This window comes from Acinonyx jubatus, chromosome A1 (genome assembly GCF_027475565.1).
Source record: "Acinonyx jubatus isolate Ajub_Pintada_27869175 chromosome A1, VMU_Ajub_asm_v1.0, whole genome shotgun sequence".
Taxonomy (NCBI): Eukaryota; Metazoa; Chordata; class Mammalia; order Carnivora; family Felidae; genus Acinonyx; species Acinonyx jubatus.
In genome coordinates, this window is record NC_069380.1 from 189,766,592 (window position 1) to 190,054,949 (window position 288,358).

General features: G+C 44.4%; 5 protein-coding genes, 1 long non-coding RNA gene and 4 pseudogenes across 14 annotated transcripts; 4 read left to right on the plus strand and 6 right to left on the minus strand.

Annotated features, from left to right (window-relative positions):
• Positions 1-8,299: 8,299 nt before the first annotated feature.
• Positions 8,300-9,268, minus strand: LOC128311098 (ATP synthase subunit f, mitochondrial-like; annotated as a pseudogene).
• A 10,986-nt stretch (positions 9,269-20,254) lies between these two features.
• LOC106967684 (methylosome subunit pICln-like) lies at positions 20,255-21,696 on the plus strand (annotated as a pseudogene).
• Positions 21,697-34,138: 12,442 nt separating this feature from the next.
• Positions 34,139-68,892, minus strand: MRPL22 (mitochondrial ribosomal protein L22). 4 transcript variants are annotated; one of them, XM_053199828.1, is made up of 8 exons: positions 68,534-68,685; positions 68,412-68,454; positions 54,003-54,119; positions 53,670-53,787; positions 48,483-48,548; positions 47,194-47,271; positions 40,416-40,485; positions 34,139-34,431 (listed from the first exon to the last, which is right to left on the minus strand). In XM_053199828.1, exons 5-8 carry the CDS (start codon positions 48,501-48,503, stop codon positions 34,220-34,222), a joined length of 381 nt encoding a protein of 126 aa, XP_053055803.1. In that variant the 5' UTR covers positions 48,504-48,548; positions 53,670-53,787; positions 54,003-54,119; positions 68,412-68,454; positions 68,534-68,685; the 3' UTR covers positions 34,139-34,219. The 4 variants fall into 4 exon arrangements, with proteins under 4 accessions (XP_053055803.1, XP_053055799.1, XP_014919389.2 ...); XM_053199824.1 differs by having other exon boundaries at positions 53,670-53,805; XM_015063903.3 differs by lacking the exon at positions 54,003-54,119 and having other exon boundaries at positions 68,534-68,892.
• A 1,026-nt stretch (positions 68,893-69,918) lies between these two features.
• Positions 69,919-112,003, plus strand: GEMIN5 (gem nuclear organelle associated protein 5). The gene is made up of 28 exons (XM_015063906.3): positions 69,919-70,180; positions 70,992-71,152; positions 71,846-72,027; positions 74,864-75,015; positions 75,210-75,329; positions 76,444-76,576; positions 77,480-77,645; positions 78,595-78,807; positions 79,721-79,806; positions 82,395-82,477; positions 83,919-84,055; positions 85,621-85,694; positions 86,375-86,556; positions 89,627-89,766; positions 90,650-90,821; positions 93,071-93,298; positions 94,316-94,429; positions 94,888-95,010; positions 96,316-96,411; positions 96,824-96,961; positions 97,936-98,083; positions 101,420-101,539; positions 101,967-102,177; positions 103,682-103,930; positions 105,460-105,622; positions 106,397-106,901; positions 108,411-108,507; positions 109,088-112,003. The coding sequence occupies exons 1-28, from the start codon at positions 70,015-70,017 to the stop codon at positions 109,253-109,255; spliced, it is 4,527 nt and encodes a 1,508-aa protein (XP_014919392.3). The 5' UTR covers positions 69,919-70,014; the 3' UTR covers positions 109,256-112,003.
• On the minus strand, positions 87,745-88,657 carry LOC128311680 (60S ribosomal protein L21-like; annotated as a pseudogene).
• A 152-nt stretch (positions 112,004-112,155) lies between the features above and the next one.
• CNOT8 (CCR4-NOT transcription complex subunit 8) lies at positions 112,156-129,151 on the minus strand. 5 transcript variants are annotated; one of them, XM_015063910.3, is made up of 7 exons: positions 128,847-129,151; positions 121,715-121,898; positions 120,151-120,344; positions 117,135-117,296; positions 116,393-116,537; positions 115,326-115,436; positions 112,156-113,668 (listed from the first exon to the last, which is right to left on the minus strand). In XM_015063910.3, the coding sequence occupies exons 2-7, from the start codon at positions 121,829-121,831 to the stop codon at positions 113,519-113,521; spliced, it is 879 nt and encodes a 292-aa protein (XP_014919396.1). In that variant the 5' UTR covers positions 121,832-121,898; positions 128,847-129,151; the 3' UTR covers positions 112,156-113,518. The 5 variants fall into 5 exon arrangements, with proteins under 5 accessions (XP_014919396.1, XP_014919395.1, XP_053055783.1 ...); XM_015063909.3 differs by lacking the exon at positions 128,847-129,151 and adding an exon at positions 127,966-128,777; XM_053199808.1 differs by lacking the exons at positions 117,135-117,296; positions 128,847-129,151 and adding an exon at positions 127,966-128,787.
• Positions 129,152-130,561: 1,410 nt separating this feature from the next.
• Positions 130,562-130,658, minus strand: LOC113594992 (uncharacterized; annotated as a pseudogene).
• Positions 130,659-134,438: 3,780 nt separating this feature from the next.
• On the plus strand, positions 134,439-163,701 carry FAXDC2 (fatty acid hydroxylase domain containing 2). The gene is made up of 9 exons (XM_015063912.3): positions 134,439-134,590; positions 146,512-146,556; positions 149,411-149,502; positions 149,618-149,721; positions 152,545-152,666; positions 157,152-157,357; positions 157,841-157,946; positions 158,337-158,503; positions 159,419-163,701. Exons 2-9 carry the CDS (start codon positions 146,512-146,514, stop codon positions 159,573-159,575), a joined length of 999 nt encoding a protein of 332 aa, XP_014919398.1. The 5' UTR covers positions 134,439-134,590; the 3' UTR covers positions 159,576-163,701.
• A 2,203-nt stretch (positions 163,702-165,904) lies between these two features.
• On the minus strand, positions 165,905-219,499 carry LARP1 (La ribonucleoprotein 1, translational regulator). 2 transcript variants are annotated; one of them, XM_027077616.2, is made up of 19 exons: positions 218,758-219,497; positions 186,425-186,486; positions 186,109-186,174; positions 184,980-185,154; positions 183,928-184,056; positions 183,645-183,851; positions 183,383-183,545; positions 182,336-182,480; positions 179,452-179,626; positions 179,178-179,347; positions 176,918-177,310; positions 175,980-176,103; positions 175,651-175,856; positions 175,092-175,198; positions 174,052-174,203; positions 170,492-170,636; positions 168,825-168,934; positions 168,502-168,629; positions 165,905-166,941 (listed from the first exon to the last, which is right to left on the minus strand). In XM_027077616.2, the coding sequence occupies exons 1-19, from the start codon at positions 219,197-219,199 to the stop codon at positions 166,732-166,734; spliced, it is 3,309 nt and encodes a 1,102-aa protein (XP_026933417.1). In that variant the 5' UTR covers positions 219,200-219,497; the 3' UTR covers positions 165,905-166,731. The 2 variants fall into 2 exon arrangements, with proteins under 2 accessions (XP_026933417.1, XP_053055764.1); XM_053199789.1 differs by lacking the exon at positions 183,645-183,851 and having other exon boundaries at positions 218,758-219,499.
• On the plus strand, positions 216,614-234,274 carry LOC113604802 (uncharacterized). Its single transcript, XR_008289056.1, has 3 exons — positions 216,614-216,922; positions 223,259-223,454; positions 232,945-234,274. It is a non-coding gene; the product is annotated as an uncharacterized LOC113604802 (long non-coding RNA).
• The last annotated feature ends 54,084 nt before the right edge of the window (positions 234,275-288,358 follow it).

Below are 288,358 nucleotides of genomic sequence, written 5' to 3' on the forward strand. Positions count from 1 at the left end.
TTTGCTTTTGTTTGCTTGCTTGGTTATTTTGCTATTTTATTTCCTTTTGTAACAAATGGCTCCTTGCGGAATGGAAAGGAAGGAGGCAGCACCCCTGGCCATCACCATGTCAGATCACATAAGGAAGGCGGTAGGAGTACCATCTAGACATGGGGGAAGCCTCTGCCTTTCCATGGAGATAACTCACGGCGACTGTATCTGCCCACTGTTAAGCCGCCTCTATCCTTCTGATGACTTCTATCAGGAAGGAGAAATGCTAGAAGGCCTCTTTCCACCTGGAGGGTGAGTGCCCGCCATGATTGCTGGGCTTGGGAAGGAGCCCTCCATGAGAGCCAGCGCCCCTCTCTGTCCCTTCAAGTGGCAGGTTTAGCAGGGGAGGCCCCTGTCTGGGCAGCCCGGCCATTATCTGCCTGTCCATGACAGCGTGTGAAGTCTCATTCTGGGATTCAGACGTATGAAGCCCCTTTATTCTCCGAAATCAGTTTAGTTGGTATGAAGGTGATATTTTGGTCTTCTTGGGTTGTCTTATTATTTCACTGGTGTAGGACTCAGGCAGGGAAGGATGCTATTTATCAGACGCCTTCCAAACCATGACTAAGACAATAATATCCTCCACTGTTGCTGCATCACTTCTCCCCACCCCACAAGTCAGCTGTTGGGGGTTGGGATTCTGTTTAGAGCATATGGCTCAAGGCACAACTTCTTGCAACCACTGGATCTTAGCCATCAATACTATGCTCGGGCAGACACAAAGGTAATAGAATTATTACTTATAATAGCCGCTACCATTTATCAAGCAGTGATAATGTACCGTGCGCTGTGTTAAACGCCTTACACCGTTCATGCTAACAAACCCTACGAAGTAGACATCATCACCTCCCTTTTGTAAGAGAGGAAACTGAGGCCCAGAGAGGGGCTGTAACATCTGGATTCACACTGTCGGTAGTGGCCAGATTCACAGTTAGACTAAGGGTCCTGAAAGCCTGTGCTCCTAACCTCTCAGCTCTGGTGAAGCTCCTCTGAGGAGAGGTAGGAAGGGCAGACAGAGGGAGTGAGGACCCCCACACTCCCACACCACTCAGCTCAGGTGATGCCACCAGACTCGGAGTCCAGCCAGAGTCTTTATCTTTCAGGAGGCCACCCCAACAGCATCAACGGGGTCACAAGGGACCTGGGGTGGAGAGGGGGTGTTTTGGGCTTCTGTGTTTTTAGACAAAATTCACATGACATTAAATGCACCATCTTAAAGTGTACAATTCAGTGGCAGTTAGTACGTTCACAATAGTTCCGGAACATTTTTATCACCCTAAAAAGAAACCCTATTAAGCACTCACTTCCCATTCCCCCCTCACCTCAGCCTCTGGTGATCACTGATCTGCCTTCCGTCCCCGTAGATTTACCTATTCTGAATATTTCACACAAATGAAATCACCTGTAGGAGATTTCTCATGGGTGACAGCAGCTCTCACAAGTTATTCATTTTTGTAGATAAGGGAGAAGTCCTCAGAGCACACGGTGGAAAGAATTCTTTCACCGGCCATCTTGTCTTCCTACTTTGCCATGGTGCTGCCTCTTGGCTATTCTCTCCTCAATTGTCCACCCACCCTCTCCCCCATCCTCCCCTTCACATTCCCTCTAAAAATCCTTCCCAATCAATGAGCCAGGGATTGTGCTTCATTTCTAAGCAGATAACCTGAGAAATCCAATGATTTGATCCTTTTTCCCTTGGCTCAAGAGGGTCAAGACCAAATAGCACTGATTTTTTATTGGGGTTCAGAAGTTCAAATACAACTTTTAGCCTGGGCTCCTACAGGCGTCCTCAGTCCATGAGCCCACAGTTGAACTGTCACCTCACTCCACCTCCACCCCCACTTGCCTTCCCTCCTGGCACAGGAGCCCTGAAAGCTGTGTACATCCTTATAATGTGTCACCTCTTCTTTCGAGATGAATGCTAGCTACAGCAGAGAGCAGTAAGACTCATTTATCAAGCCCACCTGGCAATGTTTTCCCTTCTGGTTGGAGAAAGGAGGAGAACTTCAAAGCTGCCCAAAATGATAGGCCAGAGTGCAGAATGGGAGGGGCAGAGAAGGAATGACTGGTGGAGAGGAAGGACCAATGAGGTCAACAGGGGGTAGAGGGATTCTGTTATGAGAAGGGGCTCCTACACATCTCAAGACCATCCTGCAGAAACGTGAATTAAGACAGAGACCACCTGCTGTCTCTGGGAAATATGGGCACAAGACACACCCCCTGACAATATTCCCCTCGTCCTCACCTGACTCGAAGAAAGAGGCATGCACCAAGGGCTTACAAATCCCAACAGTTTCCCGAGTGAGTTTCCATTTTCTCTGTGTCTCAGCCCAACAAGAAAATACCTACATTCACATGACAGGGAAGGGGAAGGGGGGAGACTTAACAGGACAAGTAGGGCACATGAGACAAAACAGCCCTTGCCATCTATCCTACCGGGACCCCTCCTAACTTTTCTGAACGTGCTCCTAGCATTCTGTGATCCTGAATATCCACTCATGATCGTGAAGATTCCTAGCTCTCATTAATCTCAGTACTTGGGCTTACCACCCAACCTACGCACACACACGCACACACCCCTCCAGCATCACTAAGTCAGTAGGTAAATGTTCTATCCGTAAATAAGGAAATGAATGTTCTATAGCTACCAATCCTAATCGTGGATGCTCAAATGGGAGCCCAGCACCCTCCCCCACCCCCACTGATACCCTCTGTGTTAGATTCCTAAGCCTGCCATAATAAATTACCACAACCTCGGTGGCTTAAAACAACATAAACTGGTTGCCTCATAGTTCTGGAGGCTAGAGATCCAAAATCAAAGTGTTGCCAGGGCCATCCTCCCTTCAAAGTCTCTAGGGAAGAATACTTTGCCTCTTCTAGCTTCTGATGGTTACCAGTAATGCCTGACATCCCTTGGTTCATGGTAGCATCACTACAATTTCTGCCTCTGTCTTCACAGACATTCACACAGCATTATCCCCCCGTGTCTGTGGACAAATTTTCCTCTTCTTAAAAGGACAAAAGCCATTGGATTAGGGCTCACATTACTCCAGTGTGACTGCATCTTAACTTGATTATATCTGCAAAAACCCTGTTTCCCAATAAGGTCATATTCACAGGTGGCGGGAGTTTCTTGAACAGATCTTTTGGGGTAACACTGTTCAGCCCATCACATTCTCTAATAAGGATCAAACCAGAGTCCTGTGGCATGTTAGCAATAGAAATATTGTCCTATTATCGGCTCCTGGGGCACCAAAAAGGTATTATCATCAACGCGACAAAATACCAATATTTACCGAGTACTAAGTACCAAGTATTGTGCTATTTTACGTGGATTTTTTTTTTAATCCTCGTATTCACCCTATGAAGGCGGAACAACTACCAGCCCCATCTTCCAAGGGAGGAAATTGAAGCTTTAGAAAATTAAGTAACTTACCCAAGGAACATGATGACAGATCCAGGATTTGAACCCAACTCTCTCTGACCGCAAAGCCTACCAAATTTCTTCCGTGCTTTACTTTTGGATAAAGCTGTGTGACTTTGAACAAGTAAACGCCCTTCTCTGGGCTTTAGTATCCTTACCTGGGGGAAAAAAAAAAAAACAGTTCCTGAAGATGTCTAGGGGCTCTTCCTGCTGTGAGTCCACAGCTCTGTGAGTCTTTTCATCCAGGGTAACTACCCACTCTGGCCAGCTGATCTACATTTGAAATCCACTGAGTCAATATCCGTTTCCGGCCCCCTCATTGCTGAAGAGCAACCTGACACACTGCAAAGTGCATTTACACATGGTTCAAATAAACGGGACTTCAAATACCTTTCCCAAATCCCAACAGTGGGCTCTCAGGGCCTCATCAGACGCAGTCATCATTTCCATCCAAATTTATGCTTCAGGAAGAGCCTAACTGACCCGCAGGGAAAGACCAGCCCCCCTGGAAACACACATCTTGGCAGCCCTTGGGGAAAAACTCGAATTTCTAATTTGTTTCTTATCAGCAGTGTGCTTCTGGAACTCAGCAAGAACATCAAGTTCGCGATGTCTTTCACTTGACTTAAATGAATATTTCATATTCTAGTTCTAGAGAACAGGGTAATGGAAGGTATTCCCTATTTCCTGACTCCCTCCTCCTGGCATTTGCCCATTACTTTTCATTCCATTTTCCAACTAGGCCACATTATGTGGGGCTCTAGACACACCCTGACAGAAGCAAGCAGGGGAAGGGGGTGGGCAATAACGAAAACATTAGGGTCAGTGAGGGACTGGTGGAAAGATAAAGAACAGTGCTCAGAGCAAGCTAAAGCCAAAGCGATCACAAAATCATAAAATGAATCACATTTATCGTATGCTCCTAGTCTCAGGCACATTTTCTCTTCTGATGCTCTCGGCAGTTATGCGGAGCAGCTGCGTTATGATCCCACTTTGCAGATGCAAAACACCAAGGCTCAGCTGGTAAATGAGAGTCAGGACCAGGTGTGGCTGGTTCCAAAGCCTCTTTCCTCTACACCCCGGGGCCCCGAGGATCACAAAGAATAAAACAGTCACCTCCCTCTTCGTAGAGTTTACATTGTTGTTGCTGTTGCAGCTGCCAACTTCCAACAGCAAGTACTCTTTTTATTTTTTTTTCATGGAGGAGGAGACAAGATTTTATTCTAATGATGTCAAAAACAAGAAGACTGCCTCAGATCCGGAGTCTTGGACAGAATCAATGCTTGGGAAGAATGCAGGAGGAAGAGGTGAAAGTGGCCCTCATCCTTGGTCCTGCTCACTCTCGCTCCTGCTAAAATGTCAGAACCAAGGGCTCAATGGTTCCTGCAGTCTCCCAAAGCTGCAAGACCATCCTCCTCAGAGCTGCCCCCCATCCCTCCTCCCAGCAAGCACTCAAGTCACACAGACCTAGATTCCAACCCCAGCTCTCAGAGCCTCCCTCATCTGTAAGATGAGGGTGATATTAGTACCTAGACATCTTGAGTCCCACTATTTCTCCCTCCCTTCACCCTACAGCCCTATCAAGCTCGGTCCCCTGCAACAGGCACCTAACTCATCTCCCTTCTCCCACTCTTGTTCCCTAGAGCCACCTTGTCCACCCAGCAGGCACAGTGATCTTTTTAAAATATAAATTAAATCACACAAGTGTCTTGCTCAAAACCCTCCAGTGCCTTCTGATAATTCCTAGAATTAAAAAAATATATATTTGGCACGGCCTTCAAGGCCCTCCCTTGCCAACCCTCCCTACCTCTCCCCCTGCATCCCTCCATGGCACCACATGGGCCTTCTGGTTCCTGAAACGTGCCAAGGTCATTAGCATCTTTGCACTAGCTTGTCCCTCTGGCCAGCACGCTCTTCCCCAAGGCTTCATGTGCTTCCTCCCTCACTTCATTCAGGACTTTCTCAAAAGTCCTTTCTCCAGAGAAGCTTCTCTTACCTCTACCATTTAAAAAGCAGCTTTCCTGGGGCGCCTGGGTGGCGCAGTCGGTTAAGCGTCCGACTTCAGCCAGGTCACGATCTCGCGGTCCGTGAGTTCGAGCCCCGCGTCAGGCTCTGGGCTGATGGCTCAGAGCCTGGAGCCTGTTTCCGATTCTGTGTCTCCCTCTCTCTCTGCCCCTCCCCCGTTCATGCTCTGTCTCTCTCTGTCCCAAAAATAAATAAATGTTGAAAAAAAATAAAATAAAATAAAAAGCAGCTTTCCAGGGAAGCCTTGGTGGCTCAGTTGGGTGAGCACCTGACTCTTGATTTCGGCTCGGGCCGTGATCTCTCAGTTCGTAGCATCAAGCCCTGCAGTGGAATCTGCACAGATAGTGTGGAGCCTGCTTGGGATAGTCTCTCTGCCCCTCCCCCACTCCTGCTCACTCGCTCTCTCTCAAAATAAATAAGTAAACATTAAAAGAAAATAAAAATTAGCTTTCCTATCACACTTTAGAATCTTACTTGCCTTATTTTTCCCCATAACATTTATTACTACTTGAAATTCTACACGTGTTTAAAGTGTTATCTGTCTTTTCCACTAAAATATATACTCCCTGACAGCAGGAGCCTTCCCTATTTTATTTATCCAATACTTGTCATACAGTAGGTGCTTAATAAATATTAGTAGAATGAATGAATAAATGAGACCGTATAAGTTTGGGCAAAGACTACGAGTTGTCCCCAATATTCATTCTCGCCTTCTTCCTTTTAGTAATTAAAACTCCAGGTTGTAGTCGGACACAATACTGCCCCCCTAAAGGCTCAGTATCCCAGACTCTCTTGAAACTAGATGTGTCTATATGACTAGGTTCTTGCCAATTAAAATTGCCAGATAAGATGCCCAGTCAAATATGAGTATCAGACAAACAACCAACAATTTGGGGGGATAAGTGTCTCCCAAATTAAAAGTTCAGTAATCGTGCAACATTATTCGCAATAGCCAAAATATGCAAGCAGCCCAATTGTCCATCAATAGATGAATGGATAAAGATATCAAACACACACACACACACACACACACACACACACACACACAGAGGAATATTATTCAGCCATAAAAAATGAAATCTTGCCATTTGCAACAACATGGATGGATCTAGAGAGTATAATGCTAAGTGAAAGAAGTCAGAAAAAGACAATACCATATGATTTCACTCATACGTGGAATTTAAGAAACAAAACAAATGAACAAAGAGAGAGAGAGAGAGAGAGAGACAAACCAGAAAACACACTCAGCTATAGAGAACAAACTGGTGGTTACCAGAAGGGAGGTGGGTGGGGTTTGGGGTGAAATAGGTGAAGGGGATTAAGAGTACACTCCCCATGACGAGCACTAAGTAGTGTACAGAACTATTGAATCATTATATTGTACACCTGAAACCCATACAACACTGTATGTTGACTATACTGGAATTCAAATAAAAATTAAATTAAAAAAATTTTTAGGTCCAATAATTGCTTTAGTATAAATATGTCCCATTCAATAAAAAAAATTATCAGTTGTGTCAAAACCAAACACAAGCAAAGACAGGACTTAAAAACTCCCTGAGCAAAACCAGTCATACAAGCAAAGCTTAATTGAGCTTACTTTGCAAGACAAGCGAGGCTACATTGACCTGGGTCACTTCTGGCTCCATACCTCTGAAAATCATAAGCAAAAGTTAAATTGTTCCCCCAAGATGGGTGTGAGGTATCCACTAACCAATTTCCCGTCATTTAAGAACTTTTTAATTTTGGAACCCATCACTCTGAACACAGAACCATCACTGCCTCCACTCTATATAAGTTGCTTCCTAACAACATACGTCTGAGTTTCAGTCCACGTTTTGGTTTGAGGGCTCCTGGAAACTATCTTTTTGGTGGGTACACAGTAAACTTTTACAAAACACTACTTCAGCGGTTCATTCGTTTTACTTCTGTTAAACCTTAAAGAAAGTAATGTCTACAACTCCAAGGTCACAGCCTTAAAACTAAGGACATGTCCTCACTTACCACTGCCCTTCCTGCCGGCTTCAACACCATCATAAGGGGCAGTGTGAGTCACCTGTGACTCAGTGGACCAGCACAGCATTCAAAGATGTGGCGAAGCAGAGAATGGAAGGAGCCCCCGGGCCGGGGCACATGTGATGGAACAGGGCCATTCTACTTTCCAGGTCGGCCTCCTGGCTCGGACTTGTACATGAAAGGAAAACTACCTTCCACCTCATTAAAGCCTCTGTTAGCTTCTTCGCCACTAAAGCAGCTGAACCAGTATCTGAACAAGTGCCAAATTATAAATTGTGCAAAATTATCTCAGAAAGCCTTAATAAATGTGCGTTTCTCATGTCCTCACTAACAGAGTTGCCCCTCATTACCAAATTTCACAGCTCTGGTTTGAAGGACATTGGCATCTTTGTCCTTCTTTGGCACTCCTGAAGCCGTCGTTGTTTCCAAGCGCCGGGGTGGGGCCGTGGGAACTCGGCTGCCAGCAGAGGCCGGGTGCCCTGTTGGCCTCCGAGGAGAGGGGCTCAAATCAATGTTGGGGGAACAGAAGACCTTCTTGGTCCCTGTGGTTAATTTGGCCAAATTAACCAAAGGGACCAAGAAGGTCTTCTGTTCCCCCAACATTGATTCCCAGCTGCCTGGAGATGCTCTTGAAATAGTGTCATCTATGGGGTGCCTAGGTGGCTCAGTTGGTTAAGCGTCTGACTTAGGCTCAAGTTGTGATCTCATGGTTTGTGAGTTTGAGCCCTGCATCGGGCTCTGTGCTGACAGCTCAGACCCTGGAGCCTGCTTCCGATTCTGTGTCTCCCTCTCTCTCTCTGCCCCTCCCCTGCTTGCACTCTGTCTCTCTCTCTCTCTCTCTCTCAAAAATAAATAAATACTTTTTAAAAAAATTTTTAATAAAAAAGAAATACTGTCATCTATGGAAACCCAGGGAGAAGAGAAGGAACCCAAAGTCCTTCTGCACTGGGGCTACCCTGGCTCAGCCTCGGTCACTGGCCCAAGGCAGGGAGGAGTCTCTGTGGCCTCTAGGAAGTTCTTCCCTCCACCCCACCTGGAGCACACTTCCTCACACCTTCCCATGGCTGGTCCTCTCCATTCATTCAGGCCTGCTCCTTCATTCAGGACTCCCTTCATTCAGTGTCCCCTCTGAGGAGCCCTTCCCTGACCAGTCCTTCTAAAGAGAAGCCCCTGTCACCCTCCACCTCCGGGCCTGGCACTGTTTTTCTCTCCGCACCTATCACTTCTTCTTTCTTGTTTTCCAAGTACCAGTTATCCTTTATTGGAGGGTAATTCTGAATTAGGATATGAAAGGATTCAAGGGTGCCAGGCAAAGGTCACGGTTAGGAATGCCGAATGTGCCTCCACCCCGGGCCCCCTTCAGTGGTACTTGCGTCACCCCTCACGTTTGTGTTCCTTGTAACCATGACAGTAGTTGAAAAGCACATAAACTGCCTGCACCATAGGAATCCCAGCGACGCCCCCTTTCGTCACACTGACGAACTTTGAAAAGCTCAGCAATGCCTTTAGGGGTGAAATCCCGCCTCAGCGTCCAGCGTGGCCGCTCTCCTAGCTTCACCTCCACAGAAGGAGAAGGAGCTTCTTCTCCTTCGCTGGTATGGATGACGCCATCTGGGAGTCCTGGGTGTCCGCCATCCAGCATCTATCACTTCTAATGTTATGCCCAGAATTCGTGATCCCCAAAGACCACTAGGGAGCCGAGTCCGATGCAAAAGCAAAAGAGCCTTTATTCGAGCTAGCTCGAGCTCAATCCCCGACCCGCACCGAGGCAGCGGTGAGATACCGGAGAGAGAGCGAGTTTCAAAAGCACAAAGGTTTTATAGGGGTCTAGGGGCAGCCGATTGGCTGGGGAAGGGTCATGGCCTCGGCCAATTGGCTGGGGAAGGGTCAGAGTCCTGTTATGCAGGTCGCTGGGCGTATTTTGATCAGGAAGTTTGAACGGGTGAGCGGGAGGTTACTCAAGGGGAGGAGGCGCGATCTGAGGTTTCTGCGATTTTCCCGGAAAAGGGGTCATGTCGGGGACATAGTCACTCAAGGTGGAGAACACAGAACAAGATGGAGTGGGCCAGCGTAGGCCCGCCCTTTCACTAACTTGTTATACTGGTTTACTGTCTGCCTTGCCCACTGAAAGGCAAGCTCAGTGAAGCCAGGCGAGCTGCCTCTCCTTCACGGCTGCATCCCCAGCGCCTCAAAGGGTGCCTGGCAATGAGGCGTTGCTAGATAAACATCTTTTAATGAACTAATAAAAGATAGCTGTGGGTATAGATAGAGCTACAGATATGGATGCAGACACAGGCATATATATATCAGTGTCACTGACGAGTCAGATTTTACCAACGGCTTCCTTGCAAAGGGTGACCAGAAAAGTGATGAAACCTCCATGGGTATAATGTTGCTGACGCCTCACCAGAGAAACGCAGCCTTTTAGCAGAAGGCTTGCCTCCCGGTTGACTTGGGACCCTCTGCTGGGCAGATCGGCAGAACGTCAGCACTAAAGGAATCTGAGCTCCAAGCCACTGGTGGGGAAACAGAGCCCAGAGAGGGGATGGGGCCACGTGGACAGGACAAACTGAGGCCTGCAAAGCCTTGCCTCCTTGAGAAAGCACCACCTTCACCTCCTTTTGTTAATTTGCTCCACACGACAGTTCTACTGGGCATGTGGTGGCAATATTGGTAGCATTATCATTGGAGCTAAACATGGTTTAGTCGCCTCCTGAACTGCGCATTTAAAAGTGGGCAAGATGGTAAATTTTATGTTCTGGGTATTTTACTACAATTAAAAACAAAAAGGATATACATACAGTTTTTAGCCACAACTTTATTTTGCGCATGAAGCAAATAAAGCTCAGAGAGGCTGTGACTTCGAACAATCACACAGCTAGGGATTGAAGATGTCGGGACTTCAGAGTCCAGCGCCGGCCCTCCTCCACAAGGGAGAGGGAACCATCACTCCCCAAACATGCCAAGAACCGACCTCAAGCTAGAAGATCAGGGCCCTGAGCTTTCCAAGGAGCATCCTAATGTGCTTAGATCTATCACAGCCGTTTACACAGCTCCGCTGCAGAGACCCGCCTCTTCCATGATACCCGCGCCGAGGGATGGCTGATCCAACAGACAACAGCTCAATACAGATCGTGTGTCATTTACTCTCATTTTGTGATGATTAATTTGCTCGGGGACCAAGAGAGTTCAGTGGTTACATTAACATGCAAAGAAAAATTAAACATTTATGCATCCGTTATCTCTTCGTTCCTAGACGGATAAGTCCCGTCAGTGTCTGCAAGAGATATTTTCACTGACATTGTTTATCTGGTCCACTTGACTCCAAATTACACGTGAGAAACAAGAACTAACACACCGCGGCGTTTCTGTACAGAAGTGGTGACTACAGGGGGCCAGATATTAAAGAAAAAATATCCAGCCTGAGATTCTACTGTAGCATAAACTCAGTGCAACACGACACAAAGAATCAGGTCCCATAGCACTGTGCTAATCACAGAGCACACTTTCAGTAAGTATTTATTGGCCATTATCTCGGGATCATGAGGATACATGATCTGTAGTTGGTTTTTACTATATTTCATTAAATACCAGTTGGAGCTTATTGAACACGTATTATGTGCCGGACCCTGTTGCGAGTGTCTGGTGGGGTCTTAACCCATCGAATCTTCACAGGGTGGCCGGGGAAGCAGACAGTCTGGCTCCGCTCCCTGCCCTCTCAACCATGACCCTCACTGCCTCTGTCAAGGAGCAGCTGTTATTCCTTTTGTCATCAGAAAAACAAAATATTATTTTTAAAATGATTTAAGATGTTGGGGCGCCCGGGTGGCTCAGCTGGTGAAGCGTCCGACTCTTGATTTCAGCTCAGGTCGTGATCTCTCGGTTCGTGAGACTGAGCCTCGTGTGGGGCTCTGCGCTGACAGCCCCAAGCCTGCTGGGGATTCCCTCTCTCCCTCTCTCTCTGCCTGCCCCGGCAGGCACGTGCTCACTCTCTCTCTCTCTCTCTCTCTCTCTCCCTCTCTCAAAAATAAACTTTAAAAAAATCAAAATTATTTAAGATGTTAAATACATATTTGTTGAACGACTATCAACTCCCACCCAAGTCTATAAGAACCTCAAGACTGAGAGATTGAGGTGACTGGGTGAATCAGTCAGTTAAGTGGTTTCAGTGGTTTCAGCTCAGGTCATGATCTCCTAGTTCATGAATTTGAGCCCCGCATAAGTGAGTCAGTCCAGAGTCAGTGCAGAGCCTGCTTGGGATTCTCTCTCTCTCCTTCCCTCTCTGCCCTTCCCCCACTCTTGCATTCTCTCTCTCTCTCTCTCTCTCTCTCTCTCTCTCAAAATAAATAAACTTAAAAAAAAAGATTGAGAGATTGACACTTCTTTTATTTCAGATGAACGTTTTTCCTGACAGCAGGGTGTTCAGCACTGAGGAAGCTACGGGAAATAGAACAGAAGAGGTGATATCTTTCCTTCAGAGCCTTGAAGACATGGAAGGTGAATTCTTTTTGCAAATAGCTGACATTCATTTAGCATACACCCGTGTGCCCAGTAACAGTGCTAAAAGCGATGCCCACATTAATCCCCACAACACTTAATCCCCACAACAAATCGATGAAATAGGTGTAACTCATATCCCCATTGTGCAAAGGAGGAAACCAAAGCCTCAGAGGTCCAAGAAGGAAAAGCTGAATAGGCTAACTGCCACATGGCTACCATAGGCAACGATTTCTGTCCATTTTTCTCCTCCTAGCTGTCTTAAAAAGCAGGCCACTTGATGGGTGCCTGAAACATCCTTGGCAAAGTGAATACCAACTTTTTAATACACTCGTGTCACTAAACATCAGTGCATTTACCAGACATTAAACTTTACATGCACACACTTACAGAGCTAGCCAGTTCTAAAGAATCCCACTCTCTGGGTTTATGGACCTCTTCTTACATCCTCCCCACCAGCCCCTCTTGTCCCACCTTCAGCATTTGAAGACGGGCCTGAAATGGAGAAGACATGCTGTTTCCCTGTTCTTGCCTGCTAATTCTCCATTTCAAGATGTTCTATTACACCTCATTAATGGCCTGACAGGGCTCATTCTAGCCCACAACCTTGAGCTTGTAAAATGCACAGGGGAAAATTCACTAACGACCACGTTCATCTTAATGCGTGGTAGGGAATTTTTTTAAGTGAAAAAGGCTCAAGAAGCAGGGACATTTCAAACAGCCAATTATGAATAACAATTGTTTGATGGCCGAGCACAGTAGATCTTCCAGCTCATTCGGTTTTCATCTAATTAAATCTTTCATTTCCACAGGCAGCGTATGGTACATGGCTTGTGTTTGCCTCTGTCGGCAGGATATAATCAATAGGAGAAATGTGGATGCATTTCAGCACTTATTAGCAGCTCAATTGGAAGTTGTTTTATTTTAATAACATCCTTGCCTTCATTCTGTTCAGGGTAAATCAACAGCTTTGATGAATAATAGACGACAGAAAACTGGTTTATGTTATCCCATTAAGAGGAAGAAATCAGAGAATGAAAGGAGCTGAGAGAGAAATTGAAAAACACTTTAAAGCTGAATTTTCTTTGTTACAAAAAAAAAAAAGAAAAGCAAACAAAAATGCCTTCCGCTCACTCTAAAAGATCATCAGACCTGTGTGATTTCAGCTAGATGTACCTCCCAAGACCATGGCGATAAATTCCCTTTCTGAAGCTTTCCACCACTTTTATCCACAGCTCACAGTTAGTTATTCCTGGTTAATTTCCACAGGAGCTGCAATGTGGAGTAGAAAGGGGAGAACCAGGTACAAAATGTCATTTGTTCACCAGAAGTGAATCCAAATGCCCAAAGGCTCCCATCCTCAAAGAGTAGGCACACTGGCAGAGATAGGATGCCGTAAGGACAACCACGGAAGTTCCACGACAACGAGGCATTCACAAGAGCCCGCTGCACAGCAGGGTCAGCAGAATTTGAAGCGATCTGAGGGCCAGAAGACCCCTCGATGGAAATCCCACCTGGTACAGCCCACCATTTACTCGACAGCGCCCCTTGAATATCTCTCATCCATAAATCTGAGCATCTTACCACAATGAGATGCCACTTCATACCCATTAGGATAGTGATTATCAAAAAAATAGAATAATAAACAATAATAATAATAATAAATAGGGGAGCCTGGGTGGCTCAGTTGGTTAAGTGTCCCACTCTTGATCTCGGCTCAGGTCATGATCTCCCGGTTTGCAGGATCAAGCCCCGTGATGGGATCTGTGCCAATAGCCAGGATTCTGCTTGGTATTCTCTCTCCCTCTCCCTCTCTCTCTCTCTCTCTCTCTGCCCCTCCCCAACTCATGCCCACTCTCTCTCTCTCTCTCAAAATAAGCTTTTTTTTAAAAAGTTGAAAAATAAATAAGTAAATAAATAACAAGTGTTGGCGAGGCTGTGGAGAAACTGGCACCCTTGTGCACTGCAGGTAGGAATGTAAAATGGGACAGCCTATAGAGAACAGTTCGGTGGTTTCTTGATATGTTAAATATAAAATTCCCATATGATCCACCAATTCCACTTCTGGGTAGATACGCCAAAGAAATTAAAGCAGGGACTCCAACGGGTATTTGTACCCTCACGTCCTTGGGAGCCATCTTCACAACAGCCAAGAGGGGGAAGCAACTCAAATATCCATCAATGGATGAATGAATAAATAAAATACGGTGTATACGTGAAACAGAATGATTCAGCCCGAGGTGGAAAATTCTGACACAGGCCACAGCACAGGTGAACCTTGAAGACAGCGCGCAGAGTGAAATAAGCCAGTCACCAAAGGCCAAACCTTGTGCGATTCTACGAGGTTCCCGGAGCAGTCGCGTTCATAGAGACAGACTAGACTGCTGACGGCCAGGAGGTGCCGGAGGGGGACATGAAGTCCGTGAGCAACGGGTACAGTTCCAGGTGAGGAAGAAGGAAGAGTTCTGGAGACGGACGGTAGCGATCGCGGTGGCACACTGGGAACGAGAGCCACAGAAGTGCACACGTAACAATGGCTAGGATGGCAAAGGTCGTTAAGTGTATTTTGCCACCATAAAAAAAAATCTGAATATTTTAACCCTCAGATAAAGTTGTCCTCAGATAGCAACCTGCTGACACACAACACATCCGTTCATCCAGTTTGCTCAAGCCCGAGACCTGAGAACCAGCCCTGGCACCTCCTCAAGTCCTGGCCACCCCAGGTCAAGTCTACTGCCTAAATGAATGCCCCGTCGGTCTACTTCCTACCGCGCCCTGCCATCCCCCTAGAGGACTGTCCTCTCTTATCTGAATGACCTGCTACCTGGGCTCTGGGCCAGCCCGGGCCCCGTCCCCACCAGGCCACTCTCCACCAGCAACGAGACTGAGCTTTTACGGACATAAACCACGTCCTGCCGCTGCTCAGCTCTGAAGCTGCCCACCCACCAGCCCCCCCCACCCCCGCCCCCGGCACTTAGAACCAAATCTGGGCCCCTCCCCAAGCCTACAGAAGCCCTGGAGCCAGGGGACCCCTCTCTTGTGTCACAGTCTCCCTCACTCAGCACCTCTGTGCCTCTCCCTACACAATGCACTTCCGCTAGCTCTCCAAACCCATGAGGCTCCATCGTCGTGCAGGGCCCTTGCCCGCGGCACCCCTTTGGCTGGGAACATTCTTCCCTCGTGGTTCACCTGGCCAAGCATTCCTTTGACTTCGGGCCTCGACATAAACGGCATACTCAAGAGTCCTTCACAGATGCCACGTCTCCAAGAGCCCCCTGCTCACCTCTCGTGTGCTCTCTTCTTTGCCCCTGTGGCACTTTCACACGTCTGGATTTGTACACTCCTCCCTGACCGGGGGCCGTCAGATCCCCGAGGGCAGCGCCCAGGTGTGTCTTAATCAGTATTCCCAGCGCTCAGTAGGCTATCCGGCACCTAGTAGGTACTCATTGGTCAGATGAATGAAGAAGCAAAGGAAGGCATGTTCTGTGAAGTCACACACAGTGAGCCCCAGACACCCTGCATCTCGCCCAGACAGCCTCCACCTTTCACTTTCGTAGATGGCCCGACAGGCCCTTGCGCCGTGACCTAAAACCTGCTGTACCTAATGCTGACCCACATACTCACACCTGCTTGGCTCGGACACACACACCCAAAGGCCCACGCTCGAAAGGGCCCTGCTTCTCCCGAGAAGGGGAGAAGAGCGACGCCTGCCGAAGACAGGGTGACCGCTTGAGTTGTTTCCTGCGATGGTATAATTTCGTTGACAAGTGCCACGCAGCTGTTCCTGCTTTTTGGTTTTCAACGGCATGCTGCCTGCCGTATTAGCGAATTCCTGGAAACAACGTGAGACGGGCGATCTAGATGGAATGGAAAATTGGGTCTGTAGTTATCGAGCCCCCCCCAGAGCAGTCCTGATCCCTTACCTCAGCAGTCACGAGAAAGCCACGGCTCCCTCACGGGTCTTCCCCGCTTTGGCAAGCCATCTTCCCCCAGGTGACGCTCCAACAAATAGTAACTTGGCTAATGACCAATGCTACAGTGATTATTATTGTTATTATGGACTCTATTTTATTCTCATTTAATTAGTAATTATTTTAAATTACATGGCTGAAGAGCTGCTACAATGGGTGTTTCCTGGCAGCCAAGGGCTAATTCTCCATCAATGCAAAAATATGGGCTATTTTGAGTTCAGCCCCTGGAAGCTGTAGTGATGAACGCCTCTCAGTGCCATATGGCATAGTCTAAACCTAGTGCCTCTTTACAACAATAGTTTCTATTACCGTTAAGGAGAAATATGTAAAAACTGTTTTCTCTCCAAACAGAGCTCCCATGCTGGCAAGCCCTTGAGTATCTGAGAGAAGGAAACCAAACAATCCTGTCACACGTATCAGTGCTAGCTCCTTTTGGGGGTTGCCTCAGGGGGCCAGGTTTACAGCTAACATTCAGTGGGCTATAAAATGCACACATCTTCTGTTGCAGGTGACAGCCTCACAGATCCAGTGACAAACCAGCGGTGAAATCCAAAACCCGCAAGGCTAAACAGTAGGGGGTGCACATGAAACAGCCTGGGTAGCATTGTTTGCATTCCAAACATTTATTCTATAAATAAATACGCTCTCTTCAAATCACCGAATACAGGGGGGAACATAAGATAAACCTGGACCATCTCTTTGTGTCAGAAAGCGAGGGCATGCCCAAACAATGAAGAAGAAATGTCAAGGGGACACAAGAACCAATTTGAAGTGGCTTCCACTGACTAAATCTGAGAAATATTGAGCATTAAAATAAATAATGGGGGTGCCTGGGTGGTTCAGTCGGTTGAGCGTCTGACTCCAGCTCAGGTCATGATCTCACAGGTCGTGAGTTCAAGCCCTGCATCAGACTCTGAGCTAACAAGCTCAGAGCCTGGAGCCTGCTTTGGATTCTGTGTCTCCCTCTGCCTCTGTCCCTCCCCCACTCACGCTCTGTCTCTGTCTCTCTCAAAAATAAAATAAAACATTAAAAAAAAATTTTTTTTTTTAATTCTTTCACTCTCTCCCTAGGCCCCCTCCCCTGGTTCCATGCTCTCACTCTCTCTTTCTAAATAAATAAATAAACAAATGAATAAATAAAATTTAAAAATAAATAAATAAGTCATGATTGCAACAGCTTATAACCCATTGGGTAGAGTTGTACCCATGAATCTATACTGATAGAAATTGATGAATAAATAAATGAGAAGAGAAAGCTCTTTATAGCAGAGAGATAATGAATAAATGCAGAAGAAATGATGATGGCATTAGAAAAATCACTGTTTGGTACCATCACAGGAATAACTTATTCATCAAGAAACATCCCCATGGATGCTAAAATCCAGTGGGTGAGAGGCTGGTGGGAAAAGGGAGATGTACATCATTTCAAAGTATCTCCTCACAAGGTACTTATTAATCACAAAAAGACTTTACAATAGAGACACCCAGCAGGCCCCAGCATTATAAGTGATCCAAGCTAAAAATACAAGTAGCCAAACAGACATCAAGTGCCACGCCCTGGGGTGTGATGAGACAAAACTCAGCATCTGTGACATTCCAGCCAAAACCATAACCTGAGTCTAACCAGCTTGAGGGGGATTCTACAATTTTACTGGCCTACAATCTTCAACCCTGTGCATGTCACAAAACACAGAATTACCAGGTGATCCAGCAATTCAACCTCTGTATAAATAAGAGAAGTGAAAGCAGGGTCTCAAACAGATATTTGTACGCTCGTGTTCCCAGCGGCAATACTCACAATCACCGAAGGAAACAACTCAAGCGTCCATTGATGGGTGAAGGGATAAACAAAATGTGATATATACACGTAATGGGATATTACTCAGCCTTCAAAAGGAAGGAAATTCTACACATACTATAGCATAGATGAACTTTGAAGACATGATGCTAAATTACATGAGCCAATCACAAAAAGACAAACATTGTTTGATTCCACCTACATGAAGTTAGAGTGATCCAATTCATAAGAAGCAGAATGGTGGTTTCCAGTGACTGGGAGGAAGGAGAACTGGGGAGTTTATGTTTAATGGGTACAGAGTTTCAGGTGGGGGAGATGAAAAGTTCTGGAAGTGGGTGGTGATGATAGCTGTACAATGTAAATGGACCTAACGCCACAGAAGCATACACTAAAAAAAGATTAAAACGGGAAGTTTTCTGTTGTATCTACTTTACCACAATTAAAAAAAAAAAAAAAGAATTCAAACTCTGAGTCAAAGCTGGGTTCCAGGGGCAGGAGGAAATTTTTGAAGGTGATGGATAAGTTTATGGCACTGATTGTAATAATAGTTTCCCGGGTGTATACATATCTCCAAACTCATCAAGTTGTATCCATTAAATATCCATAGCTTTTTGTATGTCAATCATACTTCAATAAATCAGTTTAAAAAAAAAACTGTGTTCAAATTCTGACTCTGCCACTTACTCACTGTGTGATTCTAGGCAAATTATTTAGTGTCTCTGAACCTCAGGGTTCTCGTTTATAAAATGGAGATAAGATAGGATTGGTATGACGCACAGGCTAATACATTCAGCACAGTGCCTGGCACACAGCAGGCATTTGATAATATTAGTAAGACTATAACCGCCCAGAGACATGAAAGAACCTGCCACAAGTGTTCAAGAGAACGAAAGTCAGTTTGGTATGGTTAAAGGATGTAGTGACAAGGGAAGATGCTAGAACGAAAAGCAGGTCTTTCTGTGCCCAAGTGAAGAGTTTAACCTTTGTTCTGAAGCTTGTGAGGGGTCACTGAGGGGTTGTAAACAGCGCAGGAAAACATTAGAGAAGAAAGCAGAGAGGGGCGGGGTAAGTATTAAGCTCAGTTTTAGGGACACAAACATCTGATTATTTCAGTCAGTCATGGGCTTTCTCTTCCCCATTAACACTGGTAATTACTACCATTGACTTAAGGGAAAACAAACCATTAAGGACATGCCACATTTAACACCCTCATTTGTACTCCACACCCTCTCAGAACAGGGAACTCAGATATAAAGAGGTAACTAGGGGCTCCCGGGTGGCTCAGTCCGTTAAGCGTCCAACTTCAGCTCAGGTCATAATCTCATAGTTCGTGAGTTCGAGCCCCACATCGGGCTCTGTACTGAGAACCCAGAGCCTGCTTGGGATGCTCTCTCTCCCTCTATCTCTGCCCCTCCCCTGCTTGTGCATGTCCTTTCTCTCTCTCTCTCTCAAAATAAATAAACTTTAAAATAAAATAAAAGAGGTAACTAGCCATGTTACAAAGTCACTTCAGGCTTAAGTATGAGCTCCAAAAAGACTGCTCTCCTTATCTCCCCCCTTAATCACTGCGTGGAGGACACGGGGGCTTCCCACAGTGTTCTCCATCTGTTCTTTGCTCCGTGCCAAGCTTTCTTTAGACCCCTAACATCTGTGCTGAGCAGGGCTGGGTCAGAAGACAGTTTTACTCCGGTTACAACCTGCACGTCAAAGGCCTGTGTCACACCGGCTGGGCTTATTTCCACGTTGCTGTGTGGTCATTCCACCACTATCACTAAATGTCCTTCTTAACAGTTCCTCTCCACTGATTTTTCTATCAATAAGGCTTAAGATTTTATGTGAAAATTCAAAGTAATGAAAGTACCCAAAATCACACATCTCTCCTGGGTTAGCTGTATTGTTCATTCTGCTCGGTCCTTTAAATGAGATAGATTTTGGAATTTAATGTTTGTTTGTTTGTTTTCTAATCACCTAGACAATATATATCCCACCTAGGAAATATCAAAAGTATAGCAAAATGCAAAAAATAAGAATAAAAGTTGCCTACAGGAGCGCCTGGGTGGCTCAGTCGATTAAGCATCTGACCTCAGCCCAGGTCATGGTCTCACAGTTCGTGGGTTTGAGCCCCATGTCGGGCTCTGTGCTGACAGCCAGGGCCTGGAGTCTGCTTCAGATTCTGCATCTCTGTCTCCCTCTGCCCCTTCCCCACTCATGCTCTCTCTCTCAAAAATAAATAAACATTAAAAAAAACTTTTAAAAAGCTGCCTATACTCTAATCAGCCAGATGTAATATTCTTAAAATACTGGTATATTATCTTTTTAATTTTTCTTCTAGTTTTCTTTCTATACATATATCACTTTGTTAAGTTGGGCTTGTGTACACAACTTAAAATTTTACCTTTAAAATGATAGCTTTTCCTGGGGCAGGATGAGGTGAGCAGCTGGATGGCTGTGTTTCAGTTCCCTTCCCTGCCTGTTTCCACATTCCCTGTAGCAATGAGCTTCCTCAAAAATTTCCTACAGCTCTGCTTCACTGAGGGGCCCCAGCAGCAGCAGTCGGATACCAAGGCTGTGCTGAGCAGCAAGGGCCTTGGCACCGGCACCCTTTGCATCGCTGAGAGCCACCTGACTTGGTCAAATGGCTCCGGATTAGGATTCTTGATGAAATACCCCGTCATTAGCTTCATGTGGCGTCCAGGGACCTAAATGCCTATCCACAAGAGCATTTGTATATCAGGGTGCATGAGGGGGAGGAGGAAGAGGAAGAGGCGAAGGAGAAGAAGAAGGAGGAAGGGCAGGAGGAGGAGAAGGAGAAGAGGAGGAGGAGGAGAAAGAAGAAGAACAAGAAGAGGAGGAGGAGGAGGAGGAAGAAAAGGAAGAAAAGAGGAAGAAGAAGAAGAGGAAGAAAAAGAAGGAGGAGGAGGAAGAAGAAGGGGAGGAAGAAGAAAGGGAGGAAGACAAAGAAGGAAAACAAGAATAAGAACGGAAGGGAGGAGAAGCAGGAGGGAGAGAAGGAGAAGAGGAAGAGGAAGAAGGAGGAAGAGGAAGAACAAGAAGAGGAGGAGGAGGAAGAAAAGCAAGAAGAAGAAGGAGGAGGAGGAGGAGAAGGAAGGGGAGGAAGAAGAAAGGGAGGAAGACAAAGAAGGATAACAAGAACAAGAACAGGAGGGAGGAGAAGCAGGAGGGGGAGAAGGAGAAGAGGAAGAGGAAGAAGAAGGAGGAGGAGGAGGAGGAGGAGGAGGAAGGGGAAGCAGAACAAGAAGAGGAGGAGGAGGAAGAAGAGGAAGAACAAGAAGAAGAAGAAGGAGAGGGAGGGGGAGGAGGAGGGGGAGAAGAAGAAGAAGGAGGAGGAGGAGGAGAAGGGGAGGAAGAAGAAAGGGAGGAAGACGAAGAAGGAGAACAAAAAGAACAAGAACAGGAGGGAGGAGAAGCAGGAGAAGGAGGAGGAGGAGGAGAAGGAGGAGGGGGAGGAGGAGAAGAAGAAAAAGAAGGTGGGGGAGGAGGAGAAAGAGGAGGAGGAGGAGAAGGCAGTGATGATGATGTTGAACCTATTGCTCAATTTAGGTCTGTGCTTAGTGATAAACCTACATCGGAGGCAATATTCGCTGCAATGTGTGAATGCCAGGCTTTGCATCCAGATCCTGAGGGTGAAGATTCAGACGACCACCGTGGAGAAGAATACGATGTGGAAGCCCGTGAACAAGGGCGGGGAGACATCCCTACACTTCACACCTGTGAAGCAGGACTACCCCATCGAACAGGGTAAGGCCAAGTCACACTGGAGAGATAAGAAGGTATGCTTTCTCAGTCTGTGAGCAGCCAGTATAACACGGCTGGAGAGCAGACAGAAGATTCAGTGAGATTGTGAAGAGGGGATAGAGAGAGGTACTACCCCAACCATTGGTGCTCAGTTTGAGTATGCAGATGTTGACCACTGAGGATGATTTACTCTGCTGTGGGATTCTGCTCGTAACTGTAGGAAAGATCTTGGTGCCTCTTCTACTATGGAGTGGGTGTTGATGAGAGTCTTTGTCTTTCCCCAACCAGCTCTTTTTAGAGACAAAGTATACTGAGACAAAAAGTTCTCATGAGCATTGGATACTATGGCCTTTATTAACAAAGGCGAATTAACTTGACCAAGAGGGTATTTGTAGTTTATCATCTACCCCCAAACTTTCTGTGCATAGGTACCCTCTGAGTAGGCCTACAATTCCTGCCTCCACTCTATGCATCGCCTGTCACCCAGCAGGCCTACGTGATGGGAATGTGCAGGCCCTTGAAGGTGCAGGTACACTGGATGGGAAGGAGGGAGGCTGAGTCTAAGATACACCCCTTTAGAACCTAAGGATCCCCATACCCCTTAAAAAGACAGAGATCTGAGAAATCCTGGCCTCTGCTCATTCTCCACAGGGTTGTGGGTCTTTTTACTAATTTGGGACCCAGATAAATTCATGCAGGCTTCTTCATGGAGCCCTTTGGGAAACATCCCAGCTTCATTTACTACCACTAACAAGTGCCTCCGACCATGTCTCTCACCAGTTTGTTTTGTTATAACCTCTTAGGTCCATCTCCATAACAACAAGTGAAATTGGGATGAAGTCCTCAAAGTACTTCAGATAATTATTTTGTCTTTGTAAGAGTTTAACAAGTAAATCTAGGTTTTCTATAAAAATACATACATACGAAAATACATAAATAAATAAAAGAATGGCTTTTGTTACGTTCCAGAAACTACTCTTGGGGCTTCATATGTTTTATGTGATTAATAGCATATTGTGAACATATCCTTATGTCATTCAAAATTATTCAAACATGTGCTTTAATGGCTACATACTATAGCACCACACTGTGCATTATCAGAGCCTTGGTGTCCAATGTACAAGCCACTGCCTGCATAAGCTGTGGGACTGGCATGTGGTGAGGTCTCCCTCGAGCAAGAGGAGCCTTTTCTCCTAGGTCACACAAAGGTGCCATTTGGGCTAGAAAATGCCCAGGTGCACAAAAATAGCATAACCTAGCCAGCTCCCCATCACTGGGATGTCTCGGGTCATTTCCATGTATCACTATTATAAATATCTTTGGGGTTTTTTTAAATAAATAAATTTGGGTTTTTTTTATTTTTTTATGTTTACTTATTTTTGAGAGAGAGAGAGAGAGAGAGAGAGAGAGAGAGAGCAGGGGAGGGGCAGAGAGAGAGGGAGACACAGAATCCAAAACAGGCTCCAGGCTCCGAGCTGTCAGCACAGAGCCCAATGTGGGGCTCAACCTCGCGAACCACAAGATCGTGACCTGAGCCGAAGTCAGATGCTTAATCGACTGAGCCACCCAGGCACTCCTGTGCATAATTTGTTAAATCAAAGAATACATAATTTTTGAGGCTCTTGTTAATGTTGCTGAACTGCTCTCCTACCACATACTTCAGAGTGCCCTTTTCTCTACAGCTTCTCCATTCTAGATGTTTCCATCTTCTCTAATCCTGGACAATTGAATGTATGACAAGTGCACATTTTTAATGTCCAATGAATGATTTGATTACTAGAGAGAATGAATATTTTTATTTTTAGTTTTTTTTCAGTTTTTATTTTTTATTTGAGAGAGAGAGAGAGCATGAGCAGGGGAGGGGCAGAGGGAGAGGGATGAGAAACTCATCCTCATCATAGACCCCAATGTGGGGCTTGATCCCACAACTCTGGGATCATGACCTGAACCAAAATCAAGAGTCAGATGCTGAACCAACTGAGCCACCCAGGCACTCCAGAATGAATATTTTTAGATGCTTGTTAAAAATATGTATTTCTTCCCTTAAAAATGGCCAACCATATTCCTTGCCATTTTTCTATTGGGATATTAGTCTTATTGATTTAAGGGCTCTTTGTAGGTCAAAAATGTTAACCTGTTACCTGCCATGTGTTTTTTTATGTATTTATTTTTTCCATGTATTTTAAAAATACTTTCCCCAATTGTATATTGTCTTTTGATTTTGCTTTGATACTTTAAAATTTGTATGTCATTTTTAACATGAGAGTAGTCAAATCTATTGATCTTTTCCTTTATGGCTTCTGCCTTTACTTTGATGTTTAAAAGGCTTTTTCCATTCCAACTCAGGATTTACCATTTGTTCATTTTTAATTAAACATCACATATCTGTAACCTAGGTCCTTTCAAACTGGCCTTGGTTTATAAGGTTCAGAGTCTGCTAACTTGTTCCAAAAAATGTGGCTGCTTTGGCTAGCAGAGCATTGGACTGGGAGTGGGGAATTGGGAGAGGAAATGGGAGAAATTAATCTTCAATAGATTCTGCTTCTCTGTGCCTAAATTCTCTGTGTTGTAAAATGTAGAAAATTACATTTGGACCTCAATTTTACCCTTTTTTCCTATTATAAAATATGGCACAAAAACAGAAGGCTGCACCGTGATAAATAATCATGACAACTGTCCATATAACTGTCATCTGTGTTATTGAGATGGAGATAGAGAGATGGGGGAGGGGACGGAGGGGAAGGGGGAAGAGGACAGGGCTGGGGGAGGGAGAGGGAAGAGAGATTCCTGCTGAAGGTCCTTTCTCAAGGACACACTCCTCTTACCTCTTGGTAATCACTATCCTGACTATTAAGGTCTTCACCTCCTTGTGCTTTAGGCTTTGATCCCCTATGTATTCGTCCCCTAAATTTCCTGCATGTTTCTAAGTTTTTAATGGTTTGATTTTTTTCATTCATATCTCTAATCCATTAAAATTTATCTTATTTTACGATGTGAGAAATTAAAAGTTATTTTTTCCTCAGATGGTTTAGCAATTATTTTGGCACTGCTTACAGCACAATACTTTCTTCCTGAACCATGCTTTTAACAGTCAGGTTTTGGGCGCCTGGGTGGCTCAGTCGGTTAAGCATCCGACTTCGGCTCAGGTCACGATCTCACGGTTCGTGGGTTCGAGCCCTGCTGACAGCTCAGAGCCCGGATCCTGTTTCAGATTCTGTGTCTCCCTCTCTCTCTGCCCCTCCCTCACTCGTGCTCTGTCTCCCTCTCTGTCTCAAAAATAAACAAACATTTAAAAATAAATAAATAAATAAAAGTCAGGTTTCCTGAGATGTAATTTATCCTCTTTAAGGGTAAAGTTCTATGAATTTTCACAAACATACACAGGTGTGTAGTCACCACCATCATCCCACAGAGTTCATTTGTGCCCTTTTGTAGTGAGTCCCACACCCCGGTGCCTGGCAACCACCGATCTGTTTGCTGTTCCCATAATTGTGCCTTTTCCTGATTGTCAACGTAACATGGACATACAGTTTCTAGCCTTTTGAGTCCGCCGTCTTGCACATAGCACGATGCTTTTGAGATCTGTCCATATTGTTGCTTGTATCAGTAATTCATCCTTTTTATTGACGAGTAGTATCCCATCGTCAGGGTACACAGGTTCAGTCTTTCACCATTAAGGATGATGGTAGCTGTAGGGTTTTTGTAGATGTCCTTTATCCGATGAGGCAGTTCTACTTGGCTGAGAGTTTTTATCACAAATGGATATTCAATTTTATCAAATGCCTTTCATGAAGCTACTGAGCGATGCATCTCTGTCTGTCTGCCCTGGGAGTAATAGACTTCGCCACCCTGGAGACTTGAAGCTTTAGTCTACATTCAAGGGGAAATTGTCCAGTGGAACGGGCAAGGCCTTGTGCCCCACAGCACTTGAAGCCCTGTGAGCAAGTGCTGCCGTCCGTGACCCTGGTAGCTTAAGGCTTTTGATGCCTAAGAGAGAAGAACCCAGGAAGCACATGACATTTTGTGTCCCCCAACCACCATTAATCAATTGCCTCTGCCCTGCCTGTACCTCCGAGGTGGGCTGGAGAGAGCCAGGCTCCTGCCCCCCGTATTTCTCGTGAGCACGTGGTGGAAGTCTGTGGGAAAGGTTACCGCTGAGCGTGACACTTCTCGGCGACCTCCACTATCCCCGATTTACACTCTTGGCACAGATGGATGATAGTGGTACATTCGACAGCTGGTTTCTTCTCACCCACGTGGAGAGTGGAGGTGCCTCAGGCTCCTGTGGTCCGCCAGAGCCCAGAGGTGGCGAAGCCCGTCTCAGCGGAGAAGAACTGCTTTCTCTTCTGAATCAGGCTACTCGGTGGCCTCACAACCTCACCTACCTCCTGGGATCAACAAAAGTAATGATTTTGTAGTTTCTCTGTCATTTCCTCATTATTAGGTTAGCTTAACAGCTTTCTATATCTTAAGCAGAAGCCTAAGAACACTTAAATCCCACCTTTACCTTATACCAAATGTATATACTTGACTCTGTTTAGGGGGCTATTTTTATTCTTACACAAGAATCATGCTACTTTGATAATAAATCTTTCTTTCTAACAGTGTAAGTCAGCCTTCAATCTTCCAAAAATTCTTCAGCCCTTTATTAATCTTCCCAGGTGACCTTAGAATTATATTGTCTAGTTAAAAAAAAATACTTTTGACATTTTTATTAGAATTGAAATGGCAGAATTATTGAGATGCCATCCAAGAATGTGGTATGCCTTACCATTTATTTAAGACTTCACGTCTCCCAGTGAAGTTTTAGTTTTATTTATATGGGTCCTGCATACTTTTCTTACGTCAAGTTTATTTCTAGATATCTTATATTTAGCCTCTATCTTAATGCCTTTTTAAAATTGTATTTTCTAACTGATAATTGTTGATTTAAAAGATAAGCGTTGATTTTGTGTACTGATTTTGTAACCAACAGACTTGCTCAACACTTCTTACTCTTAATAATTTTTCAGTTGCTTTTCTTCAACGCCCAGGTAGGCAATTACACACAAGTAGTAATTTATCTCCTCCTTTCTGAAGCTTTTTCTCTTATTTCCTTTTGTCTTACTATTTTCACTAAACTTTTGGGAAATATTAAATGACCATGGACAGTGGGCAAACTTGACTCTGGTGGGGAACACCAGTTTCACCAGTAAGTATGATGATACCTGGGGTAAATACAATAAATCTGCTTATCCAATAGCCACTCCAATTCCATTCTATGTTGTACTTGATGAAGAAAAGAGCAGCCCTTGACATTCGGAAGCTGGCCAGGCATTCAACACTAACCTGTGTTGTTCTCCCATTGGACATAAACCATCTCACAGAATATCAGCTCAGACAAGGTCACTCTGAGACCATGACTAAATGAGATAAAGCAAGTCCACACTATAATTTTTCCTAAGCACAGACAAAAATAAGGTCCTGTGCCACCCACAAAATACCAAACATCTCCCTCTCCTGGCTAAAATAAGTGACTGTTAATTCTTTACCAATTATACCTTTTTTCCCCTCTAGTTTACCTATTTATAAAATCTATTGAGATTTTAAATCATAAAATTCCCCTCACCCCGACTTTCAGATGGCATCCTACCTAGAGTGAATCCTTGCTTCCTCAGGCCCTCCACAAATCACCCAACCAAAGGTCAAATTCTATAAAGGTTCTATCTAACACCCTCTTATGGAGGGTTCTCATCGTTCCTTATGATGTGTGCTCTCCCTTGCTGCAACAAGTAATGAACCCACCTCACTCAGTTATGTGTTCACAGCAGTCTCTGGCTAGAGAACATGGGCATGCTTTACAAGTTCAGAAAACTAAAAAGTACAGTTCTAGACACCCTTATAGCTAAGGTTCAAGTCCTATGACATTTCTGCCAATAATTTATACCCATGAGAGATTCAGATAAGAAAGAAAACAATGTGAGGAGGTGGCCAAAGACTGACAGAGTACATATTCTAGAAAGCATAATACAGACATCTGGCCTTTATAGAGCAGCTACAATGGATCCTGGTATCGAGTCCACAGCATCATAGGTGGTCTTTCCACTAAACAGTCCTGTAGTGGTGGAGGGAGTATTTTTGTGGCTGTATCATCCAGGTTGCATGTAGCTTTAAAACTTAGTTCTTGGGCCACTTGGAAATCCTTTGAGCTAGCTAATAGTCTCTAATAATCCCCTTTTGCTCAAATCATTCTTAGAAGATGTCAGCATTAGACACCTGCTGCCTTATTTTGATGTCTTATACCACTGTTATAGCTATTAGGATGCCAAAATGATTGTGAGGGCATCATTTCCAACTCTCAAGTATTACTCAAGTTGATCTTTTGGCCAACTCTAAACCAGAACCGTAAAGAAAGGGGGATTCTGGGAAATGTAGTTCCAGGTCAGGCAAGTGGGCAATGAAATGATCCAGCACATTTCTACATAGAATTCCTAATTTTCTTTGCATGCTTTATGCCTTTTTCTCATACCTATTTTTTTCATTGGTAATTCTTGACTGGGCTCACAGGATCTGTCTATTTCAGGATTTTTTTTCCTCCAAGAACCGAGAGTTAGGAGTGTTCTATTATCAAGTAGATTATGTTTAAACTTTCTTTTTAAAAAGAACAAATTTCTAGTTTTAGGGCAGTAGGATTTTTTAAAATGATATACATATATATGTATATTTGTTTTTAAGAGAGAGAGAGCATGCATGAGCAGAGGAGAGGGAGAGGGAGAGGGAGAGGAAGAGGGAAAGGGAGAGAGGGAGAGAGGGAGAGAGGGAGAGGGGGAGAGAGAGAGAGAGAGAGAGAGAGAGAGAGAGAGAGAATCAATCTTAAGCAGGCTCCCCTCCCAGTCTAGAGTTGGACATGGGGCTCAATCCCATGAACCTGGGATCATAACCTGAGCTGAAATCAAAAGTCATATGCTTAACCAACTAAACCCCCCAGGCAGCCCAAACGTGATCTATATAATTCCTATTTGGGGGAATCTACCGAGGTCTTCTTTGTGATAAGCCTGGAATCAATTTTACAAATTCTTACAGACATTTGGAACAGACAGGTGTTTATCACAGCTGTTATTATATAACAAACCGCCTCAAATCTCAGCGGCTTACACAATAAGAACTTACTACTTTTCATGAGTCTATAGGTCAGTTGTGGTGGTTTTTTATAGTCTCAACAGAGTTCATTCATGCTTCCATAATCAGTTTTTGGTTGGGTAGACAGCAGTGCCGATGTAAGATGGGCTGTCTAATGGTTGGCTGGCTGTAAGCTGGGGGCCCACAGTTCTTCCACGTGGCCTCTCACCCTCCAGCACGTTAGCCTGGACTTGTTTACGTGGCAGAAGCAGAGGTGTAAGAAAGAAAGGGGAAGCACACAAGGCCTAGGCTGAACACTGCAAACTGTCACTTCTGGCACATTCTACTGGCTAAAGAAGTCACAAAGCCAGCCCAAATTCAAGAGGTCAGAATAGATTCCACTTTTTCTTTCTTTTTTAAGTTTTTATTTATTTATTTTGAGAGAGAGAGAGAGAGAGAGAGGGAGGGAGAGAGCGCACACACAGGTGCACATGAGCAGGGGAGGGGCAGAGAAAGGGGGGGAAAGAGAGAGAATCCCAAGCAGGCTCCACACTGACAGAACCCCAAGAACCCCAACTCCACTTCTTTATAAGAGGACCTGCAAAGTCACATTGCAACGGGCATGGATATAGGGAAAGAACAAAGAACTGTGGCCAGATAGATACATGAACTTAAATCACTGAAATCAGAATTTCTTACCCTGGGGTCCACTACAGATACTTGGAATTTATAGATGACCTTCAGGAGGTCTAGAAATTTTCTCAAATTGACTGCAGAACATGTTCCTCCATATGTGTATTCAACAACCCTTTTAGTTTTATTTAATGCCTTTTCCTTAAATTCCACTTTGTTTGATATTAATATTGCCATCCCTTATTTTACAGAGTGGAATTTTTCTGAATCTCTTTGGGCCATAAGTGAATATAATGATTCATTCAAGTCCCTACTGAACAAACACAAAAAAAATTTTACTTGAGTGAAAAAGTGTGACTTACCTACCAATATTTTTTTTCTTCCAACCAATGTATTTGCGATTCCATAACAGATATATCTGACGTTTTGGCTGGTTTGACTTAAAAATAAAGAAAACTCTCATATAGAAATCTGACCCTAGACAGTTACATCAGAGACACAGGCTTAAGGAAAAGGGCCCAAACTGGTGTTAATGTCACCTATGCAACTTTCTCCTGCTTTAGAATCTGTCTGGAAGCTTACTTACTCCCAAAACATTTCCTGTTTTAAACCTACATATGTGAGTGGGCCCATCTTAATCAACTGAAATCATTATTACAACCTCTGCATTAAAATGAAAAGAAGGGGTGGTGCCTGGGTAGCTGAGTCAGTTGAGTGTCCAGCTCTTGGTTTCAGCTCAGGTCATGATCTCACAGTTTGGGAGTTCGAGCCCCCATTGGGCTCCATGCTGACAGGGTGCAGCCTGCTTGGGATTCTCTCTCTTCCTCCCTCTCTGCCCTCCCCCACTCATGCTCACGCTCTCTCTCAAAAGAAACAATAAGGAAAGGAAAGGAAAGGAGAGGAGAGGAGAGGAGAGGAGAGGAGAGGAGAGGAGAGGAGAGGGAGAGGGGAGGGGAGGGGAGGGGAGGGGAGGGGAAGGGGAGGGGAGGGGAGGGGAAGGAGGGGAGGGGAGGGGAGGGGAGGGGAGGGGAAGGGGAGGGGAAGGAGGGGAGGGGAGGGGAGGGGAGGGAGGGGAGGGGAGGGAGGGGAGGGGAGGGGAGGGAGGGGAGGGGAGGGGAGGGAAGGGAAGGGAAGGGAGGGAAGGGAAGGGAAGGGAAGGGAAGGGAAGGGAAGGGAAGGGAAGGGAAGGGAAGGGAAGGGAAGGGAAGGGAAGGGAAGGGAAAGACTCTACTATTTTTCATCACTTACAGAAAACGCACTCATTTTATTTTGCAATGTTTGCAGTACACTTCACCTGTCTTTCCCCTGGGGCCTAGCTGGAGCCTTATAAGGTTTGGTAAATTTGAGTCCGCTCCAATGACAGTATATTTTTCCTTTGCATCCCACAACCATCTTAACTTGCAGAAGCATGAAGTGGTCCTCATGTTCATAGTGTTAAAAACAGAACTCAAGTTGGCATTCTAACACAACTCTTTACTTTTCCAAAAAGCAGTAACTGTATTTCAGGACACCTGATGTCTGCCTGCATAGCCTCATCCCTCCACTTCCCTAATATGCAGCACAGTAAACTCTTGCAATCACTGATTTACAGTCTGTCTTTCCTATCACAGCGTGAGCTCCACGGGGCAGGGCTGTTTCCTCTTCCACTGTTTGAACCCTCGCACCAGGCCTGTAAGGATTGCCCAATAAATTGAGTTGAAAAAAACCAAAAGCTAATCACTTTTTAAAAATCTGAGTCTGGGCAGGGCACCTGGGTGGCTCAGTTGGTTAAGTGTCCGACTTCAGCTCAGGTCATGATCTCACAGTCCATGAGTTCGAGCCCCGTGTCGGGTTCTGTGCTGACAGCTCAGAGCCTGGAACCTGCTTCAGATTCTGTGTCTCTCTCTCTCTCTGCCCCCTCCCCTGCTCACACTCTGTCTCTCTCTCTCTCTCTCAAAAATAAATAAAAATTAAAAAAAAAAAAAAAAAAGTCTGAGCCTGGGTGGCTCAGTCAGTTGAGCAGCCAACTCTTGATCTTGTCTCAGGTCATGATCTCACAGTTCTTGGGTTGGAGCCCTGTGTCAGGCTCTCTGCAGACAGCGTGGAGCCTGCTTGGGATTCTCTCTCCCTCTCTCTGCCCCTCCGCCACTCGTTCTTGCATGTGTGTGCTCTCTCTCTCAAAATAAATAAGTAAACTTTAAAAAAATCTATCCTATGTTAAAAGTCAGGATAATGGTTACCTTGGGGGAAGAGAAGGGGGTTAGTAACTGGGCTTGGGCGTGAAGGGGACTTCGGAGTTGCTGTCAGGTTCTATCCACCTGGTTACTTGAGCATGTTCACTAGTTCACTTACTGAGCTATGCATTTATGCTTAGTGTGCTTTCTGAATATGCTATACTCCAGCAAAAAAAGTTTAAGTCTATCATGATTACCTGACAAAGAAGGAAATTACAAGAGTTTCAGAGATCACCATTAAACAAAAATTAACAGGGGCACCTGGCTGGCTTAGTTGGTAAAGCATGTGACTCTTGACCTCTGGGTCGGGAGTTCAAACCCCACGTTGGGCATGGAGCCTACTTAAAAATAATAACAACAACAAAAGTAATACTTAACAGACATTATTTCCGAACACGTAAACTTAAACTGTAAGTAGGAACCAAAATGTTCATTTATGTTAGAAAATGTACTCTCAACCATAGAAACTAACCAGATGTACTCTGCTTTTGTTGCAATGGGAAAGTTTCCTTGAGATGATGTATATAAAGTGCTTAAAACAGTGCTACATGTTTGCTACAATTATACTTTTTAACTACTTTTTTTGCTACAATTATACTTTTTAACACATCAGAAGAATTTCCAAATGAAGGCTTCACCTTAGCTCACAGCCTATTTTCTTCATTAGAATCCAAGGTCTGTTTTGCCCTTACCTCTTTTAAAATAGTTATGGAGTCCATTCACCACCTGGCTTGTTTTGGTCACACCTGAGGAATTCAGAATTCCCAGGCTAAGAATCATGGAACAGCTGCACTGAAAGAGAACAGAGAGACCCTCTAGTCCAGTGATTCTCCAGTATGCACATCACTGCGGCATTTGTGAAAAGTTCAAGTGCCCATGCCACATTCTGATTCACTTAGTGTGAGAGTAGCACCAGGCATCTTTTAAACCAGTAATTCAAGTGAATCTGAAGGTGGTCTACAAGAAACACCGAACCTCTTGTTCTGTAGATAAACAAAATAGAAGCCAAGGAGAGAAGGGACCTGCCCAGGGCCTTCTTTTGGTTAATGAGTGTGCCAGGACTGGAATGGAGGTAGCCTTTTACCACTCCAGTGTTATTTCCATGAAGCCATGCCGCAGTAATTTAGGACCCAGAGTGAATCTGTCCTTAGCCTTCATGGCTTATTGCCCTGAGCCCTTGGCCTTTTCACCCATGCGTTAGGTTAACTGGAGAGGCGCGAAACCCATCTGTCTATTCATTAGGTACACAGAACCAGGTACTTTAGGAACCTTGTTTAAATCGTAGCTCCACTATTTTTACATACCATGTGACCGAGAGTATTATTTGAGTTCTGTGTACTTCGGTTTCTTCCTTTATAAAATGACAAAACAGTATCTACAGTTTGCAGGATATTGTGAAGAGTTACATAAAATACTATCACAGACCTTGGCAAATAATGAGATTCCAGTAAATAGTAGCTATTATTAATGCCATCTTAAAACGTGGCACTAAAACCACATTCTTCATACTAGAGGAGTATCCTCAAGTGTGGTTCCCTACAACAGAATCATCTAGAAGTCCCTGTTTTTTTTTTTTAATAAAGATTTCTGGGGGCACCTGGATGGCTCAGTCGGTTGAGCATGCAATTCTTGATTTCAGCTCAGGTCATGATCCCAGGGTTGTGGGATCAAGCCCCGCATCAGACTCCACGCCGAGCGTGAAGCCTGCTTAAGATTCTCTCCTTCCCTCTGTCCCTATCCCCCTCTCAAAAATAATTTAAATAAATAAATAGATAGATAGATTTCTGAAACTTGTTCCTCCCAAGACCTGGTGAATCAGAGTCATGGGGGCAAGACCCAGAAGTGTGCATTAACAAGCAAGCACCCCAGGTTCTCCCTCTACATACCAAAGTTTGAGTAACACTGGTCTAGGGCTGTGGGAGTGCTTTTCTTGTCAGTGAAAACACACATCAGTGAGAGCCAAGTAGAGCTGAACACTTGCTCTACTTTAATACTAACACCTTTCTGTGAATAAGAGGTCAATGAGTGCCACCTACTGCCTTGTTTTGGAATGCAGTGCTCAGATCGGTTCAATTCCTCTCTCCGTAATAGAATTCACTCTGAAAAATGAATCAATCCAGAACAAGATAGCCAAGTAACAGAAAGCATTGTTGGAAAGAGACATGAAAACAGTCTTTATTTAACTAGGAGAAAACTTTCCCGGTTAGAGGGTTTTGGAGTTCTAGATTAATGTATTTAATAAACTTCTGTAATCTCTAGTTACTGCTAAAGCAGTCAAGGAAAATAAAATTCCTCACCTGCTGGCCCACACCAACAGTGAAAGAAAAAACAGAACTACACAATGTCCTAAAATGCATACAGCTATGCTCACCTCCACCACTTCCTTCCCTAGTCCCAAGAGAAAAGCAAGGGAAACAACCACAAGCTTTCTTCTTCTGTAACCTTCTACTCAAGTCCCTTATTGAAACTGCCCTCCTGCAGATGAAAAGTTAACATTCCCTCCCAAAGGTGCTCAAAAAAGCCTTCTGAATTATAGTCTGTTACTATGTTGAAAGCTGATTTCCCCTCGCAGGTTGCAAATATACCCAGAGGACAAAAGAGGTGGGCAAAATCCTTATGAATATTCATATAAAATGAGCAATTATACTTCATATTGCAATAATTCAATGACAAGTCATAAAAAGAATTTGTCTTTAATTTGTCTCATTTTAGGAAATAAATGGCAAAATATATACACTGTGGAATCTGAACCCCCCCATCACAGAGTGTGAATAATGGTCCGGTTACGAAGCTCCTGAATATACTCCTTGGCATGGGTGACTGCCGTCTTCGGTGCCTCACGTGGAGGTGGAGGGCCTTCCACCAACTTCACAAAATAATGGCAATAAACCTTCTCCATGATCCCAAAGCGACCTCTGCCATGGTATCGGATGCGTTTCAGGTACTGGCCTCGCCCTGAGGTTGACTCAGCTAGACAGGGAAGACAAAGAGAGTTACAGGAAATGACTGCATCCCCAAGACTATAGCTCCATCAGGCGAGCAATCTGTCCTTTCTTCGACTGGATTCTTAGACTACCTGAGTTCCCTGGCTGGTGAGAACAAATCTGTCTCAACACAAGCATCTCTTGAGTACTTATTAAGGAACAAGCTCTATTCTAGGTGTTGGAGAAAGAAGAGTGAACAAGACTAGCAAAGCAAAGGTCCTATCTCCGTGAAGTGTACAATCCAGAGGAGAAAGACAGAAAATAAACATGATCATTGCAGTCAGTGACAAGTACGAAGAATAAAACAGTGATGTGACAGAGAATGATCGGGTGCCGGGAGCGACCTCAGACTGGAGGGTGTGTCACGAGACATCTTTGAGGAAGGGACATTTGATCCAAGACCAGAATGAGTCATCCATGCAAATATCTAGGGACATGGTATTCCAGGCTGAGGGAAAAGCAAGTGTAAAGACCAATGGTGCCCAGCTTGTTTTAGAAACAGAAAAAAGACCAGCCTGCTGAAGCATCCTAAACAAGGGAAAGAGTCGTACAAACAAGGGAAAGAGATCAGACATGAAGGCAAAATTACATAGAGCCCTGAAGGCCGAGCTAAGGAGTTTTTATTTTATTCTAATTGTGATGGGAAGTCACTGGAACCAAATGTTCCCAAATGCTGGTCCTCTGACTACATCAGACTAGCCTACGGAACATATTTTAAATGCAGATGCTGAGACCCCCATCTCTGGAGATTCTAATTTAGTATAATTGGGGTGGGCCTTGGAAATTACATTCTGAACAAATAAGACCAATCCCTTTCCCCCAGTAATTCTGATTTGGGGCCAGTTTTAGGAACTCCCATATCACGGCTTCTTCCCCATCTCCCGTCCCCAACTCTGCACATTAAAGTCTGACCTTGTAAAATTTAAGAAAATTTTTCCAACACTAGTTAAGAAGAAATCTGTTACCTGTTTTCACACACAGTAAATCAGAGTGGTAGCCGCCTTCTACTATTTTCTGAATTTATTTAGTCCATTACTTCATGAGTCAATTTAATAAGGCTTTTACAAAGCCAAAACCTATAGAATATGTATCAAATTAATCCACTTCAATACACACCATTCTTATATTCTTGCTGAGACACAACTTTATAAATACAAGGACTATGTTCAAGTATGCACCTGACAACCCACTCACTAGAGTCCTCTCATGAAATGGGTTTCAGCAGAAACATCCTAGCTTTGCCAGAGAGAAAGCTAAGGATGAAAGTGATTAAGAAAACCTCTTCAGGTCTCGGTGAGATAAGGAAAGAGGTGCTATCGTTCTATCAACTTCATCCCTGGGCACTAAAGAAATGTGTTTAAGGATTTCCAAAGAGAAAGACAAATTGCACAAATCACTTTACAATGAAGTAAGACTAGTTCCTCTGGATCCACCTGTCAGGAGGAAACCTACAAATAAGCATGATGACACTAGAAAAAGTTTAGAAATCTTCTAAAAGGCATTTTGCAAACATGACGGCTGCTTCTATCCACACTTGTGACACGGCTCAACTTGAGCACCAATTTCCAAACGCTCTGAGGAAAAGGAACACTACTCCACTGAATACAGTATTTTAAACAGCTAACTGTGCGGTACTACGTAACCTATCCAAACACAATGATCAGCCTTATCAGGGTCTATGTTAACTACCACTTTCCATCTCCGCCAAACACATTAAGAGCAAACATCAGTATCTGCTAAATGTCAGTCACTATTTCATCCTAAAGCCATGAAATACCATCTACCTATCTTGTGGCACATAATGCCATCATTTTTTAGTTCAGAACAAAAACATTAATTCTTCTGAAACACCAGGATTCTTTAGTACACTACAATGGGAATATGCAATACAGTCACTCTGAGGTCTGAATGAAATCAGAACTTAGAAGTATAGATTCCAAATTGGTTTCTGGTCTCCACTCCTCCAGTCTCACATAATAATTCTGTATGTTAGGGGTTTCAACTGTGTTTGTATGGAACCATTTCAATTAAAATGAAACAATATATAGAAGCTCACTATCCTGTGGCTCTGTTCCAATTGAAACACAGGTGGAGAGAGATCCAAAACGGTGCCATTCATTCACTCACCAACTATTTCTGAGTTGCTACTAGGTGCCAGGCTCTATCCTGGACTGCAGGGTTTCAGCAGTGACCCAGACATCGAGGAGTCCTTCTGTCTGCCTTATGCCCCACCCGTGGAGGCCCCAAGGCACAATTTCAAAACCACTGCTTATAGTTAATAGTCTTAAAACACTGCCTTAATAACATAAATCTCCTACCCCCAAACTTCCTGTGGTTCCTTTTCAATACAGTGTTAACCAAATCCCAGAGCCTGCCATGGTCAGCCCTCTGGATCTAGGCCCAGTCTGCCCTTTCAGTTTTATCTACTCAAGATCAACCTGCTGCTTCCTTCAACTATTCTCACTGGACCACACAATTGCTGCTCATTCCACCCTAGGTGCCTTAGCTCATGTGGTTACTCCACCCTGAAAATCTTCTTTCTTCCTGGATGCTCTTTCAAATACCCAAATAGCTAGCTTCAAAAGCTAAATTTTTCCAGAAGATTACCATGATTCTTCTAATCAATACTGACCTCTTCTTTTCTACTCCTACTATTTACCTACATTACTCTTTTTGGTCCCAAACCATATGCTATCTTGTATAAGTGTTCATGTTTAATCTGTAAAAGTCACTGCCTCATACACGTCTTTTGAATTGCCCCAAAAGTTCACGTTCAACAAGGAATGGAAATGATTTTGAAATACAACTTCTGCTAATTACTATCACTTTTTCAATACAGGTATCTGGCAAATTTGCTCAAATTCTAAAATAAGTTTCAAAATTTTCCAAGTACATACAGTACTAACAGTGTGAACGGTTTATTCTTGCTCAGAAGAACAATTTATGTGTCCTTCCAAAAGACTACAAACAACAAAATTACATGTGCTAAGTGTTTTAAATTGCTTTAATATGATATACTGCCACCTCTAACTGTGTGGGTAGTATGCACGTGGAAGGTACTCAAATACTTTCTGAATCAAAGAAAAAAAACATTAAAACATCTCAAAAATGGGAACAGCCTAAGGATAATGCCCAACAGGTATCAAGAATTTAAAATACTGTCAGTATTTCCTATTACTAGTATTTAGGTAAATGTGAATCCTGACATTCTAAAATTGGAAACCACTCTTCTCCCCCCTTCATCGCTCTTTGCCCAGAAGACTGATTTACAAAGTCAGTCAATCACTTTCCCTAAAGAATCACGTTAGATGCCATGAATCACTAAGCACTGACATTTTATTAGTCCATGTCCACTTGTTAAGGCCTGTTCACAGTGCCATTAGTCATCATTATAAGTTTGAAAGGAAATGAATTTTCAAAATCTGTGGTCATGCAACACCAGGTATTAGCTTTAGAATGATGACAGGCATTTGAAGGAATTACCACATAATGAGAACATACGCTACCAAAAAGCACTTCCCTTATAATGCTAGACTTGCTCATGTCAAGGGACTGAGGGGCCACCGCTAAGCCAAAATCATAGCCAACAAGCGACTAGTCTTTCATAACTCGAAAAGACATCTATCCATGGAATGAAATGTTTAGGCCTTTTTCAAGAATACAACGAGAAAAATCAGTATCCCATATTTTATAGGTAAGAATCACTAAGATGTTTATTAAACAAATAGCTCCCCAGGCCTCCTCCCCCTCTGAGGTTTCAGATCCAGTGGGTCTGTGGTGGGGCCTGGCAATCTATATTTTTTTAATAAGAACCTCAGATGATTCTTATCAGGGAAGTTTGGCAAATACAGGGATAAAACGTCTGACATGTCACGGTAAGATTCTTCATCTTCTCGAAGGCACTCATTCCTTTTTCCTTCAGAAAGGAGGTAGGCAGCAAAATACTTAGCAAATGGGTTTTTATAATCATAAGACAAATCTAAACTTATCAGTCCCATTCAAGAAGAGATTTTTACACAAAAATGGGTGAAAAAAGGGTACAGGTTGGATAGTTTTTTCAGCGGAAATGTGCAGAAGGAGACCAACGAATTAAAGGCCCATTCACGTAGGATTGGTTAAGTTTATTTTTGCTTAATGGCAACATTGAACTTTGCTCCTTCATTTGGGAAGACAGGATTAAGCTCCTCACCCTTTCTCACTTTACAAAAATTACTGAAAAGGATTTAAAGACAAATTCTATTTCATTTGTATCTGAATTCCATTATGTTTTGTCTGCCAGCTAAGAAGGCTATATTCCTATGAAACTGAGTAAAATTAATTAAATTAGATTTGATATTCAGTCACAGAGCAGGAAAGGTCACCAAGAGGCTTTAAGCAAATGGTCTCGCTCTTCATCCATTTCATCTCTTCCAATGATTCTGGACCCTCCCAGCATTATTTATTCATGCTGCTCCCAGAAGAAAACGCTTATGATTAACTACTACGGCCCTGCATTTTCTGAGCTGCCCTTTGATTTCCCTCTGCATCTGTGCATGTATCAGAATATAATCAGTTATACAAGATTCGGCTTTAAAATAAGATATTTCAATTTGAAATCATAACTCATTTGCATTTCAGGAGTAGGTGTGGTCGCCAGCATCAATTCCAGGTGAGCTGAGGTAGGATTTTAACGTAACCAGCATAAATATCTCCAGTAGGGCAGTGGTCATGTGGCTAAGTAGAATTTACATGATCTATTTTTATTCTAATTGTTGAAAAATCCTAATGGACAACTAATTTCTCCCATAATGATTCAGCCTTTTTCTATTTAGAGAGTAGCAGTTCCCCATATCTTGAATTTAAAATACCTTTCGTCCTTCCTATATGTAGGTTTGGCAGATTGAGAAAATTTTGCTTTGACATCAACATCTCTGTTTGATTACAAAACTGCTGAGGTTAGGAGTAAGTACTGCCGAAGAGAGAGGAAAGCATTAGCCCCAACACCATTCCCCTGTGTAGTGTTGGGAGGGGGCGAGGGAGCTTTGTAATAACATTGGTCTCTTTCTCCAAAGAGAACTGTGTGAAGGTATGAAACAAACAAAAAAATCCCTTACATTGGACAGTGCATCATGCTTCCCAAAGCATTTTCACTTAATTTAATTTGATGTGCAACAAGCATACAAAACCTGAGACAATGCTTCAGAATGTAAAAACAAAGGGAAACAAAGACAGCTGGATCATCTGAGCCTTCCAAAGCCCCTTGGCTTTTACAATTCAACAGATTTTCCATCCTGGTAACTAGAAGGTTAAATTACAGGACACCTTTATGGATTAGGCACCTGGTTTGGCAAATTATAAATAAATATATTTGTAAGGCCACCTGTGATTCTTTATTTACCTCCTCCAGCTTGACAAAGAATTCATTTTTAAAATTCAGTTCTGGGGCACCTGGGTGGTTCAGTCGGTTAAGCATCTGACTTCAGCTCAGGTCATGATCTCACAGTTCTTGAGTTCCAGCCCTGCATCAGGCTCTGTACTGACAGCTCAGAGCCTGGAGCCTGTTTCAGATTCTACGGCTCCCTCTCTCTGCCCCTCCCCACTCATGCTCTGTCTCTCAGTCTCGTAAAAATAAATAAATGTTAAAAAAAAATTAAAATCTCAGTCTTGTTCTTTCTTAGTTTTATTATGACTCAAGGACCACTCCATGTACCATCCTGATACCCACTATTTAAAAAATTATTGGCAATGGTTTCATGATCTCAGTCATACTGCACAACAGGTAACAATAAAGCAGTAAGGTTATTGCCATTTATAACCATTTATAACAGACTAACTTTAGCATGCTGAAGGCAGAAGAATAAGCTATTACCAGCAATTTTCACTGGCAAACCCGGTCCTAAGTAGTTAGATATCAAAGACTGTTATTAGATAATGAACTTGGCATCACTATTGGAAAACATTTTCCAATGCTAAGAATATTAAAGATCTTACCTATATATAAATTGGATCTGAATTCCACATTGTGGTCTCTCACTGCCATATCTTGTGCTTCTAAGAGAATCTTAAACAAAGAAAAGACAGGCATTCATATGGCTGACCCTGAACTAAAACGGAATTAAGTTTCTCATTTCTTGTTGTTATCTCTATAATATGACTGCTAATCACATGCCTCTGTTTTATAGTCTATTTTAAAAAGAGAACATTAAATGATAACAGTACTAAAGAAAAGGGATACATTGAGCTTTCCTTCCTCAGACAAGAATTGCAAATTCAAGCAACACAGTCCATCCTGCTAAGTTAAAGTAGAATGTATGAGATGCAAAGGAGGAAATGGCAGCATTGGTAACAGTATCCTTGGTAATGAACATTATTATGTCTTTGAGTCAAGAGACTTGTCAAAAAGTTCAAGAAGCTTAAGAGCTAAATCTTATTGAAAATTCTCAAACTTTGGATCCAAAATAACCATTAAACAACATCAGACAAGTAGAGAAAATCATACTTGAAAATTTTAAGAATTATTAAATTTATATTCTGTAGATATTTTGAATTAAGTTAACCTCCTCCAGAACCCATTTTTAAAAAGAGGACAATTGTCAAAAATAGCAGAAACCAATCTTTTACTCACTTAGAGAATATAATAAAAAGCTGAGTACACAAAAGATACTTAGTAATTGCATTCTGAACTGAATTAAATATAGGCATTACAATGGAACCTTTTAAAAGTCTGAATCCATCAATCTCAACTACTGAACTACTAAACTAAAAAGATCTGGCTCTAAGTGAGATTTAACTGAAATATAGAAAATAATGCTGATATCCCCAGATGTCCTCATCGCAGCTTTTTGAAATAAGAACACCATGTATCCACATCGAAGAAGGTAGAAAGTACAGTGTTGTGGTTTGAGGGAGAAACGGATAGTGGGTGCTGCAGAAGGAGGGAGCTGTGGTTGCAGAGAAGGGCAAGAGAGAGAGGAGCACACGGGGGAACGCACCAGAATGCTTCCCCGTAGCCAATAGTTTGGAAAACGAGAGGTGCTAAATTTTGTGAGTTCTTGAAACCAGTGGGACTTAAAGCCTGGAGTTTTAAAGGCCAGCCGCCTTGGCTAGAATAGAACCCCAGAGGGCACCACATTGCTCCTGGAAAGAAAGCAGGCAAACAACCGGGGGACACACATCATGGAAACAGCTATCTAAAGAGCGCCTGGGGCACACAGTGGGGAGACTATTGCTCTTCTCAGAGCATGTCCCTGAGAGGCAGCATTCACAGAGATGCCTCTCTGGGAACAAGGCAGCTAGCTGGCACCATTTCCCTACCGGTCCCCCAGCATAAACACAGAGCCACCTGATGGAAGCAGCTCAGTGCCAACAATGGCTGCCTAACTTACTGCCAAACCCCAATCCCCTGTGCTTTTGTGGGACTGTCCTTCTCAGCCACACTTGCCTTGGTCCCAGCGTGAAAGGCTCCTCCCCCATGAGACCAGCACAAACCCCTGCCCACATCACGTCTCCCAACGAGAGAGTTCTGCAAGTCCTCCATTCTGGTGGAGTTGGTATCAGGTCTCAGGTCTCATTTCACAAGCAGACTAGAGTACATCTAGTTAAAACTCACCACATTCAGGCCAGGGACAAAACACTGCCCATTACAAGCAAGGGGGGCCTCTGCAAACGACTGGCCTGAAGGATAGAGCAGCCAAAACACAACAGTGGAGCACATGGAGCACACACCAGAGACACTCACTGAAGCACCAGGCCCTAGACACTACTTGACCTCTTCTTCACAAGGCCATTACTTTCAGGAGTAGGAGACAGACTGGCTACTTTGTGTTTTTGTTGCTGTTGTTTTAGAGAGAGAGCACAAGATGGATGTGTGGGGGAGAGGGACAAAGGGAGAAAATCTTTTTTTTTTTTTTTAAATGTTTATTTATTTTTGAGAGAGGGAGAGGGTGAGCAGGGTAAGGGCAGAGAGAAAGAGGAGAGAGAGAATCCCAAGCAGGCTCCACACTGTCAGCACACAGCCCGATGCAGGGCTCAAACTCACAAACAGTGATATCATGACTTGAGCCCAAATCAAGAGTTGGATACTTAATCGGCTAAGCCACCCAGGTGCCCCAGGAAGAGAATCTTAAGCAGGCTCGGTACAGAGCCTGATGCAGGGTTCAATCCCACAACCCTGGGATTTGACCTGAGCCGAAATCAAGAGTCAGACGTTCAACCAACTGAGCCACCCAGATACCCCATAACTAACTGGCTTTTCTAATAGAGCGAAGAAGGCAGGGACTTAGACAAAATGCCAAGACAGAGGAATTTATCCCAAATGAAACAAGAGAAGGCCACAGCCAGAGATCTAAATGAAACAGATATACCATGCCTGATGGAGAATTTAAAGCAATAATCATAAGAAAATTCACTGGGTTTCAGAAAAGAATAGAAAACATCAGTGAGACCCTTACTACAGTGATAAGAGTTAAAAAAAAAAAAAAAAGAATCAGAGTTGAAGAATCAATAAACAAGACTAGAAACATGCTTGAAGCAATGAACAGAGGCTGGAAGAAGCAGAGGAACGAATTAATGACCTAGAAGACAAAATAATGGAAAATAATGAAGCTGACCTAGAACACAAAATAATGGAAAATAATGAAGCTGAACGAAACACGAGAACAGACTTATGGAACTCAGTGACTCCATCAAACATAATAACATTCATATTATAGGAGTCTGACAAGAAGAGAGAGAAAAGGGGAGAAAAATTATTTCAAGACACAATAGTGGAAAATTTCCCTAATCTGGAAGGAGACAAACATCCAGATCCAGAAGGCACAGAGAATTCCCATCAAAATCAACAAAAGCAAGCCAACATCAAGATACGATATAATTAAACCTGCAAAATATAGTGATAAAGAAAAACATCTTAAAAGCAACAAGACAAAAGAAGTCCTTAATTTACAAGAGAAATGCAAACTGGTACAGCCACTCTGGAAAACAGTATGAAGGTTCCTCAAAAAATTAAAAAGAGAGATACGTTATGAGCCAGAAATTGTACTACTAAGTATACATCCAAAGGATACAAAAATGCTGATTCGAAGGAACACATGCACCCCAGTGTTTATAGCAGCGCTATCAACAATAGCCAAATTATGGAAACAGCCCAAATGTCCATCAACTGATGAATGGATAAAGATGTGGTGTGTGGGTGTGTGGGTGTGTGTGTGTGTGTGTACACACACACACACACGTGTGCACGTGTGTGCGCACAATGGAATACTATTCAGCAGTCAAAAAGAATGAAGTCTTGCCATTTACAACAATGTGGATAGAGCAAGAGTGTATTATGCTAGGTGAAATAAGTCAGGCGGAAAAGACAAATACCATATGATTTCATTGATGTGGAGTTTAAGAAACACAACAGATGAACAATGGGAAGGGAAGGAAAAATAAGATAAAATCAGAGAAGGAGGCAAACCATAAGAGACTCTTAAATACAGAGAAAAAACTAGGGGTTGCTAGAGGGGAGGTGGGGGGGGAATGGGCTAAATGGGTGATGGGCATTAAGGAAGGTACTTGCTGGGATGAGCACTGGGTGTTATATGTAAGTGATGAATCAATCACTGGGTTCTATTCCTGAAACCAATACTACACTGTATGTTAACTAACATGAACTAAAAAAAAAAAAAAAAAATTCTTTCTCCCTTTGCCCCCTCCCCCACTTGTGTGTGTGCTCTCTCTAAAAAATATAAACAAATAAATATGGGGCACCTGGGTGGCTCATTCAGTTAAGCATCCAACTTTGGCTCAGGTCATGATCCTATGGTTTGTGGGAGCAGCAGCCCAGAGCCTGCTTCGGATTCTATGTATCCCTCTCTCTGCCCCTCCCATGCCCACGCTCTTTCTCCCTCTCAAAAATAAACCCTAAAAAAATTTTATAAAAAAACATAAATAAATAAACAAGGAATTCCCATCCTTGTTTTTTTTTTGGGGGGTAGAGAGGAGGTTTTGTTTTTGAAGGAGAGAGAGAGCGTTAGCATGAGCAGGAGAGAGGGGCAGAGCAATAAAAAATCTTAAGCAGGCTCCACACTCAGCACAGAGCCTGATGCAGGGCTCGATCCCAGGACCCTGGGATCATGATCTGAGCCAAAAGCAAGAGTCAGACACTCAACCAACTGAGCCACCCAGGCACCCCTGTCCTTAACTTGTTTAATAGAAAACCCCAAGAAACAAAAACCAAAAATACAATCTTGTATGTATGCTGCCTATAAGAGATTCATTTTAGACCTAAAGACACCTGCAGATTGAAAGTAAGGGGGTGGATAGGGAGCCAGGGTGGCTCAGTCGTTTAAGTGTCTGACTTTGGCTCAGGTCATGATCTCACAGTTCATGGTTTCGAGCCCTGCGTCAGGCTCTGTGCTGACAGCTCAGAGCCTGGAGCCTGCTTCAGATTCTGTGTTTCCCTCTCTCTCTGCCTCTCCCCGTCTCGCACTCTGGCTCTCTCTCTCTCTCTCTCTCTCTCTCTCAAAAATAGACATTAAAAAAAAATTAAAAAATAAAAAAGAAAGTGAGGGGTGGAGAAACATTCATCACACAAATGGATGCCAAAAGAAAGGTGGGTACCATACTTATGTTGGACAAACTAGCCTTTAAAACAAAGATTGTAAAAAGAGACAAAGAAGGGCATTATATAATCATAAGGGGGATAATCCAACAAGAAGATATAACAATTGTAAATATTTATGCACCCAACATGCAAGCACCCAAATATATAACAACAATTAACAACAAACATAAAAGGGCATGCCTGGGTGGTTCAGTCAGTTAAGCATCTGACTCTTGATTTCAGCTCAGGTCATGATCTTGCAGTTCACGAGATTGAGCCCCACATCGGGCTCTGTGCTGACAGCACAGAGTCAGCTTGGGGATTCTCCCTCTCCCTCTCCCTCTGCCCCTCCCCTGCTTGTATGTTCTTCCTCTCTCTCTGTCAAAATAAATAAATAAATAGGAAAAAAAAAACATAAAGGAACTAATTCATAATAACACAACAATACTACGGTCATGGGGTTCCTGGGTGGCTCAGTCGGTTAAGCATCTGACTCTTGGTTTCAGCTCAGGTCAAGATCTCATGGTCGTGGGATCAAGCCCTACATAAAGCTCCAAACTGAGCAGGGAGCCTGCTTGGGATTCTCTCTCTCCCTTTCTCTCTGGCCCTCCCATATGTGTGCTAATAATAAATAAATTTTTAAAAAACATTTTTTAAAATATACTAGGGGACTTTAACACCTCAGACTTTAACATCTGTCAATGGACAGATCGTCTGAACAGAAAATCAACAAGGAAACAGTGGCTTTGAATGACACACTGGACCAGATGTACTTAACATATATTTAGGCCATTCCATTCTAAAACAGCAGAATACACATTATTTTCAAGTGTACATGGGACATTCTCCAAAACTGATCACATATTAGGTCACAAAACAGACCTCAACAAAAACAAAAAGACTGAAATCATACCATGCCCCTTTTCTAAAGACCATAACACTATGAAACTAGAAGTCAAACCACAAGAAAAAAATCTTGAAGACCACAAATACATGAAGGATAAACAACATGTTGCTAAACAATGAATGGATCAACCAGGAAATCAAAGAAGAAATTAAAAAATACATGGAAACAAATGAAAATGAAAACACAACAGTCCAAAACCTTTGGGATGCAGGAAAAGCAGTCCTACAAGGGAAGTATATAGCAATACAGGTCTACCTCAAGAAGCAAAATAAATCTCAAATAAACAACCTAATCTTACACCTAAAGGAGCTAGAAAGAAAACAAACGAAGCCTAAAGCCAGCAGATGGAAGGAAATAATAAAGATTAAAGCAGAAATAAATGATAAATGATACAGAAACTAAAAAAACAATAGAACAGATCAATGAAACCAGGAGCTGGTTCAAATACCATTAGCCCATTTGTACATACTGATTCAGCTACATTCAGAACTGGAAAGGTCTTTAGAAATCATTAAGCAATTCCACACAGTTTACAAATAAGAAAAATGGAACCAGACAGGTTAAATGTTGTGCCCATCATCATGATAGAATCTGTCACAGAAAAGATTAGACTCCAACTCTCCTGGGTCCCAGGCCAGTGCTCTTTCCACCCAATTAATTATAAAATCATAAGCTCTCAATTGTGGAAATGACCAAAAAAAAAAAAAAAAAAAAAAAAAAAGTCGTCTAAAAAAATCTATCAAGCCCCAAATCATTAAAAGAAAGATTTATCACTTCAGGGGCGCCTGGGTGACTCAGTCGATTGAGTGTCCGACTTCAGCTCAGGTCATGATCTCACTATTTGTGGGTTTGAGCCCTGCATCAGGCTCTGTGCTAACAGCTCAGAGCCTGAAGCCCACTTCAGATTCTGTGTCTCTGTCTCTCTCTGCCCCTCCCCTGCTCTCACTAGCTCACTCTCTCTCTCTCTCTCTCTCTCTCAAAAATAAATATAAATGTTAAAAAAAATTTTTTAATAAATAAAAGAAAGATTTATCACTTCATAGACAGTAAAAAAATGAATAAAAGGTGCAAATAAAAGCATCTCCAGGCAAAAACAAAAAACAAAAAACTTAGGGCATACAACATTCCTAAGGTATAAGGACATCAATAAAACTGAGTGCCCTGAATCTGTATTATATGAACGATGCATTTACACCAGAGAATTCAGGACTGAGGTTGAGCTTACTAATACCAGCAGACAGCTATGCATTCCCTCCCCACAAATCTTAGTTTACCTCTTTAATTATCTGGGCCCCTTTTTTGTCACTGAATTCCAATTGAGCCAAAGCCTGGTCAATGGACATTCCTCGTATCTAGAATTAAAGGGTAACAGGCAAGAGAAGATAAACAAATTTGTTTAAAAAGTCAATGTTCTCTTTTCAATGAAAAGTAAACCCTTTTACATAACACAAATAACTCTAACTAGTAGCTAACTAGTTATATGTCAATTATATCTCAGTAAAACTAGGGGGCATTTAAAAAAAATAAAAATAAAAACAGCTAACTAAATGCAGGCAAAGAAGAAAAGATATTTGAGAAGGGATGCCATCCTCTTTAAGTCAAAATCAAAGTTAGGGGCACCTGGATGGCTCAGTTGGTTGAGCATCTGGCTCTTGGTTTCAGCTCAGGTCATGATCTCCTGGCTCCTGAGTTTGAGCCCCACATCAGGCTCTGGGCTGATAGTGCGGAGGCTGCTTGGAATTCTCTCTCCCTCTCTCTCTGCCCCTCTCTCTGAAAATAAAACGTATTTTAAATTTTTTTTTTTAACATTTTTATTTATTTTTGAGAGATAGAGACAGAACACGAGTGGGGAAGGGGCGGAGAGACAGGGAGACACAGAATCTGAAGCAGGCTCCAGGCTCTGAGCTGTCAGCACAGAGCCTGATGTGGGGCTCGAACCCACAAGGCGTGAGATCATGACCTCATCCGAAGTTGGACGCTTAAACGACTGAGTCACCCAGGCACCCCATAAAAACTTAAAAAAAAAATTATTAGAAGAATCAAACTTAAACATTTTAACCATAAAACTTAGGTTATAAATGTTTCAGTAATATTAAGAGAGCAGATGTGAGAGAGAGATCACAGAATGGTAAGGACCACACTACACATTAAAGGCATCTCCCTCTCCTACAGGATAAATATATTATATGTATATCTGGGGCTTTGCCTTCTTTTATACATAAATTTCATTCTCCAGAGAAAAATCTTAAACAGCAATAGTTTTGAAATAGGTTGAATCAACTTTTAAGATAAATAAGCTTGCCTCCTGGATCCTCTTAGGGTATAGCCAGATTCCTGATGCCTTTTTCTAAATATCTATGTATCCAACATGATTTAGTTTCTCAGAAGAAAGGTAAAAATTAATCAAAATCACACATCTCTGGGCAATCATTTGTGGATTACTTACGACTGTCTGAACATGTAATTATATTTCTCACTTTTTGGAGAAATCAGGGCAAATTTTTTTCAATTCTTCAAATCCTGGTAGAAAATTTTTAGTTTCTTTATAGTCATTTTAGCTTACCAATTTTGCCAAATACCACATCTTGTCTTTGCTGTATTTTATTTGCCTTCGACAATGGTAGATTTCCTTGCAAACAGGGAAAAGAAAAAAAAAAGTTAGCAAACTGATCAAAATAACAATAACATACACTGCTAATAAAGCTTTCACTTTTTATGCCTAATGAAAATATTGCCACAGGAAATAAAAACATTATTAAGAATTTGGAGATTATTTTCCCCTATACTAAAGTTATATTTTTCCAAATTATCACTATGTTAAAAGGATTATTAAGGCAGAAATAGAACTACAACCTGGTTACGTTGTGCCATATTTGCAACATTTCTATCCAGAGAAATAGTAAAAGATTTCGTTTTGATATAAAATAATAGCTTTCAAAATTTATCTTGAAAACACTTAGCTGGCTGGCTAAAAAGAACAAAAGAAAAGGTACAACAAGACCAAAGTTTCCTTTTTTCCTCAGTGAGGAGAATAATGGTGAAATGGACAAAAAAAACCCTGTTTTCATAGGATATTCTTGTTATTTGGTAAGAGCACAGGATCTAGAATCAGACTACCGGGATTTGAATTCTACTTCTAGCATCTACTAGCTATAGAATCCAAGCTATTTAATCTCTCTGTACCTCTAAGTTTCCTCTTTAAAACGAAGATCACAGCACCAACCCCATAAAAATATAGTAAGAATTAAATAAAATAATCTATGTAAAGGAAGCATTCTACAGTGCCTCAGCACATGGTCAGGTGGTAGCTATATCCCATTTAATTTTTTTACTCAATCATCCATTACACAATTTACAGTTCACAAAGTACTTTCCAAGGCCATTATTTCATTTGCTCTCACTCTAATTTTATTTTTATAAAGTAAAAATCAGAACAATCAAGTGACTAATCCAAGACCACAAAGCTTGTGAGAGACAAAGCTGGAAGTCAAAGTGCCATCCAGGGAAGTATATGAAATGCCTAAATACAATGTCTAGTAGGTGTATCTTTAAAGTTCCCCTATGACTGTAAAACCTACATTCCTTCCACCATATTACACCATATTGTCCCTTTAAAAAAATTAGAAACCATTTGTCAAGGTAAAGAATAACAAGGAAACCTCAGAACTTCCTAACATTCTGACTCCTGCTGGAAATTTTCAAATGCCTTAGAAACAGCAGTTTTCTCAAGTGGCCATCTTTTAATATGGAGCAGATTTCATTTCAGTTGCAATAGAAGCTGACAGGCTGAAAACTGTAGCAATAGCCTAATTACGTTTTCAGCAATAAAGTGTCCTGGGGAGCACTGGAGGGGAAAGAAGAACTGTCATGACTGATAATATTCATCTGCAAAAATACACTCAGTAAAATCTTTGATATAGAAACCCTTCAATTCTTGGTTTCCCATGGTGGGCTATCTCCTAACCTGAATTGTATGTGATTGTCTTCCAATTTTGTAAAAAAGATACTGTACTCCTGGAAGGGGCATGGGGAAAAAAAAGGAATGACGTATTTACAAAAGAAAAAAAAAAAGAAGAAGAAGAAAGTTATTCAATCACACTCTCTGAAAACTAAAAAGCTCAGCATTTACTTTAGGCAGATGCAATGTCTCAGTGCATTTTCTAAACATAAACCAGACAAACCTATCATAGCAAATACATAAAGTGGCAAAGTTGAAGGTCACAAGATCAAGTTAGAGGTCATTATTAACCAACCTCTATAGTAAATTAGATAAAGTTAACTTAGGATATAATGTGCAAAAAAGTTACTGAAATGAGGTAAAAGTCTAAATTATGAAATGTCTACCTTGATAACTTTTAAAGAAGTTAACTTGTTTTAAAATGCACATAATAACTCAAATGATAAAAACGTAGCACCTAATACAAGTCCAAACTAGAGCTTTATGGGATCCATATAATGACTTGTAAGTATGACTTATTCTCAGTATGTCAATTAATCCATAAATTTAAAATGTCTCCGGGGCGCCTGGGTGACTCAGTCGATTGAGTGTCCGACTTCAGCTCAGGTCATGATCTCACAGTTTGTGAGTTCGAGCCCCGCGTCAGGCTCTGTGCTGACAGCTCAGAGCCTGGACCCTGCTTCAGATTCTGTGTCTCCCTCTCTCTCTGCCCCTCCCCCGCTCATGCTCTGTCTCTCTCTCTCTCTCAAAAATAAACATTAAAAAATAAATAAATAAAATAAAATAAATGTCTCCTATGGAAATGGTTGTCGAAACAGTTTTGATACAGTCTCACTGCATTTTTAACTTATTTAACATAGTTTTCTTCAAAGGTATTGCAAAAGTAATCTCAAGACCAAATTAACAAGATATGACTATTATGAAGAAAGCCATTTAATTTCTCTCTGGCTCATTTTCTGTACCATGTGAAGCCATATGTTGGATAAAGTCTACACAGGAATCTCTATTATTTGGAAATTGGTGTTAGCTAAACTAGGAAAATAGCCTTAAAAATAAGAGGAATGGCCTAAAAAAAGCCTAAATTGATGACATTCGTTTTAACTTACTGCTATAGGATTTACTCACTATGGATCCACTATTATTTAGCTGCATATTTCAATGCTGAAGATCAGAATGAGTTAAAATTGTAAATATTATCTGACCCCCTTTTAAACTAGGGATAAAACTAATTTTTTTTTATTTTTTTTAACGTTTATTTATTTTTGAGACAGAGAGAGACAGAGCATGAACGGGGGAGGGGCAGAGAGAGAGGGAGACACAGTATCGGAAGCAGGCACCAGGCTCTGAGCCATCAGCCTAGAGAGGGACGCGGGGCTCGAACTCACGGACCGCGAGATCGTGACCTGCGCTGAAGTCGGACGTTTAACCGACTGAGCCACCCAGGCGCCCCTAAACTAGGGATAAAACTAATTTTTAAGATGTTTGCAGTTAGCAGATTGACAAGTAAAAGGTCACACGGCACAAAATCACAATACAAGAGCTATGTGGCTAGATGTGCAAATTATTCCATTATTAAGCTAGGTATTTAATGAAGGGCATCAATATTTCAGTCATAACAGGTATAAATGATGCACCAATGTCGATTTACCAAATACTATTTAAACTCAGAAAATGTTAAGGTATTTTCTAAGAGTCCTAGTTTGTTCCCAAAAGGATTACTCACTCAAAATCTGTGATCTCAACTGTTTACTACTTGAATTTTGCCACTTCGGATATATCCTGAAGTGCATTTGTTTTAGTATCCTAAAAGATTACTACTACAAAATACACAATTTTACTTTTAGATTTTGAACCTGACAAATGCTATGATTTCTTTCTCAATTAATATCTAAGTTCAAAGAGCTCAGGTAAGAAAAAAGCTCATTAACAATAGGAAATTATTTATGATATTTGTACACATATGTAACTTTTTCTAAATTTTGGTTAATTATAAAGTGGAATCAATACTTAACAGCATAGATTCTGTCACAAATCTAACTTTTAAGTTCTGATGCCAAGATAAAACATGAAAGATAGAAAGTTATTTGTTTAGAGGTGCCTGCGTGGCTCAGTTGGTTAAGCATCCAATTTTGGCTCAAGTCATGATCTCATAATTCGTGGGTTCAAGCCCCTCATAGGGCTCACTGCTGTCAGCACAGAGCCACTTCGGATCCTCTGTCCCCGTCTCTTTGCCCCTCCCCCACTTACACGTGCAATCTCTCTCTCAAAAAGAAACATTAAAAAAAATTAAGGGTGCCTGGGTGGCTCAGTCGCTTATGCATCTGACTTAGGCTCAGGTCATAACCTCACGGTGAGTTCAAGCCCTGCATGGGGTTCTGTGCTGTCATGACAGCTCAGAGCCTGGAGCCTGCTTCAGATTCTGTGTCTCCCTCTCTCTCTGCCCTTCTCCCATTTGCACTCTGTCTCTCTGTCTCTCTCTCAAAATAAATAAACATTAAAAAAATTTTTTTAATTAAAAAAAATTTTTTTAAGTTATTTGTTTAAACTATTAGCATCTCTTTTTTCTATTTCCCAATGTGGGAGCTCTTTAAATTAATAAATTAACTCCCCTAAATAAGAAAAAAAAAAAAGAAAGAAAACCTAATACTGTACTAATTCAGACCAATACTTAGCAACTAAATCCTAATGAAATGCATGCTGTCAAATTCATATAAAAATTAAGCAAATGAAGGGAGCCTGGGTGGCTCGGTCGGTGAAGCGTCCGACTTCAGCTCTGGTCATGATCTCTCAGCTTGTGGGTTTGAGCCTCGCATCGGGCTCGTGCTGACAGCTTAGAGCCTGGAGCCTGCTTCAGATTCTGTGTCCCAATATCTAGGCCCCTCCCCAACTCGTGCCCTCTCTCTCTCAAGAATAAATAAAACATTAAAAAAATAATAATTTTTTTTTAAGTTAAGCAAATAATATTACTTAGATGATACTGGGATCCAGTGGCCCTGAATCCCAAAGGTCTTTAAAAGATGTTTGCTAAACTGAATGATATATAACTGACACTAACACTACTGATGTTCCATTAATAGCGTTATTAATTAATAATTAATTCTCTTTCTAAGCACTTACCACGGTTTATTTTCTTAAGGATTCAAATGTCCCACCTTGTTGATGTAATCATTAGCTGCTTAAACTTTTTAACAGATATAAATTCACATTAAGCTGGAAATTAGTCTTATATCTCAGACTAGATAACTCACCAGCAGTTTGGAGAGGGTAAAAGAATTCTGAGCAGCTAAAGATAAAACTCAGTATCTCTGAAAGGAATCCAGTGATTAAATTTAAACCTTAATTCAAAAGTTTGTGAATTACAAACACACAGAAAATCACAACTTAATGCGTCTATGTCCAAAATTTAAAACACTAGAAAACCATATATATATGATTTAAATATGGTCAATGGTTTAAGTCATCCTTTCCAACTCCTCATGCTCCATTACTAAGAATACATTAGCAAGCCTCCTAAGAGTCAAAAATCTATCAGGATGCCTCAAGCTATTAGCTTAGTTTTAGAATTAAGGCCCCCATAAAGAAGGTAAAAGTCAAGGCAAACAAGTAAACAAAACAACCTTTTAACAATACCAAGGAGGTAAATCTAGAACATTTTCTGCATCAATCAAACGATCATGCAAATTGCCATATGCTTTTTCCCTTTCCTCACATGGAACAGTAACTCATTGCTAGCCACCTAAGAGTAAGAGCTCGTCATCAAAATTAAGAGATTATTTATAGCCACAAACTTACTGCTGGTCGCCGAGGTTCACCAGGCAATTGTGGAGGATACACAATTTTATTCTTCTTTTCCCATTTTCGAGATACGTCCAGAGATACAGTTGTGTGGATATGTGACTGGGGTAAAACGCTGTGAGATGAAAGAAGTCTGTAAAACAAGACACACTTAGAATCTTTTCCAGAGCTTAGGTATCTTCTGAACCACATTAGCTCCATTTTGATCAAAACTATTTAGTATCACAAGTGGAAACAGTCTAGATGTCTTCATTAACAGAGAACAACTTTACATAAAATATCACAAAGAGTCAGTTTACTGAAAGCTAAAAGTAAACAGTTGTGTGGCACCTGTAACTTAGTCAGTTGAGCATCCGACTCTTGATTTCAGCTCAGGTTGTGTTCCCAGAGTCGTGGGATCAAACGCCAAGTCTGGCTCCACGCTGAGAGCCCTGTCCCTCTCCCCGCCTAAATTTAAAATTAAATTTTGGTTTCTCTGTCTTTAAAATTAAAAAAAAAAAAAAAGTAAAAAGTTAAAGATTAGCATAAGTCAAACAGTAAACAGATATTAACCCATGATCTCTTGCCCTGACTGGCCAAAAAATATTGACTCTCTAATATAAGCCAATTCAGTTCTAAAACAGACTTAAAGAAGACACGGGGCACCTGGGTGGCACGGTTGGTTAAGCGTCTGACTTTGGCTCAGGTCATCATCTTGTGGTTCGTGAGTTCAAGCCCCACATCAGGCTCTCTGTGGTCAGCACATAGCCAGCTTCAGATCCTGTCTCCCTCTCTCTGCCCCTCTCACTTCATGCTCATTCATTCGCACTCCTCTCTCTCTCTCTCTCTCAAAAATAAATGAACGTTTAAAAAAAAAAAAAAAAGAAGATACATTGGATCCCTGACTTGCTCTGTAGAATTACTCAACTTTGCTGAGGAGGCAAGACAAACTGCATCATTTCGTAATCCCTAAGAATTTAATAAAGGTGGCATTATGTACCTCTTGATGAAAGAACACACTACCCACCACCCATGAAGTAGTCTTTCTGCAAAAACAAACCTGAATTAATTGGGCTTCTAGATTCAATACAGGAAATACAAAGAGAGGAAACATGTTAAACAATACAAGGGATGTGCTCAGCAAAATCCAAGCTGCACAAACTACAAGACAGCCTATTTTCCTCAACAAATAAATTACAAGGGGAAAAAGAAAGAGCTGAAAAAAGGACCTACTAATTAAGAGACTTAAGAGCAATATCAATTAATTTCAATGTGTAGATTATGACAATTTTAAAAGTATAACAGTGATTTAACCATTGGAAATCTGAATATTAACTGGATATTTGATGCTTTTTAGTGAGATATATAGTGAAATATTCATGGATTAAATAATATAGTGTCCGGGATTTGTCTCAAAATATGATGGGGAAGAGTAGGGAACATAGTAGGGAACAAAACAAGATTGGCCATGAGTAACTTATTGAAGTTGGGTGATGAGTTTAAGAGGGTTCATCATATTATCTATTTTTGTATCTCTGGGGATATCCAAGTAACACACAGACTTGGTGTTTCCATGCTACGCAGAATACAGAGTCTAAAATCCTAGCAAGACACACAAGGCCTTTTATAATCTAACCCCAACCTTGCCATCTTGGCTCATTCACCTTTTGGCCTGGCCACACAGATGTTCATTGTTCCCTGAACAAACCACATACTTTCGTGTGTTTATGCTTTTGATCATATTGTTTTTTCCTCAATCATTATCTCCTGAATGAAATGTTTGTCCGGTTTTAAACTCCAGCTCAAATGTCACCTCACTGCGAGCTATCACGTGATCCCTTCTCCCAACCATTCTCCCCACTGTCTTTTGTTTCTATTTATTTTTGAAAGACAGAGAGAGACAGACAGACACACAAACAGACAGACAGACAGAGAGACAGAGAGAGGCTCCATGCTCTAAGCAGGCTCCATGCTGTCAGCACAGCACTCAACACGGGACTTGAACCCATGAACCGTGAGACCATGACCCGAGCCAAAATCAAGAGTCAGACACTTGGCCACCCAGGCGTCCCCTCCCCACTATGTTAGTACTCTGTTCTTGAAGAGACTGGGAGGAAAAGAGACTGAGTCACTACCAGGGATACATGGGGACAACCTGACGGGCCATAGGTGCGTGACTGCAAACTGGGAGAGATAAAATGAATGGAAGGGAGGGATCCCCTTCTGTGGACAGACAAAGGGAAGAGAAAGAGCGGCTGGGGAAGCATACGACTGTATCTGGACAAGAGAAAAACCTCAGAGCAGCATGGAGAAAGATCCAATCTCTAACTGCGGGGCTTTCTCTGGACTGGGGCTGGCTGCCTTGTTGGTGCACCTGGGAGGAGGGGAGCCAGCCCCAGGCTCGGTGCCTAGGTCGGGGGCGCAGTCCGCAGTAGGAGAAAGTGATTTCCTCCCTGGAGTGCTGCGGGACAGGAGAAAGCCAGCAGGGACCACAGATCCGGCGGCATGGAGAGGCGCTTCCCCAGTAGCAGGGCGCACAGAGCGGGAGTTTGAATCCCAGCCAAGCGCGGGGCACAGGAGTCGGCAGAGCAGGGCAAACCGCCTCGTCTGCACCTGTAGCACAGTGAGGACGGCTCGAACAGAGTGATTTGGGACACCGGGTCCATGGAGGAGAGACTGGGGGGTTGCCATTTTTCACCCCACCACCACCAAGGCAGAGCCTCAGGGATCTAACCTCGGGCCCACAGTGGAGGCGAGAACCGTGTACACCAAACCACTCCCCTCCGTGCCGGGTAACTGCGCATCTACCGGAGCGGGATGGACACTGAGGAACCAGAAGGACCCCTCCTCCTGACCAGCGCTGCTGCATCGCCTGGATTAACTCTCAGACAATTCTTGTTATATAGATATATTCTTCCTTCCTTTTCTCCTTCTTATCTCTTCCCTCCTCTAGTCTGGTTACTCTGGTTGTTGGTTTGTATAAACAGACATATTTAACCCATTCTCTTGACACATGGATCACCTCCTTCTTTCCTTTCTCTCTCTCTGGAATAATCAAGCTGTATAGTTTCACTGTCTGGGTAATTTTATCTGCTTTTTCCCCTGCCTTCTTTATTTTCCTTTCTCTCTCTCTGGATTAAGCCGTTTAGTCTCTTTGCCTAATCAATGTTTATTCCCCTCCCCACCCCCCCACCCCCGACCCTGTCCCTGTCATTTCTCTCTTTGTATGTGATCTTCCATCGGCACCACATCCACCCTGTTCTTTACTTGCAGCTGGTGTTTCTGGTTTTTTGCTTTTGGGTTTTTTTTTTCTTTTTTCTTTCTTTCTTTTTTTTTTTTATTTGTGTGTTTGTGCGGTTTTTGTTTTCTGTTTGTTTATCTGTTTGTTTTCCTTTCCAGGGATACTTCAAGGCACAAATCAAAGCACACCTGGTGGAGGGCCCAAAACATCACTACAAGTAGAGGGAAAAAATAACCAAAGTCACAACAACAGAGAGCAAATAACAGTCTCCAAAACACATCCTGAAGGGCCAGGCCCTGGACAGTATATGACCCCCTTTAATATAGCAGTGCTCACAGGTGCAGAGCACATAACAAGCTTTTAGAACACACAAAGGACAGAAAACTAACCAAAATGACCAAACAGAAGAATTCTCCTCAAAAGAAATTCCAGGAAGAAATGACAGCTAAAGAATTGATCAAAACAGATATAAGCAATATAACTGAACAAGAATTTTAGAATAACAGTCATAAGATTAATCACTGGGCTTGAAAAAAAAGCATAGAAGACAGCAGAGAATCTACTGCTGCAGAGATCAAGGAACTAAAACACAGTCATGATGAATTAAAAAATGCTATAAATGAGGTGCAAAATAAAATGGAGGCAACCAAAGTGCAGATTGAAGAGGCAGAGGGGAGAATAGGTGAATCAGAAAATAAAATTATGGAAAAAGAGGAAGCTGAGAAAAAGAGAGATAAAAAAAATCCTGGATCATGAAGGGAGAATTAGAGAACTAAGTGATTCCAGCAAAGAGAACAATATCTGTATCATAGGAATTCCAGATGAAGAAAAGAGAGAGAAAGGGGCTGAAGGTGTACTTGAACAAATCGTAGCTGAGAACTTCCCCAATCTGGGAAAGGAAACAGACATTGAAATCCAAGAGGCACAGAGAACTCCCTTCAGATTTAACTTGAATCAATCTTCTGCACGACATATCACAGTGAAACTAGCAAAATACAAGAATAAAGAGAGAATTCTGAAAGCAGCTAGGGGTAAACGAGCCTTAACATACAAAGGTAGACACATAAGGGTAGTAGCAGAGCTATCCACTGAAACTTGGCAGGCCAGAAAGGAATGGCAGGAAATCTTCAATGTGATGAACAGGAAATATATGCAGCCAAGAATCCTTTATCCAGCAAGCCTGTCATTCAGAATAGAAGAAAGATAAAGGTTTTCCCAAACAAACAAAAACTGAAGGAATTCATCACCACTAAACCAGCCCTACAAGAGATCCTAAGGGGGATCCTGTGAGACAAAGTACCAGAGACATCACCGCAAACGTGAAACCTACAGACATCACAATGACTCTAAACCCATATCTTTCAATAATAACACTGAATGTAAATGGACTAAATGCTCCAACCAAAAGACATAGGGTATCAGAATGGATAAAAAAAACAAGACCCATCTATTTGCTGTCTACAAGAGACTCATTTTAGACCTTAGGACACCTTCAGACTGAAAGTGAGGGGATGGGGAACTATCTACCATGCTACTGAAAGTCAAAAGGAAGCTGGAGTAACCATACTCATATCAGACAAACTAGACTTAAAATTAAAGGCTGTAACAAGAGATGAAGAAGGGCATTATATAATTATGGGGTCTATCCATCAGAAGAGCTAACAATTATAAATGTCTATGCACCGAATTCAGAAGCACCCAAATATATAAAACAATTAATCACAAACATAAGCAATCTTATTGGTAAGAATGTGGTAATTGCAGGGGACTTTAATACTCTACTTACAACAATGGACAGATCATCTAGACAGAAAATCAGTAAAGAAACAATGGCCCTGAATGATACACTGGACCAGATGGACTTGACAGATATATTTAGAACTCTACGTCCTACAGCAGCAGAATATACTTTCTTCTCAAGTGCACATGGAACATTCCCCAAGATAGATCACATACTGGGTCACAAAACAGCCCTCAAAATATATAAAAGAATTGAGATCATACCATGCACACTTTCAGATCACAATGCTACAAAACTTGAAATCAACCACAGGAGAAAGTGTGGAAAACCTCCAAATGCATGGAGGTTAAAGAATATCCTACTAAAGAACAAATGGGTCAACCAGGCAATTAAGGAAGAAATTTAAAAATATATGGAAACAAATGAAAATGAAAACACAACAATCCAAACCCTTTGGGATGCAGCAAAGGCAGTCCTAAGAGGAAAATACACTGCAATCCAGGCCTATCTCAAGAAACAAGAAAAATCCCAAATACAAAATCTAACAGCATACCTAAAGGAACTCGAAGCAGAACAGCAAAGAAACCCCAAACCCAACAGAAGAAGAGAAATAATAAAGATCAAAGCATAAATAAAAAATATAGAATCATAAAACAGTAGAATAGATCAATGAAACTAAGAGTTGGTTTTTTGAAAAAATAAACAAAATTGATAAACCTCTAGCCAGGCTTCTCAAAAAGAAAAGAGAGACGATCCAAATAGATAAAAATCACAAATGAAAATGGATTTATTAAAACCAATCCCTCAGAATTACCAGGGAATACTATGAAAAATTATATGCCAACAAACTGGACAACCTGGAAAAAATGGACAAATTCCTAAACACCCACACACTTCCCAAATTCAAATGGGAAGAAATAGAAAATTTGAACAGACAGACCCGCAACTAGTGAAGAAATTGAATCAGTTATCAAAAATCTCCCAGCAAATAAGAGTCCTGGACCAGATGGCTTCCCTGGGGAATTCTACCAGCCATTTAAAGGAGAGTTAATACCTATCCTTCTCAAGCTGTTCCAAAAAATAGAGAAGGAAAACTTCCAGACTCATTCTATGAAGCCAGCATTACTTTGATTCCCAAACCAGACAGAAACCCAACAAAAAAGGAGAACTACAGGCCAATATCCCTGATGAATATGGATGCAAAAATTCACAAAAAGATACTAGCAAATCAAATTCAACAGCATATAAAAGTACTCTCCTCTTGCCAACCATGCAACAGTGAGTTAGTACTATGGTACTGTAAGTTGGCTACAGAAGAATGAGTTCCTATAGTAAGTGTACAGATTTGAGCATTCTGAGGGCAAGTATAACATCTTCCGTATTCTAGCACTAAGGACAATATCTGGCACATGGATACTAAGTAAATCTTTAACCCAGACTTAAATATTCAAAGTTATTGTAAAGTGGCAGATTTTCACACAATTTATGCAATTGGATGATATATTTAGCCAAGTCTTTTAGTTTTTAAATCATTTGGACTAAAGAATTTAAAAAACCTATTCTCCCACTGGCTCATTTTTCCTATTCTACTTCAAATTCACCATTTTACATCCCAATATTAAGATCAGTACAATCTGGGGCACCTGAGTGGCTCAGTCAGTTAAGTGTCCGACTTCGGCTCAGGTCATGATCTCACAGTTCATGAGTTCGAGCCCTACATCGGGCTCTGGGCTGGCGGAGCCTACTTCAGATTCTGTGTCTCCTTCTCTCTGCCCCTCCCCCATTCACGCTCTGTTTCTTTCTCTCTCAAAAATAAATAAACATTAAAAAAGAAAAAAGATCAGTACTATCTAAATACTTGACTAAACCTTTGCCATCCACATATAGACTCCACTATTTTAAGTGAAAAGTACAAAATTAGGAGACATGATGCTAGAGGGCAGAATTTCCAAAAAAAGAAAAAAAAAGGCAAAACCATAAGCTAAGTAATGAGGGCAGAGACTACGGAGTCAAGTAAACCTGAGTCTAAATCCCAACTTTAATACAAGGTAAATGGACTTAGGAAAGTCACATAACTTTCTCGAGCTCAGTTTCCTCATCAGTAGATGGAGTAATAACAGTAATTACTTCATAGGCTTCTTAAGGAGGTCAAATAAGGTATTTTAAGTAAAATACTTAACCTGACGCTTAAAAGGGCTCAATAAAATTGATGTTATTACTTTCAGAATGAGAATAATACCCACTTCATTCTGTTGATGGTGGATAATTAATATACTGTACCCTACAGCATCTAGCACATAATAAACACTGATGGCTAGTATTAATTTTATTTTTTCTAATTTTTTTTATTAAAAAAAATTTTTTTAATATTTATTTATTTTTGAGAGAGACAGAGAGAGAATGCAAGTGGGTTAGGGGGAGAGAGAGGGGGAGACACAGAATCCCAAGCAGGCTCCAGGCTCTGAGCTGTCAGCACAGAGCCCAACATGGGCCTCAAACTCACAGGCCGTGAGATCATGACCTGAGCCAAAGTCGGACGTTCAACCGACTGAGCCACCCAGGAGCCCTTAATTTTATTTCATTTATTTTGAGATAGACAATGTGTGTGCCAGTGGAGGAGGGGCAACGAGAGAGGGAGAGAAAGAGAATCCCAAGCAGGCTCTGCACTGTCAGCACAGAGTCCAACACAGGGCTCAAACTCACAAACCATGAGATCATGACCTGAGCCAAAATCAGACACTTAACCGACTGAGCCAGCCAGGCATGCCTAGTATTAATTTTAAATAAGGCCCTCTGAACAGTTCATCTCTCCTAGTCTCCAGAAAAAATTAACACTGTGAACTGTAAACTTTATTATCACACAATTCCAAACCTTCTCACATTTGGAATCATGACCGTTTGCTTGAAGCTGTAATTCATGGGTACACTAAGTTTATCCACTCTTTGGTCCTCAGCTTCTTTATGAAAAGAGGAATTGGAGTGTATCATCTCTAGGGTCTCTCTGAACCTTAATTCTATCTCAAATCTCATTGTTGACAGCAGGATTACAGAAACACAAGCCTCTTGGCTTCTATTTAATTCTTCTTCTGTGAAACCACTATTACACTAACCAGTCTTAAAGAATGCTTGAGGGTGAGGCCCATGCCTTCTGTATATATCATATCTAACACAGTGTCTTGTACTCAAATCAATACACATTTAGTGAATTACATATGGTGCTTAATAAATTAAACACATTATGAATCAACAATGACAAAGCTTTCTGAATACCTACAATACTTTCAGGGTTCAGATGGTTCATAAAACGAACTACCAGGCAAATACTAAACAATTGTAATCAAATTAAATTAAATTATTATTCCAAGCAGAGTACTTAATTCAGAAGTGTATTAAAACAAAAGGTCTTACACGCCCTCTCCTGGTCAACTATTGGAATTAAAGCAGAAAATGAAGCAATCATGGGTAAATTGAAAATATGTAATTCAAAACTTAACCATGTAATTCAAAACTTACAACTTTTGAGACCTTTTTGTGTAAGAAATACTGCAAAGAGTCACTAGAGAAAGCGGATTCAAGAAAAGGAAATTTGTGGAATTAACAGATGATAACATGAGCTATTGCTAGAATCCATTTCCTTCTATAAAACTGTTTTCCAACAAACATTAAATTTTAGGTCCGCCTAGCAATCTAGTTTATTGTTAGCATTCTAAAAAATCAAAGCAAGTTAAAACCTTAAAAAAAAAAAAAAATACTGAAAGGCATCCAAGATCAACTTTTATCATTTTGAAGTTCAAGGACCATTACTGATATTTACAACATCCTCACATTTACTGGGAAGCCCAAATCCCTTTAGCTTCACTGCACCTCTGTAAATTGGATGAAGGAAGGTAGGCATGAACCAAGTCTCCAGAATGCCTGTACACACAAGCACACACACAGGTGCCCACAGTCTGGTGAGACTGCCAGAGCTCAAACGGAAAGTGGGTGGTATACTGGAACCAGCATATGAATTTCCTTACTCCTGTTACTCTGGTGTCTTCTATCTACCAATACTTAAGGATACTTAAGGACTATCACTTTTCAAATTCTTCCCACAGTCATCAGACATTGAAGAGTGGCAGATACAAAGCAAATTTTAGGATTAAGAATTCAGATAAAACAAGATCTCAAAGTTTCTAAAGTCACAATTTCAGAAATTATACTTCCTATGTATTACTCAAAATTCATCTTGAAATCTAGTGCAAGGTATACCCAAATCCCAAGTGAAGATATGACTGGCCTCTGGCTCAATCTTGAGGTTACTATATGCAGGTTATTAAATGCATCAAGGTGAAAAATTCTTTGTTCCAAAATTACTCCTGTTAACACTGTTAATCCCACACTTGAAACTGAATAAAAGAACATCCTCCATCTTGTCTCAATTAGCATCTAAAATAAATGGCTGAAGTGATATGTATATTGTCATAATTCAACATAATTTCATTTGGTTAAAGTCAAGGACAATCACACAAGGAAACAAGAGTTTAGCAAGCAAACAAAATTCCAGCAACTTTGGACCATGGTAAACTCAGAAGTTTCTCAACCACTGCAATATTGATATTTGGGGCCAGATCATTCTTTGTTGTGGGGGCTATCCTGTGCCTTGTAGGATGCTTAGTAGGATCCCTCAACTCTAGCCACTCTAGTAGCACCCCTGGCCTGAGTTGGGACAACCAAAAATGTCTCCAGATATTGCCAAATGTCCTAGGGGGCTGGAGGTGGGGGTAGGGGCAAAAATTGACCCCTGCTGCAAGTTTTTGCAGACTAGGGAGCATGACTTCTCTGTTCCAAAAGGTTTCTGTTATTATGCTATACACATGTGGATGATTAATAAGCCAGATTTTCTCACTATGTAAACCAAGAAGGACCAAATGCCTAAATTCCACATTCCTTTTTGTTAAGTTTATTTACTTACTTATTTTTATTTTTAAAAAATTTTAACTTTTTTTTAAAGGTTTATTTATTTTTGAGAGATAGAGGGCAAGCGGGAAAGGGGAACAGAGAGAGGGAGACACAGAATCAATCCAAAGTAGTCTCCAGGCTCGGAGCTGTCAGCACAGAGCTCAACGTGGGGCTAGAACCTATGAAGCATGAGATCATGACCTGAGCCGAAGTTGGCTGCCCAACCAACTGAGCCACCAAGCGCCCCAGTTTATTTATTTTTGAGAGAGATCTGTAAATGCTGGCTGCCTCAGGAATCAATCCTTGTACTCTTATAATTTCTACTTCGCTCTATGGTGAAGTCAACCAGTCTCATGGCTTTAAACACTCTTCATGCACTGATGACTCCTGATTTGACATCCTTTCCCTGAATTCCAAACTCATATATATTCAATTGCCTACTTTCATCTACACTTGAAAGCTTACTGGATGTTACAAATTTAATAAGCCTCAAACTGAACTTGTGATATTCTCCCCAAAATCTGCTCCTCTGATAGCTTGCTCCCTCATTTCCTTCACATCTTTACTCAAATGTTATCTTCTTGGTGAGGACTTACCTATCCAAACTTGTAACCCCTCTCCAATATATACACACTACCTGTTCCCATTTTCTGCTTACATTTTCTCCTAAGCAGTTGTCATTGTCTAATACACTCTACATTTTACTTATCAAGTGCTTTCCTCAATAGACTGTGAGGGATTACTCTGGTTTTGTTCACTGCAAAATTTCTAGTGTTAGAATAGTCCTGGGGAGGGGCGCCTGGGTGGCTCAGTCGGTTGAGCGTCCAACTTTGGCTCAGGTCATGATCTCGTGGTCTGTGAGTTCAAGCCCTGCATCGGGCTCTGTGCTGACAGCTCAGAGCCTAGAGCCTGGAGACTGCTTTGGATTCTGTGTCTCCCTCTCTCTCTGCCCCTCCCCTGCTCATGCTCTGTCTCTCTCTCTGTCAAAAATAAATAACCATTAAATTTTTTTTTTTTTTAATTAAAAAAAAAAAAAAAGAACAGTACCTGGTGGGGCACCTGGGTGGCTCAGTCGTCTGACTTCGGCTCAGGTCATGATCTCACAGTTCGTGAATTCAAGCCCCGTGTCAGGCTCTGTGCTGGCAGCTGGGAGCCTGGAGCTTGCTTTGGATTCTGTGTCTCCCTCTCTGCCCCACCCCAACTCGCACTCTGTCTCTCTCAACAATAAATAAACATTTAAAAAATTAAAAAATTTACGAGTTTTTTTTTTTGGCCTCATATTTTTCATTTAATCTTTTTCTGCCTTTCAGGGGGACATGTCTGATGCTCAGCCATTATCTAGGGCACAGTCTACTGAATCTATTCACTTTTTTTTATTTCTCAAATTGTTATAATATGCATTATCTAATTTTTAGTTTCCTATATATTTAGTGGTCTACACCTAGGACTGTTAGTTTATCCACTTTCAGGAAATCTAGCTGGATTCAGAATTTAAATTATGTGTCAAAGCCCCCTTAACAAGCAATAGGCACAACCATCATTATTAAACTCATGCTTTCTAGCTCTTTCACTGGGCCTTGCATCCCTCCCCAGTACACTGTGACAAAGTTACTCTGTATATTCCCCTAATCCCAGTTGTTAAAAAGTATCTACATATATATACATACATATACATATATATACATACACACACACACACACACACACATATACACAGATACCTCTAAAACTTTAAGAGAGTATGTTTTATATATGAGGCCACTATGCCTCTACACTTTTTATTAAAAACTATCATGGATTTACTATTTTTCTTCCTAACTAGAAGCATACCAAGGAATACACACACACACACACACACACACACACACACAATTATTATGTAGCCCAGTACTGCCAGATCACTATTATTTCAAAAGTTTGAAAATCTGGGTTTCTTTGTGAAATTGTTAAATGTTGTTAACAAATTCTAACAACCACAGAACACATTCTGGGGGCAAAAAAAAAAAACAAAAACATATTGGAGTACATACGCAATAAATAATTCCTTTGGACTAGGTTGGACAGTTTATAACATCTGATGTAGTTAATACCTTTTGATGTTTTAGAATCAAAATAAATAGTATGATTTTACCTCTATATAATTCACTGACTGTATAATATTTTAGTTACATATAAATAATTAAATTATATATGTATATTTTTTGAAGAATGGATATGATAATTAAAATTATGCGAAAAAATTAAAAAAAAAAACAGAATAGTACCTAGTACACATAAGGCACTAAATATATGTTTGTAGAATGAATTAAAGAATACAGGGAATAGCCAGGTAACATAAATAAGAGGGCTTGGAATTAGTGAAGGATTTTACACATGGTTAAAAAATGAGGAAAACTGAGGGCACTGGGGTGGCTCAGTCAGTTGGGCATCCAACTTCATCTCAGGTCACGATCTCATGGCTTGCAGGTTCGAGCCCTGCATCAGGCTCTGCGCTGATTCAGATTCTGTGTCTTCCTCTCTCTCTGCCCCTTGCCCAGTCACACACTCTCTCTCTAAATAAATAAATAAATAAAAATAATAAAAAAATATTTTTAAACGAGGAAAACTGAAGAGTATAGGCCCTATCTAAAGAGTGGTACACTTTTTAGCTCTAGAAAATTGTTGCCATATTTTGTGATACATAAGATAATCTGGAAACCTGGATTTTTATAAGAAGCTGCCAGTTTTTTTAATTCAAATTTCAAACATTTTTAAATCCTGTGTAGTCCAAACAAAACACATCTGCAGGCCTGATTCATCACCCAGACAATGTTTTGTTTAGGTCCTAGATTTGACTTGTATTAACTGTGTAGCCTTCAGTAAGTCATTAAAATTCTCAAATGCATCCATCAGTAAAATGGGGAGACTTGGAATTCAAAAGCTGGAAACTGTCATTCCACTACCAAATACAGCCTACAGAAAAGTTTTATTTGGTTAGCACTTTTTCTTAACCCATTTCAATGCCTTTAGATGAGGAATGCACTCTACTAATTGCCACAGGCCCTACCACTTTCTCTCATTTTACACAGACTGCTTCTTCCAGTTCATTTCCATTAACTGAGTGCCATCTATATGCAATGAAGTTTCATCACTGAATTAGAAAATCTCTAAGATTTTACAGAGTTATCATGAGCATTAATTATACCTTCTCTATTTAGTTTTTACATAACCATTTGTCTATTAGAAAGTCCAGACTAGGGATTCACAAAATTATTTATACTCTTTCACAACCAGAAAGAGCCTTAATGATTATCTAGCAAAATTGAACCCTTCTGTATTACATAGATGAAAAGACTGAGGCCAAACTGCTTAAGTTGCTTGCTCAGAGCTTCCCAGTATAGTCAGTGCAGGACAATTTAAGCTGACAAACATTAACAAAATATTCACTTTGTGCAAGACCATAACCTGGAGCTACAAAGAGAAACAAGAACTGTTGCTACTTCTCCAGGGTATACAGCTAGTAAAGGGCACAGACACATTAACATGAAGTCCCTATTTAAGAGGCACATGCTACAAGGAGAGATTAATTTGTTTCCTTTTTAGTGGGATCTGAGAAACCTCCTAAGAAGGAAACATTTGAACAGGGTTTAAATAATTAGAACTCATATTATAGACAAGAAGTGAAAGCACAGCATGAAAAAGCCAAGAAGCAAATAAATGGACAGCATATTCAACAAAAGTAAGTAAATCAGCATAGCTGGGGTGGAATGATAAAAAATAATCTGAAAAAGCAAAGCATAAACAAATCCTAAGGGGCAGTGCCTCCTATTTTCTTCTTTAGCCTACTGACCCAAACACCAAGAACAGAGCTAAATATAATGGGAACACATTAATAATTTATAATGAATAAAACAGTAATGGCAGACAGAATCTAAGGTGGGATTGTTATATGTCATGCACTATACTAAACACTTCATATGCACTACCTCCTTTAATTCTCATTCAAAAATCAATGACATAGGTACTAATATTACTCTCATAGCATATATAAGTACTAAAACTCAAAAAGGATAGTTTTTCCAAAATCACACCGCTTAAAAAGTGCATTCACACCCAACTTACCTGTCTCTCCAAAGCCTATGACGTAAACCAAGATAAACTCCAACAAATGCACCGATCAGACAATTTACAATCAGATTATCAATCTCCAAATATCAATAGCTGTACTGCAGAAGAGGGACAAGGAGAAGGTGACAGAGAAAGGCTCCTTGCCAGGGCCGATTTAACTGCATTCCCTAACCTTAAAAACGCTTCCGTCCTGAGGTCTAAGAATGCTCTGGGGAAGACAGTATAAAGCTTTAAAACTTCCTATGACCAGGGGAACCTTATCTTACTTTGGGGAACTTCAATTTCCTTGTCTGAAAAATGGTAGAGCAATACCTACACTATGCTGGATGTTATGAGAATGAGATAATGCATATAAAGCGTTTAACACAATTCCAGGCACGTCGTAAAGCTCAGTTGTCTATAACACAGTCCCTGCTCATGTAATCAAGTAACTAGAGGGGGAACTAGAAAAGTTGGAGGCTCTCAACACGGTTTGGGAGAATATAACCATATTAGGAGACTGTTTGGAAAAGAGATCCAAAATGTCCCTTGAGTGATTGATAGGTTACCCTGATTCCCTCAGGGCCATGCAATACGGCGGCGGAACGTCGGAGTAACCAAGCAGAGACTGGCCGTTCTGTTCCCCTCCACAGCCCTAAAGCCTAAGGCAGAGGGCGGCACAGGGGCTCAGTAACCGACAAACTTGCAAAGAGGCCTCCAGCCCTCTGTAACTCCAAGGCGAAAGACTTACCCTAAGGCCAGCTTCCCCCTCAGATTCTGCATCCATAATGCACCTGAAACATCAACACAAGCCGTCAGCTGAGCCCACCTCCACTCCCTTCTGCCTCCCCTAAACCACTAAGAAATCCCTACCTAAACGTTCCAGTGCTGCCGCCGCCATCTTTCTCCCTCCCTCTACGGAAGCCTCCGAGTTCCTGCGCTGCCTGGACGAGGCGAGTGCGCAAGTCTCAGGTTGCCCTCCCCTGCAGGAGACGCAGCAGTATTTACACCGCGATGTTGTCATGGAGACCGCGAACGCGCTGCCTGCACTTCAGATGTGATCCGAACAGCTTTGCCTGGGAATGAATGACTTTAATAAAGGCCAAAAACTAGTGAGTTTCCGGAAACTCATCAGGATCCCGAGAAATTGAGAAACTTCACCTCACAAACGTTCTGAAAGGATTAGAAAAAACAGAGACCGTGAACAAGCCACCTAACGTGGGTGGGCCTCAGTTTTCGTGTCAGAGAAACAGAAATAACGATCCCTACTGCAGAGGCTTGCTGTAAAAATCACGAGATCATGTGGAAAGCTCTTTTAAAGAAAAAACAGCTCAAATACAAAGTACGATATCCTAATCCCTGTTAATCTCCAGGTTGGCCTCCAAGAGATAAATTAATATACAACAGGAATTTGCTATCATATATGCCCGGCAGGCATTTCACTAAATCCCAAATATTCCTCACAGCAATCCAACAAGGCATGGATTATCATCTTCCTTCTCCAATGAGGAAACAGATTCGTTTAGGGTAAATTCAGATAACTGGCAAAATCACTAATTCAGTGTAGGACCGGATGCCTCGGAAGTTAGTGCCCCTACCCACAACCAAATATGTTTGACCTCTCTGTATTAGAATCGATATTTCAGGTTTCGTTCGCTACAGATGCAGGAGTGCCAAGTACGCTATGCAAACAAGCAACACAGGGGCAGGAGAGTGTAAACGCAGAATCTGAAATTTCCATTCCTTTTCCTCCACAGCAGTCCCTTTCACAGAGTCGGCAATCAACGAGGCCATTCTATTCTACTCCTCTTTGGGTACCAAGACTCTAGAGCCAGAATTTCCAGCCAGTTGCAGAATCTCCTCCTTTCCTTTCAGATTTCTGATTCGAACTTTTATCTTTTTGCTACCTGGCTTGCTGTAGGTATCTTTAAAGAATCTCCAGAGTTAGCAAAGTGCCCAGAGCGTTCAAAAATACTTGACGGGATAGAGGTTGAACAGGTCCAAAAAGTAAAGCTGCTGTGCGAGGAGGTGACTCCGCTAGACTAACCCTTTAATTATGTGCCTTGCTGTAGGAGGTGAAAATGCCTAACCCCCAGGCTGGACTGTGGCAGCACCAGACCTTCCGGCCCCGGGCGGGGCTGCGGGGCAGAGCGCCAGGCTCGCGTCAGCGTTCTCCCAGCCCGGGGGCTGCGGGACCGGAGCGCGCGGTGCCTCCTGGGCCTCGGCGCGCGCCGTAGCGGCGGGCCCGGCGAGGCGGGGCTCCGAGCCAACCCCGCCCCCTTCCCGGCTACGGCGTGGGGCTGCTATCTGTCTGCGCCTGTGGCTCGTTCGTCTTTTCCCAGTGACCTGTGATCATGGGGCAGGAGCCGCGCACGCTGCCGCCCTCTCCTAACTGGTACTGCGCCCGATGCAGTGATGCCGTGCCTGGGGGCCTCTTCGGCTTCGCGGCGCGGACCTCCGTTTTCCTTGTCCGCGTGGGCCCGGGCGCCGGCGCGATCCCTGGGACGCCCCCATTTCGAGGTAACTCCCCACCTCTGGGCCCCCTCCTTCCTGCCCTTCTTGGGTTCGCCAGAGGCGCTAAGTGGGTTTTTCTAGCTACCCTTCTCTACAGATGGGGAAACTTGAGGCCCAGGTAGGCAGAAAGATCTCTCAGAGTCACTAAGCTTAGTTGCGTCCCTATCTCCAAGATTGAGCTACACCACGTTGTGGCTGAGCAGTCCCGCCTCCTGGTGCTCTCACGTCGGACCGCTCACTCCCTGAAGTTATCCCTATCTAGACCCAGGCATTTATAACATGTGTGGCCTCCCTCCCCCTACGCAGCGCGCGCCGTCCCCCTAGAAGCCTTTCTGGGTTTAAGGGGCTGCCTACAGCGCCAGGCCCTACGCAAGATCCTGCAAATACAGAATACTCGTTGCTGTAAGATTAATGTGTTGAGCCAGATGCTTTCGGGCTCCAAACTAGATTTTGATCATGCCTTGGGATGTGGCAAGCCAGGTATTTCTTGTTTCCCAAATGACCTCTGGCCAGATCTAAATAAGAATCACTTTTACATTCTTCATTTGAGCCACTCCTCAGCCTGTGAACGGTCAGCACCAAGGGATAGCAACAGCATTTTACCGTTGAAAAGAGTGAGGCTCAAGGAGATAAAATGACTGGGCTGAAGTCCTGTGGCAGAGCCAGAACCAGCACTTGGTATTTCTGATTGTGCGTGCCTGGATATTTTTGTTATACCACGGGATAAGTGAGGTCCCACCCCACCCATCTAAGAACAGAATGATTCTGCCAGGAATCTCAGGTAGCACTCTAACCTGGAATCTGGTTTTGCTTGAAGTCATAGGGGAATTGGTGGGACACACCGAAAGGGTCTCTGGCTTCACGTTTTCACATCACCCGGGTCAATACAACCTCTGTGCCACGAGCTCTGATGATGGGACTGTGAAAATCTGGGATGTGGAGACAAAAGCAGTTGTGACAGAGCATGCACTCCATCAGGTAGGTACCATGGCTTACTGGTTTCTCAGACCATTATTAGATATGTGTGCTGAGGGTTCTTTTGTTTCAAGTATGCTAGCTCATCTGTTAACTTTTATGATAATGTTCATTAGTTGGATGAGAATAAGATGCCTCAAAACTTTTTTGGAAGGAGATAACATATAAACCAGAGGTCAGCAAACTACAGTGTGCTGCCTGTTTTTGCAGATTGTTTTATTGGAATACTACCACAGTCAATTCATTTAAGTATTGGCTGCTCGCATACTACAAGGCAGACTTGGGTAGTTGCACTAGGGACAGTATGGCCCACAAATCAAAAAATATCTACTATCTGGTTCTGTCCATGAAAAAGACTCCTAATATAAACTGTAAATGAGTGAATAAAACTTGTTTCTAAACCAGATGATTACTTGATAAACCTGCCTTTTCAGAGAGTGTAGAAAAGGAGAAGACTCATTTAATCTTAGTAAGAACTTTGCATTAAGCTATTAAAGGAAGAAATGGTTTTAATGGTTCCTTGATCCTTAGGAGCTTAAATTCTTCTACCACTTGGTTAATGTACTCTTGGCATACAAGTGGTACTAACACTAATTAAGTACCCCTCAACGTGCCTAGTATAGTACAGGTTTAAAATGAGGTAAAAATTCAGCATTGACAAATGAGAAGCAAATGTGTGTTTGTTTTGTTTTAAAGCATACAATATCAGCATTGCACTGGTCTCCTCAAGTAAAGGATTTAATAGTATCTGGAGATGAAAAAGGAGTAGTTTTCTGTTACTGGCTTAACAGAAATGACAGCCAGCACCTCTTTATAGAACCCAGGACAATTTTCTGTCTTACTTGCTCACCTCATCATGAAGATTTAGTAGCCATCGGGTAAGTACTATCCCCTCTGTATTGGTAATTTATTTTTGTTAATGAGCATATTTTGCATTTGCTTTATCTTTTCCTGTCCCTTTATTCTTCAAAGGAAATGATTTATAGGTATTAACCACTTCTTGGGCCCTTGGTAGCCTTTATTCCTATGACCTCCAGGTCCTTGCTATCTCTCTCACTGTCTTTTTATTTCCTTAGTTTCTTCGATAATGTACTTTGCTCATTTCTTCATATCTGATTTCTTCAGTCAGCCTCCAAATGTAGGAAATACCCTCTTTCCCCCTTTTTCTCCCTCAGTACTCAGGCTTACAGATAACAGTTACTCCCGGAGTGTCAGAGGACTCAGTTCTTTCCTGGTTCTCAGCCCTCCCTCTGGATTGGGAGAGTGTTTTGGCATTGGGCTCTGCCTCCACCTTGATCAATCACCAAGGTTGTTTCACATGAACTGCCTTGAGCAGGCACCCCCCTTTCCCTCACTACTCCATTTACCTCTATCCCAAAGATGTCCTTTCACACTAGTTTGAACACATGACATAAGCACTAGAGTGTTGGAGGAGAAAGTATGGTGGGAGTGGACTCAAGAGACTGAAGGTACAGTAGCGAAGGTACACGTGGAGACAGCAAACTTTTGTTTGTTGAACAAATGTGCGTAGACATGAAGCCAGAGGAGGTATGTGGCAGTTAAGGGAATATTAAATGGAAAATAATAAGGCATGTTTTTATGCTGATGGAAATGAGGCAGAAGAGGGAGAGCTGAATACACGGAAAATGTAGTAAATACAGGAGTGATGTTGAGAAGTCAAGAGGGGATTGGATCCAGATCACAAGTAGAAAGGATAAGTGAGAACATGGAAATAGGGCAGGTGAGTTTGGGGATCTGGTTGGAAGAGGAGGGTGTTTCATCCTCCTGGCTTCTGCTTTTCTCCGTGAGGCATAAATCAGAAGGTGGAGTCAGGTTCAGAGTGGGGCTGAAAGCATGCAGAAAGATGTGAAAATAGTCCTCTCAGAAAATAGGAAAATGAGCTTACTGAGAGAGAATGTAGGACAAATGGTCCCTATTGAGTGCCAGGCTATGGATCAAAGTTATGAATTCAAAGTAAACTATTCAAGCTGATTGAGAAACACTTTGGTTGGATTCAAGAAGGTTTGGGGTTTTGTGGAATAAATACCTCTAAGAGAGAGGGCACAAAGGAGCTAATGGTGTTTCTAAAGTTGTGATCATAATGATGGATCATGAAATCTGTGGCCTGAGGGAAAGGATAGGAAGACAGGTGTGGGAGCTTAATAGTGAAATGGAAGGGATCTGTGCATGCATGCATTGGTGACCTGCTAGGTGAAGTGGCAGCAGTGGTGCACTGGGGCACTAGAGAGGGAGCAGAAAAGGTGGCAGGTAGGGATCAGAGAAGGTGAATCAGACCAACCTTGAAAGATGAGCAAGAATTCACAAGAAGAAATCTTTCAGGTATAAGGAACTGCATAGACACAGGATTGAATCAGAATGATTTGTTTCTGGAGGATCTTCAAAATGGTGATCCTTCTCTAAAAGGCTGATTAAAATTGCAGGACAGCTCGGTTACTGGACTGCAAGGTTGCATAACTTGAAGGTTTTCAAAGTCTGTGTCTGCAAAGACCGGTAACAGTCTATGATTTTTTTTTTTAAATAAAGCTGTAATGGGGGAAATGTTTCTAATAGAAGAAAAATAAGTAGAGCTGGAATGTGTTTTTCCCTGTAGGATTGTCTAGTATGTAGGAAATGTAAATAGGTACACCCGCTTTGGAGAGCAGTTTTGCACATTCTAGTAAAGCAAAGGTGTACACATCTTACATCCTGGCAGTTCCATTACTAGGCATCAAATCTGAAATTGTCTTAAGTGTGCATAAGATTATTAATGTCATTTTTTTGTTTGTAATAGCAAAAAACGGAAGCCCTTCAAAAGGGAAAATGAATAAACTTGTGCTGTCTTCATCAAGGGAATGCTATCCAATAGTACAAATGACTGACCAGGAACTAGAGTTACATGCTTCAACATGGATGACTCACTAACAGTGAGTGGAAAAAAAACAATCTACAGAAAAACAGACCTCATGATACCATTTCTATGAAGTTTTAAAACCTACAAAATCATCTTCTGTCATCTTTAGGAATCTATACAAAGAAAGGCTAGGAATGTTGGAACACAGAATTCACCAATATCAGTTTACCTCTGGGAAAGAGAGGGAAAGAGGTTTGATTGGGGTGGGATGTACAAAGGATTTCAACTATATTGGTAATTGGGTGTATTCTTTTCTTAAGCTGGTTCTTGGGTATTTATGTGTGTGAAAAAACTATTAGAATTTCTCAGTTTCCTCTGAATTCAAAAATGATAGTCTTGAAATATCCAGATCTAGAAGCTACAGTACTGCAGCTTTTGTTAAGTTCATAGTTAGAGAAATAGGATCACGTATTTAAAAAGGGGCGGGGAATAGGTTTAAGTGCGTTAGGTCAAATTCATCTGGGATTAGAGGGATTGCTGGGCCCACAAATAACCATTCTTCTGTAAGTTCCCTTCAAACACAAGCATGCTTTATACCTTGAGCTTGCTGCCAGGCAGTCAATGCAATATTACTTAGCGCCAAGAGCTTGATTGGAGAGGTGGGGCACAAATGTGTCAGGACCACCAGGAAACAGAAAGTGAACACTTTGGAAAAAAGGACAAAACAAGATTCTTTCTTTCTTCCCTTCCCTCTTCCCCCAAATACACTTACCTTTTAGAAGTGTACAGTGATAACTCTTAAGTCAGAATGTTTACTGTTCTGTCTTCGTTTTCCAGTAACATTTCTAACTCTTGTTTTTTAGTTACAAGGATGGCATAGTGGTTATAATTGACATCAGTAAGAAAGGAGAAGTTATTCACAGGCTTCGAGGCCACGATGATGAGATTCACTCCATAGCCTGGTGTCCCCTGCCTGGCGAAGATTGTTTATCCATAAGTCAAGAGGAAAATTCAGGTAGAGATGATTTAAGACCTAAAGAACAATGTGGATAAAACTGTATCATTTGAATTACATTTAAAACTTTAGCTCTTACAGTTCAGATCTATAAATGTAATATCTAAGTTTTAGGATCCCTTGAAAACTAGTTTTTCTTTTGACAAGTTCATGTTTCATGTAAATTAAAAACAAAATTACCATCTCTACCCTAGAAGAACCTGCAATTCCCAATGGTAAAGTCACAGCACAAACTGCAGTAACAAAAGGCTGCTACTTAGCCACTGGAAGCAAAGATCAGACCATTCGAATCTGGAGCTGCTCTAGAGGCCGAGGTAAGATTCATGTGTGGTGTTTCTTTTGTGATATAACCTATAGTGACTGGTAGAAGTAGAAACTTTTTTATTGTGTCTTGTTATCCTAAGAGTGTGTCATCAGCTAGAAGGCAGTTCTTTACTTTTCTATCCAGAAAGTTGCTTCACCAGTTTAGCCTGGGCTAGAACTCCCTGTGCTCTGAACAACTGACTTTGGTTTTGGACCAAAAGTCCAAATCAGAGGGTTTCTGATGCGTTCATAGAAGGGTCATCATTTGTCATGGAAGGCAAGATGTTGGTTATAAGGATAGGAATGTTGGAACTTGGCAAGGCCTGAATCAGAGGATTGGGAAAGATCTCTAGAGCTAAAGATTTTAATACACAAATGCAGAATAATACGTACCCAATGTAAAAGCGCATGTTTAAATGTTAAAGTTCATTTTATCCAAATTACAGGGACCCTCAGTCATTCGGCTTTCCCAGGCTTCTCTCTTTGAACAGAACTTTTGCCTTCAATTTATAAATTGAGAGGAACTCCAAGCAGAGTGGATGTTACACTTATAGTAAAACTCTAGCCTTTGTCTTTATAGCAGTCTTCTTTCTCTATATGCTTTAGTGCATATAAAGCAAATAGCATAGTGCTTGGCCATAATTCTAACATAGTCAGTGGTAACTAATACAATAATTTTGGAAAATGGAATCTTTTTAAAGAATTTTGGACTGCTTTTGGAGATACTAGGGCTGATACTCCCAGGTGGGACAACATAAGGCCCAGGATCCCTCCAGAAGGGTAACTTCTAAACCTTTGTTAGATTTCTTGCCACTCTCCCCTGCCAACTTTGGAGAATCTGGAGTTGTGTTACTACCTAGGTTCACAATTCCGGTTGAAACCCCATTTTCCCAAACAGACAATATTAATGTGTGCTCAGGTTGCCAGGATAGCCTATAAAAAGTTTGTTTTACCTGAATCAGACAAGTATTAAAACTATGTGTAATAACGTTTCCATGAGAAAATGAGGTCTGCATTCTAAGTAACCAAACTAACAAACTTTTAAACTGTACTGTGAATTGCTGGGGACTTCGCACATGTGTTTTCACTGACTTGAGCACCCACCGACTTTCTTTCCATCTGCAGGGGTGATGGTTTTGAAATTGCCCTTTCTGAAGAGAAGAGGAGGGGGTATAGACCCAACTATTAAAGAACGCCTTTGGTTGACACTCCATTGGCCCAGGGATCAACCAACACAGCTGGTATCCAGCTGTTTTGGGTAAGTTTTTCTGGTCATGCCCTCTCTGACATATTTTGTTTTCCTCTCTAGCTTCTTGAGGAATTCCTAGGCTCCTCTTTCTAGACATAGAAGATGGAAAAGGCAAGGGCTAAGGCTTATACTGTGACAGGCCATTTGTAATGGAAAAATCATGGGACAGATACCTGTGTTGTCCACTTACAGTGCTGAAAAAAGACCAAATAAGTATAGCCTGGTAATTAAGAGCTTGGACTCCAAAGTCAGACCAAATTGCATTTCCAAATCCGTCTCTTACCTTCTATGTGTTCATGAGTGTGACCCTTCGAACTTCAATTACATCATGTGTAAAAGAGGGAGCTTAGAGAATTCCCATCTCTTTGGATGATTATAGCCATTCATTGAACAGAATTTAGTGAGTACTAGCTTCTAGTTGTTTGAGGTAATAAGTGAATTTAGCAGATAAAGGCCCTGATTTCAAATGAAATGGTACAGGGAAAGCAGATAAAAATCCCCCCTAAAATGCTGGTCATGGCCCTACTCTCCCACACCATCCCAAAAAAGAGAGGGTATAGTATGTGTTTAAGCTTTGGGGCTGTGCAAATTATGGTGGCATTTTACTCTTAAAACTGTTAGGAAAATCTGTTCCAGAGGAAGTGCAGCACATTGACGGGGTTCAAAATTAGGTAAGAACCAGAGTTGCTCTGTCTCAAGCAACTAGGTTCCCTTCCCCATAGACAGTGACACCTTGTTTTTGTGTGAGTTCTTTCTGAGCTGTTCTGTGCACATTTCAGAATATGCAATTTTTTTTCTCCTTAAAAGAACAACTGATAGAAATTATTTGGCAACTGAGGGCCCACACTCTCCCCACATCTCTTGTTTCCAGATTGCTTGTGAAAGAGAACTAGTGTTTGTTTTTCCTCACAGAGGTGAGCTGTTGCTGTGGGATCTCACTCAGTCCTGGAGACGGAAATATACCCTCTTTAGTGCTTCATCAGAAGGGCAGAATCATTCAAGAATTGTGTTTAACTTATGCCCTTTACAAACGGAGGACGACAAACAGCTGCTGCTTTCCACATCAATGGATAGAGATGTAAGCACTGCTTAGTTTGCATTCACCATTGTAGGGCCCGTGATTTAGGAATTGGATAGGATCAGAGGGCTTTTCAAACCATCCATCAGTTCTCACGCCCCGCCTTACACCCCCATGCCCAGCCCAATCTCAGAGTTACTGTTACTGTTACTGACCAGAGCTAACTGTGGGAACAGCAGAGAGGGGAAAGGTGAGAAACCACCAAGATGCCTTTTTGTTAGAGCAGCTACGGTGAAAGATCGTAGATGTGTCCAGGGAAGGATGTATGAGACCATCATGCTTTGGCTTTAAAATATTCTTGTCTATAGTTAAGGTAGCAGAACCATCTGCTCTTGATGAAATCTCCAAGAGAGAATTGGCTATATTTAAGAATCTGTGACTTCATTGTTTTGCAGTTAGGCTAGGCTTATTTGATAGACTTTGTTTTCTCCCAAACCTCTCTGTTAAATGAGTGAAGATTAAAAATGTAGCATTCCTCCTTCCCCTGGGGATAAGATATTTTGCTTTTTGAGATAGCCCCTCTCATTTTCCCACTGTCCTGAGACCATCTTCATTCTTAGTTAGGATTTGCTAAATGAGATTACCAATGCTGTAGTACAGTACAGTGGAAAGGCTGCTGGACTCTGGGAAATGAGCGGCCTGGATCTGGTTTTATTCATTTACCCTGAATTCACTTAACATCTCTGGGAATAAATATATTCTAAGATCCCTTTGGGCCTACAATTTATTACTTTTTCTTTTCCTAAGAGATACTTTTCCTACTACCTATTAGAATAAATTATATTTGTATATTATAATATATATTCTTTATATGTTATTATTATATATTCTTTATATTACCCATTCTTTGATTCAATCCTGTTTGAGATGTTGATTCTTTTTCCTGTTTTTCTGATTTTTTTTTTTTTTTTTTTTTTTACATTTAAACCCTAACCCTGGATATTTTTAGGTAAAATGTTGGGACATGGCCACCCTAGAGTGCTGCTGGTCCCTGCCTTCCCTTGGTGGATTTGCCTACAGCCTGGCTTTCTCTCCTGTGGACATGGGCTGTTTGGCCATAGGCGTTGGAGATGGTATGATCCGCGTATGGAATACACTCTCCATAAAGAACAACTATGATGTGAAAAATTTTTGGCAGGGGGTCAAGTCCAAGGTTACAGCGGTAAGGATGATTTCTTTGAGCTCTCTTGAACTTTTTTTCAAATAAGTAGTTGTTTTAGTAAGAAATCTGGAATAACCTGCATGTGCACTCACAGAAAATACATAAAGTTATAAACACATAATAAACAGTATCACACTATTAAAAATGATAATGTGGCTCTTTATTTGATGTGGAAAGATGTTGATGTTTCATGAAAAATGAAAATTACAAAACATGGAATGCAGGTTACACAACAATATGTATAATTTTTTTGTTTTTCTCCAAAGTGATACCTCTGTTGTGGCTCTTTAGTCTAAAAGCAGTAAATGTTTGTGGTTAAAAAGAAGACCATACAGAATTGTCATATTACTATATTGTTCACCTGAAACTAATACAACATTGTATGTCAATTATACTTTAGTAAAAAAAAAAAAATTGTACCAATTAAAAGGGAAAAAAAGAAAACCAAACAGTATAGGAGTGTAGGAAGCAAAATATTTTCCTACTCTCCACTCCATGCTCCCACTTTCATTATCCAGAGAAGCACTGTTGACAACCTGTGATATATCTTTCCAAATTTTATTATTAACAGGATCTTATTTTCTAAACTATTCTGGAATCTTTTATCCCCACTCAACAGTGTTTCATACACATCATTTAAATATTTGAGCCTATTTTTTTTTCAACTGTATATATTTAACTTTATTCATAAAAAATATCTGGCAAGATATAAAATGGGCAGTGCGGTGTTTTGAACAAGTGAGATTACCAGTGACTTTCACATTGTTTTTAATACTTTGTTTCTTTTAAATAAGGAGAATTTGTTACTTTTTAAATTAGGAGACACCAAGAGCGTGAAAGTGTTCCATTTGGATGCTCAAAAGATAACCTAAGGGCTCCCTTAACAGTATGCCCCTTCCCTCATGTTTTCTAGCTGTGCTGGCACCCAACCAAAGAAGGCTGTTTAGCTTTTGGAACTGATGATGGAAAAGTGGGATTGTATGACACCTACTCCAACAAGTAAGAAATAAAAGATTGTTTAGCCCATTGACCATAATGTAGATGATGGAGTTAATTTTGATTCACAAACCTGGGTATATGTCGGAATTGGCCTGGGAAACATCTTTCAGATTCTGGCTCTGAGTCTGAGGCTTACAGCTTGGAATTTGATTTTTAAAAAATGTTTTCAGGTGGTGGTTCAGCCTGTCTGACCTATGGTTACCACTAAAATAAACCATTGGTTTTTTTTTTTTCCCTCAGCTTTTCTTAACAAAAGTTTTCAGGCATCCATGAACATTGAAAGCGTAGTACAAAGAACATCTCTGCCTTCCATCTAGATTCACCAACTGTTAACAGTTTGCCATACTTGCCTTTTTTTTGCACACTTAAAATTAACAGTAATTCCGTAATATCTAATATCCAGTCGATGTACAGATTTCCTCAATTGAGCCAAAAATGCTTTTCCTAGCTATTTTTTTTTTTTTTCAAATTCATTTTTAGTTTGGGTTCACACACTGCATTTTGTTAGGTCTCTTTAGTCTCTCTTATTCTAGAATACCACCCCCACTTCTTTCATAACATTTGCCTTTTCAGTTTGAAGATTCTGGGTAAGTTTTTTGGTAGAATATTTTACATTTTGGTCTTTGTGTTGACTTCTAACTCATGTCAGTATTCCCTATATGTCCTGTAAACTAGAAGTTATGTATTGAGCTTCATCGTCCATTCTGGTTGTCCTCAGCCAAGGGGACTACTGGGATATGCTGTCAGTGTAAAATGCATGCCAGAGTTCAGAGATAGTCCCTCCCCCGCCTCCAAATTAAAATGTCTCAGTAATTATTTTGATTATATTTTAAAAGATAATACTTCTGTATATTGAGCTAAATAAAATACATTATTAAAATTGAATTTCACTTATTTCTTTTGCTTCTGTTAATGTGGCTACAAGAAAGTTTTAAGATGCCTATGTGGTTCATACATAAAACTCACATTATGCAACTGTTGAACACAGTTATCCTAGATGCTTGGGTAGATTCCATACCTGCACCGTTCAGTTTGATAGCCACATGTGGCTATTTACAGTTAAAAGAACTAAAATTTAATAAAATGAGAAGTTCAGTTCCTTGGTCTCATGAGCCACATTTCAAGTGCACAAGGCCCAGAGCTTACTGAGCTGCACTGTTCTAGACCAGGGATTGGGGAGCTATGGCTCATGAATTAAGAATGGTTCTACCTTTTTAAATTATTGGGAAAATATTAAAGAATATTTCATCACATGAAAATTAAATAAAATTCAGATTTCAGTGTCCATAAACAAAGCTCTTATTGGAACCCGGCCACACTCATTTGTTTACACCTTATCGGAGCCTGCTTTCACACTACCAGAGCAGGGTGAGGGAGTTATGACAGAGACCTCAAGGCTCAAAAAGCCTTAGATATTTACTGTCTGTCCTTTTACAGGGTAAGTTTGCCTACCTGTTCCAGATCATTCATTTCTAAGTAAGAATTATTTACTATACTCAGAGTTAACCTTTTTAGATGCAATTTTGAGGTACACATGTGAACCTACATGCACTTAGTTACCTGCATTCTTTCGTTCTGCAGCTGGTTAACTCCACTTTCAATTCTCAAAAAATAATACACTATTGCAAAGAGGCATGTAAGAAAATAAAACTATATGTCATCACAAAACCGACTAATTCTATGAAATTACTATCTTCTGGTTATTATGAGGTGTGTAGTAGAAGGAAGGGTGCTGCCCTAGATACACTGTTAGGCATTCAGCCACAGATACTTATTCTGTTTCTTTCAGCCCAGAGAAATTGGGGTTTATTGTCCAGAATGGCAACAACAAATGTGCCAGAAACATAGAAATAAATAAGTCAGCAGCTAGTTTTGTCATAGGTTCTGGATTCCTGGAATTCTCAAATCCTACAAAGAATACAGTTTACAGGAAAGGTAACAGCCACACTGCCCATTACTGACACCTCACATGTCATTAATCACCACAGTCTTCAAAATTACCCTCAAGAGCAAGTTTTCTTACAAAAACTTTAAAACTGAACTATTCTAAAATCTTGTCTTAGTTTAAGAATATGATATTAATGACAGGGTAAGCCTAAAATGACTTCTAGTCTTTTATCTGAAGGGGAGATGGGTTATATTTATATGATGACTGTACATGCTTAGCAGTAACCGTAGTTCTGGGCTGACTAGTTTGCATTTTCTGCCTTGTTCAGTATTTCTCCAGTTGTGATAGCCTTTACAGTGCTTATAACTACAGTAATATTAGAATACGTGACATTTAAGTAAAGTGGGCAACTCGGAGAGATGGGGGGAAAAGTTATTACAAACTGGCCAGATTTGGGGGGGATAATATTTTTTTCTGGGTAAAGTGTGTTTGGGACTTTATCATTTTGGTAGTAGATATCATTACATGGTATATTATTGAAGTGTTGGCTTCTCTACAATCAGCTATTTGGAGAAGGATGCTGTTAAATTGCTTTTCTCTAACATCAGCAACCAATAAGGGAGCTTTTAGAAAAAGATGGGTCTGTTTTCCCACTGTGTCTTCTGTTTAAATCTTTCTTTGTAATCCCCCTTCCCTCCAGACCGCCACAGATTTCTAGCACGTATCATAAGAAGACTGTGTACACTTTAGCCTGGGGGCCACCACTGCCCCCCATTTCACTCGGTGAGTATCTGAGCCATTCTCTAGCAAACATGAGAGTATTATCTTTCTTTTAATTTAATTGTAAGACACTCAAGCTGGAAAGTTATAAATATTCTAGTGCAGTGACTGCTTATGCAGACTACTGTGTCCCCAGGGGTCCATGAGGGCAGTCATAGCAGGTGATGTTAGAAATCATTCGCCCATATTAAGCATCCCCAAACTCTTAAGCATTATTTGGTCTCTTCTAGCTGAATTTTTCCATTGTGCATGTAGTTGTCTCATGTTGGCTCCTGGTATCCAACCTAAAATTTGTTCACCAAAATTTGCTATCACTTTTTAATTTGATCAGAATTAGAATATTATTTAACTATAGTAATGCAGTAATGATTATCTGTTTTCACCTATAGTTACAGCAAACTTAGAATTCCTGAAATGATCTCTTGTCTTTACTGTATTCTGACCCTTTCCCTCTTCTGGCTGCTCAGCCCTCTCTTTCTTATCCCTAAAGAGATAGGTCTTTCAGAGTATCTTTTAAAATAAGTGTATTCATGGGGTGCTTGGATGGCTCAGCTGGTCTAGCATCTGACTCTTCATTTCAGTTCAGGTCATGATCTCACAGTTCATGGGAGCCCATGTCGGGCTTCACGCTGACAGTACAGAGCCTGCATGGGATTCTCCCTCTGCCCCTCTCCCACTCATGCATGCACTCCCTCCCTCCCTCTCTCTTTCAAAATAAACTTAAAAAAAAAAAATCAGTGTATTCAGATGTTTTTGGTTAACTTTTCTTAACCAGCTATAATGAAACATCTGTCCATTTCCATAGTAATTGCACTACACAGAGAGGATAATGGAAGTCATGAGAACTCAAGCAGCCCCGTAGTGGTAGTTCATTCCTTCATTCATTTAACAACTGTTTATTGGATTCTTGATTTGCACCAGGCATAGTTCTAGCAGTAGAGAAAATAAAACTTGTCCTTACAAAAACCAACAAGAACCACTGTTTGCTTGTTAAAGGTCAACAAGAAGATTGCCATAATACTAAAGAAATCATTGCTCTGAGGACAGCTTGTGACTTCCTCTAACTTAGAGTTAGTCATAGGAAAGCCTGCAGCTCCATATATTTAAATGCCCAAAGAGTAGGGTGCTCATTTCTGAAACAAAAGGCAAATTCTCATAAACACTGAGAACATGTTTTTTGACCCCAACTTTGGCACCCGTACTATTTGAATGGTAGAAGAGTGTTTAAAGCAGATCTGTTACATTAGAAATATTAGTTTAGATTTAGTGTCTTTTTACTTCTCCCAACAACTGTGTTCATATACAAAGAACAGTGACTTTATTCTGGTGTGTTAATATAATTCTTTTAAAACAACTCAGACTATGCTATACTTGTACTGTAGTAACCAGTAGTTAAGCTGCTGAATTGCAAAAATGATAAGCTTTCTTTTCTTACCTCATTTAGGAGGAGAAGGAGACAGACCTTCCCTTACTTTATACAGCTGTGGAGGGGAAGGGATTGTCTTACAGCATAACCCTTGGAAGCTTGGTGGAGAGGCCTATGACATCAACAAACTAATCAGGGACACCAATTCAATCAAAGTGAGTTCTTATGATGTAAAGTCTTCTCCAAGTCTCTACATCTTCTTGGTTTCCCATTTTGCATAATAAATGCCATTATTAAAGATATCCATTATGCTCACTCAGATTTCTTAGATGTTCTTAAGAGCTTCAGTGAATTTGTGATTTATAAAACATAATGTAGAAGTCTTTATACCTGAGTAAAGCAAGGAACTTAACCACAAAAAAAAAAAAGTTTGTCTCAATTGCCATGGTGATTTATGATAAACTTTCCGATCTTGGATATGAAGCATCCTTTTTAGGCCAGCTACTTCCTCCAGAGTGAGACCTTGGTAAAGATAACTATAATATGGTGGCCAAGTGTGGCTAGAAGGTATTTTGCTCAAGACAGAATTGCCATTTTAATTTTCCATTTTTTAGTGAAATAATTAACACATTTATACAAAAATAATACAAATAATTCCCTTTTATCCTTGACCCAGATATCCACATTTAATCACTTTTGCCTTACCATTTTATCAACATCAGAACTGTCTTTTGAAGTGAAATATGTTGAGAGTTCTTTTACTCTTTCAAATGAGTATTTTTATTGGTGCTCATTATTTTTGAATGGCTAGCATAAAAATTACATTTAGTCATAAACTGAATTATTTTTATTGACTATATCCCTTCATTAAATGTCTCAACATTAACATTCAGCAATGAATAAAAGAGACAAAATTCCTGTTCCTAATGAGCTTTTAGTTTTGTGGCAGTTGAATATATATACAAGGAAGGGTGCCTGGCTGGCTCAGTCAGTGGAGTATGCGACTCTTGATTTTGGGGATGTGGTTTCAAGCCCCATATTGGGTGTAGAGATTACTTAAAAGTAAAATCTTTAAAAAAAAAAAGAAAGAAACTTGGAATTCCTTCACGTGAATGGTAGCTGATGAAGCTGCTGGGCATACATGAGGTGGTCTAAAGAGACAAGTAAGAAAACAAGAGGGCCCAGTCAGCCTTGGGGAAAGACCAACAGAGTTATTAAAAAAAGGAACAGGAAAAGGGAAAGGAAAGAGAAAGAGAGGGAGGGGAGAGGAGGGAAGGGAAAGGAGAGGGAAAGGGAAAGGGAAAGGAAGGAAGAAAAGAAATAGAAATAGGAAGAAAAAGACATGTGTATGTGTGTATGTATGTATATGTACGTATATGTATAGACGTGTGTGTGTGTGTGTATATATATATATATATACATATATATATATATATATGTTACTTATTTTGTTAAGGAGACATGACCCCCACGTTCTTAAAATGGACATATTACACTCTCTGTTGTGGGATAAAAATTAAAAAGTTTATTTTACAAGGTTAGACACTGTAGACATTGGGTATTTACTAGCCTCTCTTGTTTGTCCCAATTAAGGAAATTACAATTTGAATATTTGCTCTTAGTAACTCTTTGGCTAATTATGTAGATTATGTACAAGTTGTAAAATTAGAACATTTTAAACTAGGGATTTTTTTTCTCATGCTGTCATCATTGATTTGTAAGATATGCAGAGAGAAGAACAGTGTGCTTTTAGTCAAGATTGGTTTGTTTTGCTTTCTAGTACAAATTGCCTGTACACACAGAGGTCAGCTGGAAAGCAGATGGCAAAATCATGGCCCTTGGCAACGAAGATGGGTATGTGTTTGTTTCTTAAAAAAACACAAATTCAGAAAACTTTGTTTTTGTATGTATTACACATTTGATCAAAAGCTGACTAATGCCATCTATAGTTTTAGTTGGGGTAGCCTGGTTGAATATGATATTCTGATCTGTCCTTAATATCCTTGAATGATCTGGAAGCTCTTTGTATTTTTGAGAATGCAAAATAAGTTGGGTATTTTCAGTCTAAAGAAATGTTTGCCCATTCAGTGTTTCAGCTGTGTTATGCTTCACAAAATGTTGGTCTGCACTGAAATGCATAAATCGTCCTTCATTTTTTTAAACTAAGCCTGGGAAGAAATGGTTTTTAGACCTCACCATGCTCTTTCCAATGTTGATCCTAATTACATAGTCCTAATTTAGCCATTGGCTCATTAATTCTTTTAGCTTTTCCATAGCACCGTTTATTACAAGAGCCTGATAAACACAACTGCTGCCCAGAGATTGATGGGATTTTTTCAAAGCTGAATACATTTGTTTAAAAAAACAACTTTTTGTTTTTGGCTCTCTATAAGAGAGTGACCTCTGCAGTGATAGATAGGATTATCCTATTCCATTTCACCTTTAGTTGAGTGATGGAATGAGGGAGATACTTGTTTGCATTAGATTGTAATTTGACCATCCATCTTTCTTGTCTCATGGGTTTGTGACTCCAGATCAATAGAAATATTTCAAGTTCCCAACCTGAAACTGATATGTACCATCCAGCAGCATCACAAGCTTGTGAATACCATTAGCTGGCATCATGAGCACGGCAGTCAGCCGGAGCTGAGCTATCTGATGGCCTCTGGGTCCAACAATGCGGTCATTTATGTGCACAACCTGAAGACTGTCATAGGTAACTTTGCTTTCTTACATCCTGGGGCCATATGTGTTCAGCTATTCTGCATTCCAAGTTTTGTACCTTTTTACTTATTTTTTGGTATTAAAATGTTGTTGCTTCTGCTTTCAAAAGTAATATATTCATCTTACTTATAAGACAAAAATTTCAAACATGACAAAAAGGTTAACTTAAAAAATGAAGTTCCTCCCATAATAACATCCCTCAGTCATAACCAGCATGATTAGTTTGCTGAATGTTTTCTCCAGTTTTTTTTTCAGTATTGTTACTGCTGGGCACCTGGGTGGCTCAGTCTGTTAAACCTCCAACTTTGGCTCAGGTCATGATTTCGCAGTTCGTGGGTTCATGCCCCGTGTTGGGCTCTGTGCTGACAGCTCAGAGCCGGGAGCCTTCTTCGGGTTCTGTGTCTCCCTCTCTCCATGCCCCTCCCCTGCTCGCGTGTGGTGTCTCTCTCTCTCTCTCTCTCAAAAATAAACATTTTAAAAAGTTTTTTAGTAAAATAAAAATAAAAAAAATAATAGAGTGTTGTTATTGCTAAGTGGCTCCAAAAAGATTGTGCCAGTTTATACCCTCTTCCTTCAGTGTTTGAGTATTTTACACACACATCCCATTCCCATGTTTGACTGTATCTAATTCTCATGGTCCTGTGAGGTAGACTGTGTTAGCCGCGTTTTCCTGATGTTTAAATTGAGGCCCAGAGAAGTTAGCTTAACTTCCTAAAGTCCCATAGCTAGTGTGGAGGGGAGCCTAGATTCAAGCCTGATTGCAGAACCTGTGTGTTCTGGTAAGTACTATTCCTGCCTAGCAGGTTGATCTTTTTCACATTTCCATGACTTATTCCTTAAGGAGTCTTTGACCCTGCTCAGCACCCACAAAAACCATAATAGGTGGTTAGAAGAGCCCTTTTTTTTAATACAAAAGAAGTGCGATTACTTCTTTCCTAATATGAAGAAATTATAATCTGACACTGTGCTGTTTGAAGAGTAGTGCCAAGTATGTGCTGTGAAAATAGTGAAAACAGTTGACATTTTCATTTTCTCTAGAATTTCCAGTAGTTTTCTGAGAATCCTTATCTGTAACAACAAAAAATGATTCTAGCAGTGGTTCTCTCAAGTTAAAAGCAATATGGAAAACTATTAAAGTATAGACAGATTTTCCTAACAATAAGTAGCAGACAGTGTGTAACTAATGAGCATGATATGTTAGAAAGCTTATCCTGGTCTTTATCAATATTATCGGGATGCCAAGTTAAGCATCCACTTCGGCTGAGGGCATTGACTTAATTCCTCAGAGCAATGCAGATCTTTGTCTACTTTAACACTAATATCTTAGCTTGTTTTTTATTTTTTATCTACTGAATAATAGAACAAGAAAAAAAGTTGGCCAGAATCAATATCCCTTTCAGACTGGGAACTCTCATACTCTTGTTCAAACGTTCAACGGCTATTAACATTTTGTCATATTTGCTTGGTTTTTGTTTTTGTTTTGTTTCATTTTGTTTTGTTTTGTTTTGTTTTTTGCTTTAAATATTTCTTTCAGGGAGAGGACCCCACACTCCTACTCAGTTAAGGGAAGCATTTTTACAGCCTTAAGGTCTTTTATTTTTTTTATATTTACCATGCCATGAATTCATCTGGAATGGGTTCCAGCAACTCAGACTCCTTTCCGCTGGTCCTCACAGAGTGTGCTTCTCTGGGTGGGGCAGGCTGGTGCTTCAGTTGAACCCAAGTACCTTTCTCCTTGGCTTCTTTTTCTGATCATTTTCCTTCACTGCTTCAGGAAGCTATCTTGGCTCTTCGGGTGCTTTATATGCTCAATACATACATTAGTTCTCTTGGCAAGAATCTTGTCCTTGTTTGTTTACAATAATGCCAAAAGCATGCTGGGTAACACCATAGGCTCTTCCAGTTTTGCCATGGTAAAATTTGTGTGGCATTCCTTTTTGAACAGTGCCTATTCCCTTGATGTCCACAGTATCACTTTTCTTGTAGACTAACATGTATGTGGCCAAAGGAACAACTCCAAGTTTTCTAAAAGGCATAGGGAACATACAGCGAGTACCTCTCCTCTTTCCCTTTGTGTTGGTCCTTGTGGCAAATTATTAGAAAATGGCAGTTCTGGCTGAAAGGGATAATTGCTGCTTGGTTCTCTATGTGTCTGTGTATGTACTTTTCCCAAACCTTTTGTGTTGAATGCGTCATTCTCTCCATGTCCCTTAATATTTGTGTATTTTGTAAGAATAAGGATATTCCCTTACAATCCACAATTCCACTATCAACTTGAGTTAATTTAACAATATACAATGGTTTAATCTATCATCCATATTCTAGTTTTGTTGATTGATCCAATAATATCCTTTATATCTAGAATAGTTTCTCAGCCCTTTTTCATTTTTAAACTGTATTTATTTTTGAGATAGCACACGTGTGAGCAAGGGAGGGGCAGAGAGAGAGAGGACAAGGAGAATCCCAAGCAGGCTCCACACTCAGCATGGAGCCCAATGAGGGGCTCAATCTCATGACCATGAGACCACGACCTGAGTCAAAATTAAGAATTGGATGCTCAATCGAGCCACCCAGGCGCAAAGTCCAACATGAGGCTTGGTCTCAGGAGCTGAGAGATCATGACCTGAGCCAAAATCAAGAGTCAGATGCTTAAATGACTGGACTACCCAGGAGCCCTACAGCCATTTTGTTTTTAATCTTTGAAGAATATTGCCCTGTTATTTGGTAGATGCCCCCTTAATCTGGTGTTTTTCTTATAGATTCAGATTATATATCTTTAGCTACCATAAAAGTGATGATACATCCTCCTTGGTACCATATGCAAAAGGTATTATTTTCACTTTGGTGGCTTTTGAAAAGACAAAATGACAGCTAACAATGCAGTAAACCCATATGCCAAGCACTGTGGACATGCCCACAGTCTTAACCAATAAATAACATTGCCTGCTGCAAGTCATCTAGAAAGCATATGGCAAAATCTTGACTCTCCACAATAATACCTTCCTCTGAGTCTTTTTGTTGTTGGCTGTTGGTAGAAATGTCATCTTTCCCTTGTCTCTTAGAGAGCAATCCTGAATCTCCAGTGACCATTACAGAGCCCTACCGGACCCTGTCAGGGCACACAGCCAAGATTACCAGTGTGGCATGGAGCCCACATCATGATGGAAGGCTGGTATCTGCTTCCTACGATGGTACAGCTCAGGTACTATTGTGTCCTTGATTCCGTGGGTTCCTCACCACATACTCTAATTTGAACTCTTTCCTCTTTTCCCCCAGTTGTGTACATTCTTTTCCTCACCATTATCTTGTACAGAAAGGGATATTCTGAGCTCTAGAAAACATCCCACATATCCGGGCCTTTGGCAGGCTAAGATTGTTTTTTGGGGGGTTTTGGGTTTTTTTTTTTACTTAGATGAAAGGGAAAGTATTGATAGGGAACTAGCTAAATTCTAGTATCTTTTAAGATTTCATTCTTACTGTCATAAGATGGGCTAAATTGATGTGAGAAGTACCTGTTCCTGTCTTAAACACAAATGGCTATAAATCATGAACAATTTTTTTAATAATAAATTGTAAGTCAGAAATCTTCAGGTTGGAGGAAATAAAAGTGAGATGCCAAGCCTGAGCTATGAGATAGGACTTTCAGATATCAGAACCAGAATAGACATTAGTAACTAGAGAGCTAATAATCTCTGTGATTGATGTCAGTCTCTGTTGAGTTGTAATTGAGTTATCTGCACAAACCAAGAAGCCATGAAGGGCTGCCCTCTGTGAAATGGAGACTGGAGTAATTTAAGAAATAGTAAGGAAATTGATCATTTGCCAAGAAATGAGGCAGAAGAATCACCTGCAAAAAATTAGAACTGTAAGCATGGACTACACATGCAGCTGTGAGTTCTGAATTAGAATTCTCATGACACAGGAAATACCATTTCTGAAATTTGAACACCTAAGAGGAAATAATAAGTCATAAGAGTAAACAAGAGTACACAGATTTGTTTAAATCTTTTTAAATTTATACCTGCTCCCCAAAGCAATAGAATAACCAAAAATTATCTATGCTGTCATGTGGCTTTTGGTTTTAGGTGTGGGATACTCTCAGAGAAGAGCCTCTATGCAACTTCCGAGGACATCGAGGTCGACTGCTTTGTGTGGCATGGTCCCCACTGGATCCAGACTGCATCTACTCAGGGGCAGATGACTTCTGTGTGTACAAATGGCTCACTCCCATGCAAGAACATTCTCGGCCTCCTCAAGGTCAGTCAGAACTGGGAGCCCATAAATGCTTGCCTACTTCCCTTTCTCCCTACCTCAGTAACTAAGTTGATCAGGCTCAAGCAAAGAGGACATCCATGTAGGGCTCTGTAATGGTCACTGGAGATTCAGGATTGCTCTCTAAGGTGGCAGCAACAGCATGGCACGGGTTGCTTTCCTAATCAAGGAAGGCAGCCATGAGGGGCCTAAGGACAGCATCCAAATAGTGTCAAGTAGACCTATGCCCACATCTTGGTTTCTAGATAGCATTCTCTGTTAAGAGAGACTAACCAGGGCTTCTTGGAGAAATGGCTAATTCCAGGTTGAGGCAGGAAAAATACAAGATGGGCCTGGCACATCATCCAATGCCACAAAGGAAGGAAATGTCCAAAGAACTGAGATCTGTCAAGAGGACAAAGAAGCCAGCTTGCAGGGGCTCCCACTAACCAAATCTGAGACAGTCTGAACTTGAAAATAATGAACAGAAGAACTCCCTGGCTAGCAAAGATTAACTGATACCAGTTATATATTAAACAACTAAAAATGTGCCTAAATAAATGAAATGATCTATCCACATGATGATTTGTAAAAAAAAAAAAAAAAAATGCTCATGGTAGCTTTATCTGTAATGAACACAAACTGGAAACAACCCACATGTCAATTGGCACAGTAAATACACTGGTATATCCCTACAGTGGAATTCTACTCAGCAATGAAAAGAAAGTAACTACTGATAAACATAGCAAAATGTGTGAATCCCAAAAAAATGTTACACTGAACAAAAGATGCCAGGCACAAAAGAATGCATGCTATGTAATTCTAATGTACAGTCAGAAACACAAGTATCTACAATATGAAATTCTAAAAAGGCAAAACTATAGTGACAGCAGATGAGTGACTGCCTGGGACTCAGGAAGGGGGTGCATCTTACTGCAAAGAGGCATGAGGAAATGAGATAATGGAAATATTTTATTCGCAGTGGTGAGTTACATGACTATACATCTGTCAAAACTCATCGAAGTATTAAAAAGTGGGTATATTGTGTTAAACTATACCTCAATAAAGACGACTTAAAAAGCAAGGGATAAATGCTTTAAAACTTAAAAAATAAATAAATAGTAATGGATTAAAACTAACTAGGGGGCACCTGCCTGTCTCAGTCGGTTAAGCATCTGACTCTTGATTTAGGCTCAGGTCACGATCTCACAGTTGAGTTTGAGCGCCGCGTCGGGCTCTGCACTGATCACGCAGAGCCTGCTTAGGAATCTCTCCCTCTCTCTCTCCTCCTCCCCTGCTCATTGTTGCTGTCTAAAAATAAACAAATGAACTTAAAAATTAAAAAAAAATAGGAATCCATGAGTCCATATTGGGGGGGTGGGGAATGAAGGTCTAAATAAATGGGGAAACAAAAGCTCTTTACAGAATGCCAACTAATGAATGTAGAATGAATGATGGAATTAGAAAATTACCATTCAGCCATCATAGTAACAGTTTTTTGTCAAGAAACATCGGTGGATAGTAAAACTAGTGGACACAAACTTATTAATTACAAAAGGAAAATAAGTTTTCAGGGAGAAACCTGTCCCCTTAATCTAGTGATGGAAGTAAACAAATAATGAGACAAGTAGAAACTATGTGCTACCCACTGTGTTACATTGACAGCATCACTCCTATGTATTCCAACCCCAAATGTAAAACCTAAATTTAATCATAGCAGACATCAGGCGGTGGGGGAAATCAACAAAATAACAGCCCTATAATCTTAAAAGTTTCAAGTCATGCAAATTAACAGGAAAACGAGCCTCCTCCAGACTGAAGGAAACTAGAGAGATGTAACAAGCAAGTTCATCATGTAATCCTGGATTGATTCCTTTTGCCATAAAAGACATTCTTGGTACAACTGGCAGAACTTGAATACAGTCTGTGGAGTAGACAGTAGTAATGCATCGATGTTAATTTCCTGATTTTCTTGGTTGTGTTGTGGTAATGTAGGAGAATGTCCCTGTGTGTAGGAAACACACTATAAGTATTCAAGGATAATTGGGCATCATATTCATGGTTTAATGAAATCCTAAAAGGGTTTGGTATGGTTAACTTTTTGATACTCTAACTCTAAAAATTCATGGGGAAGGAAGAGAAGTGATGAGAATACTATCAAAAAAAAGAGTGAGGACGTTTTAGAGATTGTCTCCTAGAGTGCTTTTAACCAAGAATCTGTACTTTACCTTTTGTCTTAATCGCGATACCTCTAGGTAAGAAAAGTATTGAATTAGAGAAAAAAAGGCTCTCTCAACCTAAGCCAAAGCCCAAAAAGAAGAAAAAGCCCACCTCGAGAGCTCCTGTAAAGCAGGATGTGTATGACGGGAATGAAGACGAGAGCATCAGGGAGAGCTCGGGACCTGTTGAGAACGGTCTGTCGGACCAGGAGGGTGAGGAGGAAGCCCTGGAGCCAGAGCTACCCAGTAGCATCATCTCAGTGGGTATGTGGCCAAGTCCTGTGTTTCGTGGACTCTCTAGGACTTGATAGTCATGACCAGGAAACTAAGCCAGGTCCTTACTCAGTTTGAAATTTCTCTGTCTCTGACCTATGTATTGTCCCATCTCTGTAACTTAAACTGTATCTTTGGTGCCGTTAGAAACTCCATTCATTTCTTAAAAGGTTATCTTAAGCCTCTAAACCCCTTTGAAGTGGTAAAGTGGATCTGGTGGAAGACTGGGATCGAAATAGTGAAGGTCTTTAGAAAAAACTTCTTAGCACCTTGGGCAGGATAAGACTGTGGGGCAAAGTGAAACCAGGGCAGTTGACTCATAGAAACTGACATGGGAAAAGTTTTCACAGTATCACATCTAGCCACAATTATTGAAAGAAACCACTGCCCCTTACCAGCATCTGACCTAGAAGCTACCGCCACCCTGGGAAAAGGTTAGGAAAATAAAGAGCTAAAGGCTTAATGGATTTATTTTTTTAGGCTCATCAAAACGCCTTTATATCACAAAATGGTTGTACAAAATGTTCTTTACCCCTATAGACCAGCCGCTGGGTTGTTTTTTTTTTTTTTTCCCAGCTGGGCTTTTTTTTAAAGTTCATGGTTGTGTGTGCTCAGGGCTGTGACTCCATATCACATACCCTTAATAATTTCTATTAGTAAAGTTGTTCCTTGTTTGTGTAATTAAATATATACACTTAATACTTTGTTACCTAAATATGTAACAAGTCTTTTGTCATCTGAGCAAGGTTTCAGAACTCCTGGGCCTATGGTATAAAGTTGTGGCAGCTATAAACTTACAATTTCTCCTGAGATCAATCAAAGTTCTAAGACTTAGACATTTTGTGAGGTGGGAAAAGGGAGACTACCCATGTTTCCTTTTGAAAGTATTTTATCTCATGTTATGGAATACATAAATAATATTAAGCCTGGTTTAGTTCTTAATCATTAAAAAGAACTAGACTCTATATTGTTCTCCTCCAAACTTTTTCTTTATCTCCTATGATACAGCTTCTAGAGAACCGGTTACCTGCACTCCAGTTTCCATAGGTTTTGAAAAGTCAAAAACCACTGTTAATAACAAAGTCACAATACTGAAAAAGGAGCCACCTAAAGAGAAGTCAGGTTGGTGTCTAATGGTTAAAATATTTTGTTAAAGCATCCTCAAATATTACATGCAACTGAAAACAGTCAAAAATATTTGGTTTTTATTGTTGTTGGTTTGTTATTAGGATTTTTGTTTGTTTCTTGGGTTTTAAATGTTTGTGTTTTGATTATTTCAATTTTGGGTCATGCTTTTAAACATTTTTAACACTTAAACAATTTTAAACATTTTTTTAACGTTTTCATGAGGAAGTGTCATTTTGCAACTGTTGATAATGCTTCACAGGGGTTCACGGGGACGTGTTGTGTGTGTTGTACACACTGCCCCCAGCTAACTTAACCTGAAAGCTTCTTCATAAGTAGCAAATTTTCTGATGACCGGCATTATCCCTCCAGTAGGTTACAATCGCACAATGGCCATCCCGTTTGTGATTCTGATCAGCTCTTCTTAGACCATCTATATTTTTATTACATTTCAGAATCCATAACCAAGAAGCGAAAAGCTCGTTCCATGCTTCCACTGACTACCAGCCTGGACCACAGGTCTAAAGAGGAGCTTCATCAGGACTGTCTGGTATTAGCAACGGCAAAACACTCCAAAGGTACAAAAATACACTCCCTTGGCCCATCCATAGTCTTCTGGGAACTAGTACATAAGAGGCGCTTGCTTGTATATTTGTTGAATGAATGAGCACACAAATGTCTAGAGTTGTTTATATTTCTAAATTCTTTTCCAACCTTCCATCCCCCCCACGGCCCCACCGCCAGGCTCCCCCGTGCCTTTGCGATGTAGTGCTCTGGCTTATTGTTCTAAATCCAGTTGTCACCAGCCATCTATGTGCTGGAATTGGTATGATGGCTTAAATACCTCAGCATGAATCAACTCCTTCAACTATTTTTCCCCCAGGAAAACAGTATCTTCAATTAGAAAAAAAAGTATTTCCTTGTTGGAAATATACCCATAATATGGTAGTTCCTTTTTTTGGATTTGGTGGAAGTTTTTGTTATAGAAGGTTTTTTTTATTTTACTTTTGCAAAGCTCTCATTTAAGGCCCATTATTTTGATATTTGAACAGCTATATATTTTTGAATTTTACATGTTGAAAATAGATACACATGATAAAATGAAATTCAGAGATTCAAAAAGAATGTAAATCCCCATCCCACCCCGATACCCAATCCTCACATTTCCCCTCAAGACCGCACTGTTAACAGTTTTTGTCTCTCTCCAGAAATATTTTATGCTCTTCTTACATACATAAGCCTCTTTTGGGGACTTTATCTTGACTTCCTGTAACTTACACACTTTATCATATAGCTTTACATTATTAACTTTACTGGAAAGTTACTCAGTTGACTTTTTAAAAACCAGAATGATTATTGAATCCCTTTGTGGTGGGTCCTAGTAAATGTTAAGGACATTTCTTGTTGGGATTTGGGGTTGGCCTTTTTTTTTTTTTTTTTTTTTTTTTTTTTTGAGGCAGAGGAGGGGCAGAGAAATAGGGAGAGAGAGAATCCCAAGTAGGTTCCACACTCAGCATGGAGCCCAGCGAGGGGCTCAGTCTCACAACCGTGAGACCACTACCTGAGCAGAAATTAAGAGTCAGACACTCAAATCGAGCCACCCAGGTGCCCCTGGGGCTGGCTTTTTACATCCTCTTTCACCCCTTCCCCATCTTTATTTGAGCAAACTGCAGACTAAATTGTCTCACTGGATTTTGCCAAGGCTGAGCTTTAACACAGTGTTTTCATGTTTTGCTACCCTTGTAACCAGGAGGGGTCTCTGTTAGGGTAAACAAGGGCACAGGACTTCTCTTCACTGTCTGAAATGGGTCGTCTGGACACACGTTTGGAAGTAATTGGACAGAAAACAGTAACCTCATTTTCTTGTCTTTTTGAATTCGCAGAGCTAAATGAGGACGTGTCTGCTGATCTTGAGGAAAGATTTCACCTGGGACTTTTCACAGACAGGACTGCCCTGTACAGAATGATTGAGGTTGAAGGTGAGGCAAGTCCAGTCAACATAACCCAGTCTGTCTCCATGCTTCCCTAATACTTTGTACACACCTGTTTTATGGCTGCCATCCTGTGGCATCATACTGGTTGGTTTTACATTTCAACTAACTAGGTTTTGAGCTCCCCAATCTGCATATTCCCTTATACCCCTTGCATCTCTCATAGGACCCTAAACATACAGTGTTCACTCTGAGTGTAAGTGAAAATGAGTGGGTGGACAAGGGACTGAGTGGGCTTTAAACCACATTATGAACACTCTGAGAGATGACTCACCCATCAGCCAGCAACAACATATTATAGGAATTTGTTCCCCTCTTTTCATCCTGACTTTCCTTCTCTTAAAGTCTGTGCAGACAGGTTTCTGAAACATCTTCCCAACATTATGTCTCCTCCAAACAGGAAAGGGTCACTTGGAAAATGGCCACCCTGAGTTATTTCACCAACTCATGCTTTGGAAAGGAGATCTAAAAGGTGTTCTTCAAACGGCAGCGGAAAGGGGGGAGCTGACAGACAGTCTTGTGGCTATGGCACCAGTTGGTATGTTCTTCTCGACAAAAGGGCTATCACCTTGAAGATAAGTCCACTAAATGGACACTCTCTTGCAGGACAATTTGGCCATGTCTAAAAACTTTAACTCCGCAATTCTAGGTGTTGGAAATTAACTGTACTCACACGTGCAAAATGACAAGTATACAGGCACTGTCATTACAGCAGTGTTTGTCATAGCAAAAGACCACAGGAACCTCTCTGTCCATCAGCAAGAGACTGGCTAAATCTCATACCTCTACGGTAGAATCTCTTGGGAAAAATTAGGCAGCTCTTTGCATTCTAGTATGGAATGAAGTTCCAAAAGCGTAGTAGGGAGAAGACTCAAGATGTTGATACATGACAATATTTACTACTCTGTCATTTATATTTGTCTTCACATAGTATTTCAAAAAGGTTTCAAAAGAAACTAGAAATAATGGTTGTCTCTAGGCAAAGGAATTTGGATGAGTTTGGGTGGGAGGACACCAGAATAACAAGGTAAATTATGCCATGCCCAGTTTTTTAACTTTATTCAAGTATACTTTAAAAAAAAAAAAAAGAAGTACACAGGTTATGATGGCACAAACTGAATACACCCTTGTAACCAGCACCATATCAAGAAGTATAACACTGCCAGAAAGCACCTAGGAAGCTTCACTCATGCTCCTGTTCATTCAGTCTCCACACACCCCAACAAGGCTAATCACTGCCCTGACTTCCATATTCTCTTGTACCTTTTGAATTTTGCATTATTTTTTATGTGTTAGCTAATCAAAGAGAAAAAATTTATGTTTCAAAACATGGGTATAGGGCGAGTAAATGAAGCAGATAATCTGTAATGATAACTGAATTCAGAGTATCTAAATGCTCTACTTAGTGCAGTGACTAGAACCAAGGTGTTTTCATTCCAAATGTAGATTCTTTTTTTCCTTACCCCTGCTGCTGCTTATTCAACAGTCATTTTTTTTTTTTTTTTTTTTTAGCTGGCTACCATGTGTGGCTGTGGGCCGTGGAAGCTTTTGCCAAACAGCTGTGTTTTCAAGATCAGTACGTTAAGGCTGCCTCTCACCTCCTTTCTATCCACAAAGTATATGAAGCTGTAGAGCTGCTCAGGTCAAACCACTTCTACAGGTTTGTAGGACCCTACAGTTGAACCACCAGTTGGGCACAGTGTGGAATTAATCTGCTGACCGGTGCCACTTAACGATAACCAGCAGAAATCTTGGTTGTAATTAAACATTGCAGACGTACAGAAATACATGCACACTAGCCTAACAAACACCAGTGTACCCACTACCCATACTTAACAAGTGTTAACTTCGATCAGTATTTGCCACTGATCTTTTTCAGAATTTCTTTATCCCTAAAGTTGCAAACATAGAGAAACCGTGTAATACAAAAAAGATGGGATCTTGTCAGCCACCCCAAAAGCTCCCCATGTCCCCGACTGTTGTTGTTTTTAAGTATAACACTCCAGATTTGACTGAATTGCCTTTCTCCAGTTCTGTCCTCATCCTTTCTCTAAGAAGCAACCATTCTGCTGAGATTGGTTTGAATCCTTCCTCTCCAAGTTACTACACTTTCACTATAATACATTTGTAAGTAATGACAAACAAAAGGAGTAAACTTTCTTATAAACAGCATACAGGTTTTTTTTATCCATTCTGATGGTTTCTGTCTTTTAATTGGAATGGTTAGGCCATTTACATTAAATATAAATATTGGTGCAATTAAAATTTACCATCTTGCTATTTTGCTTTCTTTTGGATTACTTGAATATTTTCTTATCTCCAATCCTGGCTTATTAGCTATACTCTATTTTATGGTTGCTTTAGGGTTGATGATGATTAGCATGTTTTTTTAATTTTTAAGTTTATTTATTTATATTGAGAGAGAGGGAGAGAGAATCCCAAGCAGGCTCCATACCATCAGCACAGAGCCCAACGTGGGGCTCAGACCCACAAACCATGAGATCATGACCTGATCTGAAACCAAGAATCAGGCATTTAACCGACTGAGGCACCCAGGCGCCCCATGATTAGCGTTTTTAATTTTCACAGTTTACTTTCAACTAATGTTGTCCTACATCTTATATAAAACTTATTTCTTTCCTTCCCTCCTGTCCTTTCTGCTACTTACTTGTCATATATTTGACATGTTATAGCCCCACATTACAGTGTTAGAATTTTTGCTTTAATCTGTCATCTTTTTAAATAACTTTTTAACTTTAAAACTTTTTTTATATCTGCCCACATACTTATTTCTAGCATTTTTCATTCTCTTACGTAGGTCCAACGTTCAACTGCTATCAATTCCTTCTTCACCTGAACAAGAATTTCATTTTTTTTGTAGTGTGATTCTTCTGGTGACCAATTCCATCAGCTTTTGTTTGTCTATAAAAGTCTTTAATTTTGCCTTCATTTTATTTTTTTTTTAACGTTTATTTATTTTTGAGACAGAGAGAGACAGAACATGAATGGGGGAGGGACAGAGAGAGAGGGGGACACAGAATCGGAAGCAGGCTCCAGGCTCTGAGCCATCAGCCCAGAGCCCAACGCGGGGCTCGAACTCACAGACCGCGAGATCGTGACCTGAGCTGAAGTCGGACGCTTAACCGACTGAGCCACCCAGGCGCCCCCCGAATTTTGCCTTCATTTTAAAGGATCTTTCTCTGGGGGTAGAATTCTAGATTGGCAGTTTTTGTCTTTCAGGGCTTCAGAGATGACTGTTTACTCTTACATTGTTCTTGACTTGACTGCATCTATTCCCATCTTTGTTATATAGGAACTGTCATTTTTCTCTGTCACTGATTTTCAGCCATTTGATGTGATGGCTTTGGTGAGACTTTGTCTTTTTCCTGTTTTGGTTTGTCTTCCTCTGAAGGGTGTTGAACTCTGTTTTAGTGAGCACTAAAGTTGCTAGTAGAACAGCTTGATCTTTTCATGGCTTGTTTTTAAGGTTTCTTAGAACAGGTTTAGAGAAATCTTTTTTTTTTTTTTTAAGTTTATTTATTTTGAGAGAGAGAGTGCGCAGGAGAGGCAAAGAGAGAGAGAATCCCAAGCAGGCTCCTCACTGTCAGCGTAGAACCCCAACGTGGGGCTTGAACTCACGAACCGTGAAATCATGACCTGAGCCAAAATCAAGAGTCGGACACCTAACCGACCGAGCCACCCAGAGAAATCTATATTCTAGAATTAGTTTGTCCTTCTACCTTCTGGTGTCTTTATTGAATGCCTGTGTGTTCAACAAATCAGAACTCAAATGTCTGGCTGGTCAAAACACCGAAGTCTCCTATGCCCTAAGTGAACTCTGGGAATTATTCAGCTTATAATTCCCTGATTGTTCTTTATCCAGCCTTAAGGAATGTCCTACACATGCATGGCTTTGTGTTTGGCCAAAGACTCATGAGATCCCCAAACAGAGTTCTGTAGGGCTTCCCCTGGATAGCTTCTTCCTTCCTGTTATCCTGCCTCTCATATTCCAATTATTTTGTCTCTCCTCCACTCAGTAAGACTGCTGGGGCTCTGCTGGGTTCTCTATAGGAAAATGGCTATTAGGAGGTTCCCTTCTCTCAGGGATAACAATCCTGAGCTGCCTGGATCCAATGTCTGAAAACAGTTGTTTCATACATATTTTGTCTAGTTTAGTGGCAGGAGGGTAAGTCTGGTAAGTTGATGTCTCAAAATACTTCTTAAACATTGCTCTGCATAGATCACCTTAATCTAAAATACTTTTATTCTAGCTACAACTTTATGTTGGCTACAACTCAGAAGTTGTAGGTCAGTTGAAAATATTAGCTCACTGAATTATACAGATTACTCCAGATGTTAACACATTTCATTATTAAAATATCCAGAAACATTCACATTCTTAAATATCACCATCAGTCTCTTTCAGAAAAGTCTTTAGCATTTGGGAAGCTATCTAGCCCACAGTGGCAGGCATAGATTTTCTAAAATTCTCGTTTTCACTTGAAAGCTCAAAATTTATCATTGGCAAAAATACTGTTGGTTGTCAAGTGACAGACTTGGGGATCCCCAGGAATCCACAGACCACACGTTAAGAACTGCTGACCCAGGTGAAGAATTGAGCTCAGCATGTGGTTTTAACTTCCCACGTGGGGTGCCTGGGTGGCTCAGTCGATTGAGCGTCCGACTTCGGCTGGTCAGGTCATGATCTCACGGTTCATGGTTTCAAGCCCCGCGTTGGGCTCTGTGCTGAGCTCAGAGCCTGGAGCCTGCTTCAGCTTCTGTGTCTCCCTCTCTCTCTGCCCCTCCCCTGCTCACACTGTCTCTCTCTGACTCTCAAAAATAAATAAATGTAAAAAAAAAAAAAATTTAACTTCCCACATAGTGCAGGAAAATGGTTTTGTACAGGAAGTTGGAACAGTATAAACAACACAAGAGGGACAGTTTATCCTATCTTCCAGCCTTTTCAAATTGGCTTTTTATCTGTTCTGGCCCCTAGGGAAGCTATTGCAGTTGCCAAGGCCCGACTGCGCCCAGAAGACCCAATCCTGAAGGACCTGTACCTCACCTGGGGAGCCATCCTGGAAAAGGACGGCCATTATGCCGTGGCTGCCAAATGGTAAGCTGGAGGGAACAGGCATGTACCCAAACATCGAAGAGCTGTGATGCAGAAGAGCAGGACGAGAGTAGTAAGTTTAGAGGCGGAGGTAAAGTGACTAGAAAACAAAAAGCCATATGTGTATTAAACCTAGCTTCATAAGATTCATCGTCCTTGGATGAATCCTTTATATTAATCACCTCCCTTATATAAATCACCATAACTACTGAAGAAACCTCAGTAGCAGACTTAGAAATTCCACCTTTCTCTAGTAATGTCTTTACTATCAAATAAGGAAACTGGGAGAGAATAAAAACTCTATTTGGGTTCAGTTCAGCAAATGTATGTCCTTACCCTGTAGGATGCTGCCACTCATTCTCTATGTTGAGATGGAAGAGGGTATAGGAGATCTGTTCGTGACACTTTTGGGTTTTTGTTTGTATTACAGCTATTTAGGGGCTGCTTCTGCTTATGATGCAGCCAAAGTTTTATCCAAGAAGGGAGATGCAGCATCACTTAAAACAGCTGCAGAACTGGCTTCAATTGTAGGAGAGAATGAGTTGTCATCTTCCCTGGCTCTCAGATGTGCCCAAGAGCTGCTTTTGGCCAGGAACTGGGTGGGAGCCCAGGAAGCGCTGAAGCTACATGAAAGTCTAAAGGTCAGTCTGTTCTTGTATCTCCAGGTATTTAAGAGGGAAAGGCCACAAGTCCTTTTCTAGTCAAATTCCAAATGAATAACCCAGTTGCACAGCTGTACCAGTTTGGCAGGTACCCTTAGAAGTGTCCAGCAAGCCCTGGCCATACTATCCCATGGAAGTACCATGGCTTGTCCACTGCCATATTCAGAGTAAGAGATAATGTAGTCATTCATATTATTCTCCTTCCTTATCAATTTGTGTACAACATACATGAGTCAATTTTAGTCAGCATAGCCCTGAGCTAGCAGTCTGGTGTTTCTTTATTGGTGTCATCAGGTCTTCTTTGAAGAGGGAGAGGAAGGGGAGGATTTCCAACAGAAATCAAGGTGCTCTGCCATAGCATCACTCTTTAACTATAAGCCATAACGAAGTGTGGCGAAATCAACATTTTGTTAAATGTCTGTTTATCCCTTTCTGGTTAACTATGAGTAACTCACCACTGTTTTATTTGACGCATCAAACTGAGATTACTTTAAAAGCATCAGCACTCTCATTTTCTAAAACACATAAACATTTTAGACAGCTTTACTGCTCAGATACTAACATGAACTTTGTAAGCTCCCCTCTCCCTAATAGAGTAACTGGACCTAAAGACAGTTCCTACCTAAATATTGAAACCCAAGAAAAATAGTAGCTTTCTAGGAAAGCTACTTCCTAGCAAAAGTAATATGCCCTCAAACACAGTGTCACTTGGTGTATTACTTATAAAATGACCAAATCTAAAGAGATTTTAATTTATCCATAGCAAAAAAAAAAAAAAAAAATTCCAGAATGGTTATTTAAGCATTTCTTTTTTCTTTTAAAAAGCATCCTTATGAAAGCAAGAAAACCTTTACGTTTATGCAGAATGCTGTTCTGGTCATTGTCAGGCTATTTGGGCTAATATTTTGCCAAGCCGAACTGAGAAAATACTGTTACAAGGGTATATGTGAACCTCATGGCAACTGAAGGTCTTAGCAAAAAAAAAGATACTCTGAAGCCTGCTGGGACATGGCGCCCGACACCTGCCGCAGCTGTCATATCTGCACAGCTTATCTGCTCTAGCACCTTCTGCCCATTGCACTTTGCTTCTGTATCCCTTAATGTAAAGTTTGGACAGGGGGAAAGAACTGGATGAGCCCAGGCTGTCTTTTCTCAAACTGGTCATAAGTCTTAGGTGACTGTCCTGTATGTGGTCTACACTGCAGTGGACAGGGCTGTAGTTGGGATTCTGTGTCATAAAACTATTTGCTTGGGCTCCAGGCTACCTCCAGGATTCCTGCAAAGGCATCTGGAAAAATGTCTATTAGATCACCTCTTTACCCCCTGCCCCCTCACTCAATGACTCACACTGGCCAGAGGCAGCCCCCTAAAGGGTCTGGTTGCTGCAGATGTGATGGGGAACACAGAGAAACTGAGAAGAGCTCTTGAGATAATCAGGCACTTCCAATGCCTAACAGTTCCTGTCCTTGTTGTTGGGTTTCAGGGGCAGAGACTGGTGTTTAGCCTTCTTGAGCTCCTGTCCAAGCGCCTGGAGGAAAGGCAGCTTTCGGAGGGCAAAAGTTCTTCCTACAATGTGTGGGCTGCAGGCACTGAAGGGCCCTTCGTGGAGAGGGTGACTGCAGTATGGAAGAGCACCTTCAGCCTGGAGACCCCAGAGCAGTACCAGGCAGCATTACAGCAGCTGCAAACTATCAAGTACCCATCTGCTACAAATAACACTCCCTCCAAACAGGTACCCTGTCTGCACTCTGCAGTAAGCCTTCCTTAATCCACGTCTAGTATAATAAGGAAACCAATTGAATGCCAGTTTGCATTTCAGAAAAGACTAAGGCAGGCACAGGCAACCTGGAAAGATCCCTTCAAGACTAATTAAGGCCCTTTAGCTTTGAAGTTAATCTTAGATCAGTATTCTCTTTAAAAAAAAAAAAAAAAAAGCCTAAACCTACACAAAAGCACAGAGAAAAATATAGTACTCATCAACCAGGAATTACCAGAGTTCACGTGATTTGTCATTTTGCTTCATAGAGTTTTTTTGGTTTTGTTTTGCATATATTCTTCTAGTTTTTAGTAAAAGAAATACAGTAAGTTTGAAGTCCCTGGTGTCCCGGACCTTCCTTTGGTCCCATTCTCCTTTCCTAGCTTACCAAAGTCAGCCCCTAGGTCACTCATAGTATTATTTTTTGCCTCATTTCAGTGACCAGTTTGTAAAATCTATCTGTATTGATGCAGAGAGATAAAGTTGATTCATTATAGCAGCTATACCCATCCTATAAATGTATGTCAATTTATCTGCTTTTTCTTTTGAAAATGGGGGAAGGCTCATTTATTATTGAGGATTGAGACTTCCTCAAATGATAATATAGCACCTTGGGAAACAGTTTGGCAGTTTCCCATTAAGTTAAATATAGACGTGCCCAGTGACCCAGCAATCCCACTGCCCAGATATTTCACTAAAAGAAATACAGCCTTGTACACAGCTGTTCGCTGCAGCTTAGCAGACAGCAGCCACAAGCTAGAACAACCCAGACATCCATCAGCTGCTGAATGGATGTGCAAACTAGCCTATCCAGACAGTGGAATACTATACGTGCAGCAATACAAAGGAACAAGCTAGTGATGTACAAATCATACTGGTAAATCTGGAAAGCATTATGGTAAGTGAAAGAACCAAGACACAAAAGACTACACGCTGTGGTTCCATTTATCTGAATTCTAGAAAAGACAAAATTTATAGTGACAAAAACCAGGTGAGGGGTTGCAGGGGGTGGGGAGAGAGGAATGCCTGCAAAGGGGCACATGGGAATATTCTGCAGTGACGAAAATGTTCTGTCTTGATCGTGGTGGTGATTGTAGCATGTGTATCTATAGAGATACATGTATTTATCAAAATTCATCAAATGGCTCACTTAAAACTGATAAATTTTCTTAATTGTACAATTTTCTTAATTGTACTCCGGGTTGGTTGGTTTAATTACAGCTTTTAGTTCTGAAACTCACTTTTTGTTTTAATTAAATGTAAATGTCACAGCATTTTTTTTTTAGCATGAACAGACTTTAACACCAGACAAGGTATGTTGCTGTGCAACTAGATATGGAAGTTTCTCAGATAGGGAAGCAAAAATGGGTGATGGAGACAGGAGGACCTTTCTTAAACTTGCACTGTGTCCTTCCTTCCAAGTGCAGTCAATAGGAATATTTCTGTATCATCCCAGTGCTTGCTGTGCAAGAATGTTTAACTGAAACTCTGGCTCTTCCCTCCAGCTTCTGCTTCATATTTGCCATGATCTGACGTTGGCAGTGCTAAGCCAGCAGGTGGCCTCCTGGGACGCGGCTGTGGAAGCCCTGCTTCGGGCTGTGGTCCGGAGCTACGACTCCGGAAACTTCACCATCATGCAGGAAGTGCACTCAGCCTTTCTTCCTGAGGGTAAATGACCCCAACCTTTGCCGGAGCATGCCTACTAATGGATGATGTAAACACCACCGATGTTGTAGCACCAGGAGTACAAACATTATTGAAAGAGACTGGCCAGTTGTGTCATTTAGCACCAAGTTTGAATTCTCTTACCCAAGCTCCTAAGAGGGGGCCAGAACAGCTAAGCTGTTTTCCTTTACCTGGCCCTACCTACCTTACCTACCTTGCTGCCTTCTACAAATTTTTCTCCATGGTTTAAGAGAAATAGCAATGTGCTCAGAAGTTAGTTAAGAATGGAGAAGCACATGGGGCGCCTGGCTGGCTCAGTTGGAAGAGCATGCAGCTCTTGATCTCAGGGTCGTGAGTTCAAGCCCCACATTGGGTGTAGAGATTACATTAAATAAATAAATAGACTTAAAAAAAAAAAAAAAGAATGGAGAAGCACAACAGAAGGGACATTCTTTGAACTGCATACTTAGTCACTAAACTAAATCACTGATTTTTCAGAGACATAGTGAGATCATACCCCAGAGCTTTCATAGGAAGATGGAATACTTTTTCTGTAATGCTTTGATTGACTCGCAGACTACAGCAACAAGAACGCTGTCCTAGGTCAGGAGATGTTTAGCTCTGATTGGCTTTAGGTGAAAAGCATGTAACCCCATGGATCACTGCTGTCCTTGTTCTTGAGCTCTGCCCCTTGGGTGATAGGAAACGTAACGGGAAAAGGAATGTGTATCTAGCAGAAACAGAAATGCACAACCCTAAATCCTTCTCTTCTTCTAGGCTGTGACCACCTAAGAGACAAACTGGGTGAACATCAGTCCCCTACCACACCAGCTTTCAAAAGTTTGGAGGCCTTTTTTATTTATGGACGTCTGTATGAATTCTGGTGGTCTCTCTCCAAGCCTTGCCCTAAATCCAGTGTCTGGGTAAGAGCTGCTCACGGAAGGACAACGTCTGTGGAGCAAAGCCAGCAGATAGACAGTGCCAGCCCTGAAGAAACAGACCCTAATATTTCTCAGCCAAAGCCAAGCGGGCCTCCAGAATTAGACTTGAGCCTCACAGAAGAAAGTGAGCAAATGCTGATCACTTGTAAAGAGCTCTTTTCAGAAAAACACGCCAGTCTCCAAAACTCACAGAGAACCGTTGCTGAAGTACAAGAGACCTTGGCAGAAATGATCCGCCAACACCAGAAGAGTCAAGTCTGTAAATCCACAACGAATGGTCCTGATAAGAATGAATCTGAGCAGGTAGCAGAACAGCCCCTCTCTAGTCCTCAGAACCAGTGGTAAGTATAAGGTGGAATTGGAAATACCATGCTGGCTTCTCAGATAAAAATCAGTATGTGATGAGCTTGATCAGGTCACTTGCTGGCACCATCATGTAGAATGCACAGGCTTTGGAGTCTGACATGGGGTTCTAATCCGGCTCTGCTGACTGAGCTCAGGCAAGATTCTTAATGTTTCTGAGCATTTGTTCCCATACGTACAACTGGAAGTACCTACTCCTACCTTGCTTGTTTGGGGAATTAAATGAAATCACAAATAGTGTTAATAATAGGATAGGGACACCTGGTGCTCAGTAGGTTCAGCGTCCAACTCTGGATTTCAGCTCAGGTCACGATCCCATTGTGGGATTGAGCCCCGGCGCTGGGCTCTGTACTGAGCATGGGACCTGCTTGTAATTCTCTCTCTGCCCTTCTCTTGCTTGCACTCTCTCTCTCTCTCTCTCTCAAATAAAAATAAAAAACTTAAAAAAAAAAAAACTCAGTAAAAAATAACAATAGGACAATAAAATCTTATCTCTAGGCGATGAATAGATTCCCCTCCCCCCAAAAAATTAACCAAGTAAAATGGAAGTGCATTATTGTATCATTAATGAAAACCACGGTTTTTCGATTATTCTATGCTATCCCAGAAAATACACAAAAAGAGTAGTGTACAAAACTGCACACTGAATTGAGAAAATCCCAAATGATCAGAATGTAACATCCTAATCACTTCCACTGAACATAGGGGCCAGGTGGATGACAGGAGCCGATCCACAATCACTGTAGAGCTCATTTGCATATATTACAGGGTCTTCTGCTATGGGCATTTGCAGTGATTAACAATTACTGATTGGTCATTATGCTGAGGGCCTTTTTCCTAGATTATTTCTCCCCAGCACAGGGCGTAAATAAAACGTTGTAACTAGTACCATCAATAAACTGATAGCTATTATTACTAACTGAAAAAAAAAAAAAACTAAAATGTTTTGAAGCCCTTATATATTTATTGCTGTAAAAATAGTCCCATTGAAATCTTGAGTTAGAGTTTTGAGTCACTTCTCCAGTAAGCTATCACACTCTAGGCAGTTACTAGGTTTTAGTAACAAGAAAAACACTAAAAATCTTTCTAACTCAGCAGCTCTTAACCTTTGGATCACAGGACTCCTTTGAGAAGATTCAGACACTCTTTCCAGAAGAATGTGCATCCATATACCAACAGTTAGGAGCCTGAGCTGTGTCTAACCATTCCCCAGAGAAATCCAGGCTTTGTGCACTTAGCTGCAGATCGAATCCCCTGAAGGGCCTAACTTTTCATTAGAGCTATGTATCTAAGAAGTGGGGATTTGGCAAATGGTGAGGAATGATATTTCACTTTGAAAACTTCGTATCACATCACATTAAATTCCCTCCTCTTGACCTTTGTATTAAAGATGAAAGAGATAACAAAAGAATTTTATTTATAGGGTAACAGTTAAAAGTTTTGTGGGGCAAGGCACATGACTTGTAATTTTTTTTTTTGGTTACCAGTAAAGAAGAAAAAAATCAGCCACTTTCTCTGCCTGAATTAACCAAAAGTCTTACAGAGGCAAATGAGAGAATAGCTAAATTTCCTGAGAGTGTTAAGGTAAGATATCAGTTCATTTAATAAAACATTATTGTTTATATTATCCACTGACTGGACCAAATTCTTTAAGGTCATCTAATTTTGTGTTCCATTTATAAAATTGCTACACATTTGTATATGCTTAAAAATTTAGGATCCCATTGTCTTGGGTTAACTAAAATGTTTTGTGAGAATAGGATTATTGGCAACACAAGCAATTTTATACCTCGGTCTTCAGAGAAATGGAACACATTTTGCATCTGGGAAGTAAAAATAAAATTAAAATTGGTACCATGTATTTGATAGCTTACAGATGGATAGGTGTATTTGAATGTGGTCCTGGTATTAGAGGAGAGTCATGTTTTGAATGAATTGAGTAGGGCTCTAGAAGATGATTCTGTCATTTGAGAAGGATACCCCAGTCTGAGCCCTCCCAGTTTTGAGTATCATCTACCCTTAGAGTTACTGAGGAAGAGCCTTCCTCAGTTCAGCCATGCCTGAGTAGTGTCACTAGATGAGACTTTGAGTTGCTGGTGCCTTCTGTACAGGTATTTGTGAGTCCTCCAAATGCTTCCTTGTTCATCCTTGTGTCCCCTTTCAGATCTGGCCCTTCCCAGATGTGCTGGAGTGCTGTCTCATTCTGCTTCACATCGGGGCCCAGTGTCCTGGCAGCATAACCCAGGACATGCAGCAGCAGGCCCAAGAGCTCCTTCAGAAATATGGCAACACTAAAGTTTACAGAAGATACTGCCAGACCTTCTGCACGTGAATTTTCAAGGACCTTTAAGGAACTGTGCCAAATTCCAATGTACAACACCCTTCACCACCATGACACCGCGCCAGACATTCTCTTTGATCCCTAGATGTTTTTGCAGTGATCCAAATAATACAAATGAGGGTCAAGTTTGAATTGACTCTACCCCTAGACATAGTGGAATCGGACTTTGGACTCAATTGTGGTTTCCTACTGGAGGAAAAGATCATGAAAAGCTAGAAGTAGGTATTCAGAACTAACACCTGCAGTATGATTCATTGTTGGTCATCTGTAAAGCCTTATGCAGGTTTCACCCAAAGAGGAGAAACTTTTTAATCACCCAAAGTGTTACGTTCTTAAACACAAACTACCTTTATAAATACTTTGCCTGGTGGTAAATGTGCCATTCTTGTTGGAGATAGAATTGATATCTTTTATGACTTGGCTTGTTTTTTGTTGTTTGTTTTTTTTTTACTGTTTTTGTTAACTTGGGTTCTTCCCTTCTATTCTTTCAAAGACTGAACTTTGTGAAATAGGTCTTTACCCATCATGTTGACTCTACCCTCCATCTGAACTTTAGATCAAAAATTTGGTTTTGTTTCATGTAATTGCTTACTTGAACACATCATTTACTAAAGCTTTAGAAGAACAAATAACTAAAACTCAGATGTGTCTTATCCCTTCAGTTTTATAAGAAGTTATTAATGGTGATCACAGTAGCTCAGGAAGAAATTGCTATTTCAGTGGTTCTTAATCTTTTTTCGATCATAGACCCTTTGAGAATTAGAACCACAGATGCTCTTCGAAGAATAATGCATAATTTTGTGTATGTGGCTTTTGGATTATTGGACTCCAGCATAATGGGATCCTATATACTATTTATAAATCCTTGTTCTCCGCTCCCCCCCCCCCCCCCATTATTGAGCATTCTCTTGAGGTCTGTTCTTCTCTTTGGTTAAATAGTTGAACAATGTCAGGAACAGATGTTTCTGTAATAGCCCAGTTGCTGGGATATAAACATCAGTCTGGGGTAGGGTTGGGAGGGAGCACTCTTTCCCAATAATGTAACTATTTTCTTTGGGGATTCATTATGAAAGCTTTTCTGCTTGAATGTCCAGTTTATTTTTTAGTTTCCTATGGCTGGCATTGTTGTGGACAGCAAGAATAAAATTCATTCACAGGAACTCTAGGAAGAAAAGTTTAAGACACAGATCTGACTGACCAGGGGTTTTGTTTGAATTCGACCTAGCTTTAGAATTTAAAAATGCTAAACCCAAAAGCAAATACCATAGAATTTAGATGCTCATAGTTCTTTATACAGTTACTTGAACTTTGAGAAGAAGATGCACTGTTACTGGGGATGAAGAATCTTCTTGGTATGGTATCAGTGACTGAATTATAAATCAGATCTTGACAATTCCCTGATAAAAAATTATTGCAGTAGTTTCCCATTGTTACTGGGAAAAAAAAATCATCTTGCAGGGCTTAAAAGGCCCTGCCTGATCCCAGCCTTTACCTCTTGGACTCCTGTTCTTACACTCACATCCTTGCTTCTAGATTCCACACACACTGGTCTCTTAGGCTGCTGGAATCCACCAAGTTCTCATATTGTCTCAGTAGGTTTTTCATGTTGTTCCTCTGCCTGGTCCATTCTTAGCCATCTCTTAGATCTCAGCTTAAATGTCCTTTCTCTAATAACTGTCCCTGAACCTCAATCTAAAAGACATCAGCGTGCTGTACTTTACAGCTCACACTGTATTTTTGTGAATTATGTACTTTGGCAATGCAGATTGTAAGCTCCAATGAGATTGGTAGAGATTATGTCTTCCATGTGCTATTTTCCCAGCACCTATTTACAGTGTGTTATCTAGTAGGTGCACAATAGAAACTTGCAGACTGAATAAATTGAGAAATTAGAATACTCATTAATAGCTTGGACTTAAAATCTGACTCTGAGCTCATGCATATCAGGACAAGCTAACAATTAAGCTTGTCGTTGGTAGTCAACCTTATTGCATTAGCAGAACCACAAATTTAAGAACATTTGGCAGTTTATACAGAGGGGCTTGAATTCACCCGTAATTAGCATTCTCTTGGTTACTCTACAGGACCATCCCTTTCTGAGGATAACCACTCACAAAACCCTAAATGCACTCACATATCTGTATACAAGGTGAAGTTTTTGCCAATTCTACTAGACTTGTTCCCTTTAAGAACACCTTAATAAATTCTCATCCCTCCCATGCAGTGACCAGACTCCCCACTCGACACAGAGTTCCTCAACCCTTCATCTCAATACTTCTCCTGACATGTACATCTGTCCTCAAGTGTGGCAAAGATAAAATTCCCCATTTGAATCTAAATTTAGGACACCTATGCAGGGCTCAGTCACCAGCAGGCCAAAGAACTTGAAAGAGAACCACTGACCCTGACCTGTGCTGCCTTTACCACAAATCACAGTGATATATACCTCTCTTCCTAATTGTGACCATCCCAGGCAAAAGCCTAGATTGGCTCCTATACCAGACTTCTTACAACCCCTTGTTTTGTGCCAATAGGAAGGGTTGTAAATAGTGTGGAGCCAACTCTACAATACCAGAAGCTCGCTTTGTCTATAAAGTCTGCTAATTAACAAGCTAATCCACCAAATGGAGTAAAGTGGTCCCAGGAACTAGAATTAAAACTAGTTTTCCCACTAAGGCTGGACGATCAGTGGGGGGTTGTGAAGTGAAGAGACAATTCCATTTACACAGTTGGTCATTAAAAACCTCCTACAAAATGAGACATTTTATATGCACACCAACTTGTGGAAAACTGAGACGAGTTTGGGGACAGTCAAGATGCTTCCAGGCACTGACTGCAAATGACCATCTCCTACAGCCAGTAATTAATAGCTATAAAAGACCAAACCTTCATGCCAGTGGTTAAAAAGAAATCTTTATTTTACAAAATTAAAAACATAAATAATATTTACAAGCATCTTAAATACCAGCTTATAATACTTGACATTTTGATTCATCTGAAATTGAGTTTTTCATAAGCTTTTAAAATGCAAGACTATTCATCCACTTCAGTGAGTTACCAGTTTTTATTTCCACCATTTCAAAGGGGTTTTTGGTTTTTCTAAATTGGCCATACTGTAGTCATTCAAAAAACAATGCATTTTTTAAATGACCAGTTTAAAAAAAAAAAAAAAAATCACAGTCCTGAGCTTCCTACACCCATTGTGGGATATTATTCCAAGAAAACTCTAACCAAATTCCTTACTGCCCTGTTTACATGTACCACTATAACTTTTTAAACACACTGCTGGTACTCACATAATCCATCTCCCTAACTTCTCAGGTTTGCTGAAAGGAAAGGCAGGGAGAACAAAGAGACATGGGGGAATACACATGACCATCTGAAATCACATTACTGAAAATATAAGACTTATGGTCCAAAATTCTGATCTTGTTTCCTTCACGAACAAATCCAGCATATTTTATTAAAATTTAAAATGATTTCAAATGATAAACATGTGACAGCAAATCTCAGTGGCACAATGGAACAGAGACTTAAAGACGCGTAAGTGGTTAACTTAACACCCGTTCTGGAGTTCCTCATGAATAAAGGGTAGACAGATTCAGAAGAATTTTGTTTTTAATAAAAGTTTTCATTATCTCGTCTTCAAAATGTCAGCACTGAGTAATTCATTTCCACATAATAGTACACAACGAAAGACTAACAAAGCGTAAAGAAAGCAAATGTCCTTGAGAAGGGTCAAAAAAGATTTTTAAAAAGGAAAGGAAGGAAAAGACATCTATATCCCACTTCACAAGAACGCCACGTCGTTCCACTTTCCCTGGAAGCCCTCAGCTCAGCTGAGAATCACGTCAAGAAGTCTTCATCCTCAGAGATGAGCAACAGATTTAAAAGAAAAATAATGACACAGATGAGAATTATATATATTTTACTAGTTCGTCTCTGACTTGTCCCGGATATTTAAAAAGGTGTCAAATGAGCCATGGATGCTGGTGGCAGGAAGCAATTGGAGAGGCTTGGGGATGAGGAATAGGGAAGACTTGTTTACAAATTCAGAGCAAACCCCTCTTCTGGATCTAAAATAAAGACGTCTTTTGTCTTCAATGCAACAGAAGTCTTTCTGTCAACGCAGATGGTAGGTACGGTTTGCTCAAAAGAAGCGTTTTCTCTTGGGGAGGAAGATAAGTACACACAAACAGTCAGCACATAAGCACCACTCTGGGATCAGGCCCACCCTCCAGAGCCTCGCCGCCATCACTGCTGCATGTTGTTGATGATGGCCAAGATGCTCATCTTCTCCTGGGCAGAGTCCACATCCTCATTCTGCTTCTGGGCCACTCCCGTGCCTAGGCCATAGAGCCGCCCACAGTACTTGGCATCATCAATACTGTCCTCAAAAAACAACTGCAGAATAGGACAGAGAACTCACGGTGAGAATCACGCCCAGAGTCCAGCCAAATCTCCACACTACTATATCAGCACCTCCCAACTGTCTTAAAGCCCTGAAAATCTACCCAACTAGAAAGTAACTTCATTAAGAAAGGCTCAAGACATTTCCTATACACAGTCTTTTCACGCTCCTTTTATATATAGGCTCTCCTTTCTGAACAGACTTCTATTCTCCATGAGTTCTTTTACTGGCAGGATCCGTGTGCTGCTGCTGCTGCTGCTGCTATTTAATACGGCCACCTCCATCTCCCTTCTCTTTAACAAGCAGTGCAGTGGTCAAGAGCTTGGGCTATACACTCTATACCTGTCCGTAAGCCACGGTTCCCTATCTATAAAACAGGATAATGTAACAGTAGGCTGTTACAAGTGAGATACTGGATATCACACACTTCAGCAGAGTTATCTCAACCTTGGCCTTCCTGGGCAGGACAATTCCTTGTTGAGGGGCAAGGAAGGGAGCTGTCCAGTGCACTATGGTACTGTAGAATGTTTAGCAGTGTCCCTGGCCAGTAGAGGACCTCTCCCCTGCTGTTCCACATTGTGACAACCAAAAATGTCTCCAGATATTGCCAAAGGAAGCTTGGGGGGGCATGATGCCACCAGTTTTGTTCTTCTTTCTCAAGAATGCTTTGACTATTTGGGGTCTTTTGTGGTTCCACACAAATTTTAAGATTATTTGTTCTATTTCTGTGAAAAATGCCATTGGAATTTTGATAGAGATTTCATTGAATCTGTAGACTGCTTTGGATAGTGTGGACATTTTAACAATATTAATTCTTCCAATCCATGAATACTGAATATCTTTCCATTTATTTGTGTCTTCTTCAGTTTCCTTCCTCAATGTCTTACAGTTTTCAGGGTATAGGTATTTTACCTCCTTGGTTAAATTTATTCCTACATATTTGATTCTTTTTGATACAGTTATAAATGGGATTGTTTCATAATTTCTTTCTGATAGTACATTATTAATGTACAGAAACACAAGAGATTTCTGAATATTGACTTTGTATCCTGAAATTTTATTTACTGAATTCATTTATTAGTTCTAAGAGTTTTTTTGGTAGACTTTTTAGGGTTTTCTATGTATAATATCATGTCATCTGAAAATAGTGAGTTTTACTTCCTCCATTCCGATTTAGATTCCTTGTGTTTCTTTTCCTTGCCTAATTATTCTGGCTAGGACTTCCAATACCATGTTAAATAAAAGTGGTGAGAGGGGGCATGCTTGTGTTGTTCCTGATCTTAGAGGAAACCCTTTCAGCTTTTCCCCACTGAGTATGATGTTAGCTGCCAGGCATTTGGTAAGTAACAGAATTTAAGCATAAAATGAGTGTTTGAACAAACGTGAATTTGTTTATATGAGAGAAGAAATAACGAGAAGAAAAGCAAATAACTGCAAGAATGAGAACTGCTAAGAACGCCCAGTACATGTCTACACTTGAGCATGCTGAGTGGCCTCCATTTCAGAATGTGTCTTTGCCTCCCAAACTACATTTAGGATACTGAACATAATGACAAACAAACAAAACAACTGCTTTCAAAGTGGTCAATTTCCAAAAGAACTATAAATTTTCAACAAATCTCGGTCCACAAAGATAACCCACCACCTTACCTCTTTCATCCTGAAGAATGCCATTCCCGTCAGCAGCGAGTCTGAGCCTGCCTGATGCTGCCTTCCAATTCTCTGCAAGTCCAATTGATCGGCAACTTCCTGAAGACCTCCCTGCAGATGTAAAGAAAATAAAGATAATATTTCAGACCCGCCACTCGTCTACTGGAGTCAACTAAGTCCATTCTTGTGTTTAATTATTTTGGGAATGACAAGTGGGAGCCATTTGCTAAGGCCTTATTACCCCAGCAATATCCCCTGTTCAGCCCTCCACACGATATACTGTGTTATATTTCACTTTCAACTCCTTTCTTTTATACACTATTAATAGTGTTAGACCTCTGCCCCATTTTAAAGTCCTAACTGCTATAAAAACTGAGCAAATAGTCAAATACCAATCCAATTCTAGACAGCAAATCTCTTATGTCAACAATTTATTAGGGTGTTGAGTTCTCGAACTATCTCAACTTACGAATCCATCTGAGAGTCTGGTGCGCTCCAGACCCCATCCTTAACAAACTGCACATACACCTCACGGTGCCAACTGTTTCACTAGGTTTGTGGGCCCTAAGTGAAGAACTCCTCCCTCAAGATGAGAGAAGCAGAGGGCTCCCTTCATACCCAGATTAAAGACATTCACCACACAAATCCCTGTGCCAATCAGCTCTATATGTATTTCTCTAGCACCATGTTGGCACCTAGCTGGCGCTCAAGAATGCAGAACAATGACAAATAATTTCTAAAAACAGCAATGAAGCCAAATGACAAGTCTGCTTTTTTGTCTTTGTTGTTGTTACTAATATTAAGAAAATATTATAGGGGCACCTGGGTGGCTTAGTCGGTTAAGTGTTCGACTTGGGCTCAGGTAGTGATCTCAACAGTTTGTGAGATCGAGCCCCACATCAGGCTCCATGCTGACAGCTCAGAGCCTGAAGCCTGCTTCAGATTTTGTGTCTCCCTCTCTCTCTGCCTCTCCCCCACTCATGCTCTCAGTCTCTCTCTCATGCTCTGTCTCTCTCGAAAATAAAGAAACATTAAGAAAAAAATTTAAAAATATATATATTGTGTACCTTAAGATTTTTGCAACTCTTCATCAAGTATTTCACATCATAAATAGATGGGAAAAAAAGGTTCAGAATATGAAAGAATTCATGTTCCTCTTCTGGCAAACGAGAATCCGTAAGTAACTTTACCATGTAGCCAAAATCATAGCCACTACAAGAGAAAATGAGGCAAGGAGTGAAAAAACAGCAGTTACCAGGCCCCAGCATTCAACTGCTTTATTTCTCAAAACTTAATGATACTCTCCGTGAGTAACTTTCAGTGTTCCAAACTAGTTTATCCTACTGTAATCTCAACTTTCTATTAAATACTAACAAACCACACTAATATGAGAGACATACAAGAGAACCCAAGGGTTTAAAAATATGGGTTTTATCCACCAAAAATTCTAAAGTACTGAAAATGTAAATTAACATCTAAGAGGAATCTGTCTTTGGAGTACCTAGAAAATTCCAGGCCATTCATTTAAGAGAAAAAGATGATCAAGTGCTTTGATCTCCCCTCCTCCATCTTTCCACTTGGAATGTACCCACTGATAGCCAAATGACAGAACCCAATACTGTATGAAACAAACCAGTATGTGCTCCAAAGTACTTTTTGAAAAACTGAAACATGGGCCAGTTACCATTTCAATTTCATAACTGCTTCATAAGTCACCAGAAGAAGATAGCAATCAGTACTGCAAAAATAACATCAGAATGCAATCCCCTGCTGCCAAAGAAAGAGAAATATAGATGCTCTGAGACTGACCTATGAAATGAAAGCCATTTGACGTTGTCACAGAGAACCACCCCTGATGTCATAAGCAGCTCTGCAAAGTGCAATGTGTCAATCCCCTCTTCCTCATGCTTCTGAAATTGTAGTCCTGAGTTAGCAAGGAGATCTATGGAATCCTGGGAGTACATGTCCTCTCTAAAAAAGAAGGTATTCACTTCTTAGTGGTGGATAATCTAACAGAAGTAGTGGGCAGCAATGTTAACATCACCTTAAAATTAACATCTTATGATTACAGAACAGGTATCCTTGAAAGGCTTTCATAATTTAAGAACAGATCAATTCATTCTTTCCAATATTCCAACAAGCATGCAAAGTAGATAATCTTATCTCTGCGGCAGATGGAAAAGTGAGATTTGCCCCCACAAAATAAATTTCTTAAATACAAAAGGTCCACATTTCTCACTGTTTAAAGAAAAACAGAATCAACCAATACAAAAACATTTAAAATAGAATACTCTTAAAAATGTTCTTATAATACCACCTCACAGAAATAACTGTTAACTCATTTTATATAGCCTTCAGACTATTTTCTCCATGTACACAACAACCTCCATCTCTACACCTACATAGCACAGACCATCTTTCCAGACCAATACTGATAAATACACATCCTTTGCAACTCTGGCATAATACTCCACTGCAAAGATACATCCATCAATTTAAACACAGGAATATTTATAATACCACCTATCACAAAAGTAGGGGGAAAAAGACATCATTTTCTGATGGATCCTTCCATTACGTTAACTTCTTTTCCACTAGATTTCACTATTTTTTTTCCTTTCATTTGTTTTTCACATAAACTTAAAAGACAACTAGGGAATTTTTTATTTTCCTTTGTGTATTAATTACCATTAAGGTATAAATAACAGGCTTTGACAATGGACTAAAAAAAAAAAAAAAGAATTAACGGAAAAAGGAAAGGAAGTTAAAGGAAAAATCCAGATCGTCTCCCCAAATTATTCCTGGACCTCAAAGAAATCTCCAAAGCACACGAACAATCAAAAAATTATTCCTGAGCTACCAAATGCTCCTGGTGCCCAGTTAAAGAATGCAGTATTCAAGAACTGTGGTCCAGTAAGAAATACACTAAAACCACCTCAATCAGCAAAATGATAGTCTCCCCTAATTTTTCCCCATAAAAAATTATATCATCCTCAAAAACTTAAAAACAGAACTACCAAACGATCCAGCAATCCCACTTCTGGGTATATATCCAAAAGAACTAGAAGCAGGGTCATGAAGATTATCTGCACATCCATGTTCATAGCAGCAATACTCAAAAACTCAAGAGGTGGAAACAATCGAATGTCCATCAGTGGATGAACAGGTAAACAAATGTGGTCTAAACATACAACGGAATGTTATTCAGTCTTAAAAACAAAGGAAATTCTGACATGCCACAACATGGATGAACCTTAAGGATATTATGTTAAGTGAAATAAGCCAGTCACAAAAAGACAAATACTGGGTGGTTCCATTTATATGAGGTATCTAAAATAGTCAAATAGACAGAAACAGAAAGTAGTACGGTAGTTACCAAGAGCTGGAGAAAAAAAAGAAAAAGGAGAGCTGTTTAGTGGGTAGAGTGTCAGATTTGCGAGAGAGTTCTGGAGTTCTGTTTCACAACAATGCAAACTTACTTAACACTACTGAACTGCAAACTTAAAAATGGTTACGATGGCAAATTTTATGTTATGTATTTTTTTACCCACGTTTCTAAAACATCAAAATTTGCCACTATCAGGCTTCAGTTTCACCTACTCTTGATTAGCATCTACTCTATAGCTTATTTCTTCTGTTATGAAACATAGTAATCTTATTTTACAGATAAGGAAACTGAATTACAGAAGATAAAATGAACTCCAAACCACTCAGCTAAAAAATGGCAGAAATGCAATTCAAACACTGATCCCCTAACTGGGGAACTGACTTTACTTTTTCACTTTAAACAGCTATAATTCACGTAACTAAACAATTCACTCATTTAAATATACAATTCAACAGTTTTCAATATTTTCAGAGTTGTGCAACCACCACCACAGGCCACTTCATCACCTCAAAAAGAAAACCCATACCTATTATGCAATCATTCCCCACTGCCCCATAACATAACCCCCCTATACTCTAGACAACCACTAACCTATTCTGACTCTACAGATTTGCCTATTTTGAACATTTCATATAAACAAAATCATACAATACATGGTCTTTTGTGTCTGGCTTTTTTCCCTTAGCATAATGTTTTCAAAGCACATCAATATACAACATGTATTAGTACTTCTTTCTTTTACTGTCCAATAAGCCGCTGCCTGGATATACCACATTTATTGTATCCATTCATCAGTTCACAAACATCTGGATAGTTTCCACTTTAGGGCCTTTACAAATAATGCTGTAATGAACATTCACCACATACAAGTTTTTGTATGGATGTGTGTTTCCATTTCTCTGAGGTATATGCCTAGAAAAGAAATTACTGGGACATATGGTAACTCTCTGTTTAACCTTTTGAGAAACTGCCTATTTTCCAAAGAGGCTGCACCATTTTACTTTCCCAATAGCAATGTGTGAGGATTCTAATTCCTCTACACCCTTGCCAACATTTGTTCTTGTGTCTTTCTCATTATAGCCACCCAGTGGGTGGCTCACTGTGGTTTTGATTTACATTTATTTCCCTCATGACTAGTGGTGGTGACCATCTTTTCATGGGTTTATTAGCCATATCTATATCTTCTTTGGAGAAATTTCTAGTCAGATCTGATGCCCATTTTTAATTGAGTTGTCTTTTTATTGTTGACCTGTAAGTGTTCTTTAAGAGGGACTTTACTTTCTGAGATTCCTTATTCCATTCTCTGTTTGGCTGCTGTGTCCAATCCTTACCTGGTTTCAACAGAAAGAAAACTTTAAATTAATAAAATCAGTTAGAGATCACAGTCTGTACAAATGTAGCAGATCTAAGAATAACACTGAGAAGTGGCTCACTTACGTAAGATTAAATTTGAAGTTGAACTGCCAAGTGTTGATTCCAGAAGGATATTCTCCCTTTTCATTTGTGAATGTAAGGCCCAGCTGGATAATTTTTAGAAGGTCAACATTGCACCGTAAAAGCTGATACTGGTAATCTATGGAACTACGAAATTCACCAATTGGTCGCACCACAACACCTGGAAATTCTGTGTCCTAGAAAAGGAAAAGGTCTGTCATCATTAGGTTTCACAAAACAGTGGATGCTGAATTTATCACTCATAAAAATTTTATCTCAATTTATAAAAGTTATATGACAAGCCCAAGCTTGGGCACAAAAACCTATCTTAAAATAACTGATTTTGGGGGGCGCCCGGGTAGCTTAGTCGATTGAGCATCCGACTTCAGCTCAGGTCGTGATCCAGCGTTTTTGTGGGTTCAAACCCTGCATTGGGCTCTATGCTGACAGCTCAGAGCCTGGAGCCTGCTTTGGATCGTATGCCTTCCTCTCTCTCTGCCCCTCCCTCACTCCTGCTCTGTCTCTATCTCAAAAATAAATAAACATTAAAAAAATTATTTAAAGAAATATATGATTTTGGGGCACCTGGGTGGCTTAGTCAACTCAGCATCCAACTTCGGCTCAGGTCATGATCTCACAGTTCATGAGTTCGGGCTCTCTGCTGTCAGCACTGACTCCACTTAGGATCCTCTGTGCCCCTCTCTGCACTTCCCCCACTCGCTCTCTTTCTCTCAAAAATAAATAAATATTTTTAAAAATTAAATATTGATTTCATTGATATCTACAGAAGGAGCACTAGAATCATGAAGCTTTGTGCAGCAACTTAGAGGAGATCCTAGACAGGATGTAAGAGCGGCTGACTAACTATAGATCAATTAAGGACAGGCTAGGTTCGTATACAGTGAATTAAAAAAAGTCTAGATTAAGAACAAAGTATGAACAAAAATACAAATATGGGGAAGTGAAACAGTAATTTAAAAAAACAACTGCTATACTTACCTTGAGTAAAAAGCCTGGAACAAGACCACAGAGAATTTTAAATACAAGGCTAAAGACGTAATGCTTATGAGTAATGGGGACTGGAGCACAGAAGGTACATCCTCCTCTAGAAGAGGCCGTTGGTATCACCATGACACACATCTGCCTCTCCAGCCACTCAACGCCAGGCAAGAATGCGAATCCCATGCCAGATCTTCCCAGTGTTTTCCAGAGATACCAGAAATCTGGGCTTTAAGAGAGGTCTCTCTATATTTAAATGCTGATAACTAATTTTTAAAAAAACACTGTCAAATTCACCGCATCTGTGGTATAGATGTGCCCTACTGGCTAACACAACTTTTGCCTTAAACATTTGTCAATACAGAGTAACATTACAAAAAGTCTAAGATACTAGAGGTTACATCCTTCTCAGACCCACTGGCTACCTTGAGGTTTCATAAAAGCTTCACAACCTTCCACCAAGTTTAATTTACCATGGCTTTGGTGGAAGTCTTTCCTTCAAAATCTCACACTGAGTATTCCCTAAGTCCGCAGCAGAAGGTGAGTTAGAAAGAGTGGAGCTCTTTACCATGGCAATATAACTATAGCTGAGCACAATTTCTCGGATCTTCCTCATCTCTTCTTCTAGATTGCTGGCCCAGACTTCACAGATAACCTGGCTGTTCTCCACAAGTGCTGCAGGCATCTTGAAGAAACTTGAGCAGTCACGTTCAGCTGACTTTATTAGAGGGCAAGCCAATGGTTGATCTGATCTAGATTCAAAAACATATTTTGAAATCACATAAATGTACACACTGGCAAGATGCCAACAAAACAAAGGTATCAAAAAATCACTTCATCAGTTTAATAAGCTAAAACATTAAGATAGTTATATTTGTATTTATTCCCCATTTATTATGATGGGGAAACCTATCTTGGTCAAGACACACACACACACACACACACACACACACACACACACACACACGTCTTTAACCTGAAGAAACTAAAATTACTTAAGAAATCTGAAGGAACTGGGGTGCCTAGCTGGCTCAGTCAGTGGAGCATGTGACTCTTGATCTCAGGGTTGTACAGTTGAGATGCATGTTGGGTATAGCAATTACTTAAAAATAAAATAAAAGAAAGAGAGGGAGGGAGGGAGAGAGACAGACAGACAGAAACAAACCTGAAGAAACTTTTGCCCAAGCTGCCCTTTAGCACAGAAGTGAAACCACCACCCTAAACCAGTTTTTGAGCCCTTTCCAGACTACCTAAACACTAAAATAGCCTCCAATGACCACAAATACTCCCTTATCTGTAACTTTCACAACACTTGCACAGAGACCAAATCATGGAAACATTTTTAAAAGAATCTCTTTAGCTAGTTTACATGTACCTGGATCTCTGAAAGCCTGAAAGAATGTACATCTAAGTCTTAGTGACTCCTCCCTCCACCCCCTAAAAAAGGAGAAATTCCTTTCCTCCACCATCAAAAAGTCACATATAACTAGAGGCAATTAACTAATGTAACACAGTGCCTCTTTACATTTGTGCAAATAGATCATGAAATGAGGGATTTTAGATTGTAAAAACCAACACCACTAAATGAATCTTTAACCACCACAATGAAAATCAGAATTAGAGTTATTAAAGTCTACTTTTAAACACATAATAATATAAAGAAACTAAGCAATTCAACAATAGGAGTAGAGAAGATGGCAAGTATGTAATTTTTTTAAATGTTAATTTACTTTTCAGATAAGAGACAAGAACACAGGTGGGGAAGGGGGCAGAGAGAGAGGGAGACACAGAATCTGAAGCAGGCTTCCAGGCTCTGAGCTGTTAGCACAGAGCCCGATGGGGGACTCAAACTCACAAAATGTGAGATCATGACCTGAGCTAAAGTCTGACACTTAACCAACTGAGCCACCCAGGTGCCTCGAGAAGATGGCAAGTATAAATAATTCAACAGGAAAAGATAATGATTTACAATGTATATTCTGGGAGGAAACTAGGGGGAAACAGTAGTCTGCAAAATGAAACTCAGTATAGTTCAGCTTCAGAGTAATGCTATTATTGTAGCAATGAGATGCTTGATCATAAAAAGACCAAAAGGAGCTTATCATAATGGCCTTTCTTTAAAAAGGCAACCCCCAAAGCGCCTGGCAGCTCAGTCAGTTAAGTGTCTGACTCCTGATTTTCAGCTCAAGTCATGATCTCACAGTTCATGAGATTGAGCCCCACATAGGGCTCTCTGCTGACCCCGCAGAGCCTGCTTGGGATTCTCTCTCTCTCCCTCCCTCCCCTGCTCATGCTCTTTCTCAAAATAAATAAATAAACTTTAAAAAATTAAAAAGGCAACCCCACCACAGGGAATACTCAACACAATGTAAGAGTGGACTCCAGTATATACATGTATTCAGAGGAAAATTCCTAGAAACAGTAAAATGAAATCTTTCCTTCCTACTTTCCTGACAGGTAGATGCAACCATAAGAATCCGGATCAAAACAAAATTGTCATTCTCAAACGTCATCATTTCTCCGAGAAAGTTCTGGGAAACCTGTTGGTCTGTCAGCAACCTTGAAAGATTCCATTTATTCAAGGTATCCTACACTTCAACAGGTGTTTCTCTGAAATTATAACAGACTTACTGTAATTACTCTAAAACTTAAGTAGACTGTGGTATATTCCTAACAAATATGGGTGGACACTTGTTAAAGGCAGAATCCATTTCTTCTCATTTCCGTTCTGTACACAATGGTATGAATTAAAGACTTGCAGATGAACATATAAAGAACATCCAAAAAGGGGTGAAGTCCAAACTGAGTGTGGAGTAAATTCCTCTATATGACCATAATTAAGAGAATGCAAGGACTCTGATTCAATTCTACGTTGTGTTTAAGGTTTTCTCCTGCAAGATGGCACAAAGCCATTTTTATGCCCATTAATGTTAAATCAGTACCACTTCACTTCCTTATTTTCCTAACTGAAACAATGCACTTCCTTTCTGGTGTCATTTCAGAGATTGGGCACATTCAGGGTGGTATGGCCGTAGACTGGTATCGTTTCAAACACAACGATAAACTACTGCAGGGGAAGTGGGTATGACTATGAATACGTTTCCCTAAGAGTGAAGCAGCAAAAGGGACCCAAGCAAAAATATGCCTTTGGCCTCCAAGCAGAAAAGAGCAGACTTAAAAAGAAGACAACTAAGTATTTACACTAAACCCTTAGAACCAGGCTCCCCAGCTAAGAAGCTCTTAAGGGTGTGTCAAAAAAAAAAAAAAAAACTCAGGAAATAATCTGAAGAGGCTCCCTCTGGTCAGAGAAAAGATAATATAAACACCATTATGAATAGTCAGTACAATGTATTCAAACTTCTCCGACAATTCACTATGAACTCATGGATTTAAACCTAAGAAAATAAACCTCACTGGTCACCACTAGAGAATGCTAGTAAATCAATCTATTTTTTAAAATACGTGTCTTGTCTTTCCTACGTAAATTGTACTAAGTAACTTAAGAGGTGAGGGAAAGTTTCTTTTAATAGAAATTATAAAGCCAAGAAATACAGACTGAGAGAATCTCACTGTTCTGTAACTCCCAAAGAATTCATAGATCTGGGCAATATCAAAATGGCATCTATATGGAATACCCAGAAAAGGCAAATCTATAAAGGCAGAAAGTAGACTACAGCAGTGGGATGGGAATGGGGATTAATTGTAAATGGCATGAGGTATGCTATTGAGGTGATAGAAATGTTACCAAACTCAACTATCTGATGACTGCACAGCTCCATATATTTAGTAAAAATCACTGAACTCTACATTAAAATGGGTAAGTTTTATAGTATGAATTACACATCAATAAAGTTGTTAAAATATCACAATGGCTGTAATTACTATAAAAAGAGACAACCACATACCATTGCCTCCTGACACAATACATCACCACTATGAATAAGTCTTGCCAAAAAAAATCTAACTTGAATCTGACCAAACCTCTAGACCAATTTACAGGAAACAAAGAGGACAGAGGAACATGTTAAATGACACCACAGAAAGGCAATCAGCAAAATCCAGAAACTACTGTGGGAATCTACAGAGTAACCCAGATTTTTCAACAAATTGCAAGTACTAAAAGTAAAAGACTCTACTGGGTGTCTGGGTGGCTCAGTCAGTTAAGCGCCCAAATAGGGTTTGGGCTCAGGTCATGATCTCATGGTTCGTGAGTTCAAGCCCCACATCGGGTTCTGCACTAGTAGTGTGGAGCCTGCTTCGGATTCTCTCTCTGCCTCTCCCCTGCTCATGCTCTCCCTCTAACTAAATAAATAAATAAATACACAAAAAAAATTTTTTTAAAGAGTAAAAGACTCTCAAGAGACGTTTCAGCCCATCAAAATCTACAGACCTTAATTAGGTCCCGCTTTAAACAAACTATTAGAAATCTTTTTAAACTGACATTTTTAAGACAAAAGTCTGAATAATGGCTGGTTTTGGTTTTGTTTGGGGGGTTGCTTTTTTTTTTGGTGTTATATTGTCATGTTTTTTTTTTTTTAAAAAGAGTCCTCGGGGCACCTGGGTGGCGCAGTCAGTTAAGCGTCCAACTTCAGCCAGGTCACAATCTCACGGTCCGTGACTTTGAGCCCCGCGTCGGGCTCTGGGCTGATGGCTCAGAGCCTGGAGTCTGTTTCCGATTCTGTGTCTCCCTCTCTCTCTGCCCCTCCCCCGTTCATGCTCTGTCTCTCTCTGTCCCAAAAATAAATAAACGTTGAAAAAAATAAATAAATTTAAAAAAGAGTCCTCATCTTTTAGAGATAATGCAAAACAGAGTACAGGTGATACAAAATGTGGGATTTTGCTTCAAAGTTAACAGTGGACAAACCTCACAACAACTTTGTACAGTGGTGTCTTCACTACATTTTGCAGATAAAACAGAAATTTAGACACATTAAATTTAAAAAGCACTATCATGACTTCCATTTCCAAGAAAATTTTTTTAAAAAGCTAAGCTACTTTCAAAAAGCTAACCATTGCTATATATATCTGATAAATGGGGAACATAAGTGCAGACCACTGGCAAAAATACCTAAGATGAGTTCTCACACCAAACCCTTATCTAGGAAAATTGTGGGGGAATAGCTTGCAAACCCCAAAATGTAATGCCACTCGAAAGCTGAAAAGGAATCACCTTATGCACATTTAGCTTAGCATAGATTACTGGTTATGCTAGCCAAAGAAGAGAAATAATGATACTGAATGATGCCAGCAATTTTGCCTGCTACTTTCCACTCAGCGAGCACATGCTCCGGAAGAAGCGTAAGACGGGAATCACAAACATACTGTTCTCCTTGGTCAGTCTTCCTCCTCTCTCAGTGCCTCTCCGTGCCAGCAGGGCATAGCACACCTCACAACGTGGAAGGACTCTATTCCATTCAAATATGTTTATCTGTGCAACACAGACCCTAAAGCTAGGCTAATTACTTTACCTGGGTTGCAACCAGAGAAACAGTAACAAGTTTAAAGGCTTAAGGAAAAACTGTGCTAGATTTACTGAGAAACGGAATGGCCCTGATGTACAACCTTGTACCTCCTAAGGAATTTTTAAGGATAATTCTGATCCCCATGCAGTTTCCCTCACAGGCTGACTTTAAAACTTGACTCTCCCGTGAGCTACTCCACTCTATATGAAAGCAAAATACAAACACTGATACCTGTTGGTTCCCAGCATTAGACTGTTCAAGAAGGAAAGGTCAGATACAGGAATTACTGAGGTCCTTGACCTATGCTGATCTGCAGTAAAATCTGTGAGCTCTCTCCTGCTGACCTATAGGATAAACTTCTCCAAAGCAAAGCTATTTACCCAGGCAAGCTCTAAAGAGCAACTACGAATAAAGCCACCGGCAAGCTTTCTCTGCAAGCAATCCAGAGACTTGCTTAGGAAAAGACTGTTTGGTTTTTCCAGTTTTGTTTTGTTTAAGCCTACGTGTGCAAGGAGACCATAAACATCACTTCCTCAATTCTAGAGAACTGAACAAAGGCTTTACCGCACATGGATAAGATGGAAAAGGAAGTGGGAGCAAGTTAGAAGAAATGGCAGCAGCTTGGAAGAGGGTCCTCTCCATACACGGCCCGCCGTCCTCCATCACCTCCGCCCCCAAAACAGTGTCCGAAGACAACTACCCTGGACTTAACCGCAGTTCAACCAGTTCTTAAAACCAACCATGTGGTCCAGGCCTCCAGAGCAATAGCTATGGCTCATAAACAGAATAGCAAAGAAAAGTTGTGGGGCCAAAAGAACCAAGAAGGCGTAGGCCCGCAAGGTTCCAAACTCAGGTCCTCTCCCTTACAGTCTCCCATCATCGTTCTCTTCCTGTTCTGGATCACCCTCCCTCCCCAAACAACACTCATCCCGCCCCTCTTCCTTCTACCCTCCCTCTTTTTTTTTTTTTTTCTTTTTTAATTACACGCCTTCGGGCCAGAACGACCTGCGTTCGAACCCAGACCGACCAGCTGTGTGGCTTTGCATAAGCTACTTAACCTCTCTGGTGCCTCAGTTTTCCTATCTTGTAAAATGGGTTTAATAACATACACCTCGGAAGACTGCAGTAGATGTTAACAGAAAGCATATAAGGTGCTTGATAAAGTCCTGGCACAAACCACTAGAATATCATTATTGTGTGGTAGTGGTTGGTAATACTACCACTATTCGATGGCCCTCTCTTTTCACACCCCTTGCCCCTCACGCACGCCCCAAAGCCCCTTCCACCCACAGGTCCCCGATGGCCTCCCACACTCTCCCATCTCGCTCGTCTCTCTGGTGAGAGCGAGCCCGCTTACCCTGATGGCTGGGCCCGCGAAGCGCGGGCTTGCGGGCTGGCGGGCAGAGTCCCCCGGGAGCGGCGGCGGCGGCGGCGGCCCCTGACCCGGCGCTCTCCTACTGCCCCGGATCTGCTCCGGGAACCGAGCGAGCCAGTGAGATGGGCGCCCTCGTGCCCAGAGCGGCCTTACGCACTGCCCAAAGAAACCTGGGCGAACCACTCTACCCACTGGATCCTCCCGACTCGCCTGCTCCCTTAGCGTCCTCCAGACGGGCGCGCGCGCGCCTGCTCATGCCTGCTCCTCCCCTTCTGCGCGCCGCGGCGACTCTGCGTGTTCGTCCAACCCGTGAGCTCGCGGGGGCAGTGCGCAGGCGCAAAACCATGAGGGCTCCCCGAAAATGCGGGGCGGGGCGGTCTCGGCGGACGCCTGCGGAACACGACCCATCCCAGGCCTTGGCGCGTTAGTTGCTCTGGCTCAATTCAATTTCGCAATACTACTCCTTTTTGGTTCTTCCGCGCGCCCCGGGGAGAGGCGTGGTCTAGAACTGGCCCCGGCTCGGGGTGGGCGTGGCCTAAACATCAAACCCGAGGAAGGGGCGTGGACCATCTGACCAAATCCCCGAATTGCAACTCCCCCTCCGCCCTGCTTTGATAGACCGTTAAAATCATTGGCAGGAGCGGACTTTGGGGGGAGGTTGATGGGGGTGGATCCTGATCCCTTCCGTCCGTACTAATGCAGCTCCTTGGACCCCTCAGTTAACGAAACATCTATCTCTAGGCTTCCTTTCTGGCAAACAATTAGTCGGGGGTGGGCAGCACCCCCAAACCCAGTCTCCGTGACGTCCGGCAAGGCCCGCCTCCCTCCTCCCCGCCTTACAGAGTCGGGAAAAGCAGCGTTACCACAGCAACCGGCCCGCCAGGGCCTGCTCGAATTACAAAGAAGATGCGGCCTCCCGTGGGAGAACCGCGTCGCCCGGCGGTCCGAGGAGCTTGGAGGCGGCGGTCAGTAGGCAGGCTCTGCACGTTTTCCTTGACAGAACACTGGGCCCGGGCCTGGCCTAGGAGCATCCAAAGCCTCCACCCGCGCCCTGATCCTTTCTGGAGAGAGGGGGCTGTCTACCAACTCCTGTCCTTGGCATCATTTGAGCAGGCTCGGCTGCAGCGCTGCCTCGTTCTCCGGCCCTGGGGAAGAAGACAAAGCACCGACTTCCTGCACACAGCTGTCAATTCCGAGCCGCCCTTCTAGCCTCTCCCGCAAGAGCTCCACCCAGTCCCTGAGACTGGCTAGTGCGGACGGCCCAAAGCAAGGCTCTAGCCACAACCCTAGGAGCCTTCCCTTGAAGAAGGCTGTTGGCAAGTGGATAGCAAATTTACTCCCAAGCCACGGGGACTTGCTGCTTTTAAACATTTCCTCCAACGGGGATTCTCCAGAATCCTGCTTCCATTTTCGAGGCTGGGAGGCAGAGCAAGCCTTCAGCGGCAATTTCAAACCGAGTACCCAAAAGCTATTCTCCAGGGAGGTGAACTCCCACCCCAAGTCCCCAGATCAGAGCATCAAGTGCGCTTTCTGAACCCCACTCCTCATCTCCCCTCCAAATGAGGGTCTGTCTCATCTGTAACACAGGGCTGTAACTATCTCATAAGGTTATTGCCGTATTAATAGAAGAAAAACACCTCACACTGAGGAAGACATGTAAGTCTATTGAATAAACTATTGTTTCTGGCGTGTCTGTTATCCCTGTGATATTCAGTGTTTGTTAGCTCTGGTGCAGGCTTAACAATCATTCCATTGAGCAATACTGACATGGAGAAGGCAGGCAAAACACTCCACACCCCACCCATCTTGTGGGTTTCTAATGTCCTTTCACCCACTTGCAACTACATTCAGGAGAGGACAGCCCTATCAGGAGCTAGTCACATGAAGAGCAGTCTCCGCAATCCTTTCTTAGACTTTTGGTTTTTGTTTTTTTTTTTCCTGCAGCACTGGGCCTGGTGTGTACACTGAAACAATCAAACAGGAAACACACTGTCTGCATCTCCAGAACCCCCACCCTCACCCAGAACTGGGTGTTCATTTCTCAGGTTATTGAGGAAAAATGAAAAACACAGATGGCTTGTAGTTCAGGCGGCATTGGGTATCTGTTGTAAACAGTGGAGCCTATGCTGTATTTATGGACTGCAAAATTAGAACAATTGTGTAAATCACTGATTCTCAATGGGAGGGAGGCCCCAAATGAATGAGAGGGTAGTTGGAGAAGAATATATCCAATAATATAATTTCCTATGTGAATAAAAAACTTTTGTTTTTGGACCATACACTATAGAAAGTAAGTAAGGCTTGAACAAATCTCAGCTAGGAGAGTATAGGTTAAATATTCCATTGCATATTTTTCCCTGCTTTGTCAAAGATTACTTGGCCATACGTTTGTGGGTCCATTTCTGGGTTCTGTATTCTGTTCCATTGATCTGAGTGTCTGTTCTTATGCCAGTACCATACTGTCTTGATGATTACAGTTTTGTAGTATAGCTTGAAATCTGGGATTGTGATGCCTCCTGCTTTGGCTTTCTTTTTCAAGATTGCTTGGCTACTCAGGGTCTTTTCTGGTTCCATACGAAAAAATATGGAATGCTTCACGAATTTCTTGCGCAGGGGCCATGCTAATCTTCTCTGTATCATTCCAATTTTAGTATATGTGTTGCCAACATGAGCACGAGAGTATTGGTTAAATAAATTGAAACACTGATTGTAACATGGTTCTGCTTAAGAAGCAGACAGGGGAAATCCTTGTCCAGCCAAGCCTGTTATTCTCAATGCATGCATTTCTTATCAGGGAAATACAAACCAAAACTACATTGAGATACCACCTCACACCAGAGTGGCTAAATTTAATGACTCAGAAACAACAGATGTTGTCGAGAACAAGAACCCTCTTGCATTGCTGGTGGGAATGCAAACTGGTAGAGCCACTCTGGAAAACAGTGTGGAGGTTCCTCAAAAAATTAAAAATAGAATTACCCTATGACCCAGCTATAGCACTGCTGGGAATTCACCCAAGGGATACAGGATTGCTGATGCATAGGGGCACTTGTACCCCAATGTTTATAGCAGTACTTTCAACAATAGCCAAATTATGGAAAGATCCCAAATGTCCATCAACTGATGAATGGATAAAGATGTGATATATATATATATATATATATATACACATACACACACACACACACACACACACACACACACACACACAATGGAGTACTACTCGGCAATGAAGAAGAATGAAATCTTGCCATTTGCAACAATGTGGATGGAACTGGAGGGTATTATACTAAGTGAAATAAGTCAGTAAGAGAAAGATATCATATGTTTTCACTCATGTGAAAGCTGAGAAACTTAACAGAAGACAATGGGGGAAGGGAAATTAAAAATAGTTACAAACAGAGAGGGAGGCAAACCATAAGAGACTTTTAAATAGAGAACAAACTGAGGGTGGAAGGAGATGGGGGTCAGGTGAGAAAGGAAAATGGGTTGTGGGCATTGAGGAGGGTGCTTGCTGGGATGAGCACTGGGTGTTGTTGTATGTAAGTGATGAATCATGGAATCTACTCCCAAAGCCAAGATGCATTTTTTTAAGTAGACTCCGTGCCCAGCACAGAGCCCAACACAGGGCTTGAAATCACAACCCTGAGATCAAGACCTGAGCTGAGCTCAAGAGTCAGCCACTTAACCAACTAAGCCACCCAGGTGCCTGAGATGCATTTCTTAAAGTATATTATGTGTAGGAAGATAAAATGTTTGAAATATAAGTTGACCCTTGAACAATGCAGCGGTTAAGGGCTCCAATGCCCTGCACAGTTGAAAATCTTTACATAACTTTTGACACCCCAAACTTAACTATTAATAGCCCACAGTTAGCCAGAAGCCTTACTGATAACATAAACAACCAATTAACATGTTTTGTATATTATATGTATTGTATACTGTATTTTTTTTTTTTTTTGAGAGAAAGACAGTTCTCAAGCAGGGAGGGCTAGACAGAGGGAGAGAGAGAATCCCAAGCAGTCTCCACACTGTCCACACTGTCCTTGCTGTCAGCAGGGAGCCCCACGCAGGGCTAGAACTCATGAACTGTGAGATCATGACCTGAGCCAAAATCAACAGTTGGACATTTAACCGACTGAGCCACCCAGACACCCGTATATATTGTATTCTTACAATGAAGTAAGCTAGAGAAAAGAAAATGTTATTAACAAAATCATAAGAGAAAATATATTCACATTACTGTACCATATGGAAAAAAATTCACATATAAGCAGACCCACACAATTCAAACGTGTGTTATTAAGAGTCAACTGTTTTTGGATTTGAAATACAAAGTTGGTGGGTGACAGCGTTCAGGTTGAACCCAGACCCACCCTCTTCCAGGATCTCAGGACCTCTTCTCAAGAGCACTTCCTTTAAAGGAGAGCAGCCAGGAGAGGGGCATCTTACACAACCTTGGGGTGACAAGAAAGCTGAGCAATTCCTCAAAGACAGGATGAAGAGAAAACCCAGGAGGACCAAAGAGAGATTCTCATTTATGCAAGCCTTACTGAGGACCTACTATGCACCAGAATTATACCACCAAGATACACAAAGCTCCTGCTTGAAATGACTATAGAAAAAATTGCCTGCTACTCAGGGGAAACACTGACCACATAAGCTAAAAACGTTCAGGAAGAAAAGAACCAGAGGTAGAATCGTGGACAGGACCAGGAAGGAAAGTCTGGATGGGAAAGTCTATGAGCAATGATATACGGGTAGGGATAACAGAAGATAGAGAAAAACAAATTCTCCACATAGTAAGTGATCAACAATGCGTCCACATAACAGTGATGCCCAGAGCATTAGAAAGTGGGAAGTAGGGGCACCTCGGTGGCTCAGTCAGTTAAGCATCCGACTCTGGATTTTGGCTCAGGTCATGATCTTGTGGTTGGTGGGATCGAGCTCCCCGTCAGGCTCTGAACTCAAGTGTGGAGCCTGCTTGGGATCCTCTCCCTTCAGCACTCTCTGCTTCCTGCCCCTCCCCCACTTGCACACACACATGCACACACGTGTGCACTCACTCTCTCTCTCCCTCCAATAAACTTAAAAAAAAAAGTAGGAAGTAGTGGGGAGTACTGTTATATGAAAGGAGCTAGATTAAGGTGGGCATTGGATCAGGTAGCAAGGTTTGATCAGTGCAGAAGGCAGACTCGGTCTGCAGGGAAATCTATACATTATAGAAATATCTGGAGTATTAAAAAAAAATACTGCTACCTCTGAAAGGAGAGAGGAGGAAAAACATGGATAAGTTATACAAAATTAATTAATTTGTGAGCAAGAATTGCGTGTTTCCTGAGCCCTTACATGGTGCCAGGAATTAGGCAGGGAAAGATGACTAAGATATAGTCCTTCTTTGGCCAAATAATGACACATGTGGGTAATGGGACAGCATGAAGCTATTAAAAAGAATGTGGTAGTTCTTAAAGGAACTGTATATAACAATCTCCAAGTTTGCGTGCTAAGTGAAAAAAGCAAGGAGCAGAATAAGCATGTACAGTGTGCTGTTTCTAAAGAAGAGGAGGAGACTTACATGTTTATATTTACACAGACAAGCTCTGGGTGGATATGCAAAACACTGGTCACAGAAGGTGTCTCTTGGGAGAATTAAGGGACTGGGAAAGAGTGAAAAAAGACTTTTTACTATAGACCCTCTTTGATCTTCTTGTATTTTATATCAGGTACACATATTGCCTATTCAAAAATAGTTTTTAGAAATTTAAAAATAAAACTCCGTTCTTTTTCAAAAGAGCTCACCATTTCAGGTCATGGATCCCGTATCCTAATGCTAGCTGTTTCAGTCAACATGTTAACTTAACCTCTACAGGAGTACCTTTCCTGCATCTAGATTCACCAGAATATATAGTGATATAATAGTTGATGAATTTCTCCTCCTTGCCTGCCCTCAGCAGCAACAGAAACAATAAAAATGAGAAAATGAGATCTTCTGGTCCATGTAACCTTTTTGTCCACCTGAATTGCCTACTTTCTGCCTTCCACAGTATAGGATACCCACATCTTAAGTTTATTATTTTTTTAAAATTAATCTCTATGCTCAACGTGGGTCTGGAACTCACTAGACATCTAGAGTAGCAGCCTCCATCAACTGAGCCAGCCAGGCGCCCTATTTTTAAAAATCTGATTTGATTTGATTTTTTTTATATATAACCACATTTTTTAATGCACCAGCCTCCTACGGGACAGCAACATTTTCTTAAGCTAGGGAAGATGAAGGAAGTTTTTAAAAAGAGGGGGTTAAAAAGCTCAGAGTTTGGCCGAACGGGCTCTTCGAGGCTCCTACTTGAAGTGCGCATTTCCTCTCCGCTTTCAAGAGATGTCCTTCGACCAGAAGGGCGTTTTTGTCTCCAGTCCACACAGACCCAAACTTTTTCTCTCGTCACGTGCCTGGCCCGGGCCAGTGGGCTGCTTCGTAACTCGATCACCGAAGAGCTGCCAGGATGGGCGGTGCAGTGACAGCCAGCAGCCGCTTAGGTAGGGGCTGAAGGCAAGAGAGGGAAAGCTGAGCTGTGACCTCCGCGGAGCTGGGAATCGGCCCGTTGCGCAGGTGAGTGGGACCCTCTGGGGAGGGCAGCGGTTTGCCAGCGTCAGGACGCATCGGAGTTCACTTAAAGGCAAAGAATGTTCTGGTCACCTCTGCTGCCTCCCTGGCCTCTCCACTTAACCTACAGGTGAGGTTTGCCTCCGACCAATGTCCTGGGACGTTTTCTTAGGGCGGAGTCCCTACAAGCCTCCCGCTAAGGTATGCATCCTCTGCCTTTGTACCATTCACCTCCTCAGTGGTCTTGTTTTTCTAGCAATTGACAGGCAGGCCTGTCAGATTGGACTGGGTTTGGCTTCACAACCAGGTGAATAAAGGAGAAGCTCTCAAGTCAGAACTTGAAAGGGCAAAATCCAACGGGAAGTCTGCCATCAAATTGCTTCTCACACAGCTCCCACAACTGCCATCAAATTGCCTCTCGAACCTGCCAGGATCACCTGGAAGGCACGCAGCCCGTTTTAAATGTCTTAAAACTGTAAAGCGCCAAGAAAATGTGTGTGAGCTGGGAGTGGGCAGCCACGTCAACGCTGTCTTGTTGCAACGTCCTAAGTAAGGATTTATCAACAGCTTCAGAATTACTAGCAGCTAGGCAGTGCCTCTGGAAGGATTCTCCCAAGCTCACTGGGCGAGAGGGTGCAGCCAGTGTGTGTAGATGGGGGTGGTGTTCAGGGTGCTCACACAGGCCCTCTGGGGCTTCAGGCAAGCAAGACAGGATATAGACTGTGGTTTGCTTCAGTTTTATGTGCAATTCCAACTAGATTTCTCTGGTTGCGATAGCAAGATTCAATTCAGTTTGGTAAAACAGCAATGCTCCAAGCATCAGCCTCTGGCCTTAGAAAAGGAAATGTTGGGGCACCTGAGTGCCTCAGTCAGTTAAGTGTCCAACTCTTGATTTTGGCTCAGGTCATGATCTCACAGCTCCTGAGTTCCCCACTCCTCACTGACAGTGTGGAGCCTGCTTGGGATTTTCTTTCTCTCTCTCTGTGCCCCTTCCCCAAGTGCTCTCTCTCTCTCTCACTAAATAAGCTTAAAAAAAATTTTTTTTAAGAAAGGAAAGGCCTTAGGATAAGGACAAGGAAAAGGGGCTGATGTATTTAATAGCAAATGTTAGACACTTTACGAGGGCAAAAAACAATGCTTTTTATTCAATTCCCCTTCTTTCATTTATTCAACAAATACTTCCTGAGTATCTGTTTGGTGCTGCGGATGTCACAGTAAACAAAGGCAAGCTCATTGTCACAGGCACGCAATCAAGTGGGAACAGTTAACTCAAGGGGTGCAAGTCCCCTGCAGCAAGCAAAAGCAGTGAGAGGAACACTTATAGAATGATCCAGATTCACGGTCTTTTTGGCTCGGAGCTTAACCTTTTCCTTCAGGCATTTCATCTTCTTGAATGCATGTCTTTTCGTCTGGAAAATCCTCACTTGCATACAGACATTGCTCTTAGCAGCTCCCTAGAATCTTCCTCACCAGAGGCTTTAAGCTGTGTAAGTACATTTGCGGTCAGTGTCCTCAGACCTGGAGGCAGACTGCTCAGCTTTTCCCAAGAATACGAACAGCCCCGCAGAAGTAGTGGGCTAGTTCTAGTCCTGTCCGTAGCCCTCTCCCAGTGTCATTTCCCACTCACACAGGAGAATCTGTGTTATTCCAGACACACATGCAGTGTCCGGCAAAGTCTCAGGAAGCCTGGATTTTTCCAGAAACTGTGTGGAGTTTGAAACAAGCCAGTTCTGCTACACAGGCCTATCTTCTTGGCTTACAAAATAGAAGGGGTAGATTAGGTGATCAATGAGGTCTTGTTTCTTTTTTTCTCCTCTAAAAGCAAATAATTCTAACAATTTCACAAGATGTCTACAAACGAACAGTGCACAGTCCTATAAAGATGCTGTATCTTATACCTAGAAAACGGGAGCACTCATCAACCATGCAGAATATTCAGGGACCTAGAATCTGAGAGAAAATCTGAAAGAATCAGGCAGCAGATAAAACTTAAAATTAAACAATCTCTGCCTTTCCCATGCTTCTGCTCAGATTCTCAGAGGTCATGAACATCAGCTGTAGCCTCACTGTTATCACTTTCCTAGGCTGGAGATTCTGCAGTAAGAAGCTTGCCTAGTCAGAATCATCTTATTTTCAAAAGAACCATACTTTAAGAGTATCTAATTTGGATAATCTCACAATATATATCAAATTCCCTTTAAAGTGAAATCAATGCATTGTTCTAAAGTAGAAGGATATTGAATTAAATATGTAATCATTGTGGTTGATTTTGTTTGCCAGAATTTCTAGCTTGAGCACGACCATTGGCAAGGAACGTTAAGGAATGTCTTTGGTTGAAGACACATCGGTCTGCCATGTTTGGGGTCTTTCCTAGAACCTTTCTGACAGACTGTGTCCACTTAAAACTGAAAACATGTCTGCTAGCGTGTAGAAAGACACAGAAGACAAGCTGCTTTGGCATAAAATAGTCAACAGAATGTGGGGTTGTGTAGCTTAGAAGGATCAACCACCTACACAAGTATCTTGGGAGATAGCATGTGGGCATAGTAGCCTAGCCAAAGAACAAATGGCCTGCTGGGAAATGTTTCATTGCTTCTAGTGAAATCAGAGGTCAACAGTTAAATGCTGTGATTCCTGCAGTCAAAAAGAGCTTTCCCACCATTAGAAGGTAAGCAGTCACCTTTCCTTTGGCCAGAAGGTTTACCTGGAGCAGAGGGTTCCCAGGTCCCGCTTATATATCAGCCCCTAATCACTCAGGCCAGCCACACTCAGTTTCCATAACATGGATACATTGGGCGTCAGCACTCTGCCTTTTGGAATCAAGCAGGGCTGCCTCCTCCCAGGGTCAAGGTCTCACTGAACAGTCACCCTAGGCTCTCTTAGTTTTTGTTTTTAATTTTAATATCTGGTTCTGTTTATTTATACTTTATACCCAGTCTCCATCTCAAAGGAATTTGAGATAGCTTCCAATAAGGGATATATACAACAGAATGGTTGCAAATAAGTAAAAACTGATTAGAAACCACCAGGCATTCAATAAATACCTTTCATACTGTTTTGCATTGTGATCTGTAGAGAAAAGAACCAGCTGCTTTGTTGCCATTGCTTTGCTTTGGGATCATGTAAAGCTGTTAGCAAAAAAAAAAAAAAGAAAGAAAAAAGAAAAAAAAAAGAAAGAGGCAGAGACAGAGAGAGAAGAAGAAGAAACAGGCCACTAGTTCTTCATCATAGTCACCTTTAATAATCTAACGAATGCTATGAATCTTTCTCTCCTGGAAAATGAACACGGAAAAATTGGCGTACACTTTCAGGGGAAACAAAGACTTCTCAAAGCCTTTCAGAAATTGAAATTAATCTGATTTAGAGAAGTGGAGAGCTAATTACAGGGAGAGCTAATTACCCTACAAAGCTTCAATACAATGTTTCCTACGAATGGGCATTGAATTTATTTAAAACTTTTGGACAGTTCTGTAATTTTCTGAATAGGTAAAATATAACTTGTGGCACAGAATTCAAAAGGCACGTAGCAAACAGATACCCTTCCTCCTCCCCTGTCCCCCCAGCCGCCCAGTTCACCTCACCAGAAGCCACGATTGTAACCGGTTTCTTAGATATTCTTCCAGCAATAGTCTAATATTCTGTGTATTATTCTGTGCTTGCATTAACAGCACACACACACACACACACACACACACACACACATGCATGCATATGTTCCACACATCGTTTACTGGCTACAAATGTTTCACTACTGGACATAGTTTATTTCACCAATCACTACTGATGGATATTTAACTTGTTTCTAATCTTTAGCCATTATAAACTGTCACACGGAACATCTTTGTACATACATCATTTTTATACAGGATTATATAATAGAAAAAAATATCCCAAAGTGTAATTGAATATTAAATTTAACTCTGAGCTTACTGGCAGTCAAAGCAAAAAGGCAGGGATCAGGGGACCAAAATGGATTGCCTAAAATTTGTTTGCATTTTACAAAAAAAACTTACCATTGCTTTCAAAGAGGAAAACTGTACATTAATGTCTTTGTAGGAATTTATCATCTGTATCCTCATACGAAGTATGTTGCTTCTTTCGGAGAACTAAATAATGGAGTAGGGAATATTTCCAATGGCAGTTTTGATATCCATGTGGTAGATTCATACATCTATCTTGATTTTTTTAAGTTTTTATTTAAATTCCAGTTAATTAATATACAGTGTAACATTAGCGTCAGGTGTACTATATAGTGATTCAAAACTTCCATGTGCTCATCACAAGTGCCCTCCTCAGTCCCCATCATCTGTCTCCCCCATCTCCTGCCCATCTCCCCTCTGGCAACCAGCAGTTTGTTCTCTATAGTTAAGAGTCTGTTTCTTGGTTTGCTGCCCCCCCCTTTTTTTCCCTTTTGCTCACTTGTTTTGTTTTTTAAATTCCACATATAGGTGAAAATATGTGCTATTTGTCCTTTTCTGACTTATTTCACTTAGCATAAAATTCTCTAGCTCCATCCATGTTATTGTAAATGGCAAGATTTCATTCTTTTTATGGCTGAATAATATTCCAGTGTGTGTGTGTGTGTGTGTGTGTGTGTGTGTGTGTGTGTGAGAGAGAGAGAGAGAGAGAGAGAGATCTTTTTTAAATTAATTTTTTAATGTTTTATTTATTTCTGAGTGTGTGTGAGAGAGAGAGAGACAGAGTGTGAGTTGGGGAGGGGCAGAGAGAGAGGGAGACACGGAATCTGAAGCAGGCTCCAGGCTCTGAGCTGTCAGCACAGAGCCCAATGCGGGGCTTGAATTCACCAACCGTGAGATCATGACCCGAGCCAAAGTTGGACACTTAACCGACTGAGCCACCCAGGCACCTCTCACACCTTCTTTATCCATTCATCAATCAACAGATACTTGGCCTGTTTCTATAATTTAGCTATTGTAAATAATGCTGCTATAAACATAGGGGTGCATGTATCCCTTTGAATTAGTGTTTTTGTATTCTTTGGGTAAATACCTAGTAGTACAATTGGTGGATCATAGGGTAGTTCTATTTTTAACTTTTTGAGGAACCTCCATACTGTTTTCTACAATGGCTGCACCAGTTTGTGTTCCCACCAACAACGCGTGAGGGTTCCCCTTTCACCACATCCTCGCCAACACCTGTTGTTTCTTGTGTTATTGATTTTAGCCATTCTGACAGGTGTGAGGTGCTATCTCATTGTAGTTTTGATTTCCACTTCCCTGATGATCAGTGATGTTGAGGATCTTTTCATGTGTCTGTTGGCCACCTGTATGCCTTTGGAGAAGTGTCTGCTGATGTCTTCTGCCCATTTTTAATTGGATCATTAATTTTTTGGCTACTGAGTTTTAGAAGTTCTTTATATTTTTTGGATACTAACCCTTTATCAGACATGTTGGTTGCAAATATCTTCTCCCATTCCATACATTGCCTTTTAGTTTGGTTGTTTGCTTCACTGTGCAAAAGCTTTTTATTTTGATGTAGTCCCAGTAATTATTTTTGCGTTTGTTTCCCTGGCCTCAGGAGACCTATCTAGAAAAAAGTTGCTGTAGCCAATGTCTGAGAAATTACTTTCTTCAAGGAAAGCAAAGGCAGTAATTTCATGGTTTCAGGTCTCACACTTAGGTCTTTAATCCATTTTAAGCTTATGTTTGTGTATGGTGAAAGAGAACGGTTCAGTTTCATTCTTCTGCATGTTGCTGTCCAGTTTTCCCAACACCATTTGTTGGAGAGACAGTCTTTTTCCCATTGCATATTCTTTCCCATTGTTGAAGATTAATTACCCACGTATAACTGTGTGTTCATTTCTGAGTTTTCTATTCTGTTCCATTGATCTTTGTGTCTATTTTTGTGACATTTATATTGATTTTTTTTAAGTATGATCTGACTAAAACCTAGCATCCCTTGGATAAGCTAAAATGAAATATAGGAGGAAAAGATTCAGTTTTGAGGTTGGAGACCATATGTCTAAGAGCACAGAGAAAACCTTGGCATTGTCCTCCTCTTAAGATTTCTTAGGTGTGTCAGATCTCCTGATCTACTCAGTTCAGGTCCAGACCTCTAGCCCAGTATTTTCCATATGGACTTTGGAATGATGGGTTTATGTATCTAAACTGAAAGTTTCTCATTTATCTTTACATGTCCAGGGTTCCTTGCACAAAATAAGTTCTTCATAAAAATTCCTGAAAGGAATGGATGAGCTTCTAAAGATCAAATTAGCTTTGCAAGCTCTTGGAAAAGATAATGGTGAGACTTACTTGTAAGCAGAGTTCCCCTGGTATGTTAGTTTTGAAAGTTTAACAGACAAACCCCAGTCCCTCCATTTCTTTCCCCAAAGGGATGGTTATCTCAACAAGGTCAATGGAACCTTTCCCATTTTGTCACAAGAACTGAAGAGGGAAATTCATGGTGATAGGAAGGTTCTACCTGTCTGCAAACAGTTTGCAGACATTTAGGTCCCCAAGTCTTTCTCAGCTTGAGGTGCTTCCTTTGACATTTGGTTCCTTATCATTAAGACACTTGACAGGCTTAGCCCCAAAATGGTATTAGCACCACTTCCTTCCTCGTGCCGAGAGATCTGTGCTTTTCAGAACTCCAGGCAGCAAACTGCCAGGTTAAAAATAACCCTGGATCGTCAAAGAATCTTATCACTGGGGAGAGGGTGGCTTCTTGGAATGGGCCCTTATCCACATTGAGGATGTGGAGCGAACTCGGAATCGGGCCAATAGGAATTGCTCAGGACAAGTGAGAAAACTTGTTATCGAAGGGAGAGGTCAACGGAATCCTTTTTTTTTCTCAGTTAATTAACATACAATGTAGTCTTGGCTTCAGGTGTAGAACGCAGTGATTCATCTCTTACATAGGACACCCAGTGCTCATTACAAAAAGTGCTCTCCTTAATACCATCACCCATTTAAACCAGTCCTCCACCCACCCACCCCCATCAACCCTCAGTTTGTTCTCTGTATTTAAGATCTCTTATGGTTTGCCTCTGACTCTGTTTTTATCTTATTTTTCCTTCCCTTCCCCTATGTTCATCCATTAACTTTCTCAGATTCCACATGTGAGTGAAACCATAATCTTTCTCTGACTGATTTATTTTGCTTAGCAGAATACCCTCCAGCTCCATCCATGTTGCAAATGGCAAGATTTCATTCTTTTTCATTGTCAAGTAGTATTCCATTATATATGTGTGTATACATGTATATATATACATATGTATATATGTATGTATATCTACACATATACATATGTAGATATGTGTATGTATATCTACACATATACATATGTAGATATGTATGTATATCTACACATATACATATGTAGATATGTATGTATATCTACACATATACATATGTAGATATGTATGTATATCTACATATATATACATATGTATATGTGTAGATATACATATGTATATATGCATGTATATATCTACATATATACATATGTAGTATGTTGTATATATGTATGTACATACATACATATATACATATGTATATACATGCATATATACATATGTATATATGTATGTATATACATGCATATATACATATGTATATATGTATGTAGATATACATATGTATATATGTATGTAGATATACATATGTATATATGTATGTAGATATACATATATACGTATATATGTAGGTAGATATACATATATATGTATATATGTATGTATATGCGTGTGTATACATGTATACATGTGTATACATATACTTCTTAATCCATTCATCAGTTGATGGACATTTAGGCTCTCTCCATAATTTGGCTATTGGATTTTTTTTTTTAGCATTTGTTTATTTTTGAGAGAAAGAGCCAGACAGAATGTGAGCAGGGGAGGGGCAGATAGAGAGGGAGACACCGAATCCGAAGCAGGCTCCAGGTTCTGAGCTGTCAGCACAGAGCCCGACTCGGGGCTCTAACTCTCAACCATGAGATCATGACCTGAGCCGAAGTCAGACGCTCATCCAACTGAGCCACCCAGGCGCCCCACTCTGGTGCCTTTTCTTATATCAGAGGCTGTCTCACTGACTGGGTATCCAATGTCCCAGTTTTTCTCCTCGACAGACCTTTCCTCTGAACTAACTGCATCTCTGCTGTGTAACGTCATCTCCTGGAGATGGCAAGTGGCTTACATTTATTTCACCTCCTTCTGCTGTCCTAACTCCTTAACCCCCTAAAGGCACTTCATAGGTCACTGTTCTCTCTTCCCTTCTCCAGCCTAAGTAATCTATAAGAAGTGTGAGTCAAAGGGAAGCAGTATTTCCTAAGGACATAGCTGGTAAACGTGCATCCAGAATAATAAAACTGCGTACAATCAAACACAAAAGAATAAAATATCCTTAGAGATATTGGAAGCCAGGCTCTGATCCTGGCTGTGCCTTCTACAAACTCTGGGAAGTCACCTGGCCTCCTTTATCTAGGTTTCTTCACCCTCGTCACATGGCAGAACCAGATGATCTGTAATGCTCTTACTTATGTATGTATTATGTATGTATGTACGTATGCAGTAATCTCTACGCCCAACATGGGGCTCCAACTCACAGCCCTGAGATCAAGAGTTGCGAGCTGTACTGACTGAGCCAGCCAGGTGCCCTGTAACGCTCTTCAGCTAGAAATAGTGATGACAAATACAGTCATAGTTATGACACTATTTGGCAGGGACCATAATCAGTGTTGGTGAGGACATAAACAAATTAGAGCCCTCATACGTTGCTGTTGGAAATGTAAAGTGGTGCGACCACTTTATAGTCCCAAAAAGGTTAAATGTAGTCACCAGATGATCCAGCAATTCTTCCCCTAGGTACATATCTGGGAGAAATAAAAACATACATCCATGCAATAGCTTGTCCTTGAATGTTTATAGTAGCATTATTCGTAATAGCCACGAAGTGGCAACAGCCCAAATGTCCATCAACAGATGATTGGGTAAACAAAATACAATCTCTCCATGTAATAGAATGTTACTTGGCAATAAAAAAAAAAAATGAAATACTGATACATGCTACCTGGACCTTGAAAACATGCCAAGTAAAAGAAGTCGGTCACAAAGGGCCACATAGTGTATGATTCCATTTATAGAAAAATGCCCAGGATAGGCAAATCCATAGAGACAGAAAGTGGATTAATGGTTGCCTAGGGCTGGGGTGGGGGTGGAAGGAGAGAGGGACTGGAGATTGATGACTGAAGGGTGCAGGGTTTTTCTGTGGGGTATGAAAATGTTCTAACATCAGTCCTGGTGGTGAATGCCCCACTCTATGAATATATACTAAAAGCCACATGAATGTACACTTTCAATGGGTAAATTGTATGGTATGTGAATTACATATCAATAAAGACATTTTTTTGTTTTGAGTATAGTTGACACACAGAGAACAAATACAGTTTCAAAGTCCCCTCAGCCTCACTAGCAGCTCATGCGATCAAACTTTTGGATTGTTGCCCTGCTGATGGGTGAGAAATAATCTCTCGTAGTTTCAGTTCACACTTCTCTTATCATAGGGGAGGTTCAGCATCTGTTCAATTCAAAGTCCATTTATACTGACTTCTTTTTATCATCTACTAAATTCCCATATATATGTGTGTATATACACATATATAGATTTAGGTCTGTTTCTGGACTTTCTAACCTGTTATATATGTCTGCCTACTGATAGGCTAGCACCACATTTGTCATTATTAAAGCTTTACAATAAAACAGGTGGTGAGACACTCAACAAAGTCAAGCTGGCTGGCTACTCAGGGCAAGTGCAATCCCCAGCCACCCCCGACTGCCAAATCCAGTCACGGTCCAGGCTGCCACGTTCCCAGAGAAGTCATGGCATTGTTTCACATATGGAGAAATGCTTTAAGTCCATCACAAAAACACTTCATCAGAATGCCAAGATAATACTGGAAAAGGCCAAGATTAGGAAATGCATTCAGAAGGGCACACAGTAGTTGCAAGAACACATACCAAAGACGCAAGCCATCAGGAAAACCAAGCAATTTCTTGAGAATAAAGGCTAACGTTGATGCCATGGCTGCCTGAGACCAAACTGTAGTGACCATGAGCAAAGGCAAGTCTGTGGCAGGTGCAGTTGGATCACGGCTGCCATGCTGGGGAGTATGAACGTGGACAAAAGATTTCTGTCCGGAAGGATCTTAGATATTTTGAGAAAGAATGAGAGAGAGAGAGAGAGAGAGAGATCACTCACATTCATATAACTTTTATTCCAGTATATTGTTATAACTTTTATCATTGTTGTTGTTGATCTCTTCCTGTGCTGAACTTGTAAATAAAGCTTTATCACAGGTATGCATGTATAGGAAAAAACATAGTATATAAAGAGTTCAGTACCACCGTGGGGCCTTGCTCAGAGCAGGACCCGATGGATGGTGCTTACTTAGTTATTAAACGTGAGTTGAATTTCATCATGTTGGTGATATCTCCCCCAGTTGGTAGACTTAGGGAAGTACTGTCCTGCAGCAGTCAAAACTTCCAGCTTCCGTTTTCTGCCAAGAAGAGGGAATGGGAGTAGGAGTGGGTGAGAAGATGTTTTCCGGGGCCAGCCTGTGCCCCATACACCTCAGGTGATTGCTGCCAGTTTTTATCTCACTCTCCTACCATTATCCTGACCAACTCACAGCACATGGCATACCTAGCCAGGGCTGGCAGCAAAGTCCCTCAGAAGAATCACCTCGGGAACAAGTCTAAAATGCAGGTGTCCAGGCTCCACACTAAGAGACCCTGCTTTAGAGTGTAGCCGGGAAATCTGGGTTTCAGCAAACCTCTGATGACTCAGACATAGGAGTTCCTGAGATACATCTAGGGAAACACTGGCCCAGTGAACCAGACCCTCTGCTCGATTCATCCACGCTACATATGCTAAGCACCTACTCAGCAAAGGTCCATGGAAAGCTACACAGAGAGCCTGTTCTCATGGCGCTTACAGCTTCCCAGCAGAAATCACATGAGTGGGATACCCTGTTCTTATTCCCATTTCACAGCCAAGGAAACTGAGGCCCAGAGAGGACATCTTGACCACAATCATAAAACTAATAAGTGATAGACACATTTCTGACATGACCTTGAGGAAGGTATCAGATTTCAAGACTGGCTGTCTTAACAATTCCTATAGATAAATACACAGTTGGTTTCTGGTCTGAATGCTCCTGGCAAACCTAGTGTCCTGGAGACGTTGAATCATTATTACAGTTTGCAAAATGCTTCAGTTTTCATCGGCATTAAAACTGCAGCCCACGTGTGTGGTAACCTGACTTCCGGAGGTTGTGTAAGCTGTCCCAGCCAGCCAGGCAGAGTCCTGGCTTCAGTCCTGGCTCCTTGGGGCTGTGGGCCATTGGCAGTTAGGATACTGTGGAGATGTGGAGGAAAGATCTAGTCTGAGTGAGACAGGGTTGTGCTGAGGCTGGGAGTGAAACTATTCAAAAGAAGGATTAGTCACAGCCCATCTCTTGGAAAGCTAGTTCCATGAAGATCGAGCCCCCCATTGCCTGCTCTCTGTGATTCATGTTACCTATGCCCACACCAACTCAGTCTCCAGAGGTGGAGCCCAGACAGAGGTTCTCTAACTCCCCAGGTGACTTTTAATGAGTACCCAGCATTAAAAATCACGTCTGGTGGGGCACCCGGGTGGCTCAGTCAGTTAAGCTTCCGACTCTTGATTTCGGCTCAGGCCACGATCTCATGGTTCGTGGGAGGAAGCCCCATGTTGGGCTCTGCACTGACAGTGTGGGGCCTGCTTGGGATTCTCTTTCTCTCTCTCTCTCTCTCAAAATAAATAAATAAACTTAATTTTCTTTTTTTAAATCAGGGCTAGCCATTCACCTTGACTTTCTTCATTCTCTGCTTGCTTGGTTGCACGTGAACATGACATCATGACTCACGGGGTGCTTTCTTATTCCAGATGAAGGGAGAAGCCGGAAGTATGCGACAGGAGAAGCCCAAACAGGTAAATGCCAGCACCACCCCCGCTTCCCCAAGCTGGGGAGAACGCAGCCCGTGACTCTTTCCATATCTGCAGGTGCTGTGTATCTGAGGTCTCCCCCAAGGTTTAGGGGTAGCTGACACATTGGTGGTGGTGGTGCTCATTTCAGTAGCTGAGCAGAAACCCTTGGACTTCAGGCTGCCATGTAACCGTAGCCCCTTTGCCTGTGAGAGGGAGCAGGACTGCATGAGAGTGGCCCAAAAGCCCGCTAGCTGTGCTCCCATTCCCTCTTGGCCCCTAAGAATGTTCCCGTGCCTCAGGCCTTTGAAACCACCCCTTTCTGTAACTGCTCCAGAGACAGGAGAGGCCCGCTGGGGGCTAGAAAGTGGGACTGGGAAGCGGCTCTCGACCCCAGCTAACTTCTGCACTTTACTGAGCCCTTTGGGCTGTTTCTATTCTGTTCCCTTGGGCTGCCAGAGAGAGAGAAAACACCATAACTACTGAAAAAAAAATGGCTAAGCCTATCATGAAGTTAAGGTTTTATTTTTTTTAATATGAAATTTATTGGCAAATTGGTTTCCATACAACACCCAGTGCTCATCCTAACAGGTGCCCTCCTTAATGCCCATCACCCACCCCCCCATCAACACTCAGTTTATTCTCAGTTTTTAAGAGTCTCTTATGGTTTGGCTCCCTCCCTCTCTAACTTTTTTTTCCCTTCCCCTCCCCCATGGTCTTCTGTTAAGTTTCTCAGGATCCACATAAGAGTGAAAACATATGGTATCTGTCTTTCTCCGACTGACTTATTTCATTTAGCATAATACCCTCCAGTTCCACCCACGTTGTTGCAAATGGCAGAATTTCATTCTTTCTCGTTGCCAAGTAGTATTCCATTGTGTATATAAACCACAATTTCTTTGTCCATTTGTCAGTTGATGGATATTTAGGCTCTTTCCATAATTTTTGGCTATTGTTGAAAGTGCTGCTGTAAACATTGGGGTATAAGTGCCCCTATGCATCAGCATTCCTGTATCCCTTAGTAAATTCATAGCAATGCTGTTGCTGGGTCATAGGGTAGATCTATTTTTAATTTTTTGAGGAACCTCCACACTGTTTTCCAGAGCGGCTGCACCAGTTTGCATTCCCACCCAAAAATTTTTTAATGTTTATTTATCTTTTGAGAGAGACAGGGACAGAGTGGGAGTGGGGAAGGGACAGAGAGAGAAGGAGACACAGAATCTGAACCAGGCTCCAGGCTCTGAGCTGTCAGTGCAGAGCCTGACGCGGGGCTCGAACCCACGAACTGTGAGATCATGACCTGAGCCAGTCGGATGCTAAATTGACTGAGCCACCCAGGTGACCCTAAAATTGAGGTTTTTAATTTCAGTTAGCTTGATCTGATTACACTGAAATGAAAAATTCCTAGTGAATCTGGAAAAGTTCATGAAAAGGATCCTCTGAATACTAAAAAAGGAATAAAGGCAAAGTCCAAGTTAAATGTCTGGCAAGCTTGAGGGCGACCTTTCAGTGGCCTATTTAAAAGAACAAGTTCCTCTGATTGGTCCTGCCCATCAAGCCCTCCAAGAGAGAGGGAAAAGTTCACTTCCAGAGTTCAAGACCCTGAGGAGCACCAGTGCTTCAAAAACTTTTCACCAGCCGTGGAAAATGATTTACTTCTTCTTGGTCTTCCGATCGGAAGTGGGATGGGGTACGCTGAGAATAAATAATCCAGTGCAGGTTCAGATTGCTGTGAATGGGTCAGTCAAAACAAGCTGCTCCTTCAGATCTCCAAAGTCTGGATTAAAATGTAGTGTCCCTATGGGATCGGCTTCCCCCAACAGCACCCCCCTGACCCTGTGTACGTGGTACAAGTCACAAACTGCAGATAAGCTTCAGGCACATACCTGTAGGCCACCATCCAGTTCTGTCCCATGAAATATAACCAGACTCCATCGGGGCTTAGATCTAGAATAGAACATGTAAAGGACGTTTGTAATTTCTGTCCATGGTACAATGGAAATTGGTGACACACCTGACAGCCAGTATTTTTCCCTCTCCAAATCTGGCACCTTGTTTGGCCATCGAGCTTGCAATGATCTGTCTCTGCTTTAGACTTTTGGAGGAGCATAGGTAAGGGACCAGTGATTGCCAAGGGTCTGTTCTCATTATCCTGTCCCACTGGCATCCCAGGCTAATCTCACCAGAAACAGAGGCCTTATTAAAAGTCAAAACATGTGTTCGTTCTTTTCTTCACAAGCAAGAGGGTGATGGGGATGGGGAAAGAGGCCTGGCCCATGAACACAGTGAAGTCCCTATGCCCTCATCACAGACTGCAGATCTTTCTGTGATGGCTGACTCAGCTTTGCCTGCCTACTGGAATTAGTTAGGGAGCTTTCAGAAACATAGAAGCCCAGGTCTCACCCTGGACACTCTTAGGAAATCAGCTTGCAGAGGAACCCGGTCATCGGGATTTTTTAAAAGCTCCCGGGTGATTCCACCGGATAAGTGATGGGCATTTCTGTTCCACAGAAGGACTGGTGATGAAAGCCTACCACTGCCGGAGGCTCACCTGACCCTCTCGGGGTGACAAAACTGTTCGCTAGTTTCTCTGGGGTCAGGTTTGTTCTCTTCCCTCCCCCAACCTTGAGTTGTTATTTTTATAAACACACCCAAATACAGCCTGAGAGCTCTTGCTCAGGAAGAACCTCCCGTAGAGGCTGGGAAAAGGTCAGCCGATGCACCACGCTGACGTGGTGGAGATCCTGATCCCACATCATTCCTGCCAGGACTGGGTAGCAGCTCACTACTGTGGGCTGTGACTTCTGCCGTGACGGTAGGAGGCTTGCTGGGGCCTCACACTTTTCTTGTCCTCCTCTAGGAGGAACGCATCTGGGGCTCCATGAAGAAGGCGGCTTTCATCCTGGGCTCTGGCCTTCTCTTGCTTGTGGCCTTCTCGAACTCGGTCTCTGGGTAAGTCTACACAACCAGCTTTAATTCCGGAGCTGGGGGCAGGGTGCTGCTGGTCTGGAGGCAGAGCATGGAGTAAGGAGCTTCACCCAGAAACCTGAATGATTTTTCTCCCAAGGCAACTTCAGAGATTTTGGGATGCTTCTGGCTGTTTTCAGCAAGCCCAATGGGAGAGGCTCCTGTCTACATTCGAAGGGAAGGAGTGGATCCTCTACATTATAGGTGAGGTTCCCAGACCACCAGTGCTTAGGGCTTGGGTACATGATTATAGCTTAATTCTTTTTCTGTTGTTTTCTTCTCTATTTTGAGATTTCTCAGCTCTTTATTCCAAGGAATGAAGACTTACAATTTAAGACAGTGTTAATCCCAAAGAGTGCTAAATTTGTGGGCAATCTGTAATGGATGCCTAAGGACATCTAAGAAAAGAACTTGAGATCTCCCCCTCCCAAAATAGAAAAATAAAAAAAGAAGTGATTTGTGTAAAACTGAATGCATGTTTAGAGTAATAATCCTGCTTCTGGATGTCAGGTCCACAGCACAGAGAGCTGCTCTATATCCTGTGAGACTATGTCCTTGTATCTAGTGAAATCTAGTTCTCGGGGCTTGACAGCATGTGGTCACTTAATCAATATTTACCGGCAGTGTGAATGGCGGTCAACAAGCCAAAGAAAAGGTATCATTTCAACATAGATATTTATAACAGCATTGTCTGCAATAGTGAATGTCCTCAATGATGCATTTATTCACTCAAATAATATTTATTACTGTTAGTCTGTGCCAAACTTATATGGAGGACATAGAGGTATTTAAGATGAAATGCTTCCCTCATTTCAAAAGCTATGTCATAGTCCAGAAGGGGAGATTTAAAAAAGTGCCAGTTGTCACAAAGCAAAAGTACAAATAAAACGTCCCTGACAATTTTTTTTCCAGCTGGAAGGAGAACTCTGAGAACAGGCTAAACATTAACTATGACAGGTTCAATGCAATCTTATGCAGTCATTGAAAAGAACAATGCAGATTGCAAACGTATATGGGGGGAAAGTGGTGGTGAAACATTTGATATATTTCTGTTGCAGTGATAGGAAAACTACCTTTCACCCCAATGATATGCAAATACCAGGGAGGTTAAGTATTTGCAATTTTAAGTGTTACAACTGGAAGAAAGGTCAAGATCTTCTCTTATTGGGGCTTTTATTCCATATCCCTCAAGGAGCTTTTGGATTCGCAAGCAGGCAGCCACCCTGATGGATGGCCCACCAGGCAACTACCGACCTAACATTTTTTTTCCAAAATAAGAAAGCTTGTTATTTCTGAGAATAAAAGTAAATACATGTTCAGTGTTAAAAATAAAAATCAGACAATTCAAATAAGCATGAAGAAAATGAAACTCACCCAATCCCATATCCAAGAAATAACCACAGTTAATATATAAGTATAAATGTCTTAATATTGGATATATGGTTGAACTTTTAAGACACCATTTTTTTTTTCATTGAATAGATTGTGGACATCTTTCCATGTCAGTGAGTATAGACCGACTTATTATCTTAAGCTGCCTCATCTAATCCATTGTATAGAGATACTCTTCTATTTAGTCCATTCCCTATAAATGGACATTCAGGCTCCTTAAGTGTTCTACTACGATGTTTTTTTTTAATGCAGTAAAGGATGTGTGTATGGATATATGTGTGTCCTTTTTTCTTTTTTCCTGTCTCTGTTACACTCGCTTTTTTTTTTTAATACCTTCTGATACTGTCAAACTGCTCTCCAAGACATTGTGTTAATCATATTTCCCCACAGTGCTGGCCAAATATTTCTCAGATCCCACCTGCCACAGGCACTGGGTTTCTGGTGGCAGCAAGAAGGGTACTGGAGGAGCAGTACAGAGGCATAGAGTTAAGTAAAATGTCCTTGCCCCTTGGGATATTTAGAAGGAAGAAGCAAACCATGGGCAGCATTAATAGCATAAGAGTTAGGTAACATTGTACTGTCACTCCAATAACTGCCAACAGGGGGGACAAAGTGTTCACAGTTGGATATCAGAGATACTTGGAATGACTTTGCCAGGAAAGTGGGATGTGGATCCAAAAAAAACCCATATCTAAAATTTAAATCTTGATCAGCATTTTTGAAAGTATCCTGTAGAACATCAGTGCTGTGGGATGTGAATAGGTGGGGTGGCCATACAATGTATCACCCAAATAGGGACATCTGTGAGAGTAAATGAGGCACTGTTAACAATTATGCTAGACTGCTAGATGTAAACTGAAACTATCCTGGGCAGATAGGGATGCATGGCCACCCTATTCTTAGGTGGCCTGAGAAAACAAAAGTTCTAGGGTAAAAAAAGACTGGGAAAGGCTGAGTTTAACAAAGTCAAATAGGTTTCTCCACTGCAGGGATTTTTAGAGCTGTTAGCACGTTAGTCTGGACCATGGCTCTCCAAGAGACTTAGGTATGAACGCTGTTTAATCATGGAGGGCCTTGAGAGATGAGTTTTCCACTTTGGGAAATGCAGACTGGATTCCTGAAGTCCCACTGCTCAGTTAATAGGGATTAGGTTCCCAACTGACTCCTAGTCCAGTGGCTCATTGGGAACTGAATCATAGCAGGAGCTCCCTCTGTTTCTACCTTCCTTCGAATTCATAAAGGGCCCAGTGGGCACAGACTCCCAGATGTCAACCTAAATTTATTTGTAGTTTATTTATTATTGTATTATATAGGTTATACATGTATTATAAATTTTATTTATATTTAACAAATTTTTGTATTTTTTTTTTTTGTCTTCAACTACCTAGAAGGTTGTTGTCCCCATTTTACAACTAAGACAATAGAGACACTCCTTAAGTGACCTGGCTGAGTTCCCCCAGCTAGTTGGTCACCCCAGGACTAAAGGTAGGCCCTATGGCCCGGAGCTCCAACACCTCCCTGGTAAGGGACTATCTACAATGCAGCCTTCGTCACCATCAAGCTCGTGTTCAGTTAATACATGTGCTGTGAGAACCTTAATTGTTCTGATTGTTGCCTTCTACTTCCCAACCTTAGCTACCATTCTAGTACCTGCTCTGCTTTTCTGGAGCTTCAACGGGCTTCTGCTGGTGGCTGACACAGCCAGAAAACCGAACTTCATCTCCCGCTACCGAATTCAAGTTGGCCAGAATGAACCAGTGAGTGTTGCTGTGGCTTCTCTTGGTCAAAGCACAGAAAGCAAGAGCTGAAGCCACACTGAAAATTCTCACTGCAGGGATGCTTGGGTGGCTCAGTCGGTTAAGGGTCTGACTCTTGGTTTCGGCTCAGGTCATGATCTCGCGGTTCATGGGTTCGAACCCCACATCGGGCTCTGTGCTGACCGTGTGTGGCGCCTGCTCGGGGTTCTCTCTGTCCTTCTCTCTCTGCCCTTCCTGCTTCTCTTCCTCTCTCAAAGTAAATAAATAAACTTAAAAAAAAATTCTCATTGCAGGCCCAGGAGAGAGCATGGCCACTGTGAGCCAAGTTATTGTGCACAAGGCTTCCCCAGCTGAGAAGCTTAGAGAGAGGAAGTAATCTGCCCCACTTCTCAGAGCCAGCCAGGCAGGACGAATGTTCCAGTCTCCTGATTCCCAGCCCCAGCTCTGTGCCTGCCTGCACTGCCCCCACAGCACTGCCGTCAGCATTTTGGGAACCAAAATGATGGGGTCAGCTTGGCACTGGTCTGAGTGCAGAGGTGTTAGGCAGCCCCCCACCTCGGCCACCCGAAGCAGGGATGGCGGTGGCTGGAGGCTGAAAGCGCGGATGACAGCTGTCATGAGTGAGGGACACAGCTGCTGAGACAGTGGCTAGCCCACTGTGAATAGAGGGTTCTGAATGTGTGGGCAGTGGCTGGATTTTAAGCAGGTTCTTCTCCCCAGTCATTTAACTGCTGGTGCATAGCAGATCCACAGTGAACAAGGCCTGGACTCTGCTTATGAGGAACCCCTGGCCCGGGAAGGGAGAGAAGGCCAGTACACACATCTCTGACTTACACACCACGGGAAATGAGTCCCACTGTGCCCGGAGCCCAGTCACCCCCTTGAGTGCTTTGACAACCTCCAAGAGCCTTTTCTTGTGCAGTGGGGAGCTGATTCTTAAACCCGGCTTCTTTGTCCAGTTTCCACCCAAAACACATTCTGGCTCCTTTCCCGGAGAAGACAATTATCTTTTAATTAGCTGTCCAGGTGCCTGGGTGGCTCATCTCAGCATTCAGGGCATTCTGCCCCAGCCCAGCACTCCAGAAAGCAGAAAAATAGTGCTCCAGACCCAGGCTTTCGGAATAGCCCCTTCCTGAACCAGGGCTGCTGGCCGGGCTTACAACCCCCCTCACTGGACACAATAGCTACTAGCCAGCCGGGGGCCTCCCCTGGATCCAGTGTGGCAGGCATGGACCGGAGCCTATCAAAGCCAGTGCTTGGCTGTCGAGAGCCCTTCATCTGTCAGACCATGGCGGTCTCCTTGCCAGGCACCATTGGCTACAGCCTTAGGTCTTCAAGGCCAAGTACTGTAATAGCCTTCAGGGGTCAGATGATCAAACAGGCTCTGAGGTGGGACATGGGTAGACGATTCACGCTCAAGCTCTCTGACCCAACTCGTACTCTTAACCACCAGGCCACATCAGCTGTCAAGAGTATTACCTACCATGACGACGTTCATTGTGACCATCTACAGTGATCGGAGAGGCATACATGGAAGGGCGGGTTGCATTTTGCAGAAGCCGAGGCCCAGAAAGGTGCAGTGACTAGCTCAAGGTCAGAGCGTCACTAGGAAGCAGAGCCGGGGCGTCGTCTCACCGGACTCTAGGTCTGGTGCTCCCACCTCAGGCGCACAGTTCCCCGCCCCTGCTTGCTCTCTACTCTCCTCGATAGCCAGTCCGAAGCTCCTCCTCCCTCCTCACATCCCCGACTTCCTGACTTCCTACTTCGCTAAGTAAAAAGGGGCAAGCTGAAGACAGATCCCACAGACTTCCCCACTCCAGCTCCGCCTTCCACCTGATAGAACAGGTGCACTCTCTTTGCTTCCGTTGCTAACCCCTTCCTCCCCTCTCCGAGTGCTACACCTTATTACCTCTTGTTTACCTCAGGAAATTTCTCCTTTCTCTTCCCTTTCCCCCTCCCTCTCCTAGGCTCTTTCCCTCTGGATTATTAAACATGCTGTAATTTTTCCCATTTTAGGATCCAACCAAAGCAAACCCCCTTGCCCCCATCCTCCAGACTCAATACCACTCCTATTTCTGCTCTCCTTGGCAACCAGCCTCTTTGAAAGAATTGTCTGTATAGTTTCCAGTTTCTCTCCATCCGCTTTCCTCCTCCCCTCCCCCCCGACATTTTGTAATCATGAAAAACTGGAAGCATAGACACAGAAGTTGAAAAAGCAGTACAATGATCACTCATTTACACACCACCTAGCTCCACCAATTCTAAATATTTTACAGGATTTGCTTTATCTCTATGTAAAAATATATAGCTATGTATGCATCTATACTTTTTAGCTTAACCATCTGAAAGTAAGTTCCAGACATCACAAAACTTCACCCTAAATCCTTCAGCCTGTATCTCCTAAATAGCCACAAACCTTTATCATCTCGCGTCTTCTTTGAACCTCCTCTGGTGGGGCTTTTCCCACCACGGCACTGTTTTGCCTAAATAGCTCCCGGCAGGTGGGCTTATCTCATCAGAACTAGTGGGCCTGCTATATCCTTATTATATCTTCTCATACCTGGCTTTTCCAGCCCTTCTGGTTCCTCTTCCCCCCACCCCTCCCCACCCGAGCCTCCTACTGCTGAGTGTCCCAGGGCTCGGGCCTTGCTCCCTGTCTCTGTCTTCATACCCTCACTTATCTGTTCCAGTGTCATGACTTTAAATACAATCTATATGCCGACAGCTCACACATTTCTGTCTCTAGCCCGGAACTCTCTTGTGAATTCCAGGCTCAAGTTGCCAAATGCCTCTTTGACATCTCTACGCGGATGTCTAACGGACATCTCCAGTCCAACATGTCCCCAAGAGAATTTCTGATCAACCCCTCAAAGACTGCTACCCACATCCTCCCCAGTCTGAGTTCATGGCAATGCCTCAATTTCTAGTTGGTCCTCAACTACTTTCTCTCCCTCATACTCCACATCTGATCTGTCAGGAACCATGTTGGCTCTATTTCCAAAATAGTTCCGGAATCCAACCACTTCTCACTACCTCCACTGCCACCACCCTGGTCTGAGCCATCACTGTCTTCTGTCAATATTACCGCAACTGTCATTGGTCTCCCTGTGTCTATTCTTGCTCCTTTACAGTCTGTTCCCAATACAGCAGCCAGAGGATTCCTGTTAAGAGCTTGTCACTTGTCTTCTCACAGTGACCGCCCCCCCCTCCCCATTTCCCTTGGAGTAAAAATCAAAGTTTCCCAATGACCTACAAGACCCTATCTGCTCTGGCTCCCCCCCACCATTTTGGCCTCACCTCCTACTTCTCCCCACCTCACTCGCTCGCTCCTCTCCAGTCAAGTATACCTGCAATGTCCCTGAGAGCCTTTTCACCAGCTGTTCCCTTGGCCTGAAGACTCTCTTCCCCAGGTATCTGTTTCCCTCACCTTCCTCATCTCTTTGTTCAAACCTCACCATCTCCACAAAGCTTACCCTGACCATTCTATTTAAAATTACTGGTGCCAGGAATATAAACTCAATGAAGAAAGCAATCTTTGTTTTGACTATTGCTTCCTTCCCAGCACATGGGACACTGCCTGCAACATAGAGGGTGCTCAGAAGTATCGGTCAAATAAATGAAGGAGTAAACAGATGTGACACACTCCTCTTGGTCGAGGTTTCCAGAAGAGGTATACGGCTTCGTCTAACGGTGCTCTCAAACCAGGCTGGCCAGACCTGGTTTCACCATGGGATGGAACTAAAAGCGTAGAGAGTGGATTCCAGTCAGTCAATATATGCAGTGCCTGCAAAAGTTAGAGGAAGAGGAAGGCCTGAAGACTGAGGATCACTCTGAACCCCTCCAGCTCACAAAGAGAACTCAGGGAGAAATCCCTTATGACCAATCTGACACTAGCTCCTCAGGACCTGAGAAGTGATCTGTGGTCATGGGGCTATTCCTGGGAGCCCCAGTGCTCTGAAGAAGGGAAGGGTCAGGGGGTTACTGATTCTTGCACAAATGCTTCACTCTGGGCCTTGTCTAGGGGGCTGGGCCACATAAGGAGGCAGAGGACCTTGATCTCTGCATTCTGATCAAGCCTTCCTGGATGAGGAGGGGCCCAGAGGCTGAATAAGGATATCAACCTGAGAGCTGACAGCCTTCTCCAAGCACCCTAGAGGCTCCCTAAGGTGCCTGTCAGGAATAGGTGGGGCCTGGCCAGAGAAATGCGGAGAACAGCGGTGACAGTTGCAGGGAGGAGAACGCAGGCTCAGGCCTAGGAGACGGCTACTGGGAAGGGAGTTTCCAAAGGCAGGGGTATTGCCAGATGGTTCCACCTCAGGCCTTGGGCAGCAGTCAGGGGCTGCCAGCTATGGCCAAACATCATGCCTAGCATCCACCCTGAGTGAGGGCCTCCTGTGAGCGGGTCACAGTACAGTCTAGTTTCAAGAAGGGAAAGACCTACTTCTCACACTCTTGTCCATCTCCCTCCTTCCTTCCCTGATGCAGGTGGACGCCACGAAACTACGCCAGTCTATGCGCACAGTTCTCTTCAACCAGTGCATGATATCTGTCCCCATGGTGGTCTTCCTCTATCCCATCATCAAGGTGCGGGGAGACCCCTACCGCCGAGAGCTACCCACCTTCCACTGGTTCCTTCTGGAGCTGGCTATCTTCACTCTGATTAACGAAGTCCTGTTCTACTACTCACACCGGTGAGCGGGGCCCTGCTGGAGCACAGCTGGCTTCTCCCTCTCCTAGGGCTCACTTTTAAGGGAGGAAATGGAGGCCTCAGAATTGTAGATGTAGGACCACCACCACCGGGCCTCAAAAGCTTATTAGTTAACATGGAGACATCTCTGTGCCACAACTGACAATTTGCAACAAGTGAGAAATGCCCAGAAGAGAGCCTTCTGCATTCATGTGTGCAGCAGGGCACTTTCATTTCCTTTTTGAATCCTTTGTGGGCATCATCCCCACCATGGCTGACGCAACTGAGGTAGGGAGAGGCAAAGTAATCCAAATGATGCAGCATAAGAGGTGGGGGTAGAGCTCGAAGGCAGGTCTGAGTGCCAGTCCAATGTGTTTGCAACTTTGCTCGATAGGTAGAACTCCTAGTTCCTACCTTTGGTTTCTGATGGCCTGGTGGGAAAGGGAAAAGGGAGATTGGCAGATTATTCACTTAACTATTTTCCCAGGCTCCTTCACCACCCAACACTGTACAAGAAAATCCATAAGAAACACCATGAGTGGACAGCTCCCATTGGCATGATCTCTTTCTACGCCCACCCTATCGAGCATGTGGTCAGTAGAGTTCCGCTCTCCCCAGAGGCAAAGGGCAGAGGGCCCCAACCCCCTACCCTAAGGTCTCCTGCAGAGAATTAGACATTGGCCCTTTCTCTCTTCTTCCCATTCAGCAGCTACCATTTATTGTTGGCCTGGCCTATGGTAGGCTATGTGAGATGCCCAAGATAACTTATCTCAAACAGTTAATTACTTGTCCCAAAGTTATAAAGCTAAATGACACGGGCAACTCAAGGTTCTGCAACTCTTTTAGCTTCTCCAGATCTGAGTCAAGGAAGTCTTGACTGGGGCAAAGTAGACACCCTGGGTGACACCCTGGGGCAAATTAGACACACAACTGGTCCCCTCCATCTCTCTCGGGTCCACCTTCAAACAGCCCTACCCTTACAGGCCTCCAACATGCTGCCAGTGGTACTGGGTCCCATCCTAATGGGCTCCCACTTGTCCTCCATTGCCGTGTGGTTTTCCTTGGCCCTCATCTGCACCACTGTTTCCCACTGTGGCTACCACCTACCTTTCCTGCCTTCACCTGAATTCCATGACTACCACCATCTCAGGTAAGGCCTCCTTCCCCACTGTGGGTCCCTGGGCAATAGCCTTCACCTTCACCCCTGAGGCTTCTAGTAGAGACCCTGATGTCTGTTTAAACGTGCCAGTGCTAGGTGCGGCTGGGTGGCTCAGTCGGTTAAGTGTCTGACTCTTGATCTCAGCTCAGCTCTTGATCTCAGGATTGTGGGTTCATACCCCGTGTTGGGCTCCATTGGGGGTGGGGGGGAATGTGCTGGTGCTAGTGAAGGGAGAGGTCTGGAGGTTGGGAAAATAATGACCATGCTGGACCTAGACCTCCTTGCTCTTTTCCTTCTGACACCGGGTCTTCCAGCAGCTGTGTGTTTTTAACCTCTATTTAGGTCCTGGACCCTTTGAATATCAAACGTAAGCTACAGACACTGTCACAACAATGCATGTATGCATAAGAATCCTGTATGCAGTTCAAGGAGACTTGCGTGCTCTCTGAAAGCCTCCAGGCTTTTTCAAGTGTGGTCAACAAACCTCCAGCACCATAATCACCTGAGATACTTTGATAAAATGCAGGTTCTCGGGTTCCACTCCAAATATGCTGAATCAAAGTGTGTGTGTGTGTGTCAGGGGGGAGGACTTGGAAATCTGCATTTTAGTGAGTGTTCCAGGGGATTCTGATGGAGGTGGTCCCTGAACCTACCTGGACAAGCCAAGCTCTGCCACAGGTTGACTTATGAGTATTGGACTCACATAGAGAGCTTTTCAAAGGCAGATCATAGATTTTCAGTCCAGAGCGGCCCCAGGATGTGTGCAACTCCCTGGAATATTCCAATGTAGGTGGTCAGCATGGTTGGGAACGGTTGTGGGGTAGGGGGGCCTAGAAGTGTGTGAGGCTGACGCAAATGAAAAGTCAGTCAGCGCACCAACCTCCAGCACCTTCCTCTCTCCAACAGGTTCAACCAGTGCTACGGGGTGCTGGGGGTGCTGGACCACCTCCATGGGACTGACACCATGTTTAAGCAGACCAAGGCCTACGAGAGACACAGACTCCTGCTGGGCTTCACTCCACTGTCTGAGAGCATCCCGGATCCCTCGAAGAAGATGGATTGAGAGAGGGCCCAAGTGCCACCTTGGCTGTCCCCCTCAGTGGACTGCTAAGGTGGCCCGAGGCGTGCTGATTGTATCTAACTCGCTCCTTCAGCCATGCAGTTTCTTTCTGTCTTATTTTACAAGTTTATTTATTTTTGAGAGAGAGAGAGAGAGCCATGAGCAGGGGAGGGGCACAGAGGATCCGAAGTGGGCTCTGTGCTGACAGCAGTGAGCCCCACGTGGGGCCTGAACTCATGAAAGGTGAGATCATGACTTGAGCTGAAGTTGGATGCTCAACTGACTGAGCCGCCCAGGTGCCCCAGCCATGCATTTTCTAATGACAGCACCACTGTGGCAAGGGGAAGCACATCTTCCCAGAAAGGTAGGGCCAAGGATGGGGCCAGGGCTCCCCCAACAGCCTCTGTTGTCCCTCAACAGGACCAGGAGTTGGCTTAAGGGGGAGAAACAAGAACAGTTCCCCAGAATGGAGGCCAGTGAGAAGGAAGAAACCACCTTACTAGGGCTCGGGGCAAGTCCCCCGTGGTCCTTTGCTGTGGAAAGGGAGAGATGAGACCCCGGGTGACTTTTTTATGGCCTAGGCAAGACACAAAGAATGCAAAGGTGGCAGTAAGACTGGAAGCCACTCCCAACTCCAGAGAGAGCTCCTTCTGGTGCCAGGGGGTGAGAGAACCAGAAGGTATTGCTTTGCCCCTTCCTGCACCAAAAAGCTTTTCTTATACCCTACTCTGGCCAGGGCCAGGACACCCCCATTGCCAATACACACACACACACACACACACACACACACACACTCTGAGTCAGCCAACAAAGGCCCCATTTCAACTCTGCTCCACTACAGACATCATCCCTCTATGAAAAGAAAAATGCCAGAGAGAGCCCCTCCCTGGATTAAAACTGAGATACCAAAGAGGTGCAGACCAGACCCTGACACCTACCTTCAGCCATATGCGGAAACCAAAGGCTAAACCCTGTTGATCTATGCTGGGGGCCCTTTTATCCACTGAGGGAAGGGTCAGAGTTCCTGACCTTTGGGGACACCCACCTGAGGCCCCCTTATTAGCCTCCCTGAAGTAGGACCAAAGAGGCTGAAACCCTCTTCCTCCAGTGAGAAGGCAAGAAAAACATGGCTGAGGAGGGCCTGGGTGGCTCAGACGGTTAGGTGTCTGACTTCAGCTCAGTTCATGATCTCACGGCTTGTGGGTTTGAGCCCTGCATCAGATTCTGTGTCTCCCTCTCTCTCTGCCACTCCCCTGCTCGTGCTGTCTCTCTCTCTCCTCTCTCAAAAATAAACATTAAAAAAAAAAGAAAAAAGAAAAACATGGCTGAAAAAGGGCAGAACCCTCTTTCCACCCTCCCCCACCCCCCCGCCCAAATGATTAACCAGTTGTCTCAACACCATTTATTTCAAATGAAATTTACCTGAAACAAAACCAGAGAGCTGCCCGGGTTGCCACAGTCCCCAGCCTGGCCTTCCCTTAGCAGACATTGCCAGGAGCCCTGTGGCTCCCAAGAACAATTTGAAGACCAATCTTTGGCTTGCAAGTCCACCATATTGTTACTCAGTTCTTACATATATTTGGGTCTGTTCCTGAACTCTCAGTTCTCTTCCATCAAGAAAACCATCCATTGTTTTAGAATACGTTGGCATTGGATAAGGCCAACTCTTGAAGCAGAACTATCTAAGATCCCTTCCTATTGGCCCTGCCACTCGAAATCTGCCTAGTGGACCAACTGGGCACTTACAGCTTCCTCCTTGGCCTTCCAAACCCCACCCACCCTCCTCAGGCCTTGGTGGGCTTGGCTCTGTCCCCAGGACAGCTCTTCAGGGCACTTCATGCCCTGAGCTTGCAGCACAGCTTCTGCGGCACCAACAGTCCGTTTTCACGGCTGCTCGCCTGCTCCTGCAGCCTGTTCCTACACAAGTAAACATACGGAAAATAGTCCATCTTCTGTACACTTAAGAAGGGTAGGGAATGAGGAGCGTGGAGAAAGAGGAAGAACGGATGCATCTCTTTTCCCCTTTGAGGTCTTTGGATTTCGAGGGGCAAGAGGCTGTCGGTGTCTCATCCCTTTTGGCAGCCGGGTGGTTGGGCTCTGGCAGAGGGTCCCAGCCCTATCCTCTTCTTCATCAAACAGAATGGCCCTGAGGTTGGTAAACAAGTGAGGCTTAAGAAAAGGCTGGGGTTTTGAGGTGCCTGGTGGCTCAGCCGATTAAGCATCTGACTCTTGATTTGGGCTCAGACCATGATCTCATGGTTTGGGAGTTGGAGCCCTGCAGTGGGCTCTGCGCCTGACAGTATGGACTCTGCTTGGATTCTCTCCCCTCCTCCCCCCCACCCCCCCGCCCCTGCCCTGCTTGCTTTCTCCCTTAAAATAAACAGACTTAAAAAATAAATTGAAAAAATTGAAAAAAAAAAAAAAAAAAAGGGCTGAGGTCTCAAAATTCCCAGATCACGTGAAAGTGAAAGGAATGGAAAATAAACTGGGCTCCTTTTAATGCCAGTAGATGCTTCTGTTTCTTCCTCTCCATTACATGCCTAGTTCCAGCACTCCTGATCACATGGCATCTGGGAGCTACTGCAGTGCAATTAAACAACTGGTGGTGGCCAACCTCATGAGCATCCCTACCAGGCTGTGAAGTGGGTCTGTCTTCCTGTCCCCAAGTCAGTCTGCAGAAGCCCTGGTTCCCAACTCCTAAACTCTACAAAGGCCACTGGATGTTCTGAAGTAACTGCCCACCTCAAGAATGGCAGAATTCTCTGGAAGAACATTTCTGATGGGATGCTCAAGCACCAGGCATGGGAGACAGCTGTCAGACTAATGGTTAAGGAAAGACACGCCTCACTTCTAGTTTTATATACACGTAGGCCAGACTGGCACTGAGAATGTTACCGCTGCCAGCACCTGCCCTCAAGAGTCAGGGAAAAGCCACCAACAACCCAGGGGCCAGTCCTCAGTAGGCTAGGGTGTGTTCATCATTCCATCCTTTCCCAGCTTCAATCCTCCGGGTTCAGTGGCTGACCTGGATTCCTGTAAGGCCAGAGTGTTGACCTGTTTCTCCTCTACTCTGGCAGGGATGTCTGTTCAGAGAGGGGCTGTGTTGACCCTCCACAGGGAATCACGGCAACCTTCCTAGTGATCTCCTTACAAGATGCCAGGCCACAGCCAGAGGATGGAAATCCTGAGAGTGGGACAAGTGGGCAGAAACCCTGGGATTCTGTTGGACTGGCATCTCTCTGTTCTCTAGCACTGGCTATAGCTGCCATGTTTTAAGACACATGGTGGACGTGAATTCCAGGCTGGCAGACGCTCTCAAAACCACGGAGGAATTCCTGGATGAATACATTCCTGGATGTACTCACTAGCAGCCTCTGGAGCCCATTCCCCGGGCAGATTCCCCAAAAGCGCAATGGCAGAGCCCTGCAAAGCTTTCATGCACACATCCTGAGTGCAGGGTTCCCCTGGATCTGAGGGGGCCCTAACCAGGCTCCATCCCTCAACAGCTGTACCCCAGATGGGAGACCAGCCAGTACTTTGCCTTTTCAAGTTTTTATTTTTATACATTTTTTTGTATTAAAAAGAAAAGCATAATTACCACAAATTACAAAGGACTAAAGCAGGACTAGAATAATGAATGAATCACTTCAGCCTGGAAAGCAGATATTCTCAATAATATTAATGTTATAATACAAGCTCATTCAAGTATTTTACATTTTTTTTTGTCCTTTTAAATGTGATATCCTAGCACATGGTAAAGATAATGTACTATGAGCATAAGGTGGAACCTTCTCCGCAAAGCCAGATGACAAGTTTTCCTCTCCAGTGAGAAATGGGCTATAAGTTCTGATCTTCTCTGCCTCTGCCATCAACATGGCTGAAGGAGAGGGTGGGGGCTGGGGCAAATAAATCCAGGGACCCTTCCAGACAGGATACACTTTGGGGTCCCACTCAGGAGGGCACCAAATGACCCAGACCGTTGTACCCAGGCTTTTTGGCAAAAAACCACCCTCACCCGCCCTAGCTCATCTTCCTTGCCCCTCCTCCCCACTTCTAGGGCCTTCTGAGCAGCTTACTTTCTTTTGTAAAATCAATCATCAGGAAAGGGGGAAAAAAAAGAGCTACAATGGAACAAAACAAAAACGTTAACAACTTTGACATGGGGGCTCGGCACCTGGACCTGAGCCCCGGGGGTCCAGGCTGGGGCAGGCCCAGGCAGCCCCTCTCTTCTGGTAGTGCATCTGCTCCCAGATTCAGGAGAGGGCGAAAGAAACCGGCCCCTTAGCAGGGCTGAGGCACACAGACCTTGTGATGTTTGATGCCCAAAGGTTGTCCTGGTATGGACCGATCGTGGAAGGGTACAGGATGAGCAGAAGGGTTTGGGCAGGCTGCTGCTTTGTGTCTCAGGTCTTGGACCCCCACAGGAGGGTGGTGGGTGTGGAGCGGCCAACCCTGATGGCTCTGGCCGCTCCCGGCATGCCTGTCACAGATACGTCGGTCCTAAATTCAAGTGTCTTCAGAAAGTGAAGATGTAAACTACTCTTTGCAACATTAACTCCTAACATGTTACAAAAAAAGAAAGAAAGAAAGAAAGAAAGAAAGAAAGAAAGAAAGAAAGAAAGAAAGAAAGAAAGAAAGAAAGAAAGAAAGAAAGAAAGAAAAAAAAAAAAAAAAGCCCTGTCCCCCCCCCCATCTCTCAGCCTACGTTGAGATGAAGTCCTCACCTCCCCACCCCAAAGGGGCTTCCTCCCTCTGGGGTGTCTGTGGGAGGATCAGGGAGGGGATGGCAGCCCCCTGGCCTGGGAGTAAACTCAAGATAAGAACAGCCTTTCCCCACACCCCCAAGGCTTCCTTGTGCCCCCAAACCCAGCAGAGGACAAACACTGAGGTTCTATGGTGCTGGATACAGTACTGGGCTGAGCGACCCGAAGGAAAGAAGGGGGATAAAGGGAAGGAGGAGGGGGTGCAGGAGTCCAGTGTCTGGTACAACGGGGGGCAGGCACCAGACTGGGCAGGGAAAGGCCTCAGATCCCACTTTTAGAGCAGTGACCAGACACACTCATCCTTGGCTTTCGAGACAACCGGGTAAAAGGAACTGAGGTGGGCTCCCCACACAATAACCACTGGGAGGGCAGAGGTGGGAGAGGGCACAGGCTGAAAGCAATGAGGTGCCCGTGACAGAGGGCAAGCCCTTGCCAGCCTGGGATACTGTCTCCGACTCCCAATCTTCAGGCCCAGCAGAGGAAACAGTTAAAAAGAGGGCCAATGAAGTGTCAGCAACTGAGCAACACTACCATCAACTTCTCTGTGCTGCCCGGTCCACACTGGGGGTGACTATGTCATCACGCCCGCACCCAACACACAGCCCAGTCTGTGTGGGTCAGTCCTTCGGTCACCCTCCCTAGCTTCGGATGCCAGTAGACTCCAGCCAGTCCATTATCACTCACAGCCCAACCCAAGCAGTCAGTGGCTGGAGAAGAGAAGTCAGGTATACTCTATGTCCACATATACCTTCCTGCCGCGGGGCTTCTCCAACTGGCAGGATTCCCCCCAGCCCCCAAATCCTCCTTGTCCCTCGTTCCCAGGCAGGGTCAGTTGGAGGATGGGCAGAGATGGCTTGCAGAAGGGGGATGCAAGATGGGGAGACCCCACCAGACCCCAGGGAGAATGGCATCCTTCTCCACCTTTGATGAGACAGAGCCTCCTCGAGGCCTCAGATCTTTCAAGGAAATGTATTTCCAAGCCTCAGCTGCCAGGTGTTCACCTTTCCCCTTTGAGGTTGGGGAGACGGTCAAGCTGAGGCCAAGTGTGTCCCAGATCCAGGCCAATGCTCTTCTTCAACAGTTTGAAGCACGCTTGGCCTTGGGGATCCGAGGGCAGATGAAGGGTGTCACGGCAGAACGGGGCCTGTCGTGAAGCAACAGCAAGCAGAGCGAGGACACGACAGTGGCAGCAGCGTATAGACACAGGACGTCAGCTTCGAACGATGCAACAGCAGGGGTATTTCAGGCAAGGCTCTGATCTGAGCCGCCCCCAACCCTCTTGCCTATAGGCAGGAGGCACTGTACATGCAACTCAGTCCAGAGAAAGATTCTAGCCAATCCAGCCCAGGCACATCCAGAGAAGGTGTGAGCTCTTCGAGTTGACTCCATCGAGGAAAACAGGCATTTGGGTATTTCAGATTCCCGCTCCACAATAAGGCAACTTTTAAAAAAATATTATTTCCAAGAACAAAACAAAACAAAACAAAATCCAAGGGCAGGGGAAAGACATCACTTTCTGTGGATTAGGTGGGGGTTTTCTGATTTATTTTTTTGGTCTTTTATGGTCGATTTTGTCTTTTTTTTGTTTTTGTTTTTTTTTTGTTTTTTTGTTTTTTTTTTTTTGTTTTTCCATTTTTCCAAGGATGGAAAGGTCAGAGAAAAATAAAATAAATCATCTTTCAATAGTCTTTTCTGGTATGAGCAGCGTCTCTCTGGGCTGGGGAGTAAGGGGTATGGGGAGAGGGGAGTGGAGAGAGGCTGAAACCTTCCCCCACTCCCACTTCTAGATCCTTTGGTTTCCTTCTCCCAGAACATGGCAGAAGGGCATGGTGGGGACAGCAGGGGGAGAACATGGTGATGGTAAGCCCCAGATGATGAGGGGGCTGGTGCTCGTGGGGCCCAGGGACGCTGCCAGAGCCTTCCATGGGACAGTGCTGGGCAATGGGGCCCACAGGGCCTTCTTGTGGGCTGCATAGTTGGTTGAGGGGGAGCAGGAGGAGGCTGTGGGTGGGAACCAGGGTTACGGCTTACCAGCCGTGGGCAGGGCTGCAGAGTGATTTTGGTAATCCAGACGAACTATCAATAATTTAAAACTTGATATATATATATATATATATATATAAAAAAAATCTCCCCCCTTTCCCTCCCCCCTTAGAAGAAGCTAGGATGTGAAGAGTCATGGAGAGAGGAGGGGGAAGGGGGGTGTGTGGAGGCTCCTGCCCAGGGGTACCTCTGATAGCCCAAATGGTGTACATGTTGCTACTCAGCACAAAGGCCCATGCTAATGACTCTAGGCCTGTCCCTTCTCTGTCCCCTCTCCTGGGACTGGGCACCCCCATGGACTCTTACCCAACCCCCCATCCCCCCCTCCAAAACCCCAGGGCTAAGGGGCTTTTTCACTTTCCCAAAGTCTGTGTGTCCGAGTGCTGGCTTGTCCATTTGGCATCTTCCCGGACGGGCTGGCCAGTGGGTGGTGTGGGGGGCTGGCTGATCATGGCGGAGGGCCTGCTGGAAGACTGGGAAGGGCACCGCTTCCTGCCCTCACTGCCGCCACCTCCTGCCGCCACTGGGTGTCGTTTGTGGTTGCCCTCCTCACCCATGGGGGGCTGTAACAGAGGAGGAAGTCACAGGTGACCAGAGGCCACTACCCATACCCCTTTCCTTGCCATGGCTGGCTCTCTAGAGACTTCTTACCTCCAAATGCAGATAACAGGTACAACCTTAAAAACTAATTACCAGTTTATGAGGCACATCTCCATGCCAAGATGCCAAAGCCCCATGCTACTTTATGCACCAGAACCCACTCAGGGAGTCTACACCACCCTTTGATGGAGACACAGTCATCCCATTTTACAGATGAGGAAAGTGAAGCACAGAAAAATAATTTGCCCAGGGCTGCATAAATTACATAACTGGTGGAGACAAGGCAGGACTAGGCCCATCTATCTAACTCTGAAGCCCAGGCCTTCACCCACACAAGTTTCTGCTCCCCTCTGAGAAGGGATTGCTTCTCAGGCAATGATGCATGGAATGTGGCAATATGCAATATGCTAAGACGTCTCAGCTCAGAAGGCCCACATGCTCCTGGGCTCTGCCTTATCCCCTTCCAGGCCAGAAAGAGGACACTGATCTAAGAGATCATGATCCAGTCTGGCCTTACCTCTGCCAAAGGTCTGGTGACCTCAAGGACATTTCCTTCCCTTTCTGAGGGTCAAAGCTGAGCCCTTCTAGTCCCACTTCCACAGGTCTTCCCACTGCAAGGCTTCTCTGCACACATGCCCCTCCAACCCCCAGAGGAGGAAATGCTTAAGGACAGAAAACAACAGATTCATCTTTATACTGGGAGGCCTGAAGGGCACTGCCACTATCTAACTGGGTGGCTACGGGTTTCCATTTATCCACTGGTACAGCAACTGTAACAATGAACTCTGCCCATTTATCCACTGGTACAGCAACTGTAACAATGAACTCTGCCTCCTTCACCACATTATAAAGATTAAAATGAGGTCAATATCAAGTGCTTAACACAGCCCCTGGGACACAGTAATCACTCAATTAATGGCAATTTTTTAATAGATGAGAGGACTATTATTGCTATTTGTCTTTTGGCTAAAAGGTTTGAAGGGAATAAGATGACTGGCACATCTCTACTATATTATAAAGTCTTTGAAAGAACGAGTCTCACTCATTTCTGGAGTCTCTGACTGACATCCATGACTCAAAGCTACCGCTTCCCTGATTATACCCAGTAGCAATAACCCTGACCCACCACTGGATGTCACCATTGAGTCACCCACTCCAAGAAGACAGGGGTTGTGTTGGTGCGGGGTTGGGACTGGCCTCTTCCAGAAAAAGCAAGTACATTTACTAGGGCACTCATCCCAGGCTAACCAGGGCATACTAAGATAAAAGAGAGAGAGCATTATGATAGTTTAGCTATAGGACCATGGGAAGGAGGGAGGAGCAACTTGCATAATCCCCTTCAATTGGCTGTCAGTGTCCACTTCTCACTCTCTATTTTACAGGCAAAGAAACTAAGGCCAAAATGGGGGAAAAGGGTCTCTGGGCTAGTGGCATAGCTGGGACAGAACCCAGGTATCCTGACCTCTGGTCCAGTTTTCTTTCCAGGACAACGAGGGTGAGAAAGACAAGAGACTTTCACTCACATCCACTCGGAAGTCTTCGAGACGTCGGAATTTGCCGAGGTATTCTTGAAGTTTGGGGTCAATGTCCAAATTTTTGGCTTTGGAATATTTCAAGAAGGCCCAGAACTTCTCCAGCCCATAGAGCTGGCCTGCAAGAAAGAGGAGGCAGAGGTGGAGAGAGGTAGAGAGAAGCGGGGCTGGTGAGGAGTTGAGAATTAAGAGGTTCAGGGGAGCGGGAGGTGTGAGGTGACTGACACACAGCCAGACCCAGGTGGCCCCGGGGAGGGAGGAGGGAGAAAAGGCCTAGATGACTGGGGCTTGCAGAGTCCAACTCTGGCTCTCACCAGCTTCATAGTCCTTCACCGTCTCTTCCTGAAAATCCTTGAAGATGTCTAGCCGGAACTTCTTTTCCAGGCCATAACTGTAGTATCGAAAAAGGCACTCCAAACCATATCTGTAGGAGAGCACAAGTCAGTGAAATCAGGACACAGTTTATTTGTAAAACGGGATTGCACCTGCATAATAAATGAATGAGGAAATGGTTTAAGCACGTGGATTATTGAGAAAATGGTAAAAAAAATCCTTAAGAAGGCTAACATTTAACGTTAGTCTAAGTGGGTCTAGCAGTTTATGGTTTGTTTGCCAGAGGTCAGCAAACTTCAGCCAAACAACAGCCCTCTGCCCACATTCAATTGCTGTAAGAGCAGAGCTGAGTAGTTGCGACAGAGACCCTACGTCTGCAAAGCCTTACATATTTCTTATCCGTCCCATCACAGAACAAGTTTGCCAATACCCTGAGATGAGCTCTCCGCAAAGTCACGTGACCATGTCAATTAGCAGGTTTGTTTATCTGACTTCAGAAATTTTACTTTTAGGAACATGTCAAGGAGGTGACCAAAAATACATTGTTTCTATTTTACAGATGTACAAAACTGTTCATTAACATTATTCAACAAAACTTAAATGTCTTAAAGAGACAGTTAATAATGTAAATCTGTACAACAGAATATAAGCTATTAAAAATTATAACGTATGGGGCCCCTGAGTGGCTCGGTCAGTGGAGTGTCTGACTTCAGCTCAGGTCATGATCTTATGGTTCGTGGGTTCGAGCCCCACTTCGGGCTCTGTGCTGACAGCTCAGAGCAGCTGGAGCCTGTTTCAGATTTTGTGTTTCCCCCTCTCTCTGCCCCTCCCCTGCTCACATTCTGTCTCTCTCTCTCAAAAATAAAACATTAAAAAAAATTATAATGTAAATACACACTGATGGATACTGAGATGCTTATGATATATCACCAAGTGGAAAAGACAGGTTTCAAAGTGTTACATCAGAATGAGCCCATTTTACAAACAAATATGTAAATTTTACATCTACCCATGCATACAAAGTCTAGAAGGCCACACACTTAAATATATTAACAATGGTTATCTCTGGGAGTTGGAATTTTCAAATGATCTTATCTATATTTTCTGAACTTTCAGCAAAAGGTATGTAAGAATTTCTGTAAGAAAGTTTTAAAAGTTAAATACTTTAACAATGTGGAAACACGCTCATGCTTATAAATGATAAGATACAAAAAGGCATTCATGTGATGATCTAAATACATTAAAAAGTACGGTACAAATTATTATCTAATAGAAGCTATACTTTGGGTAAACAACAGTAGGGTGGTGGGAGACTATAGGTATGTCCTTGCTCACACAAGCAAATATTTTTAGGAAAGCCCCTCAGGATTCTGACCATGCTGGCTATCTGTGGAGAAAGCAACTAGATGGCATGGGGACAGGGATGAGGAGACTTCTCACTATATAACCTATGTCCTCTTCGAATTTTGAACCATGTAAACATATTACTCATTCAAAAATAATCATGTTTTTATAAAGCAAATGTGTATGCAAAACAGATTTCTGGTTATAGCTCTGGAGGCAGACCCACCAGGAATGCTTCACCTCCCACAAGACCCGCCAGCAGCCTCTCCCCCCTACTCAGCCACACTCCTCACATCCTGCTCACCTGTAGCCTTCTTTGGCATCCTCCAGAGCAAGCTGCTTAAACTCCTCATACATCTTTTTGTTGAAGTGATCTCGGAGGAAGAAGGACCAGAAGCGGAAGAGAGTGTTCATCTCCTGAGACTGGCCAATGCCCAAGCGTTTCCGCTCTGATTGGGGACAGAGGAGGAAAGACCTTTCAGGGCCAGGCTGCCCGTGTTGAGGGGACAAATGCTCCTGGGGTCAGACTTTGGTCCTTTCTCCTGTCCCCCCCAATTCCCTTGCTCATCCCCTGTCCTTTCAGTCTTTCAGGAGACGGTCATTAAGCGCTATTCCGTGTCAGGCCCTGCTGCCAGGCAGTGGGCCTGGGCCTCGCCACAAGCAGGTGGCATCAGCTTCTAAATCAGGCCAGCCTGGTCTAGCTCTTCATCTCAAATGCTACTGCTCTCAAGTGTAGTCAGAATAAGGAAAAGCATGAACAAATAATCCGACAACCCAACAAATTACACTGATTAGTCATTACCAACAATTATTTTAGGAATCCACCAATTACAAAATGGTACCATTAAAAATACACAATACCAAAGCACAAGCAACAGAAGAATAGATAAATTTAGTATCATTAAAAAAACTAAAAGGGCACCTGGGTGGCTCAGTCAGTTAAGCATCCATCCGATTTCAACTAGTTCATGCCCTCATGGTTTCTGGGTTCGAGCCCTGTGTCAGGTTCTGTGCTGACAGCTTAGAGCCTGGGGCCTGCTACAGATTTTGTGTCTTCCTCTCTGCCCCTCCCCGACTCACACTCTGGCTCTTTCTCTCTCTCTCAAAAATAAATAAAACATTAAAAAAAATTAAAAACTAAAAACTAAAAACCTGGGGTGCCTGGATGGCTCAGCTGGTTAAGCGTCTGACTCTTGACTTTGTCTCAGGTCATGATCTCACGGTCATGATGAAATCGAGCCTCGTTTCTGGCTCTGCACTGATCACGGAGACTGCTTAAGAATCTGTCTCCCTCTCCCTCTCCTCCTCCCCCACTCGTGTGCATGCACACTCTCTCAATAAATTAAAAAAAAAAGAGAGAGACTAAAAACCTCTGTGCTTCAAAGAACACTATCAACAACATGAAAAATCAACCCACAGGGTGGGGAAAAAGTATTTACAACTCATGAATCTGCTAAGGGACTTGTACCTAGAATCTATAAAAAACTCTTATAACTTGTTAATAAAGGCAAATAATAGTCAAAAAATAGGCAAAGGATCTGAACAGACGTTTCTCCAAAGGTATACAAATGGCCGATAAAGACATGAAAAAAATTTTCAACGTTATGGCTTCCAGGAAAATGCAAATCAAAACCGTAAGGAGGTATCACTTATCACTTCAAGCCTATGAAGACGGCTGTAATAAAAAAGACAATACCAAGTGCTAGGAGGATTGGAGCAACCAGAAGCCCTATACACTGCTGTCAGGAACGAAAACATGGTGCCCCCACTTTGGCAAACAGTCTCACGATTCCTCCAAAGGTTTAAACACAGCTATCATATGACCCTGCAATTCCGCTCTTCTATCCAAGCTAAATGAAAACCTATGTCCACACAAAAACTTGTACACGAATATTCACAGCAGCACTATTCATGATAGACAAAAAGTGGCAATCCAAATGTCCCTCATCTGACAAACAAATAAACAGAACAGGCCATACCCATAATAATGGAATATTATCTGGCAAGGAAAAGGAATAAAGTACTGACACCATGCTACAATATAGATGAAATGTGACAACAGTATGCTAAGGGAAGAAACCAGTCACAAAGAATGCTGTGATACAGGATTCTATCTATATGAAAAGCCCACAAACGGCAAACCATTCAGACTGGTGGTTGTGCAGGCCCGGAAGGAGCTGTGGGGGCAGGGATGAGAAATGACTGGTCAGGGGCACAGGGTTTCTTTCTGTGGTAATGAAAATGTTCTAAAATCGATTCTGCTGATGGACGTGCAACTCCTGAATATACTAAAAGTCACAGCACCTTTCACTTTAAATGGGTAAACTGTATAGTATGTGAATCCTATCTCAATAAAACTGTCATACACAAACGCAGAGGGAAGTAAGGCAGACGAAAGAAGCACTTAGCAGCCATGTTTTGCTAAATGAAAAGAGGGGAGGCAAATTAATACAAGGGAGCATTAAGACTGCTTCTGTGGGGGGTTGCCTAGGGCTCAGTCAGTTGAGTGTCTGACTTCGGCTCAGGTCATGATCTCACAGCTTGTGGGTTCGAGCCCCATGTCGGGCTCTGTGCTGACAGCTCAGAGCCTGGAGCCTGCTTCAGATTCTGTGTCTCCTCTCTCTCTGCCGCTCCCCACTCACACTCTGCCTCTCTCAAAAAATAAACATTAAAAAGAAAATTTTTAAAGATTGCTTCTGTGGAGCCCCTAGGTGGCTCAGTCGGTTGAGCGTCTTGACTCTTGATTTCTTTCAACTTAGGTCATGATCTCATGGTTCATGGGATCGAGCCCTGCGTCGGGCTCTGTGCTCATAGCACAGAGACTATTTGGGATTCTCTCTTCCCCTCTCTCTGCCCCTCCCACTGTTCTCTCTAAAAAAAAAATTGGGGGGGAGGGGGGGAGATTGCTTTTGAGCATCTTTACAGCCAACCTGACAGAAATCTATAGTTAAAAGACATTTCAGGAGCCAGGTGGCTCAGTCGGTTGAGCCTTCAACTCCAGATTTCAGCTCAGGTCATGATCCCCGGGGTTTGTGAGACCAAGCCCTGCAATGGGCTCTGTTCTGAGCATGGAGTCTGTTTAAAATTCTCTCTCTCCCTCCTCTGCCCCTCTCCCCCACTCACTCGCTCTCTAAAAAATAAAAAAATTAAAAAAAAAAAAAAATCTCATGGCACCTGGGTGGCTCAGTCGGTTAAGCCTCCGACTTCGGCTCAGGTCATGATCTCGCGGTTTGTGAGTTCGAGCCCCGCACTAGGCTCTGTGCTGACAGCTCGGAGCCTGGAGCCTGCTTCGGATTCTGTGTCTCCTTCTCTCTCTGCCCCTCCCCCACTTGTGCTCTACCTCTATCAAAAATAAATCAATGTAAAAAAATTTTTTTTAAATAAAATAAAATAAAATCTCATTCTGTGATAAAAAGAAACACATGAGAGTATCTAGAAAGCTTATTTCCCTATACCATCTTCTAGAGCAGGGGTCAGCAAACTCCTTCCCACAAAAGGCCAGAGAGTAAATGTTTTAGGCTTTACAGGCCAGATATTGTCTCTGTCAAAAGTTCTTCTCTTTCTTCTTCACAACCACTTAAAAATTTAAAAAAATGTAAAAAATGTAAAAAAAGGTAAACTTTTGATATTTTTTTTATTATCTGTAGAGGAAGATCAAGGAACAAAATATTCTGAGTAGCAGATTCTTTTAGCTTTCTGTATTCCCAACTACATGGCCTGGGTCTAGCTCCAATCCTTCTTGTTGCAATGTTGTGTCACTTCTTGATCTAAGGTCAGAGAAAACAATTACCTGATCCACCACGCTTACACTCGGATCTAAGTAGTGGACCCAGAGGCTCAGCCCTCTGCCCCTGTGCTTCTTACCGTTAAGGCAGCGCCTACGATACTTGTGGTAGACGTGTTGTGTGAAGCCATTTTCCTTGAGCAGCTCGTGGGAAGGATGCTGGAACTTGGGCAATGACTGAGGGGTACAGCCATAGCTGCCAACTGCAGGTGTCCCTTCTGAGGGGCTGGAACTAGAGGTCAGGAAAGAGACAATGTCACCAGGTTCCCTGGAGCAGCTAGCCATCAGTTTAGGAGGGGCCCCTCTGGTCCTTCCATCAGCCAAGATCTAGCTTCTCGTAGGGCAGCAAAGAGACCCAAGTACTGTGCTAGGTCCTTAACTTACATCCACGGGCCCAAATCACTCTTTGCACACACAGACCTTTGGTGCGTTTTACAAAGTAGTCAGTGAGGCTTACAGAGACTGGGAGACTTGTCCTGAGTCACGGGGCTGTTTAACATCCCAGATCAGCACAATGCCCAAACCTGAGCTTCTAAGCATTTATTTATCCAGAGTTCACATTCAACTTTCTTTGATAAGCTATTATGGGTTAATCCATCTATATGTTTTCTTTAAAACCATGACCATTCTCAGTCTGTACCATCTTTGCAGGGAGTAGAGTGCATATATAGGTCAATGGCTTCCAAACCTTGCTCTTGAACAGAGAACACTGGGACAATTTTCCTGGGGCTGGGGGTTGGGGGATGGGGGAAGCCACCTAAACCCTACCCCCAGAAGCTGAATCAGAAGATCGAGGGCAGGGCCCAGGAATCTGTATTTTTATTTAATGACCGCCCCATCCTGGGGCAGGCAGCACATACACACTTTTGAAATCATTCACAAACATTCTCTCTCTGAAGACACTCTGGTCCCGTGTAGATGCAACACCACTTCTTTAGGAAAATCTTCCCAGGCTCTGGATTAAGTTCTCTAGACTCCTCCAGATTTTTGGATTTAGATTAACAGTCCCTTTCTTTAATTTATAGACCGAAGAGGTTCGTTCTTCCTGGTCCCATCAGCTGCTTGGCTTTCCCACCCATCCTGCAGTCGGCCTCATCTCTCCTCCCCACTGCCCTGGCACCTGATGGAAGCAGTCCGGGGCCTGTGCTCACGGGAATCCATCACCCAGCCCACATGACTCTCCAGGGGCGGGTTCGAGCTGTGTCTTGTCTTCCTTTTCCGAGGCATCTGCAAAGGCCAGTCCAGATTTTGTTATTAATCGCACTCACAGAACTCTAGGAGCACCAAGCACTTGTAGGACCAAGACCTCTCATGTGTGTGAGTTATTTCACAATTTACAAAGCATTTTCATATCTATTCTCTCACATGATGTCCACAGTTATGAGTTAGGAAATGGTATGCCTATTTCACAGGTGAGGAAACTGAGGCTTGGGAGCCCTAAGGACCCACTCCTGGTCCATCCTCCTGAGGCCTTATCCTGGCTACATGGAATCACCACTCCCACACCCGGTCCCTTCTTCAGATGTGGCCACTCGATCCTGGGGGGGCCCAGCTGCCTAAGAATATAGAGCAGGTCTGGGATCTGGCAGTCTCCTGGCTTAAGCAAGGGTAAAAAGCAAAGCAGGGGAGAGAGATGAAGTGAGCCCAAGACTCTTAGCAGCCCGGCAGGAGAGCCTCACCTTGGCGTCTAGTGTCCGTCCTTCTTTCACTACTGGGTAAAACCGTGATGTCTGACTCGAGTCTTTGAGCTGTGGTGTCCGGGGAGTGCGGGGGGTCCTGGCGTTGCGGTAGTTTGGCGACTCCGGGACAGTGGTTGGTAGAGAACGGGCGATGGTGGAGGGCTCAGGAGCACCAAACAATTTGTTGGCCAGGGCATCAGTGGGAACTGCAGAGGCAGAGCAGGCCAGTAAGCAGGGGTAGGCCTGTGACCGTCTGTCCTTGGAAGGCTCCCCGTTGAAGGGCTGCAGACCCTCCCACCCAGGCCAGGGTTCCAGGTGTCACCTCTCACCTTGCTGGAAGCGGGGTGGCCCAGGAGGGACCTCCTGGTTGGGATCCACGGGGGGCTCTGGGGTTAGTGTATCAAACTGCTCCCGACTGATCATGTTGACTTTCTTGAAGTTCTCGACTTCTTGCTGCAGAGGATATAAGATGGGTGGGGAGAAGAGGTTAGTAAGAAGACTGCCCCAGCCTGTTTAGGAATCCGGGACCTGCAGGAAGTTGCAAAGGGCAGCTCCCACGTCCACATACGTGGAATTCTGGTCCCCAGGCTCTCAGCGGCAGCCTCCTCACTCCCCACCCCCAGTTACCAGGGCACGAGCGTGCCCACCCAGAAGGGGTTAGGGCCCGCCCAGCCCTCTCTACGGCAAGACCGAGACGAGGACTTTAGCTCTCCGGAACTCACTGCAGACCCCCGACCTGCTTCCCACCACTGTCTCCTCACCTCCACCAAACACACCGCTACCTGCTCCACAGGCTCCCCTCAGGCCCACCTACCACCACACACAGTCGCTCTGTAAAAACCTACAGAAAGTTTTGACTGTTTCCGGGCAACAGTGATTTTTAAAAAGCCTGTCTTTTCTCTATCTTCTCTACTCAAAACAAGTGCCTTAAAAGGCCTTTCAACTTTTATATGGGCCTAAATATTTGAGACTAGAAGTGCCAATCGAATCCTCATTCTCTTCCCCACTGGCATCTGACCGACTGTTATGACCTTAAACGCAATGCTCAGCTGGCACAACAGTCATCTCCTGCTCTGGCACAGCTTACAAAGTGTTTACATGTCTCTTCTCACTGAATGCTCCAGCAGGGCGTCCATCACCACTCCCTTTCCATACACGAGGACAACTGAGGCTCTGTGCCCAAGGCCACACCGCTCATCAGCCTTCCCCTGTCCCACGCACTGCAGGTACCCCAGGCTCCACCCCCAGTGCCGTGTCCGAGCCTCACCTTGATCTGGGAATACTCAGGTTCGAACTTCTCAGTCCACAGGTCCTGCTCGTAGTAGAAGAGCCCGTCGTTAATGACCTTGGCCAGCTCAGCGCTCATCTTGGCACGAGAGGTGTGGTTGCCAGTACGGTCCCCCCCGGGGTGCCGGCGCATGTAAGGTGGCGTCTGGGTGACGATGAGGATCTTGTTGACATCCCGGTCATCGATCTCATAGTCAGAGTCCTCATCAGACCAGGCGGTGAAGGTGTTCTTCCTCCCATCCATCTGCTCCATCTCCTCGTCAAACAGGAAATCCAGTTCCTCTTGCTCATCCTGCTCCTTGGACGTCAGCTGCTGAGCGGGCAGCTGCGGAGGCAGAGAGGTCGGGTGGAGGAACCTGGGCTCCTCAGACTTCTAAAATGGGGACAGACCAAGGGGAGAGGGAATCACCAGGGCGCCCTCGGACCGGCCTCTGTAGCTGTCCGCCGAGAGAGGGGCACTGGCCATGCCACCAAGCCGCAGCTGTCAGCTTTGGAGCCAGTCCCCTAGGACTCCAGGTTTCTTCTCTCCCGGCTCACAACACAGTCACTCATAAACAATGAGGTGACAAGTTCCCTGCAGCCACCTGTGCTCTCATTCACCTAGCCTGGGAGTGAGCACACAGCAGAAGTTCAACAGGTTGATCCATCTGTTCCATCTATCCAAAATCTAAGAAAAAGGAAGCTTCATGAGGCAAGGGCCACAGCTGCCTTGCTTTTCATCATATCCCCAGTACCTAGACTGGGACCTAGCAACAGCAGATGTTCAACTATCTGATGAGTGAGCAAGCACCCACTGGCACCAGGCCCTGAATGAAGAACCTAAAAGCAGAATAATGAACAAGACACAATTCTTGAACTTCAGGAGCTCACAGTTTAGTGGGAGAAAAAGTCAAACAACCAGCCAGCCAAGTGTAATGTGGTATTGGTAAAGACTAACTATAAATAGAATTTGTGGAGTACATAGGGAGAGGCACTTATTAACGAACTAGAGGTGGGGACAGTCAGGGAACGCTTCCGGGGAGCTGTAATTACTGAAGGATGAGTGTAAGTAAGCCAGGTGAAGGCAGGGACCAAGAGTGTGCTAGGCAGGAAGAACAGCATGTTCCAGATGCAAGAGACAACAAGGTGCTTTCAGCAAAAGAAAATATTTCAGACCGTTGCTAGACTGAATTTATCTGAGACTTTGGCGCAGAAGCATTTGTCTACCTCATAATCTATATCCAAAAAGTCAATTCCATGCTTTGCAAAAAGCTTCCCATGTAAACTCCAAACCTACTCGATTTTAAGGTTCAAGATAGGCCAGGTGCGAGCGGGGCTCTGTTTCTGGAATGGGGGCTAAGCCTGCCTGTCTTTCCAAAGCCTTCACAGTCTGTAAGCCTGGACCTCCTAAAGGTCCTCAGGACTCTGGCCTGATCCCTGACACTCTGTGGTCAAAGGATCACAGCCAGAAGAGATAGGGAAGTTGGGGTTTGAACAAGAGGGAGACAAGGGAGACAGTCACAGTGGCACAATGGAAAAGGGGGCATAGAATTTCAGACCCCAAAGTCCAAGGTCATCTATGAAGCCGCCTTACAAGCCTCAGACCAAAGAGATCTTTAAGAGGAGGTGGGGGATGGGACAGAGCACACATCCGCTTCTGGAAAGGGGGCACTCATTTTAGTCGGAAATGGAAACCGTTCTCTAACAGTGGACTCAATGCACACTACTGGCATATTGCTTTATAATTTCTACAGCAGTCTAAGCCCTCCTTTCTTTCATGTGAAGACGGGGACACTAAAAACTTGAGATATTAAACGAGCTGCCCAAGGTCAACAGCCATCGGTGACAGGAGACTGGTCTAGTCTAGACTAACGCTACATCCAGGCCGTGTGTCTGTTTTCTCTCCCTTCGCTCTTCAGAGGGCCTGAGGGGCTTATACAGGGGACAATGAGGACACACTTAGGCATTAAAGCAGCCCCAGCAATTTAGATGGGGCAAAAATAAGAGCCAAACATCAAGAAACCTGGGACACTGCTGCCCGGGGCTGTATGATTTCTTCCCATGGAAAATTCCACTCAGCTAGGGCTATCCTGAGCAGTGGTCCTCACTGGAAAGGGAAACAGTCCTACCAGCTTTCCTGCAGTCACTGCTGACCTCAGATCACATCGCCACCTTGAGCCACCCACCCTGCCAGCTAGCCCCTCAGAGCCCTGTACCCAGGCGATATCCCCTCTCCATGCTCCAGCCCACGTCCCACACACCTTGGGTCGTGCTGGGGACGGCCGCGGCCTCTTCTTCACTTCAATCCAGTTCTCAGAATCCAGGTCAGGCAGGCTGGCAGACAGGCCCTTGGGCAGTGTCTTCAGGTTGCTGACCTCCTCTGTTTTGGTTGGCACTGGGGTGACTGCGCGGGGAGAGCCAGGTGCGGACTCTGGAGGGTGGAAAGGTGAGACCCTCAACCTTCTAGTCCTCCTGATGCCAGTTGGCTGGGTGACAAGGACAACAGGAACGCACCTACAGGTCTGCAGTACCTACCTGTCTCCTTCTGGTAGTGCTGACGGGGCACAAACTCGGGGCAGTTGAGAAGCTGGGAGAAATCGGTCTGGGAATAATCCACTATTGGGGGACCAGGAAGAGGCCACTTCTCCGGCTCCTCCCTCCTGCGCACTTTCTCATCAACGATCTCCACCACCTTGCTGTCCTTTAGGGCCTGCAGGAGAGAAGGAGGGAGAGAATGCAGAGAAAAGACTTGGACAGAATGAGATTTTTGGAAGCTGGCAGACGAAGGACTGGGCCCCACGAGCTCAGGCAGGAGTCTGGTGCTGGCAGGGGTATAAGAAAACTGGCACCATCTTCCACAGCTGGTGAGCAAAGGAGCTGTGCAAACTTGTAGGAGGGTACCAACATGAAAAACCCACCTGCCCCTTGACCTTGCCATTCTGCATCCAGGAATCTGCCCCCAGAGAAATACTGGCACAGATAGTTTGGGGAAAGAGGCACTCTCTTATTCTGCTGGTGAGAATGCAAAGGCCAACCTCTGGAGAAAAGGAATCCGGCCATTTGCCCTTTAGTGCAGGCTTCTCACTTCTAGAAATCTATACCAAAGATACACTGGCAAATATACGAAAAGATATATATGCAACTGTAAATAGGAATGAAGAGCATCTTCCTATTATGTACTACTATGCAGTCAGCTCCCAGAGTTAGTAAGTGAAAACAAAAAACAGGTGAAGAAATACAGGCACTATATGCTGTCATTTAACTAAGAAAGGGGTAGGATATAAATGCACAGAGAGACTTTTACTTAGGTTTTTTTTTTTTAATGGAAGGATTCAAAACAAGTTGGCTACAGAAAAATAAAGGGAAAAAAGTGGAAGTGAGAGAATTTTAAATCAGACTTCTAGGAATATACCATGTTGACTTTGAACCATGTAAATGTTTTACCTAAATGTAAAACAAATTAGAAATTAGAGGGGAAAAAAGCAATCCCTAAAACTCGAGAGCAAAATGAAACTAACAAAACTAATACACATCAAGTTAGAGACATGACCACACAGAGATTATTTCAAGTAATAACTTGAAAATACAGTCATTTGAGTGTATAAGAAAAACCCCTGTTTTTAGTAGTAGAGGTTATTATTACAAGAATAGGTTATATAAATTGTTGAATAAAACAAATGAATAATTATGTTGATGTCATCAGCAATTAAAATTTGGGGCACAGGATAAAGGATTATTACAAATAGAAGATAGTTGGAGTTGAATAAAGATCCTGTAGTCCTGAACTATAATGGAAAATATCAGTAGAGGGGTGCCTGGGTAGCTCAGTCAGTCGAGTGTCCAACTCTTGATTTCAGCTCAGGTCATGATCTCACAGTTGGAAGGTCAAGCCCCCTATCAGGCTCTGTGCTGGGTGTGCAGAGCCTGCTTGGGATTCTGTCTGCCTCTCTCTCTGCCCCTCCCTGGCTCACTCTCTCTCAAAATAAATAAAAAACAAACTTAAAAAAAAAAAAGAAAATATCAGTATTATCTCATGATGCATAAAAACAAAAAAACAAAAACAAAAAACTCTAGAAACAATGACCAATCAAAACAGCAACAATCAACTCAGACTGTAGTATTTAAATACCACTTCCCCAGAAGTGAGGACCCAGAATTTCTTGAAAATATGGCCAATCCCCTAACTGAGGCAGGAAACGCACAAGATGAACCAAGGCTCCACTAGCCAAAGATGGGACAATTTGATTCAGCATATGAACTGCAATGGGTTGAAAAAACTGCAGTATGTTTGAATTCACAGGTTGTAACACTGTAATGGTACTAAAAGATACTAAAGGAAAAAAAAAGAAAAAAAACAAAAAAACCAAAACAAAACAAAACAAAAAAACAATCCCAAGCGCCAAACCTTTAAAGCTATTAGGGATCAACTCATAATTCTGAAAACTGGTTAACAAAGGAAAGTTCAAGCATTTATCCGCCCTTTCTGTACAAACCATACCTCTTGGTATGCTGATGAGGCAAAGTTTCTCCTTAAAGAGGTATTCCAGGTAACAAATGAAGACAGATTCACAGAATTAGAATCTTACCATTTTACAATCCCTAATGAAATACCAGACAGTCATCAATAGCAGCTTCTAGCACAAGAGAACAAATGAAACGCTATGTGCCACCTGAGAGAATCTATCATGATCTTTACTCTCGACGAAGACGGGAGGAAAACCCCCCAAACCTGAATCTTGAATCTGATCAGACTTCTGGACCACCAATTTACAAAAAACTTGGAATATACAAGAATATGCTAAATGACACCACTGTGTCCCATGAGAAATTTGACAAAATACACAACCCAGTTTATTGAAATAATAAACTGCAAGGAAAAAGAGAAGGGAAGGGGAGACTTAAGACAACATATGGGTCTTGTCTGGATCCTGAGTCTCAGTTTTGACGAGTGGGGTGAATTTGCAACTGGCTGGGTATCTGGACATATGAAGGAATTAATACTTGTACATGTGATAACGACATGGTGACTAGGTTTCTGGCAGGTATTTATCTTTTTGAGACAAGTACTGAAACGTGGATGAAATGTCAGGTTACCTGACATTTTCTGCGAAGTAATTTGAAAGAGGAAACACAGATGGGGGATAGATGGAGTAAGATGGGCCATGAGGTGGTAATTGCTGAGGCTGGGTTCATCATACCATGCTGTCTACTTCTGAAATATCTGCAATTTTCCATAAGAAGAGAGAGAGAGAGAGAGAGAGGCAAGAAGGGAGGCAGAGAGGCTGGCCAAGCCCTGGAACTTTAGCAGAATTCATCAGATGGGGACTACTCCAGGGTTTTGTGCTGTGGCCCAAACTCTAGCTCCTTAAGTAAGGACCTTTCCTTCCCCTGCACCCCAGCCCCAGGAAGGGAGACCTACCGCAAAGATGAGTGAAATGTCAGTGGTAAGAGCCTGCACTCGGTGGAAGGAAGCAATAAGGGTGATGGGAAGGAAACCGTCAGCATCCATTTTCCGTCGCAGGAAGAAGTCTCGCTCTAAATTGTCCACGCTGAAGTAGTATTCACTAGGTGGAGGGGAGAAGACAGATGATTGCTGCAGCATCATTTAGGAGTCTGCTCTTCTTGTTCGGAACACCCCGGCCACCACACATAGCCTCTGACCGACCCTGACCCAACTGAACGTACAATTTTGCAGGCTGAAAAGAGATGCTATCTTTTTATGGCTCCCTAACCATTCCCCCTGCCCTTCGGCTTCTTTGTATGCTTGGCCAACCCCTCATCTTCCTTTAAAACCCAGTTCCAATGTTATTGGCCACTTTCTCCTCTGCTCCTAAAATACTACTGCACTGTACTGAAGTGATCCACCTCCTTGTATGGCTCCCCCGACTGAGGGACCATCAGAGTGGTTCAGAGCTAGGGTTTTGCCATCAGACAGAAATGGATTCTAATCTGTGCCTTGAAATACTAGCCATGAAACTCTGGGCAACACTCTGGGTCTGTTTGTTCACCTACGAACTGGAGAGAAGACTCAGCTCGTAGGAACAAGATAGCCGCAGGACTAAATAAGAGGATGCCTAGAAAGCACTTAATAGCAAGCCTTGCTACACTGTGTGGACTCCTTAGGTGTTTGCTAGCATTCTGACCGTGCTGCCATTATAAACAGAAGTGCACAAAGGGCTGGACTCTGGACACTGCCTCTCCTTTTTGTTGTGATAATTTTAAATTTTCTTTAGACGAATATGGTATTACTTTTGCAATAAATATTACCTTTATGAAAAATTAGCTTTTATTATGAAAATTTAACTTTTAAAGGATGAGCAGCGGTTAACTTTTTCAGTTCCAGCCAGGGGCAGGCACTGTCCCTAGCACCAGAAGGACCTGCCCATCCCTACTCTGCCAGCAGCTACCTCTGACGGCTCCCGGGCCCCTACGCATCCCTCCAGGAAGAAGGCTCCTGTCCACTCACATCTGGCGCTTGATGTAGTCTTTGAGCAGTTCCTGGTCCACGCTGTAAAGCTCAGTGCTGCTGACATTGTCAAAGTAGTAGGTGATGTTGTTCATGTACTTGGGGGTGCGAGGCCCCTCTGCACCATCAAACTTTCGGTAGCCAAACTGGTAGTCAAAATGGGCTATGGGGGAAATGGGCGCCATAAGGGAGAGGAGAGCCCTGCCCGCCGCCCCCGCCACGCTCCCTCGGACATCCCGGAGCCCAAAGGGGCCTCACGTACTTCGAGTGCCACCCCGGCCGCGTCCCCGGCCGCGACCACGCCCCCGTCCACGGCCACGGAAGGAAGCCCGCGCCCCACCAGCCCCATCACTCTTCACACTCGATGTCTCATCCTGGTCGTGCCAGGCAGGCTCCGGTTTGGTCTCTGGTTGCCAGGCTGGGGTGGGGGGGGCCATGGGCACGGGCACGTAGGTGGCAGGCTCAGACCCTATGGGGAGAGGGGCGCTGGGTCAGGCTTGAGGGTGACCCCCATGCCCAGGCCCTCCACAGTGGGCGGCGCATACCTTTGATCTCCCCGCGGTTGGCAGGCGTGTGCCGTGGCTCTGGCGGGCGAGCAGGGCGCGAGACCAGTTTCTCTCTGGGCACTTCAGGCTTCATGTCTATTTGCAACGGAACCCACTTGTGTTTGTTCCCTGGAGGACAGCATGGGCACATGAGGAAGGCTTGAAGGAGAGGTCTCTCCTAGCCATCCCTACCCCCAACCGTTCTTTGGTGTCTCGAGCAACAGACCTGTTCACAATTTGATGGCCCACACTAGACCTCATTTTCATCTCTAAAATAAGGAAGCCATGGACCTCAGTGCGACAGACACTCACAGCTGACTCCTAATATCAATTTCTCCATGGTCAGAGAACCACTTTCCGGAGCCAGACGCATGGCTGCCCAGAATTAAGACTGCACTTCCAGGCTCCCTGTAGACATTGTCAAAATTCTGTCTATGGAGAGCTCTGTGAAAGTAGTCAATTCCAGGCCGAGTCCCTAAGAGGGAACTGCTCTCCCCTTTCCCGTTCCTGCTAAGTGGAATGAAGAGGGAAAGAGTGAGCCATCTTGATGAAAAGAGCCAAGACACCACAGCAAGATGAAAGGAAAGGAATAGTTGCCATTCTAGGCCTGGCCTACTTACACTCAGCTGTCAGATGAGAGAAATGAACTTCTATCTTGTTTAAACTACTGTTACTTTGAATCTCTGTCAAAGCAGCCAAACTTGTACCCTAAACATCTTAGCGAGGGCAATGGAAACTCTTGTTTTAAATGAAATCTTACATGGGACAGCAATACAACAAGATACATTAAGATTCCTCTGAGGCGGGGACCTCATCTGTCTTGTGCACTGCTGGAGCCCAACTGCCGAGAACAGGGCTTACCGGATGCTTGTTAAGTAAGAGAAGGAACTGATGGACAGCAGGCGGAAGTGAAGATTGCTGGCCCGGTGGCCTACACCACTCAGCCTCCCAAGGACTTCTCGGGGCTCCTGAAACTCATCCAGCAGCCCCGAGTTCTGATACTTCACAGTTCTGCCTGCACACTTCTCCCAAGCCTGTTCCAAGCCACTCACCTTTCTTTTTCTGGCCCCCTCGCTGGCAGTCTTCGTCCCCATTCTTCTCTTCCCCAGATTCATCCGATTTGGTTTTTGGGCTCTCTTTACTATCACTCCCCTCTCCTTTCTCCTGTTCCTTCATGTCCTTTCTGGGGGGCAGCTTCCGGGCAGGCTGGGACTTGTGGGGCTGTGGCTGCAGTAGGAAGCAGAGTAACAGGGGGTGAGGTGAATCAGAGAGCCTCCTAGGATGGGGCAGAAGGACCCCTGCCACTAGAAAGGTGGGGCAGGGAAGATGCAGCATGCAACAGCAGGTTGGACTACATATATTCTTAGGTCTTGTTTTTATGCCTGAGATGCCTCCACTGGGAGGTGTGCTCAAACAGGCAGGAAGTAGGAAACAACCTGTTTCTTCATCTTCCTTGAGTCTCAGTAACTGAGACAACCCACCAGGATACAGGGGCCATACATTTACTTCCTATAGGACCAGACCGTCCAGGTAGTCTGTGGGACGAAAGAGATGCTAGCCCTTGGCTTGTCCACAGCAACCCTGTGTGTGAACTGAAGGCCAATGGCCACAGCCAGTGAGTGATCTAGGCCATCAGTCCAGAACAAAAGCACTGGAAGGGGGGGACTGATCAGGAGTTCCTCTGCTGGGACTAAAAAGCGCTACATAAGCTTCCCCAAGACATACAGTCTGGAGGTGGGTACCTGGCCTAATGACCACTCTCCTGCTTCACTCACTGGCAACCCAAGTATAGCTGATGGAGAACACAGGCTCTGGAATAATAATACAACAGACTTGACTTCCAAGGCCCACCTGACCATCAAGGGCTCGTTATTAGCCTCTCCCAACGGCTGGTTATTAGCTTCAGTGGTCTCATCTGTAAAACGGGAATTACTAAAGGACCTATCTTTAAGTCACTGTGAGGATTCGATGAAATGGTAAGCAGCACTTGGCAGTCCCTGACATACAGCAAGGGCTCAAATGATGATGATCCTTAGCTATTTCAGAGTTGCCCATAGTGTACCAACCACTCCTCTCAAAAGAAAAAACCGAGAAAGTTAAGACCCGAGGCTCTGAGAACTTAGGCCAAATGTGCATTTGTACATAGCATTTAAACCTGCCCACTCTTCCCCAAAGACTCACCTGCACACTCTTGTGGGCTATCTCTCCAGGTGTGGGCCAGTTGATTGCATCTCCAAAGTCACCAACCTGCAAGGCATGTTCTGTGAAGGCCCTGGGGTGGCCATGCCCGTGCCATTCAGCCCCTCACCCAAACAGAATCCAGCTCCCCGGAGAGATCAGAACCCACAATCATCTGTCCACTAGGACCACCCACAGTGGAGGCCCAGAGGGGCTCCCCCATTATTGAGAGGATCCAGAACTACCTCAAAGCTCAGAAGAGGCCACCACCTCCTTCTTCAAGGAAGCCCCCTTTAGGCAGCCTGCTCCTACTCCTTACCTTGCTGCCTTTGCGCTGTTTAGGAACTGCTGCCCTCACCACCTTAGCTGGAGCAGAATGTTCTGTGGGAACAAGAAGGGAGAGATGGTTATGCACAGCCCACGGAGGTGGCCACCGCTAGCTCATCCTCATGACCGCCTCTACTCCATCAAGCAACCTGCAGGTTTCCAAAGGAGGAAGACATGGTGAAGAGGGAAGGACACGTGCTCAAACACCAGTAACAAGTATACCAGCCTCTCTCTGAAGAAGTCATGGAAAATGAGACCATGGAAACAACCAATGGACAACACCCCATGAACACCCATGAAGTGAGGCAGGAGGTGCCCTCCCAGCTCTGTACTCTCCTATAAAGAGGGCACTGAGGCCTGGAGAGGGTAAATCTACAACAGACTGGGGCCATGCCAGAGCTGGCTCTGTAATTAAAGGCTCCCTAATCCCAGCAGGTTCCACGAAGGAAGGATCTGAAAGACCTTCTCTGGCTCTAACTAACACTGTGGAAGTCTGTGTGTGAGCAGACCTGGGCTAGTGATCATGGGGAAGGTAAGGGGAGAACCCTGAGCTGGCAGTCAAGAAATCCAGGGCTCTCTCTTCTGAGCATCCCCACCCCCCACCAGGACCAGCTCTGTCCTCAATGACCTGCAGTCAATAGAAAGGTTAGCCACTTAGGAAAGACTCTGCTGTTCTCCAAGTTCCCAAAGAAAACATGAGACCCATTTGACTCAATGTTCCTTTTAGGAATTTATCAGTACAAACTAGACAAGTGTTTAGAGTTATATACAAAGCCGTCCATAACAAAAGTGCTGTTTGTAAGTTCAAAAAATTGAAAACAACCTACATTTCCAACAGTAGAAAACTGGCTACAGAAATTAAAGCTTAACAATTTTTAGAGCAGGGGTGCCTAGGTGGCTCCATCGGTTGAGCGTCTGACTTTGGCTCAGGTCATGATCTCATGGTTTGTGGGTTCAAGCCCCACTTTGGACTCTGTGCTGACAGCTCGGAGCCTGGAGCCTGCTTCAGATTCTGTGTCTCCTTCTCTCTCTCTGCCCCTCCCCTGCTTGCACTCTACTCTGTCTGTCTCTCAAATATAAACACTAAAAAAAAAATTTTAAGCAATTTTTAGAGCAGTCATTAAAAAGATAATGTTCTACTAGAGATAAAAGATGTGAAACACAGTAAGTGAGAAAAGCTGCAATTCTATTTTTGTAAAGCAAAGAAAAAATGTGTATATGCACATATTCACAAGAATTCTGGAAGGCCATATAACTAAGTATCATCAGGAGTAACGTAGTATGTTAACAGTGATTTAATTCTGTTTGGAAATTTCCAGTCATTTCAATGAGACATGGGCTTTTTAAAAAGAAAACCTTTTGTTTGTTTGTTTAAAGGAAGAACTCTAATAGGTCTGGTCCCTTCTACACCTACACTTGCTTTCCCAACACACTTCTGAAGAACAAGGGTTTCTAAACCCTTCCTCCCTCAGAGATCCACGGGAAAGGTACATCCTGGGGCTCTACTCACCCACTTCTCTCCCATCATGTTGTCCCCACAGTCCCTGAACAAAGAAATCTGCCTAGCTGGTCTCAAAAGTTTTCTAGTCCTTGAGCACACCCATGTTCTCTTAATGAGTAGAACGAGTCCCTGCCTGACTCCTAACTATGAGGCCATGGCATCTTTGGCTTCCAACCCTTACCAGAACCACTGCCCCCTCAAGACACCCCTCATGCCTTCTGAGAGCTGGAGCTATGGAACCCAGCCCACAACATCCTCTACACCCAGTACTGGATAGTGGAGACCCAGAAATCTCTCAGTGCCAAGAGGATGGAGCCCATAGATCAGGGAGCTACTATGCACCGACTTTCTTGCTGATCCTCGGTGGCTCTGAGAAGCCTAATATCACCCAGTTCCCAGACTAGGCTGGTGCTTCAAACCAGGACCACGTAGGGGTGCCTGGGTGGCTCAGTTGGTTAAGGGTCTGACTTCAGCTCAGGTCACGATCTTGCAGTCCGTGAGTTCGAGCCCCACATCAGGCTCTGTGCAGACAGCTCAGGGCCTGGAGCCTGCTTCGGATTCTGTGTCTCCCTCTCTCTGCTCCTCCCCCCCCCCCAAAAAAATAAAAACTAAAATATTAAAAAAACAAAAACAAAACCAGGACTGGGTAGAGGGAGCCACCCCAGGATCATCTCCCATGACTATACCTGAGTTACGGGAGTAATCACTTCTCCAAGGACCCCCCTTGCTTCCTATCAGGACAAGAGCACGCCAAAGGACCTGCAACTTCAAGCTCGTTAACAAGACGTGGAAAGGGCGAATCAGGCTCATAGGGCAAGGTGTTCCTGAAGACTTTCCTCGAAAAAGTGAGGCAAAGTTTTTCAGGGCATTGTCTGCTTCTTCTAATAAAAAATAAACCTAAGAAAAACTCTTAAAATTGGAAAGAGTCCTATCCTGCGATCACCCTGCCTGACACTCCATTTGCTGAGATCACAAAGGGACGTGGTAAAGTACTGAAAGTTCAGTCTCTGATTAATGGGAGAGTCATCCTGTCATCCTGGGAAATGTCCCCATTCTCCCACTAGCCCCAAGATGACTGAGGGAATATGGCTAGTCTGAGCATACACAGGAATATTCAAGTAGTCCTGTGTGAAGTTTGATGAAAAAGGCCCATCCCTAGCTAGTCTCCCTCTGCCCCCGGGACCCACAGTGCCCTGCTCTTGCTCTGCTCACAGCTACATCCTCATGCTGCCCCCGCTCCAAGGAGGAACAAAGTCTCCCAGACAGACAGAAAAGTCCACTAGGGAGAGAGGACTATTTCTGCCTTTACGTAAAATTCCTAGATCTGTTAAGATCCTGTGGGGCTTAAGCAAAGGCAGGAGGGCTCAGTCAGATGCACTGCTCTCAGGCCCTGAGGGAGACAAGAAAAAACACTCGGCTTTTTGACTTCAATTACACATCCCTTTCTGGGTCCCCTTCCAGCCATCCTCCTTCACCAGGTAACCAAGAGTTTCTCTCTGGCTCCCTAATATACAGGGCCTAGCATCTGAAATGGTTCCCAGGGAAAACCAATCCTTTACGCAGGTGCCAGTCCCTAAGTCCAGCATCATCCCAGCCCAAAGAGGGAACAAGCCCCCTCCTCCCACTTCTGCGTTCTCAAACTTGTGCCAGCTGCTAGTGACCAGAGCCCAGCTCAAAAAACACTAAACTCACCACTCTGCATCTGCCCAAGAAAACGACTGTAGAAGGTGAGAAAAAAGGACCCATGGTTCTAATCCCCCCTGTTTGCAGATAGGGAGCAGAGGCCCTCAAGGGGCTTCCCTAGGGAAGAACCAGGATGACAGCCACAGGTCTCCACTCTTTTTGTTTAAGTGCTCCCTCCAGCTTGCCACAAATCCCATGTGGCCACTGGTAGGGTCAAAAGTCCTTCCTGGGGGCGGCTGGGTGGCTCGGTCTGTTAAGCATGAGACTCTCGATTTCAACGCAGATCATGATCTCACAGGTTCCAGAGTTTGAGCCCTATGTCGGGCTCTGTGCTGACAGGGCGGAGTCTGCTTGGGATTCTCTCTCCTTCTCTGCCCCTCCCCCACTCGCACTTTGGCTTTCACAAAGAAACAAACAAACGACAACCCACTCCTTCCTGGTGCAATCTTAGGGCGCTTCCCTGGTGTTTCCTGGTAAACAGGGTTACTGAAGACAGGGAAAGGTTCTCATGTACAGAAGGAAGTAGAACTGTGGAGAGATGGACCCTACTTGAGGCCCAGCATTCTAAGGGAGCCAGATGGCAGACAGAGGCCCTAGGAGTACCTTCCTCCTGATTAAAACAAGTCGGGGGCTAACAGGCATCTGGAAAGGGAGAAAAGCTACTTTCTGTCCCACAGGAACATCCTGAGCCAGGAGCCAATACTGAATGACTCTAGTTCCAGGGGGTGAAGGGGCTTCCCTAAATACACACATGCATTTGTGTATTAAATGAAGCACACCAGAATCTCTATGTGTGGTTGTGGAACACCAGAAGACTATGCACCTGTATCTGCATGGCAAACCCACTATTTTTCCTTCAGGTTACTGAGAGCGGTGGGGACCAAGGCAGCTAAACCACTATGGCTAATGGAGGATACCGGGAAACAAGGGGGGGGGGGGCAGAATGTGGGCGTTGAGGGTGAGCAGGGCAGAGAGCGGCTCTCCCTGCAAAGCGGAGAGGCTGACTGCACAACACTGACTATCTAACCCTCTGAGATTCTCTCTTCCTCAACTGTCACCCCTTCATTCAAACACTTGTCTAGGAAAGCAGACAGCCCATCATAAGAACATGGACTTTGTCATCCACTGCACTTGGCTGGAGGCCCTACATACTCTGCCCCTTGACAAGCCCTTTGAGTTTTGTTTTTTTTGAGTGAGAGAGAAGGAGGGAGGGAGGGAGAGTAAGAGAGAGAGAGAGAAAAAAAAAACATGAGTAGGGGAGGGCCAGAGAGGAAGGGAGAGAGAGAATACCAAGCAAGCTCTGTGCTGTCAGTGCAGAGCCCATTGTGGGGCTCGAACCCATGAACCAGGAGATTCATGACCGAAATCAAGAGTTGATGCTTAACCGACTGAGCCACCCAGGCACCCAGAGAAGCTTTTTGAACTTAAGTTTTCTCATCTGTAAAACTAAAGTCACCATTATCTCATAGGACTGCTGTGACAGTTAAAGGAACAGAGCATAAGAGTGCTCAGCATACGGTAATGCTAAATATTTCAATTCAGATTCACACACCAAGTTTACTATGGCCAAGTAACCCTCATCCTCAGGGTTAAAGAGAAAAAGAGACCATCAAATAATCTCTTAATATGAGAAGAATCAGAGCAACTCCTGGGAATCAAGTGGTTCAATTCACTGATTCAGATTACAAATGCCATCCCCTGTCCAGCTCCAGCCTGGCCCTTCTTCCGGACACCGCCCTCCAGAAGCCGTCCTGGCTCCAGGGCAGGTTTCCCAGGGGAAGAGGAAAGAAAGAGAGAGGATTCACCACAAGTCCTGGGGGGCGGGGTGGGGGTGGGGATGGGCTGTGACATCAGCCCCTGCTGCAGTAGAGGAAGGAAGAGCACAGGGAAGGCCTGGAGTTCCCTTTCAGTTGAAGAAATTTAGTGACTCAACTTTTTACTCAGCAAGGAAGAGGGACAGAGCTCGCCCTCCAGAATGTCTCTCAGCCTACCCAGGGGCCAAACCCATCAACACCCACTACAAAGCCAGATAAAAAGAAATATTTTCTATGCTGTCTTGTTCTAGAAACATCCTAATGCTGCTGACCCTTTGAAATAAAAGCTACCCAGAGGGACTAGATCTAGGAAATCTAAGGAGCAAAGACTTGGTCAAGCAATGGGAAGCCAGTGGTTTTTAGCGTGAGAAGGCACACGGGTTGAGTCAAACTCTTCAGGTCATGGTAACAAAGAACTAGTACGAGGGAGAAGCTGGAAATGAGACTGGGGGACAAATGTGGGTAAAAGGCAAGACGGGCCTAGGCCGGATGGGAGAAAGCCTGTGGGACTGAGAATGGATGGTCAGAGATCTCGGCCTCAGTGCCAGAAGAATGGGGAGGGCCAAATGTTTATTTTGGGGCTGGCACCATCTCCTGGAGATTGGCAGCTGAATAGGCTGAGTTTAGCCTAACCAGAAAGAATTTCTACTTTGGGGAACAAGGTTATTTGTTAGGCTGTATTTCTTGAGTTGACACTCACCAACTTGCTAATCTGTATGTGGCCATGAGGTCAATCTCCTCGGGGACCCTCTCAGACCTCAAGTAAAGTGTCCCTCCTACATGCTCTCACAGCGCTGGAACCGTCACCCCCTATGTGGCTCCTTGAGGCCAGGAAGCAGACTGTTCTGACAGCAGTAATCCCAGCGTCTAGCTCAGGGCCTGGCAATGCGCTGACATTTGTTGAATGAGTGGTAAGTTCACAAAACCCATCTCCTCTATGATTTCACACCAAGGAAAGAGGCTTTGTTTTCCGAGTACTAATTCCTGAGGCTACAGCTTCATCCTCCACCTTCAGCCACAGCTCTCCGGAGGCAAAGAACAAGTATCGTTGGCACTGCTGGCTTCCAGAGGAACCCCACGCCCAGCCCTGCCTTGACTCTGAGGCACCTGATTACCTGAAATCAGAGCTGGGTCCTAGTCCAGACTCCAGCACTCTTCAGTTGTATAATCTTGGGGGGCACTACTGACCACCCTCTCCGCGTCTCATCTTCCTCAACTGAAAAAAAGGTAGTAACATGAGGTCTGGAGGGGTGAGGAGAGAGAAGGCAAGACCTCAACCACTGAGATTTCTCATCAAAGAGATGCTAGCAACAAGCTGTGGTGATAATATTAACAAGTGCACACGATATGTACTAGGCACTTACTAGGTGCCATGTGCTGTTTTAACACTGAGCTTGTTTTTCTAACTGGTCTCATTTTATTTTATTAAAAAAATATATATTTTTTAATGTATTCATTTTTGAGAGACAGAGAAAGACAGGGCATGGGCAGGGAAGGGGCAGAGAGAGAGGGAGACACAGAATCCAAAGCAGGCTCCAGGCTCTGAGCTGTCAGCACAGAGCCCAACGTGATGCTTGAATTCACGAACTGTGACATCATGACCTGAGCCGAAGTCGGACGCTCAACCGACTGAACCACCCAGGCACCCCATAACTGGTCTCATTTTATAAATGAGGAAACTAAAGCACACGGTGGAAAGATTATTTGCCAAAGATATTTGCAAACTGAGACCCCAAATGTGGAAGGGAGCAAAACCATCTAAGGGGAAGGTGAGGCAGAAGGAGCCTGGGTTACATCGCCCAACTGTGCTCATCCCTCCTAAGCCAGCCTGAGGGCAGAGTCATGGAGGAAGAGTTTGGGGACCACAGTCCTTTCAGCCTAACCCCACTCATCCTAACACCCCTTAAGCAGAAACACTCTTCTACCGAGTAAAAAGTACACTGGGTTAACTTCCGCACCTTGTTCACCAGTTCTTGTCGCTGCCATTGCCGCCACTTCTCAGAGGTCTCTCTCTGCCCAGCCCTCCTGCCCCGACTTCCCCCCAGACCCCAGACCTGCAGATGAAACACACAAGGGACTGGAGGGCATCCTTGCGTGCAGGAGTGAGTGAGTGAGTGAGTGAGTGAGTGTGAGTGTGTGTGTGTGTGTGTGTGTGTGTGTGTGTGTGTAGGGGGCTTCAGAACATCAGACCATCTAGAGGCTCTGCTCAAAGGAAGCTGCCAGCCCCAGTGTGAGCGAGCCCCTTGGCCTGGGAGGAGGGGCAGGATTGCTGGGTTCCAGTCACATGATGCTGCCTGGCCTGGACCAGGCCCAACCTCAGTAGACTATCTTTAGCCTGTGGTGACCCAGGCAGCCTGATGCCCCCACTCTTCATGATCAGACATGGAATCTGCCCCCACAGCTGGTCCTAGCCCCTAAAGTCCGACCAAAAGCTAACTAATAATATTACAACTGGAAGACACAAACAGCCAGTGAAGCCCCTCGTCTCCAAGTGCCACCACCCTAACACAGCCTTTCTAAAGAGCACATATGGTTCTAAATAGAGCAGTAATAATAGTAACAACCCCCTTTTACAGGGTGCTAGTCTAAGTTGTTTTGTTGTGTGTGATTTTACTAAATTGCCTCAAAAAGACACTATTAGTTCTGTCACTCAGAAAATGAAATGGAGGCAAGGAACTTGCCTAGGGTCACACAGTATATATTCTGTGTGATGTTATTCACACATCTCAGCATTATTTTCAGATTTCTTCCAAGGAAGCCTTCCCTGTTGAGTGCCCATTATAAAGAACTACCCAACTAGCAACTCTGGATCAAGTCCTAATTCAGTCTGTAACCTGGGGTCTTCAGAGCCACCCCCTGAAACAGCTGCACTTGTATCTCAACCTCACTAATCAATTACTGAGCCTGTATTACATACATCCTTGAAAGGTGCTAAAGTTCTTTACATACGGTAACTCATTTCTTTTTCACAACCGTTCGAGAGAGGTATGATGCTGATTCCAGGTTATAGAGGAAACTAAGGCTCGGAGAGGCTAAATGACTTGTCCACAGTTCAGCAGGCTATGAACTTCCGGAGCTGGGACTGAATCCCAGGTACTGCCTGACCCTTCCCCTGGGCTTTGTCGGCCTATAACACATCCTTTGTGGACAATGATTGCAAACTCCATAGGGTGGGGATCTCTTCCACTGTGCCCACTGGCCTCTGAAACCCAGGGTTGCAGCATGTACATGGCAGGCCCACAGTAAACATTTACCGAATGAAGCAATTTACAGAAGCACAGGTGCTTCTCAAAGAACTCTGAAAGGGAAGAGAGGTTAGTGCCCCTCTGCATTATGACTGAGCAGCACACAGCTGTACAGTCCAGCAGCTGCAACCCCTTTGGGGTCTAGACCTGCGTTCTGTACTCAGAATTGGAATCAGGGTGCTTTAATCCAAACACCACGGGCCAGCCGTGGAAAACAGAGGACCGCGAGGGTATGTGGCAGACGAGCCAGCACAGGAACTTCCCAGAGGTCCCAGACTTAAGCCCCCAGGCCTCGGGCCACACCAGAAATCACAAGTCTGGCTGGCAACCCCGGCGAGCTGGGAAGCACAGCTATAGCTAAGGGGGTAGCATCTGTGCAAAAGCAGCCAAGGCTCTACCCTCAAACACAGACTTAGTGTTTCCAGAGCTTCTGAGTTTTCAAGAAAAGTAAAAAAAAATAGATTAAAAAGAAATTTCTGGCTTTATAAATACTGCTAATCAATTCACATTAAAAAAAAACAAAAAAACAAAAAAAAAACCAAACCTCTTCCATGCATCATATTCTGCTAGTGGGCTCCTGCATGCTCTCTTGAGGGACAGGCCAAGCACTGGGCAGCTGGGCCCTGGATTTCAGGAGCCACCCCTTTCAGGAAGGTTTTGAGGCACAAGTAACCCTCCACTGCCCACCTGACTCCATTGTTCTGATGTGGGAAGCTGCTGACCTCAAAGCTGGTTTTCCCCTGGTAACCCACCACTTCAGGTAATGCAAATTCACTTTTATTGTCTTAATCTAGGGCATTCTCAAGAGGCTTCTGAGTCCCCCGCCTTCCCCAAATTACTTTGGATTACCACTTTATTGGAGTGGAGAGGCTCTCAGACCCAGCCAAGGCTAGAAGGGACTTGAGAACTCTTCTCCTTGTAGAGACAGGAAAGCTGAGCCCAGGAGGGATCAGGCTGTGCCCAAAGTGCCCAGTAAATTGTTGTGGAGTTGGCACCGAATATCCAGTTCCTGCCTCTAAATCCAGAGCTTTTCCAGCTGGTGGGAAAGCCAACTTCCTGCCTCAACAAAATACGCTCTGTTCACCTCGATACTCACTCATGGCATAGGGGCATATCATGCATGGGTGAGGTGGGGAGTGGGGCGGCAGGTTCAGAAACCCAAGCATTCCAGGAACCACCCTGCTGTTTTTAAGATCAACAATTTCTCACATGAAATTGTAATATATGACAGAAAAGGAGGGGTGCTCTTGTTGAAATGGATCTAGGAGGGGGACCTCACTTCTGCCCCCATCTTTTTTCTTCACACTTCTCCCGGGAAGGCCAAACCTCTCGGCTCCCTCTGGAAGATGTGGGGTAGGCAAGTCCTGATCACTTACCCATGCAGTATGCCAGGTTAGGCTCCCTCACTAGCCCTCAGTTTCCTGCTCTCTGAAATCATTGAGCCCTAACAGCTCCAGCCCTGCAGGCTAGGTATGCTTGGCAACAGGAAATCCCAGAGAAATGGAAGAGACTTGCCAGGTACCCCAGAAACAGATGGCAAGTTGGGAGGTCTTAGGTACGGGCTAGTTATACTGATCCAGCTCAAAAAGGCAGGTCTTGCTTCCCTGAAGCAGTTGATCTGCCCCTCTTGAGGGGTCTGGGCCAGGGGACTGCTTCAGTGTCACATGCTACAGCTCGACTGGAAAAGAGTAGAGCCCTGGGATGCCATAGATGAGGAGACAGGGGCTGCCCCACCTGCAGACACCCCACCCCTTCTCACAGATGTTCTCAAAGCACTGCCAGGTACCCTATTACTCTACTCTACAGTCCCTTCCCCTTCAGCAAATGTAGTGGGGGGGGGGGGGGTGGCAGTCTGAGTCCTATCCAAAACCCACTCTATCACCAATTTACCAGGCTGCTGGGCTAAGAACAGGACAGAGCAGCAGTTAAGAGCATGGACTCAAGTTCACCCAAAGATGTTCTAACCACCAGTCTGCATCAAATAAGTAACCCACAAGACCAGGGGACATGGTTAAATCAGACCAACCTTTCGTGGAGCTTGTAATTTGATAGGCATTAACTGGGACACACAAGAATGAGCCAAACAAGTAGGCTCATGATGGAGGCAAAAAGACAATTTACATGGGAAATTCTAGCATCAGACTTAATCTCTCATTGTGAGGTTCATGATAGCTGCTAGCTCACAGATTTACAGCTTAAATGACATCATCATGAAACACAGAACTATCATAAATACATGGCTATTTTTTTGGCTCTTTGAGGCAACTCCTGAATCTCTCTAGTGCTTTAAAAGAGAGAGATGGATAATGGTTGCCAGATTTTTAAAAAATCTCTAATTAAATGTGTGTTTCATATCAACACGTAATTTTTCCTATGCAATATTTGGGACATCTTATACTAAAAAACTATCCACCATTTATCCGAAATTCAAATGTAATTGGGTGTCTGGTATTTTTATTTGCTAAACCTGACCACCACAGGAAGGAAGGAAGGAAGGAAGGGAGGGAGGGAGGGAGGAGGGAGGGAGGGAGGGAGGGAGGAAGGAAGGAAGGAAGGAAGGAAGGAAGGAAGGAAGGAAGGAAGGAAGGACGGACTACTGCTCATGTTCCATGACAGTGGGGTAGTGAGCAGGGCCCTGGGCTAGGGAGTCAGGAGACTGGATGCTGGTACTGGTATCCTTGTGGTGGGAGATGGCCATGAGTTCCCACCTGGGTGTCTTCAGTCTCGCCATTCAGAGGCCTGTGGTTGGGGTGGAGGGGAGCCTGTCATCTGTGGTCCTTCCAGGCCTAACATGCTTTGATTTTTATCCCTGTATTCACTGATCATCCTAACTACAACTTAATTGAAGCTAGATGTCCAGGGGCACAATCTACCTCCAAAACCACTGCTACAAAGTACATCAGCCCTAAGATTTTAATATGCAGAACTACCTATCCTCCGAGGAGCTTATCAAAATGTAGATTCCTGGGTCGCACCCTCCAGAGATTTTTGCTCAGAAATGGTAGGGCCAGGAATCTGCTAGCTAATTCTAAGGCAGGTTTTCTCTGGACATACTTGGAAATTTTTTAACTTAACCCAGTGAGTTTCAACTGCTAATTCTGATAGGGGTTACCAGAACCACAACACCACATTTAATATTTTAAAATCAGGGCTACACTTCTTAAACTGGTAGTGGGTACATGGGTTGTTTTAATATTTTATATTAATTAAAATTAGTATTTATCATATCCATATATTTATAATTAAGTTTAATATAATTAATTTGATGATTAAAATTAAAATATTTAATATTTTTAAATTTACATTTATGTACTTTTTAAAAGGTACACTTAAGTTCTTTTCTAAAGATTTTATTTTCAAGTAATCTCTGCACCCAACATGGGGCTCAGACTCACAACCCCGAGATCAAGAGTTGCATGCTCTGATGTAGCAGGGCTGGTCTGATGGACACGGAACCCAAGCCCCCTACCCGTTAACCTTCCACTCAGCTGGGGTTTCTGAGCACAAGGCTATATGAAAAACCCTCACCTCACAGCTGTGGAAACTGGGAACAGTGAGCTAGCAGGCTGGCAATACCACTTGGCGAAGAGGGGCAGGTTTGGTTTAAATGCATACTCCTGGAAGTCCCTCAAGCTCCAGGAATCAGTCTGGTGAGGAAAGCAGAGCTTGGGCATCTGCAGTTTTAACAAGTTTCCGATGCAATGCTGATGCCAGTTAATGTTAGAACGGAAACTGCTGGGAAGGAACCCTTCCAGTCCAGGGCCTCATGTTTGCAGACACAAATGACCTGGCTCACAAGAGCAGGAGGGAGAATGCTTTAATTACACACACAAACAGCAGCCACAGGAGGGGTACATGAGAAGCACATCCCCTCCATTTACCCCAGTCCAATCTCTAGCATCAGGAATCAAGACTGGTCAGGCCAAGAAGCCATAAGCTGAGCGTCCTGACAGATGGGAGGTCACAAAGGATCAATCTGGGCTGGGTTCGGGGTTCAGTTTCACAACAGGCTCCAGACTATGGCTGTGCAGAAGAAGAACGGAGGCTCTGAAGGGAACAGCTTGCCTGCCTCCTTTAACAGCCAGCCAGCCTCCACGCTCTTAGGCTAAGCCTGCTCTTTGCTCACCCAGCGCCCTGAGGCCTGGGTCTGCTACACAATAATGGCTATCACTTACTAAGCATTCACCTCAAGCTTCCTGTTGCAGGATTTTTGTGCGTTTTGACCCTCACAATGGTGGAATTACTGAGTAGCTAGCCAAAGTCACACGGTGAGAAAGTATCTGACCCAAGGATCTGAAATCTCAGACTACCCTAGGCCTCTTTCAGCACTGCAGGAGATCAGTATTAGGTTCTCAAAGGTCTCCAGCTCAAACCTGTGGGCCCAACAGGCGACTGAAGCCACCAGCACCAGAATCCCCTTCTCTGAGACTATTAGCCTACCTGCCAGGTGGGGATGCCATTCCTCAGCACAAGGGGAAAAGGGCAAAGCACAGTCAGGAATCAAAGCACTGTTTATCGAAAGGCAATGCTCTAGGGTCACCGGCAAACCAAAGGCCTGAGCCCTCGCCAGCACCAAGCCCAAGAGGATTTTGCCTCCTCCAGCAGATCAGAAAGGAAAGGATGGAGAAAACTGTAAATACCTTACAGTACAAAGGACAGGGAAGAGAGGGGAAAGCGTGGTGGAAAAAGCAGGGACTTTGTATAGTTTCTGCTATGGGGCACAGGAGAGCTGAACAGAGCATAAACCACCCATCCAGGTAAACTACCCTTCCTTACCCTTGCTGACCAGGGCTAATCAGCTTTAAGATACTTCCTCATGCACCACGGTGTCTACGCCTCAAACAGTCTGAGGTAGGAAGATGCAGTTCTCGCCAGAGCGAGCTTCCTGACTTGTCCCAAGAATATCAACTTGTTTTTTGAGATCCCAGCCCTATGTTCCGACCAGCCTATTGTGTCACCTGACCATTGGGAACTTGGACATGGAGGGGTCTGTGTGCAAGGCACTAGGGAAGCAGTGAACAAGACCATCTCTATGCTCTCAGGGTTCAATTTATACAAGGACTTTAATGTGAAACTCCACATGTGACTGCTTGATCTTGACTGCCTGGGATGCTGTATCGAGGATCCTCAGGTAGTAAATGGGCTCAAGAAAAGCCTAGGATCAATTAGCAAGTCTCCCAGGAATGTCATTTGGTAATGACTAAAAAAATGCTCTTCTTCTTAACAACTATATATGACACACACTATGTACTGTGGATATAGAAAGTAGGTAAGATTACCAAGGACCCAGCCCATGAAACTAGTAGCTGACGTTTAGAGCTGCCATGGGTGTGGTGGGCTCAACATGCTTTCCGTCCAAAAGCCACTGGGTCCTCACCTCCGAAAAGATCTGCAACCCTTAGGCATGGGCTCTTCTAGAGGAATTAAGGCAAGCCCCAGGAAGAACAAAAAGCAGAAACACAAGTGAGAATTAAGGAATGGGTGCCTCTGTGGAAAGAACACTGGGCTGGGAGTCAGGAAAACTGCCTACTTCACCCCTAGCAGCAGGGTGGTGCAATGGTTAGGAGCCTAGGCTCCAGGGGCACCTGGGTGGTTCAGTCGGTCCAACTCTTGATTCGGTTTAGGTCATGACCTCACTGTTTGTGGGACTGAACCCTGATCGGGCTCTGTGCTGACAATGCAGAGCCTGCTTGGGATTCTCGCTCTCCACCCCTCCTCTGGTCGTGCCCGCTCACTCTCAAAATAAATAAATAAACTTTAAAAAAAAAAAAAAAAGAGCCTGGACTCCAATAGCTCTTCTACCTTGGTAATTCTGGGTTTCTGTAAATGGGAATAGTTTCTAACCTAATGGGACCGTGAGGACTGAATGAGTTGATATTTGTTAAGTGCTTGGAAACGTGCCTAGCACATGGTAAGCATTCAATATTTGTTTGTTAGCTATTATCCTGGAAGTTTAGAGGTATCTCTGTGTATCCGAGCAGGCTTCATCACTGGTTTGTCTCACAAAACGGGCCTGTACAACTTTAATTTTTTATTTTTCATAAAGGAATTCTCCCCATGAATTCAATAAAATTCACTGCAGAGGGTTTTTTTAAAAGGCCACCGACAAATTTTTCTACCCCACCCCAAGCTCAGTTTCTGAGGTGAGCTTCCTATTAGGTACCTAGTTCTGGAAGTTTGCTCAGTGCCCCCACCCTTCCCAGAACCATGCTTTATGCTCTAGCTTAAAGAGCTCATCAGTAAAGCAGAGTAGAAGGGTGGGCCTGTTTTCAGGAAATTTAGAGCATTTCTGGGCAACACCTCCTCCATTTGGGCACGCCTTCCTGGCCTTCTGAGGGCTCAGGGTGTGTCATCCGCTGGCCCATGTGGGGGAGGGAAGCCAACTGGAGGCTGGTCAGCTGGAGCCCCAGGAGCCCCAGCATGTGCTTGTCAGCCCTAGAGGCTAGTGCTGCCAGACCTCATCCTCTCCTCATCCACACTCTTGCAGCACTGACAGTGCAAAGGGCTCCTGTTTCTCCTTCCCTGAAAAGAACAAGGCAGAATGAAAAAAGACCCAGCACGGGCATCATGATTCCCTTAGTGCCAAGTGGGAGACTCTGGCCAAGACACAGCCTCAGTTTTCTATAAAAGGAGAAGGCAGATGGCTTCCAGAGCCCCTTTGGATTCTGGCCTTCCTCAAGTCTACAATCTCCAAAGAGCTGCTACCTCAGAGGGGCAATGGCAGTGATGATGCAAATCAGGGGGTGGGATAGAGAAGGCTTGGAATGGCAGAGAACATTCCAGAGAACTCCCAAGCCTAGCTGCAGCCAATGGGGAACTTCAGCAGCCTCTCCACTCCCAGCCAGCAGTCCAGCATTCCCAGGCTGCCACTGCCCGCACACTCCTTTCCCCATGCCTGGCCAGAGGGCCTCCGGCTCCATGGACAAACTGCTGTGCTCACAGCTCCTGGAAAGATTGACAAGAGTCCTGCATCTTTAAGAGGGGGCCAACGACCACCCACCTCAAGGGCACTTGTGAAATATGAATAAAGAAGTGTTTACACGTAAAGTCTTCTGAAGTCTTAAGGGCTATCCCAAATGCAGTACCAGTCCTTTCAATCCAAGGACTTGATGAAGAAGACTAGACCCTAGGATAAATAAATGGATGGTGGCTCAGAAACCTCAGCTTTGGTAGCTGCCATCTTGGACAGTATCCTACCTCAGGCAATAGAGCTCCCAAAGGAGTACAAACGAAGCCATCTCCTCGTTCCCTGGAGCAGGCCCCTCCCAGCCTGTGGAGATTTGGCTCAGTGCTCCCGGGTGTCACAATAAAAGGGGAGAAGGCCAGCCTCCCTGGATCCTCAAAACCTTAATCATCGGGGCGGGGGGGGGGGGGGGGGGAGGGTGCCTGGGTGGCTCAGTCGGTTGAGCGTTTGACTCTTGATTTCGGTTCAGGTCATGATCTCAGGGGTTCATGAGTTCAAGCCCCGCATTAGACTCTGTGTGGACAGTGAGGAGGCTGCTTAGGATTCTCTCTGCCTCTCCAGCGCACATGCTCTCAAAATAAATAAATAAATAAACTAAACAAAACGAAAAACCTTCAGCTAATCCCCTTTACCTGAGGGCTAATGCAAGGTCTGTTGCTCATCCCCAGCCCTCCTACAAAGGGAAAGGGGGTGGCCAGTGGCATGTAAGTGATACACTTAGAAGAGAGCCCCATTTTACAGTCTGAAAAACTAAAGCACAATTGTGTGTGTGTGTGTGTGTGGTGGGGGTGGGGTGGGGAATGAAACCAGGCTCCTAAACATCTCAGACCTGCCAAGGAATGAGGTTCCTGCCACCCAAGTGGCCTGGTGTGAAGCAGGTACATTCTTGCAATAGCATCACGGGGGCAGGGTGATTTGACAAACTAATCAATTATTTACAGATTTCTAAGTCCCAACCTCATCCAGGTCAAAGCATACCCCTCTCTGCACCTACTGTGGCCTAGCTGCTCTTTTCTCCACTGCTGACCAGCCTCCACTGGGGATGTACTGTGGGCTTGGGAGCACCCCAGAACAAACCCAAGTGAAAGTCTCTGCCCACCCCACACAGGTTTTCTTTTCGTAATCTGGCTGGTTGCAAATCCAAGCAGTAAGCTGTTGGAGGGCAGAGGAGTGTGGTGGAAAGAGCACTGACCTGGGCATCAGTGTGCTTGTGTCTGAAACACTGCATCCCTGCATGACCGCCTCAGTCAGTAGTTTCCCCGATGTGGGCCTGCTTTCGTCAGCAAAGTGCGTGGTGTGTGCAGACATATGCACGTGGTACGTGTGATTTCTGGACTGGGCTCAGTGCTCTCAGATCAACTCCAGGCGCCTGCAGGGGGCAGCGAAGGAGTGGAGGCTTCAGAGGCGGAAGAGCTGGGGTGTGTGTGCCTGCCAGCTCCTCAACCTCCATCATCCGGAAAATGTTCTTTTATTATCAAGGGCTGCTTTGAGGATTATAAGCAGTTAAGTGCCCTTGAAAGCCTATGTTTCTAAGTGGGGTGGGAGGGAGAATCCAGCTCATGAGAGAGTATGATCCCATTTTTTTAAAAAGGCCTGTACATATATATATATATATATCATAAATATATGTATCACTCCATCAAAATATAGAAACGTGCTTTCCAATACAACAGTCGCTAGCCACATGTGGATACTAGCACTTGTTATGTGACTAGTCCAAATTGAAAAGTGTTTTGCGTGTAAAAGACCCACCAGATTTCAAAGACTTAGTACAAAGAATATGAAATAGTTCACTAATAATTTTTATGTTCATTGTATGTTGAAATGATAATCTCTTATTTTGGGTTATATCATTTAAATTGTCACCTGTCTTTACTTTTCTAGAAATAGGACTACTAAAAAATTTAAAATTATATATACAGCTTGTGGTGTATTTCTATTAGGCAACACTGGTCTTAAAGGATGTGGTTGCTTAGTAGTGTTTATGGTGGCTCGTGGACATTTTTCTACAATGAATTGGTGTTGCCTGAATAAGCTAAAAAGATTTTCCCTTTGAAAGAAGTTAAAAGGCCCAACACATAATAGCAGTTCCCATCCCCTTTGGGAAGAGCCAGAGAGCCTCCCGGTGCCAGTAGAGGGCCGCCTCCCACCCCCCAATGGGCCCAGAGGCCATGCCTGAGAAACCACAAGGTCAGCAGGGCCCTTTCCAGCAGGCTGCACGTGGCCTGACAGAGCTGAAGAGGAACCTCTCTGGGGGAAGAGGGGCCAGGGCTCCTCTGCAAGATCAGAAGTTCCAGGGCCTGGCTCACACCCACTAAAGGTGGCCAGGGGGCAGAACTGGGAACTCCAGGCTGGGCCACTAGAGTCCCAAAGAGATTCTTGCTACCTGAAGATTTGTGTGGTCCTCCCTCTCCCAGAAACAGTTTTCCAGGTGAAGTATGTATACTTCTGTGGTCTGGAAGAACGCAAAGTCAGATGCTAAGTACTGCAGAACTGTGGAGTCAGTCTGCCATGGGCTGGAATCCTAGCTATGTATAAAACACTGCGTGGCCTTAAGTAAATTACTGAACCTCTCTGAACTCTTCTGTTTTCTCATCTGTAAAACGAGGATTATAACTCCAGATCCCACAGCACTGTGGAAATGAACCTAGATAATGAATGAGATGGTGTGGTGGCTCACAAGTTTGATAATCATGTCAGGAGTGGAGAGTCTGGGGCAGTCTGGCCTGGCTCCCTGGCCCATCTGTCCTCAAGGCAAGCTACTTATGAGCAGATTCTAGGACATCTGGCTAAGCCCAGGGACATGATAAAGGCACATCAGTGACAGACGAGCAAAGCATTCATAACCACAGGACCCAATCCCTTTTTACAAGTCAAGAAATGAAGGTCCAGCCAGGAGAAACAAGAGAGCAGGGCTGAGAACAGAACTTGGACCCACAGACTTTGCTCTGACCCCACCCTGAAGATCTTACCTGAAACAAGAAAGCCACTGCAGTTTCTGACAAGAAGTCAGAACAGAAAACTGTGACACTGAGAGCTCGTGTCGGGCTTGTTCCCCATCCCCAGGCCCTGCCACCCCTGCCCCAGAGCTCCTGATGGTGCCCCCACGCCATTCCCCCACATTCTCACTCCACCTCCACCCTGGGGCATGGAGCCCGAGACAGGCGTGGGGGTGGGTAGGGTGGGGAGCCGCCAAGCATGGCAACACCAACACACCCCTCCCGGCCCTGCGGCCCTGCAGCCCAGAGACCCAGAACCAGGGGAATGACCTCTGCCTGCCTCAGGCCATCCTCTTCTTATTAATGGGCACAATACAACAATAATTTGCCTTTTGGACAGACAAGAGGAAGTAAGAAACAGCAATCAGAAAACTTCCTCTTTAAAGTAGGCTAAGCTCAAAGGAAAACAGTAAAGTAAAAAAAAAAAAAAAAAATCAGGCCCGGTCACCATGCCATCCTCCATGCCTTTCCACCTCTTCCCTGCACTTCTGTAGAAGTCTCCAAGCAGTCTCCCAGCTTCCGATCTGGCCTCTCCCTGCCCACGCACCCCCCCCCCCCCCCCCCCCCCCCCCCGCCATCAGTCCATTCTGCATAAAACAAAGTAACCCTCAGGCAGAAATTGTATCATGCTACCTCTCTCAATGCTTTCAGAACAGGATCCAAACTCCCTAAGCTGGCCTCCCAAGGCCTCTTGCTTCTGAGTTTTTGAGCCTCTCACCTGTCATCCACACAGGCCTCTTGGTCCTTTCCTTGGAGAACTCTGAACTCATTACCACCTAGTACTTGGCTGTTCCTCCAGGCAAGAATACCCACACCATGCTATCAATCCCATCTTGGCTCACTCACCCTTACAGGCATTCCCTGATGCGGAGTTTGAAGCTGTCCTCAGTCGCACATCCCCAACACTTCTCTAGCACACTGCCTTACTCTGTTTCTTTCACGGCCCTTACCACTACCAGAAGCTGCCATGTAGTATTAAAGATGGCTGCAAACTGACACTCCTCCCACTGAAAGGCCAGGCCCATGACCCCTTCTCTTCATTCCCAGCAGGATCCGTAACCTGTATCATCACGCCACGGTAAAAGTGACGTTGTGCTAGTGCTCAGGTCTGGGACCTCAGAATACTGACATCTACTTCCTGTCTCTTGGAAAGCTCTGTCTGGAAGCACAAGCCACTGCACAGTAAGTCCTACTGCTCTGAAACCAGCACATTGGAGAGGGCACCTGAGAGCCCTCCATTTCCAACTAAACTCAGACTTCCAGCCATCCCTGCCTCGGTACCAAAAATGCTAGTGAAGCTTGGTGGGCCCTCCAGACCAGGACACCCACTACTCTAACACTGCCATACAGAAAAGAACCACCTGGCTGAGCCCTATCCTAATCCCAATGTACACACGAATCGAGGAACAAAATGGTGGTTGTTTTTTTATGTTACCAAGTTTGGGGTGACTGGGTAGGCAGCAATAGATAGCAAGAACCACCCCGTTGGTTTACTATGTCTCCCCACTAGAATGTAAATTATGAAGGCAGCTCCCTTCTGTCTTGTTCCCATCAGTATTGCCCTGGTCTAATACTCAGTAGGTTACTCAAATAAACGTGTTAAATGAATGATTTTCACTTTGGTGGTAGCCAACTTAGTTCCTTTTACACAAAAGAAGGTTAGGCTCAAGCCCTAGTGTTTTTCTTGACTAGCCTGATGATTCTGAATACTCAGTCTCTTGAGATGGGCCAGCTTCCTTTCCACTGAGCCAGTTAATACTTTGACCTCAGCCTCCACCAGACTTTGGTTCTAAATCTCAGGGCCAGAGCAGGAGCTCTCAGTAACAACCCGGTGTAACCAGGTACGAGATGGCGAATCTTCTCAAGAACACTTCTGTCACCAGATGCGCCACTACTGTGGTTTTTTTTGGTATGTATTTTTTAAAGTTTATTCATTTATTTTGAGAGAGAGAGAATGAGAGAGCGCATGAGCAGGACGGGGGCAGAGAGAGAGAGGGAGAGAGAGAATCCCAAGCAGGCTCCACACACCATCAGTGCAGAGCGCGATGTGGGGCTCGAACTCACAAACCATGAGATCATGACCTGAGCTGAAGTCGGATGCTTAACTGACTGAGACACCAAGGCATCACCACTGTTTACACACTGCTATGAATACTCACAACCTTCTGGGGCAGCTCATCTTAGCCCAGCATTTTCCAGAAGCCTAAGGCAGAATGCCTCATGTCTAGGCAGAAAAATCCCACAGCCCTGGCCAAGCTCTCAGGATTAACACTAAAGCCGGTCCAATCAGGTGAGGGAAAGCAATTCCCTTTAGAGGAAATCTTTCTCAACACACTGTAGTCTTCATCTCCAAATTGATATATCGAACTTAACCCTAGCAGGAAAGGACCTTGAAAGGTCTTCAGGCTTAACCACTTTCATTTACAGAAAAGGAAAAGGAAATCCAAAGAGGTTCATCAGTAAGTTGCCCTAAGTGTTTTAGCAGGTAAGTGAGCCAAACAGCTGGGACTAGAAGGCTGGTCTCCAGTTTCCTGCCCAGAGTTCTCTATTCTACTCTATTCTACCCCTACTACAGCGCTCACACCGAAAATGGTATGAGAAGCGGGCCTGCCTTGGTGAAGACTCTCTCCAGTGTCTCTGCCCCCAGCGAGAATTCAATGCACCAATGACACACCAATGATTCGAAGCCAGGATCTTTTTCCTTTTCCATCTGAGACCTAGTAACATCTGCCTGAGCCGCTCCCACACCTACACAGTGTTTGAGCTGGAAGAGACCTTAGAGATTGAGATTAGATTCCATATCTATTTTACAGATGGAGGAAAGTGAAGGCTCAATGGGACCTAACATAAGCCCGTTTCCCCATCCCTTAGCCCTCAGACAGCTTTCTATCACTGCTCTGGAACATCAGGACACAATACTCAGTGGTGTCCTGGGTAGAGAGTCCCCCTCTAGGGCCTCCAATTTCTGCCCTAGGCCTTAAAGTCTTCTCTGCCTTCTCCTCTCAAACTCTTCTCCCATAAGGATGTTCTTCAATTGGTGGGCTGGACAGACTACTATTCTCTCTACTTCGTATGATGAAACATACAAAGTCCGGGCGCACAGGCTGCATGCTGGTGTCCTTGTCTAAAGTGGAGTAGGTACTGCCAGTGGACAGCAGTCATAAAGGAACAAAGGTTCAGTATGGCTAGATCTTCTCATTTATTTCTATAACAGCTTATTTTTTTTAAGTTTTTTTATTTATTGGGCCGGGGGGGGGAGGGGGGGGAATGCAGGCTTGCCCATGCACCAGCAGGGTAGGGGTGGAGAGAGAGGATCCCAAACAGGCTCTGCACTGTCAGCGCAGAGCACAGAGCCTGATTCGGGGCTTGACCTCACAAACTGTGAGATCATGACCTGAGCCAAAACCAACTGAGCCACCCAGGTGTCCCATAACAGCTTTACTGATGTAATTCACATGCCATGTTATTCATCTATCTAAAGTACAAACAAAATTCAATGGGTTTTCTTTGTTTCTTTGCATGTGGAGTCTACTCTCTTAAAGAGAAGCTCCAAATTTCTAGGTTTCCAGATATATTTTCTTGATTTTAAAATATAGGTGATTAAACTTTTTAAAACACAAGACTAATCAAAACCTGTCAGTAGGCTGGATTGGGCCTGAGGACATAAGGTGAGGAATGCCCATTGGTGACTTCTGCCTTTCAGGAAGTAAGCCCCAAAATGACAGCCCCTGAATTGTCTACCCATGGATTTCAGGGCCTGACACCTATAAGTACTCAAAAACTTCTGAATGAACAATTCTGGGCAAGTACTTTGCAAATTTGCAGCTGCAGAGAGAGCCCTACAGCACATTACCATCCAACCTGTTTAAATATTATCACCACATCTGGGGCGCCTGGGTGGCTCAGTCGGTTAAGCGTCCGACTTCAGCTCAGGTCACGATCTCGCGGTCCGTGAGTTTGAGCCCCGCATCAGGCCCTGGGCTGATGGCTCAGAGCCTGGAGCCTGCTTCCGATTCTGTGTCTCCCTCTCTCTCTGCCCCTCCCCCATTCATGCTCTGTCTCTCTCTGTCTCAAAAATAAATAAACATTAAAAAAAAAATTAAAAAAAAATATTATCACCACATCAAGAAACTCAGTACCTCCTATGGCAGCTGATTCCACATGGGGGCACTGCTGGAAGTTATTACTTGACCCTCTACCTCCCACCTGCCATCAGAGCTCTACCCATAGGGCCACAGGAAGGTCTATTCAAATGCTGTATTTCAGAACCGCCAGCATTTCCACCCACCCCAAGCTTTGATTCTTTGGGAAAAATAATCCTAGCTCCTTCAACCATTCCCTCCTCACAGAAAGGTGCATGCATCCCAGTGAGCTGCCTCCTCTGTGTGTTCCTGATTTCCTGTCTCCCTCCCACATTCCCGAGCAGCAGCATCCGGCTTCCCACACCCAACTCTGCTCTCACCGCATCCAAACTCTACCCCTACACTCAGCTCCACTTCGGAGAAAACCTAAGCCAGGCTATTCCATGCACATAATTGGTAACTCTTCCTCATGCCGCTGTTAATACATATACAGAGAACAGGAAAAGCAGAGGCCTCCACTCCCCCATTCACCCCTAAAGCTGGAGAAAGTCATCAAAGACAGAGTAGGGGGCGGGATTTCACTGCAAACCACATGAGTCCATTTTTTTGACATTCTACTGCTAGTGCATTCCTAAGCACCACAATGTTGGCTTCTTGCTACAGGATTATAACCCCCACTGACTCCTTGATCCCCCTCTACCAGAGTTGCCTGACACCCCAAGACAGGGTCTGAAGAGCTGGCTCTAAGAAACAGCATGGGCTGTCTTCCCATGTATGCTCAGGACCCAACAGAAGGGATCAAGGGGCAAAGGATCCAGGAAGACAGAGAAAGGCTGGCTTTGGCACCTGACTTCTGTTTCCAGAAGACAACTTAGGTCAAAACCAAGTCCTCAACACTCTCAGAACTATCACTTCTTATTATCTGCCAGGCTCCGGCTAAGCTCTCATGTTCACCTACTCCATTTCAGCAAAGACTCCAGCACATGAGGACTCCAGATATAACGCCACTGACTGAAGCCTAAAAGTTACCAACCTAAGGACACCCAGTTGCTGAGCAGCTGGGGCTAACGCAAACTGCGCTTGACGGACTCCCAAGGCTCCGTTCAACCACCCCATTCTACTTCTTCCTCCAGAGGTGGAGTGAAAACTGAACCAGAGTGGGAGCCAAGAGGCTTGGGTTCAAGTCTCTGCCTTTCTCTGAACTGTGATTTTGAGCAACTCCTACTTCCTTTCTAGGCCTGAGGTATACAGCCTGTAAACGAAGGGTTTAGATTCAATGACTTCTGGGGTCCCTTCCAGCTCTACATACTCCTTCCTCTCACAAAAAAAGGAAAGGAAATCCCAGCCCCTGAGAGCACAGCAATGGGGACAGAGCTGACAACTGGACACTGGGCTGGGTGAGCATCCTCAGGAACTCACTACAGCAGCCTATCTGTGGGCAAATGCAGACCCACTACTCCCAGCACAAGTCTAAAAACAGCTGAATTAAGCTGAAGGGAGGTGCCTCTAAAGGAAAGAAACTTCGTGCATGTGGCTATCTGTGGAAAAGCCTGCAGAGCGGCTGACAGCAGGCGGCCTAAGCCTAGGAAGTCCTGCAGCACGGGCGCCTCCCCTGGTGGGGATGGGAGTTGCCACGCCACCTGCAAGCCTGTCCCTCTGCCACTACTTCCGGCGCTTCCTCCTCTTTCTGCTTCTCCTGCTGCATCAGTGTCAAGCGGGCTGGTGGCTCTAAGCTCAAGCATGAGCTCAGCTTAGGCCAGTACATCAGAAACTGTGCTTCTTCCGACAACTGAGATGCATTCCAGTAGTGCGGCCTTCTGAAAGGTCAGAGAAATCCCATAAACTGGAGCTGCTTGCTCCCTACGCCTAAAGGATGACAGCTGATAATTGCCCAACAGTTAAGGAACGACTTGGGAATCTGCTCCCTTTTGTAATCTGGGAACCTTGCCCCAAAAGATCAGGCAGGAAACCCCAAACCATCTATTCTTAAGAGGTTCTCATGTGGCCAGAGTAATCCTTCAAAAAAGAATCTGACCATGCCACTCTCTCATTTAAAATCTTTGATGACTTTCCAGGGCGCCTGGGTGGCTCAGTCGGTTGAGCATCAGACTTTGTCTCAGGTCATGATCTCACAGCTGTGTTCGAGTCCCATGTCAGGTTCTGTGCCGACAGCTCAGAGCCTGGAGCCTGCTTGGGATTCTGTGTCTCTGTCTCTCTCTGCACCTCTCATGCTTGTGCGTGCTCTCTCAAAAATAAACAAACAGTAAAAAAATAAAAATAAACTGTTCTCTGGTTCCTATAAAAAATAAAACAAAAATTTAATGGCTTTCCACTGCCTTCCAGTTAAAATCACAATTTATCTAAATCATCTACAGTACAGCCACAGGGAATTTACTCAATTCCCTGAACCCCAGGGCCTTTGCTCCACCAGGAATGAGCTTTCTTTCTAGTCTTTTTCTCAAATAACTCCTATCTATCCTTCCCATTTCAAGCGATTTAGCCACTGCTTCCTCCAGAAAGAATTCTCTGACCTTGATTGACTTGGGTGCCCCTGCTACACTCCCAGAGAATCTCACCACCTTCTTACACAGCACCTTCCATACTGGATTGTGAGTGCATGTGCTTCTCTCCCAGCACAGATTTGTTATTCACCACGGCATCTTCTCTACCAAACTCAAAACGTGCTGTGAGGCTGTCAAAGTAAAAGATTCATCCATTCATTCACTAATTAAATGTTCCCTGAGCTGCCTACTATGTGCCAGTCATGTTGTAGATGCAGGGATAAGCAGTAGCCAAATATCCAAGTCCCTGACTCAATGGTGATTAAGGGTTTAAAAAGAAAAACGAAGCAGGGTAGGAAGGATGGGAATACAGAGTACGGGATGGAGGCCTGCTGTTTTATACAGGGTGGTCTGGGAAGGCCTCTCCATCACAGTGTTACTTGAACAGGAACCTGAAAAGAGTGACGGTGGGAGCCATGTGGCTGAGGAAAGAGCATTCCAGAACTAAAGCCCTAAAGCAGAGAGTACACAACCTACTCTAGGAAAAGCAAGGTGCAATGCTGTTGGAAGGGAAAAGTGGCAAAAGATAAGGTTAGAGCACTGGGGGGGTGGGGGGGGGGAATGGGTGGTGTGGGAAGCCACATCAAGTGGAGTCTGAGAGGATGAACTCAAAGGACTTGGAATTTTATTCCACGATGAGAAGCCATGAGAGGATCTTGAGCAAGAGTGACAGGAGACCAGGTAGGAGACCACTGCAGCAATCTAGGTGAGAAGCAATGTCGTATGGATCAGGCTCGCAAAAAAAGAGGTGGTAAGAAGTGTTTAGCTATGGATCCAGTTTTTAGGAGCCAAAAGGATGTACTGGTAAATTACAAAGGTGGCAAGGATGACCCCAAGACTCTCAATCCTAGCAATTAGGAGGATAGTTCCATACTAACTTCTGAATCTCACTTTCCTCATCTGTGAAGCTGGGATAAAGAGATAACCTGTTTGGCAGATGACATGGGCTAGAACATGTCAGGTACCCAATAAGTGGGGACTATGGTATCACTATTAACGATCTTGCGATCACCAGGAGCTTAACTAAGCCGGTGAAAAGGAGAGCAAAAACCATACAGAGCCCAGGTGGACCATTCATCCAGAAGGTTCCTGGCTATGGGGGGACTTCAGTTCCTCTGAGAGGGTTGCAACTTCATTTTCAAGTACAGAAGAGAAAAGCCTACCTTGAATTACTGGAATGCATGTCTGGAGGGTAAGGTGGTTACCACAAGTACGGAGGATTATTACAAAGTGCCCTATAAACAGGACCTCTGATGGAGGGGCTCATCTGGGTTTACTAACAGTACCTCATACTGAGATGGAGAAGCCCCTCACTGCATGTGACAGATTTAGATGGCTGGCTTTACAAAATTCATCAATAAAGACCCACGCTCCTCACACCTATACCTACAGCTTTGCCAGTCCAGAGGTACAGCCAACAGAAAGGTAATAAGTCAAGAACGTCCCTGGAATTCTCAGAAAATCCCTCAGGGAGACACCCTAGGCTATCTGCCACAAGTCGGCCAAATGGCCCTGGTAACTTCTGCAAATAGTGTTACTTGAAAATTAAGCTACCTCCTGATTATCCATACTCAGTTAGGAAAGTCACGAATAACTCCTCAGATGAGGTCACTGAAACCACTGTACACGTATCTGGCTTTGGAATGCATCTTCTGGAACATAAATCGCTTACACCTGTGTGGGACATTTTATCTAATAAATGAGGCTACCCCATACTTGTATTAATTTGATCCTCAAAACAACCTCAGTACAGAGATTAGTCCCATTCTGTGTGTAAGAAAAACAGAGGTTAGGCAAGCTAAGGTCACCAAGTGAGAGAAGACACAGGGACTCTGCCCCTATTCAGATTTAAATCACCTCTCCCTCTGCTCCTTCACCTGGCTCTTTCCTATGCTTTCATTAGCCAGGTGTCAAAACTTACTTCCTTTCATGAACCCCCAGCAAGGTAAGGCCATCCTCTCTCCTGACCACTCTGTCAGGTAACTATGGACTAGCCAGGGGTGTTTGTGAGCCCAGACTGAGGCACCTGTAAGCCCTCTTGAGGCCCCAGCACCCTAATTACCCACTTTGTGAGCTTGTCTTGGATTTTGCAAACAGGGGCACTCCCATCTGCCGAGCTCTCCATTTTAAAGAGGTTTTTGTGGTTTCAGGCCCGCTCCTCCTCCTCTCCCTGCCGGCCTCCCTTTGGGAGGGAGTGAGTGCTGAGTAACAGCTCTAAAATGCTTACTCTAGCCTAGGTCCCACAGCAGTCAGTGGGTGGGTCAGCCAAGAGACTCCACCCCTCAGGAGATCTAGGGGTCAGACTGCAGAGACCAACCCTAGCCTGACCAGGGAAAGGTCTCCTTCCCCAGGCAGGCACTCACTGCCCAGAGAAGTATACAACTCAACTCCCCACCCCCTACCTCCCCTTCAGAGGGTCCTAACTGTGTGCTTTCTTTAGAAGAGAAAGAAATTTGAACTGCAGGAAAACAGCTTTAAACCCTCATTTATGGAGGCTAACCTAGCAGTTCTTAGCCAAGGGTGCACAATATAAACAGTTATGGAACTCATCACCCCTGACCAGTAATTCCTTAATAGTCATCTAAAGTGATCAGATTTCCTCAGTTGTCACCAAAGTATCTTCTTGAAACTGTTTCAAATCAGAATCCACACAATGCATCTGACTGATGTCTCAAGTCTTTTTGTCTGTTAACAGTTCCCTTTTTAAAAAATGTCATTTATTGGTTGTTTGTCCTGTAGAATCGCTCACGTTCAAAAATTAGATAACTGCTACCTCATGGTCAATCTGTTCCTCTACATCTACACATCTACGGTTTTATTGGGTTGGGTTCAGTTCTTTGGTGGGGGAAGATTTTCATAAGCAGTGCTGTGTGCTTCCTAATAGGGTACTACAAGGCACATAACGTCTGCTTGCTCCGCAATGTCTGATATGCACCCCAAGTGATCCACCGAGGTTCGTGAAGCCAGAAGAGTCTAGCCCTCTCAGGACTTGGATTCAAAACTGGAGTTCTTAACCACCACGACAGACATACACGTACACATACAAAAAGCTCTCTTTTGGTTTCTTTCTTTCTTGCGAAAGGATTTCTTGAAAGAAAGTTTTTATGATACTAAAAATACTGTGAAGACATTTAGACCTAATCAGATTCCTTCATTTTTAGATGAAGAAACAGAGGCAGAGAAAGCATGGGGGTGGCTGGTATCCACAAGGCTGGTCACCAGCAGAATCAGAAGTGGAACAAGCATGCTTAATAATGGTCATCACTTATTATAAAAAGTATTAAATAGCAGTTACTGGATAGGCAACACTTATTAGATGGTCTGTGCCTGGCATCATACTAAGGGCTTTATAAACGTTATCTTCCTTAATTCTCAAAACTCTTTGAAATAGTTAATTATCAATATTCTCATTTTGAGAATGAGAAAATAGTGGCTCAGAGAGGCTGAGTAATTCACCCAAGATTGCACAGCAAGTTAGAGGCAAAGCTCAATATATACAAATATCAAATCATGATGTTGCATACTGGAAACCAATATGTCCATTATACCTCAATTAAAAAAAAAACAGCAGCAGCTGCAGCAAAACAGGTAAAGCTGGGATTCAAAATTGCAGACTGTATGATTCCAAGGCAGAGAGAGCTCGTGCTTCCTCCCAGTCCACTTCTCAAGGTGGGGAGAGAAGAGGCCAAGGTCTGGAGGAGCTCTGATGCTATGCTGAAAACTGATACTCCAGATCCACAGAGATGCCCCACCCTAGTGCAACTAGGAGGGATCTGGGAAAGGGCCTAAACCTAGGAAGAAAAGTAAAGAAAGAGAGTAGAGGTTTATTTGGGGCCAGCTCGGTGGGGTACAGAATCCCTGGGGTTGTCCTGGGTTAGCTGGGATTGTGTCTTCTTTATTTTGTGCCATCAGTTAGCTGCACTTCAAAGGAACACACACAAAAAAGTGATGCCCAGAACATAAATACTCAAGGCTGAGACTCTGCCTAGGCTTTCCTTTACAGTCAAGAAAAAGACCACAGCACTGCTTAATTTTCTTATGACATGGAGATGAAGGTGCCACACAACCAACCCACTGATTCCCCCTGCTGGGGTGGGTAGAAGCTTGTGGTGATGACACGTTCAAGTCTCAAGCCACTGCACATGCATTAGCCACAGCAAACTTTTAGTTCAGTTATAGCCTCTCCCCACTGCCCCGAGAGCACATGGGCACTCTCCCAAAGGTAGCTTTTAACGAAAGGCAAATAAACAAATTAAAATTTATTTTTAAAACATGCATCATACCACATTCCAGAGCAAAAAGAGCCAATTCTTTGGGTCAGCAACCTTTAAGATTATCCATAATATGCCCTTTGTGTCTGAGGATAAGCAAAACTCCATTTTAAGGAGATGGGTCCCATGTATTTCACAGACTAGTGACACAATACCAGAAAAGGAAAGTACTGCATTGTCCACTGCCCTTATCTTACAGGTGGAAAAAACGGAGACCCAGAAAAAGTCCTGGAAAGCCCCATAGTCTCCCAGTCTCCCAGGCACTGGGCTACCACTACAGTGAATGATCACAACCCCAGGAAGCAAATAAATCATAATTTAATCCCTCTTATACAAATGGAGTTCAGACACATAATGGCTAAGCAACTTGCCAAGGAGGCACAACTACCAAGTGGTAGAGCTGACATTTGAGCCAATGCAGTTTTAACCCCAGAACCTTTGCTATGCATGTATCATTTCCCATCCTGCTTCTCTCATACTCAAAATTGAGTTGTGGCTAGAAGGAAAAAATTTTAAACGACTTCAAAATATTCTAGGGGAAGGAAATACAAAGAGCCAAAATGCAAATCCTGACTTGAAAACTACAAATGTAAGATGTGGAAGCTTAAACCAGAATAGAAAACAGCACAAGAAAGGGGGATATTGAAAAACATCTTTTATTACTAGTTACTGCATGTGTCCCTTAAAGAACTAAAACACTAGCATCTGAGCCAAAAGGAGGGCTAAAAATAGGCATTTGCAGCAAGCTTTGGAAGCTTTTAGCTTTGCTTATGAGGCACTCATTTCTGTAGACTCCCAAAAACATATGCATCACAGAACACACAATTTCCCCACACCACACTGTGCATTGGTGTCACATTTAAACCTGTCCAAGCTGCAAATAATATCAGGGCTGAAAAAATGGCCTTAGCAATCCATGTGGACTCCAAAGAAAGGGCCACCATCTAACCTTATCAGACAATTCAGTCACAAAATTCTCCCTCAAAAAGCACCCAAGCCCTAACAACAGAGAAGCTACTGAATTAATTGAGAGTTAGTCTGTCAAAGACTAGTCCAAAGGTTCAAAAACGGATGAGTAGACAAAACACTTTCTTGCCTTATGATTCCAGAAAAACAAGAACAGAACAAAACTCCCAGACTCAGAATTTTGCTTTGGGCACTTAAAGCAAGTTGGCTTCTCCACTCCAAGGAAAGGCAAGATGCCAGCCAAGCTGTCTTCTTCCCACGATCAATAACCCCAGTGACGCAACCTATCAAGGGCCCCTGCACTTGCACAAAATGCCAGCTCAGGCACCCAATACCACCTGATGTCATGGCTGATTTAAAACCCACAAGGCAGGTTCACCATTAGCTAAGCAGCAGCAGCCAGGGTGAGTAGCCCCATTTAAACTTCTGAAGAGTTCTCTCTCCTGGGGATGATTATACCCCTTTGAGTTTAAAGAGGGGGGAAGAACCAAAGACTGTCTTAAAAGTTGCCTTCCCTCCCACTGTGGGTGGATCGGGAGGGATATGCAAGAAAATGGGAGGTTTCAGCACTGCCCTTTGCATAAGAGGGTTCTGGAAGGGAAAGGGGGGAAGGGGAGAGGGCAGAAGGAAGAGAACACAGTTTGAGGTACTATTAGTAAACCTCAAATGTCCCCTCCTCCAAATGAAGCAACCTTAAAAGAAATAAAATTGCAACACGACATTTTCAGAATTGGCTGTTCTGGTTTCCCTAGGACTAAGGGTGATTCTAATCCCTTGAATGTGAAGGCATTAATCCCCTTCTTCAACTTTCCCCATTTTGATGGTTTAAACCAGTCAGCTTCAACCAGCGACTACAGAAGAGGAACACTGAAAAAGCAGTAACGCTACGGCCACAGGCCGTCATTATACTACAAGCGGGTTTGGACACTGGTCCACTTCAACAGGACCCAAAACAGATCCCCTGTGCCTCTCTATGCGCCGGCAAAGGGAGGCGGTAGGGCGCGCCCCCCACCCAAGCCGACGATGAGTCTCGGCAAAGGGAGGCCCAGACGAGCCTCCAAATTCTGCACCGCCTCCCCGCCCCCCCTCCCCACGCTGACACGGCTCCGCCGGGATCTCCCAAGTGGCTGGGTCCTTAGGACCGAAAATCCAAGCGGGGAGAGGGAGGGCGCGGGGAGCGCCGGCCGGCAGTCACATGCCGCTCCCCGCGCGGGGAGGCACCACGTTGTCCCGGCTGCGGAGGAATGCCGGGAAGGGGGGCCGCGCACTCACACTCGCGCACACGCACAGTCCGGGCCGCGCCGCGCCGCCGGCCCGCACCCGCCTTCCACCCCCAGCGCGGCGGCGGGCGCCGAACGCACAGGCCCAGCGGCCGCGAGCAATCCGCGGGCCGGCGGCGCGGCGCATGGCGCCCAACTGTCACCCGCCCGCCCAGCCCGGCCACTCCCTCCCCCGTCGCCACACGCCCCTCGTGTCGCCGCATGCCCCTTTCCTCGCCTCACATTTTCCACCAGCCCCTAACTGGATCCCCGCACACTCGCCATCCGGCTCCCTCTCGAGGCGGAAGGTCCCCGGGATCGGGAAGGGAAACCACCGAATTCAATGACACGTTGGGTTTCCTCTTCTCATCATTCTCCCCATAACCGACCCCTCAACCCGTCACCAATGGCGATTCTACCGCCTATAATCGTCTACCAGAGAACAAAACTTGTTAACTTTTAAATCCCGAATCCGTGTGGTCGGTATCAACTCATCACCCGGCGCTTCGCTGCCCATGACATATGCTCATTAAACATTTACAACATGGGGACGATCGCAACGCTACCAAAACGGGGAGCATGGGGCGGGGTGGGAAAAGGGGCTTCCCAAGAAGGGGTTAGGCTAGAAACCGTCCTCGACACCCAACACGCGGAGGGAGGGGGGTAGGTGGGCCCTTTTCACCGAAACCAGCGCCCACCCTCTCCTGGCGAGGTAGGCCCGGACCACGCCGTTGCCCACTAACCGCTGAGGCCCAGGCGGTGGCTGCGGGCTCCCGAGGGCTGGGCCCTCCGGCAGGGGCACCTTCCCGAGTATGTCGGGAAGGAGGGCACAGCGACCCAAGAGGCAATTAAAAAAAAAAAAAATCCCGAGTCACCACTACCAGTGGCGGACCCCCGGGCCCTAAAGGCCGCTGGGGGAGGGGACGCCCAAGTCCCCGGAAGAGGTCCCTGGACCCAGGATAGCAAACAGGGAGACCCACCTGGAGGGGACTGTCCGTTCACCGTGGCCAGGACCGGCGGCAGCGCGTTCTTAGTCCACGGGTTCACCTTGGGCGGAGGGGCCTCCACGAAGTCACGGCGACCGGCGCCCGCGGCTCCTACCGCTCCTCCGCCTGCTCCCGGCTCGCCGCCGCCGCCCTCCTCCCCGTCGCTGACGGCCAGGCCCTCGGCGCCGGGTGGCTGCGGCGGCCGCGGGCTCTCGAGCTCCAGCTGCCCGGTGCCCTCCTTGTGTGGCTTGGCGCAGGGCGGCCGAGATCTCCGGGCGCCGCCGTCCGGCTCCCCCCCGCCGACGTCGTTCGCCCCGGGTTCGCCCTTGCCCTCGGGCGGCGGCGGCGGCGGCTTCTTCCTCACTAGACCCCCGTGCTCTTCGGCCTGCAAGAGCGTGGCGCCCGCCGGCAGCAGCGGCTCCACCTGAGTGGCCATCTGCGCGCCCGCCCCCCCGGAGAAGCCGGGCGCGCCCGAGGCTGCCTCCCCCGCCTCGAACTTGGCTTTCAGGGCACCCGCGACGCCTTCCTCCGGGGCGCTGGGCCCCAGTCCCTGCGGAGAAGGGTCGGGGTTCACGCTAGGCGCGGCCCCCCTCGCGGTCGGATGCAGCCGCCGTAGATCCGAGGCCCACTGGCGGGGCGGGGGGGGGAGGAAGGCCCCCCACTCTGCGGTCCAGGCCTCCTCGGCGCGCGTCCCCCCCCGCCCGTTCCTCGCAGGGCGCCCCCACCCCGAGCCCGGCAGGCTTCTCGTCCCGTCCCTCCCTCCCCCCCGCCGCCGGGGCGGCCCGGGATTCCCGGCTCGGGGGCTGCAGCAATATGGACGGACGGGGGAGAGGCGCGGCGAGCCGAGGCGACCACGCGATCCGCGGCAGGCGGCGGGCGGGCGCGCGCCTCGCGACGCGGCGGGCGAGGGGAGGGGACGGCGCCGCGGGGACGCGCCCGCCGAGGCCGGCCCTCGGCGACGGGCGGGCGGGCGAAGGCGGCGGGAGCGCGCGCGCACAGCCTCGCGGCCCCGCCCCTCACCCCGCCCCTAGCCTCTGACTCCCCGGAGCACCTCCCGGGCTGGGGGGTGAGGGGTGCTCCGACCGGACGGGGGCGAGCACGTGCCTGATGCAATTCGGGAGGGAGGGCATTGAGGGGGGCAGGAGAGGTGGGTGGGGGAAGAGGGGGAGGTGTCTTAAAGGGCCAGCACGTCAGAGCGTTCGCAGGTGGAGCACATGGGAACGGGCCACGCGGCCGACCCGGCCTGCTCGCGCTCTTTAGGCTAAGTGCACCGAATTCGGGAGAAGGAGCCATTAACGTCATGCCGGATTTACAGAGTGAAGGAGAGGGGTGCCCATCCACTTCGAGGACGCGCCGACGCCGCCAGCTCCCTGGCGTCCCGCGGGCCTGGCCCCTCCGGGCCCGCCCGGGTGACCTTGGGCGAGTCGCCCTCACCTCTCCGGGCCGTACTGGGCTCCTCCCCGCGGCCCCGGACGGCCAGGACACTGCCCGGAGTTCGGTTCGACGCCCGGCCCCGAAGGCAGGCCCTTAACCCACGGGGACAAGAGTGCCGACGAAGTGGGAACGGAATTACCAACCCCCAACCTGGCCAGGCCCCCGAAACCGAATATTCATGGGCAGGAAATGTTTTTTTTCTAAAGAATTGCTTAGGGCGGAGTTGAACCAACGTGATAGGGACTCAGATACCTGAGATTTTATCCTGGCCCTGGCCCTGCCCCTTACCAACTCTGCAGCAGTCATTTCCTCAGTGGACCTCAGTTTCTCTATTGTAAAACGAACCAATGGTAAATGACAGTGATTTCAAACTTCAATGCACATTCAATAAATATTTACTAACCTCGTACTGTGAGAGCCTGAAGGGCTCTAGAAAAGGGAGTTTGGCAATCAGGCGAACAAGGTCTCTATCCTGGAATTTACACTCTGAGGTGGAGAAAGACAATGAACAGTGATAAATGCTTGTTTCCTTTCTATGAAGACAATAACTACTACAGTGGTTGGTTAAACTAGATCAGCTACTTCAGTATGGATGATGAGGGAAAACCTTGAATGCAGATTCCAAATGTTTTCGAATGGAATATGTCTGGGATGGGACCTTGAAACCCGCAAGTCTAACAAACCTCCTTGGATGCTTACCCATCTGGTGGTCCCACACTTCACTTGGAGAATTCCTGGTTCTGACTGGCTGTGATCCCACCACCTCAAGACATAACAGCCTGGAATGTTGGCCATCTCCAAGGCAAGGATTAGAATACATGACCTGCTGGATATGGGAAAAGGCTTATTGAAAAGCCTCTTGGAATTGCCCCAGGGGACGAGGCTGGTTGTAACCATGACTACTGGGGAGAGGTGCTGTTGGGGGATAATCTGACGTCTAGTTCCAGCTCTTCCATAACTTGCAACTCAGCCTCTGCACATTGGTCAGCATTCCAGCCTTCCATGGGCACCCCTTTCCTGGTGGTGAAATGGGGGTAAAATTATGCCTAACTTGCTTCTACCCTCTCAGCTTCTGTGAGGGGTCAAATGAGACGTTAGTCAAAGTGCATTGTAAATTATAGAGACTGAGACTGGTGCTTCAAAAGAGGTACCAAGGAAGGTAATGATCACAGGAATCTCAATGAATTTGAGCAGGATTCTTCATAATTGTATTATATATGCCCTTAATCGGAAGGTAAATTACTGTACCTTGCCACTGGAATGCACTATTTTTTATCATACTTAACTGGTATTTCCTGAAGAGGTTATTCACACTAGACCTTCTCTGAACCTTGTTAATAAAGGACATTATGGTCATTGGTCATTCTTTTCTATGTGCCTATAGTTGGAGTTGGAGGGTAGAGGCGCCCCCATGTAACTTGTGAGGGGACCAGGACTGTGTGCACAAGTATCCCATTCACACTACCCAGCCATCAGTCTGAGCTGAACAAGCACCACCAGGCCTGCTGTTTGAAGGCTGGAGGGGCACTGGGATCTGCATGCACTGGGCCTGCTCTGCCCCAGAAAGGGGCTCCTAAACACCAGTGCATCATTTTGCAAATGGGAGAACTGGGGCCAGAGACAAAATAAAAAGACTACATCTTAAACTAAGGCTGTTAGAGCTGGAAAAAGGAATCTCAAAGATTACTCAATTTCCTTGTTTTGCAGATGAGGGCAGAGAGGTTCAGAGAAGTGAAGTTATTTCAGCAAGGTCACACAGCTAGTTCATGGCAGAACCAGGTCTCACACCTGAATTTCTTGATCCTACGTCCAGTAGCCTTTTCTACATAAAATGTTGGAATTGGGATTTGAATTCAGGTTTTTATTATTTTAATTTTAATTTAATTTAATTTAATTTAATTTAATTTAATAATTTTAGAGAGAGTGTGTGAGCAAGAGAGGGGCAGAAGGAGAAAGAGAATCTTAAGCAGGTTCCATGCTGAGCATGGAGCCTGTTATGGGGCTCGATCCATGACCCTGGGACCATGACCTGAGCCGAAATCAAGAGTTGGACACTCAACTGACCAAGCCACCTAGATGCCCCTGAATTCAAGTTTTTAAAAATTCCTGACCCAATGTGGCATTCTATATTCAGTTCTAAATGTTAATAATGACCAAAATTAGTAGTTACTTTTACTGAGTAGCAACTATATGCCAGGTTCTATGAGAAATACTTGACATTCATTATCTCACTTAATTCTCACAATAACACAATGAGATAGGTGTTAATTCTGGCCACAAATAATTATTGAGTCCCTACTATGTGCCAGGCATGCCAAGGCCAGGTAGCTGTTATCTTCAATCACAAATGAAGGTGACTGAAGTTCATCAAAGAAAATAAGAAAGTTAGGTGGGTGTCTGGAGTCACAGGCAGCAGCTGAATATCAGAGTGACCTTTTTCAGGACAGTGTAACTTCCCAGACCGTATCCTTACCCCCATACCACACTGTAAGGCCTGCCTCTCTTCCTTCCATTGCAAAATTCACAAGTAATTATGGAGAACCCATCAAATACATAAGCCTAGGGAAGATCCTAAAGATATGGAATCTTGTTTCCCCCAAAAGTAAACTCTAAATGGGGGGGAGAGGGGCAAGTAATTAAGCAATAGTTCACCTCAGGCCAAAAAGGAGGTAAGACAAGATTTGCTTTGGGCAGAAAGTGACAAGAATCAAACTAACTTGTGTGGCACCCAGGGCTTCAACACCTCATGTGCTTAAAAACACAGAGACACACAGTGAGAAAATCAAACTTAAAAAATAAAAATTATGGGGGCGCCTAGGTGGCTCAGTCAGTTAAGCATCCGACTTCGGCTCAGGTCATGATCTCGCGGTCCGGGAGTTCGAGCCCCGCCTGTTTCAGATTCTGTGTCTCCCTCTCTCTCTGACCCTCCCTCATTCATGCTGTCTCTCCCTGTCTCAAAAATAAATAAACGTTAAAAAAATTTTTTTAAATAAATAAATAAATATTATAAAGTGGGTCCAAATACCTATTTGTATTTAATTATGTGCTTGTTTGCTCCCAGTGCTGACAACTTCCTGAAGACAGAAGAGGCCACATGAGGGACAGATAGCCTAGAGACCTGATTGATAAGCTGCAGACCATCTCCGGCTTTGCTGAATGACTTTGGGCAGCCTCTTTGCCTTCCCGGGCTTCCATTTCTCTCTCCACAAAATGGGAAGCATAATACCTGCCTCTCTGGCTTATCAAGGTGAAGAAAGGTACAGTTTCCATGAAACTTCATTCTTTTGGGGGAAGCATTGGTAAAAGGTGGTGAGGTTCCTTGAGTTTTATCTGTGTTAGGATGAAAAATTTTAATACACATAGATGTACGGTTTTTCTCCTCTTTCAGTTTGATATTCCAAAGGACCTTGTGTTTCTGAAAGAACTTGGGCTGTATAACTTATCTTCTGATATCAGGGGCTCCTGGGCAGGAGGCCTCTAAGCAGAAGTGGAGGAGTGGGTGGGGTCAGCAAGGGAGGGGCCTTGGCCTATACGAACAGTGCCAGCTGGGGAGTGTTTTTCCAAACTCTGAGAACTCTTGGGTTTTTTGGCACATGCCACAAAATTTATTTCACTTCATGGGAGGAGGCTCAGCCTAGATCTCTTCTTGTGAAGTAAATGCAAATGGCAATAGTTAACTGAGGTGGGATGGCGGGGGTACTGTGTGTTCCCGTAGTACCTCGTTAGCCCCCAGAGCAACACAATTTGTGTAAGTATGATTCCCATTTTACAGATGAGGAAGTAGGCTCAGAGGCAGCCAAGCCTCCCCAGGGGGTTAGTAAAAGAGGAGCATGGGTTTGTAATGAAGAAGGTCTGACAGAGAATTTAACTTCCAACACATTCACCGCTTGGATGCAGAGACAGGCCTCACCTCAGCCTCTCTCTCCTCCATTCTTCCCCCTTCCCCCAGCCCCACGCCCCTCCCTGGCATGCCTACACTCCTCAGATGGTCTCATGATGAGCTTGTCCACTGATTGTCCCCCGCCTCCCGCCTCGATGCAGCCTACCACACTGCCTGAGCCAGTTCTCTGGACTCTTTCATGAACCGAGCCCTGCCTCTGCTTAACAACTCCCATTCGTGCCCCTCCCTGTCCTGCTGCCTCTACCACACCCAATACCCCAGCAGCAGTGGACCACTCACTGTTTCTTTCCTTCCACAAATATTTATTAAGCATCCACAATGTGCCAGGTACTGCCTAGGCCCTGGACATAGAGAAGTGAGCAAGATACACAAATTCCCTGCTTTTGGGAAGCTCCTGGTTTAACACCCTGTGGCCCCCACGCTTTCCTGCCTCAATTCATGTAAATTCTTTCACTGTGACATTCCTGTTCATAGTGAAGTCCTGAGTGTGAATCCCAGCTTGACCGTCTGCTGACTTTGAACAAATATTTAACTTCTCTCTAAGCCTCAGTTTTCCCATCTGTACATTGGAGATGATAATACTACTTATCTCATAGAGCTCTGGTGATTTTTAAAGGAAATAATGTGTATAATTTAATAGGACAATGCTTGCACATAGTATGCAGTAAGTAAACATTACCTTTCGTTACTTTTATTATTGCCAGTAATGCCATTCCATTTCCATTTGTCCAGAATTCTACTTATCCTTCAAGGCTCAACACAAAATGCCAACTTTTTCACAAAATCTTATTTAATTTCCAGAACTAGAATAGATTTCTCCCCACTCTTTTTTTTAATTTTTTAATGTTTATTTAATTTTGAGAGAAAGAGAGACCACATGAGCAAGGGAGGGACAGAGAAAGACTGAGACACAGCATCAGAAGCAGGCCCCAGGCTCTGAGCTGTCAGCACAGAGCCCGACGCAGGGCTCAAACTCATGAACGACGAGATCATGACCTGAGCTGAAGTCGGACACTCAACTGACTAAGCCACCCAGGCACCCTGATTTCTCCCCAGTCTTAACTCCTAGTGGCAATTTCCCTAAAGCATATAGTATTGTTTATTTCCTTTCAGCCCTCAATTATGGTTACTTATAAGTATGTCTTATCTTCCATCTAGATTATGTTTCTTGAAGGCAGGGATTGCATCACATTGTTCTTAGTGTTTCTTATTGTAGTCATCAGTGGTGCCTTCACAGCAGGCCCTCAGTGTATTTTCTGGACAAATGAATGGATGAATGAATGAATGAACGAGTGCAGGATCGCTCCTGATCACATCAGTGTTTCAGTAACTAGAATGATACTGTCAAGGGCCAAGTGCTAACTTTCATGTATACTTAATATATAATGTAGATAATAAATGTTTAGTATAATTATATAAATTATATATATACTTTGAAATGATAAAATATAATGTGAAAATAAAATGTGCTAACTTTAGCAAACAAAGTATTTTAAGTCTAACAAAGCAAAACGCGCATATAAGCCCACAACCCAGAGGCACTCACTGGCAACGTGTTGGTGTATTTTCTTCTGGTCTTTTCTCTATGTATATTTTATCTAATTGAGGCAGTACTGCAAATTCAGCAGTTTTATTTCTTGCTTCCCTGCCTTAACACTGTATTATGAGCACTGTCCCCACATCATTTGCAAATGCCCTTCACACAGTTAGTTGTGTCATCTATTGAGCACCTATGGTTTGCTCACATCTGCCCATCTTCTGTTTGTGCCACACTGCATTTCCCAAAGGGCTTTCATGGAGACAAGACAGATGTGATTGTCTCCAATTGGCCGCTGAAGACCTGAGCCTCACAGAAGTTCAGATAAATGCTCTAGGATCCCAGGACAGCAGAATCAGGATGAGAACCCAGGTCACACCCTCTCATTCCAGACCCCTCCACCATCCCACAGGAGATACACACGCATTGGAAATGCAAACCTCCCACCACACCAGTCAGACAAACTCAGGTAACCATGTTCAATCATTCCAGTGACTGGAAACATCTCGGTTCACGGAGGCAGGTAGAAATTAGCAGCCAAAACAAAGGCAGACAGCAATTTTCCTGGCAACATGACCATAATTAGTCACAAGTACTGAGCTCCCAGAAGAGAAGGGCCCTGACTTAGGGACTAGAGTGGAAACAATAAAGGGCAAGACATGGTCTCCGCCCCAGGGAACAAAATTCTCTACACCAGCACGGTGTTCTGTTCACACACCACTTGCCTGTCCTTTGCCTATAGCACAGGGGAAAAAAGGTAAAGGGTTTGAGGTCAAAAGAATTAGGTCCAAGTTTAGGTTTGTCTACTTTCTAGCTGTGTGATGTTAGGCAAGTTACTTCACTTCTCTGAGGTTTATTGTTTCCATCTATAAAATGGTGAAAGGAAAATAGTTAGCTGATAAAATTCACTATGCTTTTGAGAACATTAAATAAACCAACATCTGTGAAAGAGTTTTATAGTCCCAGCTCTGCCACCTTTCAGCCCTGTAACCTCAGGCAAGTTCCTCCTTCACCTCTCTCTGTGTCAGTTTTCTCATCTGTAAACTGGAGATGAAAAAAACACCCCCCTTTAGGGTTATTCTGAGGATTAAGTGAGTTAACACATGCAAAGTGCTTAGAACAGTACCTCACAAATAGTACATACTGAACAAATGTTCCCTATTATTATAGCAGCATAGAATCAAGAGAATCATTCTCAAAAATCCCATAAAAAAATCAGAGCAAGTGTCTAATCTATAGATGAGGAAACCAATCCTCAGAAAGATGAGGTGTTTATCCAGAGTCCTGATGCTAATTGATGGCAGCTTCAGGACTTCTCTAGATTCCAAATGCAATGCCTTCCTTCTCCAGATAATATTCTAGCTGTTGTAAGCTGTCAGCCTTCTGGCCAATTTCAGTCCACAGGCATGTTTTGTTTGGCCCACACAGTATTCTTTTTTTAATTGAATTTAACTGTGATTAGATGGGCCCAGCACACGCTAGTGAGCCTCAGGCCCAACCCCTCCTCTGGTGTTTGTGACTCCCAGCCAACCAGCCGACTACCCTTATTTAGATCCCTGCACAGGCTGATACAATGCCAGTCACTAAACACATGGTATAGACAAGTTCTGGAAACTAAAGGGGAGGCAGAGAGGAGCACAGGCCAGAGGGACAGGGACAAAGTAGTCAGGGAAGCCTTCCTGGAGGTGGCTGTACTTGAGTTAAAGCTTAAAATTAGGGAATGGGCTTTGTCCAGTATAAACGGGGTGGGGGGGCAGATTGCTTTAGCATTTGGTGACCTTCAGGGATGTTTATGAGTTTCCCTGCCAAGGCTTCCGCAGGCCTTTCCCTTGGTCAAGAAGAGAAAAGAAATAAGCTGCCCCTTATCTCAGATGAGGCCATGCGACTCAGGAGGTCCAGAGTCAATACGCATTGTCACTGTTTTTGAGTAATTGATCTGTGTCATCACCCCTGAGTACTCAGCACCATGCAGGACACCTGGAGGGAGGTGTGATCACATGAGCTGAATGGAGTATGAAGGATGGCCCCTGCCCTCGATGATAATGATAGCAAGAATAATAATGATAACGGCAGGGTCTGTAGACAGGGGCTTTTTTTGTTCCGGGTGGCAGTTCCCAAGGGAAATTCCCGAGAATGTGAATAGATAATCCACCAAGATGGAATCTGCCATCAAACTATTTGGGAAAACATTGGGCTTACTTAAGCAATGTTAAATAAATGTTTTGCTCTGGGGTGTTTTGGGGCCTCTAGCATTCATGGTAAATCTCTCAGAAGGAGAGCATTCCCCAAACTCATGTGACACAGAGCAAATCAGAGAACCCCTTTTGAGAAACACTGACTCCCTTTCTGCTGGGGTGGTTTCAGACAAAGGGATGTAGGAAGAGGTCTGGCCCTGCTGCTATTTCTTATGGAACCTAGATAAGTCCCTTTTCTTCTCTGGACTTTAGTTTTCCCATTAAAAAAAAAAAAAAAAAAAAAAAAAGTCTGAAGGTCCTGGAAGTTTCTTCCCATCCTAGCAATCTTGATAGCAGTTTCTAATGTTTCATACCTCTATGACAAAGAGGATGAGTGCTGGTCACAGGAATGAGGTGGGAAAAGGCTGTGGCAAGCTGATGAAGCCTCCTGACTGCCTGTCCCAGTGACAGTCACTGGATCAGAGAGGTTTGCCAATTCCCACAGGGTCACACAGCACTTGAGTTTCTAGATTTGTGACACATGGTAGGAAGGGGGGAACCTCAAATAATGTGAGTGGTCTAATTACTTAATGTGGGTAAAGTGCGTAGAGATGATCCCTAGATAAAGACAAGGGAGAGCCAGGCTCATTTTGTGTGAGTAGCACTGCCTGATGCATTTTCTGCCAGCCTCCAGGGTGATGGGGCTCCCAGGGGGCCCTTCAAACAAGAAAAGCAGGAAATGTTAAGGCATGCCTGCCACTCTCCTGCAAAAGACCCTCCAGCGACTTTGTATTGCAACAAGAATAAACTCCAGACCTGTCACCTCAGCCCACAAGACCCTATGTGCTCAAGACTCTGCCCACCCCCTACACCCCCCTCTCTGCTCCTCTCCCCCTACCTGCCATGTGCCAGCTTCTTTTTTTTTTAATTTTTTTTTAACGTTTATTTATTTTTGAGACAGACAGAGACAGAGCATGAATGGGAGAGGGGCAGAGACAGAGGGAGACACAGAATTGGAAGCAGGCTCCAGGGTCTGAGCCATCAGCCCAGAGCCCGATGCGGGGCTCGAACTCACAGACCGCGAGATCATGACCTGAGCTGAAGTCGGACACTTAACCGACTGAGCCACCCAGGCGCCCCAATGCCAGCTTCTTAAACACATAGAGCTCCTTCCAGCCCGGGGGCTCTAGGGCAAAGAGTTCCCACTGCCTGGAACACATGCCCCCCCCACCCCCCCCCCCAGCACATGCACACACTCGAACACCATACTCTTCTCATCCTTCAAGCCCCAGCTTTAGAGGGCCCCTTCTCAGAGAGACCTTCCTCGATCAACTTGGCTGAAGCACTCCATGTTCTTCATAGCACAGATCACAATCTCTGATTTTATGTGTTTACCTCCTTTTGCCCATTTCCTTCACTAATGTCTGAACTCCACGGAACTGAAGCTTGTGGCTGTGTTTTCACCCTTAATTCCCAGTCCCAAGTACAGTGCTTCGCACAGTAGGCACTTAATATTTGGTTGAACGAATGCTGTGTGGCCTCTAGCAAGGTGCTTCCCTTCTCTGGGCCTCCGTCTCCCCACGTGTGAAAAGCAGTGCTTGAACGGGGTGCTGCTGGGAGCCTTTAGAGCTCTGACTACGGGTCTGTGACTAATATCTGGGCCTCGGGCCCAGGAGTGAGCCTAGTATGTTGCAGCACCGTGGCCCTGCACACAGCGCACTGGTTTAATCGGGCAGCAGACACCCTGTCATTTTGTGTTCTGCTGTCCCTCCTCCTCAGTCCCTGGGCTGGGAACCATGCTGTCAGATTTTCAGGATGATCTATGCACAGCCACCTGGGAGAGGCTGGTCAGTCTGGAAGCCTAAGGGCCAAGAGGCCTTGTCACTGTCCTGATGTCAAAGACTGCAATCTTTGGGAGTTTTCATCAAATCCTATAATCTCTGGACGTTTGGCCCGGCCCTCTGCCTCAAAGGTAACTGCCTTCTAAACTTTGCTCACTAGTGGTCATGGTCACCTGGGTTCTACTTGTAGTGCTCAGAATAGGGGCCTTGCTGGCTCTTAGGGCTGCTCATCTCACCAGTGAACAGCTTTAGGAAGTCCTTTAATCAGATGGTTGGTGGAACACGAGGCAGTGTAGCATAGGGGCAAAAAGTCTGGGCTGTAAGCCAGGGGGTTTGCAGAATCCCAGCTCTGTAACCTACTTGCTATGTGAGCCTGAGCAAGCCATGACCCCTCGCTGTGCCTCTGTTCATCTTCTGCAAAATAGGGAGAACCCTCATCAGGCTGTTGAGAAAACCATAAGCATTAATAGAGTGAAGGTGATAATGTCGGTTTCTGTTAACTGCTACCTGTGAAGTGTTCTTGTTGTTATTATTGTTTTTAGATCTTCTTGGACTCTGTTCTTTGTGTTGATCGATTTGTTTGCAAAAGAGATAGTGGGGCCCAGCCCAAACACACAGGGCTGGGAATCTAGGGGGTGGGCTCGCTGGTATCTATGAGAATATCCACTTCATTGTTCCAGGCCTCAGGACCCCACCTGAAAAAAGGAAAGAGAAAAATCCCTGTCTTGCTTCCTGTCAGAGAACTGATGTATAGATCGAATGAGAAATAAACAAGGCAGCTTTGAGAAGTAAAAAAAAAAAAAGCTCTATAGATATGAGGGATTCATCTTATTTTTTAATAAAGTTTATTGATTTATTTTGAGAGAGAGAGCAGTGGAGGGGCAGAGAGAGGGAAAGAGAGAATCCCAAGTGAGCTCTGCATTGTCAGCATGGAGCCCGATGTCGGGCTTGAACTCACCAACCAGGAGATCATGACCTGAGCTTAACCAGCTGAGCCACCGACATGCCCCTCTTATTTTATTAGAGAGCTCTTTCCTATTTTAGCAAAGGTACATTAGCTCCAAAACAGCAAAATAGCTAAACTCAACCTATTTGGCAAACAGTGTGTTTTTGATACTTGTTGTGAATTTGAAGCTAATCCCTTCAGAATCTTCTTTCGTTAATGTACCAGAGCAAACAAGTTTGAGAAGGATTTATTTATAAGCCATTTGGTACATTCCTACAGGATGTAGAGCTCGGTTTGGCTGATTTCTGGTGTCTTTGCTTATTGTTGTTATTTCTTCCCTTTTTCTTCTTCAGGGATTTGGTTGGAAGGACCCAGGTGAGGTGTGTTCATTTTGCAAATGTAGGCAGAACACAGTAGCCCTGCATAATTTCAGGAAGCCTGGTGTGATCTCTGTTCGACCCCTGTCATGCCTTGGGGGCCTACAGCATGAGGAAGCCCCTAGAATCGACCTTACTGCACAGATCAGAAACAGAGGCCCAGAGAGGGGAAGGTATTTGCCCAAAGTCACACAGCTGGTTAATGGCAGAGGCTTGACCAGGTAGCCAGGTCTCTTGACTCCAAACCCTGTACTCTTTCCAACAGTTCTATGGAGTCTTGCAGTTTCTCTAAATTAGCTTACTGTGTCTCAAAATCTTGTAATTACATAGGGGTTCACATTTGTCAAAACTCATTGAACTGGGGGAGGCTGGCTGGCTCAGTCAGTGGAACATGGGACTCTGGATCTCAGGGTTGTGGGGACCCATGTTGGGTGTAGGGATTATTTATAAATAAAATCTTTTAAAAAAAGAAAAGAAAAAGAAGAAAACCTCTCATTGAATTATATACTTAAAATCTGGACAGTATATTGTTTTAAACTTAACTCACGTTTTTAAAACAATAAAATGGTGAGGTGCCTGAGTGGCTCAGTTTGTTGGGCGGCTGACTTCAGATCTCGCAGTTTGTGAGTTCTAGCCCTGCATCGGGCTCTGTGCTGACAGCTCAGAGCCTGAAGCCTTCTTTGGATTCTGCTGTCTACCTCTCTCTCTGACCCTCCCGCTCACACTCTGTGTCTTTCTCTCAAAAATAAATTGACATTAAAACATTTTTTAAATAAAAAAAATGATAAAATGGTGTGGCAGAGTCCTATTTAATGAAGGAGGCAGTGTCTAAGGCCAGCATTAAGGCAGAAATAATGTAAAATGTAAAGGACTCAAGAAAAGCCCTTAGGAAGGCAGCATGTCAGAGCCAACATGGTCTCTCAGCTGTTTCTGTGGGCATTGCAACAGCCTGCTGCTTCTTCAGAAGGTCCAGATTAGATTGTGGCTGGCATGTAGGGCTCAGGTTGTGAGAGAAAGAATGTATCTCTACAAAAAGATGATACTCAGCCTGGTGAGAGGCACATGTGGAGACCAAGACTGCTAAGGGAGGGGTGCCTTTGTGGCTCAGTCAACTGAGCAGCGACCTCTTGTTTCATGGTTCATGGGATCGAGCCCCATGTCAGGCTTTGAGCTGACAGCAAGGAACTTGTTTGGGATTCTCCCTCTCCTTCTCTCTCTCTGCCCACCCCCCCCTCCCCTCCCCCCGCTCACACACGTGCACACTCAGGAGTGGTCTCTCTCTCTCTCTTTCTCAAAAATAAATAAACATTAAAAAAAAAAAGAAAAAAAAGACTGCTAAGGGAATGGTGGTTTATGGTACCACATCTCATACACACACACAGATCTCCCCGAGCAGGTGCCAGAGAAGGTTAAGGGAAGGCCTGGATCTGGGGACAAGGATCTGAGGGTTCCTGGAACCCAGCATGTGACTTAAGTCAGGGGGATTTCAGCCTCTAAGGGGGAGGGCTGAGGGGAAGGGGTTGGAGCAGGGCTGGGAAGCCGAACGATGGAGAACCCTTCATTCAAGATGAGAGGGCAGTGGTGGGGAACTGAGGAGATAAACAGGGAAGGAGGAGATAAACAGCTGGAAGACATCAAAGAGAGAGACGTTTGAAGGCAGCTTAAATTTTCAGCAGATATTAAGTACATAGGGTTGTGACCTTCTACAGCATCACAAAACTAATAAGCATCCTTTAATACGTAAACACTGTAAAGTCTGGAGTGATGGAGGTGGAGGATGTTAATCCACAAAGCATAATATGTTTAATGAGATTAGATTTGATAAGTTTCAGAACAGTTTGTTAGTTGCTTATATATAAAAAGGAAGATTCCACACTTCTCAATGTCAAAGAGTTTGTTCTTTTGAAGACTTTAAACATTTTCCCTAGAATTGTATTAAAACAATACATTTGTTCATCTCACACCCCTTAGGATGGCTACTATCAAAAAAGGATGGAAGGAAGGAAGGAAGGAAGGAAGGAAGGAAGGAAGGAAGGAAGGAAGGAAAACAAGTGTCGGTGAAGGTGTGGAGAAACTGAAACCCTTGTACACTGCTGGTGGGAATGTGAAATAGTTCACTTACTATTATTAATTTCAAAAAATTAAAAATAGAACTACTATATGATCCAGCAATCCTACTTTTGTGTATATATTCCCAAAGGAATTGAAAGCAGGGTCTCAAAGAGATATTTATACACACACACACACACACACACACACACATATATATATACACCATGGGTATATACACCCATGGCCATAGCAGCATTATTCAAAATAGCCAAGAAGTGGAAACAACCCACATGTCCATCAATGGATGAATGGATAAACAAATGTGATGTTTACCTACAAAAGAATATTATTCAGCCTTAAAAAGGGAGACAATTCTGGGGCGCCTGAGTGGCTTGGTCAGTTAAGCGTCCAACTTCGGCTCAGGTCATGATCTCACGGTTCGTGAGTTCGGGCCCCAAGTCAAGCTCTGTGCTGACAGCTCGGAGTCTGGAGCCTGATTCAGATTCTGTGTCTCTCTCACTGTCTGCCCCTCCCCCGCTCCTGCTCTGTCTCTTTCTCAAAAATAAACATTAAAAAAAATTTTTTAAAAAGAAATTCTGCCACATGCTACAACATGGATGCACCTTGAAGTCACTATGCTACATGAAGTAAGCCAGGCACCAAACAACAGATACTGTGTGATACCGCTTATAATGAGGCATCTAAACTAGTCAAAGTCTATCAAATCCATTGGCTGGCTCAGTCAACAGAGCATGCAATTCCCGACCTCGGGGTTTTACATTAAAAAAAAATAATGAGGTAGTCAACAGAAAGTAGAATGGTGGTTACCAGGGACTGGGGAAAAACAGGGAGGGGGGAGCTATTTCATGGGCATAGAGTTTTAGATTTGCGAAATGGAAAAGCTCTGGAGATGTGTTTTACAACAATATCAATAGATGTATAACACTACTGAACTGGACACTTCAAAGTGGTAAATTTTATGTTAGATGTTTTTTTATTACAACAACAAAAAACAAACAAGAAACCGATACATTTGCCTGTAGACCTTCCTTTACTCACTGAAAAATAGTGGTTATAAAACAGCCTGTTCAGTATGATCCTATTTTTGTCAAATATCCTTTTCCACTTTAATATATACATTATCATTAGAATACACACTGGAAGATGAACAATAGGCTATTTCTGAGTCCTGATTTTGTTTTTTCTACCATTTGTATTTTCTAACTTTTTTTAAAAATTTTTTAAATGTTTATTTATTTTTGAGAGAGAGACAGAGTGCAAGCAGGGGAGGAGCAGAGAGAGAGGGAGACAGAATCCGAAGCAGGCTCCAGGCTCCAAGCTATGAGCACGGAGCCTGATGTGGGGCTCGAACTCACTAACTGTGAGATCATGACCTGAGCCGAAGTCAGACACTTAACTGACTGAGCCACCCAGGCGCCCCTCTAACTTTTTTTGAAAGGAAGCGTTATATTATTTATTAAAACAATAATGAAAGCTTCATCCCATTCCAGTCCCTCTGTTTATCCACAAAATTTACAAAAGTGGAACTCACGTTTCTGAGGTTTTATTGTATATATAATTAGAAATCACTGCTAATAATTAATTTTAAGATAATAATAGCAATAGTGATATTTTCTATGTAGGGGAAGCTTAATCTGTGCTTTTTATGAATTATTCTATACAATAACTCTTCGAAATAGGTACCACTATTAAACCCATTCTGCAGATGAGGAAACAGAGTTAAGTAGCTGGTACAAACTCATTTATAAATGTCAGGGCTGTGTTGAAACCCACAGCAGTCTGCTTCCAAAGCCCGTGTTTCTGACAGCCTGGGTATTCTGCTAGACCCACATGATGTACTAACCTGTCATCCTGTGCATGGGCCCCTTCAGCAGCCATGAACATATAATTTATGTGTTAAATTGTTCAGTCAGCACCCCTACCACTCTCCTGATGGTTGTAGGATATTTGTTTCACAGATAAGACAAAGGTCGACCTCCCTCCAGAATTTCCAGGCCACATTATGTTCCAGATGGGTCCAGACAGAGCCAATCCTGGGGATTCTGAGTGGTTTGGGATTGTGGGACTATATCCAGGGCATTCACCTTATCCACTTAGATACTAACTCCACTGCCCACTACAACCAAGAAGGACACACACCCACCTCCCAGGGCCATCTCCAACCTGAGGGGAGGGCAATGGGCAGACAGGAAAGGCTGTCAAATATGGTAACTGTAATAATATAATTTATCTCAAAAGAATGATTGTGATTATGTAATTAACACTTTTTATTCAAACATTTTCATCTCTAAGGATCTCTGAGAGTCTTACAGATTGTTTAAATATATATCACATACATTACTGGAGAAAAGTCTATGGTTTTAGAAGATAATTAAAATTCCTTTGCCTTTGGAATCAAGAGAATTGCCTATGGGAACAATATGATGCCCACCAGACACACGAACAGATCTAAACCCAGGAACTGTGAACACAGGGCTAGAAAGGATCTTGAAGAGCCATTTTTTTTAAAAGGACAAATAAATATGTAATAAACATATTGGTACTAACCAATTTAAAACCCCCTGCTCATGGCAGAAATTATTAATCAATGACAGCATTCTTTCTCACTAAGCCTGGACTTATCCTCAGAATCGTTTTCAACATAGCATTCTAGGCAGCTACCACCACCTAATCAGTGTCACACCTTATTTGCCATCCCGGAAATTAGTTCACTCTCATCCCTCCAATCTGATAGAGAGGGGACTGGAGTTCAGAGAGGTAAATTAACTTGCTCAAAGCTACACAGCCGGTAATGCAAAGCTGAGGTTTCCAAATTTTCGCTTTTTTCTTAACCTCCCACCCCTGCCTTTTTGCTCTGTTCAAAATATAGTTGGTAGATTGTATGTTGTGCAGCAGATTCCTCTTTCTTGGATGACCTGTGTAGAATGCCCCTACCAATGATTTGCTGAGCGACACCAGGCCTATTGCTTAAAATCTTTGTGTGTTGGGTGTTTTCAAGTTGAAAAGGGAGACAGCAATCTGGATTCATGTTCCTGCCTCTTCTACTGGCACGCTGGTGTGCTCTTTTGAGGAATGTGAGCCGTTGCTAAAATTTCTCTGACTGTAGGGAAAGGGTCAGATATTTTGAGAGCACCTTCCCTAGGCAAGGTAATGTGCTCCTGCTGTGATGTGGTTTTGCTCCAGAGAGTATAAAAATGAAGTAGGACATGGGCTAGCTATAGTCATCTGGCCATGGTAAGGCAACTTGGAAGGAGGTGGCATTTGAGCAAGACTTCGGAGATCAAATGGACTGAATGTTTCTTTAATTAAAAAAGTAATACATGGTCATTACACAATTATTGGAAAAGACAGAATGTCAAGAGGCAAAATCACTCCTGTTCCCTTTACCCATAAGCTATGTCAACATTTTGTTTTATTTTTCTCTTCTTGTATCTTTATTCTATGCACAGATATTTGGTTTTTTTCTCCGCTCACATGGTTGTTGATCTGTGTGTGTCATTTATATTTTGATTTTTAGAAGTTTTAATATACTATGAGAGTGCCCCACAACCCAGTAGTTCTACTAAGAATAACCAACAGAAATGTATACGTCCATATGTTCACCCAAAGGCATTGTGCAAGCATCATTTTCCAACATAGCCCCAAACTGGAAACAACCTGCGTATTTATCAATAGAATGGACCAATAAATTATGCTGAATTCCCCAAAATGGAAAGTATACAGTGATGAAAATGAACTGTCACTACACACAACAACATGGATACATCCACAAACATAATGTTGAGCAGAAGAAGCTGGACACAAGAGAGACACAATGACCCACTGATACAAAGTGCAAAACCAGGCAAAACTAACCATGGTGTAAGCCATCAGAACACTGTTTACGCTTGGGGGCAGGGCTAGTGAGTGGAAGGGACCATAGCGGGAGGCATCTCTCTGCAGGTAACACAGTATAAGCTCCTGGCGAAATGTATCAAGCTGTACATTTATTACTGTGTACTTTTCTACATATGTGCTATACATCAATAAAACATTAATTAATGAAGTGGTTGTAGGCAAATAAATCCGTCAGGTAGAGAGGGCCGAGGATGTCACTTTGAGCAGAGGAAATAGCACAAAGAAAGTTGCAAGAGTGGGAAGTGGAAAACAAGGCAGCTTTCTTGCAACATTGGTATTACAATATTTTGAATAAGCGAATGATCCCAAAACTTAGGCATTAAAAACAATCACACTTATTTGCTCATAATTCTGAAAGTTGGTGGTTTGGGTTGGGCTTAGCTAGATAGTGCCATCTTTTCTAAGGTCACTGAAGAGATTGTAGTCAGAGAGATTGACTTGGGCTATATAGCCCAAGATGGCCTGTGCACTTCACCCTTTTTGCCTGCTCAGGGAAAACGAATCTGGGCCCTTAAATATCTGTTTATTTTGCCAGCTGGCGGGATGCTCAGTTTTGACAGTAGAGGGTGCTGGGGAGATATTAGAGTAAGAAAGTGTTTTGCTTCCTGGTTTTAGTTGCCAGCTCACCACCCTCCCTGAGGCACGTGTGGGTCTCCCATGCCCAGCTCCTGCCGGGCATGGCTTCTCCAGCATCAGGCTCCGAGAGTGCACATGGCCAGCAGTACCTGGCAGCCCAAGGCTTCCCCAGGAATCTCTCTTAAGTGATTTTGTATCAAAGTGTCTTTGATGAGACATTTCCCTATGAATGGCTTTTCTGAAACCCAACAGGACACAATTTCAGCAACTTTAAAAGAATGATTTCTGCCATGTCCACTGGCCTGGTGTGGTACCACAGTGACTTATCTGCCATTGTGTGGGCCACAGCCATGTCCTCTGCAATGAGATCTGGATTTTGGCCTTGGGGAGGCTCTTCTTCAGGTGCTCTATGTCCACCCGAGGGACAGTGGCTGCTTCTTATATTTGCTATTGTTGTAGAAATTCTTTAGAGTTCTCTTTACTTCTTATTAATCAGTCCCTTGTTACTCCAGCCCCCTGTTATAATTAATAATTCTTTATTTTTTAATTTTTTTAACATTCATTCCTGAGAGACAGAGCGTGAATGGGGGAAGGGCAGAGAGAGAGGGAGACACAGAATCTGAAGCAGAATCCAGGCTCTGAGCTGTCAGCACAGAGCCCAACGTGGGGCTCAAACCCTCCAACTGTAAGATTGGTTTTTGATGCTGGCTATTGTCTGTGGCTTTCTCTCCAAATGTCTCCAGCAGGATAGTCTTGATTTTTTTTTTTTTAACATGGCAGCTGGGTTCCAAAAGGTGAATGCTGAAAATGTAAGGACTCTGGAGGCCAAGGCTCAGATGTCCCATAACATCACTTTAACTGATACCTATCAGTCAAAATAAGCCATAGAGCAAGCCTAGATTCAAAAGGAGGAAAAATAAACTCTATCTCTTGATCAGAAAAGTGGCAAAGTCACATTGCAAATGGGCACGGGCACAGGAATGGGAGGAACATGGCAGCCATCATTGCAAACAACCTACCATAGTTCAACAGCATCAGAAACAGCAGAATACTTCTTGAAAGTCTATTCCTTGACTCTACTCCAGAGCTGCCAAATCCAAATATCTGGGGTGGGATTTGGCAGTCTAAAATTTTAACACCCTTCCTCTCCCAGCCCCCAGGCCAGGTTATTCATACCCACAATAAAACTTGAGAACCATTCATTTATGCTCATACAGTATCTGTTCTCATTCATCACTTTAAAGATGTTATTCCATTGCCTCCTGGCTTCCATTAGTTCTGTTGAGAATCTGTCAATTTCATTATTGCTACCTTCAAGATATCCCCCTTATTTTTTTTTTTCAGCATTTATACCATAGTAGACCCTAGTTCAGTTTTCTCTTTATTTATTCTGCTTGGGGTTTAAAGTGATTCTTAAACCTGTGGCTTGATGTGTTTCAGCAGGTTTGGAAAATTACTGACCATCAAAACATATTGTTTTCAGTATCACTTCATTTCTCTTTGGGTCTCTCTTCTCCCTCCCTTCACTTCCTTCCATCTTCCTCCTTTTTTTTCCTACTCCTCTTTTTCTCCCACTCTCCTTTGGGACTTCAATTACACATATTTAGACATTTTCACCATGTTTTATATGACTCTCTTCTGTATTACATGTGCTGTAGTCTGGGTACTTTCTACTGACTTGTCTTTCAGTTCACTAATTTTATCTTCAGCTGTGCTAATATACTTTGCTGTTATATCCATCTTTTAAAAATAGACTTTTAAAAAATTTATTTATTTATTTTGAGAGTGAGAGAGAGAGGTGGGGGTAGAGGCAAAGAAGGGGTGAGACAGAGAATCCCAAGCAGGTTCCATTCTGTCAGTACAGAGCCCAATGCAGGGCTCAATCCCATGAACCATGAAATCATAACCTGAGTCAAAATCAAGAGTCAGATGCTCAACTGACTGAGCCACCCCGACACCCCTCCATCTATTAGTTTCTTAAAAAATTATTTTTTAATGTTTATTTATTTTTGAGAGAGAGAGAGAGAGACAGAGCACAATCAGGGAAGGGGCAGAGAGAGAGAGGGAGACACAGAATCCAAAGCAGGCTCCAGTCTCTGAGCTGTTGGCACAGAGCACATTGTGGGGCTTGAACTCACAAACTATGAGATCATGACCTGAGCTGAAGTCAGATGCCTAACCGACTGAGCTACCCAGGCACCCCTTGGCTTCTTAATTTCAGTTACTGTATTTCAGGCTTAGAATTTTCATCTGAATTTCCTTGGTAGATTCTAGTTCTCTGCTGAAATTCTCCATCCTGTCAATTAATTTCTTGAATATGTAAGTCACATGTTTTAAAGTCCATGTCTTACAATGCCAACAGCTGAATCTTCTGTGGACCTATTTCTATTATCTACTTTTAGTCTTGGTTTTCAGCCGTTTAGTCTTGCCTACTGAGATGTCAGGTGATTTTTTTATTGAATGCTAGATATTGTGTGTGAAAAAACTATAGGAAAATTTGAGACCCCAAATGGTATTATCTTCCTTCAGAGAATTTTTTACCTTTACTTTTGGCAAGCAAGGGTCTTGCAGGTCTTGTAAGGGGTTTAATTGATTATATGCTAGTCTTCAGTTTTGTGGAGCTAGTCTATTTCTGATTCGCCTCTATTCCTAGGGTAGAATCTTTGTGGGATTCCATTTGAAAGCTTGGGGTGTTTATTAGGGACAATCCTACTTGGTAGACCCTGAAATCCATTTTTTTATATCTCAGCTTCATAACACCTTCAGATTTTCAGTCTCTGCTTACCTTCTTAATCATCTTGAGAAATGGCATATGCCTTGAAGGGCAAAGTAGCAGCTGAATATGGGCCTTACCTCCCTGCATTTCTCTTATCTCTGGAATCTTGAGCCCTCAGGTCCATGTTGCTTTGGTAACACTCTAATACCTTCAAATACACACACACACACACACACACACACACACATTTATTTTGTCCACCTCTTTTAACAATTCTCAGTGGGAAGGTTGGTCTTCAATAAGCTATTCCATTATTGTTGGAAATACAAAACCCTTGCTCATCTAACATTTATGTTATATTTTTAAGTGGACAAAAACCATACCTTACCCCTCTCCATAGTGCCAGGGCCCCCTTGCTTTAAGTTCTTAATAGCACCATTTGAACAAATGGATAACAGTTATATATTGCTTTTACTTATGTAATTTTAACCTGTAGACAGAAAAGAAATGACCCTTCTATAGTCCTAGGTATTGGACCCAGAGAAGACTTGCCCAAAGGTTCCCTGACTAAGGTCTACTAAGAAGTGAGTGGCCTACCTGGGTCTTGAATACAGAACCAGAACAGTGCTTTCCCCCACTCTACCAGATTGTTCTGTAATGTGATGGTCAAGACCATCATGAGTTTGGGTGTCAAATAGACCAGAGTTTAAATCCTGGTTCTGCCACTTACCAACTCTCTGGCCTTGGCCAAGTTACATGAACTCTTGGAGCTTTAGATTCCTCATATGGTAAAGTAGAGATGATAATAGGAGCTACTCAAGAAAGTGCTACTGTGAAAATTAAAGTGAGCCAATGTGTATAAAGTACTTGGCAGGGTCACTGGGTCTGTAAATAGGAATTATTCTTTAGGGGGTGTCAGCATGATAAACAAGGTGCCTTAATTCTATGAGTTTCACGGGTAGTGCAGCAACCAATGATATCTCACCACTTTTCCCTCCCCAAGGGCTGGGGGCTTTACTCCCAGAGGAATCATGCAAAATACCCACCCCCAAGTCCTGCTGATAAGCTCAAACCCATGAAGGCTGGGGGTGGGGGGGTGGGTAGTCTTCTTAGGTGTCTTCAGGACCTTACTGCCGGCTTCCCCCATGCTGAACGCCTCCCTGAAGCCTGGTAGTCTGGGGTGGATGGAGAATCAGCAGTTCAGAAATCAGGGCAGCAGGGCTGAAAGACTCGAAATCTTTCTCTTCCACTAGTCCCCCAACAAGTCCCTATGGCAGAGCAGTTAAGAGCACAGAATCCAAAGAGAAACAGATTGGGTTCACATCTTAGCTTCGTCATTTCCTAACTTTGGGATCTTATTCAAAACCCTTATTTTTTCTGACTCAGTTTCCTCGTCTGTATAATGGAGTTGATAATAGTACCTACTTATAGAACTACTTGAAAGATTAAATGTGGCACAATAAATAGCATCTCTTATTTTTTCTCCTTTTATTTTTCCTCTAGAATATACTAGTCAGAAGGAGATAGTATAGCTAGAACTGGAACCTGTGTCTTTAGACTCTCCCTTTCCCCACTTTGCCCACACCACCCCTAAAATTTTCCTGCTCTGGGGTTGAGGCAGTATTTCCCAACTTTTCCTATCACAGTACATAATAGCATTTGGACATCCTCTGGATTATAATAATGAGGCTGCTTGAGGCCTGCAGGGGACCGTCTCATCAGATTTGGGGGCTCTGGCTCCAGAGCTTTGGAGCCGGGCTCCACCTGGCCACTTGAGAACTGAGGGCTCTATATTTCAGCATACTTGTAACCTGTCACTGTCCCCCAGCTGAGAATCTTTCAGTTAAGATGTTGACAGTCTCCAGTAAGAGCCAACATTGCACTGCCCAAAAGTGACACATTAACCCATTGTTGGTAAATCAGTCCTGGACCAGCTAATTCAGTCTCCGGGTAGGAGTCCAGAGGCCAGAGGCCAGAGCCCAGAGCATGGAGATTGGGAAGAAAATCAGGCGTTGGCTCCAGTCCAGGCTCTGCCTCAACTCATGTGACCTTGGGCAAGACATGACCCTTTTCTGGGCTTTACTTTTCTGTCTGAAGCAGAAAGGAATTAGACTAGAGGAAAGATCTACATGGTCCCTTTTGGCTCTGACATTCTAAGAATCAGGGATTCTATGAATTCCCCATCACTCAGCAGTATTCTGTTCCTGGTGACCTAGTTCCTGTCTCTGGTTCAGATTAGTGTAGCAAATAGTAGACTCTCTCCGACTACGCAGGTGCTCCCAGCTTTCCCCACATGTTACAGGCTGGTCTCTGAAATTAACCCCTGCCTGGCCCTGACAGAGGGCAGAGCCACACCTGCCCGGTGCCCCTGTCAACGGAACTCCTCTGAGTCCCGTGCATGTTCAGCTTCCCCCTGCCCGCTAGCTCAGCCTCCGGGAGCATTCCTAGTGTCCCAAATCATCTCTTCTCCCCACAGCTCCCAGGGCTTTCACTATCACCTGGGCTCATGGAGAAGGCAGGGAAGACCAGCAGCGGAAGCACAACAGCCTCCCTGTAAGAGGAGGTAGGGATGCTAGGGAAAGGAAGAGTGTGGGGAGGCTAGAGGCAGATCCCCTGAGGAATCTGGGGTACAATACTCTGGAGGCTGAACTTGGACTGGTGTGCAGGGAAGGGACACCATGGGCCTTGAAGCAGAAGAAGGACATGGCCAAAACTTAAGGTCACAATGTGTTTGGGCTCCATGGAAGGCAGACTGGAGCAGAGAGAGAGAGAGAGAGCCTGGGGGCTGTTAGAGAATGCAGGCCAGAGATCATGACATGGCAGTAGGGGAGCAAAGAGGAGGAATTAAGGGGGTGAGTTGGCAGACTGGGTGCCCGGTTGGTTGTTCCACCACAAATCTAACTGTATCGCGGGCTGGGTGACTGGAGTTACACTGTCATGGGCCCGCCCGAGGGACTATCTGCTTTGTTAGTATGGGAAACAAGACCTCAAGGAAGAGTTGAGAAAAGGGTCTCAGGCTTAGAGACAAATATATTAAAATCTCTTCAATAGTTCTTTATGCTTCTTAAAATGTTTTCTCATTTGGTCCTCCCAACACTTGTCTGTTTTGTAGATGGGAAGCTTAAGATCGTGGCACAATTAGAACCTCCAACTCAGATCTCCTAATCGTTGGCCCCGCACTTGGCCAGAGAAGATGTCTTTCCTGAACTGATGGGCAGGCAGAGGTGGTGGGAAGTTTGCCTCCGCCCAGCTGCTTCCCATTGCCTCCCCTGGGCTCCGCAGCCCCAAGCCTGCCTCCAGCACCTTCACACCCCCACTTGGGCTTTCTTTAATGTCCTATGAAGAGGTGGGTGGGGCCAAGTGCAGGTTCTCGACATTCAGACACAAACAGGCGATCCCTTATTTACAAAGGAAACTTACATGAATCGCTAACTTGAACTCAAATGAAAAAGAACCTGCTGAGGCTGAAGCAGAGGTCTTGACTGCTCCCACCATCTGGCAACCTCCGTGACACTTTCAGAATCCCCAGGGTTCCATGGCCCAGAGTTTGTAAACCACAGGACTGGAGAACTCCTACTTGAACATCCTAGAGTGAGGAATTCTCCGCCTGGGTCCACAAATAGAATTCTGGGGTCTCTGAACTTAAAATGAAAAATTCCGTATTCATTTTCACTAACCTCTACCTCAAGTTAAATGCTTTATTCTATTACAAATGTCGACAGTGACTAGAGTAATATTGACAGTTCCTGTGACCATGTCACTAAGAGAAATCAGATATTTTCCTATCACATTATAGTTGTCATAGATCTCACAAACTATCATTTATGCTCATCATTACTTTAAAATGACAATAGTTATTATATCTGCTGCCAGATCTCATTTGTAAGTTAATAAAGAAGTATACATTATTATGCCATACAATTTAAAAAAATACCTTGATAACCATATTTCAATATGATTCGTTTTCTTTACAGTCCTGAGTATTTTCTTTGATGCATTTAAAAACATTGTGAAAAAGGGGTCCTTCAGACTTCACAGATTGCCAGAGGAGTCCATGGCATCAGTAGGTTAAGAGCCCCTGTCCTGGGACTTCTCTTTCAGAATGGAGGGGGCTGGGGAGCTTGATGAAGGCTGCCAAAAGAGGGCATGTAGGACCTAGGATCTCCGGAGGCCTTGTGCTCCGATGTGCACACTCTGAGCCTGAGGAAAATGAGATAGGAAATTGGGGCAGGAGCAAAGGGACTCTGAGAAGTGGAGCAGAAGCCAACAGGCCAGGCTGGCAGGACTCGGTCTAGTGGGACAAAACTGAATTGCTCAGCCCCAGTCCCAGCCAGGCTTCTGGGGGAGCCAGGACTTGTGGGCCCTCGTCTCGTTTCTCATTTCTCTGCCCAGTCTCTGTTTTCTTCTCTGAGCTACTATAGTGGAAGCAACAGTGGCCTCGAGGGGAAGAGCGACCCTGCTTCTGGATCTGACTCTTCCTTGCCTTGCTGAGGGACTCTGGGCAGGTCACCTCCCTTCCCCAGGTATGAGTGCTGGCGTAAGTCCTGCCATGCCCACAGTAGACATTGCTGATAGGTATCAGCGTGCGATCATTCCATGCAGCTTCAGAAGCCTTTTTGACACTCTACTGATCAATTAGAATTAGCAAATGAAGTGAAGCATATTTGCTATTATTGGACAAGATGATCTACACATTTCTATCTGTACTAGTCTGTGCCTCTAAAGATTTAATCCCAGGAACCCAAGTAAGACCCTAGATAGACGTGCAGACACCTAAAGCATGACTATTTCTCACTCATAGGCCTGTGTGTGTGTGTGTGTGTGTGTGTGTGTGTGTGTGTGTGTGTGTGTGTAAGAGACAAAGATGGGCTGTGGATTTTCTCTTATGCACTCTATAGCAAAAATGGGGTCAGAATAGGACACTTGGATGGTGAAATCTCAGTCAGACTTCCTGGAAGAGATGAGCAGAGGCACATGGAAGTCAAACTCTGAACAGTGTCGGGAATGGGCGTCACTCCAGGATCAGTACCGCCAGGCCCTACCTGTCCCCAAATGTCTCGTGTCACAAAATTAAGATCAGACATGTAGTGCAGCCGAGTGATGGTGACAAAGAGTGAACACCACCCACAGCTCCTAGTGTAATTTACATGGACTCATGCACACAGCCAGGTGGGCAAGATGTCGATATGCTGGAGACTTGTGGCTTCTCTCCCAAACAGCACAGAAAGCTACTTAGAAAGTTATTTCAGAGTGTTAACTATCCCAGGTTACAGCTAAAGCCTAGACAAATGTTATAGTTTACTTAAGGTCATAGCCAGTTCAAGTGTTAGGACTGGGGCCCAGGTCTCTCCAGGCCTGTGGGGCCGGGCTGGTATCATAAATGAGACAGTGGGTTGGGTAGATGGGGATTGCAGCAAGCCAGAGGTCGCATGTTCTATTGAAAGGCAGCAGCTGATAATCAGTTTAAGTTGATTGTTGGCATGGAAGGGTGTGGATCTATAGTGCCACATTCTCCTGATTTCTTTTTTTTTCCTTTTTTCTTTTTTTTTAACATTTTTATTCATGTTTGAGAGACAGAGAGAGACAGGGCATGAGCGGGGAAGGGGCAGAGAGAGGGAGACACAGAATCTGAAACAGGCTCCAGGCTCTGAGCTGTCAGCACAGAGCCCGATGTAGGACTTGAACTCACGGACTGTGAGATCCCCTGACCTGAGCTGAAGTCGGATGCTCAACCGACTGAGCCACCCAGGAGCCCCACATTCCCCTGATTTCTAAAGAGAAGTCAGAATCGAGATTTTGATATTAAATAGCCCCATTTTCACATGTGGTCATCTAAATTTTAAAAAGGCTAAAACAGGGGGCGCCTGGGTGGCTCAGTCAGTTAAGCATCCGACTTCAGGTCAGGTCATGATCTCCCGGTATGTGAGTTCAAGCCCCACGTCGGACTCTGTGCTGACAGCTTGGAGCCTGGAGCCTGCTTCAGACTCTGTCTCTCTCTCTCTCTTTGCCCCTCCCCTGCTCTCTCTCTCTCTCTCTCTCTCTCTCAAAAATAAACAAACATTAAAAAAAATTAAAGGGCTAAAACAAAATAAAACACTGTGTAGACCAAACAAATTGGATCTGGGACGTTAGTATTTGGCCTGATTTGCACCTCTGGGTGGGACAGGCTCTAGATTTAGCTGTACACAGACCTGAATCACGGTTCTGCCATTTGTTAGCTGAGCAATCTTATGCAAGATGTGTAGCCTCCCTGAGTCTTGGTGCTTTCTTCTGTAAAATGGGAATACTAAAGTGGAACACCGTGAGGATTAAATGAGGTAGTGAATTTTAAACACTTAGCACAATCATTCGACCAGAGTAGGTGCTCAGTAGATGTAGCTCCTCTACCAAAGTGCCTCTAAGCTTCATGGTGATGGATCAGATGGACCCCCAACCCCAAAGCACCCAGTCTATCCACCTCAGACTTATTTTCCTGCAAGGTCATGGTGCTCAGTGTCCATGCAACTAACATAGACACCCAAGGCTCTCAAACGTGCTCACACACAATCTGCATTCACCCTCGGGAGGATTTTGAGATGCCAAGATTGGTTACCAAGGAAAGATATTTAGGAGGCTTCCCTGGGGTGCAGCTACAACCTTCTAGTGTTGTTGAGAAGAGAGGCCTGCCCAGTGCAGGGGACTGGCTAATGAAACCTGATGGGGGCCTTCATAGCCTTAGAATTTTTCACCTTGAATTTTGTTAGCTCGTGTGTACAAATAGGCACACACATACACACTGTCACACACCATCTGTCCCGAGCCTGGGCCAGAGTGGCTGCTTTTCCTGCTCCTGGGAAGCTTCTATTCTCTCATTCTCCTGCAGGCTCACTGGGAGGGGAGGTGCTGTCACAACCCTTGAACCAGCATTCCCTGAGCCAGATTTGCTCAGCAGGGAGCCTCAGGAGACGGACAGGGCAAAAGAAGTTCAAATGACCGAACTGGAGGGGCTTGATCCCTTGACTGGGCCCCCGAAGCAAGGAACAACAACACCCCCCACCCCCACCCCTGCACTCAGGGGCATGGACTGGTTCCAAAGACCCGCTCCTCCGGTGTCTCCAGGAGTTTCCTGCTGTCCCAGATGATGGCAAGGCTGGGAGGGGTTCCATTTTACGGATGGGGAGACAGACCCAAATGTCTTGCACTGAATCCGTTTATTCAGTCCTCTCTAAGGATCGGGAGCCCTCCCGACCTGGGACTCTAAGGGAACAAGTGTGTGGGTTCTGAGTCCCTGTTGTAAGCTGCACCCCAACTTAACACCACCACCACTACCACTTAGCCAGCCAACTCTTTTGATTTTTCTCCACTCCCACCTCATTCTAGAATTTAGAAGACACTGAGGTAGAGAAAAGTGACTTACACCCAAGGTCACCAGTAGGTGTTAAAGTCTGAATGGGAACACAAGATCGTCTGACTCCGAAGCGCATGCTCCAGCCACCTATTAGACTGCCTCATACATGAGGGCCACATTCCCGGCCTGGGTTTCAGTTCCAGGAGTCATTAGAAAATACCATGACTCAGTGAGCTGTTTCCACCTGCTTTTTGTTTATATGAGTCTGTATTTCAAAAAGTCCCAATAAATGGTATTGTAAAAAAAAGTAAAAGAACTTAACAAGCAACCATAATCCATCACACTCAGAATAATTCTCTATCACGCAGGTCACATTTTATAAAACATCCATTACTCTATTTCGTCAATTCTAAAATGCATGTCTGTGGGTTTTTTTTCGGTTTTTGAATTTGGGATGCATTTAAAACTCTGTGGACTCTGAGCTTCCAGGATATACACTATTTTATTTGGCCCTAGGAATCGTCCTGATAGGCAAGCATTGTCAAGATTACAATCCCCATTTTACAGCTGGGAAAACGGAGGTTCAAAGGGGTTAGGCAACTTGCCTGAGGTTACAGAGCTAGTCAATGCAGATTAGCCCTGTGCCCTAATTCCCAGCACAAGCTGTGTCCACCCTATGCTCCTGGACTCCAGGCTCTGTGCTCACACCTGCCTGTTTCCATCACCCCCCTGGCCAACCCCTAGCAGAGGCCTGAGGGACACCTCAGCTCTCCCAGGGTTGTCCAGCCTGTCAGAGGGGGAATGAACCCAGTGTGGGGTCTCCTAGGAGTGGTCCAACCCCAAATAGGAAGTTTGCAGGCCCATTTTCAACAATGGATCTCATGTATTGTAGAGGCCAGAGCCAGGCTTGGGGTGTGATGGCAGTGTTTCTGCCTGGTGCCCTCATAAACCATGCAAGCCAGATCCCACCTAAGGCTCCCCATTCTCTGAAAATTGCCCTATTTCTCATATTTCAAAAGGCCAAATGGAAAGCAAACATTGACTCTAGATAAGCTCGCACAGGCAGACCAAAACACCACATTTCTTTGCTTTTGGTTTAACTTATATCAGCTCAATGGTATCACCGCAGTTTGTTCCTGCTGACCAGAAAACACTGATTGGCTATTACACGGTCCCAATTAACAAAGAAGGGGAAAAACAATTAATGACATTATGTAACAGGTACAGCCTGGCAGACAAAAATCTTGCAAAACAATGGGTGTAAGGGGGGGTGGGAATAAGAAAAGGAGAAAGCTGACATGGAGATCTGAGCTCCACATTTTCCCAGATGGGGAACATGAGGCTCAGAAAGCTGGAGTGACTTGCTCAAGGTCACACAGCAGGGCTGGAACCAGCACCCGAGGTTTCCGCCCCTCAGGCGGAGCATTTTCCTACCAGGCCCTGCTCTGTTGAGGTTCGAGAAACCCAGACCGTCAGGACTCACCAGGGTTTGTCGAAGGGGGTCAGGACAGGGAAATGGCTTCTCCCTCACACCTCTGGGCTCCTTCCTGCCGAGCAGTTGCCAAAGGCCACGCTGTCTTTCCTCCCTGGGCGTCTGCCAGGGCAGCTAGGCATGGGAGCCTTCTGGAAAGCCAGCTCTGGGCCAGGCGAAGGAGGCGTCTCTGAAGAAAGCACTCTCCCGGACATGAAACGACCAGGCCCTGGGGTCACAGAGTGGCCATGGAGGGCTTAAGTACACCTAAATGGCACAGCTGCCTCTGGCCCCCAGCAGGGAGCTCTCCAGGTGGCATGGCTGGTTTCCCTGCCAGCTGCTGGGTGCCTTTAAGAGAATAATTGCCGTTCATTGGCTGAGCGAGGCTCCCCCTACCTCTTTACCTGAGCAGGTGAGAGAAGCCAGGCTAGGGGAGGGCTGGGGACTCAGGTGAGAAAACAAACCGTGGTGACCAGCTGGCTCTCCCTTCTTCCACAGCGCTTCCTTCCCGGGCTTCCTTCCTTATCCCCGCCCCAACCCCAGGACCGGCTGGAGGTAAAGACCGGCTAAACGTTCTGCAAAGTGCCTAGGGCCATTCAGTCCACAAAGCTTCACTATCTCACGGTAGCCCTAGACCAGAGTTATTTGTAGGTCTTCTCTTTTGATGGAGAAACTGTCCTTGGAGGGATGAAATGGCTTGTCCAGCTCACACGGCTCTTGGAAGGAATGTTGACAGGGGAGGATGATATGAGGACCCAAACCTGGGTCTGTTGCTTTTGACTTTCCATACAGTGCCTCTGGACCACACACCCTCTTCTCTGTGAGGCCTTTGGCAAGCCACTCACTGTCTCAGTTTCCACATCTGTAAGATGCTACAGTCATGCTTGTATGTAGTCTACACTCAATATATTGAGTGTATATTAGAGCTAAAAAGGACTTGGGAGATTATCTAGCTCATCCATTCATATAGCAGGCATTCATTCCTATTATGTGCCAGGCCTGTTTTAGATCCTAGGGATACACCAGTGAACAAGAAAGTCAAGCGCCTTATTGGGTTTGCATTCTAGAAGAGGAAAGATAGACATAAACCAGTAAACAGATTAGATAGGTAAAAGTACCATGAAGAAATAAAATAGGCTGATATGATAAAGTAGTGGAGGGGTATTTTAGATTATCTAGTCAGCAAGGCCCTCTCTGAGGAGGTGATATTGAAGCTGAGACTTGAATAATAACAAGGAACCAGTCATTAGAAGGCTGGAGCAAGAGTATTCTAGGCATTGGGAGCTGCAAGTGCAAAGGCCCTGAGGCAGGTGTATTAGGAGAAGAGAAAGATGCTGCCATGGCTAGAGTATAGCCCAATCCTTGCACTCCCTTTTTAATAGATAAGGAAATGACTCAGAGCAATGGCTTGCCCAAGATTCCCTCTTGCAAATTTCTCCTTCCTTTCTTTATTCTCATTCATTATGGATGGAAACTGAAGTCTGGAGTTCATCAGCACACTTAAGTTACCAATAAAACAATCATTCTGTGAGCCTACACTGCTTTAACCTCATGCTTCCCCAACTCTGTAGACATGTGTCAGTTCCCAAAGGGCAAGGGCTACGATTTTAAGAGTTTCCCACAGTGAGGAACCAAATCCTCACCAACAGAATATAGTACTAAAAATCCCAGCAGCAATGCAAACTGCCATACAGTGACATGGGGTCAGCACAGACCCTTCCCGGTGAATTTCTTTCCACTTCCACTTTCAGAATTTTTTACTCTGATTTTGAAAAAAGGGCTGCCTGTTTTCAGTCATCGTATTGTGGTGGTAACACTGGGATTGTTATTCTGAAACTGTTGGATAGGTAGTGTGGGGTAGCCAGTGAGTTTCATGCTGGTGGTGTTGAGAACCAGGACTTTTGGTGTGAGAGAAAGGAGATACAAATGAAAGACGACAGGGGCTAAGTAAAAACTTTATAATCCTGGACTTAAATTGGAAGTTCCAGTATGAATTTTTGATGTAACTGATTTGGAAGCACACACCATATTCCCTAGCTCTGCCTATCGTTTTCAGGTCTAGAAACAACAACCAACACTTGAGTGAGCATCTTTAGTGCCCAGACTGTGGTCTCTAAATACTATTTCCCCTTAAAGGAACCCAGGTTCCTCAAATAAATAAATAAATAAATAAATAAATAAATAGTTGATTCCAGCTTTGGGGCAGAAAATGTACATGTTCATAGACTTTTAACGCAAATCAAGGAAACCAGAGTCGTGGCAAAGGGACTCTGGAGTCCCACTTGCCAAAGTCCAGACAATTTTAGTCTAATTAACTGCAATGAATTGAAAATATCAAACACATTTAAATCCATGAGTTCATAATGATATTTTAAAAATAAACAAAAAACCTCAGCGATCATCTTTGGAGGATATTAGGAAATCAATTCATTATTTTGAAAATCAAGAGAGACAATTAAGCATTTATTCTGTCTTTCCTGTACGAACTGTGCTTCAGGCAACCAAGTAGTAGATGAGAAGAAGGTGCTTTTTATGTAAGCATTCCAATAAAGAAAAGGAAACAGGAATGAAGAAGGATTAACTTGGAATATCACCATTTTGCAACTCCTTATGAATTAGTTGATCTAATTAAACACCATATCCTATGAAGAAAGCATGGCCCAAGAATCAAGCAGGAATCTGAACAAGCCTTTAGAGTAGGTGTTGGCAAACTTCGTCTCCAATGGGCCAGGTAATTTAAATTTTACAGGCTATACAGTGTCTAGAGTCTGTTGCAAGTACTTAAGCCTGCTGTTGGAACACAAAAGGCAGCCACTGGCAATAGCTAAACAAACGGGCAGAGTTGTGTTCCAACAAAATCCTGTTTACAAAAAAAGGTAGATGCTAGGTTTGGCCCACGGACCATGGGTTTCCCAACGGATCCTGACCACACTACAGTGTACAGGAAATACAGGGACTGAGGAACACGTGAAATGACACCATGGGGACATAATGAACAAAAGCCAGACTGGGGGAAAGTCTAACAGGAAAATCAACCTGATTTCTTTAACAAATGAATGGTAGACAGAGAGGGGAGCACCTCTAGATTAAAAGAAACTTAAGAAATGTTAGCCAATCACATTGTATGGATCTTGTTTGAATCTTAATTCAAGCAAGCATAAAAAGAAAAAAATATAGAGAGTAATTTGATAAATGTGAACATGGACTCAAATATTTGGTAATATGAAGGAATTATTGTTGACATTTGGAGATGTTTGATGATACATTGTGGTTATGTTTAAAAGAGGAAATCCTTATCTTTTAGAGATATTTGCTGAAATATTTAAAGATAAAATGGAATAATATCTCAGGTTTGGTTAAAAATAATGGGTGGTGATGGGGCACCTGGGTGGCTCAGTCAGTTAAGCGTCCGACTTCAGCTCAGGTCATGATCTCATGGTTTGTGGGTTCGAGCCCCGTGTCGGGCTCTGTGCTGACAGCTTGGAGCCTGGAGCCTGCTTCGGATTCTGTGTCTCCCCCTCTCTCTTCCCCTGTCGTGCTCATGATCTACCTGTTTCTCAAAAACAAATAAACGTTTTAAAAAAAATTTTTTTAAATAATGGGTGGTGAAATATAAAGAAACAAAATTGGTAAGGATTTGGATGGTGGGTGACAGGTACATAAATTTATTACCCGATTCTATTATTTTATAAATACAGTAAAACTTTGGATTGTGACTAACTTGTTCTGAGAGCGGTCCGCCAGACGAGCAAACATTTTTAATAAATTTTAACTTGATAAACGAGTGATGTCTTGCAATACGAGTAGCACATTAGCCAAATGTCACATGATCTCAACTGACACGATGTTTCTTGAAATTTGCTCTGATATACAAGTGCTTTGGATTATAAGTATGTTTCCGGAATGAGTTTTTACTGGTACTTGAAACTTTCCACTATGAAAAGTTAAAATATATTTATACTATTTCACACTTAACCAGTTGACAAATTTTTAAAAATCTGACAAACTCTAAGTTTGGAAAGGATACAGGAGAAAAGGTAAACTCTCACAGCTGGTGGGAATATAAATTCCTATAATTTTTGAGAGGGTTTTGTATACATCCCATGATATAAAAATTCCCTATCTGGATATATATATATATATATATATATATATATATATATATATATGTATTCATTCCAAGGAAACTTCAGCCCATTAAGAGATATATGGAAGCATTTTTTTAATAGGAAAAATGGGAAACAACCCAAATGGATAAATTATGGTATCTCTGGACCATAAGAGGTAGGGGGAGGCTATGAAATGTAGAGATTTGGAAATAGCAACTACATGTGGAGATAGGAGCCAGGGTCCCATCAGGATAGATTAAGCTCAACCTATGTTGACCTGTTACCCACTCTGGGCCAGGCCCTTTTCTGAGTGCTGAGGATATAGACGCGATATCCCTCAAAGGGTTTAAAGTCTAGATATCAGAGCTAGAGAGGGCCTGACCCTGACATATCATTGAGTCCAACCTACCTATATTACAGATGTGGAAAATGAGGCCCGGAGAAATTAAATGACTTGCCAAGGCACAACGTTGGTTTGTGGAGGAAGCGGGAATTGAACCAGGTCTCTAATGCTCAGCAGAAAACAGATCTTGGAGCCATACATTCTTAAGTTGAATCCCAGCTCTGCAACTTACTAGCTGTAACCTTGGCAAAGTTATTCTCTTTCCTTAGAAGTATAATAATAAATACTTCCTAGGTCAATAGGAGGATTAAATGAAATGATATACATAAAGTACTTGACCCAGTGACTGTAAAGGAATAAAACGTCAATGGATAGGTTATTTGCTTTTACTATTGTTGATACGAGGAAAAGCCTTAGCAAAAAGGACAAAATGCTACATTCTATGTTGCTCTCAAATGATTAAATCCACACTTGTTACAGCCAGGATGGCCGAGGCTCTGTACCAAGTTGCAGACTTGTCCCAGGTCAGTTAGCTGCTCTGTGTTCCGGGCCCTCCCCACAGAAGGCACACATAAAGGACTCTGCACCACCCTCTCACTCTGCTATCTCTGCTCTCGGAGGTTCTGGCTGAGACATGACAGCTCTATGATTTCTGTCAATCCTGCTCCACTAACTGGAGCCCCAGCTCCCTGTGAGATGAGGGTAACAGTAGAACCTACCTCATGGGGTTGTTGTGAGGGTTAAATGAACAAATCCCTACTGCAGAGTAAGCCCTCAAGATATAGGAGCTATGATGTTGACCAGGCAAGCCATCTATCCCAGGGTGTCAGGAGACACAAAAAAGAATCAGCTGCGTTTTTCGCCGACAGGGTGCTTCAGTCCAGTGGGGGATAGTCAGAGGCCACGCCTTCCTTTCTATTTTTCCCCATGCTGTCACATTTCAGGCCCGGATTGGGGCCCAGGGGGCCAAGTGATTCTGACTGTTTGATCCTGCAGGGAAGCTGGCTCTAAAAATGACCAGGCCAGACCTGCTAGGTCTGAACCCACACACACTCTCACCTCTTTTAGTGAGAACCCCATTCCCAGCGCTGCAGAATCCCTGACTACCTCAGGCTGCTGGAGCCAAAGCATCACATGCTCTGAATAATAAGGCCATCCAGAAAGTTCCCTGCGGCGAGCTGGGCACCACACTCTGGTCTGCACCCTTGGGGCCAGGCAGCCAAAAATATCATAAAAGGCCTGCCCTCAAAGCCGAGCTCCTGTCCCCGGTATGCTGGAGCCATGGGGCACAGGGAGTTTCAATATCCAGTTCCTTCCTTTTCCTGATGCCTTCCCCTCTCAATGAAACCACGCGTATTTTTCACCCAAGACCCTATTTTTACAGAGCCTAACAAAACATGTTCCCACTTGGCCCCGTGACCATCGGTCCCAATTTCCCCAATCCTAGAGAATGAAAACCATTACGGATCAGAGAAAGGATTGCGAGATGAATGAAACCAGTTAAATGTATTTGGTTCTCCTGTAGAAGCAGGAGCGAAGTTGTTCTTTCAAGCCGGTATCAAAGCTGTCGACTTGTAGCTGCTCACAGGCTGCAGGCTGGAGACACAGCCGGTCAGATGGTGTATTTGCTATGCACAGCAATCTCTTCGTGGGCAGGGGCTATGTCTGCTTCCCCACTCTGCCCAGCACTCAGCACCCAACACAGTGCCTAGCACCGAATGGTCAATCAAAAAATACCTAGGAAGCGAATGAAGTTGCTTGGTCAGACAGTTAGCCGACGGGTTTAGATGTCTCTGTTGCACACTTTCATAACAGCCTGAACTGTTCCTTCTCAGTGCTTATCATGCTTGTAATTAAATAATTACATGTGCAATTATTTGTTTAATGTGTGCCTCCCTGACAAGACTGTCAGCAACCTGGAGGCAGGGACTGCCCCCAGTGTTGTTCACTATTGTATCCCCAGTGCTTGGAATGGGATTTAGCATATACCTGGCACTCAATGAGTATTTGTTGAATGAATAAATGAACACAGATGGCAAAGATGGCCACAGCCAGTGGGTCAACCCATCTGTCAATCTTGAGGGCCAACACTGCCGAAGGTGCTGATTCCACTACCAGGCCAAAGGAAGCTGCCCTTAGGCCCTTTATTTCAAGATGCTGACAGTGTTATGAGAAAGTGTAGGGAGGGGCGCCTGGTGGTTCAGTCCGTTGAGCGTCTGACTTCGGCTCAGGTCCTGATCTCACAGTTTGTGGGTTCGAGCCCCGCATCGGGCTCTGTGCTAAAGGCTCAGAGACCGAAGCCTGCTTCAGATTCTGTGTCTCTCTCTCTCTCTCTCTGCCCCTTTCCAGCTTGCGCTCTCTCTCTCTCTCTCTCTCTCAAAAATAAATAAACATTTTTTAAAAATTAAAAAAAAAAAGAAAGCATAGGGAGAGGGGTTTGCTAATACCCAGACTCAGCTGTTCTTAGAAAGAGCCTACCCCCTAGAAAGTCTACCCATTTACAAGAGAGACAAAATGGAGTGGGAAGCAGCCTTTGTCTGCTGTTTAACTGGAGACTTCTCTTTGCCTCGGGTTGGCGATTTGGGACAGTTGGCCTAGAAGTAGATGGACGATTTCAGCCCGGAGTTCATGGAATCTACTTCGCAGAGTTGTTATAGGACAAAAGGAGTAAATAGATGGGAAATCTTAACCACAGGACCTAACAGTGCACCAGTGCTCAGGAATGCTATGTGGGGCTACTGTTTTTGCTCTCAATCCTCTGCCTCCCACGGCTGCCCTGTGATGAAGGGCACCTTGGATGGAGAACTTCACGGTGGAAGTCTGGTGATAGGTGCTGGGCTTCACCAGAGCATCTCCTGGGACCAACCTGACCACACAGCAGGCAAGAGGGAGTGAATCATCTAAGTGATAGAAAGACAACTCAAACTGACTTAGGTAAAAGTTGGCCAACACATCCCCTAAGTCCAGATAGCAGTCTTGCTTCGAGTACAGCTGGATCCAGGAGCTCCAATACTATCAGGATGTCTCCTCCCTGACTCCATCACTCCATACTGCTGTCTTCTGTACGAGCTCCAGTCTCAGAGAGGCTCAACACCCCACGTGGCTTACATCCCATCTCAGGTACCAGAAAAGAGAAAGTATCCCCTCTCCAAAGTTGAGATCAAACCCCCAGAATTGAGTCTCACTGGCTGTAATTGAGTCATATGACTACTCTGAAGCCACGACTATGGCCAGTGGTTGCAAGGCTCTGATGGCAGAGCTGAGTCACATGCCCACCTCTAGGCAATAGGCTGGAGTCAGTTCGGTGGATGGGGAGGGGAGGGTCCCCAAGCAACATAGAGTTGTTATTGCCAGAGCAGGGAGAATGTTGCTGGGGCAGCAAAATAAATATGCACTGCAGATTGCAAACCCTCTCTTTAGGTCAGATGACAAGAGCAATGGTACAGTGAGACCAAACAAACGTCAATTCTGTCAGACAAATAAAGTGATAGGATCTGGAAGGATTCCCAGAGGGCAATGGGGCATTACTCAGACATGTGCCCCAAACCCTGTTTTATAGGGATATCAGGGTGCCTCACTTGCTTCAGGCACTAAAATAGGGGAGGCCCCCAAAGTTAGTAACCTAGGTAAATAATACTTGAACACAATATTTTAAAAACCAAAATGAATGCAAAAAATCCATGATGAACAAAATTAGGAACTTAGCACCAAGCTTGGTATATAGTTCTCAATAAAAGTTTGCATTATCATTTTTCATTCTGGGAGATTCCTAAGAGTAAGTTTACTGAGGAATCATGCACTATGGCAATAGTACAGTCTCCATTCATTCAACACCTGTTTATTGCCTGTTTATTATGAACGTGGCACCACAAGAGAGATACAGTTCATCTGGATCCTACCCCGGGGAGCTCATAGTCTGTAATCTGAATGGCAAGACCCACTGGCAAACATCACCTCCAAATATTGTGATTCGTGTTTTAATGAAGGCCCAGAAACCTGCTATAGGAGCCCAGGGGAAGGAGCTTTTTAAAAACCTTTATGTATTTATAAAAAGGTATATACCTGTATGTGTGTGTGTGTGTGTGTGTGTGTGTGTGTGTGTGTATGTATTTATATACATAATATATATTTATAAAATAAATAAGTCCTGGGGCTATACCATACAGCATGGTGACTATAGTTATAATATTGTATATTAGGAAGTTGCTAAGAGAGTATATGTTAAAAGTTCTCATCACAAGAAAAAAAATTGTAACTATGCATGGTGATGGATGGTAATTAGACTTATTGTGGTGATCATTCTGCAATATATACATGGACCGAATCATGGGTTGTACACCTGAAATAATATACTGTTACATGTCAATTATATTTCAGTATTAAAAAACCCTTTTTAAGGAAATGTTGAAACATACAGAAAAGTAGAAAGAATTGTAAACTGAATACATATTGATCATGTAGATTCAACAATTGTAAACATTTCACCATATTTACCTCATCTCACTATATGTTAAATTTGTGGCTAAACCATTTTAAAGTGAATTACAGATATTCTAACACTTGAGCCCTAAACACTTAGCATTCATTTCCAAAAGCTATAAGAATTCTCCTTCCATAACCACAGTAGACTTATCTCAACTCACAAAATTAACAATAATTTCCTTACATCATCTAATATCCAATTCATAGTCAAATTCCCCCCATTGTGTAAAAACATGGTCTTTATAGCTTTAAAAGAAAAGTGAACCAAGATACAATCAAGAGTCACATGGGGGGCCTAGGTGGATCAGTCAGTTAAGCGTCAGACTTTGGCTCAGGTCATGATCTCAGTTTGTGGGTTTGAGCCCCTTGTCAGGCTCTGTGCTGACAACTCAGAGCCTGGAGCCTGCTTTGGATTCTGTGTCTCCCTCTCTGCCCCTCTCCCGCTTGTACTCGCTCTCTCTCTCAAAAATAAATAAACGTTAAAATAAAAACTTTAAAAAGAATCACATCTCATATTTAGTTGTTGGACTCTTAGATCTCTTTAAATCTAGAACCTCCTCTCCCATTGCTTTTGCTTTGTTTTCACGACATTGACTTTTAAGAGATCATGCCAGTTGTCTTATAAATTGTTCCACATTCTGGATTTGTCTGGTTGCTTTTCTGGGTGTTATTTAATGTGTTCCTCTACCCCTGAAATTCCAGTAAACTGCAACCAGCTCTAAAGACCTGATTATATTTACGCTCAACATTTTCGGCAAGAGCCAAAATAGTAGAACTGTGAAGTCTACTGCATCCTATTGGGAGGCATGAAATGCTGGTTGTCCCACCACTGGGGATACTGTGTGGTCCCTGGGTTAAGGTGGTGACAGGCAGGTAGAGGAGGAAGCAACTGGGAAGGATGGTTAAGTCTTCACAGTGACGTTTAAAAAAATTTTTTTAAATGTTTACTTATTTTTGAGAAAGAGAGAGACAGAGTGTGAGCCAAGGAGGGGCAGCGAGAGAGAAGGAGACACAAAATTGGAAGCAGGCACCAGGCTCTAGCTGTCAGCACAGAGCCGACGCGGGGCTCGAACCCACTAACCGTGAGGTCATGCCTTGAGCTGAAGTCTGGTGCTTAACTGACTAAGCCACCCAGGCGCCTCCACAGTGACATTTGAATAGGGCTTTAAAGGGTGTGTAGGAGCCTACCGGGTGGAGAAATGGGAAGAGGAAGGGTTTTCCAGGTATACATGCAGGCACAGTGTTGGGAAAGAGAATGATTGGCTTTAGGAAGTAGGAGGTGGTAGCCAAATGTGGTTGAGAGCTGTCATAACAACACCAAGCACTTAGGGTGAGTTTACCATGTTCCAGGAACTATGCTAAGTGACTCATTTAATTCTTCACACAGTCCTATGGAATGGGTGCTACCACCCCCATTTTAAGGGTGTGGAGTCACAGTTGAGTGATATGTGGTAACTTGCCTAAGGTCACATAGCTAGAAACAGGCAGACTCGGGATTTGAATCTGGGTGCCTGACTCCTGGGCCTCTGCATTTAAAAATCACCAAGTTCTGTGTTGAGGTGACAGGGCAAAGCAGCTGGGGAGGCAGGTTGGGGGCAGGTGGAGACAGGCCTTCTAGTCACTCTGAGTTTGGGTGTTCTTCCCGCCGCAGTGGGGAGCCAGTGAAGGTTTCCGGGTTTGGGCATGGCTGTGTCTGGGAACGCACACCCTGGAACTCAGCCCTGTGAAGGATGAGTGGACAGCTGCTGGGGTGAGCTGTTAGGGGGAAGGGTGGGCGTCCCTTCAGGCGAGCGGGACCCTGGTGAACAGAGATCGAGGGAGGAATTCAAGTGTCTCCCGGACCTGTGCGCGGACCCTCAACTCTCCCGGGCGTCGGAGGGTTGGGGGAAGGGGTTAGAAGTGGGAAGAGGGGGTGGGGTGGGCTAGGTTCTGCGGGACGCCTGCAGCCTTCCCGTGCGAACGCAGCCACCTGGGCGGGCTGGAGCCGGCTGGGCACGGCACTCCGGGACCCCAGCGCCCTGCGAGCCGCCCCGGTTTCCACCGCATCGTCTCCCCGTCCCAGCAACTGGTCGGCCACATCGCGGTGAGTCGTGAGTGACAAAGACCGGGTGGAGGGACCAGCTTTAGCCTCCGAGAGCCAGCGGGCAGGGGGAGCGACGGGCCCAGGATCAGTCAGATCTCAGCAGAGGCAGGACTAGAAGTTGCGTGGTGCCTCTTAATTCTAAATCCGCTTCTTTTTCAGGATGGAGTCTATTTCAGAATCAAAGAGGGATCAAGACAAAACCGCTTTGGACTAGCCACTGGGAATGCCAAACACTCTGGAGACTACCTCCTTTTTAAAATGTATTACCTCCCCATTTGAGGAAGCCTCTCTGAGGGACGGGGCGGCCACAGAAGCGGGGGTTCCGGGCAGACCCCTGGCTGGCTCCTGTGGCACAGCCCCTCAGCCAGTGCGTCTGTCATCCACTCCTGGCCTCCGTGTCCCGAGGGGCACGACCAGTCGGGGAGGTGGGGGTGCCCACCGTGTTGGGGACTCCCAGCTGTCTGGGCTCTGGCTGTTCTCCCTTCAGCCTAGACAGGGAAGGTGCGGAGATGGAGTGGAACTGCTCTGGGGCCAGGCTGCCTGGTTCAAAGCTCTGCCCTCACTCACCAGCCGTGCAACCTTGAGCTGAGCACTTCCCCTCTCTGTGCTTCTATGTTTTCAAACATTTTTTTGAAAATATTTTTAATGTTTATTTTGGAAAGACAGAGAGAGACAGAGCACAAGCAGGCGTGGGGCAGAGAGAGGGGGACACAGAATCTGAAGCAGGCTCCAGGCTCTGAGCTGTCAGCACAGAGCCCCACTGCGGGGCTTGAAGTCACAAACTGGAAGATCAGGACCTGAGCCAAAGTCGGACGCTTGACCGACAGAGCCACCCAGGCACCCCCTATTTTTTCATTTTTAAATTGGTGAAAATAACAGTGCTTCCCAGGGTTTGGTATGAGGATTAAGTAACATAAGTATTCAAGAGCCTAGCAAGGTGCTTGCCACATGATAAAGGCTGGTTATTATTTTTATTTTTTAAATGTTTATTTATTTAGTGCATGGGGGGGGGGCACAGAGTGAGGGAGAGAGAAAATCCCAAGCAACCTCCATGCAGAACCCCAAACTAGGCTCCATCTGATCTGACTAACCCATGAGATCATGACCTGAGCTAAAATCAGTTGTCCCATGCTTAACAGACTGAGCCATCCAAGGTTCCCCAAGCTGGTTATTATTATTAATCTGGGAGTCGGGAGGCTTGGATGCCTGGCACTCATTTACCTATGAATCGGACAAACATTCCAGATCCTGAATAAAACGTGCCTCCTCCACAAAGTCCACCCAGATTAACTGCACTGTTTAAAGCCTTCCTTGATTCACAGAATCTAAAGCACAGCTGACATGATCTAAACTAACTATAACTGGGGTGGGGAAGAGCAGCCTGGTTACCCCCTTCCCCACAGCACTAACCTAGACTCAGAAGGCTTGGGCGTTGTAGTGCAGCCCCCCACTAGCTACTTATTCGGATAACTCACTTCATCTTTGTGATTCAGTATTCTCTTTCAATTGGGGGTAATAATTCCTCTTTTATCTGTCTTGCAAGACAAAAAATTCAGATTCCTGACTACTTTGAGAATGGAAGGAAACAATCATATAAAATGTTTTTTTCAAAGCATATTTAATAACCCAGAAAAATGATGCCAACATGCAATGTTTACTTCTCCGTTGTAAATTTCTTATTTAAATTTTTTACAGAAAGATGCATTATTATATTCTCACGGTAAAACATTCATAGGATAATGTTCATCAAAAAAGGGCAATCAACTGTATATGAAATGTGACCCCTACTTCATTTTTTAAAAGTATAAATACACTGAAAAAAATAATAAAGGTGGGGAGCCTGGGTGGCTCAGTCCGTTAAGCATCCGACTTCAGCTCAGGTCGTGGTCTTGGGAGTTCGAGTGCCTCATCTGGCTCTGTGCTGACAGCTCGGAGCCTGGAGCCTGCTTCAGATTCTGTGGCTCCCTCTCTCTGCCCCTCCCCTGCTCGTGCTCTCTCTCTCTTTCAAAGAATAAATAAACATTAAAAAAATTTTAAAAAATAAAAATAAAGGTAAGGAAATCCACCAACATATTAACAGAGTTACCTCTGGGTGGCAGGATTACTGATGATTACCTTCACCTCTATTTTTCTAAATTTTCCTTTTTCTAATAAGTATACGATTTTTGTAAACAGAAGAAAACTACAGTTTTTTTTTAAATGTGTTTGAAAACAATCAAGGCCAAGCAAAAGCAAGTTAGAGGTCACCTATGTGTGAGTAATCAGAAACCTTTTAAGATTTAGGAAGCACCTTTAGGAAGCCTTTAGGAAGCATCCTGTCTCCCGACCATGGGTCAGTCCACGTTTTATCTTCTTTGAAAGCCCCATGCAGAGCTCCCCACTCTTTTGGCTTCCAGAACTTCACCAGCCTCCTTGGCCCAGAGTTCCTGCTTATGAAGTCAGGCCTGGCTTGGCCAGGGCAGCTGTGGGCTGTGCTCTGTGGAGCCGTAGAAGACCCTGAAATCCCGGCCATTACCAGCTCACTTAGTTAACTGAGGAGGCCTGTTATTTACCAGTTCAAAAAAAGAGCTGGGGCATTCGTGCTCCCTCACTTTGGGTTATTATGCCTTTTCTGGGTGTTCTTTACAGGCCATGAGGAAATTCTGAGTCCCCCCACAGCTTTACTGTGATTTACAGCTAAAGGTTTACAGCTCAAAAACCTTCAATGGCTTCTCATTTCCTTCAGTTGGTATTTGCCAACTTCCTTAGTCTGGCATTTCAATGCCTGTACCCTCTGAACCAAGTTTCCTTACATCTCCAGTGGGTCAATCAAATGGTCTTCTAGCCAGCTGCACAGTGGGCCACGAAGGAAGAGTAATGAGCAAGGAAAGCTGGGTGTAAGAACGCACTGGGGAAAGGTAGGGGCTGTGATGAACTCCAGCAAGCACAGACTTTCCAAAGGGACTGTCACTTTTCAGTGCCAGTCAATTGTTCGTTGGTGGCATCTTCCAGTTTTTTAAAGAAGATCAGGAAATCCGGATCTTTATGTGAAATCTCATGATTTTTAAAAAAAATATTGGCAGCTAATTCACAAAACACATTTAGCCAGTCTGCTGATGGTAATTTGTGACTGGTCATAGGAACACACTGAACTCTTCTCTCTCTCTATACCTTTGCTTTTGCTGTTCCCACTGCCAAGAACACCGTCCCACTCATCTGAATCTGGTGAACTCCACCTATTCTGTCAGGTCCAGCTAAAACACCTCTTCCATGAGCACCCCTGGATGACCTCTGCTGGAAGGGACACCTCCCTCCCTGGGGCTGCACCAGTCATTCAGCTCTGTGCCTGTCCATCTCATGCCATAGCTATTTCCACGAGTCCGATCTCCCCTGGTAGATAATGAGCTCCTGAAATATTCGACAAATATTTATGGAGCACCTGCTTTGTTGCAGGCACCAGGCTAAGCACTGGGAATCCAGAACTAGATGGATAGACGTTGCCTTGATGGAATATAGAGTCTACTACAGGGGGAAGATTTTAAATAAACCATTCCCAAGATACCTAATTCCAATTGTGATGAGTTTTATGAAGTTAAGAAAGTTTATAAAGGAGCTTAATCCAGGCAGGAGGATTAAGCAGGTCACGAGGCAGCTTGGGGGAAGGAAGCATTAGCACTCGGGCTGCTACATAAGGTTGCATAGTTTGTATACTGCACAAAGGTAACCAGCTGAGAGGGCAGGCGAGAGCTGCTTGCTTGCCCAAGCTGTGCCCTTCTCTAATTTGCAGAAAGGCAAGGGACAGTGTTTAGTTCCTCTGACCCCCCGACCTCCCTCCCCCACCCAGCCAAAAGCTGCTCTAAATAAATGTAGAATCTAAGTAAAAATGGTGACTTCCCTATTTATGTGCAGCCTCAAGAGATGGAACCGCTCTCCCTTTCTACCAGAATATACCCCCAAAATCCTTACTTGAGAGATTCTGGGGGTCAAGGAGGGCATCTCTGAGGAAGTGACTTTGGAACTGAGGCTGCAGGATAAGAACCAGGCAGGTAGAAGTATGAGGAACAACAGCACGTGCCAGGCCTCTGAGGAAAATACTGTGGCAGACACCTAATAAATGTCCAGCATGAGACAGAGAGGGGAAGGACAGCAAGGGGTGGGCTGGGTAGTGATCATACCATGCATGGCCTAGAAGGCCATATTAGGGGGGTTGATTTTTATCCTGAAATGTCTTATATACTCCCCCTCTCGAACCATGCTACTGATGGGTGTCACCACTCATGGGCAGGCCCATAGAGTGCACAATACCAGAAACTACCTTTACAGAGCATCCATCATGAACCGTACACTATGCTGGGGCCACGTGTCCAGTCCATTCTTCCTTGCCCAGCCTCCTAAGGAAGTAAGTATTCTCAGTATTCTCTGATTCCAATTGCACAGATGAAGAAAACAGGCCCACAGAGGATGAGCCATCTGCCCAACATTACCTGGCTACTCAGGGGTGGGCAGGGATCTACGCCTAGGTCTGCGGGATTCTGAGCCCCTCCTTTGGGTTACCATGTAGCAATGACCCTCATGAATAAACAGAAGGCACAAGGAGTCCAGAGCCTTTGCCGGTCAGGGTGGGGACTCGGGGCTTGCAGTATTGGCATCACCTGGAAACTTGTCAGAAGTGTAGGCTTTGCAAGTTCTATCCCAGTACCACTGACTTAGAATCTGCATTTTACAAGACCCCTGTACACATCACAGGCTGAGAAGCACTAGAAAGCAATCCAAGCAATAATAACCCTTCCACAACAGCCTAGTGTCTCGCAGGCCAGGTCTCCTGTGACTTGAAAACAGCTTATTATAACCAAATTTGTCAGAATTGCCAACTGTTCCATCCATCCACCTGCCCCAGTTTTGCCTTCTGTTGTGACTCCAAGAGAAAGACTATTAGAATATACCATCAACTCCAGGGAGGGGTTTCTGCTCAATTTCTTACTATGATCTCACCCAGGAATAAATACAAAGCTGTTTGACCCTTCTCCGGGCTAATTTCTGCTCCGAATCATCTTCCATTGGGGGCCCACTCTGACCCCCAGATCATGTTCTGGGACCCACCTTTCACAAGACAATTCCCTTTCTCTGTCTGCATATCTGAGGAGGCAAAATGGCTTGTCAGAAAAGATTAATGGGTGAGAAAAAGCTGGAATCTCTTTAGCATTAAGGCCACATGTTGTGTGACTCTGGGAAACTTCCGCCTCCACTTCCTCACCGGCATCTGAGAAATGGGTAGCTTGGACAGAACTAGGAGTCGCTAGATCAAGGATTTGGCAGGTAACATAAAGGAAGTTGAGTGGCCTAGGTGAAATAGAAAAGGATAGAAGGAGATGAAACAGAAATTGTGGGGACTGTGGCAATGACTGAAGGCAATGCCCAGACTAAAAAAGGCAGCTACACCTAGCATTAGGCAACTGTTGTCCTGGGAAATAGGGGTCCAGTGTTGTTAGGGATTCTAATTTTTCAAGTGTTGCGAATCTGATTTTCCCACTCTGTGAAATATCATATGGTTTTTCAATGCTGGCGTCTGGCTAAAAATTAGACACTCTGTGGGTCACATAAGAGATCAGGAGCACGGCACATCTGCCCGTGGGCCGCCAGCTTGAGATGCCTGGCCTGGATGCCACCCTAATGTGGTAAGCTTAGGACTCCATTCTACGTGTAGCTCTTTTAGAATGCCGCAAAGCGGCTGCTGCAAGAGCGGCCGAATCCGCGCCCTCCGGGGCTGGCCGCCCCTCCCCACCGCGGCCCCGGCCCCCATCGGTGCCCCCTCCCAGGCCTCTCCGGCAGAGGGGCTTGCACGGGGACTCCGACCCGTTCGCGGTGGCGGCGATGGGGCGCACGACGTCGCTTTCTTCGCACTCTCCCTACCTGCTCGCCCGCTGCCGCCGTACGCCGCAGCGATGACTCAGCCTCCGGCGGCCCAGGCGCGGCGGGGGAGGGGCGAGGGCGAGGGTGGGGAGGGGAGGGAGGAGGAAGGAGGGTAGACGGGAAAGGGAGGGGGCTGAAAGGCGGCAGAGGAGGGAGGGGGGTAGGAGAGGGGCGGAGCAGAGGGGAAGGAGGGGGAGAGGCGGAGAGGAAGAGTGGGAGGGCGGAGAGGAGGGGCGAGAGGCGAGAAAGGGGCGGGGCTCCGGGAGGCCGAAGCCCCGCCCCCCCCGCTGCTGGGGGCCTGCGGACAGCTGGCTAGCAGGGTGCGGGAAGCGGGGTGGAGAATAGTGGAGGGGCGCGGCTGGGAGGAGAAGGGAGGGTCGTATGCTACCCCCCATTGATCCCCTCTCTCGAAAGCGCTTGTGGAAGTACACCCCCTAGCCACACCCACAGGCCACCCTTGACCTTGCTGGAGCAGTGCCAGGGAATGCACCTTTAGCCACGGACCTTTTAAAAGTGAGCACCTTCAGGTGGGGGCCTTGGGTCCTGGGCAGTTAGAGACCGAGATGAAGGAGCCGGAGCCCTGCATCCTGGGGCCTTGCGGGTGAGAGAAAAACCCACGTCGCCTATCCACAAGTGCAAATTTAAAGGGAGAAATGATCTAGTGGCACATTGTGCTGGGCTTACACAAGTAAGTAGCTGGAAACACAAGGTGGGATTTGGAAGGTGCCCTAAGGAAGTTTCCTTAGCAACTTTCTGATAATATAAATGAATCTATGAATGAATAAAACGTGTGGTGGGAACATACTTGTGTGTCTATGAGGGGCTAATTTTTTAAAAAATGTCTTTATGTGTGTTCATGTGTGTTTGGGAGGATGTATAGGAGTGTGTGTGTGTCTTGGGTGATGTATGTACTCGTATGTTTATGCATGTAAGTGCATTGATAGCTGCGTATGCATCTGTGTGCCCAGAATGTGTCTTTGTGTATATGTATAGGTGTTTTTGTGCCTTAATATTAAACTTGTGTGTCGATGAGATCTAGGGGCACGCCTGAGTTTGTATGTAAATATATATATGTACAAGAGTTTATATATTTGTGTATGTGACTACATACTCCTTGGGTGTGTATTGCTTTTATGTGTCAATGTCATATGTGGGCAGGGCCGGGGAGCGGGAGAGCATGTGTCTTGGTGAGACTGTGTTATGGTGATGTGTCTGTGTGTACGAGAATACATTTGGGTCTGACCAGGGCTCCAGTATGTCTTGAGGCTGCAAGTGTGTGTCTGTGTGTATGAATGAGAACGTATGTGTTTTTCGGAGTCTGTATGGATGTGACTATGTGTGTGTCTTGATGTATCTCTGTAGCTATCCTGCGGATTCCGTCTGAGATAAGGAGCATGTGATTCTTTGTTTCCAGTTTTATTGAAAAATAATTAACACACATTATTGTGTAAGTTGAAGGTGTGCAGCATGATGGCTTGATTTACATATATTGTGAAATGATTACCACAATAGGTTCAGCTAACATCCATCTTCTTACGTAGATACAATTAAAAGAAAAGAAAGAAGAAAAAAGGAAAAAAATTTTCTCCTTGTGGTGAAAACTCTTAGGATTTACTCATAACAATGTTCTGAGGTATCATACAGGAGTGTTAGCTATAGTCATCATGTGGTACATTACATCCCTAGTCTAACTGGAAGTTTGTATTTTTTGGACCACCTTCCTCCATTTCCCCCTCTGCCCCCCACTTTGGTAACCACAAGTCTGATCTCTTTTTCTATCAGTTGTTTTTTATTTTTGTTTTTAGAGTCCACATTTAAGTGAGATTATACAGTATTTATGTTTCTTTGACTTATTTCACTTAGCATAATGTCTTCAAGATCCAGCCAGGTTGTGGCAAATGATAGGATTTCCTTGTTTTTTTTAAGGATCATGTGATTTTTTTTTTTTTTTACTGTTTATTTATTTTTGAAAGACGGAGTGTGAGCAGGGGAGGGGCAGAGAGAGAGGGAGACACAGAATCTGAAGCAGGCTCCAGGCTCTGAGCTGTCAGCACAGAGCCCCATGAGAGGCTCAAACCCCGAGGTGTGAAATCATGAACTGAGTGGAAGTCAGATGCTTAACCAACTGAGCCACCTAGGTGCCCCACGGGTAACTCTTTAAGTTTACATCTTTATTTTGAGGGGGGAAGGGACAGGGAGGGAGGGGGACAGAGGATCCAAAGCAGGCTCTCAGCTGTCAGCACAGAGCCTGACGTGGGGCTCAAACCCACAAGCCTTGAGATTGTGACCTGAGCCGAGGGCAGACACTGAACAGACTGAGCTACCCAGGCGCCCCATGGCCATGTGATACTTAAGGGTTGGGCTAGTGGAGGTGCTTCTTGGAGGAAGAGGCCCTTGGCGGGCATGGGGTGGGGACCGTGGAAGTAGGAAAAAGATCTGGTTGTGCCAGCCCAGTGACCATCCAGAGTAGTGACAGGTTGGGCCAACAATGTAGGCTAAAGCAAGACCTTGAATGCCAAAATGATTCTTTGCGGCCTCCTTGGGCCCTCCCAGGTGCTTGGTCTGTTTCTCTAGTGGCCTCCTCACTGTTTATCTTGCCAGTGCTCTTCTGCAGAGTGCACGTCCTTGGTAATTAACAATAGCAACATTATGGTGCACTCACTGTATGCTAGACCCCCAAAGTCATGAATGGGCATTGGTTCAGCTCTGTGAGGCAGAAATTTAATATCCCCAGTTCTACAGAGGGGAAACTGAGTTGGTCAAGTGCCTATTCCTGTTTTACACAGCTAAGAAGGTGCCTCTGGTGCCTCGGACTCCAGAGGCCGCCTCCTTCTCAACTGCTAGACCAGGGCCTTGCAAGCTCGGCATTATTAACATTTGAGGCCAGATAATCCAGTGATGCGGGGCTGCGCTGGGCACTGTGGGATGTCCAGCAGCATCGTCAGTCTCTACACACTGGATGCCAGTAGCAGCTCCCTCCCCAGTTGTGACAAGCAAGATGTCTCCAGATAGTTCCAAATGTCGGGACATCTGGGTGGCTCAGTCGGTTGAGCGTCCGACTTCGGCTCAGGTCATGATCTCGCGGTCTGTGAGTTCGAGCCCCGAGTCCAGCTCTGTGCTGACATCTCAGAGCCTGGAGCCAGGAGCCTACTTCTGCTTCTGTGTCTCCCTCTCTCTCTGCCCCTAACCCACTCGCATTCTGTCTCTGTCTCTCTCAAACATAAATCAACATTAGATAGTTCCAAATGTCCCCTGGGGACAGAATCACCCCTCCCCCCCGACTGAGAACCACTGCCCCCCTGGATAAATGTTTCCTGAGGGGCTGCACTGTCTCCACCAGGTCCAGTGGTTGCAGCTGTCACGGCAACCCTCATTTTCATGCAGGTAGCCCCTTCCCTTTGCCACAAACAGAAGGTTTACCAGCTGGGCCACCTTGTTCAGCAACTGAACCTCTATGCACCCCAGCCACAGAAAGCTTGGCACTTCAGTGATACCTCTACAGCCCTTATTATTATCGTTCAAGTCACAGGGGTTTCCTGGGGTGCGAATGTGGAGAAAGAAGGCCCCACGCCAGCCAGCTCTCTCTGGCCCAGAGCTATAGACGCTGCTGCTGCTTCTGCGAGTTTGCTTTCCTGGTTCAGTGAGAATACAATGCTATAGTGTTGAGCCAAAACTGGTCCCGTTTGACGCTATCATCGCTATGCAGTTTCATTTTTGCAAATAAAACAGCCTGACTCTCCCCACCAGCAGAGCCTGGTTTTAACGAGCAAGAGCTACGTTACAGCCAGAGCAGGTGCTCAGGAATGGCAAGGTGGAGCCATTAGCAGGGCTCTCGGCCTGTCCAGGCCTGGGCAGGGCATCCATGCTGCTGGGCAAGGGCCTGGGTGGCAGCTGGAGGGGAGAGCTGTAGCAGTGCCAGGCAAGCAGGAGGCCTCAGGCTCCTGCTACAGACAAGACAGAGGCGACAACACCCGCAGAGCACTTTCACGCCACTCCAGTCTCTGGCACTCCGGAAACTTTCGTCTCTTGCCTGTGTGTTCCTGTACTGTGCTATCTCTCCCTGCACTCCTATTCTCCTGCAATCCCCGCGGTGTTCTATGTTCACAGGGCCTCCGTCCATTTCCTCTTGGGGGGCTGTAGAGCAAGGTGGTTAAAGACGGAGGTTTGGCACCTCATTACCTGAGTCTGTGTGACCTTGGGCAAGGCACTTCACCTCTCTGTGCCTCAGCTTCCTCATGTCTAGAGTGGGGATACTGAGAGGCCCTATCTGGTAGGGCTAAATGAGATAGTACACGTAAAGGATACAAGACATCTACTGAGCCCTGAATAAATAGCAGCTACCACTATTGCTGTGATTCTTGATGAACAATGAATGCAAATGAGCACTTATTTATTTGCCGGGCCCTGTGCTAAGCCCTGGACAATTTTTTTCTCATTGGATCCCTTCAACAGCTCTGGAAGGAAAGTGCTATTATTAGCCTCACAGCAGAGAAAGGAAGCTCAGATACCATGATGCTAATTGACTTACTCAGGGTGACAGAGCTAAGATGAATCTGAACCTGAGTGTTGTCACTGCAAAGTCTAACCACCCTGATCTTCTCCGCTGAAAGCAGATTTCTCCATAGGAAGGGGGGCTCCTCTCCAGCTGGGGTGTGCAGAGGAAATATGGGAGGCATGGAGAAGGCGGGGAGGTGCCTGGGCAGAAGGAGGGGGTCGGCTTAAAAGTTGCCCTTTTTCAGCTTTTGATGAAATCCCTAGGACAGTGGACTGTGGTCTCATGACCTCCGAGGGGTGGTGCCAAGTTTTTATCAGTGTATGAAGTTTATTTTTATTCCGAGCCAGGGTATATATTGTTCTGGTGCTTTTTGTTTGAATTGGGTTGTAGGAAAGGTACAGAACGCCATCACAGGGACAGACAGGAGGCCCGTTTTAGAGCTGATGCCAGAGAAAGATGGTGTGCTTATCAGGAGCTGTGAGAACGTGGCCAGGTGAGCGTATAAGAGAGGATGGTCTGTGCCGAAGTGTTCTTCCAACTCTCGGGGACCAAGAGAGTCATGTGGAAATTGTTTTGTTTTCCTTTAAAGATATCCAAGGTATCATTTTTCCTTGTGCTGTGATTGTGTAATTATATTAGTTACCTATTGCTATGTAGCAAATGATCCCAAACCTTAGTGGCTTAAAACAATTATTTATTATCTCCCAAGTTCCTGTGGATCAGAATTCAGGAGTGAGTTAGCTGCACAGGCTCTGGCTTGTAGTCATTCATGGAGTACTAAGGTAGGTGCTAGCATAGATCTTTTGTAAAAGCAAAGTGGCATAATGCAACCTTTCCAAAAGTAAGGGACGACTATATATGGACATACGATTAGTTAACTATTTCCCGTATTGTTGTGTACTCGGCTTCTAAGTTTTTTTTGTTACCAATGAGGTTTCAGTGAACATCTTTGGAGCCCAGAGCTCATCACGTGCCGAGGGCTGTCCTAGGTACCTATTGTTTGTGTACCTCATTTAATCCTTCACCAGACAAAGGAAACTCAGCCAGACAACGACACTTTCAGGCTTTTGTCTAACTCAGAGTGCTTTTTAAGGATGGAGAATCCCTTGTTTTCTCAGCCCTAAAGTTCTTTATTCCACTAGGGCCCCTGAGGAGTACTTATCTTGCACTCTGCAAACCTGTGTTTAAAAAAAGGACAGGTCCTGGGGCGCCTGGGTGGCTCAGTCGGTTAAGCATCTGACTTCGGCTCAGGTCATGATGTTATGGTTTGTGAGTTCGAGCCCCACGTCGGACTCTGGGCTGACAGCTCAGAGCCTGCTTCAGGTTCTGTGTCTCCCTCTCTCTCTCTCTGCCTCTCCCCCAGTTGCACTCTGTCTCTCTGTCTCAAAAATAAATAAACAATAATAATAATAATAAAAAGGACAGCTTATCACTAGGCTCATAGTAGGTAGGGCCCACCAGACATGGCCCTGTAGCAGGCAGGATAGGCCAGGTTATGCTGCAGTGACAAACAACCCCGAGATAAGGGCTTAAGGCATTCGTCATGGGTCGCCATAGGTTCTGTTGTGTGTTGTCCCCAACCTGAACACTGCCGGTTGCCGTTCCAGGAGGCAAGAGAGAATGTAGTCAAAGGCACACTGGCTCCTCAAGCTTCAGAAGTGACTTGTTACTTCCTCTCACTTTTTTTTTTTTTTTTTTTTTTTTTTTGATGAAGCAAATCCTATAGGCTTAACTCTAAAGGGGAAGGGACGTGTGTTCTCCCATGTGCCCCAAGTGGAGAGAACTGGAATATTTGGTGAACAGCACGGATGACGGCCACAGGCCTTGTCCTCTGTTGATCACTGAAAACAGTCTGGCAATCCTAACCACATTTTGGAATAACAAAGTCCAGGCCAGGAGTGCCCAGGGGTCTCTCAGCATTCCGTCCCTGAGGAAAGACCCTTGCCTATAAACCCCCTCTTGCCCGTAAACCCCCTCTTGCCCATACTGTGAAGCCCAGCTGCCTTGAATCTCTGGGGCCCCAGGATATAAGGAGAACAGAGGAGTCTGGGTCCAGGGACACAGTTGGATCCCACCCGTGACCAGGGGTACGGTGGTGGAGCTCTGAATTCTGAACTGTATTTGTCAGAGTGACTATGGGTCTGTGCTGTTGGGTAGTAGAAAGGGCATTTGACTCCTCTTTGACCTTGGAAACGTCATCTGGAAACAACCTACATGGACCTCAAAGGGGAATGGATATACCAGCTAGAATATTAAATACTAAAGAGAAATGATTCCGAGTTTATATGTATGCAGATATACCTAGAAAACATAATGCTGAGAAGGGAGGGAAAAAAGCAAGTGGTGGAATGATATGATATGTGCAGTTTGATGCCATTTATGTAATTTTGAAATACATACGCTAAACAATACTGCCCATATTGTGTTTTGCATACGATAGTCGATAGTGGATAGTGGGCTGGCTGAGGGGCCGTGGGGAGGAGGGACGGGGCAGAGATGGGGGCAAACGGGGCATTGAGTCTATTTGTAATTAAAAAAATAAAAACACAGGATTAAGCAAATATAACTAATTCTTAACAGTTGTCAATTCTGAGGAGGAGACTTGGATGTTTGTAATATTACTGTTTGTATTTTTTGTGTGTTTTTAGAATGCAAGCTTGTGTTTTTAGAAGGCTCATCTTGCTAGGTCTCAGTTTCCCCATCTCTAAAATAAGGTAGTTCATCTAGAACAGTGGATGGGTATCAGATAACAGGACTTCACAGACCAATGAAATTGCAGGCAAAAAAATGGGAACAGGGATGTCCATTTAAAGTTTTTCCCAGAACAGACTTTAAAAAATGAATGATCTATTCTGATCATGATTTCAGAGAAAGGACACTAATGTGAAACTAGTGGGAAGGACACAATCACAGAATAGAGAGTTGAATAAGATTTTAGTCTTGTTTTCCAGTAACTTAGTGAAAGAAACACGTACTCACTGTAGAACATTTGGAAAATGTATTACTAACAGAATAAAAATTACCCATCTTTATTCTTAACACCCAGAGGGGGTAATTACCATTAACATTTCAGCTCTTTCTTCACAGTATTTATTAAACAGATCTAGTGGGTGTATTTGTAATTTATATGTGGCTTCTGTGCCTTCTTATTGTAAAAGCAATACATTAATGGAAATTTAGAAAAAAAACAAAAGGAAATGGAGATATTAATATTAATAGGCTTTCTCCCATATTAATTTTTCTCATCTCACCTTAAATCAAAGAAAACTTCCACAAATACGTGTTTAGAAATAATAATAAGAAAGAATAATAATAAATGGTATTTGTTGAGCCTTCCTATGTGCCAAACCTTGTGCTAAAAGCTACAGAGGGCTCATCCCACTTTGTCCTCACCACAAGCCTGAAGTGGAAACTGTTATTGCCCCATTTTACAGATATGGAAGTTGAAGTTCAGAAAGGTGAAGTAAAAGCTTGCTCAAGGGGCACCTGGGTGGCTCAGTCGGTTAAGCCTCCTACTCTTGATTTCAGCTCAGGTCATGATCTCATGGTTTCATGGGATCTAGCCCCGCATTAAGCTCTGCACTACAGCATGGAGCCTGCTTCGGATTCCTTCGCTGCCTTTCTCTTTCTCTCAAAATAAATAAATAAACACACAAAAAAATTTTGCTCAAAGTTATACATCTGGAACCCGACGTACAGAGAGGTTAAGTAAACCGTGTCAGTTCCCACTTTACCTCCAGGTGATTTGTTCTCTGCCTACCCTGTGCCCTGAGAACCCGCAGGTAGCCTGCCCTGAGTCTGAAGTTCAGTCCAAGGTCAGGGGACAAAGGGGCAGGTCCCAGTGACATGCAGTCAGGGGTGTGGTGGCCCCAACCAGAGGCTTCTCTGAGAGGTGCTCTTGGGGCTCAGCAATGGGGGTAGAACTTGTTCTTCTAATCAGCCAAGGCCATCTAGTCCTCTCTCTGAATCAGCCCCGAGGGGGGGCTTTGGTCCAGGGTCAGCCCACCCAGGAGTCCTTGGGAAAGCTCAGGTTAGCCTGCTCATGAACTGCCCTGTCTTCAGGTTTGGTCCCCAACTCCTGTGTCTCAAGAACCAGGCAGGGGCACCCTTTATTCCTTCATATTCATTCATTCACCTGCTCTGGACAGCACGCCTGCCCCATGCCAGGTGCTGCGGTGAGTGTTGGGGGTCTGCTGAGGGTCAAGAAGAAGAGATTCCTGCCCCCACAGGGTTCAGTCTTGGGAAGAGAGTTTACAGGTAGAAAGAGAGATGGCCCTAGGTGCCTGCTGTTTGCTCTCGGCACTGGTTCCAGACAGGCGACCTTCAGTCCATCCGTGGGCAGACTGGGACAGCGCATGCCGCTGGGCCACTGGGCCTCTGGGCTGCTGGGCGCAGGGGTGGTGAAGCCCGAAGCTCACACAATCTTAGGAGCCTTCCTTAGGAAGACGAGTGCAAGACACGCAATTCTAGGTATGAAATTAGTGCCAACGGCAACGTTTACTTAGCACGTAAGAAGAAAGCACAGCAAATAACATAGTTTTTAAAGCGACCAATTCCGTAAACATCACAAAATCCAAATAAATAACACTTTCACTAATTAACTGCCTGACACACCTCTGTTATACTTCATCTTACATTTTTGGCCCCACACCCTCTGATCACTGTGTGAATGCATTTTGAGGGCCCCTCCCAGGGGAAGTGTGAGAGCTAGTGAGGGGCTCTGACAGGTTTAAGCTTCGTTAGCTTTTTACTAAACCCTATATTTAATTCTCTACTTCATTGAATCCTCAGAACAATCCTATTTTGTAGGCACCGTGATTACCCCCATTTCATAGATAGAGCAACTGAGGCTTAGAAGGGCACTGGGTTGTCCCAGGTCATCTGCTCTCCACTGTGACCTTCACACTATCTTGTCCTACATACCTTGGGTTTGGTGAATAAACTCAGACACATCCCCAGTCCAAAGTGCTCCCACACTAGAAAGAGAAGGCAAGATTTGAAACCTGGAAAAAATGAAGTGCTATTTTTTTTAATGTTTATTTTATTTTTGAGAGAGAGAGAGAGAGAGCGAGAGCGCAGGGGAGGGGCAGAGAGAGGGAGACAGAAAACTGGAAGTAGGCCCCAGGCTCCACACTGTCAGCACAGAACCCAACACGGGGCTCGGATTTACAAACCGCGAGATCATGACCTGAGCTGAAGTCAGAGGCTTAACCGACTGAGCCACCCAGGCGCTCCTGAAGTGCTATTATAAGGCCGAATATGTTACGTGCCCCTACAACCCTTCCCTTTTTCCATCCAGAGCTTATTAACCTCTACCTCCTCCAGGAAGCCCCTCAGGATTCCATGGGCCCACTCTGGCCCCTTCATAGTTCCCTCTCTGGGACGCATTTTCCCCAAATGGGAAATGATAGAAGGTCTCTTTCAACCATAGAATTACAGGATTCTGTTTTTATTTTTTGAGAGAGCCTTGAATCCTATGGTCCAGCATCAACGGTGTAGGTCCACCCCATCCAATCTATCACCAACCCCTATACCCTCTCTGACCACTGCTCCTGGCCCCCAGTTACAGCCCCGACCAAGCTGCCATCCTTCCTCCCCTGGATTATGGCGACAACATCAGTCTTCAAATGGCTGCCTGAGCATCTCCTCGCTAACAGCAAGGAGTCTGCTTGGGATTCTCTCTCTCCCTCTCTCTCTGCCCCTCCCCTGCTGGTGCCTATGTGTGCCCACATGCTCTCTCTCTCTCAAAAATAAATAAATAAACTTAAAAAAATTGATAAAAATAGAATAGGAGCAGCTGGCTTAGAAGAACATACAACTCTTGGTCTCAGGGTTATGAGTTCAAGCCCCATGCTGGGTGTAGAGGTTACTAGAACAAGCAAACAAACAAACAAATTAAAAAATAAAATAGAATAAAGACAATGACCCTACATGGCTTCCGTGCTCTCGGACCCCAGCTCATCTTTCTCTCCTGCACTCTTCCCTTACCAGTCCCACTGGCCACATGGCCAGCTCTTTGTCACCTCAGACCTTCATACATGCTGTTCCCTCTGTTGGGGACACTCTTCCCCACTCCTCCCCAGGCTAACTCCCATGTGCCATTTCCACCTCAGGTGTGGTATCTCTTCTTTGGGCACCCGTCAGTTTAAATGGAGTTGCAGGGAACAGAAAGTGAGGTACCCTACTGTAGAGGACTGAAAAGTGGCCCCCAAAGATATCCGTCCCTAATCCTTAGAACCTGTGTTACCTTGTTTAGAAAAAGGGTAACATTTGCAGGTGTGATTAAATTAAGGACCTCGAGACGGGAAGGTTATCCTGGGCAATCTGGTGGGGGAGCCAGGCCAAATGCAATCACATGTATCCTCATAAGAGAGACACAGGGACAGGTTCATCACATATATAGAGGAGAAGGAACACGAAGATAAAGCAGGGAGAGATGTGAAGATATTGGCCTTGAACACTGGAGTGACATGGCCACAAGCCAAAGAATGCCAGCAGCTCCTGGAAGCTGGAAGAAGCAGGGAACAGATTCTCTTGAAGGGCCTCCAGAGGGAGTGCAGCCCGGTGAACCCCTTGGTTTTGGCCCAGTGATACCGACTTTGGACTTCCAGCCTCCAGGACTGTGAGAGAATAAATGCCTGTTGTTTAGGTCACCCAGCCTCTACTAATTTGTTACGGTGACAATAGGCAATGAATGCATCTACTCAATATCATTTTTCCCATTCACTCTTCGTACAGAATTTTCATTTCAGTAAGGATACCCTGCTCATTTCTTCATTTATCAGCCTCCTCTCCAGCCAGGTGTGGCTATGGGACTATGTTCGGGCCAATAAGATATAAGCAGAGGTTGTGTGGATTTCTGTGAAGGCTCCTTAAAAGGGGGATAGAGAACCAATGTGTAACCTTTTGCTCTCCCATCCTCCATGCTTTCCATCTGGAATACGAACGTGAAGGCTGACACTCTAGCAGCCATATTGGGAACATAAGGTACAACAGAGGCTTCTGTTCCTGAGTTACTGAACCAATATCAGCAGCCACTACCTTCAGACTGCTCATTATGAGAAGTAAACTCTTATGTGCTTATGCTACTCTCTTTAAGATGTGTTAGTAACAGCTGTTCACAATCCCCACTGAAAAATCTTTCCTATTTTTCCACCTCATACCATCTATGTAAGTCATCGGAATGTATAATAATACCTGTACTTGTGTGTTTATTTGTTTAATGTCTGCTTCCTCTGCTAAACTGTAATTTCCATGAGGGCGGGGCTCGGGTCTGTTTTGTTCATAGCACAGGACCTGGCACAAAGTCGGTGCTCAGTGGGTATTTGTTGAACGAATGAACAAATGCCTCTCTTAGTGAGGTCCCAGGCATATTATAAGACAAAGACCATGATTCATTCCTCTCTTCTCTTTAGTGCAGCCCTGGGCTGCAAATCAATGTACCTGGAGTCCTGATTAAGTAGAATGGAATACAAAGAATTGAAAATATCTGGGCTCCAGTCTGCCCTGTGGCTTCTTAATAGTAAGTGCTGAATAAAGTTTTATTAAGTGACTCAGGAACAGACTGGCCCTCTGGAGAAAGACAAGGATGTTTAGGGATGGCATTTCAGTGTGGGATATGAGGCCCTGAGAAAGGAGTGTCTGCTGAATCCCCAACCAGCCATCAGATTTGCAGGGCATGCAGAAGCCAACTCTAAGTTCAAGCAGGCTGTGCCCATTTCAAATTCCTGGGAGCTGAGGCTCAGATGGGGACAGGGACTTGCCTGAGGTCACTTGGGGTGGTAGCAGAGTCAGATAAGGCTGCTCAGCTTCCAGTCCAGCCCTTCTCCCTGTTTAGTGTTCTCTGTACCCTATCATCTTCTAGATGATAAGACAAAGGGAAAGGAGGTGTGCATGACTGGGGCTTCCCCGGTCCCAGCTAGAACATCAGCAAGCAATCTTCCCGTTCACAGATGTCATTGCTGAGGCGCCATGAGGCTGTGGGTCCTGCACCACAAAGAGTTTGCAGAGGCTAGAAACCCAGACCAGAAGCACCCACTGTGGAGCTTTTCCCACACTGGCATCCTATCTCTTGACCAGGGCTATAGCAAGTGTCACCACCCAGGCTGGGGGCAAATGGCTGCATTCCTCCCGGTGTTCTCAAGCTCCAACTTCAAGGCTGGCAGGTTTAGGATAGACTGTTCACACTTTCTTCACATGTTAGCAGTTCAAGGTACCCGAGAAATCTGCTTGGCTGACCATGCCTGTCCTTCAGGTGAAGAAAAGGAAAGCCAAGAGCATCCCAGGGTCTAGTCCAGGGTGACATAGCAATCAACCATGGTGGAACCAGGGCCAAGGTCTGACATGTGTCTCTTGGCCAGTGTTCAGCCACCTGCGGTTTAGCAGTGACCTCTAACAGGGCAGGCAGAGGAGGGGAGACACAGCCCTGGTGAAAAAGAATGATGTGTTTTAGCAAGTTTAAGGTCGAGCGTGTCTCCCTCCACAAAAGTAGCCAGTGCCTTGTACTCCCAGAGCCGTTCTCAAACTTTCTAATCTCAGGACCCCTTTATACTCTTAAAAATTGATGACCCCAAAGATCTTCTTTTTTGTGGTCACTATATCTATCAACATTCACTGTATCAAAAATTAAAACATATATAAGATATTGATTAATATAAAAATAACAATACACATTCTAATATAGAACCTATTTTATGAAAAATAACCTTATTTTTGAAAAAAAATTGTGAAGAGTAGCATTGTTTTACACTTTTCCAAATCTCTTTAATGTTTGGCTTAAAAGGAGACAGCTGGGTTCTCATACTTGTTTCTGTACTCAGTCTGTTGTGAGATATCGTGACACGTAGCCTCTGGAAAACTCTATTGTACACTCATGAAAGAATGAGAGTAAAAAGCCAAGTAATACATTGGTCTTAGAGTGCAAACAATTTTGACCTCATGGATCCCAAGGGTCTTGGGGAACTTAGGGGTCCCTGGACCATACTTTAGAACCAGTGGTCAGCACTCTGTGAGGTGCTTCCTGTTGTCATTTCCATTTTATGGATGAGCAAAATAAGGCTCAGAGATGTTAGGAGGCTCGCTCAAAGGCACATAGCCAGTAACAGTCGTATCAACCCAAGATAATCGGCTCTAGGGAAGTGTGTTCCTAACAGCAGCATCATACTCCAGCCCCTCGCTGATGGACAGATGTCGTAGGAGGAATGTGATCAGGAAGGAGCCAGAGGTTCTGGGGTACCCCAAGAAGGGAGAGGTAGTGCGGTTGTCGAGATTCTGGACTTGGAAGCAGTGCCTGGACCCGCATCCTGGCTATGCCCTGTATGTGCTGTGTGACCAGGGACAAAGTGCTCAACCCCTCTGAACCTCAGATAGTCCCTCTGTGAAATATGATGAAATGATATTTACATCACAGGGTCATTGGGAGGATTAAATGTTAATTTATGCACATTACAACAGTGCTCAGTAAATGTCGTGTATAGTTCACGTCTTTTAGATGGCATAGATTTGTGAGCAGGGCCATGGACGTGGTTTCACTGAAGCTGGAGGCAGGGGCTGGGGGGGGGGGGTGCAGATATAGCACAGGTCCTGAAGGGAGGGCCAAGGGAGGGAGAAGACACGTGGCCTGGAGGGCGGAGGAGGGGCTTCCAGACTAGGAGCACATCACTCTCAGGTGGTGGGCACAGATGCCCAGGGACTCTGGGCGTGTAAGCCAGCAGTGACCTGCAGTGTGATAGGGGAGCCGGCCTCACCTGCCCCAGGGCACAGAGGCCAGATCCCCAGGGTCAGCAGCCTGGTCACTGGGACCTAGACCAGACCTCCAATATCCCGCCTGGAAAAGCCACCAGACCACCTCCTCTCCTGACCCCCTTTAGGGGGTGAAGCCCCCAGCTCCCTGCTTCTCCCAGCATCCCAGCCCTAGAAAATTGTCTAAACAACACTGTCAGAGGATCCTGAGAACCATCTTGCCACACTGCTCCCTTTTCCTTTTGGCAGGTGAAGAATCTGGGCCCCAGAGATGTAGCTGGACCACTCGCACCACACAGCAAGTTGGGGACAAAAGGCCCAGGCCACTTGGCATCTGATTCTGGTTGTATGCGCTGAGCCACCCCTCCTCCCTTGCTCATCAGGGACTCAGGCCCATGTGCTGTTGTGTGACCTCAGGCAAGATGCTTAACCTCTCTGTGCCTCAGTTTCCTTAACTATAGAATGGAAATAACAATTTTACTTCCTTCATTGGGGTATTGTGTGGATTAAAGTAAGTCGATCGACACAAGACACTTAGAACACTACCTAGCTTTCAATACTGGTAGCCAACACTGTGACCACATCACCGTCATCACCATCATCATCATCGAGGTCTTGAACATCGTTAGGGGATACGCTGGGGGTGTTCCTTGTTTGAGGCCCTGGGGCCAGATGGGTAAGCACAGAATTGTGTTCTGTCTTCTCCTGCCTGCAAACTGATTCACAGGGTGATTTGGGGCACATTGTTCACTATGCCTGGGCCTCTGTGTCCCCAGCTGGACTGGGGGGGGAGCTTTATTTCTTATAAAATTTCTATTGTGCCTCTAGTGCCATGGCATTTCTCTGGCAATACTGACCATAAAAATGTGCACGACTACTCCCTGCAGTATCATTTATAAGGCAAGAGTAAACATTTAGAAACCATCTCTGTCCCCTTCCTCATTGGAGTTTTAAACACGAGGGAATAATAGCCCCAAACTGAAAGTAATCCAGATGTCCCACAGCAGGTGCACAGATATTAAAAACTGAGACAACCACATGAAGGAATGTTCCTCAGCAATGAGAAGCAGTCAACTCCTGGTAACACAACAATGTGGGTGAAGCTCAAAAACACTGGATGGGGTGAAGAAGCCCCAAAGAGTGCCTACTGTATGAATCCATTGAAACAAAATTCCGGAAAAAGGAAAGCTAAGCTATAGGGGCAGGAAACAGTCTAGGGGTTGCCTGGGGCAAGATGTGGGGGCAAAGGATTGACTACAAAGGGGCATGAAAGAACTTCTGGGGTAACATAAATAGTCTGGATTTTGATTATGGTGATGGTTACATGACTATATAATTAAAAAAAAATTTTTTTAATGTTTATTTTTCAGAGAGAGAGACAGAGAGTAAGCGGGGGTGGGACAGAGAGAGAGAGACAGACAGACAGACAGACAGACAGAATCCAAAGCAGCCTCCAGGCTCTGAGCTGTCAGCACAGAGCCCTATGTGGGACTTGAACCCATAAATCACGAGATCATGACCTGAGCCGAAGTCGGACACTTAACCGACTGAGCCACCCAAGTGCCCCATGACTATATAATTTTTGAAAGTCACTGAACTGCACTCTCGAAATGAGTGTATTTTATTGAATGCAACTTATACCATAATAACATTGATTAAAAAACAAAATGATGGTTCACACACACAAAGAAAGCTCTGGATTTGTCACAACGAGAGGGCTACAACTTTGGCATCAGCATGGAAAGACGTCCATGTTTTGTTGTTGAATGAAAAATAAAGGCAAATTATGTGACAGACCTGTTGACACTGACATTTGTTGAGAGCTCACTGCGGGCCAGGCCCAGGCAAGAGCCTCACCTGCATTACTTTGTTAAACCTTGACAATGTCCATATGAGGCTTTACAGAAGAGAAAACTGAGGTCCAAAGAGATGAGGCCACACGGGACTCTGGGTATGAAGCCAAGGAGCCACGCTGTTGAGACCTGGGACACACTCTGAGCCACGACACTGAGCTCTACGGTATGATTTCAGTGTAGCCAATAACTGGCAACGTTAGTCTATGCACAGGCAAAATCTGCAAGGGTGATCCCAATCTGGGCCCACGGGTTACGTCTGGGAGGTGCATTTATAGGTACTTTCACTTTCAAAACTATTTCTGTTGAGTTTACTGTAACTTGCCTAAATTACTTTCCCAATCAGAGAAAGCAGTATAGATTTAAAAAAAAAAAATTACTGAAAACATTCCTGTCCTGTATCTCATCTGCTCAGGATCCCGGCACCGTCTCCTCACTGCTCCCTCTCCTAGACGGGGCCACATGCCTGCCCAGAGCCCCAAGGACCACTGATAAAGACTGGGGCACACTGAGACCCATATCAGGCCTGAGCAGCCCTTTGCAGTCCCATCCATCTGGTCCCCCCAGGGAGGGTGGGCCCTGTTCCAGAAATCAGCAGGCTCCGTGGCCCTGGAGATAACAGGAGCTTGGTGGTAAGGACCAGCAGGTGAGGGTCTACAGCAGGGGGATGGGGTGGTGAGTCAGAAGTGTGAGCAGGCTTCTCCCCACTGGGCAGACGAAGCTGCTGAGACCCAGAGAAGGTGTGACCTGCTTGGTCTGTATGGCCCTGGCTCTGTCCGCTGTGTGGCTCTGGGCACATTTCATGCCCTCTCTGATCCTCAGGTTCCCTTGCAATCCTTTGGTTCCAGCTTGGTCCTCTTTTAGGAAGTAACCTGGGCCCTGAAACCAGTCTTGAGAGTCCCTAGTGTGTAGGCAGACAGCAGGATGCACATGACGTCCTCAGCCCCCAGCTTCAACTCCAAGTGGACGCCTGGAGGCTCAAAGGCGCTCTTAGGACGCTGAACGCATGCGCATATGCCTGTCTGCGTGTACCCACATTCACAGGCCCCAAGGACAACGAGCAGGGCCACCTTGGGCCTGGCCAAGGTTTGTTTACATGTCCAAAGGTCAGATGCTGCCTGCCAGGGAGGGCCTCAGCTGGTGAGAGTCTGCAGCTGTGTGCCCAGGACACAGATAACATGTGCCCCGGGGAGGGGCGGGCAGCCCCAGGAGAGGGTGGGACAAGAGTGACACCCAGGCTTCCCTCCTGGGAGCGCCTGCTGGTTCTGCTGCTGTGGGCCCTGCCTGGGGAGTCTCCACCTCCCCTGAGCGCCTATGAACCCCCGAGACCACTTAGCTTGGTTTCCCTGAGCCTATGCCCGCTCTGTACCGCTCACCACTTCTTTGACACCACAGGGTGTATTCACTTCGTGGAGCCTCAGTTTCTTCATCTCTAAAATGGGGATAATCACGGCTCTTTCCTGATAGGGGGCAGAGTGGAGCCCTGGGGCTAAGGCCTGATTGTGCCAGGTGAGTGGGAGGGGCTTCACCCAGGGGTCTCTAATGTTAGGGATAGCTCCACATTCTGGAAACCCCCTCTGCACTGTAGGGAGGCTTAGGGGTCTCCGTCTGCGCCTGAAGTCACAGGGTGGGGCCTAGAAGTTCCTGCCTGTCCCTTTCCACCTTCTCCCCAGTGGTATTTCCCAACTGCCTGCAGTCCTACCCCTTCCCCCCCCCCCCCCCCCCCCGGGCGTCCATTCATCCCTCTCATAGCCACCGCCCTTAAGCAATCTCTCAGCTTATGTCAACAAAAGCACAAACATAACCTAGTGGGCTTGTGGTCTGGCTGTGGAGATGGGATTCGTACACAGCAACTTAAAAAGACCGGCAGCTTTTCAATGTGTCTGTGTCCTGTGCACACACAGGGGGTATGCGTTCAGCCGGAGTGTCTGCCTGGGAGGGAACACTTTCTTCTCTCCTCTCTCCCCCTGGGACATTCCTTTTTTTAAAGTTTATTTGTTTATTTTGAGACAGAGAAGGAGCAGGAGGGGCAGAGAGAGAGAGAGGGAGAGAGATAATTCCAAGCAGGCTCCATGCTGCCAGCCAAAGCCTGACGCGGGGCTCAAACTCACGAACTGTGAGATCATGACCTGAGCCGAAATTAAGAGTCGGACGCTTAAACGACTGAGCCACCCGGGCGCTCCCGCTGGGACATTCTTGCTTCCCCAAACTCTCACTACCCACCTCAAGGAAGAAGGATGCTGAAATATATACCAAAAAATCATTTGTATTAAATTGGCAAAAAGTGTGAGCACTGATCACCAGCAGGGCTGGAGAGACAGGCTCCCCCCTCACTGTGGATGAGAATGATAGTGGGCACACCCCCCCAGGTGGGTGATTAGCATCTCTCTCAACACACAACCACACACATGACCAACAACCCATGGGTCACCTTCCTGGGAATCAATGGAACAGAAATGCTACCACAGGCTCATCTGTTCATGCATGTTTGTGAAAGCTTTTTTTTTTTTTTTTTTGGCGGGAGGGAGCGGGTAAAAGCATAACCATATTGGAAGTATTTCAAATGATTGTCCACAGAGGTTGATTATCTAGACATCATGTGATCCAACCACGCTATGGAAAACTAAAGCATGGACTCCCTTGGAAATGTTTCCAAAATTCACTGCCGGTGAGAGAAGCAAGTTGAAGAACATGCAAAAACAGAACTCTGAAAAACACATGTAAAACAAAACTATTCTCTCCCTTTCTTTTTGAAAACAAAAAATTTTTTTTTAACATTTATTCATTTTTTGAGAGACAGAGCATGAGCAGGGGAGGGGCAGAGAGAGAGGGAGCCACAGAATCCGAAGCAGGCTCCAGGCTCCAAGCTGTCAGCACAGAGCCCGACGCGGGGCTCGAACTCACTCCTGAGCAGTGAGATCATGACCTGAGCTGAAGTCGGACGCTTAACCAACTGAGCCACCCAGACACCGCAACTCTCTCCCCTTATTAACAAGTCACATATATGGCAACTCAAGTCTATTGGCATGGGAAAGTTCTGGAGAGAGTCACGCCAAATGATTAACCTAATGCATGCCATTTTCTAGCTGTGTGACCTTGGGAAGTGACTTAGCCTGCTTCCTCTTCCTGAAAGTTGGGAATAACAAACCTCACAGGGCTGTGAGGAGCCTTAATGTAATTATTATAAATCCTTTGGCACATAACAAGCAGTCCATAAATATTTAGGGAAATAAAGCAGGAATCCATTTTCAGCGGAACTAATTTATTCTCAGGAGTCAACTTTCAGCTCAGTTTCAGTGCTGGAGGCTGGTCTGCCTGCCTTTGCTGTCACCTAGCGGTCACAGTAAGAAAGCACACACTGGAGCGCTCTCTGCTCCCTTCCTGCCTTTATTCGTTGTGGAGAATAGAGCACCCTGTCTCTCCACAACCCAAGTCCCTCTGGGTTCCTGCAGGGCCTGCAAAGCGTCAGGCACTCCTGTGCCTTGGGGTTGGAGACTGGCAGACTCCGGAATGGTCCTGGGGCCTCTATAAGTCTCGGTTTTCTCATCTCAAGAAGGGGAGTAGTAACAGCTTACTTCATACCTTTTTAAGGATAAAACGCAATAATGCATGTAAAGCACTTAACACTGGCCCTGACACAAAAGAACATCCTAGAAATGGTAATTATTGGTATTTACACACTTATCTCCTTACTGCTTAGGAGAGCTGTATTACACCCATTTCACAGATGAGGAGCTCAAGACTCAGAAAAGTCGAGGTAACTTGCCCGCAGACACTTGGCTAAGAGAGCACCAGCCAAGATGAGACTGCAGGCCTGCCCAGGAGCTGCCTCCCCACCCTTAGGCTACCATTTCACATGCTCATCTGCAAAGGAGTTGTAGGGAGCAGTTTCTTACCACCACTCGTGCCTGAAGTTTGGATCGCACCTACCAGGAACATTAAAAAAAATATACTGAGATATATACTGACTGTCGCTGTCTAACAAATTGCTTTACAACCGATTTTGTGTCCTAGATGTTCCTGTCTTCTCATCCGAGTCTGGGCCCGCAGCTGGCTGTAGTAATCTGAAGGGAACTAACTGGGGAGCTACCTTCTTCCAAGGTCATGTAGCTGCTAGCAAGATTTACTCTCAAGGATTGTTGGACTGATGTCTTCCCAGCTGTTGGCCAGAGGCCACCCTCAGTTCCTCAGTTCCACGCATCAATGTCTCCTGCGTGGGAGTTTGCTTCATCAAAGCGTGCAAGCCAGGCGTGAAAGCAAGAGCAGGGTGGAAGTCATGATCTTTTGTAGCCTGATCGTGGGAGTGATTATTGCCGTATTCTATTTGTTAGAAGTGAGTCACTGGGCCCAGCCCATCCTGCACAAAAGGAGAGTACACAGGGGCTTGAATACCAGGAAGAGGGGATCACAGGGGGCCATTCTAGAACCTTTCTGCCTGCCACACCAGTCGCCAACTTTTAATTTTGCCAGAGAAGAACACTTAGAAAATCAACTCCCACCTCTGGTTACCATAACTTCATAAATGAAATAGACCTTTTTACAATTTGTCTAGATACAAAGAGATAATTTCATAATAAGGGGTAGTCCCTTGTGGGTGAATAAATGTAGCCTCGTGCAAAATGCCCGCATGGTCCTCAGTTTTCTCCCTCTGCAGAGCTCTGGTGTCTGGCTTAGCACCAGGAACCTCCTCTCCTGCCTGAAGCAGGATAACGCAGCAGCTGGTGGGTGGAGTTAAGAGAGGAGGGGGTGGGTTGGCCTGAGCATGGCTCGGGCCCACACAGTGCCTAGCACTACCCCCCCCCCCCCCCCCGCCAAGCTGGCTGGCTGAATGAATGAATACATCAGTGAGAAACTTCATGGGGACGTGTCACTTTTACCCCCAACTCTCAGACAAGGAAACCCAGCCTTGTAAGGCTAAGTGACAGCTGGGCCTAAGCCTTCAGGGCTAGAAAGGACATTATATTTGCAGGGTGCTCTATTCTCCACAAATCCCTTCTGCACCCATTAGCTAAGCTGATAGTCTCAATGCCCCTGGTTGTGGGAAGAAGTTTGCCATTTCCCATGTTAGCACTGAGCAAACAGGTTCAGAGAGGTTAAGCACTTTGCATGGACCCAGAGAGGGCTGAGGGAGGTTTAAAAAAAAAAAAAAAAAAAGCAGCAAGGGTTACTGAGCAGAGAGAGTCCAGCAGGGGTCATTTGACCAGTCTCTCAGGTGGGGAGTCAGTTCTAGGGGGGGCAACTCTGGGGCCACGAGCCATCTTTATTCCTCCAAAGTTGGGCCAGAGGCGGCGCTGTGGCAGGTGGCACCAGGGTACCATTGAGTCAGATGGCCCCAGTGCAAAGGCAAGAGACCCTAGAACAAGCAGCCAAGTTAGCCTCAGAAACTCAGAGCTTTTTCCACTTCCCCTTTACTTGGGCCAAAGCTGCCCCATCCCAGCCCCTCAGCCCGGTCCCCAGGGTGCTCCTGCTGCACAGGGTGCCGCTTGCCCACTTGGCCCGTTCCAGTGCATATTCCCTGGTTTAGTTATGCCTTCCCTTCTTGAGGAGCACCCCCCTGGGGCTTCTCTCTGCACCCCCCACCCCCAGCAGAGCACGTGACCAGTGATATCACTGGAGTGAAATGGCCACCCTCGTCTGGTATTTATTGTACCCAGGAATATCCACTCTCAACCCACATACAAAATCCCGAGACTGGATGCTACGGTCACCCCTTTTCACAACAGAAAAAAGCCCCAGGAACCAAAAGGTTGGTGAACATGGCCGAATCACACAGCAAGTATTTGGTGCCACAGCTGAAAGGTGGAAAGGCCACATTTAAAAATCCTCATCCCTGCATGCAAGGCACTGGACTAACACTTTTATAGACAACACATTATCTCAATTGCCGGCACAAGGGGGCCACTATCATTAAATCCATTTTACCCACGAAGAAATTAAAGTTTAGCTAGGCCAAGTGACCTGCCCAAGCACGTCAGGGAGCAACGGGGATGGAACCCGCGGCCAGCCCTCTTCTGCAGAACATTCCACTGCCTGCAAAACTGTGGGCAGATGCATATGGTCACTAGACTCTTAGGAGTCAGGTCCTGCTTTTCAGTTCTCCTTTGGTGGTTGTTATCTGTTTCCCTGACCGTGTGCTGTAGGCTAAGGATGTAACTCTAGAGTCGCCATTGTAAAGGCCATTAGATAACTTTAATGAAGAATGCCAAACAAAAAAAATCTGACTTATGGCAAGATATATCATGATTAGCCATAGAAGATGTCAACTTTTTCCAGCTTATAAGTGCAAAGGAATACAATCAAAACACCACTGAGGTCTTCTGCAGAATTTAA

What these genes read in the sequence shown, in the direction of transcription:
- LARP1 (XM_027077616.2), bottom strand. Translation starts at nt 219,199, where the DNA reads ATGGCCACTCAGGTGGAGCCGCTGCTGCCGGCGGGCGCCACGCTCTTG. An exon ending in GACGGACACTAGACGCCAAG is followed by an intron (nt 175,199 to 175,650) that starts GTGAGGCTCTCC and finishes TGGCCTTTGCAG; the next exon opens with ATGCCTCGGAAAAGGAAGAC. An exon ending in GATGCCAAAGAAGGCTACAG is followed by an intron (nt 168,935 to 170,491) that starts GTGAGCAGGATG and finishes GCTCTCCTACAG; the next exon opens with ATATGGTTTGGAGTGCCTTT.
- MRPL22 (XM_015063902.3), bottom strand. Translation starts at nt 68,684, where the DNA reads ATGACAACATCGCGGTGTAAATACTGCTGCGTCTCCTGCAGGGGAGGG. An exon ending in AGGGGGAAGCTGGCCTTAGG is followed by an intron (nt 53,806 to 68,411) that starts GTAAGTCTTTCG and finishes CTTGTTTTACAG; the next exon opens with ACTTCTTTCATCTCACAGCG. An exon ending in TGTGGTATTTGGCAAAATTG is followed by an intron (nt 47,272 to 48,482) that starts GTAAGCTAAAAT and finishes CTTTAATTCTAG; the next exon opens with ATACGAGGAATGTCCATTGA.
- GEMIN5 (XM_015063906.3), top strand. Translation starts at nt 70,015, where the DNA reads ATGGGGCAGGAGCCGCGCACGCTGCCGCCCTCTCCTAACTGGTACTGC. An exon ending in ACTGCCCCCCATTTCACTCG is followed by an intron (nt 82,478 to 83,918) that starts GTGAGTATCTGA and finishes TACCTCATTTAG; the next exon opens with GAGGAGAAGGAGACAGACCT. An exon ending in GGGACACCAATTCAATCAAA is followed by an intron (nt 84,056 to 85,620) that starts GTGAGTTCTTAT and finishes TTTGCTTTCTAG; the next exon opens with TACAAATTGCCTGTACACAC.
- CNOT8 (XM_015063910.3), bottom strand. Translation starts at nt 121,831, where the DNA reads ATGCCTGCAGCACTTGTGGAGAACAGCCAGGTTATCTGTGAAGTCTGG. An exon ending in AAATGGCTTTCATTTCATAG is followed by an intron (nt 116,538 to 117,134) that starts GTCAGTCTCAGA and finishes TTTCTCTTGTAG; the next exon opens with TGGCTATGATTTTGGCTACA. An exon ending in AGAGTTGCAAAAATCTTAAG is followed by an intron (nt 115,437 to 116,392) that starts GTACACAATATA and finishes TTACATCTGCAG; the next exon opens with GGAGGTCTTCAGGAAGTTGC.
- FAXDC2 (XM_015063912.3), top strand. Translation starts at nt 146,512, where the DNA reads ATGAAGGGAGAAGCCGGAAGTATGCGACAGGAGAAGCCCAAACAG. An exon ending in CCCACCCTATCGAGCATGTG is followed by an intron (nt 157,947 to 158,336) that starts GTCAGTAGAGTT and finishes CTACCCTTACAG; the next exon opens with GCCTCCAACATGCTGCCAGT. An exon ending in CATGACTACCACCATCTCAG is followed by an intron (nt 158,504 to 159,418) that starts GTAAGGCCTCCT and finishes TCTCTCCAACAG; the next exon opens with GTTCAACCAGTGCTACGGGG.